The sequence below is a fragment of the Nymphalis io genome, chromosome 11 (assembly GCF_905147045.1).
Source record: "Nymphalis io chromosome 11, ilAglIoxx1.1, whole genome shotgun sequence".
Lineage (NCBI taxonomy): Eukaryota > Metazoa > Arthropoda > Insecta > Lepidoptera > Nymphalidae > Nymphalis > Nymphalis io.
In genome coordinates this window covers 11045724-11253745 of record NC_065898.1, presented here as the reverse complement: position 1 = coordinate 11253745, position 208022 = coordinate 11045724, and the positions used below count along the sequence as shown (strand labels likewise).

Genomic DNA, 208022 nt, shown 5'->3' with positions numbered 1-208022 from the left:
ATCGTGAGGAAACCTGCATGTGTCTAATTTCATTGAAATTCTGCCACATGTGTATTCTACCAACCCGCATTGGAGCAGCGTGGTGGAATAAGCTCCAAACCTTCTCCTCAAAAGGGAGAGGAGGCCTTAGCTCAGTAGTGGGACATTAACAGGCTGTTACAATTACAATTACAAAAAGTATTTAATTTTATCTGTATAATTCTGTCAAACAATATGGATTTAGAGATCTGGTGGCACTGGGGCAACATAGGATTGGAGGTACCAAATCATTTTCCAAATAAATTAAACATTTTTCATTTAGCTGTATTAATAATAATTTATTTCTGAGCAATTTAATTTATTTTAACAATTTGCTACATTAAATGTGTATATTTGGAATCGGATGTTTTTTTGTTTTAGACATTTCTATTCTTGGAAGGCGTCGAGTCTGGTCCCGAATCCCTCTAAATCCGACCTTGTTATCATACATTATAAAATTCATTAAAGAACCAATTTTAGTGATCAAATGATAACATGTTCAGTTAGCGCTTACATTGCTGAAAAGTTCGTCAGCAATATAAGCATCTAATTTCTGAATTTGCAATTTTGTAACCGAATCGTGACCCAAAAAATATGATTAAATCGAAAACAAAATCTGGCATTTCAAGCAATTCTTTATGTTAATAAGTTCACATAAAATAATCACTCGCTTGACAAATAATATTTTTTTTTTATATATAGAATAGGTAGACGTATAGGAATAGGACGGACGGGTGACCACTTACCATCGGCCCACGATGGTAAGTGGTCACAGCGATTTACATTGCCAATGCGCAACCAACCTTGGGAACTAAAATGTTCTGTTCTTTGCCTGTATTACACTGGTTAGTCATTACAGGTACAAGGGATATAGCATCTTAGATCATGACCGCTTGAAGGAATAGCTTATTTTATTGTCTATGGGTGAAGAAAACCATTTACCGTTGTATTTCCCATTTGCTCTTTTGCTTTCCTAAGATATAAAAAATTTATAACTTGTCAATTTTAGTACTATCATTAAAAATTTACAACCATTTTAACAAGATATAAATCTTAAAAGTTAAAATAAAATAAAATGTCGCATTTTATATAAACAAAAAAAACTATGATAATAAAAAAAATAATTAATAATATAAATTATTAAATTTGGATGTAATATATTATCATATATTACATTTAACTTTCCGAATTTGATAAATTAAATAATTCTTACATAAAAAGTATAATACATAAGTTTGTAGTGTGAATTCGTCATGCGAAATTAAACCATATATATACAGGAGTAGAATAAAAATGGCAATACCAACTGCTCTCATATAATTCGTACTTTCACTATTAAATTTGTCAATTTAAATTTTTAAACATTCACGAGTTGAAGATTCTCTCTCTACTCTAAGATAACTTATTAAAGATCATTCTGGCCATTACAAAAGAGATAAATATGTCTTAAAATATTTATCAATAGATAAATATTTTAAGATATTTATCAATAGAATTAATTTAAAATAAAATTAATTTAAAATATTTATCAATAGATAAATATTTTAAGACATATTATGATTATAATGGCCAGAATGATATATATTATCAATAGAAGGTCGGTTTTAGTTCTTTTTTCAAAAAAAATTTTTTTTGCATTTGTCATACTCTGCAAAGTATGTGACCATACAGCCAACACTTTTTTATGTAGAACTATAATGTAATGAAAATTCAAACTTGAAAATTATATAAGTGTCATCACAAATTATACTGACTAGGTGATTATATAATGTACAATGAAATCTAGCCTACAAGAATATTTTATTTTTACACTTTACTGCAAAGATAAACGAAAAACAAAGTCAAAGAGGTTGGCGTACATTTAATGATAGTTTATTTTATTATTTGCAGTTGCTAGTTTTGTTTTCTATATAACTGAGTGCAATGAACTATTTGTTAAAATATTTTAATATGAGTTTATTGTGTTAATGACATTGTTTATTGAGAGATATTTTATTAACGAAAGTAAAATAAGTCAGTGGTTAAAATGTATTTAAGTATTGGCTTTAGCGCGTAAACTCTTACGAATCGTATTTACACCACAGTCTTTGGTTTATAGTTAACGCATTTAAAATTAAGCCAAAATTATCATAAAATCGTTTTAGGCGTTTTAGCTTACAAGGAAACTTTTTTTGTGACTTTTAGTCAAGTGTCAAAGAAGTCTTTACTGCCAATAGATTGTCGAGATATAAATTAATATAAATAAAATAAAAATTTCCAATATTGAGATAAGTTAGACACCACCTGCAAAAAATCAAGATAGTCATGTTAATCTGTTTTTTAATTTATTTCAGAAAACTTTAACGAGCAAATAATCCTGCTGTCATTAAAATATATAAGTACTTCTTACACCGTAAATTTGCCGACATCTAAGGTAGTTGTATGTACTGGTGGCTGTAATCGCACTGGCTCAATCACATTCTGAGTTGTTCTTTACCGTACCGTAACAGCCTGTGAATGTCCCACTGCTGGGCTAAAGGCCTCCTCTCGTCTTTTTGAGGAGAAGGTTTGGAGCTTATTCCACGACGCTGCTCCAATGCGGGTTGGTAGAATTCACATGTGGCAGAATTTCAGTGAAATTAGACACATGCAGGTTTCCTCACGATGTTTTCCTTCACCGTAAAGCACGAGATGAATTATAATCACAAATTAAGCACATGAAAATTCAGTGGTGCTTGCCCGGGTTTGAACCCACGATCATCGATTAAGATTCACGCGTTCTTACCACATGGCCATCTCGGCTTCAGTTGTTCTTTCAATCAATCAATCAACAGCCAATCGTTGTCCACTGCTGAACATAGGCCTCTCCCAAGGTGCGCCAAAGCTCCCTGTCCTCCGCCTTCCGCATCCAGTTGGTGCCCGCCACCTTCTTGAGGTCGTCGGTCCACCTGGCTGGTAGTTGTTCTTTGGTGGTAGTTTAATTGGAGGATACCCCCGCCCAGATTAGCTTGCATTAAAGGTACAAGTATACCCTTACTTATCCCCTGTAAAATCATATCGCTAATTTTTTTTATTGTATTAAAAAAAAATTGTAGCACGCCAGACACTATTTCAAAAGCGTAAACATACTTTCTATTCGAGATAAATATTATTTATATTGAGTATTATCTGCATTAAAAATTCTTTGTTTTTAAAATTTATTTAAAATAATTAAAATACATGAAGTTTTTGTTATAATCTAGACGAATTCGTTAGTTACCTAGTTTCTCTGAGACGAAACGTAATTAATTTATAAAACCAGTCTGAGACTAAGAATTACGTAACATTACTTTCCCTGTTATAAGATGCAATTTAAAAAATAATACATCATTATTTTTAGTAAAATATATAATTATTGCGTTCAAAAATATGTTATTGTAATAAGACATAAATTACGTTAAAAGGATCGAAAACACAGATACGACGAGGCGATTTGAAAGCAATTGAACTATAAATATATATTAAGTTGAAACACAAGTTGTAACAAATGAAATAGATACATTGTGGCAAACGGGCCACCTGATGGCAAGTGGTCACTGCCCATAGAAATTGGCGATTTAAGAAATATAAACCATTGTTTTCAATGCGCCACCAACCTTGGGAACTAAGATGTTATATCCCTTGTTCCTGTAGTTACACTGGCTTACTCACCCTTCAAACCGTAACGCAATAATGCGAGTATAGTTGTTTATGGGTAGAACAGTGGTACCTACCCAGACGGACTTGCAAAAAGCGCTTCCACCTAGTATATACATATAATATGACTGCCTCGTTGGCCTAGTGGCTTGATATAAGGCCGCAGACCCGGAAGTTCTGGGTTCAATTCCCAGGTCGGGCCATAAAAAGTTATTGGGTTTTTCTGTCAGAAAATTCTCAGTAGCAGCTCGGTGTCTGGAAGTTGGAAGTGTGTTCACTCCCGTGTCTCGGAAAACACGTAAAGGCGTTGGTCCTGCGCCTGAACTCTTTCCGGTTGTATCGGATTGCCGTCCCATCGTATTATAAGAGTTAGGGAATAGAGAGTGCATGTGCACTCTCTATTCCCTAACTCTTGTGTGTTTGCGCACACACTTGTGCACTATAATATGTCCTGCGTAGTTGGCTAATCTCTCTTGAGACTGGCCGCCGTGGCCGAAATCGGTCTGGAGGACATTATTATTATTACATAGAATATAAAAATAATATACAACATAATAGAATCTGATGTCTTTTAAAAGTGTGAGTGTGGTGTAGACATAGCGAAAACGAGCCAGCTATATAGCACACATAACGCTAGTGGTTCATAGTTATTCTATATACATGCTTATATTTTTCTTTTTTTTTTTTTTTTTTTTTTTTTTTTTTTTTTTTTTTTTTTTTTTTTTTTTTTTTTTTTTATAGAATAGGAAGGCGGACGAGCATATGGGCCACCTGATGGTAAGTGGTCACCAACGCTCTTAGACATTGGCATTGTAAGAAATGTCAACCATCGCTTACATATCCAATGCGCCACCAACCTTGGGAACTAAGATTTTTAGTCTCTTGTGCCTGTAATTACACTGGCTCACTCACCCTTCAAACCGGAACACAACAATATCAAGTATTGCTGTTTTGCGGTAGAATATCTGATGAGTGGGTGGTACCTACCCAGACGAGCTTGCACAAAGCTCTACCACCAGTAAAGTGTTATAAGTAATTTACTCATTGTTCTTCCGATAATTATTAAATATTTCGAATACTTTTCCGAAACGAAGGAATATATATATATATTTGTAGTATAGGCTACACATTTGGTCATCATCAATGATATTCCGCCGAAGGAGACTGACATATCCCATTAATTTCATATGTTATGGGGTTTTATAATTCATTAATTTTTTTTTTAATATTGTATTTGACTCTTCAGGGTGTATCACAATATGTCTGGGAAAGGCTAAATTAAAAAAAAAAAACAACTAAATTGATAATATAAAATTCCATCGTTTTTCGTAAGAATACTTAAACTGCATAATTACCATTCTTGCTAGAAAGCACGACATCTTTTTAGTATCACTTAAAATAAAACTATTATCTGCGCTTGTGCCAGTAACTAGCACACGCACGATGGCGTGCTTATTAACATAGACTTTTTGGATCGATTTTTCGCACAGGTATCGAACAAATGATTTAATCCTCAAGTATAACCTTCACAAATTAATGATCATTATCAAAATTTAACGAAACGACAAATTATTTGCCTTTATTGACAGTCCGTTATTTATTATATAAAGTAGTGCGAATACTATTATTGCCATTCGTTTTACTACACCTTTAGTAATAAGAAAAACATTCGATATTAATTTAAGAATATTTAAATATGTTTTTATAAATAGATTATTCATTTGTTTTGAAAGGAATTTTACAAGAAATCCAAATATTATGAAGAACATCAAAGCTATAATGGAAATTATAATAATGTAAGATATATAAATCAATAACAGTAACAGCCTGTTAATATCCCACTGCTGGGCTAAGGCCTCCTCTCCTTTTTGAGGAGAAGGTTTGGAGCTTATTCCACCACGCTGCTCCAATGCGGTTTGGTAGAATGCACACGTGGCGTAATTTCATTGAAATTAAAAACATGCAGGTTTCCTCACGATGTTTTCCTACACCGTCAAGCACGAGATGAATTATAAACACAAATAAAGCACATGAAAATTCAGTGGTGCTTGCTGGGGTTTGAACCCACGATCATCGGTTAAGATTCACGCGTTCTAATCACTAGGCCATCTCGGCTTATAAATCAATAAGCATGATAATAAGTTTGTGCTAGCGGGCTTTAAAGCAGCCTCAGGGGTACAAATAGCACACAGCTTTCACATCTTTAGGCGAATACCTCTCAGCTATTAATGTTTTGACAATACAACATAAAATTATTTAAGATCTTAATTCTTAATTGTTTTGAAAATATATATATATATCTTATTGTTTTTGTATATTTCCTTCGTATTTCCTTGCGTCAAAATTAATCACATATTATGTCTAGCTATCTTTATAAAGAGCATAATAGGTCTTAATCTGTTATTTGGTCGGCAAATGTTTCACCATCGAGCACGAGATGGATTATAAACGCAAATTCTACACAAACCATCACCAAGCGCAGTGTTGGTTGCCCATATTTAAACAATCATAGGGTTGAGATCAGTGGCGTTTTTAACCTATGTCTAAAGTTCCCAGGCCCAGTCTTGTTGGAGCGCCAGCCCAGGTACCTTTAATAATCGTTACCTATTTTTGTGACTTTTTAATTTGATTTTTCTAACCTAATCAACATCACACGAGTAGGTATTTTAAAAGTCATCATTAATTACGTAGCCTAATATTAATTAATCAATAATAATAAACAATATAATACGTCTTTTTCTTTAAAATAAGGATCAGAAATTTTGGCTAGATTTGGATAATTTAAAACTTGTCTTCTGTTATATAATGTTTTCTACAAGAAGCACTATGGAAACCATTTTTTATTTTAAAAAATCTGCTTATATATCATAAAGATTCATTTAATATAGTCATCAAATTTATTTTTGCCCTTGTCTTGTTAAAATGAATCAATGTAAGCAATATTGTTATTTATATACATTCGGTCACATGAACTCAATCATTGTATTGAGTTCATGGAATCTGCGCATGCGCAATTGATGTCACGGGACCGAATGGAATCGTCCTGCAACACTGACGCGAATGAAATTGCTTTATTGCAAACATCAAGATATATTATTGTGACATTTACAATACATTTCAATCTGTGTTATATATATAATATATAACGTATGCGATAATATTGAAATGAAACACATTTTATATAGATCAATGTATACATATCAATTTAAATGGCAAATTATATAAATGTCGACTATCGCTGGTCCAACCAATACATGGTAACAATTATAGCGACCGCATATTAAAATAAATACATATCTACTTATTATCCTTAAAAATTATAGTCTCCAGAACTAACAAATCTATTCTATAAATAAATTATCCAAGTATACTAGTAGCACATAACATTTATCTATACTACCTGCTCGCCCGCCACCGTAGACCGGAACGTGATGATAAATAGGCTTCCTATTCTCCCTAATAACCTTACTCAAAAATTTTGATGTCAAACGCAAAGAGAAATAAATCCGACTTACCGAGGTTTCAGTCCGTTCCAGAGATTAGTGCGATCAAACCAACAAACAACCATTTATTCTAATGAAAATGTTTATATTGTTAAATTTGGCAAAGGCTTTTTTACATTCAGTAAAAGTTTAATGACTACAATATATTTTACCCGTAACGATTATATAACAGCGGGAGCCTACGATCCAAGCCCATTTCTCTCTAAATCTATTATTTTATTTTTTTATGTGCGCCGGGATGGCAAATGACTCTACTCCACCTGATGGTAAGTAAGTAGAGTCCAAACGCGACGACGGCCAGTACAGTCGGGAAGAATGTTCTGTACTAGCCGTCCCCGCCTTGCCGGCCCGCAAGATGCCTCTTCACGCCTCGTTTGAAGAAACCCGGGTTGTAAGAGGAGGGGAACACGTGAGCTGGTAAGGAATTCCATTTTTTGGTAGTGCGACAAAGAAAAGAGTTGCCAAATTTCTTTGTGCGCAATGGAATTGATGTCAAAGTTAGGCGGTGACATCGAGAACCAGCTCGCGTGGACTTAAGAAGGAATGGTGAAGCAGGAATTAGAGAGAATAATTCCTCAGAGCACTCTCCGTGATACAGTCGATAGAAAGCGCTCAGTGCTGCTATCTCGCGACGCAATTGTAAAGGTTCAAGGGTATTTGTGACCTTTACGTCGCCAATAATGCGTACTACACGTCGCTGCAACCGGTCCAAGGCCTCCAGTAGGTACTTAGCGGAGCCATCCCAAAGGTGCGAGCAATATTCAACGCAAGACCGTACCTGTGTTTTGTATAACAGGCACAGTTGGTGAGGCGTGAAAAAACGCCGCACCTTGTTCAGAACTCCCAGTTTCCGCCCGCCCAGCCACTGCGCGTCCGTGGTATCCACCATGCACTGTACTATCATTTGCATAGCAATGTATGTTCCCAAGAGAGAGCATGTCATTGATATGCAAAAGAAAGAGTGTGGGAGATAGCACAGATCCCTGGGGGACCCCAGCATTCACTACAAAGAATTGTGAAGCGCAACCATCTACTAAAACACGAAGGCTACGCTTGTGTAGGAAGCTGGCAATCCAGGTGCATAGCTGAGCAGGCAGACCATATGCCGGTAGCTTGGAGAGAAAATTTTCTGTGCCATACCCTGTCGAAAGCCTTGGAGATATCGAGGCTGACAGCCAACGATTCTCCATGCTTGTCGATAGCTTCACCCCAGAGGTGTGTTACGTACGCTAGAAGATCACCTGTGGACCGTTTTGGTCGAAACCCGTACTGACGATCATTAATTAGACAGTGATCTTCTAGGTAATGGATCAGTTGGTTACTTAGAATCCGTTCCATCACCTTACAAAGTACTGAGGTGATAGCTATTGGTCGATAATTTGCCGAGTCAGACCGATCCCCTTTTTTGGGAACCGCTTGCACATTAGCTCTTCTCCAAGCCTCCGGCACACATCCCGAAGAGAGAGAAAGTTGGAACAGGCGCGTTAACACAGGAGACAGCTCCGTCGCGCACTTCTTCAGCACTATGGCTGGTATTCCATCGGGACCGCTAGCTTTCCGTATATCAAGTAATTGCAGCTCCGCACGCACATTTTTTTTTTTTTTTTATATCGCCGGGAGGGCAAATGACTCTACTCCACCTGATGGTAAGTGGTAGTAGAGTCCAAACGCGACGACGGCCAGTACAGACGGAAAAACGTTCTGCACTAGCCGCCTTCGCCTTGCCGGCCCGCAAGATGCCTCTTCACGCCTCGTTTGAAGGAACCCGGGTTGTAAGGAGGGGAATACGTGAGCTGGTAAGGAATTCCATTTTTTGGAAGTGCGACAAAGAAAGGAGTTGCCAAATTTCTTTGTTCGCGATGGAATTGATGTCACAGTTAGGCGGTGACATCAAGAACCAGCTCGCGTGGACTTAAGAAGGAAGGGGGAAGCAGGAATCACGTTGCCTGATTTTGATGTCAGGCATCGTGTGGCCACATGAAGGTATTGTTGGTGGCAGCGCCCTACAATCATCGATCACGGAGTTTTCGGCAAAGAGTTTAGCCAGGAGATCGGCTTTCTCCTGCGGACTGTGAGCTAGCGATCCGTCCGGATTTCTGAGCGGTGGCAGCGAAGGTTGGCAGAAATTGTTTTGCACAGACTTGGTCAGACGCCAGAAGCTACGGGAGCCCCTAGGATGCGAAACAAGGTCATGACCAATCTGTACAATGCGCTGTGCATCCGCTCTCGTGTATGCCTTCCTACAGGACTTAGAATTTTTATTGTAGTTTGCTTTCAGTAAGTCAATGTTAGATGCCCCGCTAACGCAGCCGTTGATCCACACGCGATATGCCGCCTGCTTAGATGATACAGCGTCGGCACATTCACGAGTGAACCAACGGTTACGCGTACCCCTACTGATGAGATCTGAGCTAGAAATGTAGTATTCCATTCCTAACATGATCTCATCTGCAACAGCAGTGGCACTAGCTGTCGGGTCATTCCCACTGAAGCAACGTTCCTTCCAAAGGACAAACGCATAGTAATCGCGCATACCGTCCCAATCTGCCGACTTATAGTGCCAAACGCGACGTTTGCATACCGCTGATGGCGGCAGCTTGGCCTGTGACACTTTGGTAGATATAAGGCCGTGATCCGAAGAACCAAGTGGAGCTTGAACCACAACCTGATATTCAACCGGGTGAGAAGTCAGCAGAAGATCCAGTAGAGAAGGCGCTTGCCCATCAATGTCTGGGATTCTGGTGGGCTGATCAACCAGTTAGGTCAAGTCGTGTGTGAGAGCAAAAGTATGAGCAGTTCTTCCAGCATGGTCAGTTTTGAGGGATTTCAACCATGATTCATGGTGAGCATTAAAATCCCCCAAAAACACCAATTCCGCGTTAGGAAACTGCTCTTGCGCAGCATCTGCCACCCGACTAAGATGGTCAAATAATCGGCTTGTCTCCAAGTCACCATTGTGGGATCTGTAGAGGCACACGTAGATTCGAGTCTGACGAACCAGGTCCACACGTACCACCAACATGGAGAAGGAGGGGTCCTCCAAGCAGCGCAATCGGTGACAACAAACATCCGCCCTGACGAACAAGCATACTTCGGCTTTTGCTTTGAAAGATTCTTCAAGCATGTAGCCGGGATAGTTAAGGTAGCTGGTGTCGGCAGGGCGGAGTATTTGCATCTCCGTGAGAAACAACATTGCTGGCCGTGCTGTCTAGAGATGGTGGTGGACAGCGTTGAGGTTAGCGTGGAGTCCTCGGATGTTAGAGAACTCGACCTCAAACAGCGTGGGTATGGTGGGGGTGTGCACCGCTGAACGACCGTTATTTCTAAGTTGCGCTACCATTTCGGAAAATAAGGAAAAGAGACGTGAAGCGAGCGACGTGTTGCCACAATAGGGGTGGGCAAAGTATGGAGGCGTGTTTCCCCAAATGGTTGCCAAAAGGGAAAATACACTGATCCGCCGGACGGAAGGGCCCCCGAACCCCGGAAGTGGCCGCCAGGACCCCACCTTCCGGTCACCAACCGGCACCACGGTCCACCCCGAGATTATGCGTGGCCTGTTGGGGCAGCCTCGCGAGCTGGTTAGGCACGCTCGAGCCCCTGTACTATGCCACGGGCGGCCAGCGGAACAGCCGTTTCTTCAGGTCTCCCTGTCCGGCAGGTCAATACAGTTTCCCCCGGCATTGGTTCAACACCCATCGCGGCAATACTCGCTCGGGCACTGGCTGTACGCTGGCTGACCTCGAAACGCGGCTGCAAGCCACTTCACGAGTTTTTCACCATGCGTACGGTGGTAACAAGCCAGGCGGATGTTAGCATCCTACCAATAGATGAGCAGATGGTCGCTCAGATATCCCTTAGTCGCCTCTTACGACATCCATGGGAAAGAGAGGGGCAGTGAAATGTATTCTTTCTCCGTCACTGCACGGATAAAAATATCTATAATATATCTAATAATATAAAATGAGAATTCAAAATAACATTTTCTTTACTTAGAAAAATTCTTTTACGAGGTTTTTGTGTAAGCCCGTCTCGATTTGTACCACCCACTCATCAGATATTTTACACACTTAGTATTGATGCGTTCCGGTTTGAAGGGTGAGTGAGCCAGTGCAACTTCAAGCACAAGGGACAATAGCATCTTCATTCCCAAGGTTTGTGGCGCATTGGCGATGTAAGGAATGGTTAATATTTCTTACATCACCAATGGACGGTGGTGACACTTAACATCAGGTGGCCCATTAAGCCGTCTATACTCGTAACACAAATAAAATACAGTAAAACATTACTAAGATAGTACAATAAAATTTTAATTAGTTAATTTATAGGCACTCTTGACACGTGACTTCCCGCCGTTTATTATATGAATATAACAAAATCAAAACATCTTAAAACTCCTATTATTAATTATCCAAAACATACCTTATTAACATTTACTAAAGTTTAAGATGCTAAAACAATAAGCAATACATTTAAATCTATCTAGCTGACCCGTGCCCACTTATTTGGACAGTAAATATTTTTACTTGTGATGAAATTATGAGTGTGATTCGGTTAGTACTGAGTGCTATGATTTATTTTCTGACTGCCAAAAGGAGGGTTATATTTTTACTGCATATGTAAATATGTATTTGCATGCCAATTTGGCTATATTACCGGATTTCAAATGAGTGAATGAAATGATTATGATTGAATAAATTATGTTTATTTTAATTGTTCAAAACTTCGTTGTATACAATAATCTCATATAGTAATGTTATTATTTGGTACTAAAATATATTGTCTTTTTTGATAAACCAACTACAAAACATACAACTGCCTATGCGAAAAACACTACTTTCTCAGGTCAATTATGACCAACCAGAAAGAATGTTTGACCGTGGGAGTTATTAATAGAGAGGGCAAAAGAGATCTTGACGGGATACTCTAGCTTTTAAAGCGGTTTGGGTAAATCCGTCGAAATCATGGGTATCCGCGAAATATAAGCCAGTTGTCCCACTGCTGGCCCTGTGAGAATGGTCGCCACAGACAGAGTTTCAACGGAACTCCATAAGTAAGATAATTTTAAAGATGCCTTGAAGGCATCGGTGCGTGTTCCTTCTGTTATTACAGGCAGTGGGTGCCGAAAATCGCCCGCAAAAACAAAAGTAATACCACCCATAACAGCATCTGACTTTCTGAGGGTCTTCGGTTAACTGCTTCTAAAGTTATATATACTTTCGTCCCATATAATTAAAGATGTCTCTTTTAAAAGATTCCAGAGCAGTCTATTTTTACGTATGGAGCCTACTGATTGTTGTTCCAATTATACTATCAGTGGTGGCTTAAAGGTGCAGTGTGCTGTTTTCCCATTATTTATTAGAGTCGCGGCAATCCCTAAAGAGGCAACGGCTAGTCCATTTTTCCCGGATTGTCTTACTTTTGCCAATACGAAATTAATATAATTGTCTCGTGTATTTGATATTTTAAATTATTTCTTAAGCTATGCAACCAAAAAACATACCGTACAAAACGAATTTCATTTAAAAAAAAATTCCTTGGTGATAAAGCAATTTATTTCTATATTGACTGATGTTAGCTTGATAAAATAATCATACTGTAATTTCAAATAACTATTTTTGTAAAGAATAGCCGTGCCCATTCAAATAAGTCTGCATTGTGAAAAAAATTTAATAAGTTATAATTTATATTATTGTCATATTTACTACAAAACGTGATTTTTGCTTGTTTATTTTTATATTGTATATTTAAATATTTCGTACTTTTATTATTTAGTAGCTCTATTTTGACTACCGGTTCCGAAAAATATTATATTATGATTAGTCAATGGAGTACTAGCTAGAAGCTCGCATTGTTTGGTTTTTTAAAAAGAGGAACGGTAATTTTTGAGTTGTAAAACAAATTGTACTACCACTGTGGATAATATTGAGTTATATTAAAATAATAAAACTGTTAAGACGGAGAAGAATGTTTAAATTTTAATACCTTCGAAATTAAAAAAGTTTACATATAAATATCACCCAATAGATTACGACTCGGTTTCCGTTCCTTACCTATGTAATATTATCTCTTTAACCATTCGTCCAAATTATATGCAGTAAAAGGGAAAAGTCTTATGTTTTAAGCACTTGAGATTACAAGCTTACTTATTTTGATAAGAATTCATAATTGTTGATAACATGACCAATAAACATGACCTAACGATTCAAATTATTTTTTTCATATAAAAAACTACTTTTTGTGACTTAAATATAAAAAAGTTAGAAATATGCTGTCGCTGACTTTTTTGTAGGCATTATCAAGCTCTGTCACTTTTTTCTAGAACTCAATCATATATCTCACATCGTTAAGGCAGCGTTTGTAAGAAACGTTTTCGTTCGACCGTTTTTTCTTCGACTTACTTTGTAAATCCGACTACCACTCTTTTCATTTTTCGGCTTAATAATAAAGCCTATAACACCCATAAATAATGTGGCTTTCTATCGGTAAAAGAATTTTCAAAATCGGTACGGTAGATCCAGTAATCACCCCCTACAACCTCACAAACTCACAAACTTCACCTCTTTATAATATTAGTATCGTAGCATCATGCATTATATATCCAAATCAATTTTATATTATAAGAAAATAAGTTTTGTATATTTTTATCAGAATACATGGAAAATCTGTTTAATTAATGGATTGGCGTCACGTATAAAGGTTGTTTAAGGGCTGTTAAAAAGAGATTTTTCTCTTTCTGTCGTCATTGATTTGACATTCAAAAAAAGAAGACAGCATTGTTAAATCACCCCCTAAACAATATTCGCAGGTAAATCCTTGAGTATCTATGCACATATAAACATCTGCTAATCTTTGTCTGAGACGAGATGGCCTAGTGGTTAGAACGCGAGAATCTTAACCGATGAAAGTGGGTTCAAATCCGGGAAAGCACCACTGAATTTTCATGTGCTTAATTTGTGTTTATAATTCATCTGCTGCTTGACGGTGAAGGAAAGGATCTTGAGGAAACCTGCATGTGTCTAGTTTCACTGAAATTCTGCCACATGTGTATTCCACCAACTCGCATTGGAGCAGCGTGGTGGAAAAAAAGGCCTAAGCCCCGCAATGGGACATTCACAGGCTGTTTCTGTACTGTAATCCTATACCTAACCTAATACCAAATACCTATATTACTTGTTAAATGATAACAATTGACTTAAATGATAAAAATTGACTTGCGGCGACTTAAGGTTGACTTTTTGTTACAATTATTAATATCAAGTCGTAAAGAATTCGTTTCGTTCAATCCACGAAGACGCGCCCCACTACTACAGGTTACATTACAGTAGCGATTGAAAAAAAAAGTGGGGCGCACCATCATTAAACTATTTATGTCATATCACAATCGTATTCTTCGATAAAAAGTAACTTTGTATGTCTATTTGTCTGTATGTTACGCTTTCACTATTAAACAGTGGTTTAACTGATAACTCCAAGTACAAAGGTTTCTTTTAATTGAAACTTGAAATATTAAATCAAGAGAGTTTCAAGCTTGATCTTAACAAAATAGTACTACTGGACATAACGTTTTGAATCCCACCAAGTTTATCATTGATTCTAATCCCTCCATTCCAAATGGATGGTTTAGAATTATACGTGAACTTACTGTAAACAAATATATTAAATATACAAAAATAGATTAAAAATTAAAAAAAAAAAATACAATTTTTTTTTAAACATCTGTACAGAGATATTTTACTCCTTATTAGTTGTTCAATAATAATATCCTGGAACATTATTCACACATGACCATCTGATCCCAAACTAAGCAGAGCTTGTACGATGGAAACCAGACAACAGATATACTACTTTTCTTTTATAAATACATACTTATATAGGTAATTCATGCACACAAATGTCTGTCCTGGATGGGGATCGAACCCACAACCTTCGGCGTGAAAAGAAAGTATTTATCAACCACGCCAACGGCCCGCCATCATCGCCGTCATAATTAATCATAATTATTATTAAAATTGTGGACCCGGACTTGAACTCAAAGCTAAAATTCCCAATACGCTTGTTTTTACTTTTACACACGGAAAATTAACAAATGGCGTTACAGTCAAAATACGGCGGAATTAAGTGAATAACACTCATATAAATGGCCAACAGCAATTAGAATGGACGCATGCCTCACTGCGCCTCGCAGTGATTTAGTTAGGGTTCCCACTTAACGAAATAAATTTTAATAGTTATTAATACTTATTAGATAGCAAAACAATATAAAAATATATTAAAAAAAATCTATTTCCTATTCAAATCATACATTTGCCATTATAATAAAAAGCATCACACAAAATTATATAAATTAACTTATCTTTTACTTATTGTAAAATATGTTTTAACGCTAAGAATAGCAATTCTACAAGAACAACCAATCTTAGATAGATTCAATATTAAAAAAATTATAACTACTCCTTTTTATTATTTTAGTAAAAAACTATAAAATTTACAACATACATATATCCTATAAAAAGTATACTTATTACGCTAAAAGTTTAAATACATGTCAAAAAAATCTCACTCTTCTGAATAATATTTAGAAATGAATTATTTTAAAAAAAACATGTTTTAATAATAATTATTTTTATTACGACAAATTCATAAAGCTATTGATTACTTTGAGCTGTGGTCACATCGTCCGTCTCACGTTTGTTTTTCCCTTAAATCCCGTAATTTATTGTATGTATGTAACTCTAATACTACCACTATGTCAAATTTTACACTCGGTTCAACTTTTTAATCGTAATGAGGTACAAAAAAGACAGACAGAGCTACTTTCGTATTTATATTAGTCTAATTTTAATTACCTTCTCAAAATGGAGAGGAGGCTTTAGTCCAGCAGTGGGACATGAACAGGCTGTTACTGTAATTATAATTAATTAAAACTCATAAACATGACGACTCCGGCAAGACTAAGAAAAAGAATTATAATTTGTTCCCGTATTGCTTCAACCCTGTGCTCCAAATTATGCAAAATATGATACTGAACTTGTTATGTCACCGTTTCGCTCCGAAATCCAACAATCAAAAATAATATCGTTTCCGGCAGACGATTTCGTATTATTGTTATAAAATGTAATAATTTAATAGCTCTATATTTCAAATCGGAATCTATAATGAATGAATGACTATATTTTATAAAGGAGACAGTCTTCTTGACATTCGAAAAAAGAAGACACAGCATTGTTTAACTTATAGCGGATGTTAACTTGTGTGTAAATAAATTATAAATTTTATTTTATACACACGAATAAATTATATACAAAAAAGAAGACGAAGGCGTAAACAGAGTATAAGAACAAGAACGAAAGCCAATGTAACTAAGGAGATAATATAAAGTTATTAAAAATTTTACCACCAGAAATACAATAAAAGGATAAAATCACTTATGACGTAAGCTATCTTTGTGACATCATTACTCATAGAATGTTCTTCTTTTAAAAATGTTATTGAAATAATCACTACGGAAATAAATTAATTATTTTATGTAAAATATTGTTATAAAATTTCTATGATTAGTAGGAGAAGCCTACAAACTTATCACCTGTTATACCACGTTTATAAGTAAGAGCATTACATGTGTAGACATGTGTCCATGCCCTTAGTGTTTAAGTTTCAGTTTTGCTTAGTTACTACATTTCACCTCTAGACATGATATATATCTTGAATACAATAAATCAGTAGGATATCAATATGTTTTGAAGTACATTTTTGACTTAAAACGTTGCTCTGTTCGCGTCAAATGTTATTTGCGGCTCTTCCCGATATCGAAAGACATATTTAGATTTAGATCTGTCGAGATTGATAATACCTTCGTTTACATCTAATTAATCTTATCATTATGACTTGTAGGTCGACAATATTTGTAGATAGATAAAATAGTATACATACGTAAAAGGTCAAAGAAAGTGGATCACAGATAACGCGTGACATATGAATAAAATTACGTAACGTTTTTTTTTTTCTAAACAAGTTATTTTATAACGAGTTCGTTAAAAGATGATTCGACGAAATAAGAATGATAAAAGCTATATTAATAAATGTGGTGTCGGTTTTTAATGCCTAACTAAAAACACTTACAAAACGATTACAGTACATAAAAATTATCGGTCGATTCGATGCCTTTCGGAGAAGGTTTTAGTATATCAACATTTTTTATTAAGTCTGCTGCGCTACGCAGTTTCACCCGCTTTAAATTTAAATCTTTGACGATACATAATATTATTTTTTTCAATAATAAAACGATGGAATTTTTAAAATATATATATAGATGGAAATCTAGGCACAAAAATTTCTTCCTCAGTCGGTCTACTTAGTTAAAAAAAACATATGTCTATCTTCCATAGACAAATTTTACATACATCTCTGGTTTTGTTTATTTATAAAAAATTGAAGGGTCATTACATATATACACAAACGTACAAAGTCCGCAAACAGCAAATATACCTAATTAATACAAAAATATACCGAACCATAAATGTACCGTACAGATATTTTTAATTCAAGCAAGCTCTAATAAGCACTCTAAAATCATCGTGATACAAAATTAAATTAAAGGTTCAACATTTTAAACACAAATTTCAAGAAAAATGCATACTCTAAATATGCATTTTTTTTGTCATTATATTTTACTGTTTTGTTTACATTTTATATATAAATACACGATTTTAATAAACAAATTAGTTTTTATATGTAGGATCTACATTCCACTAGGAAAAGTCGCTCAGAGAAACCTAGAAGTTACTGCTATGATATAAATAAATATAAACCAGACTTAATTTATTCTATACAGGTTTAAAGTAGACCTATTACTCTAGTGACTTGAAGTTTCCATTCCATTATGTAATTAGAAAAACTACAACTTTCGTTCATAGAACAAAACTACTTCCAGTTCCTTGTAATCGATCAAATACTGACATAGTAATGCGTGGTGCGTACATTGTTTGTGTTTAGTTTCAAAAACGCACAGATAAAATATATTTTTCTTTAATTATTTACCGTTTGACTTAAGTTAACTGTTGTACTCACTTTTAACTTCTAACACATATTGTTATACACTTATCTGGTTAATTATTAAGAATAAATAAAGTTAATTTATAAAAGGTATTTATTTACTTAACTTCATGGTCTTAGCATCATACAAAAGACGGTCTTACTGGCATCAAGCCATTTTCTACGAGATATAACGGCATAATAGAGCGTCAGGCTCTATCGTTTCGTCACGAAGTACATGTCGGTTTTAAGGTGCGCCAATTGGTGTCTCACATAAAAATATTTTAAATAAATACATATTATATATATAAATATGTTACGGGTTTTTTCTAATTAATACCATATTATCTACTTTATTACTTTAATGTGAACAAAAAAACGGCAAATCTCAGCGGTATTGGTTTTTATAGGACACATCTAATAACAGCTTTCTTCTACAACTGGTACTAGAATGAAGATAAATTTTAATTAGTAAGAAAAATAACACATTATTTCCACCTATTAGTGCCACATAGTTCTTATATAGGTCTTTTTTATTGTAGTAGCAACCTGCCTACCACGACTAAGCGGCTGAGCCAATCGTGATTAAATTTAATATTGGAAAATGGATAATGATAGTCAATGAGAGTCATATATTTTAGTTTATAAAAAAATATTAAAAACAAAACGGACTCCTTAGCAAATGTAAAACGTCTAAATAAACAGTTAATAAACAAACAAATAAATTATCTTTTGTATAAATTATCGTTAACAATTTAAACTATTTCTTTTTTATTTATTCTTGTAAAAAGTCAAATTTAAAGATAAAATATAAAGCATTCTATTCATTATCGAGACAATACTAATCAGGAGGCTTTATATTTCTTATAAATTTTTTTATAACATTAACATACCATTACAATATCACAAGCCACGATACAACGTTGTTTAGAGATAAATTAATTTAGGAGTCTGTAGTTCCTACCCAAGCATTCCAGTAATTTTTTTTTCTTTTTATAAAAAAATTGTAGCAGAATGAGCCACCTGGTGGTAAGTTGTCGCCACTACCCATAGATATTGGCGCTATAACAGCGCCAATGTCTTGGGTATTAACCTTGGAAAATAAGGTATTACATCCCTTGCCTGAAGTTACACTGGCTCACTCACCCTTCAAACCGAAACAGGACAAAAGTAAGTATTGCTGTTTGGCGGTAGAATATGCGATGTGTGGGCGGTACCTACCCAGATGGCCTTGCACAAAGCCCTAGTAGGAAGACGAAGCCATACCTACAGTATGTAAAATAATTATGTTAAATAAATCATTAAGTTGATTCATTTGTGATATTAGTTACCTTAATACTTTAAGACGAATAAATAAGGTAACTCAGTATCAAATGAAGTTTTTATGGTATATTTATGTATAGATACATCAACATATACTTATACTGATAACACACACAAGCACACACCAGCTGACATATTCAAAAATACACTCATTAACAACATTTATTATATTCTTTTTAGTTTCAAATGTTTTTCTTTTTAGTTTCAATTGTTCTATTCTTGCTGGTGAAATATATTTAGAAGTGATAAATTAATTTCTTTTTTTTACTTAAAAGTAAGTATAGGTCCAAGGTGATCCCATTTAAATTCAATTGGTAATAGTTAAGTAAGTTTTTAGTTGAAGCGTACATTTAGGCAAATTTTGAAGTTGTTTTTTTTACGTTTTTAAGTCCAACATATTGTATGTATGCAAAGTAATACAAGGCAGTTACAAGTACTAATAGTTTAGCACACACGCGACACAAAATCCTTGGTAAAGACCTTCCATAGAGTGGAAGCACGCGCCGATGCATTCTGACGCACGCAATGACAAAAAAATTGTTTTTTTTTTAAATATCGACCTTGATAACGAACTATAAAGTATAATTTACTTTGTATTTGTTTGTTCATCTGTTACAATATTAAAAAACAATTTTAGAATTGATTGTAATGACACAAAAGTTATGAATGATTTGATACATATATTATATACGTATTATCGAACTAATATATAATATATTCTGATTTTTAAGGATTTTTAAGGATTTAAAATCTAAAGTACGGGACGTAATGTACCATTTGCAACGGGCATTATACGGTACGCCGCCGCGCCGTGTGCTAAAACTTGTAATACTCGTAAAAATTTGGACGCTAAAGATCATAATATAAATTTTCAGTTGATATGATAAGTGTCATGAAATATAGCTTTCTAGAGCATGTAAGATATATATGTAGGAATTTATAAGGTTATTTATAATTTATAAGGTTGTTAGAGATTTCGGCATAATATCCGTGGATAAATTGTGTTTTTGGCAATGAACAGTCGAATAACTAGACGTATGCATTTCTTTTATTGTCTACACCTTTACAATCAATCAAGGCAAGGTTTATCAAATCAGTCAAATTACATTATATAAATTTACGATTAACGAAACAGATATATAAGATCTTCTTCGGTATTAAAGATTTTGTTCATCTATATGTAATGATGAATGAAATACCTAAGGTAATAGTGACATATAATGTAAAAAATATTTCCACCTATTTATTTTTTAATTATTTAAATTTCGTACAAGTTTTATCAAACCAGATACTATTTTGTCTTAAAAAAATTATCAACTCTTCTGAAGGATAGGAACAGGAAGCCATTGACCAGTTATGTGATATTACTGGTAATTACTTCTAAGCTTTTTAAGCGCACAAAGAAGTATCAATCAATCAACAGCCAATCGTTGTCCACTGCTGAACATAGGCCTCTCCCAAGGTGCGCCAAAGCTCCCTGTCCTCCGCCTTCCGCATCCAGTTGGTGCCCGCCACCTTCTTAAGGTCGTCGGTCCACCTGGCTGGAGGGCGCCCTACGCTGCGCTTGCCGATTCGCGGTCTCCACTCTAGGACTTGTCTGCTCCAACGGCCATCGGTCCTACGACATACGTGACCAGCCCACTGCCACTTCAAACTGCTAATTTTGCAAGCTATGTCGGTGACTCCGGTTCTTTTCCGGATAATCTCATTTCTGATTTTATCCTTCAAAGATACTCCGAGCATAGCTCGCTCCATAGCACGCTGAGCGACTTTGAATTTGTGGACTAGTCCCGAAGTTAGTGTCCACGTTTCGGCACCGTATGTCATGGCAGGTAAGACGCATTGGTTGAAGACTTTCGTCTTCATACATTGCGGTATAGACGACTCGAGGACCTGACGAAGGTTGCCAAATGCTGCCCATCCCAAGCGAATTCTTCGATCGGCTTCCTTCTCGAAGTTGTTCCTACCGACTTGTATTATCTGTCCCAGGTAGGTATATTCACTAACAACTTCGAGAGGTTTCCCCTCGACGTATATCGGTCCCGGCACGACATGCCTATTGAACATGACCTTGGTCTTGTCCAAGTTTATACCGAGACCGACACACCGGGAAGACTCGCCTAGGCTACGCAGCATTTCGGTGAGTTGTTCCAGCGACTCTGCTATGATGACGATATCGTTGGCAAATCGAAGGTGTGAGATGTACTCGCCGTTTACATTGACTCCATACTTAGTCCAATCCAGCGTCTTGAAAACGTCTTCCAACGCGTTGGTGAACAGTTTCGGGGATATTACATCCCCCTGTCTCACCCCTCTGCGCAGTTGGATCGCCTTCGTCTTACAGTCCTGTATGTGGACAGTCATTGTAGCGGCGTTGTACAGACATCTCAGTACCTCGATATATCACCAATCGATATGACATCTGTGCAATGAGTCGAGCACTGCCCAGGTTTCGATGGAGTTGAAGGCTTTTTCGTAGTCCACAAATGCCATACACAGCGGCTGATTGTACTCTTCGGTCTTCTGCACAATCTGCCGAACAGTATGGATGTGGTCCACGGTGCTGTAGCCTGATCGAAAGCCGGCTTGCTCTGGGGGCTGGAACTCGTCAAGTCGTCTGGCGAGACGGTTCGTGACGACTCTTGAGAACAGCTTATACACGTGACTCAGGAGGGAGATTGGTCTGTAGTTTTTCAAGAGGGTTTTATCACCTTTCTTGAAAAACAGTACCACCTCACTCCCGCTCCACGTTTCCGGGGTCTTGCCATGTTGGATGACGGAATTAAAGAGGCTTGCTAGCTCTTTCAGGACCGGAGTCTCGCCTGCCTTAAGCAACTCTGTTGTGATTCCGTCATCTCCCGGAGCTTTGTTGTTTTTAAGCTGTTCTAGAGCCGCCCTAATCTCGCCTTGGTCAACGACCGCGAGCTCCTCGGAGTAATGGCGCATAAGAGGGGCGCGCTGGTCATCAATACTGATTCCCACGGGTTTATTCGATCTTGAAGAGAACAACTGCCCATAAAACTTCTCTACTTCTCCGACAATCTCAGGCCTAGAGGTAACGACCCCAACATTTTCAGTTTTAAGTTTTATCAGACGCGGCCTCCCAAACTTGCGAGCGAACACTTTCGATCCCCGATTTTGCTCAATCGCAGCCTTGATGGCACGGGTATTGGAGCGTCGGAGATCGCGTCGCGTCAGCGTTTTTATTATTCGATTTAAGGCCTTATCTGACAAAAACGATGGTAGTTCTCGTCGTTTTCTCATGAGCTCGAGTGTCTCAGCAGAGAGTTTTGGTGCGTTGTCTCTTCTCTGTGGCGGAAAACAAAGAAGTAGTTTAGAATTAAAAGACAATTCGAATTTTTTTTAATTCCCCCTTCTCGTCGTTGACTGCCCGTATGTTGTCATTAAAATTTACCAGTTAACTAAGATGCGGGTAGCTTAAATGATTGTTAGTTAACAGTTAAATAACAAATTCTGTTATCAGATATGCGCATGCGCACCACGTGCACATTCTTGGCAATCGGCAATTCGCTATCTAGTTCGTCCTCAACGGTTAACCACTTTACCTACGCATTGAGGTGAAACGGAACGTGAAATGGTGACGTAGGAAGCGGGAAAATGGAATGAAAGCATTTAATTTGATAATCTATGAATAATTGGTCTGTGTCAATAATGTAGCGGTAAAAGGGAATCTCTGAAAACTTTTTTTATTTATTATATTTGTATGTCCACAGTCATATCCGTGCCTTAGGTAGCTTCACAGTCTAAGTTCACCGCCAAAAACATGAGTTATAAAGACAAATTAACAACAAAAAAACTAAGTGATATTTTATTTATTATTACAGTTCCACCTGCCGCATATCCTATGAGTTATTTCTTGCACCGCTGGTTATTTAGGTTGTATCTATGTTTTGTATTTTTTTTTCTTTGTGATGTACAATAAAGTATAAAGTGATGTCTGTTTGGGTTTGAACCCACAATCTCACATTGTATGTTAAGATTCAGGTAGTTCAACAAAGCAACAGATACAGACTACGTATTATGATAGAGGTCCAAGTTATACAATGCACAGATTTTGATCGAAGGTCGCGCCTTCAAACTCGTTCAAGCATGCCTTAATTTATCTAGTACTATATTTGTATTTACAGCTCTCGTGATTGGCGTGAAATAAAACGTTGTAACCAATTTTATGTGTGATTAACGACATTCTGAAACATTTGTCAGAAAACGCTGTTGATTTCTTTACTTATATTTATACTCCAAAAGAAAAAGTTTACTTTACACAACAAGGTTTAATAATTAATCTGCACATACAATATGAGCCAATTGAATTTCTTGTAATCAAAATCAGTACGGGTTTCGACCAAAACGGTCCACAGGTGATCTTCTAGCGTACGTAACGCACCTCTGGGGTGAAGCTATCGACAAGCATGGAGAATCGTTGGCTGTCAGCCTCGATATCTCCAAGGCTTTCGACAGGGTCTGGCACAGAAGTCTTCTCTCCAAGCTACCGGCATATGGTCTGCCTGCTCAGCTATGCACCTGGATTGCCAGCTTCCTACACAAGCGTAGCCTTCGTGTTTTAGTAGATGGTTGCGCTTCACAATTCTATGTAGTGAATGCTGGGGTCCCCCAGGGATCTGTGCTATCTCCCACACTCTTTCTTTTGCATATCAATGATATGCTCTCCCTTGGGAACATACATTGCTATGCAGATGATAGTACAGTGCATGGTGGATACCACGGACGCGCAGTGGCTGGGCGGGCGGAAACTGAGGAGAGGCGGGAGAATCTTGTCATTGAACTCGATAGGACGTTAGATCTCATCGCCAAATGGGGCTCTGATAATCTTGTTGAGTTTAATGCCAAGAAAACACAGGTATGCGCTCTCACGGCGAAAAAGTCAACATTTTCCCCTCTTCCCTCCCTCTGTGGTACTCCGCTGGTCATGCAAAGCAAAATCGCCATGCTGGGGATTGACGTTCGCTGCGACCTTAGTCCAAGGGATTACATCGAGGCTGTTATAAAAACAGCTTCACGGAAACTCGGAGTTCTGAACAAGGTGCGGCGCTTTTTCACGCCACAACAACTGTGCCTGCTGTACAAAACACAGGTACGGTCTTGCGTGGAATATTGCTCGCACCTTTGGGATGGCTCCGCTAAGTACCTACTTGAGGCCTTGGACCGGTTGCAGCGACGTGCCGTACGCATTATTGGCGACGTAAAGGTCACAAACACCCTTGAACCTTTACAATTGCGTCGTGAGATAGCAGCACTGAGCGCTTTCTATCGACTGTATCACGGCGAGTGCTCGGAGGAATTATTCTCTCTAATTCCTGCTTCCCCCTTCCTTCTTAAGTCCACGCGAGCTGGTTCTCGATGTCACCGCCTAACTGTGACATCAATTCCATCGCGAACAAAGAAATTTGGCAACTCCTTTCTTTGTCGCACTTCCAAAAAATGGAATTCCTTACCAGCTCACGTATTCCCCTCCTCTTACAACCCGGGTTCCTTCAAACGAGGCGTGAAGAGGCATCTTGCGGGCCGGCAAGGCGAAGGCGGCTAGTGCAGAACGTTTTTCCCGTCTGTACTGGCCGTCGTCGCGTTTGGACTCTACTACCACTTACCATCAGGTGGAGTAGAGTCATTTGCCCTCCCGGCGATATAAAAAAAAAAAAAAAAACATTGTTTGGCACAATTAAAATAACTGACCAACTAATCCGAAATCCCACGGTGACAACTAAACCTTTAAGGAAGCCAACTGGCACACATTCCGAGTCAATGAAAAAGTCACCTGGACGTCAAATGAAAACCAATATTTATATTTCATATGAATACCATATCTCTATCAAATTTTTAATCTTGAAACTTTGATTGTGATGCTGGCTGGTAATGAGCATGCCGCCTGCATTAAATATACATTAAAACAAAAATAGGATACCTACGTCAAAGGCACGGACAACACGTATGTAGTATGATTTATATACAATAAATAAAAAATATATTGAATTTTTGTATTATATTTTTAAATATCTTTAACTGATATTTTATAATAAATTAGTTTATGTAGTGGAGATATATATACAAACGCTATGTAATATATACTTAGGTGTGGCTTAAATAATTCATTCTATTATCACAATAGCTTTAATACCGGTTCAATGTATCGTACGGCACAAGACTGGTCGTCCAAGCATTTAATAGCTATAGCTATTACTATACCGCTTATAGGACTGTAGATTACGAAGTTACTAGTTCGAGTCCCGAGACTAGACCGGGGTCGGACCGTGTGGTAAGAGATACACTCGATGAGGCTTTGTACTACCCATTCATCATTTATTATACCAAACATTAATACCATAACAGCCAGTGTAGTTATATACACATAACACCTTATATATAATATAGAAAGCATTACACTTACTTATTGATTGTCATAAATCAACCACCAGCTCGGAAATAAACACCTGAGAAGAACCGGTGAAAGAAACTCAAAGGGTTTTTTATATATATTTAGATTGCATTGTTAGCTGCGCAGAAGGAGTTTTATACTTCATCTTGCAATACACGTTTGTATAGCTGTTATTATTACATTACAATTTATAAACAATTTACTGGTCAGCTTTCCCAAAATTAATTTAAAACTGTCAAGAACCATAATCCGTAAAATGTATTGCAAGCTTACGAATAATTCATATTTAAGTATAGCGCTATATAAAACCATGAATCCAATGAGCGATTACCTTATTCTTTCCTATACGTCGGTAGTAAGCTGGTTCGTCACACCCACATATTTCTCATGTCTCCGCTAGTTTGGTTGGTCACAGGACACAGCCTTGCCTCCATCGCTATATTTAGGACTTTTAACTATCGTTTAAAATTTAGAACAACTACTTTTTTATTGAATCTTAGGAAATAACGTTCGCTTTGATATTATCGAGTATTGCGAAATACATAAATATATATAACTTAAAAACGAATGCCGTTATTAACTGTTCTCATAATAAAAGTAACCATTTGCAACAGCAATTTGTTCACGTCTTTGTTTTCTTACTTTTTACCTGGACAGTAAATGGATGACTTGATGCAGCTTAATTAGTTTTATTAAGACAACAAAGTTTATATGCAGAGAGGCGTTGGCCCAGTGCTTATAAGAAGTGAATCTTAAACGATGATTACGGGTTCAAACCATGCAGTAGAGCATCGTTGTCTATAGATACGTATTGTGATGGATCGGTAGTAAGAATTTAGTTCCTACGGCACTGCTCGCAATAACCAACCATGATGATGAACCAGATGAATGTTCATCTATCCTTAGAAACGCATATATATAATATGTATATAAAAACAGCTATTAAAATATTAACATGTAATGTTTTAGTTTTACTTTTACATCAAATAATACAGTCGATCTTATTATACTTAAACAAATAAATAAAGACAATTATCCGTACAAAATATTTTCTGTACTCAAGACTATTCACAATTTTTAACCCGACGTAAAAAGAGGGGTGTTATAAATGTTACGTGTGTATCTGTGTCTGACTGGTAAGCTCCCAAGGGAATGGACCGTTTTTGTGCGGTTTTTTCGGTTGAAACCTGATGTGATCATGATATTTCTTAGCTATAAATTATAAAGATATATTTAGGTGTTTGAATATCATCAGCTCATTCCCTAATGGACACAAGAGTTGTCAAGTTTCACAGGTCCGATTGATTTGAAATTGCTTTCCGCATTATAGTTAATTTAAAGAACCAACAAACACATTTGATGTTTTACTTTCAAGAGATATTTTTGTTTGTGAATTTTAAATTTAATTTCAGTTATTTACAATCTAATTAACGAAGCAAATATTAAAAATCAATAGGGAACAAAAAACAGTCAAATCTGGATTAAATTATCGAACAACAAGAAATACAAAGACATGTAAACAAAAGAAAAGATATCTATCTTTCCCACTCTCACAATTAATTTAGTTACTCAGTCACTCTCTCATCAGACTTATTTAATTTAAGTAACAATAAGCAAGCTGCAGCTAAGTGTGCAATCATTGTTCATGATATTGTGTTCTACCGCGCGTGGTAACGTCGTTTGCATTTACAATAGAAATGTTAATTGTTGCCATATGATATATTTTAATAGCAAATCATAAAAAGAAATTCATATCGTTCCCTGTGTATTTCTTTGTTTACTGGATTTGATACTTTTTGCAGCGATATAATAGAATTGGTTTAAAGAATATATTGAAAAAGAACCTCTTATTATCTAAGTGTCTTGATTGAAATGGTTGGAACTAATTTCATTTCTTCTATATTTACTTATTTAACTTATACACCAACAAGCACTTATATATAAGCAAGGGGAAACTGAGGAATTACTAGATTAAAACCTAGTATATGTATATATAGATGCTAGAGTTACTCGAACGAAATAATCCGATTTCTCTCTTTCGCAGACTAGACGCTAAAATTCCAGCTCCGAAACAGTGTAAATTAAAAAATTAAGTGCGTTCCGTTCGCGCTTACACTAACATTAATCTTGCATTTCCCGCGTCGTCTGTCGCGCTACTAAATAACATTGCTGCACTTTCGTGTTTGAATTCACTAATTACTCGATAGAAAGTTACAATTTTTTTCACCGACCGATTCGCATCAGCGTCAACGAAATGATTTTTGTGCGTTATTTTAGTCATTATATTTATCTACGTTTAGTTTTTGTACTAACAAGATGAAAGTTTAACACTACAGAATTCCGTTGGCATTCCTGCGAACTGGAGTCTGAAAGTGAATAGTATACTTAGTTAACACAATGAAAGTACGGCGGGCGGTTTATTTTTTTAATTAATTTTTTCGTAGCGAAAATAATTACATATTATCAAGTCTACGTAATATATATGACCATTAATTAACAAAGATTTAAAGTTTTAATTTTTAGATTATAGATTTTTTTGTATAAACAAATGCGGTTAGTCTTGTTGTATGCACTGAAATGAAAATATATTGGCACACATGACATTTTTATTTTTAGATCGTATAAAAATGGCAATTCAAATATGAGGATGTATCTATTAGGTACGTAATAAAATATCTATTAAATGGCAATATTTAAATGAAACATGTATTATGTATAGACTTATTGTATCATTGAATTATCTTAACAACTGTTTTTTTTTATTTGCAAAATCGTATTGCCGATTTATTAACAAGACCAACTTTTTTTATAGATTATAAAATAGGTAGGCGGAAGGCAAATGGGCCACCTGATGGTAAGGGGTCACCACCGCTCATAGACATTGGCATTGTAACCATCGCTTACATCGCCAACCTGCGACCACCCTTGGGAACTAACATGTTATGTCCTTTGTGCCTGTAATTGCACTGGCTCACTCGCCTTTCAAACCAGAACACAACAACACTAAGTACTGCTGTTTTGCGGTAGAATATCTCATCTTCATTAATAAACATAATAAACTAAATATATAAAATGTCGGCAAGATTTGAAAGCGGATAAATTAATTTAATACGGTTATATTTTTTAGATTTACTAGAGCGCTGTCCATTGTATATACCTATGTCAATTTGAAATTGACACAGGTATATACGAGTATTATAACACAAAGTTCCCCATCGCGTCTCTTTACCATTATGTTTCTCTGAATGCGATAAACTCAAAAACTAACGAACGGATAAGCGTACGGTTTTCACCATTAATGTTTTGTAAAAATATAATGATCTGTCTCGGATACCAATAATTTTCTTTTATATTATTTAATATTTGTGGTTATTGTTTTATTAAATAACTTTTTTCCTGTCATATTCGTCTCCATAGCGAAGTCTGCCAAGTAACTATTTTTTTTTTTTTTTTTTTATTATACAAATGCCTAAATTTTTGCAGCCATATGTTTGAGAAATAAAACAATGCAGGTGCAGGATATCAATATTCCATTTGGATTGAGTAACTTTTCCAGGACTTACTTATTCACATAATAAATATTGCTGTTGTTATTGGTTATGAGTTCCTCAAGGTTCTCTTGCGAAGGCCGCAGAGAATCATAGCGGTGAGGGTGATACGCGGATATCGTACGGTGTCGTGGACGGCGGCAACACTTCTCGCGGGCGATCCGCCTTGGGAGCTCCAGGCGGAGGTGCTCGCGGAAGTGTACCGGTTCCGGGCGGAAGTGAGGTCGCGTGGCGACCGTCCAGGGTTGGAGGAGGTGCTGCGAATCAGGACTCTCGCCCAGCAAGCCCTGATTCGCAGGTGGGAGGAGGATCTGAGGTCCCCATCAGCAGGCCTGGCGACAGTGGAGGCGATCCGTCCCCACTTGAGTCGCTGGGTAACGAGAAAAGGCGGCACACTGACCTTCAGACTGACTCAGGTGCTTACTGGACATGGGTGCTTCGGTAAGTACCTGCACGGAATAGTCAGGCGGGAGGTAACGCCCTCCTGCCACGAGTGTGGTGCGCCTACGGACACGGCATGCCACACTCTGATGGAGTGTGCCGCTTGGGGGCCTCAGCGCCTTTCCCTGGCGACTTTAATCGGCGGAGACCTTTCGCTGCCGAGCGTGATAAATGCCATGCTTGGTAGCGAAAGGTGCTGGATGGAGATGGTCTCCTTCTGCGAAAATGTCATGTCACAGAAGGAGGCCGCGGAGCGGGAGCGCGAGGAGAGTGCCTCCGCTGACCCGCTTCGTCGAAGAAGACCGGGGAGAAGACGCCAGCGCTATGCGCATCTTCTCCTCCCGCCGTGAGTGTCGCCGGGGCCAGAGGGTCTCTGTACCCCGAGTACCCCCTAGGATTTGGAGGCCCGCAGAAGCGGGCCAACCGTCGGGACGGCACGGTAGTATGCGCAAGCGATCCCGTGACGTCCCCCGACAAGATGGAGTGGGTACCGCTGGTTTTTAGTGGGTATTCCGGCGCCTTCAGCGTCGGCGAGTCCCACATACCCCCCCACCTTATGTGGGGGAAACACATAAATGTGTTTTTCCAGCGAGAAAAAAAAAATGGTTATGAGTTCCTGTACCTAGACTCTTTTCTTATGGTATTCATTTTCTCATGAATAATCTCATAATTTGGTCCATCCATCTGTTTTCAATTAAAAGTTCAGTTAAACTTTTATATTATAAATAAGATTAAATTATTTAGAATTAATTTAAGTGGAAACTTGTCTGACTTTTGAACAGGTTAATTGATGTATAATGTATGTGATGTTTAATGTACGCTTCCCTAATAAAAATAAAATAAAAATAATATTATTATAAGGATCAGTCCCAATAGAAATTCAAAGCACCTGTTTTTTTTATTTAGCAACAATATTTAAAACAACTTACACGGAAAAGAGCCAAAGAGAACTATAATACAGAGACAAGGAGACTATATTATTTGAATACTGATTTTTAATTTAGAATAGTTAATAGGATGGATTAGTCAAATGTCCATTGTTTGATGTTTCCTGTCCATTGTCACATGGTTACCTGCTGTATTTAAAAATTTAAATATTTCTCAATTAACTGAAACCTACTTTGAAATACCCTCTCGTTTCGACGTTTTAGTAAAACGATGTTTTATCAAGTCATACGTTTTACGCAACACACGCGGCTTAATAGAAATATCTGACATTTTAGTCACACTTGTTTGATAATTTGAATAATACTGATAGTGTTAAGTGTAAAACCCACATCCACAAATATCAAATGATTAGTTGCACTCGTTTCCATACTGACTTCGGGTTCGGACACATTTTTTATTTTGTTTATGTGTACTAAGCTCAAATATTAGACCTATACTATGTCTACTCTATCATTTATTAAATCAGCAAAAGGCAAAGTTATTCTTGCTACAGTGGCGGCTTTACATCTGGCAATTTACGTAGTGAAACCATCTTATTTCAAGGGCAATGAAGATAAGAAAGGTTACGAAGCGCCGCCTAAGTATCTGCCATAGAACTGTACGACCTTGGTAAATATTTGTACCCGGAAATTTTTCGCACACAAAAAAGAAAACATTTCAATTGATTCATGATTTATAAAACAGCCGCAGTTTCCGTAGCAAGTCTGCTTCGTAAAGGTTTGTCAAGTAACATCACAAGAACAATGAGTTCAGGAAAGTATAAAGTATATATCACTCGCTCTGATATGCCTGAATGTGGTGTTGATTTACTTAAGAAACAGTGAGTATATTTGTGATATCTTCGTAGATAGTAATAAATATTTAATTTATTAAATAATATATAACCTAAAAGAACCAATTCTTATTTATACGAAAATATTTTTTAAATATTCTAAGAAATTTAATTACATCCAACAATATCATATATTTTTTTTATTTATAGATGTGAAGTTAAAATGTGGAGCAAACCATCTCCTGTTCCAGTTGATGAGTTTAAGAAGTCAATTTGTGGTGTTAATGCTATATATTGCTCTCTTACTGACAAAATAAACAAAGAGATTCTTGATGCCGCTGGGTCGGAACTGAAAGTTATAGCAACAATATCTGTTGGATATGACCACATTGACATTGCAGAGTGTAGGAAACGGGGTATTAAGATTGGGTACACACCAGATGTATTGACAGATGCCACTGCAGAACTTACAGTAAGTTGTCTTCTTTATCTTTACATTATAACATTATTTAATTTTACATTATAACTACCATAGGATTTGGTCAGGCACAAATAAGAATTTTTCAAATATTGACTATGAGAGCCTACACGTGAGAAGATACTCGCATCTATCATTGCTAAATATTCATAGCATCCATTTAACCTCTCATAATGTATGTATGCAAAGTGACATGCAAGTCACATCATATAATTTTATTATACTCTTTCATCTTGTGTTCTTACACCTACAAAAATTCAAAATTACAGATGGCACTGTTACTGTCCACATCCAGACGTCTCCCAGAAGCACAACATGAAGCTAGAACTGGAGGCTGGGTATCTTGGGCTCCCACGTGGATGACAGGACCTGGCCTAGCTGGATCTACTGTTGGCATTGTAGGGTTGGGGAGAATAGGCCAAGCTATAGCTAAACGTATTAGGTCATTCAACCCCTGCAAGATTCTCTACTTTAACCGCAGTGAAAAAAAGGAAGCAAAGGAAATAGGTGCAATTAAAGTCAGCTTTGATGAACTTTTAGCGCAAAGTGATTTTGTAATTTGTTCTGCTGCATTAGTACCAGAAACTAAAGAGATCTTCAATAAAAGTGCATTTGAAAAAATGAAACGCACAGCTATTTTCATCAATACAAGTCGAGGTGGCACTGTTGATCAGGATGCTCTGATTGACTCACTTAAGAACAATACAATAAGAGCAGCCGGTTTAGATGTGACCACTCCAGAACCTTTACCATTAGACAGTCCATTATTTAGACTAAGGAATTGTGTTGTCTTACCACACATTGGCAGTGCTACGATAGAAACAAGGAACACTATGAGTGAATTAAGTGCTAATAACATACTAGCTGCTTTGAATGGTGTTGACATGCCTGCAGAATTAAAGTAGCAGTGAAAATTATGAATCTTGACAAGTATAATATATTTTTGTGTATTTTACCATAAATATATGATAATATAATAATATATTATTAAAATGAATATGTTATCATTTCATCATTTTATGTTATTTGCTGTATATATTGTTACTACTGCTTATGGATGGAGTAAAATATTATGCTATGAGTAAAATTCAGCTCATATTTCCTGGAATTTACGATCATATAAAATATTGAGAAGTGTGTACACATTCTATAAAAAAAACATAAAATGTTTTCTAAAACTTCCTGCATTTTGTCAAACTACATTTATACATATGTTCATCAATAGCTATAAAAAAGATGATGCTGTTTTATGTCAATCTGACATTATACACATGTGTGAAAACACACAATTGATTAAATTTTTATCTTTTAATTAATTAACACAAACCTAGAAAATATTCAATTAAAATGTTGTTAAACTTTAGAAAAATTACATAATATAATAATACACAACTGAAACTTAACACCAATAATTTATTTATAATATATACAAATGCTAAATAAACAAATTAAAAATCAATCAGTCATTGTGTTCATGCTGCGCTTCAGATTCCCTCCAATTATTTTGAATCATTTCAACAATCATTTTCCACCATTTTGATTCCATGAAATAATAAATTGAACACATAATAATAAAAAACCACGATAGAATTAAAAAATAATCAGTTTCTTTCTCCACAATACTTGACACAGGTCCTTGAAAATCTTTAGAAGTAACTAGCAAGCCAAGCGGGTTTTGTCCTGTTATAGCGTGAACAAATTTACTAAATAAGTGGATATTGTACTCTGTGCCATTAAATTTACCAACAGGTCGACCATTGTGGAACATTTTCAGTGTTGGCACACCCACAATTCCATATTGTGCATTGATTCCATGGTATTTTAAAGCATCAAGTGCTACCATTTTTATGTTTGGGTAAGATCTGGCTAGTGCATTAAAATGTGGTGCTGCGTGAGCACTGAATGGGCAAGCTCTGGCATGAAATAGTACTAAAACACAATCGGCTTCAATATCACGGCTAGCTATATCTGGTTTTGCTTGAAGTAGTTTTGCGAGAGAAGTTCCATTAATTATTTCAACAGAGGGCTCTATTAATTCACTTTGGTCATACATTATCTCCTTACATTTGACTAGTTTCCGAGTTTCATTGACTGACTGTGTTTTGTTTTCTATGGATATATTAGCCGAAGTTACGTGATTGTAGAAGTTTGTTAATGTTTTATTTACATCTGAAACTACATTAGAAAGCAGAGATTCAGATTCATCCACTGTAGAAAAGTCATCATCTTTTTGTAGGTCTGCTTCTTCATCTATGTCGAATTGAGAAGTTAATATAGGGAAGCCTGTAAAGAAAAATATTTTCTTGTTTTACTTCATAATAACAGTTTAAAACTATCGTATTATCAACAAATACTCAATGGATATTATTTGAGTGTTATAGATTTTATTTAATTGAATTACAATATTATTTAATTTAACCTTCACTTGTTAATAACTTGATACATTTTATAAAGGCAAATTAGCATATTCATTTTTATTTTAGAAATTAACATTTGAGCAACATTATTAGAAAAATAGATTTACACCGGATAAGCCCTTACCTATGAGCAATATCGCCACAATTAAGGTTTTGGTTGTAATAGCAGAATTCATGTTTAAATATTTTACAAATAGGTGTATTGTTTAATACAATTCAATTCTTGTTTTGTAAAAAACAGGAGCAAAAACATTCTACTGTTGTTCTCAAGTACAAGTATTGACATTTGACAATGACATTAACATTTTACCTTAAAACTTACGTAAACATTTTTTACATTATTTCTTCCAAAGGCATTGAGGTACACAGCCTCATCTTATATTGTATTGTGGTTGTCAATGTACACATATCGTAAAAAACTATGTATTTCGAAATGTAACGTATATTAATAACATCATGCAGATTAGTTAACTCTAGAACTTTTATTTTATGGGCATCTTTTACTCCTCTAAATGTTTTAATCCTAATTTATCATATTATTTGTGATATATAACGGCCAAAGAATTTTGTTAAAATATTTTTTTACGTAATGATACGCATTCAACTTTTTAAATAAATTATCAAATAAATGTTATTTCTGCTTCTTGTATGAATACTAAATCATCAAAAAGTTAATTACCAAAAAGGAATATTTGTAAGGTTCCCAAATATCTAGATACAATCTATTTGTAATCCCAATTCACTCGTTCACGTCAAATTTATAATTTAAAATTCTGAGGGATTATAGTATTAGTAAATTTATTTTATTGACGAAAATCTATTTTTTAAATTTATTTTATTTATTTATTCCATATTTATTGATTTGTTTCTTTAATTTCTTCCAATAATCGTCAATTTTAATGATAATGTGTTTATCTTGATAATGAATTTCTCTTATCTTGATAATGTGTCTCTTCTAAATTGTTATGTCTAAGAGCGTTGGTGACCACTTACCATCAGGTGGCCCATATGCTCATCCGCCTTCCTTTTCGATAAAAAAAAAAAAAAAAAATCTATTCGTCAGTCAAATTAAAATGACTTTTAAGCTTTTCTAATGGTTACGCCATGATTCGGAACCGTCAAAATAAAATTAATTATAGTTGATCTCGACCTTGCAGTTCTGAGATGCGCTAGCGCAACCAATTAGCCCTGTGTCACATCGTATAATAACCATGATTCATAATATTTTTAGAATTTTGTAAAAATATAAGTATTATTATTTCCAATTCAATGTGAATTTAAAAGAAAACCCATTTTTTTGGTATTTTTTATACAAAACCAAGGAGAAACAAATTGTATTGATAGACCGCGTAAAGTTCGGAGCAATCTACCACACTACTTCGTAGGCAGCATTGTGTTGTCTTGAAGGGGTGTTATTGGTCTTCGTGAGATTCTGTATTTCCTAGGCTGATCTGGATGGTATTCGACCGTGTCCATGGTCGGGTCATCTATAGTATGGGTCTCATTTTTAGATTGTAGAGAATCTCCTCGGTAGTTGATATTTATGCCCTTCTTTTATATAGAATAGGAAGGCGGACGAGCATATAGGCCACCTGATGTAAAGCCCATAGACATTGGCATTGTAAGAAATGTTAACCATCGCTTACATCACCAATGCGCCATCAACCTTGGGAACTAAGATGTTATGTCTCTTGTGCCTGTAATTACTCTGGCTCACTCACCCTTCAAACCAGAACACAACAATACCAAGTACTGCTGTTTTGCGGTACAATATCTGATGAGTGGGTTGTACCTACCCAGACGAGCTTGCACAAAGCCCTTCTGACCAATTTCCCAAGCAAGTGAAATCTAGTACCTTTATGGATATCCTTGGTCTTGATATCACCATTTCTCGTTGTCACACTATTATCAGCGTGCCAAGCTCAAAAGCAAAACCGATAGTCTGCCACTACTATATCGTAGATATATTTAGGGCGTCTATTGGATCCGTACTGTGACGTCGTCCGTCTCGCAATATTGTTTTAATTCGGATTACACGCGGCGCGGGCGGCGCTGACACTCGTGAAGCGTTCTCTGATGTGTTATTTGCATTTTGCGCTAATATCCAGCTGAAAATATAGACCTTATCGTGCCTTAATTATTAATCAAAACATTAACTATGGCGTACACCTGGGACAATAGAGTCGCGTTTGTTGTACGATATCTTTATGGTAAGTCAACCATCTCATTATACTTTGAAAAATATTAACGATTCTTTCTTTAAAATTAATGAATGTTCTTCATATAAAACGATTCATAGTAATGTTTGGTTTTTTAAATTATATATAAAATTGAAAACAAAAATAAACACTATATTAAAAAATATTGGCCACCCTTCGTTTAACTTCTCTACTTATGACTATGACTAGTCTACCGAATGTTTTTGATGTTACTATTTTCTTCGTTTGATTAAAACAACTATTGAGAATAATTTAGTATTTTAGATTCCTATTGGTAACAAACAAAGTGGTTTATTCTCTGCTTTTTGTTAACATTTTACATTTGAGCAAATAAGTGTAAGTCACTGTATCGAAATCTACATAAACCACACACACAGCTCTATATAAACATAAGTTTTTCAATCAAGAAAGTTACATACCAAAGTTAGAAAGTGATTAGCTGTGTTACTCCCCGTGTCTCGGATTACGGATATCACCTAAAGCCACTAATCCTGCGAATGATTTCTATGATCATAGTCGATTACCGTCCTATCGAATTATGAATCGTTGCACACATTTGTACATTATAAGTTTGCTCGCGATTATCTAGCTATTGCCTGATATTTTAATAAACAAGTAAATTGAATAAATATATATTTTTTTATTATTTATAACACAAAATTCGAAGGAAGTATAAATGTTATTTAATTATAGCAAATATTTTAAATTGACAAATAATAATTATTGTTTTAAGTTGACAGGAAGTTAATGAAAATATCGGATACCATCAATTAAGAATTGACGTTTCACGGACGCTTGGATTAATCGAGCAAAGTCGAATTATACGCTTATATAAATAAACAGACACACCCACAGACGATTACAGAGGAAGATTTATTACAACTTACAGACTCATAACTCAGTTAATTGAGCGATACTATGTTTTTGACATTGGAAACGGACCAAAAATGATTTCTTTATATGTAATCATAAATATTTCTTGAAAAAATTACATTATTGTTTTTAAATTAAAGTTGTGTATTTTCAATTGCTAAAAAAATATATATCGTTAATATTTATAATAAATAAGTAATGCAATTAAAAATACGTGAAAACGTTAAATATAATTATATTAATGAATTAAAATTTAAATGTTATATTAAATCAAATATCACTTTATGCAGTGGCGATTACGGCTTCGGCGACTGGAAATATTACAGGACGTCAAATTTCTTACATTAATAGGTATATCTGTTGTATGCAAGAACTAATATAAAAAACATGATCTCTTTACGTTTCAATTTGTTTAGCTTTAAGATTATAAAGGTTCTTAATTCATCCGTCATGATAATTGGAACACGGATATTTCGATGCACGGAGACAGACTTAACAGCTACTTATTGTATAACAAACATAATATACAATATTCATTTTCAAGTATATTGTCGCGATATCATAGTGAGCGCGAGTTTCAAACCGGAATAGCACCACTATAATACGTTTAATATGTATAAAATGCATCTTGTTCTCGAGCATTTTGTCTGCCTCCACTAACCCAATTATTGACTGAGCTACGAAATCTTCTTAAAAAGGGGGGAAGCTTTCTTCAGCAATATGAAATTTACTGCATGTTATACTATGATTTTACTAAAATCATCATTTTCGTTACAGTATTAATAATGAAGCTGACGATTTCTCTTTATGAATTTTTATAAATCTATTTAATTATTTATTATTGTTTATTGCTGTTCTTTAGTTAAATTACATAAGAATAATCAGACACTTAATCCAAATATGCCTATTAAAAATATTCAAATGAATTTTGATGAGTCTTTATTGTGTTTATTTGTTTTCTTAACACATTTAACGAACATTAACGTTTTTTGTAACGTAACAAATTCCAACTATGATTTTAGCTACGATTACAAACATTTTATACGAATTTATCTGAATGATTGCAATTTGAGACTGGGCATATTTCCCATAATTATAACTTTCTCGCTAGCGGTGATCAATCACTTGTCGTATGCAATTAAATAGCAAATCTATTTCGGAATTTCAATCTTTATACTGAAAATGATTGCTTAGACATTTAATTTTTAAGTCTACCATATTTAATTTTATTTTAGTATTATATATATATATATATATATATATATATATATATATATATATATATATATATATATATATATTATAATAACATATTATGCAAAAAATTACGACTCTCTCGACGACGAATTAAACATCTTTTTTATAGGCCACTTATAACAGTTAAAATTGCATTACGCTACCGGTTCAAATATAAACGATCAGAACTCCTGTTAAGATTTTAAGATCAAATGGGCCTCTTGCTGGTAAGTGATCGCGTACACCCATAGACACTAGCACTTTTCGCCAACCATGGCGTCTAAAATGTTGTCTGTACTCTGTATGCTTGTAACTACACTCGCATCGTCAATCACTACTTTCTATCCTTGTTAACGAATCTTTTCATGGATAAGGATTATTAAAGAGATTACCATTTCTTATACATGATAAACTATGTATTAACATAATTGACATGGCAATCGCTGAACTACGCAATAGCTGTTATTTTTTTTTGTGATCTCGCTGGATGAACTTTTGCACAAATGTGTTGCAGCAATTGTTTAACTCAAGTGCACCTAGGCGCTGGAATACCTATATAAAAACCAGCGATACCCACTCCGTCTCTCCAGTCTCTTGCGCGTACTACTGTGACACTCGAAGGTTAGTCATCCGATGCGGGCCTCCAATACTTCAAAGAAAGCAGTCTCCCCAATCTCCCACTCCGCGGCCTCCTGTGATTCTAACACTAATCTTTATATTGAATGAACAAGACGATCTATTTCAGAAACAAATCTTCACATTGGCATTGAGTTCTTGATTGGCAAACACCAATACGTATAGATTATATTAATCACCGTCAAACCCAAAAGAACACTAACGCACAATCAGATCATCGTTTGGCTCTCAGATCACTAAAATTATCATTTATAGAACTCCGTTTTATTTATTGTCTTTGGTGCTAAATTTTACTAATGGTGCCTTTACAATCATTTTATTTATTATAGTTTTTGAATATAAATTTAGAAATCGTGATGGTGCTATAAAATCAAATAAAATAAAGAAATTATTATTACTTACTAAATTAGTAAATATTCCGCGCGTTGTTGAAATAAAGTTGTTTCAGTATTTGTAGTAAATTCACTGAAATTATAATTTTATTGTATTAAATATATTTTAGATTTTCAGTTTTGGAATGTTAAAATAGCTATAATTTTCATCTATCTGACAGTACACTTTATTTCAGTAATTCATATGTGGTAAAAATCTGTGGTGGTGTATCAGTTATTAAAAAAAATAAAATATCTCAATTTATCTGCAATAATACTCAGGTAAGTACGCCAAAAACAAGATATAAATTATTAAAAGACCAAATCTAAGCGTTTATCTCTTAACAATTTTAATAATTAAAACTCATTAGCTGGTCATTAAAATGTATGCTATAATGACTCTATATATTAAACAATACTGTCATAGTTTAAATAGTGATATATTGATCTATGATTGTCATTCTACAATTTCAAGCTCGTTAATAGTTCGTTCAGGTCCAAGCTTACGAAAGGGCTGGGTTTTGGCATAGGTCTTGAGTAATTGCTGGTTAAAATAATCGCTGCCATTGTTTACCAGTGCCGGCCAAGTCGGATTACTTCGATTATTGCGACATTATCAGTTGGTCTTTTATAAATAAAGACTTTATTGTTGTGCCAGATTTGTTAAGGGTTTACAGTTCAATTTCTATTTATTTATGATTTTCCTAGCTACTATAAAAGCTAAGATATTCTTGATATTTTGTAACATATAATTCGTTTACTTTTAGCGATTTAGCGAAAAAACTATTAGATAGATATCTATACTAGCATAAAGGAGATATTTTATTTTAAAAAGTGACACCAGTAAGCTATCCAGTGAGGCTTCACCTCGTGAGGAGAAGATTTAGCTCTTACCACCACGCTGATCCAATACAGGTTGCTAGATGTAGCACAATTTATCAGACAGAAGCAAGTTTCCAATGATATCGTTCACCGCCAAGCACGAGATGAATTATAAACACGCACATGAATCAGTGATGCTGTTCTGTGAATCAATCTTTGATTAAAATGTACGTGTTCTAGCCACTGAGCCATCTTGGCTTTATAAATATATGATGTACAAAACCAAATGAGAGATTACAAAATACTTATTGATGTATTCGAATCCAAAACATAAATATTTTAAAGCGAGTATTATTTTCACATTGATAGATTGCCAAAAGAAATCTCCCGTTTCCATCGTCGAAGCGTTGCCAACATCACAAAAAAATATAATTCAATTTTCCATCTTTTCAGACATTGATAATAACGGCTATTTGGATGCCCACGATTTCCAATGCCTCGCTTTGAGGACGTGTGTATTGGAAGGGAAAGGGGATTGCAGCTCGAGCCGCTTACAGAAGTACCAACATATAATGCTGAGTCTCTGGGAAGAAATAGCCCAGCTGGCGGACTTCGACAAGGTGCCAGACTATGTCGGTTACACTCCACATTACACGCATCGCCTCTTGCGCTGTTGTCGTCGTTGTCTTAGCTACTGATGGTGATTGCAGTTAAAGCGTAACAAATAAATGGCTGAAGTGAATGTGTAGGAATTAATTGGCTTATTTAATTCGATTGCTAGGTTTACATTTAAAAAAAAATCTTAATTTTAATCGATATAAAATCCTAATATTTTAATCTTACACTATTTAAGATTTTTTCAGTATATCTGAATGCTTATTTACCTTAATTTAAATTTCTATATAATAATTATAACATGGAATAGAAGAGAAAAAAGGCATTCGATTCCCGCTTAAAGCTATTTCTAATAAATTCGCTCTATTGTTTTATTAATTCAGTGGTAATTCAATGGTGTTATGAAAAAATAAGTAATTGAACATCTTATGTGGTTCAAATATGATATTTAATGCAGTAACGTTGTGTTATCTTCAAAAACACAAAAGCCATACTTATAAGTACTTAATTACTATGTTGTTCATAATAATAGTATATAAATATAGTAAACCTGTTAAAATAAGTTATTCTTAATTTTCGATTTTATATAATATGTAACAAAGTCTAATATGTAAAACATTGCAAGTAAATCAGCATCGACGTCTCCCATTAAAAGTCTTTACGTAGATACTTTGTCTTGAACTAACGAAAATCGATCCTACGTACCGATTAGGGTTTTATATATACTGGTGATAGAGCTTTGTGCAAGCTCGTCGGGGTAGTTACCACCCACTCATCAGATATTCTACCGCAAAACAGTAGTACTTGGTATCGTTGTGTTGCAGTTTGAAGGGTGAGTGAGCCACTGTAATTATAGGCACAAGGGACATCTTAGTTCCCAAGGTTGGTGGCGCATTGGTGATGTAAGCGATGATTAACATTCCTTACAATGCCAATGTCTATGGGAGTTGGTGACCACTTACCATCAGGTGGCCCATATGCTCGTCCGCCTTCCTATTCTATTTAAAAAAAGAATAATCGAAAATGCAATGCAGCAAACATTTAAAAACCGAAAAACCTGTTATTCAGAGTAAAGTAAATATTGTTAATAGTATTCATTTATATCTTAAACAGAAATTAACATACGGCTTAACTTATAAACGTTTCTTATCGAATGATTACGATTAGTTAATATGTTGCAGTTAGTTAAAATGCTGTGTCTTCTTCTTTCGAATGTCAAATCAATAATGAAAGAAAGAGCGAAATTCGCGTTTATTAACCGCTTAACAATGTTTATAAGACCAATATTTTTTAAATATAATAACAAGTAACACAACTTTTCACAACACGAATTTATTAAAAAAAAATGCATGATTTAATATGAAATATTATTTAAAAATCTCACTTAAAAAATCTAATCCCAGAAAGCACACTCTGTCGCAGTGCACGCTTGCCGCATTTTTGGTTGGATTCATATTCGTTTATACAATATGGCGCCTTTGTCTATGGTCACTATGTTTTTTTCAGGATGGAATAGTAACTGCCGATGAATTCAAACAGGCAGTACAAAATAGCTGTATTGGAAAACGTTATGAGGATTTCCCACAAGCGATGAAAGCTTTCATTGAGACAAATTTCAGGATGATTGACATAAATTCCGACGGAATTCTCGGCATTGAGGAGTACCGATACGATTGCGTACAGCGAATGGCTGTGGAAGACATCAAAGCTATAGACGAGGCGTACAATTCCTTGTTAAATGTAAGTATTGGATACTATTTTATAAAATATGCTATGAAAATATACACATGCGTCAAAATTAATAAAAATATATGAGCTAACCTATAGACGGCAGATCCCGAGGTCCTTGCAGACCTGGATCGGGACAATAAACACTATTGAGCTTTCCGTCAAGAAATTCTTAGTAGCAGCTCGGAGTATAGAAGTTGGCAGTTTCCACTCCCGTCCTTCGGAAAACACGTAAAGTTGTCCAGTCCAGTCCAGTAGGATTGCCATCCCATTGGATTATTAGAATGAGAGTGTATTTTTGCATACACTTGGACATTTTAATATCTATTGTTTAGCTGGCTAGTCCTATTGAGAATGGCCGCTGTGATTTGATGTTCGCTCAAATTATACTTATTATTCCAAGGGTAAGATGTACACAAAAAACGACCCTGTGTCTACTACACAAGCTACTTATTGTAATCAAAAGTTACAGCGACAGTTAGGTTAGGTTTTAAAGATTTTAAATGTAGTTTCATTCAAATACTAAAACTATTTTGCAAATGAACGTAAATAAAAGATATCATTATTTAATCTTTAACGAACAATATTAATGTTACTTTTGACAAACGCGACATTAATATAACATAATTGTTATTTATTTCAAATAAGGCAGTATCTTGTATCTTCAAATCGTCAACACAATTTCGTATTACCAAGTATGAGAGTAACAACTTTGTTCAGCTGGCTGGGTGGCTACCATATACTGACCATTTATTTTACCGCCATAACAATTGTACGTATTATTTCTGTGTACTAGCACGTAACAATATCTCAGATATTGTCGTTGGCGGCGCTTTGACGTTATAGTATTTACAGTTCTTGTAATACCAGTCAACTTCCCATCAACTTCAGAACAAAGAGCCCGAATCTTATTCTCGTTAAACATGCAAAACTGTTTTGTTATAAATTGAATTTTCTGCAACTTACTATTTGTACGCATCTTTTTAAATCCACTTTCAGCTGCTCATTTCTCTAAGACGATTTATTTTAAAAAATGGATATTTGTCTATGAAAAAGAACCATGTATTCTTTGAAACAATGATATAACCGCAACAAAACATATATAAAACAAAATCGAAAATAGATTCATGTATCGTTAATATGTATTTTTAAAAAGTCACGGCCATTGCCGCAGTTGTAATAAGCTAGTTACGTGTATCTACGTAACATTACGCGATTCTCGGAATGCCCGGCTGGTATTTGGCAAACTCTTCTCAGAAAATTTATGTCAATGACGAGCAAATGCAATTGCAATATTAAGCTGTCGCTATCGGGTATCGAACTTCGTTTTGAGTCAGTCAAAACACTAACGACCGATTGTTTAGAGGGTATTTATTTAAACAATGGTTTCTATTTATAAGTCAAATAAATTGTACAGTGGATTTAACATATCGTTGAGCAGAAGTTTAAATAAACGTGAAACTAATATTACAAGAAATACATTGCTTTGGAATCTCAAAATATAAGTGAACATTCTAGAAATTGATCATACTCCGGTTTTCACGTTACTTTGTTGACGTCCACAAACTCACCGAGCCCCACATTCGCATCTTCACATAAAAAGCGCCGCTACATGGAGCGCTTACCGCTGTGCATGTAACGTTGCAAGTGTCAAGAGTGGAAATATTCACTATTGGAACAGTTGCAGCAAACAGTGAATACGTCGGTCGCCGTTAGCTTGCTCTTACACGGATATCGATAGTATTTGACATAACACGTTTCATACAGGATGTAAGGAGATACCCATGCCATTTATTTTTAATTTACTATAATATGAATTACATCAAATGTTTCACATCATTATAAAGTACAAATCGACTTTATAACCGAGCCATAAAACATGACAAAAAAAGTACAGGCGCAGAACATTTCAGTGATGTTCATTTCGTTGTATTATAGTCCTATCAGTGCATGTAGTTTGAGTTTTTATACTTATCCAATAGCGTTGACGTTAACTGTGACTTGTTTGGAATTTCGCTTATGTCACTAGACGGTATTGTTTTTATTCCATACAAATCAAAAAACAAATAAAAATTCCGTAGACAAATCGTCGCTTGACAATGTCCTGTCGTAAAATCGATTTTCAAGATGTTCTGTGAACTATGAGGAAAGTGTTGATGTTGGCGTTCGTCCAGCTGTAACTCTTGTTAAACTTTTATTATCTTGTTGCATAACCATGTTTCATTCCACCCGCTAGGTTGTTTACATTTTAATGGAAATTAAAATAAAACATCTAAAAAAAATAATTAAAAAAATCGTTTTCACCAAATTTTGGCCATCACAGTATGATTGTGACACTGTATACTAAATATACTGAGACAAACTTATTGCCAGACTCAGGATCCCTGGACTTCGAAATTTCTAGAAACTGGCCATTAGAGATGGTCTTGTAAATACCAAGATAGGCGTTATTTGGTTTATTAAATGGCGAAAATCAAATGTCATATTGCTTACTTTCTGTATTGTGTGGTGTTAAAAAGTATATAAAGTCTCTTAGTCTTCTAAGTCAATATATGTACTTTAGAAGATTAGAGATGGGTACCAGTACATAATCATTTTGTCAACCAAATACCAGTACATTATTTATAATTTACGGCGATTACAATTAAAATATAGTATTGTGTATTATAGAATATGTTTATGTTTCAGGACGACGATAGAAGAAAGGGTGGAATCGCACTATCGAGATACCAAGAACTCTTCGCTCTCTTCCTCAGCGATCAAGGCGACGACTGCCCAGCAAAGTACCTGTTCGGACCTTTAGAATTATAAGTTAATCTGCGTTACAATAAAATTATGAACTGATTTTCAATTTAAATTATACGTAATTTATTATAATTAATATATACCTAACATTAAGAACATAATATGTTAATTCTAGACCAATATTAATGAGCGATATTTTATTTAAAAAAAACCAAATACGTAGCCTAAAGTCGCTTACCACTTCATCTTAAAGGAAGGCCAGCTAAAAGTTCAGAAACTTAAGTAATGTTCCGTAACACAAAATTAAATAGAACAGTTTTCTTAATTATAATCAAGAACATTAAATTCGTTATTTAATAATTAATTAAACATGTGATTAAAATTATTAAATTTTAGAGAGTTTTGTAGGAAAAAAATGTCTTAGTAGTTAATTGGTTCTCATACAATATTATCATGAGTACAGACGCAAAATTCTTGACCTGTAAGTATCCGGAAACTATTCTATTTATAAAAAAACGCATCATAGAAAGTCCCGCTAAAAATACAATATCGCCCCGCAGATACGTAGCGTTTAAAAATAGATCATCAATAATTTTAGATGCGTTCTAAATTCCAACATGATAAGACATCATTTCGAAAGCTAAAAAAGTCATAAGTAAGTCCATGTAATATATTGAAAATATTAAGTTTGAAATCTTTTTTAGAGCTAACAATGTGTGCGATGTTCAATATTTTGTTACCTTTATTGTGTTACAATTTACATGTGTTATATGAATTTAATATAATAATCAATTGATACCTGAATCGTTTAATCTTGGTGTGTTTTACTTCCAGTTTCAGAAGCGCTGATCAGTCAAATTAACTAATTTTAATTTAATCTGAATTGTAATTGCGAATGGTAGCCGATAACACTACAGGCGACCAATGAGCGTTCAGTATTTAGTCCAATGAGTAAAACTGACCTTGAACAGCGTTTTATAAACCGAAAGTTAATGTTATAAAAATGGATTGTTGTATGTTTCCTAATTGCTGTTACGTTCCTGTCGTATAATATTATTATTTACTTCAAGATATTTAACGTGTAACGTATTGTGTCAAATGAAGATTACCATTATTTTTCTGTCCTTATAACAAAAAATATGACATCCTCAAAAAAAAAAAAAATCTAGTCGACGACATGTTTATTTTTTATAAATCGTTTGTAAATATTTTTTTACGTTAAATATTCTCAAAACTTAATAAATATAAAAGTACACTTTTGTCCATTTCAATTATTCACGGATGTTTGATGACAGTAGATGGGAAAGAAAATAATGATAAACCTATTATCATATATGATATTATCTATTATATGTACCCTAAAGCGAAAAGGGCACGTGCCTAGGGCGAAAGGTCTTGTATGGCCGTTACCCATTTTTAGTTATTTTTTGGTTTGACTTTTCTAAAACAACCTAATCAACGTCGCACAAGTACTCTAAAAGTCATCATTAATTACTAGGTATGTAGGTCTTAATTAACCATAAATAGACAATACAATACGTCTTTTTTGGTTAAATTTAAGGGGCGAAAATGATTTTTGTGAGCCGAACTTCAAAACTTAAAATACGCTACTGCTACTGTTTCCTTACATTCTCAACCATACCACATTTACAAAAAAAAATCGTCAAATTCGAACATGAATTTGTCTAACTGTTAATAACTATTGTTGGCTGCCTGGTTGCCTGGAAGAGATCGCTATGTAGCGATAAGGCCGCTAAAGTTGTATGCTAATTAGGTTATATCCATGTATTATGTTTTTTTTTTTAAATGTTTGTGGTGTATAACAAAATGTATTCTACCTATTACCAATCACTCTTAACTTCTATATTAACACTGGCTCACTAAGATTTCATACAACCGTTTATCAGTTTGGCGTTTATAATAAAATATAACAATAAAATAATATATTTCAGACCGTTTATTAAAAACGCTATTACACAGAAATCACGAAAAACACACAAATGCGCCTTAACATAGTTTAGCGAATATACAAATTACTTTAAATACAAATCGTTAGTAAATACTAATATACTTTTATTTACATCAACTTTGGAATAGGGACTTTGATTAAAAATCTTACACTTAGGAAGTAATCGTATAGAAATTATTGTAATATAATAAAAAAATTATAACTTTCAAATAATAAAGAAAACTCAATACTATTTTTTAAACCAGTTACTTTTTATTTTCAGGGGTACAAGCCCTTAAAAATGAATATTTAATAATACAAACATAAAAACCCTACGTCAAGGTAAAAAAGGTTTTAGTTACGTTTAGTAATCAATTAATGAAGCTAAATAGTTCTTTCAAATAATTACAATGTAATTATATAGATATATTTTTAAGTTTTTAACTGTATGATATGCTGATATAATCTATATTTTCTGTCAAATTGACATAAGAAGGCACAAGATAAAATAAAATATAATCCTCGTTAAATTAATCACTCTCTTTTAAATAATGTTGAATAATAATAATTTTTAATTAGCTAAAATAAATATTATTCTTAATTTCCTATATTAATAATAAAGCCTGATAATTTGTCTAGAAACATTATATACAGACATTTATAGACGATAATTAATTATGAAAATTATGGATATAAACAGTTCATAAGTACTATGTTTACACAATATGATATATAACTCCTGCCACGCAGCGATCAGAAAAAAAAATATCGAAAATTATCTTCATGCTAAATTCTGTTAAAAAATTTCAAAAAACCTGGTCCTTTTCCAAGAAGTTTCGTTTATAACAAAGAAAAGAATAATTATTATCCTATTAAGGATATAATTTTCATTATAATATAAACTCAGCTAACATTTATTCTAAGTCTTCGACTTTGTCACTATTTATCACATATATAAATATGTATAACAGTGAATAATACTAATATAATTATTTCGTATATATTACGATTCTAACATGAATGTCATTACCCCAGATCTCAAGCCTCGACTTTCGCATAGACAAGCTATGCGAGTTTATGCGATAAATAAAGCATACTATCTTTAAAAAATATATTAAAAAAGCTACTAGAATTTGAAGCTGTTATAAAAAGGGCATTGTTTTTTGTCAACAGAATAATGCTCTTAATTTAATATAAAAAACTCTTAATTCTTTTAAATTTTGGCAAACATAAAGTTTTATATAAAATATATAACGTCTTACAGCCACATATTTGACGTGTATAATATATAAGGAGTGCCTTAAGTAACCGGTAAATGTCTGAGTGGCAGCTAGGACATTAATATTTAATTAATAGTTAATTAAAAGTGGGACAGAGAATATAGCACATATTTTTATTTTATGTACTCGATGTACATAATAAATTGGAACGTTGCTTAACCTTTATATATAAAATTCCTAACACTTTCTACCGTCGACACACTTTACCACTACATGACACCATACACTGTTTTTTTTTCAAGTCCAATCTTCCGCTGAGATTTACTGATATATTGACTCAACTATATCCAAGTTTTTTTTTAATTAATTAATAATAATCAACACATAACTAAAATGTTTCTCAATATTTATATATTGTTCTTTTTTAAATTAACATAAACAAAAAGCGCATTGTCGCTGCGTTTCAACGTTTCTATTATTAACGCAGTAACATTACCATTATTAATTAAAACAAGTAGGCGTCAGTAAATCTCAGATACCATTACACTACATTTCGTTGGTGAGGTTGAGGCCGCTGCCGGAGGCCTGGGGCTCCACTGGCGTAGAGTCTAGACTGCCGTAGGTGTGACCGCCTCCCGGGACCACTCGCCAGCGTCCCCGACGGCGGGTTATGCCTATAATATTAATCTTTGTATACACGCCATCGCTAAATATAGTCTATTTTAGCAGCGATTTATGTACATTGTATACACTACGTAAACACTTACAAGTTGCAGCAAGCATGTCGTTCAGCTCGTGTAAAGATTTTCGAGTAACATTTGTTTTTGAATTAAATATTTGCAATGTCAGTGAACTTTAAATGTTTTTAACAAACACTTTTTCTTAAAATTTAATAAGATATTTTATGGTACTGTTTTTTAAGCTAGAAATACCAAAATTCGATGTTTGCTAACTACAGATGTGTATAGCCACCAATATTATTATAATATCCGTGTGAAATTGTAAATGTAGAGTAACAAATAACAGAGAATATATAATATATGCCTTTTCGTAAAATGTGCAATAAAGGTGTGCACTGTACAGGTATGAGCTATTTCTTGAACTTGTTTCTTGACAGTCTCTTTTTAGAATGTCTTTTCATTCTATATATACAAGTAACAGGAAATATATTTTTAGAAATATGTAAAATTAAATAAAAAAAGTACTAAATTGTCTATGGTTTGAAAAAATAGAATGCTTCGTGTGAATAGGTTCTAACTCTATCGGATAACTGTGATAATGAACACGTAAATCTGTACTTGAATTAACAAGACATATAGCGAGAATAATACATATCTATTGGACACTTCGACACTGTGGTTAGTTTAAATGTAAATTCATATGTAATGTCCGGATATCCGTCAGATCAATTAATAACTTGAACTTTCAAAGCGAATAATATTTTCAAATCTTTACGAAAGTAATTAATTAAACTAATCTATTTAATCTTATACTAAAAGCAAGTACTGTATTATAGTATGTTGATTCGTGATAATTTCTTATAAATATTGATAATTTTTCAATGATCTTTAATTATGTACGATCAATTAGCTTACGAAGAACAAGGGAATAAAAAATAAGGTTTTGATAACATTTTGATTTTAAGAATACAATACTGTTCATGGACTCATTTTCTGTAAAATATGATTAATTTTTATTTTTAGCAAAAATTACAAATACGTGATTGACGATATGAAATTAAATAAGATTTATACTAAAGTCACCAATTTCAGTCAACTTTTACAGTAGATATTTCTACTCTGTTCTTTTTAATTAATATTTAACAAATAGTACCAAAATAATTAGTGCCTTTGTCATTATAGCTGTAAAGTTTAGGTTTTTGTAAAAAAAATTTAGAGAATGAACATTGAATCATTATCAAACCTTAATTCAATTTAAATTAACGGCCTTACATATAAACATTGCTTAGCATATGTTTGGTTGAACACTGTTTCCTCTCATTCTTTCATCACTAAACAATATTTATAGATAAAACCGAATTGTATTAAATATTAAAAATAGGTTTTTTTTTTTTAAAAAAAGAAGTAGGTGAGTACTTACTTTTTTAAATCCTCAAAATTTGCAACAGCTGCAATTAACTGATAACTTTTTGGAAAGCTTTTCAAATTTATAGTTCGTGTATACCTACGTGTAGCCTGACACTAAATGTAAGAATTTATGTATATATCATGTAATTTATGCTACTTACGTTTCACCATTTAATTTGATATATAAGAAGCATTAACTATACACAATTGTGACTTGTTTTATAATCTGTACGTGTTACCAATCTACTGAAGCTGTAACTGCACATAATATGATTATCTAAATTACTTTTTTTAATGTTAGGTGATATTGATAAGGTATGATGTTACTAAGTGCTTTTGCTTTTGCTTTAATACAATGAATTCCTTACGTTGCTTTCACTTGCCATGAGCAGATCCTTTTATAAAAAAGAAGAAAAAAACATTTTTATATAATTTGTACATTGGACCTTGACTTAATTTTTAAATGGTAACATTTAAAGCCACCATTATTATTGATTTATCAATATTTGATTCACTTTATTTTTCATTCAATTTAAAAAACATTAATAATGCTAATTAATGCTTAATTTTATTTTTTAATAATTATGCATTAATTAACATATATAAGTATAATACATTAATTTAATTTACTTACAAAGAAATAATAATAATCTGTATTATATAATGGCGAGTTTAGATGCTTGTTTTTTAAATAAGCGTTCCATGCAATGATGGCAACAGCGTAGTGCTCATGCCATGCAAAGGTGCTAAACTAAAAATAAAACGAAAAGAAAATAAAAAAAAAACGTAATTTATTTCTATTACAATAAGTTGTCGGTTATTACATTAAATTAAACCATAACCTTTGGACAATGAAAGCGTTTCCCTCTATTTAAGTACTAACTTTAAGTAGGAGATTCAGTTCAGTTAGAAACATTCGAATCTTTATTAACAATTATTGTTATATTTGCATATTAATTAAGACAATTCGTTAACATATTTGATATCAATACTCAATCGTCTATACAATCATATAGGAACATAGAGGGCAATACTAAGAAAAATCTCAGGGAATAACATCACATTGACTAAACTATAGATATATCGTAAAATCACCAAAAGAGCTAAATTACAAAACGATATAAATAATTACATTTTCTTAATTTCCTTGGTCTTTAAAGGCGTACCTGTAAAAATACGCGCCTCTTTATATTTCGTTTATGAAGAAATAAAAAATAAATAAACCGACACCAATTTTAGAAATAAGTTAATTACCTAACGCTTCCCACATTGTTAGTTTAGTAAATAAACACAATAAATATTTAAATTATAATCGTTTTCACTGACACGACTTTTACAACCAGCGACGGGACTTTCACTTACCTTGAAAATAATTGACGCACAATCATATTTTAAGCAAATAATACTATTCCGTAATATACAATCTTTGTTCTCTTTGTTCGCTACAAGTGCAGAAGCTCGTGAAAAAAAAAAATTGATCCAATTTTTAAAATTATATTTTTTTTTTATATAAATCAAATGCTAAGTTTTAAATATACGTTTTTAACGTTTAAAGAGGCGGTTTTGAAATGATAAGTACACATTGCACATACGACCATTTGCAATAACAGTTGGACAAAAAGGTCAAAGGACAGCTAGTGTTTTAGTACTGTCTAACGATTATATAGTAACAGAATTAGCATCATACAAAATGAGTAATATAAATTTATGGTGGTCTTTAAAAACGCATCTCTCATCAACTAGCGTCACTCCATATATCTGAAGGATCAATTACTTTGACGCCATTTCCTTGGATCAATTCCTTTGGAAATTTTCCAATTGAGAAATTATATTTCCCTAAACATTAGCCTTTAAGATTGCTACAAATAACAAACTACAATATCTTTATGAATTCAAATTGGTATAAAATTTTATTCCAAATACAATTCTCTAAAAATATTTCTTGTTTTTTTTTTTTTAAACTACAGCGTGTTACAATAAAATTATACCCACTTTACATTTATACGTCACTGGATGTAAAATGATTTTTTTTATAAACATCTATTACTTAATTAAAGATTTAAGCCTTTGTTCTGATAGTAAACAAAATTTACGAACGTAAGAAACTAATTATATAAATTATTTTCAATTACTTCATACGTTAATACTATACCAAATAACTTATAATTTATAAAATACATGAAGCACAGGATATAAATAAAAAAATTCTTGAAAAAAAAAAATAAAGAATCGAAGCGCAGAAAACAATAATTATAAAAAATATATTTGCGTAATTAGCAACGAAATTAAAGCCTTGTGCAATATGTATGTATAAGGTATATTATAAAACGCGATTTAACTACGTACAAATATAATTATATATACTATGAATATTCGAAATAAATCCGCGCGTATTTAGTATTTAGGTCAATTTAGGTCCGTAAACATCGCGAACTTAAGTACAAGTACAAGAAGCTGCTACGTTCAAATGCGATTGTAGAGACGTACTCGCAGATGTATCGATAAATAACATCATCAAAAATAATTAAATTCGAAATATTAGGAATGACTAATGTCGATATACATCTACATATGATATACGAAACATGCAAAATTTGAAGGAAAATTAATATTCTACAGGTCCCTTCAACCAACCAGTGGTTAGAACCGAAACCTTTAAGGAACATTGCAATTCGACATGAATATTCTAATTAAAAATCTCAATTATATACTGTACACATAATGTATTTATAATTTTTAATAAAAAAATAAACTAGTTATCTAGTCGATTGCAAATCTCCTTTACATATAAATGCTAATAATTTTATTATCAAGAAAGGGAGTACCAGATTCCCGTGTACAAGTCAGTGCGACAAATTCAACTTTCTCGTTATTAAACATAACACCAAAATGCAATCGAAAGTTGCCAAGTGTCGCAAAAACACATGTGACCAAGTTCAACAGCAGCTTAAATAATATTGCAACAGTGCTGTGAAACTCAACCAGATTTATTTTTTACAAATACAAAATATCGATAAGTTAGTGATTGAAACGAGATTGAACATTGCACGTCACTATTTGTCCCATTCAATTTAAGGAAACAAAATTTTAACATTACCACGTACGTAGTAGCAAAGCTCATGTTAAAATCTCATTTCTCATAACTTACTCATCACTTCTGCTGTAAAAAGGTAATCGTGCAAGCTACCTCCTAACCGTTATATCAATAATCAATCGTATATCAACAACATAAAGAGCATTTTAGATTGAATATCGAAGAAGTGAACGAGGCGCGTAATGAATGGACAATCGGAAACGGTTCGCCGATTACGACTCTGAATCGAACGAAGTATTTAAACGACAGGGCATTTGACTTAAATTCTTTTTTTTTTATTATTATACTTACGAAAAAATGAATACAATGATCGACAACTGCTCAAAGTTGACAATAGTAATAAAATACAATCAAGCAAACGATTGTATCGATCTTTTTTTTTTTAAATTTAACTGATTCAAAGCCGAGTCAAAGTCCCCGGACGTGAACGTCCAGTCTCGTGCGTGCAAGCGTTCACGCGAGTAGCGTGTCAAAGTTATAGTGTCGGTGTGTTGGCGCGCTTACTCGCGTGAGCGACGTCTCCGCGACCGCCTCCTTCCCGCGCAGCAGCTGCCGCGCCAGCTTCTGCTTGTTGACCGGCGACCCTGCAATTACATACGTGTCACCTCACTACCTTCAGCTCCCACTCACCCGCGGGAGACCACCACAATACTGATTACTATTAATTATAGCCCCAATAGTCTGTAGTTGAACTATGTCATTTAATGCATGAAATAGAGTAATTACGGAGTTTCTTACCGGTTCTCCTTGGTAGAATTAGGAATAAGAAATGTAGCCTAACTAATATTGTGGCTTTACATTTAATTCGAATTTTCGAAAGTGGCGCTTTAAATACAGGATATTTTGAAGTTTCCATACAGCTCAGCAGAATACGCGATCGTGACCTTGAACAACTGCTATGCCATTTTTTTTTTAATAACAATTATAGCACGCAGTCCTAGTATTATATTTAAAAAAAAACGTGTTCGTTGCAACGTAACGATTGATTGCCAATGTTAATGCTTATGTCAACGGTGACCACTGGTGACCACTGGTGGACGTTCCTTCCTCAAATACTTTTACTTAAACAATTTGACAATTAAGACAATCCTACTACCTTCATGATCAAATAACTGTAATAAAACTATCTCTAACAATACACACCTCCAATAAATATAATTAAAAAACACATAACTACATAACGGCTGTATTGTTAAAAACAATTGCATCACTAAACAACTGACATTCACCGTAACCAGAATAACAAAAAGTAATAAAATAAATTGCCAAGCAACAATAATACAATGGACAGAAGCTAAATAAAAATACACATATATTTATACGTATAATGATACTAGGGCCAAATATATCAAGCTCTATATATAATATTCGGATTTCACACACTTTTTTCACAACAAAATAAGGCAACGACAAACACATAAGTTAAATCGTTTCAACCTACCTTTCTCGAACTTGTATTAATTTATTACAGCTGATATCACAGATACATTTCAACGTATAAATTATTTTCTTTAAATACACAGATGCAAAAAGTTTTCATTCAACGATAGACAAACTTTTTTGTACTATGCTGTATTATCGAGTAATTATTATAATATATTGGTTAATATTTCATTCATTCATTAAATAATCTAATATATGTAGAAATATGATTTTATTCCTTTTGTGCCGTTACCTAGTTCTATTTTCAAAACAACTATTGTTTTGAAATTGAAAAAGGAACAGTGTTTAATACTTTTAGATGAATAAGTGAAAATGTGATTATTATTGACATTAGATCAATTAGACGTTAATAAGTGTGGAAAACTCTCTTTTTATATAAAATTATATATGTATATATAATTATATATATATAAATACCTCTTACCTCATTGGTTAGTTGAGCAAACAACTTGGGTTAAATTATAAAGGCATTTAAATCATAACACACATTCATTTTTATGATTTCATTTCTTTATAATTTGTACAAAATGATTAAATTAAAATATAAGATTTTTTTATTTACTTATTCAATCTTTGTACAAGTTATAATTATATGAAATACATATGTTAATTTTCAACTTATTATAAACGAAAATAAAAAAGGTCCAATATACAAAGAAGCAAAAATAAAAATGTGCATAGAATCAAATTAAAATAACAGGTCATGCTTTAACTAGGAAATGTTGCAAGTCGAGAGAATACAATGAACAAAAATAACTGATGAGCATAATTCTCACAATTAAAAAATATAAATTATTATATGGCCCGGTGGTAAGAACGCGTGAATCTTAGTCGATGATCGTGGGTTCAAACCCGGGCAAGCACCACTGAATTTTCATGTGCTTAATTTGTGATTATAATTCATCTCGTGCTTTACGGTGAAGGAAAACATCGTGATACATATGATTATTATATGTATATTAAGTCAAATATGTTAATGATTCAGATTTATTAGATTTTTTTATATTAATCCATCTGCTTGAAAATGTAGTTGCCATGTTAACTATAAATTAAATTTTTAAAGACTTGCATCTTCACTGAGAATCATGCTCATCTGCCGTACAATATTGTAGAACAACACTGCATTTTATAAAGCAATATAAAATTTATTTTTAATCTGTACGATAAATTATTATTATTAAAAATTGCTTGTAAATCTGAATATTATTAAATTAAATTGACAAGCACCTTAAATATCTGACAAAAAAAAAATGTACAGACTGAAATATGTATGTCATATTAAAACCTTATTATATTACTTATTTGAAAGACACTAGACATAGGACTGAACACCAAAAAGTCAAAAATTAATATGTAATGGCTATATTACATAACGAATGTCTGAATATTCCATTTCATTGCAATTTGTACACGTCTATCAAAAAAGTTAAAGCATCGGAGTTTTCTTACATATTATTTAAACAAAGCTGATGATGAGCTGACTGATTCTTTGATTCTTGGAACAAAAATGTATGGAAATAACTATATTGTGTTCGATTTGTCACGTGATCATGGTTTGAGAATTATATTCGGCAATGTTACTTAAGGTCTTGTGATTCTGACAAATATCAATATTTTTTAGACAACGCAAAGGAATGCGAAGGTCTATTTCAGATTTATTTTTGTGATATAGATAGGCGGACGGCAAATGGGCCACTTGATGTTAAGTGGTCACCACCATCTAAAGACATTGGCGTTGTAATTATTAACCATTCCTTACATCGCCAATGCGCCACCAACCTTGGGAACGAAGATGTTATGTCCCTTGTGCCTGCTACACTGGCTCACTCATCCTTCAAACCGGAGCGCAACAATACTAAGTATAGCTGTTTGGCGGTGGAATATTTATCTATGAGTAAATAATATTATTATAATAATTATAATAAAATAAATCAACAAATGTTGGTCAACTAAAATCGAATTTTGTAAACGCTCTATAAGATAACAACGGACATACATTCTAAAATAAACCGTCGCTTTCGTTAGCGATGTCTATATTTATAATTATGAAGTGAGGAATTATCTTATCAGCAAACTTTATTGATATTTCCGCTGACATTTAATTTAAAGAGAAGAAAAATTGACAATTGAATCAACAATTTTTTGAATTGATATTTGTTACTCTTATTTAATTGTCTTTTTTTTACATTTTTCACACACGGCCATCTGATCCCAAATAAAGCTTGTACAAAGCTTGTGCTATGGAAGCCAGACAACTGATATACTACTTCTCTTTTGTAAATACATACTTATATAGATAATTACACCCAGACTCAGGACAAACAGACATGTTCATGCACAAAAATGTCTGTCCTGGGTGGGAATCGAACCCACAACCTTCGGCGTGAAATGCAAGTATCTACCAACCACGCCAACCGGCTCGTCAAATTTCGTCTTTGAAATTACTAATCGACATTTGTGAATCTGTTATAATCTAAATTAAATAATCCATTTGTAACCTATTAGAATATTCTTAGAATATATTTTGTTATTTTTTTCTACAAGTTGTAATGAAACGGTATTTATATTATTTACTTACCGATATAACTGAGCATGACGGGCAGGAATATCAGACCGTGGGCCGCGCCGAACAGCACGATGCCCAAGTACATGCGGAAGTAGAACACCTAAAACATTAATAGTATGCTTGAATAAGATTAAACAATGTATTTTTTTTATATTATACTGTATTTTCAATATTCAAAGGTTTTAATTAAACGACTGTGTGGTACTGGCTGACAAGAAAAGAGATATATATCTTTCTCCTTTGCATCACGATCAGCATTTAGCGTTTCACTTTACAAAATTGATAACCTAGTGTCAAACAGATGACGTAATCAAATCAAATATGGCAACACTTCCCCATGCCGTGTTTAGTGCAGTACGTCAATTTTAGTTACATTTAACAAGGTAAGCGAATAATGCGAATTATAAGGTCCGGTCCGCCAGACCGATTTTGGTCACGGCGGCAAATCTCAAGAGAGATTAGCCAACTGCGCAGGAGATATTATAATGCACAAGTGTGTGCGCAAACACAGGTGCACTCTCTATTCCCTAACTCTTATAATCCGACGGGACGGCTATCCGACACGAAAGGAAAGAGTTCAGGTGCAGGACGGCTTTACGTACTTTTCTAGGCAAGGGAATGTACACACTTCCAACTACCAGACTCCGGGCTGCTATTGAGAATTTTCGACAGAAAAATCCAATAACTTTTTAATGGCCCGACCTAGGATTTGAACTCAGGACTTTGACCTCCGGGTTTGCGGCCTTATATCTAGCCACTAGACCAACGAGGCAGTAATGCGAATTATGTAAGCTACTGTGTTTTGTGGTGTTTTACTGGTTTTATCTCTTAATTAACTTCGTATTGCTGCGCTCTGATTTATATTTTTGATCAGTGTAATGACAGGCAAAGGGGATATAACATTTTTATCAGTGTCGATACCTTTGCCTATAAATTTGCCTTTGATGTCTACTGGTGACCTATACAAAAGATAAAGAATATAAGAAACCTGGAAGATCTGGCTGTTGGCGGTGCCGAGCACGATGATCCCGCCGAACTTGGTGAGCGTGATGCCGGACAGCACGGACGAGCCCATGGTGGCCAGCGCGTGCGACGCGCGAGCCACGCGCGAGCCGCCGCCCGACACGCTGAACGAGTGCACCAGGTGCGAGCAGAACTCCACCGCGATGCCCACCGCCATCACCTGCCACCGCACGACACACGTCACACGTCACATCACTACTGTAACTTTATCGTTGCAGATCAAGTATTTACTAAATCGACGGTGTATCGTATCATATGGTATATGGTATCACTTACCAAGTTAACAAGCGACACGGCGTTGAGACTGATACCCCACCAGTACATGAGACCGCCGAGGTTGACCACGATCATCGTGATAGTGATGACGACGACCTGAAAAACGAACGTCCATTCAAATTTTCAAACGTCAAAGTTCGCCCGAAGCCGAGGTGTGAAGTTTCGAAGCGAGGGGCTCACCAGAGCGGAGAAGAGGTCGAAGCCCATCAGAACGAAGGTGACGATGAAGATGGAGAGCACGGAGATGCCCATCGACTTGAGCGTGTCGGGCCACATGGTGAGGTACTGCTCGTAGAAGACGTAGAAGACGGAGTAGGGGAAGACGTTGACGGTGGAGTTCTTGCCGGCCTCGCGCAGGTTCCGGTTGAGCGTCTCGCTGAGGTTGGCGGCCACCGAGCGCGCCGCGCGCAGCGCCGAGTAGTAGTCCGCGCTCGTCTTCAGCACCGTGTGGTAGCCTGCGGGAGCGCCGACACTCGTTAGCGGGGCCTGCTCACTGACTACTCTGATAAACTAATCCAAGTTCAACATCATCTGGCACACGCACGCTAAGAGATTATTTGCCGAGGGACCTCGTGGTCTTTTCTGTTATGAATTTTATAATACTTCAGTGCTATACTGTAGAATGAGCGTACCCTGGTAGTACGTGGCACCGATGCGGGTGTGCGTGCGGTTGCTCACGTAGTTGACGGCGTGCGAGTAGGCGGCGTGGCCGCCCTTGGGGCAGGAGAACCCGGGGTTGTCCTGCAGGAAGAAGGGCACGTAGTGCTGGAAGTCGGCGGAGCTGGGCCGCTGCTCCGGGCCCTCCAGCGGGATGTCGCACTTGCGGCACGGCGGGGACGCTGCGGGCAGAGCGCAAAGTTAAACACTGCTTTAACCCCCCCCCCCCCTTTTCGCAATTATTTGGCACTATGAAAGTATTCTTTCTTGAATATATTTTATATACAAATATACTTTTTCTGTGTATATTCATTTCACTGTATTATAATGGTTCATTCAATCATTGACCGTATTCTTTCGTTGAATACAAAAAACTGTATAATTAAAACAATAGTTTTAAATATTGCTATGGAAATAAACCTGTCTTATCATAATTTATAAAAATATAATTAAAATGTATTAAAATTGTTTTCATTAGAGTGGATAAACATTGTTTAAAGAGTATATAACGATGACAACATTATCTCCTAATGACTCACTCGTGTAATCGTTGGGACAGAAGCTGCTGTTTGAGGGGAAGTACTTGCAGCAGGCGGACGCTGCGGACCAGTCGAAGAAGTCGTCCAGCCACGAGTTCGGTGGTTGAGCGATGTACGTTAAGTTCGGAGTACGGTACGCTGGAATAAAGATTGAGTTATTTCAATATTATATTTTGTAATTACTACATTTTAAACTAATACCTCCTGTCCTGTGCTTTTATCTGTCTTGTTTATTTCTCGAAATAAAAAAAAACCTCTTTTACATAACTAAATTTGTAAAACAAATGTTCTACAAAAAATATCCAGCATAGTTTTTTTCGCCGGTTCATTTCAAGTCTTAGGTGTTTATCTCCAAATCGGTGGTAGAATTTTGACAATTAATAAGTGTAACGCTTCTATATTGAATAAAGATATTTGATTTGTTTAATTTTTTTATTATAAAATACAATATAAGTGTTATACTTGTTATTTCGTATTATATTACTGAGAGTAATTAAAAGTAAAGTTAATTTAGTTTTTAATATTAAAAAATACTATAAAATTTTCAATTAAATACATTATACAATACTTACCAGAATACAGCTGCATTGCAATACTATCAGTCCTGCAGTATCTGGTCCCGCAGACCATGTTCTGAACGTCGCGATCCGAGTAATCCAATCCATCCATCACAACGAAGTATACCGGTGGGCCAATATTCAAATATTGGTTCAAATGTTTGAAGTACTTCAGCTGGAAGCTGTCGTGCGGCATCGAAAGTTCCTGGTCGAGACCTATATCTATGTGAGGAGCCACCTAAACAAATAATATTTTATTTAAAAGTAACATCCGCACAATTACAAAGCTGCATATTCCGAGGCTTCAAATGCGGAAATTACATGAAAACTGTTATCGTTTTCGTGACCGGAATCGACCAGGAAGGCATTGCCATTTTACTATCATTCTTATCATCATCACTACTATTGGACTATTACTGCGCGAACCATCTAGAAGCAGTCAAGAATTCGGGAGTAGGAATTCCACCGAGAAAGTGCGACTCACCGCGACGGACGAGCAGAGCCAGGCGAAGAAGATGATCATGACGGAGGCGCGCACCTCGCGCTTCATGAGGAAGGGCACGTAGACGCAGCGGAACAGGTTGAAGAGCGCGCCGTCGGGCTGCGGCGCGCCGTCCGCCTTGGTGCCGGCGGCGCAGCACAGCACGTCGAAGCGGTTGGCGTTCTGGCGCCGCGTGTCCAGCGCCAGCAGCGCCACGAAGCACGTGACCTGCAGCAGGAAGTCCACCAGCAGCGCCGCGCCCGCGTACAGCGCGAAGGCGCGCACCGCCGGCATGTCGCTCAGCGCGCCCAGGAAGAAGCACACCGACTCCGACACCGACGTCAGGAACATCGACGGGCCCACCTGGCCCAGCCTGCGGGGCACGCGTGTCGATAAGAACACAGCGTTTTCCGTATCGCTTATTTTATGGAATTGCGTATATATATCGATATACGATAATATCGTTCGGAGACGCCGGTAATAAACTATATTTTTTTTAAAACTGTCCCTAAATATAATATAAAAATGATTTGTAGTGCTACTACATAAAAACATGTTATATTCCAATAAGTGTATTCAGAAAAATGTCGAGTGTCAGAAATAATTAATTTGTCAGTCGATGCCTTAGAAAAAAGGCATAAATTTTAAAGCCTAAATTTAAAATATGAATATGAAGAAATTAATTCTTTCCCATATCGATATTATCGTATCGACTATTCCACAATATCGATATAATTATCGATATTTTGCCATCAAATTAACGATCAGCCGATATATCGTTGGATCCCTAATTAAAACAAGCAACACAGTAGTGAGTCACTCACGTTCTGCCGATGTGCTGCGGCACGGTCTCGTCGGGGCGACGCGGTTCTCGCTGGCTGGTCTGAACGAGGATGAAAATGTTGTCCACGCCCACGGCCAGCACCAGGAACGGGATCACCTCCACTATGATGAGCGTCGCCGCCACGCCACAGAATCCGAAGATGCCCATAGAACACACCACGGACGCCAGCACGATCAGTACACCTGTAACAATATCACGTTATAGACATACATAAGTCATGAACAGCCATTGTAATTACAGGCACAAGGGACATAACACCTTAGTTCCTAAGATTGGTGGCGCATTGGTGATGTATCCCATGGTTAACATTTCAATGCCCATGTCTATGGGCGTTGGTGACCACTTACCATCAGGTGGCCCATATGCCCGTCCGTCTTCTTAGTCTATATATATAAAAAAATGAACAATAATAATTATTATTATTATATGATCTATTATATGGCTATTCCGTCAAACGGTACAGCCTGGCATCATACATATGGATTTTCTTTCGTATATAACATAATAAAAGACTCACCCCCCAGACCAAGTGTTATCTTGCTGTCGATTAGTAGCCTGGAGCATGTGGTGAATCTCCCCAGAGATATGGTGATGTACGCGAACATGATGAAGTACGACACGAGTATGGTGGATACATCCGATTTCGATTCCCTGTCCAGTTCATCCTCGATCGACCTCTCGGAACTGTAGGCGATGTCCATGTACGAGGGCATTTCGTTTTCAGTGTAATTTTTCATGAACTTGATATACTCTTCCTCCCATTCGAGAGCCGGCTTCAGCTGTGTATATGGCATTTTAGTTATAACATATTATTATAAGATAAATAAAAATTAGAAAGTAGATTGGTCGGTTTAGATTTGGATAATAAAGTAAATGAATAGGGTACCATATTATTATAAGATGATTTTTATTATAAGAATTTTTAAACTGTTTATCCTGGGAGTAATGTATTTCACTTCAGTTTTAGATGTAACTTTATTTTATTGTTATCCAAATTGTTAGGATTTGTCACAAGTCACACTTTCACAGTAGTCTATTGTAGTAGTAGTAGTAGTCTATTGGGTCTATAATATATATATAATATAGTCTATTGGGTTATTTGGGTAGTCTATAGTCTATTGGGTCTATAATATATCTATAATATATATATAATATATATATATAATAAACAAGTCAACCAAAGGGGGTCCTATGACTATTCTACTCTATTTATCGAACTACACGCAATTCATATTGTTCTTATTTTCAATGAATATCTTTAATTGACTCAAGAGTCTCCTGTATACATTTTCATCACTACCGGCCTCTCAATTCCTTCGATAGCTCAGTGGTGTAGTAACTTTCGAATAAACAAAATGTCATTCCCATTCTTTCATATCAATAAGTACGTCAATATTCCCTACAAGGTATGATAAACAATGCAACAGACCTTCTCCTTGTCGTGGTGGTTGTTGACGAGGAAGGTGAGGATGAGCGCGGTGGCGCGGTGGAAGCGCGACGTCTTGGCGAGCGGCTCGGCCGGCGACAGGAAGCCGCCCAGCGCCACGCCCGGCAGCACGGGCCCGCCCCACACCGACAGGCAGCTGTACGGGTTCCTGCGGGGGGGGGGGGAGTGTGAGTCAGTGGGCGTCGCGGGCAGCCTGCCGCACCCGGCGCCGGTACTCACTTGGAGCAGGACAGCACTTTTTCGAGGTACTGGTTGTCTTCGAGGTAGTCCGTGATCTGTTCCGGGTCGTTCTCCCACCAGCCCCACACGGACTGCACGGCGCAGTTGTCGGCCGTCACGGGCCCGCTGAACGGGGAGGACATTGGGGCGAAGCAAATGTCCTCGATGCGACTCTTGTTGCCGAGAGCTGGGAAAATGAGAAACAGTCGTTTAAGTTGAAGCGTGTTTGATGAGAAAATAATAATAATATAGAGTACGCATGAAAACGATATCAATACTATTCGCCCAATACACCCTTGGAAATGAAACGATCACATCTAGGCTATTTCAATTGTAATTGTAATTTGTATGTTGTTTTAAGTGGAAACTTGATTGGTGTGTGATCGAGTTAATTTGTTGTATAATGTATGTGGTGTATACTGTTTGTTTCCCAAATATAATAAAAATAAAAATAAAGTATTTTCTTAATTCCTTTTAGCTTGTCAAAACGAGAACATCGACCTTCAGGTAATACCTCACTCTGCTCATATAAAGTACAAGAAACATAATTCACTAAATATTTACTCACCCATAATCCTATTTTGTAAATCGAGGACTTTCAAGAGGAAGGTAGAGTTGAACACTGGACCGAACGACATGACGTTACCGTCCGGCGAGTTGTACTCCACATCGGGCAGACCCTTCGAGCTGATGATCAACATCTCAGTCCTGTAGAAAGGCTCGAAGTGCGAGTCGAAGTACTTCTTCTCGAGACGTGAACGGGAGTTCGGAGCCGCCCACAGTTCCACCGGATTGGTCGTCACTTGCATGTACCTTATGCCGTGCCCGAGGGCGACGATTACACAGAGACCTGACAACAAAAAAAAAAGTTTAATATACATACGCATATATATTAAATTAAATAAAACCGTGTAATAATAATTAATATTTTATCTTCTAGAACACACAGTAACAGCCCGTTTATGTCCCACTCCTGGGCTAAGGCCTTCTCTCCCTTTTGAGGAGAAGGTTTGGAGCTTATTCCACCACGCTGCTCCAATGCGGGTTGGTGGAATGCATATGTGACAGAATTTCAGTGAAATAAGACACATGCAGATTTCCTCACGATGTTTTCCTCCACCGTCAAGCACTAGATGAATTATAATCACAAACTAAGCCCATGAAAATTCAGTGGTGCTTGCCCGGGTTTGAACCCACGATCATCAGTTAAGATTCACGCGTTCTAACCACTAGAACATTCTAAGTCAATTCTCAATGACAGTTTATTCAAATTAAAATTACCTCAAACAATACAAATTTTAACATTGATCTTTAAAAAGAATTTAACTGACATATATAAAATTAAAAATTTAACTATAAACTTGTAACTTATATTAATAATAATAATAAGGTCCTTCAGACCGATTTCGGCCACGGCGGCAAATCTCAAAAGAGACTAGCCAACTACGCAGGAGATATTACAGTGCACAAGTGTGTGCGCAAACACAGGTGCACTCTCTATTCCCTAACTCTCGTAATCCGATGGGACGGCAATCCGACAAGATCGGAAAGAGTTCATACGCAGGACCAACGGCTTTACGTGCTTTCCGAGGCACGGGAGTGAACACACTTCCAACTTCCAGAAAAGCTCAATAACTTTTTTATTGGCTCGACCTTGCAATTGAACCTAGGACCTCTGGGTCTGCGGTCTTACATCAAGCCACTAGACCAACGAGGCAGACAACTTATATTATATTACGGATAATTACGTATACCTTATAATACGGATCTTTTAAAGAGTTAGGATAAAAAAAATGTAGTAGTAGAAGACTTTCAACATTAAATATGTAAATGTAAATAGGAACAGATTCTATGTTGAATAATAATAATATCCTGCGACATTTTTCACACACGGCCATCTGATCCCAAATTAAGCTTGTACAGAGCTTGCGCTATGGAAACCAGACAACTGATATACTACATATACTACTTTTCTTTTGTAAATACATACTTATATAGATAAATACACCCAGACTCAGGACAAACAGACATGTTCATGCACACAAATATCTGTCCCGGCTGGGAATCGAACCCACAACCTTCGGCGTGAAAGGCAAGTATCTACCAACCATGCACACCGGCTCGTCATACATAAAGTACGATATATTGATGTTGAATATATTTGTATTATAAAACTCACCCAGGAATAGAACAATCCAAGGTTTCGACGCCATTAAACAGCCCCACCACTGGAAGAAATCCTCCAATTTCGTCTCAGTCTCCGCACCGAGTTTCTCAAAGAACGTCGCGTCTTCCGCGCCGTCCGGCTGATCTATCGACCAACCAGCTGACGTGGGATTCGTTGCCATCTCCTGATTGTTTTCTGAAGCAACGCCTGTTTACAGATTATGATTCTGATTAATATCAAGGTATATAAGGTAACGATGAAAAACTACAAAATCTCAAAACTTACCCTATTATACAAAATACTATTAATATTCAAAGTGTTTTAATTACACTGATAAATCAAACAATATAATTATTATATGTATGTATTTTTTTTTTATAGAATAGTAAGGGGGACGAGCATATGGGCCACCTGATGGTAAGTGTTCTTCAACGCCCATATACATTGGCATTGTAAGAAATGTTAACCATCGCTTACATAGCCAATGCACCACCAATCTTGGGACCTCAGATTTTATGTCCCTTGTGCCTGTAATTACACTGGCTCACTCACCCTTCAAACCGGAACACAACAATACCAAGTACTGTTGTTTTGCGGTAGAATATCTGATGAGTGGGTGGGACCTACCTAGACGAGCTTGCACAAAACCCTACCACAAGTAATATTATATATATATAATAAATCATACTGTTAAAAACCATTAAATACTTCAATATTACACATAATATAATCATGCAGTTAATATACGCAATAAAGACATTAAAATAAAGAAAAAATAAATAATTACATGCAATTTCTAAATACTATTTGTGTTAAACATAATAAGTGCACCTCAACAACCAACTCATTACTTTTTGTACTTTTCGTAAATTTGTATTTTAATGTACATATAATACTATTTAATAGATTAATTAAACCATTTTATGATAACATGACAGGCAAGCAGACAAAATTAATCAGGAAATTTCAGACTATACAACAAAAATAGCAGAGAGACGTAGAAAGATTCGTAGTTTTCAGTGCTATGTATTATCTGTGTTCATTGGTTGAGGTGACTGGTAACCATAGTGGTCTAATCTGTTTGTGTGTCTTTTTGTTCGGAAAAAATAGAGACCACTGACATCGGAATATTCGAAATTTCAGAAGTATTCCGTACATTGTCAAAAAAATGTCAATTAGGACCAAGAAGTAATGTCTACTGTGCCTGTACTCGGGACTCACGGAACCTTCTCACTGGATCGCAACAACAGTGAGATATATATCTATCCTTTTTTACTTTAAATAGGTAGGTAGACTGGCAAATAGGCCACCTGATGGTGAGTGGTCATCACTTCCCATCAATATTGCCGCATTAGATCTCCAATGCGCAACCAACCTTGGGAACTAAGATATTATGACCCTTGTGCCTGTAGTTTTACTGGCTCACTCACCCTTTAAACCGGAACACAACAATAATATGTATTGCTCTTTGCCATTGGAAAATGAGTGAGCTAGATATATATACCCATTCCGGGTATAGTATATGACTGCAAAATCGGTTCACAAGTGTATGGGGGATCCTTTCATTGCAACACTAATACGCACCAAAGCACGGCCTAGAGTATATCTTGTAGCCCTTATCTTACAGTATAGCGGAGGGAGTATGTACGTACTGGAGCGATGGCTGTGCAGCGGACTGGTCTCGGGCCCGCCGCGCCGCGCGCCGCCCGCCCACTCTGCACCCACACCGCGTTAGAGCCCCACCCGACACGCCAGACACGACCGACAGGCCCGACACACCCGACACGCAATACTCGATTGCTGATCACTCTTTACTAATTCATATATTTCTTGCCAATCAATCATCAAGTAAATTTAAAAATCAATTTATCAAGTAAATTTGCCCATCGAGTCTGTCTGTCATTATTATATTATTATATATTAATGCTTATATATAATGCTTTAATACACCAACCGTGTTATTTATAAGTACTTGGAAACTAAAAAACCATCACCAACGAAGATACTAAAAAAATAAATTTATATACATACAAACAATTTCCTGTAACATTTACTAGAAAATTTGTATTTTTTTAATACGTAATCAGTTATAACGTTAAACGTTATTTAATTCAAATCGTAGAGATTCTATTTAAAAATAAAATATTTTTTTCTGTTGTTAAATTAGTCCGAGTGAATTATAAAATTCCATCAAACGAGTAGAAAAATATAAACCCCTACTTTAACATATTCCAAGCGATTTGTTATCTCTGTTATGTATTAAAAACATTTCTTAATATCATGTATCATTAGATCGCTTGAATCTATGCTCGCAAGTTCAAAACCGGCATCACTAAAAATTCATGTGCTTAATTCGTGTTTAGTTTTAATGATATTTAATCTATTCAATCTAATCTCCATTTGTATTCATGTATCTGTATCTACTAACATAATCTAAGATAATTGTAACTAACAAATTTATGAATGTTTAATCTTAAATAAATGATTATTATGATTATTTTTAATTTTACTGAAATTCTATGTATCCACCAACCCGCTAAGAACTGCGGTACAATAAGCTCCCAAGGCTTTTCCTCAGAAAAAGTGAAGTGGAAAAAAACTTAGCTCAGCATTGGAACATTCAGAGACAGTTTTACTTAACTTTTCCACTGAAATACTTTAAGTTCATATAAATACATTGAATCTTTAATATTTCGACTAATAACATCGCATCATTTCAATGACATAGTTGATTATTTGTCTTTTTTCCTCATTTGAACATACTATACAATAACAACATAACTATTTCCTTTGATCACGTATACAATATTACGACGTAATACAAAACTGGCATATTACTGCGTGTCATACATTCCTTGAAAGTGTTACCATCTTGAAATAACAATAAGAGCGTGGTTAGTGTTTAATATAAATGAAGACGTTAGTGGTAGAATGCGTCATGAAACAAAGATTTGAAGTAATTGGTAAATGTTTTTGAGTTGACAGCCGTATTCGTGTATACAGGCCATACATCCATTACGTTTAACTCAAGTTTTAAAACGTGATAGCTGGCACCATGCTGGACTATATACTTTTTTTTATATAGAATAGGAAGGCGGACGAGCATATGGGCCACATGATGGTAAGCGGTCACCAATGCCCATAGACATTGGCATTGTAAGAAATGTTAACCATCGCTTACATCACCAATGCGCCACCAACCTTGGGAACTAAGATTGATGTCCCTTGTGCCTGTAATTAGTACTAGTAAAGTACTAGTGACTTAATATGACAAATGAAATTTAAATTCATCATAACATCTTCATCCACTAAAATCTTCAAATGTCTACAATAGCATTATAACCATTACCATATAAATCGTTTAAATATTTTATGCCGTGTTACTGAGTAAAAAAACTTTTAAAGTGTATACTTCGCATAACATAAATAAAAGTTATCGGTGTTTATGAACAATAAATAGTCTATAAATAAATAACAGATAAGCATAATATGTATGTATCATATCTCTCATTTAGGTAGGGTATGAGCTTCCAGAGTACACCATAAATTAAAACTATGCGCTTTAAAGCGCTTTAAAATGTATATTCAACAACATCTCATATCGTATATGTTATGCAAATATATCAAATTTACCAGTACGCACATTTCATTATGATATATTTATTATTTTGTAATTTTCAAAGCGACTTACCGACAACGTTCTCCTGCTGGTTGCAGCAGTAGACGCCGCTGAGGAACAGCGTGGTGAAGATGAGGAAGACGATGGCCATGATGACGGCGTACCCGTCGGCGCCGAGCAGCACGAAGGGGCGCGGCGCGGGCGGCGCGGGCGGCGGCGCGGGGCACGCCTGCAGGCAGTCCAGGCACGAGCAGCCCGGCTGGCCCTGCGGGCGGCCGCTGGCGTTATTTGAGGATGACACGTTGACTGTCGTTTGTTTCGAATATTTTTTTTTATTTAAAACAAAAAAGCAAAGGTATTCTGCCTTTGCCTATTTTTATATAGATGTACTTTAAAAAAAATTAGTAGATCCTAATATCTATCTAACTCTTGGGAGCACTTCAGTGAGCGTTAAATGTATACGAGTGAGGCATTACAATATTAAAAATATAGTGTTTTCAGTTCAAATTATATATAAATTTGAAAGACTAACAGGCAAGCCAACGTTGCAGGGCATGGTGGGTGGGTTGTAAGGCGTGAATCCATCGACCGGTTCATCTCCACTGATGTAATTTATCTGGAACGGCACGGCGGGCGTGTCCTTGTCGCCCATGTAATCGAACCAGTGCTGTGGAGTGCAGAAACTGGAGCCGTAGTCGCCGCACATGAGGTCCATGGCGAGCTGGTTAGTTGATGGCATTTGGACCTAGAAAAAAATCATATACACCAAATATACATATAGCTGACAACAATGGCGGGACGAATATAAATAAACAACATATGAACTAGAATTGACATGACTTCATTGGTCGAGATATAAATAAATATTCTACGGTATTCGTTATAAATTCGTAAAAAACTGTCGTTTTGAATGTCGGCGAACTTTTTATCGAAACTTTGGTATTAAAAGTATTATATGTAAGTGGAATATTGTTCTAATTTTAATAAATATAGTATCAGGGTGACCAAAATTCACACGGCTTATAGAGTATATAAAACGAGTTATTTTCTTTGTGTTTATGAAAAATTAAGTTTTTTCAAGACAGACTACTATATAGACAAAATTAAAACGTAAAAACTTCTCTAAATAATAAACGATTCTGTTATCTGTAATAATATCCTGGACACTTTTCACACACGGCCATCTGATCCCAAATTAAGCTTGTACTGAACTTGTACTATGGAAACCAGACAACTGATACACTACATATACAATTTTTCTTTTGTAAATATATACATATGTAGATAATTACACCCAGACTCAGGATAAACAGAGAATTTCATGAACACAAATATCTGTCCTGGGTGGGAATCGAACCCACAACCTTCGTCGTGAAAGGCAAGCATCCACCAACCACGGCAACCAGCTCGTTAATGCTCGTCTGTTTATCTATATTCCTTCCGCCATTGATCGATATAAAAAAGTTATAGTTCATGAATGGCAAGATAGATCACATAATTGTAAACAACTGGTGGTAGGGCTTTGTGCAAGCTCGTCTGGGTAAGTACCACCCACTCATCAGATATTCTACCGCAAAACAGCAATACTTGATATTGTTGTGTTCCGGTTTGAAGGGTGAGTGAGCCAGTGTAATTACAGGCACAAGGGACATAAAATCTTAGTTCCCAAGGTTGGTGGCGCATTGGATATGTAAGCGATGGTTGACATTTCTTACAATGCTAATGTCTAAGAGCGTTGGTGACCACTTACCATCAGGTGGCCCATATGCTCGTCCGCCTTCCTATTCTATAAAAAAAAAAAAAGTATTTAAATAAAATATTTGTTTACTTACATTCGCACACGAACTGTAAGTGTCGTTCATGTACGTCGCGCTGAGATGATAACTAAGCTCCACTATCCTCTTGTGTGTAGCTGGAATAAAAAAAAACACACAAACACAAATTAATTGACAAAAAATAATAATAATATAAAACTCGTGATGAATAATGTAATGTAATAAAAAAAAACACTGGTGGTAGAGCTTTGTGCAAGCCCGTCTGGGTAGGTACCACCCACTCATCAGATATTCTAACGCAAAACAGCAATACTTGATATTGTTGTGTTCCGGTTTGAATGGTGAGTGAGCCAGTGTAATTAGAGGCACAAGGGACATAACATCTTAGTTCCCAAGGTTGGTGGCGCATTGGCTATGTAAGCGATGGTTGACATTTCATACAATGCCAATGTCTAAGGGCGTTTGGTGACCACTTACCATCAGGTGGCCCATATGATCGTCCGCCTTCCTGTTCTATAAAAAAAAATGAGACATGATGCAGTGGATAAAATATGTGACTTTTAACCGAAGATTGCGGGTTCAAGGCCATACAAACACCACTGAATTTTCGTATGCTTAATTTTGCATGTGTTGAAATGGTTGGCAGTATATCAATATGCTGCCCGCCACCAATAATCCAATTCAATCTTTGTTTAATACAGAAGAATTACGCTTGCTTATTGACTTAACAAATCTATCACCCATTCGTAATGGTGATTAAGCGGGTGGGTCTTACCTAGAAGGGATGGCACAAATCGCTTGCACCTATATACATATAATATTAAAAGATAGCAGAGCTTACGCGCATGAACACGTGTCGGAACACCATTCAACCATTCCCATAATATAGATCGAAACGTGTCCTAATTACTTTAAATTAATTTTTGTTACTCACAATTGAACTGTTCAAGTTTGGGCATCAAAAAGTCGCTCTGCTTCGGCGAGCAGGTCATCCCGCAAATGTGTTTGTAGAAGTTGTCCAAACAAGACGGACATCGTGACAGGATATTCTCTGCTTTTATAATGTTGTCGTTTAAATTCTGCAATTGGTCTTTGTCGCAGCAAGTGAGGCCACCGGCTGCGATATCTGGGCAATACTTCTCGATGATGGGCTGTAACACAGAAAGGGTTCTTGTTAATGTGTACTGAGGCTCTATCTAAAGCAGTACTACTTGTACTAGATAAATCTGATGCTTTCGAAAGCCTTTAACGGTTATACTTATGTAATTCCATTAATCTTTGTAGGAACGGAGATAACATTGACTGTATCAAAAACATTGATCTTATGGAACACATCTCAAATAGTTAAACGGCAATTTCATTTATCTAGTCCTCATAATAAGGCAATATTAAAATTATAATATTCATAAATAAAATCGAAATATTATCGGACTTTGTACATGTCTGAATCTGTTTAAAATAATTATTCACTATCGGATTAAGATTGTAGGTTTGAAATGAATCATAATAAAGAAAAAAAGTGATTCACGACGCCTATGACCTTATCAGTGACAAAACTGTGGCATATAAAGACGAGTTTTGTTTGGGTCTGGGACAGTTTAATCGTAATACGTTAATTGACCTGAAGGCTATCAGACTATTTAACACAGATGTCGTTTGTCTTTACAAACAGTGATTATTATATATTATAACGTGACCTCATATTATTCAATGTTTCTTTAATATCCTTAGAATTGTCAAATAAATCTGAAGAATATACTGTTTGTTTAGTTAAATTTTCCCCACAGACATGTGCGCCCGTGCCTTGAGTTACATTGTTTTCTTAATATTACTTAGATTTTTGCAAATAATCACCTACTAGTAGTAGTACTACTACTACTTCTACTACTACTTCTACTACTACTACTACTACTACGCGCTCATGTCCTCACCTCAGCATCGATATGACTATTTGTGTATACTAATGTAATTAACATAATTGAGAGAAGCCGTTTGCATAATTCTCTGGAATTGGTGTTATCTATAACAAAGCCGAGGTCATGTCTTTTTTTTTTATAGAATAGGAAAGTGGACGAGCATATGGGCCACCACCAAAAGTGGTCACCAAACGCCCTTAGACATTGGCATTGTATGAAATGTCAACCATCGCTTACATAGCCAATGCGCCACCAACCTTGGGAACTAAGATTTTATGTCCCTTGTGCCTGTAATTACACTGGCTCACTCACCCTTCAAACCGGAACACAACAATATCAAGTATTGCTGTTTTGCGGTAGAATATCTGATGAGTGGGTGGTACCTACCCAGACGAGCTTGCACAAGGCCCTACCACCAGTCTACTAATGAGACGAATCAAATACTCCCAGCCTTTTATATAATTTTGGAAGTGATAATGAGACAGCCTCGGATACTACATACTGATTAGCTCTGATGTTAACTAATTATTTTTTTGCACAGTATGTGTTTTTTTTTTATACTTAAAATCTCAGAAAAGCATAATGTCAAATGGGCGAACTGGAAAGTGGTCACTATCGAACAAAGACATTGGCACTGTTAGAAATATTAACAAACCCTTACATCGTCAATGCGCCACCAACCTTGAAACTAATTTGTTATGTCCCTTGTGTTTATAGTTGTAATAGCTCGGTCATCAGGTCCTATATCCGGCCGTTTATCTATTTATATTTAATTTTTACATGTCTCATAATGATAACGAACACCTGTTGCATATCTATATGGCATTTCTTCATAAAAAAAATTACCACTGATAACGTTCGGTATCCACTCCTAAATATTTATTGTAATATGATTATTATAAAACAAAAAAACTAGAACTACAAAAATAATTAAGATTTTTATTCAATTATTAAAATTAGTGTATTCGTAAGCAACCTTCAAGATTCACAAGATCGACACCTTTCGATTCAATTATTGATTTGTAAAAATACAAATTGTATATTATATTTTTTTTTTTATTATTTTAAATAAAACCAAATAATACACATCTGGTATAGTTTTGACGTCGTTGCTTTTTTTCGGAATATTTTTTTAGTGCCTCTAGACGATTAACGCGATGCGGTCTGTGTACGGTTTATTGATGCCATATTGTGGTGTTAACCTTTTTTTTAACTCAATGAGTTAGTTCGTATTCGGTTTTTTAATCTAATATAAGTTAGAATGGCCGTTAAGGACTGATAAAAGTTGTTCGTAAATACACTTTTACTAATACTTACTGAACCAATCGTTGAACAATCAATCAAAATATGCCTAATAGTTTTTTTTATAGAATAAGAAAGCGGATGAACATAAAGACCACCTGATGGTAAGTGGTCACCAACCCCCATAGACATAGGGATTGTAAGAAATGTTAACCATCGCTTACATCACCAATGCGCCGCCAACCTTGGGAACTAAAATGTTATTTCCCTTGTGTCTGTAATTACACGGCTCACACACCATTTAAACCGAAACACAACAATACCAAGTAGTCCTGTTTTGCGGTAGAATATCTGATAAGTGGGTGGTACCTACCCAGACGAGCTTGCACAAAGCTCTACCACCAGTAAACTAGTGACTGTGAGTATTCCAACTTTGTCAAAAACCTAACCTAAACCTATTTTTATATCTTTGTTTTCGACTTTTTGTTCTCACTGAAAAACGCTTATACGCGTTGCACTAACGTGAAACGCGGATATAGGATCACAGGCATCGGTTGCGGCAAAATACCTAAAAACCAGCGGATCGTTTGCGCACACGGCCTTGACGCTTGAGTCTGAACACAGACCCTTAATATATACATATATGTAATTACTTACTTATATAATGTATAAATAATTTAGTATTTATAATACAAGCTAATTTAAAATGTATATCATAAAAATATATAACCGAAATATATATAAACATTAATATAAACATGTTTTCATAATTATTTATATGTGATTTCATTATAATCAGTTTATTAAAAATCTTGTTATTGAACACGACGTTAAAACTCATTGTCAAATGGGGCTCCGATAATCTTGTTGAGATTAATGCCAATAAAACACAGGTATGCGCTCTCAAAGCGAACAAGTCAACATTTTCCCCCCTTTCTTCCCTTTGTGCAAAGCAAAATCGCCAGCCTCGCGGAAATTCGGAGTTCTGAACAGGGTGCGGTGTTTTTTCACGCCATAGCAACTCTGCCTGTTGTACAAAACACAGGTACGGTCCTGTATTGAATATTGATCATACCTTTGGGATGGCTCCGCTAAGTACCTACCGGTCTTGAATCGGTTGCAGCGACGTGCGGTTCGCATTATTGGCGATGTGCATCGATAGATACCAGCGCTGAGCGCTTTCTATCGACTGTATCACGGCGAGTGCTCTGAGGAATTATTCTCTCTTATTCCTTCTTCACAAGTCTACGCGTGCTAGCTCTCGAAGTCGCCGGCCTAATTGTGACATCAATTTCATCACGTACAAAGACATTTGGCAACTCCTTTCTTTGTCGCGCTTCCCCTAACCATCGGGTGGAGTAGTGATTTGCCTTCCCGACAAATATAAAAGAAAAAGTTTGTCTCATTTCAATAATGTTTAATTTTACTATCAAAGTATTTGAATATTGTAAATGAGAAAGGTTTTTTTAATACAAAGCTGATTTTCTAAAAAGAACTCGAAACTTACCAAACACGGTCGTAAAACGTCAGAAATCAATACGCTACATTAACTAATTAATCATTATAATTTAAATAATCATAGAACTTACACGCATCAAAATTACATATCACATTACTTCACTAAAGATTGATTGATTGAAGATTATTATCCAGTATCATATCTTAAATAAATAACGCCGGTTTGACTGTAATAATAATAAATACGCTAACCACAATTACAAATATTTCTCGTTATATCTTTACCGAGACTCACCTTTACAATTATATTATTATTTTTATTTATTTACGATCAAGCATGCACATAAATCGTTCAAAGGATTCCAGTTCTTTCAATCGAGTATACTTTAATCGTTTTATTGTATAACAATGTTGCGTACACCTAACAAATAGATAAAATATATGATATGATGACGTGTGCAGTGGCGTGACTAAATCAACCAATCCTCGTATAAATGCTGAATATTAAAATGCTATTATTATTATATATAATTCCTGAAATTATTATACATATTATCTTTCATATTATTGGTCGAGGTAGCCTTATTTGTTTTGAAATGCTTAATGTATTCATAAATCATATTGTTCATTGAATAGCAATGACAATCGGGACGCATATATATATTTCACACTATTTGTTAAAATCTTGGCGTTACTCTCACGTCGACTTTAAATTTCGGCTCTTTTATTGAGTCAAAAACACAAATAACCGCTCGAAAGCTTGGTATCCTCTCCAAGTGAGACGTTACTTAACTCCAGACCAACTGCTCAGCTTATATAAAGCACAAGTGAGGTCATGTATGGAGTACTGCTCTCACCTTTGGGATTGCTCTGCTAAGTACCACTTTCAGGCTCTAGAGTTGATTGAGAGGCGTGCCAGGAGGCTGATAGGAGACGACACATTGGTCGAGTCTAGGCTCCAAAGTCTCGAACATCGACGTGTGGTAGCATCACTTTCAGTCTTCTATCGGATACATTTCGGAGTGTGCTCAGGAATTACACGAACTGATTCCTCCCGCCGTCTTTTACTATCGAAAGGCCAGGCAAACGCGACCAAAGCGCCATAGGTACACAGTGGAAATTCCCCGCCTAAGTACGAAGCGCTTTAAATCTACATTCATCATTCGCACTGCGAAACTGTGGAATACTTTGCCAGAGTCCGTATTTCCTGATAGGTACAGTGGTGGTGGTTGGTGTCTTCAAATCCAGAGTAAACAGGTTTCTTATAGGCAAGCGTGCTACATCCTAGACCGTGTCGATGCTTAACATCAGGCAAGTCAACGGTCAAACGCTGGCCTATTAATTGTAAAAAAAAATAAAATATAAAAGCATTTAGCAGCTAATCGCCTAACCACTGTATAACATATTGTATACATACCAAAGGCATTACTTGTTGCGAACTTGTTAGATAAGATTTCAGATACAGATACACGATTTGCGAATAAAAATATTTGTTACAAAGTTCTTATCTGTATGCATATATGTACTTATTTATCGAATATTAGAATCATATTGGAGGCATATACAAATATTTTATGAATTCGTGTCACATTATGCTGAAGTGATGCGTTCCAAATGTGCACGCTAACTGTCAAAGTTAGAACGAAGAACTAAGACTAGTGTAAATATGTCTTAATACTTTTTCAATTGTATTAAGGGTCGCCAACTGTCTTGTTTACTCCAGACACTGCCTCAGTTTCTAAGGAAATTTGGAAAATCGGCGAAATGGATCATCTTTGAATCGGAAAATATTTGCCATCAATTACTTTGTTCTGTACAAACCGACATGTTTTTTTAATTATAATAATAATTTTCATGTCCCTAATATCACAACACTAATGAAAATATTAATATTTCGAAGTACGTGCACCGTACATTGCAATGTATGAAATAATAACAAACAAAATCGTTTAAGCAAAAACGTATAATATTTGATATGTAATGTAAATTGCGAACACGGAACTTTTTCATTGACACGTTGCTAACCTAGAGTCTAGTATATAGAATATATGTAGTATATAAAATTGAAATATGAAATAGTTTAAGTTAGTTATATGAAGTTGTGTTTATTGTATTGGAAAAGCGACACATTGGCACTAATTTTTACTGCAGACTAAAGCATTTCCATAAAAACAGTTTATATTAGGAAATCATGAATCATACATTATCGTATAACTCTGTGAGCAGTGACGTCACAATGGACGTTATTGAAGCGTCAAGCCCTGAGGGTCACCACGAGAACAAAACGCATAAATCAAGAATTCTCAATTAGAAATATTTAAATGTCTATATTTTGCATTTATTCATACGGAATTTGAACTTTTCCAGAAGCAAAGATATAAGCAACTTACCAAAATTGTTTATATTAATAAAAAAGACCTGTTAAAATGAAATCAAAATTTACTACATTACATACATACGATGTAATCCATATTTTTTTGTTAGTACATTTATCTAATAATTATAAGATTTACGTGGTAAGTTCTATCTTTCACGGTAAATTGACTTGTACGTAGGATCAAAGTCCTCTCATATCACATATATAATAATATATGCATCGTAACAACAAAAAATACTTATTCCGTACAGCAATTTAACGAGAGGGCGAAACCAGTTCCATTGCGTTAATATTTTTATGTTTTTTTTTTACAAAATTTACGTAAGCAAGCACGTATAATTAAAAATAACATTCAAAAATTGCTTAAGAGGAAAACTTAAATGGTATTATTAATTAAGAAAAAAAAAGACCAAAAGAATAATGAAATGGAATCAACATTTTCATGATCGTGAGAGATTAGATTCAATTGTTGCAAACGCATTTTCCATTTAGGCAGTGGATTCCCAACATTTTGAATTCGTGGAACGCTGAACATTCTAAATTTGTTGTGCGTTTAAAACAGTAATCAACGTTCTCTGATTTCGAGGAAATAATAATAGCGAAAGATAATGCTAATGTTTCTTATAATAATAATGGAATATATTCTCATCGGCAATCTTCTATATCCATAAAAAATCCGCTGAGTTCCTTTCGCCGGTTCTCCTCATGTCCGTGTATTTCTTTTCCGAATCGGTGGTAGTTTCTAATTTGACAATCAATAAGTAAATGTATGTTGAATGAAGTATTTTGATTTTGATTTTCAAATTTGCACTTATATGCATAGAAAAAATTCTAAAATTTTAAAACTTATTTGCACCAGTAGCTTTGTATTTTAACAGCCCTTGTCATATTATCCTTACGACAAGATTACACGATACAACGCATTTCGAACCGATACAGATATCATACAAAAACATACATGTCATAACGAGTACTTCATTAAATATAATGGATGCTGTTTTATAAAACTGTACACGTACGTACGGACGCGTATACTCAGTAACGTCCTTCACGTCAAAGGGAAAGTCACTTTTGCATATTGAGTAGGCAATTAGTTCAGTTTAAGACAAAGACATGCATTTAGTTTATTTTAAAAGTAACATTTAGTTGCCATATTTTATCAGTGTATATGAAGCTTTTAAGTAACAGCCTGTGAATATCCCACTGCTGGGTTAAGGCCATCTCTTTTTTTTTTTAAAAGGTTTTGAGCTCATCCCACCACGCTGATCCAATGCGGGCTTTCCTCACGATGTTTTCCTTCACCGTCAAGCACGAGATGAATTATCAGTGCACATGAAAATTCAGTGGTACTTGCGCGGGTTTGAACTCACGATCATCGGTTAAGATTCACACATTCTAATCACACAGGCCATCATGAAACTTTCAAGTTTCATAAAGCCAAAATTGAAGCTTTGAATTATTAATTAATTCAATTATTAAAGGAATATTAATCACATTCCATAATGTGCGGATTTATCGGTAAATGAAACTAAGGAAGAGCTTTCCACTGTTCACACTATACATATTCAGTAGCGAATCTAGACAGCGCGATTCAGGAAACTGACAGTTTTAATTAACGCCATCTATCGCTACCGAGTAGTAATACACGCCATTATACATCTTCACTACAAGTTTAATGTCACTACGCCAAAATTACCTACAAGTACTACCTTTTTTTTTTTATAGAATAGGAAGGCGGACGAGCATATGGGCCACCTGATGGTAAGTGGTCACCAACGCTCTTAGACATTGGCATTGTAAGAAATGTCAACCATCGCTTACATATCCAATGCGCCACCAACCTTGGGAACTAAGATTTTATGTCCCTTGTGCCTGTAATTACACTGGCTCACTCACCCTTCAAACCGGAACACAACAATATCAAGTATTGCTGTTTTGCGGTAGAATATCTGATGAGTGGGTGGTACCTACCCAGACGAGCTTGCACAAAGCCCTACCACCAGTAATATACCCAGTAATAGTACCTATTATATAAAAGACCACACGTGCATGGAATTCATAATCTCTTACTTTATATTTCCATAAACTTGTTAAATAACTAATTGTATTGCAATAAAGTATATATCCTTATATCTAAGTATATATCTTTCTAAAAATCAGTCATAATAAACCCGCAAATAACTCTTGCCTCTTTATTTATCACCTCATCACGACTAACGTAAACCACAGAGCCGATCGTAATGAAATTTGACATAAAGATAGCCTGGGACCTGATTATTGATTAAGGTTATACTCGATATGTTAATTATTAGTTTCAAACTTAACCATAGAATAATAAAACATTATGCGATGACGCGGATACTGGCTTGGAAGGCCGAGAGAAGAAGAAAGAAGCTAAATAATAGTACTAAATATTACCAATATTTTTGTCAATTAGTATACTGCCCAGTATTGCTACATTTTTGACACATTAGAGTAATTATTTATTTTAGTGTGATTGTCCGCAATATAATCTGTAACTGCAAACGAATACTCTAAAAGACAGATGTTTTTATTCTTTATTTTAAATGTATTTTAAAAAGACATATCCAAAGATGTACAGAGTACATTTTTTATGTATATTTTTTATAATAAATTTAATTTTGCACTTAAATGTAATCGATGTTACAAAAATGTCATAGCATAATAGCCGAATAACCGCCATATAATTCCTTGTGTCATGGTCAAATACATTTAAAAAAAAACATTATAATCGCATTATACATAAAATAGTAAATAAATTAAAAAAAAAGCCATTAAAATCAGTATAATATACTGCTATCATTATACAAAACCATGAAGGTACAATTTGAATCTATTATTTCGCAATCTGTGACATTCAAAACATAGTTTAGCTACGTAGCAAATATTAATATTTTTTTATTAGATAACAAAATTTTGAACAATATAATTCGGTATTGATTATTATATATTATTATTTTTATTAAAATAATCACAAAAGTGAATATGCATTATTGTTATGAATCGTTTTTTAAATATCAATTTATACATTTGCATACTGAAATACAATGCGCGTAATCTAAGTCCGTCCGACGCCGTTAGCAGTCCGTGACGTCCGCGCACGAGATACAATGACCATAATCGACTATTAACGTAATTATTTTAAACGCACAATACCTGCGTATTCGCATTACTAACAAGTGACTCCATTAATTGTAAAAAAAAAAATCGATCATACCAATATAGAGCCGAACTGACCCAGTGGCTAGACAGATGTATCTTTACCGAAGATTTCGGGACGAAACCCGGGCGCCAATGATTTATCATGTGCTTTATTTACAGCACATGCACGTATAAATTATCCCGTGTTCGGCGATGAAAGAAACATCGTGTCCAAAATCCAGTACAACAATTCCACTCAGATGATAGCAAACACCAGGACCAATCAGGGATTGGAAACTTAATGCTTTACATAAAATTAACTTTTATAACATTCCCATTGACAAACGAAAACGGATATTCACTTCATTCGTTTTTGTTCATTCATAACGTCAGTACGAATGTACATTGTTTCGTTCGTAGATAGACGATGCTATTGATAAGTGGAATAACAAAAACGAATGAAATTGACTGGATTGTACTGATTTGACCTAAGCATACGTGTAAAATTGCAGATCAATCGGTTAAAAAGACGCATTTTTGAAAACAAGCTTTCATATACAAAATTTTATTTTTATTCTCTATTTCAATCGGAGTAGGGGTAAAGGTAAACAAACCGTCGATTTACAAATTGCATGCGATTTTCTAATTGTTCTGCTGTATTACGGACTATAAACAGTTCTTGATTAATTTACCTTTATTTATAACACAACACTATTCCACTTAACTAGTTATAACCCACATTGATCTAATTTTCGAAGTTCCAGAATATCAAAGATTAGATTTTTTTGCTTCATCGTTTCTGATACGCATCGCTAAGATCTGGAATACCCTCCCGACCTCCGTTTTCCCCACCACCTACAATAATGGTACCTTTAAGTCTAGAGTGAATATGCATCTTCTAGGCAAGCGCGCTCCACCTTAGACTGTATCATCACTTTCCATCAGATGTCATAACAGTAAAGCGCTAGCTTATATACTTAAAAAATATATATATAATAGATTATTCAAGATCTCAACCAATGATATCGCGTCAATTGATATCGGTTACCAATGATATCGGTATCAAAGTTATTTATTTGGGTTTACTTCTCTTGAGGTTGGAATAGGTTATATTCTATTGAGTGTCTAGCGTGGGCGGAACCACGAAGACGGCTTGTCGCTGCTGTCGGACGAGACCTTTCACTACCAGCCGTTGCGAAGGCTATGGTAGAGCACAAGACCTCCTGGATGGCGATGGTTGCGTACTGCGAGCACGTCATGTCAGATGTCTCTGCTGAACTCATGCGCCGCAAGAGAGTAGGGCGTAGACGAGTGGCCTACGGCCAGCTACCCCCTAATGAATAGCCTATGGGTGGCAGATGCGGGGACGTCTGCCACCCGACGAGAATAGGCTTTAAAATAGTTGGAGGTGCACCAAGTGTTCCGATGCACCTGTAACAGGAGTAAAACATAGGGGGTCTGTATTCGGACAATTGCTGACGAAGTCGCTGATGTGTGCGAAAGCGTTCCCGTGGCTTCGCCGCATAGCAACCTTGGGGTTTTAGTCGGTAAGAGTCCGACATAACTCCATCGCCTCCCCGGGCGGGGAAGTATCCGAAGAGGATTTTCCCAAGAAAAAAAAAGACTATATTCTATTGCTTGTTGATGATTTCTTTCATATGGAGCCAATATAGATTTAGAATCAGTCAATCGTGGTTAATTGCTCACCATAAAAAGTATTGTCATTGCAACTGAAACAACATGTAAAATAACAACAGCTTAGGATAAAGTGGAAGTGGTTCTAATTCGGCTTGACTCACACAAACGAACAAACAAGCATTGCAAGATAAAAAAAGATAAAAATATATTTAAATCGCCAAAGATTGATCAAGATCATTTATTTTTATGATTATAATATTGTGACGTAATAGTGTGTCAAATTTAATTAATATAAAAAAAAAATATCGTACAATTCATATTTCGTTGCAGAATTTTCTAGTTTTATATTAAATACATTTTATCGTCATCATTGAAACATTTTACCGATTTCTAGTGTAATATTTACCTTTACGAAATTTTGTAAAAGTTTAGATAAGAAAAGGAAGTTAGATATGATTGATAATTATTTGAAGAATTACTGTCGATTCAAAATGGTGTATCGCCGCAAACGTCCGTTTAAATGTTTGACGTCTGACGTCACGCATATTCGCAGAACTAAGCTTGCTTGAAAATAAATCGCAAAATATAAACGAGTTGTGTTAAAGCAAACTCAATTTACTCAGTACATTTTATAATTCAGGTAAAACACATCGATAGAGATTGAAAATATAAAGTTTAAATTCATTTAACTTTTGCATAAATGAGATTATGTCCTCTTGACCTATTTCAGTCATGGCGGACATTTAGTAGTGAACACTAGTTTCCGTTAGTGAGTTAGTTATGGAGTGTGTCAGATGTCAGGTGTATCCTATGCCCTTTTCTGTAACCCTGATAACGTGTATGCAAAATTTCATGATAATCAGTTGAATATTTAAATGTGAAAACGAAAAAAAATTTCAAATTACTTTTGCATTTATAATATTTGTTAGGATTAAAGTGCAATACACTCAATAGTGTGATGGGACGGCAATCCGACACGAGCGGAGAGATCAGGCGGGAGACCAACGGCTTTATTACATTGCCGACTTTCTAATTCCGAGAGTGCGAGCTGAGAGAGTTTCTTCACAGAAAAACCCGGATACTTTTATTGCTGGCCCAGGAACTAGACATATAAACGCCGAGGCATTTATTATTTATTCAGTTAAATTCGACTGGAATACTAAATGCACCGTAAGTGTAAATATGTCGTGCATTCCACGATAAAAATGAGATTTTTATAGATAATGAGTTGAATGTACCTGAATATAATATTACCAGCTTTCACCAGTAATTTCGTTTACATGGAATTAAATAAAGCATCAGTATGGTTGCCTCAGATTCAAATACGTCAAACTATATCCATACTCCCAAAAATCTGTTAAGCACTTTAGCTAAAAACAAAACTAGATGTACCTAATGGAAAAATCGAAACAACTTGCAAATCATTACATACGACAGAAGCGAAAACGTTTTAGGATAGAAACGTTTCGCTAAAACGTTGCACTCAAATTCGACCTTGAAATTTCTCTGTCACGACGACAAAAGTAGTTTCATTATAAAAAAAAAATATCAAAAAATCTGTAACTACCAAAAAAAAGGTTAATAATGTCTGATCGAAAAGCATCGCAATGATTTAATGCTTTTCATAGACTTCAACAAGAACGCTTGCCTCGTTGTATCTCATTCAGTTCAATTAATTTCGTTAAATGAATATTATTGAAGACAATTATAATGTCATTGGCGCCATTATCGTTGCTACGAGAACGATCTGGAGCCAAGCGACACAACACAATTACATAATTGTTTACAATACATTAGTATGTAGATAAACGTTTGGTTAATTTTTAAATAACAAATAAACGAATGGACTTAAGAGATAATTATACAAACATTCAAGTCATTTGTTAAAAGTATGGCTTCGATTCAGGAGTCGAATTACGAAATTGATGGTGACATCGCTATTCCGACGAATAATCGAACTTGAGGTGATCGTTTCGAACCCGTAATCTACCAGTTATTATTTGGTAGTTGGAACATACAAACATTCACCATTACAAATATAAAAATGTTTTTCTTACATTAAAAACAAATTAGTAAAGAAGTTATGTTAATGGTAATGTTTAAGATAACTACCGTTGCTTGATCTGGCTGTGTTAGCAATTGCATTGTTAACATTATAAAGAAAAAAAAAACAAAGCCATCAAGCATTATATTTTATAAATAATAGAAACCTCTTTGGTCGTGACATCAACGTTGTAAACAATAAGCGAAAGCCGGTTTAATGAAAGTCGAACCCTAACTTGCCAGATTTAGGGTCTCAATTATAATATACGTACGGCGCTTTACGTACGTAACGTTGGCAATGCGCCCACGTACCGTGTAGTAAAATTCAAAACAAAATATAGGGAGTGTGAAAATGATTTATTTGGCGAACCGTATATATTTGCATTACGAAGGTAAAGTCGTATCTTAGTTTAGTTACTCTTCTAACTAAATTATTTATGACCTATCGCTTAAATTGAACGCAAGATGTGTAAAATTTAAAAATCAGTAATAACTGACCTAAGCACTAAATATCATTAAGTGCTTAGGTCATAAAATAATCCCTTAATACTCGTGCGTCAGTAAGTACACATTAATAAAATAAGTAGAATTATAATGTAATGACTAAGTCACACAATATTGATACTCCGTTATCAGGTCTGACTCAACCTTATGTCGGATGACAAAACATTGTTTTATTTCCTTGTTTGTAAAATCATATTTCTATTCAATCGAATTAAAGTAAGTAATGTATTTATAATATTTTATTTTGGTATTACTCATTCAATGTATTCATTGTGTCATTTAGCGGATGACAAAATTGACTTTGAAGACCACAGTTAAAAAATCGTTTACTCAAATTCAAACTTCTTTATTCGATTGAAGCATTGTATTTATTTATCGATAATCGAAGTAAAAACTACAACCGGTTCGCAAAAGCATACACGAGAAGAACTGGCGAAAGTATCACTATGTAGTAAATTAGCAATTAATAATCTAACATCCTACAAATTATGAAAGGCATGTATATATTATTGTAATTTTTTTTTTATAGAATAGGAAGGCGGTCGAGCATATGGGCCACCTGATGGTAAGTGGTCACCAAAAGCCCTTAGACATTGGCATTGTAAGAAATGTCAACTATCGCTTATATAGCCAATGCGGCACCAACATTGGGAACTAAGATTTTATGTCCCTGTATTTTTTGTGCCTGTAATTACACTGGCTCACTCACCCTTCAAACCGGAACACAACAATAACAAGTGCTGCTGTTTTGCGGTAGAATATCTGATGAGCGGGTGGTACCTACCCAGACGAGCTAAAATATATATAAAAATATATAAAATTTGTCGTATGACAGAAGATGGAATATGAAGAATTTATCTTAAGAGGAAAAATGAGGTTCCCGTGTAATATGTATATCAAGATGCGAAGTCATGCTATTCCCTAAAGGATATGACGACAGCCATTGCCCCACTTTCTCTGGCCCTGAAGTAAGGTTAGGGCAACGATAATATTAAAATAACTAAATATTTCTGGAAATAAATAATATTACATTTTAATAATCCTATAAATACTTAATTTCTCGATTACCATTACACTCTGTTTTGTCCATATGTATTTTTACCACTCCAGAATCATGATCTTCCTTCTTAAAACATCCGATTAACATTTATACACCAAAACTTAGGAGCCAATTACATAAAGGATAGGAGAAATTCTATTGCCAAATGCTTTCCATTTTTTGTTTCTGTTTAAACGGTGAGTAAGTAAGTGTAATTGATGACACAAAGGAAAAACATCTTAGTTGTCATGATTGGCAAAGCGTTGATTGCAATGGATTAGTCAAAATAATAGTCTCTACCAATGTCTATGGCCAAACCTTACTATCAGGTTCCAATTTGTCATACTACCTTTTTTATAATAATTAAATAGAAGAAGGTAGTTTCCTTAAAAATGCTTTTTATACTGAGCACTGATATCTTTACCTTTATTGTCATGGACGAAGAATCGTATACATGCTGTAAATGATAGCACCCAGACTTATAATAAATTCGAATCAAATAAAATGTATTTTATTCAAGAATATTACAATAAACTGTTTTTTTAATCGTCAATATCTTAACTCTCCTACAGTTCCGAAAACTAACTGAGAACATCGTTACCAAATATATTATTAATTGGAAAAAAAACACCAGCGCTTTCGTACAGTAATCTTTTTTCATGATCAGGTCGAGTTCCCGATGTTCATTTTAAAGTAGGCTTCGTTTAACGTCACAATCGCATGCAAATGCTAAATATAGAACTAACAGAAGTAACCTCGCAGTTGACCCACTTTAATTCCCTGCAAAATCGCCCTTGACGGATTAAAAAAAAAGCAAAAAATTCTAGACGATAACAGGACAGTTTCTATGCATCATAAAAAGTGAATATTCATATTTGAATACCTAGGAATACAAGTTTTTTTATTTTTTACATATTTACTGCACATAATTTACAAATATATAAAATAACTGGTAGTACAAAAGTATGTAAAGGCCTTATCACTTGTATAATATATCATTATCACTTGTTGAATATATATGATAATGTTAAAAGACCCAATATATTTTCGGTTACATACATATATATACTTACGTATAAATTTGTAAGAAACTAATGATATACGTTAAAAAACCTTTTCCAAAAAATATTATAGCGTTGTAAATTATATTAACTGCATTATCAAAGCACGATCAATCGTGATATCATAAATTATATCATAATACTTATATATATTTAAGTATTATATAAACACGATCATAAATTGAGGGTCATACGATTGTTATGATAATTTTTCCATGTACGTTCACGTGGCATGTTTTTTTATTGTAGGTATAGGGCGTTTTTACTACATATTGACGACAATCTTACAGATTTGTTTGCTCTTGCAAAAAAGAAATACTTTTATATACTTGAATTAAATAAAATTTACTTTATTCTATATTTATTTATGACCTACAAGAAAAAAGAAATAATTTAAAAGCAATTGAAATGAATTCAGTTTTAAAAAATGGGGTCAAAGGCACACTCGCACGATTTAATATTTTTAATAGGGCTTATACCAAAGACCTCTAAATGTCCTTGAATAATTTTACCGTCTGAACTGAGTTCTGTTTCGGATTGGGATCAAGGTTGTTTTTAAATAAGATCTTAAAATAAAAATTAAATACTAAAATATTGCCCTTCGTTAACATTATCATAAAATCTGATATAAAAAATTACCTCCATCTTAAATTAATTATAATTGGGATGCTTCTATACACTTTAAAAATAATATGTTTAAGGTATTTGAAGTTTCCAATAAATAAAATGTCCGTTGAACACTGTTTCAATTAAAATTAAATGGCAACATTGATTTACTAAACTGATATTTAGATTAATATGCTTTAATCAAATACTGTCTTATTTATAAACATTGTTTATCGGGTTATTAGTTAAACAATGCTGTGTATTCCTTTTTCGAATGTCAAATCAATAATGTCAGAAAGAGAGAAATCATTGGTTATCTAAACGATAACCATAAGCAACGTTTAGAAATAAGGCCGATAAGTTCTTACTGGCATTTTTTATCGTCAATTTAATTACTTTAAAGTGAAACTACAACCTGTTGGAAATGTTGATTGGATGTGAGTAGACGTGGAAGAGGACGAAACCATGAACTAAAGCCTCTTTAGTACCTTAGACATTCTAAATCGTCTGTCACGATGTGACATGTGACGTCATCAAAGTCTTAAGATCTAAGAACCTTATCAGACCTCTTGTCTTCAAGTGTAACATCATGAGTAGATAAAACAATTACGAAGCTTCGCAAAATAAACGTTAAATAATAATATAGATGATACATTGCAATTTAAAACAATATTATAGCTGTAACATGTGGTACATCATATTTAACGCCCACTGCAAAATGATTCGGTTTTTTGGACGCTTTTATGTGACTTGTAACTATTCGTTTGTTTTGGTCAGTCAAATCCTATTAGCTGAGTTAGAACCACTTCCTCTCTATGAAGTTTAAATTTTACATGTGGATTAGGTTGCGATGAAAATGATATTTTATGGTACGCGTGACCTGATTCTATACACAGGGATTCTTACTCTGTTTAAGGAATTCTATAATAGTAAACAGTAAAAAAAAATGAATTTACTATTAATTTTATATATTAGCTGCTTCACACTGTATCAATTTTGTTTTGTTTTCCTTTTAAGCCTTAGACCTATCTAAGCGTGTGTTATATAGCCGTTTCTCAATAAATAGGCTAATAGGACAAGTCGGTCAGGTCGATCCTGACGCTAGCGCATTCAAACAAACAAACAACTCTTCAGTTTATAACACAGTGTAGGTATTTAATTTGTAAGCCGAGATGGCCCTGTGGTAAGAACGCGTGAATCTTAACCGATGATCGTGGGTTCAAACCCGGGCAAGCACCACTGAATTTTCATGTGCTTAATTTGTGATTATAATTCATCTCGTGCTTTACGGTGAAGGAAAACATCGTGAGGAAACCTGCATGTGTCTAATTTCACTAAAGTTCTGCCACATGTGAATTCTACCAACCCGCATTGGAGCAGCGTGGTGGAATAAGCTCCAAACCTTCTCCTCAAAAAGAGGAGAGGAGGCCTTTAGCCCAGCAGTGGGACATTCACAGGCTGTTACGGTTACGGTAGGTATTTACAAATGTATATATTTGTATACATAATACAGGCATAGAAGTAAATTAGGTACTCACCCGTGCACTTTCATCGAGGGGCTTGGCGGGACCATCGTAGTAGCAATTTAGCGTTTTCTCAGTCCCGTTTTTACATACGCCATACCACACGCAATGACCTTCTGCAGACGCGGTTGGAATCTGTAATGAAAAATTATTATTAGGCCATGAGAGCGATCGTAACGGTAGAGATAATTTGATATTATATCGAGGAAACTCTTGCCTGGAATACTGATTATTAACGATATAGTCGGTGATTTGTTTAAGTACTAAATAGCTTCTATTTCACAGACTGATTCATTGGTCTAGTATCTAGATAAAAGACTGCAGATCTCAAGGAGCTGGGTTCAGGTCGGATCGATAAATTAATTGATTCTTCTGACAAAATATGTTCATTAGCATCCCTGAGTCGGAAGTTGTAAGTGTGAACAAAGAATGTGACCAAGTGTGTGTGTGTGTCTCGGAACGCACAAATAAGCAGTTGGTCCAGCGCCTAAACTCTTCCCGGTCGTGTAGGATTTGCTGTCTCCTCGGATTATAAGTGAGCGCACCATAATATATCCTGTGCAGGTAGACTTCATTGAGATTAGCCGCCTTGGCCGAAACCGGTCAAAAGAACATCATCAATGCACAGTCACAAAGCATATCAAAACTTAATCATCACGAAGAAAAAAAACACATTGGCAAAACTGACCTCTACAATACTAACTAGGTACTAAATATTTGCTCGTTAAGATTCACCTAAATAGAATATATAGCGCAACCAAAAAAAAAACCAAAAATGCAATATTGACAGGGTCAAAAAAATCAGACACTCAAAAAACAAGTTATCGATCCAGACGCTGCTGTTACCAAGGGCATTGTTTGGTATGCGTATCTTAAATCGTGAAATTCCGAACCAAAGTTAGCAACGGCAAGTCTTGAGAGAAAAAAAAACCTTTGGCGTTATTACTATCGTAATATTTCGTGTTAGCTTAGCTTTGCACAAGAAAAAACCTCTACAACGCATATATTTTATTTGTAAGCTTGTCTTTCTGGTTTGATACATTCGCCCATTGCCGGTCACAAATTCCTATCAATTAAAAATTTTTCACTCAGTTACCTGGAAGAAATCGCTGTGTAGCGATAAGGTCGCCATAATTGTACATTTATTTAGGCAATATACATGTTTTGTATTTTCTCTTTGTGGTGTGATGTACAATAAAGTATTAAAGTAAAGTAAAGTAATCAATTTATATATTATTAGCATGTTAAACAATTGTATGGGCACATGTTAAGTGGAATTATGTTGACGATATTATCAAAGAAAATCAAATAAAGAAATATACTATATATTATATATATACAGTATATTTATAATATATATAGTATATATAATATATATATAATATATACTATATATATTATAAATATACTGTCCATGGACCATGAATGGACCATTCCACCATGAAACTAGGAACATACGTGTGATTTTTTCATGAAGATTTTTTTTTAAATATCCAATTGGTTTTATCCGCCACGCCACCGCCACCGCCACAGCAATTTTCATACCGCTCCGACCGCCATAATAATTGATATGTATCATACATATATTTTAATAATAATAATTTGATTGTTGTATATAAGTGTAATGATTCTTGATGATTTTTATATTTTATATTGTTTTTGATTAATCTACCATTAAAATTTTATCACATGTTCCATTTATTTATTACAGACAAAAGGGACATAACATCTTAGTTCCCAAGGTTGGTGGCGCATTGGTGATGTAAGCGATGGTTAACATTTCTTACAATGCCAATGTCTATGGGCGTTGGTTCCCCTTACCATTAAGTGTAATGACTTTAACTATGATTTTATTACGCATCATTCGATTGTGAACTGTTGTATTGTAAGGATCAACCGGAATAAATAACTAACGATAATATACATTTATATCAATGAACTAGATTAAAGAGACATTTCAATGTAAATATTTGTACATATAATATGATGAGGTACTATTAAAATACAAAACACACATTTCTGGTGAACTTAACTACATTTCCTTTGCCACATTAAAAGCTACAACAGAATATATAAAAATAAATCGTTAGTTCATCATGGCTGTTATAAAAACAGTAACTAAAATTTTATTAAACATTATTTCCATTTATCACAATGAATGCAATAGTGACGATTGAAACGCTTACACACTACATAACTTGTACGCATCAGAAAATCGAGACCTAATGTAAAACATATACTAAGCAATAAATTCAATTTCTTTGTTTCTGTTTTACGATTTGATATCAGAGAAAACGATGTTTTTTTTTTAAAGTTAATTCCTGAACGATTCTCCACCACAACTACAATCTTTTACATGTAAAACACTATCCGTTGTGAAGTTATGCATTGACGTGTTAGGCAGAGAATTTAATTCAAAACGTACGTCACTCCGATGTCATGAATTAACTATTTCATAAGCAAATACTGTATCCATTCCTACTTCAGCAATATATCAATAACACTGAGGTGTAACATTTTAAATCATGTCCTACTAATATTCGTTTTTACTGAAATAATCATCGAATTATTTAACGAAATACAAAAGCAGACATTTCTAATAATTTACAAAGCAACAAAACTATATATTAAATGGTTTTTTATCGATCACCCAAACATCGCATGTTCAAATGTACTTGAAGAAATCGAAATACATTTCGACGAAAATTTTCCACTTCTTGCTGTTGTGAGTGTACGAATGTCAAATTCAAATCTCGAACAAATAAAAAAAAGAAACGCAAAAAGATGATTGCAGCAAATGAACAAAAGATAGTATAAGTATTATCTTCGCGATAAAGTTATGACAAATTAAAACTTGACAGATCATTGAACGTAATGTTTATTCTAGATAACGAAATCAAACACGTAGAAATCGAACAATAAAATACAATAAATACTCGTCTTTGATAAGTACAATTATATCTTTGGAAAAATATCATATTAACGATATATTCAATATTTATAAAACCTTCGACCAGTTCAGACCCTAGCTCGGTTGAAGGTTTTATAAATACGGTTAATTGGTACATCACACTATATATATATTGAAGACGTCAACATATTGGTATTCTATTAATATTAAGCATGTGTATATGAAATTAAATTTAAATTCTCACTATTTGTTGTACGAGATACTTGGAACTATATGGAGACATTATATACTAATATATTTAAAATTTATTACGCAATACATAATGACTTTGAAAACGAAGCAATTCTAGATTCTAAATTTGATATTCAGTTGAACTGATGTAAACAAAATAGCGGATGCATACACAGATGGTATCATTGAATATTTTTCAAAATCAAATACAAATGGGGGCACTTGACTTAAAAATCATGCGGGTCCGTTACATTGACGTTGATAATATTAATAGCTTTGAAATGAGAGTCCGACCTGATTTAGAAATTTTTGAAAATAGGAATCACACGCGTGGACTCCATAATTTATCTCATACATACTGCAAAACGCGCCATTGAAATACATATCAATATTCTAACAAAGGAAATAAATATTGATAGGAAATATGTTGCCCTTTTTATATATATATAGTTTGGACTCAAATATTACCTTATAATGCAGCAATTATTTTATATAAAAAATGTATTTCGTATATCTCAGAAACGGCTGTAACGATGTGGCTGAAACTTTGTATTTAGATAAGGTTATACTTTTTATCTTTACAGGTATTCTTGAAAAAACACAATAATCAACAAAAAAATATTTAACTAACCGAACGAAGCTCGAACACTCAGATGCTTAAAGTATATAACCTTTATAAACCTAATACAGGTTCATCTCGTTTCGTAAATACACTCTATGCATACATCTACTTTTATTTCGCAGGCTAAAATTTTCCTATGGCAAGCTATGCTGAACACCGCCGTTTTTCAATAATTCATATATTCTGTCGAGCTAACTTCCTTTAACAACTGACGCCTGGCACAATAAACAAACGATAACAGTAAAACAAAATATCACTAGGCGTTGACGTGTAATCGAGTGTCGGGTTTGATTTTTTTAGAAATATTTCATATGTAAAGTGAGAAGTTTAAAAATTACAGGCACAAGGGGCATAAAATCTTAGTTCCCAAGGTTGGTGGCGCATTGGATATGTAAGCGATGTTTGACATTTCTTACAATGCCAATGTCTAAGGGCGTTGGTGACCACTTACTATCAGGTCGTCCATATGCTCGTCCGCTTTCCTATACTATAAAAAAAAAAATCCAATCTCGCGTTCGGACGCTTCGAAAATTATCTTAAATTTAGATAATAAAGCTCATTTAATATTATAAGATGATTTCTTATTTTAATTCAAGGTATGTTGTGTATACAAGCCGAGATGGCCCTGTGGTAAGAACGCGTGAATCTTAACCGATGATCGTGGGTTCAAACCCGGGCAAGCACCACTGAATTTTCATGTGCTTAATTTGTGATTATAATTCATCTCGTGCTTTACGGTGAAGGAAAACATCGTGAGGAAACCTGCATGTGTCTAATTTCACTGAAGTTCTGCCACATGTGAATTCTACCAACCCGCATTGGAGCAGCGTGGTGGAATAAGCTCCAAACCTTCTCCTCAAAAAGAGGAGAGGAGGCCTTTAGCCCAGCAGTGGGACATTCACAGGCTGTTACGGATGTTGTGTATACATATGTATATGTTCGGTAATATTCCATTGCGCTATTGCAAACGCATATACTATTTGTTTAATACATGCATTTTAAATTCCTGTATGAAAGCGTTTATAGTGAAAATATTGTCAAAATAAAATCTGTTTTCATTTTAAAGATACAATTTTTCATTTATATTTTTTAAAATAAATAAAAAAATAACTGCTTAGATTAAATACTATTTTGAGGCGCCTGGCGGTTTTCTTTGTCATTTGTATTGTGTTCATTACCTATATAAAAGGTTATTTGACTCTAATTGGTTATGTAACGAACTTTGTTAGTTACTTGAAAGCAATTATTTATTTATTTATATATACAGTTTTTGATATATAAATATTTTTTTTTTATAGAATAGGAAGGTGGACGAGCATATGGGCCACCTGATGGTAAGTGGTCACCAAACGCCATTGGCATTGTAAGAAATGTCAACCATCGCTTATAGCCAATGCGCCACCAACCTTGGGAACTAAGATTTTATGTCCCTTGTGCCTGTAATTACACTGGCTCACTCACCCTTCAAACCGGAACACAACAATATCAAGTATTGCTGTTTTGCGGTAGAATATATATATATATATATATATATCAAAAACTAAATCCCATGGCGACATTGGATATATTTATTTATTTGGTAAACAGTTAACCTTATATTATATTAATCTTAAACTCGCCAACTATGCCAAGGGTGAATTTGTATCGAAAACAATTTATATTACGAATATACTATTTTATATTAGATTTGGAATCAATTTATATAAGAACTTTTTTTAAATCTGATGTATTACTTGCAAACGACGGTTTTAGTTAAAAGAGAGATAGAGAATCAATTCCGCTGCAGGTTTAAAGCGAAGCCTAACAACCTCATATCGATCGGAGCGCGATTTGTGTGTAAACACGTCTGGCTTTGAACGCTAGTAGCCTTGAATAATATTTAAATAACTATTTAGATACATAAAAAGACTTTTTTAACGAAATGCATCTGATATATTAATATTATAAATCTTACTTGATATAATCAATTTAATTATGATTTTATAAAACAATTATAGTTACAATCTCAATTAATCATTCAATCATAATAATTATTTTATTTCTAGACTTTTTGTCACCCTTTCTGAATCCTTAGTTATCGTAGGAGCAGACAAAAGAAAATATTTGTGTTAAGCATAGCCATTAAAACCTGATGGATGCGCTTAGATTCTCACCAACCCATATGGAAGCGGAAGTTAAACGTTTTATGTGACACACTGCGCCGATCAAAAAAAAAATGGGATAAGGGCAAACGATAGACATTTTTTTAAATGAAGTTATTCGCGTAAATTTCTACAAATACTTAAGGAACTGTTTATTTACATTTTTCTGAAATATAAGACAATAGTGGCCTTACTGCTTAATTTTTCCTATCTCACGTGACATTGACGAAACAATATAAAGTTTAATTAAAAAAAAGTTACATTAAAGTTAACTTGCTAGATTTTATTCATAAAAGAAAATAAGAAATCACCTTCTTTAAGACACCAATAATAAAACACGTTTCTAGAACATACGATAATAATAATTATGGAACTGATAAAAGTAAGTATGTGTATCACACTTGCTCATTAGTAAATATATATAATCAACTATAGATTACTTAAAATATGTAAACATACAATACTTCCGTGTCGTACTGATATTGATAAATAATAAAATTTAAGGAAGTTGATAAGAATATGTTATAATATATCGTAATGCATGTCAAAGTAGAGGACATCATAATGATAAATAAATGGTTATTTTATTGTTTTTTTTTTTATAATGGGCCACCACATGGTAAGTGGTCACCAACGCCCATAGGCATTGGCATTGTAAGACATGTTAACCGTCGCTTACATCGCCAATGCGCAACCAACCTTGGGAACTAAGATGTTATGTCCCTTGTGCCTGTAATTACATAATTGATATTGCTGTTTTCCAATAACAAAGATAAGTCGACCAAAGTAATAATAACTTACGGGAACGTTTTATGAATAAAATAGCTTACAAAACCGTTCGTGGTTCCGTCGCCTGTTATAATAATGGTATTTTTGTATTGATCCAATTATAAAGACGAATAAAGCAGTATAATCAAGGATACGAGAGTCATATTTTATAACTAATAGTTGAAGCCAGTATTTCCAACATGAAAAAGAAAACATTGTAAAAATAAACTTATTAGCAGATTTATGAAACTACAAACTGGTAAAAATACAATCAAATAAACCAAGAACGACTTCATAGAAATAGCTACAGCTTGATTAATGTATCTGAATTTTGCATCTTAATAGACTCCAGGCGCGCCACACTTTCCTGTAATCAAAGCCCGAGGGTCAGAGACACCTTTTATCTGGTACACGAAAGCAAACCATCAATATCAATTTCCAAGGCAGCTCACGTAAAGCAAAATGGAATTTATATCTTCCGAGCATGGAGGTGTTTTAACTGTAAGCTTTTGTTTAAAGAAATAATGTTACCTTTTCTTTTATAAACAACAATTTCTTTAACCTTTAGTTTACTTCTAGGTAAACGACCAGGGTGTAAGTTGTAGTCTAATTTAAAATAGTAAATAAAATTTGTAGTTTATATATATATTTTTCTTTAATGGGAAATCAATACATACCTACCTATTCTCTTAGTCAACTCTTTAACTTTCTACGACCCGACTATTAAATACAAACAAATCTATTACATAGAACTTATAAATATGGATAATTCAAGAGAGACTGAATAAAAAAGATCTCATAATAGAGAACTAAACGAACTAAAGATGCGGGTCAAGTGAAAGCATCGATCTCCCGATCATCTCTCCAAACGACTTTATATACAAAACTAAACTAAAATTTAATATTGTCACCCTTCAGACGTATCCGGTATTAAATTTCTAAAAGAATAATAAAACTTTTTATCAACATACGTTATCATTTAATGACAACTTATTATTTTACTAATAATCCTTTTACCATTTTTTATCTATATTTTGTGGTTCCGTTCTTATTATATATTTCCGATGTCGGTTATGTTCTAACTTGTGATTTCTTTCAGCAATGCTATTACGAAGCGAAATGTTGACATATGGTAATATACTATTTTGATGCGTGTATTCTTGAAATGTTCGAATTATTATGGTCATTGTTGCATATAACCTTATTACATTTCACGACCGATTTCTGCAGTGAGTTTCGAGTTTGCTCTAAAAGAATAGCCTTGTTGACTGGTCAATTTACTATGAAAATATACAACCGCTGTTAAGTGCTCGTCTGAGTGGATAACACTCCCTTTCGATTTAAATGATGAGTGAGCCTGTCTAATTACAGGCACCAAGGTCATAGCATCTTAAATTTCCGTGATTGGCAGCTCATTGACAGCTAAGATACTTCTAACAGGACTAGTATCTATGGGCGAAGATGACTACTATCAAGTGGCCAATGACTCCTCTATCAATGGCTTTCTATTATCAATATACAAAAATTCTATGTCGACGGTGTAACTTTCTTAATAAATAAACTAGTATCTTCTTATTCAAAGCTCAAATTACTCGATTGTATAAATTTGATGTTAGGTAAGCACACTCAGTTCCACGTGTATAATGAGTCCGACTTGCCAACATGTGTTGTAATGAGCTTCCAAAACATAGAAATCATGGTATCGACTTCTCTAATTTCAATCTAGAATTACACTATTCAAAATATCGTCTTGTATTCATGAATATATAATACTAATAACGCGTTTAAGGGAAGACAACCCCCCCCCAGTCGTTTCCAGTCGCAACGTCTATTCATAATTTCACGATTATTTATAAGACTATACGCATTTATAATACTAGTTAGGTGAAAGTTTTAAGGAACTATATGTTTCGTTACTGCAAATTAGCTAATGCATGCAATCCTTGCATTGCGTCTTTATATTGTTTTTGCTAACAACTTACCAATAAAACTCGCGCACCCCCATTGTACGTTGATGCTATGCAATTCTTTAATTGACTCATTATATTATAAGGAATAGGATTTTTTTATAAATATAAGAATATATAATTAATTTTTAGGACTGTACATACATGATTGGATGACTTTAAATTGAAAAAGAAATGTAGGATATCCCTGGACATTCCGGTCATTTTAGAATAACGAACATAACAAATGCTGGCGTGTAACTTAATGCTTTAAAAATTGGGGTAAACATGAACCTGATGACCTTCTACATGTTTTAACTGCCTGTTCTTATAAATCGAAAAACAAGATCGACCCCGATTATAAATATTAAAATGTTTTAATGCTAATTTGTCACACGTGGAAAGTGGAAACACACCGCTATGACGTCACCAGATACAATTGCTATAACCACAGCAACATTCGTTTATCGAATGGCATCCCATATTAAACATTTCAGTTCGATTTAATCAAATTATGGCATTTCGAATTTGGAAGTACCTTGAACAAAGTATGAATTAACAATGATGAAGATTTATGTTCAAACTTCATAGCATTTACCACTCAATACCTTCGGAAATAAAGTACATTTTCGTTTGTTATTTGTCATCAAGTACTTGTAGGGTGTAAATCAGGTCTTTCCAGTTCAAGAATGAGTCATAATATTACTCCTGTACATGACTGTAATAAATGCTACCTTTATTTAAGTATATACTAGGAAGCACTCTAGCACTATTCTGGTACAATATGTTGAGAATATTTTAATCAACGTTGCCAAGACATTGTACCAAAATGTAAAATTAATTACAGAACAAAAGAAATGTATACAATTAAAATCCAAATCTTTTTTTAACATAAAATAGGTAGGCAAACAGGGGACTGTTGTGTCTCTTGTGTCTGTTATTACACTGGATCACTTACCCTTCGAAAAAAAAATTCGAGATGGCCCAGTGGTAAGAACGCGTGAATCTTAACCGATGATCGTGGGTTCAAACCCGGGCAAGCACCACTGAATTTTCATGTGCTTAATTTGTGATTATAATTCATCTCGTGCTTGACGGTGAAGGAAAACATTGTGAGGAAACCTGCATGTGCCTAATTTCATTGAAATTCTGCCACAAGTATATTCCACAAACCCGCATTAGAGTAGCGTGGTGGAATAAGCTCCAAACCTTCTCCTCAAAAAAAGGGAGAGGGGGCCTTAGCTCAGCAGTGGGATATTCACAGGCTGTTACTGTACTGTACTTACCCTTCAAATCTGAACACGACAAGACCCAGTAATGCTGTTTAGCGGTAGAATATCTGATGAGTAGGTAAACTTCCTAGACGGGCTTGCGCAAAATGCTTGCAATTACCCAAGCACTGTTTTTTTTAAATGATTTTAAGCTTATAAACAAATACTATCCTTTATTTAGGGCCGACTTTTCAATAATTTCATTAGTTTATTCTGAAGTATTAGTTTGACATTACATGACGTCACATTTTATTCTTCTTTTAAAAGTTATAAAACGTGATTTAGATATTAAATAGCCTTTGAGATTAGATAAGTACGATTACTACGCAGCATATATCTGTTGTTTACTGAGATTAGTTTTTTTTTTTTTTGTTTATAAATAACTTTATTGGTAGCAACGCTTCATGCGTTTAAGTTTTGAGGTACCGACAAGGTTAACCTTGAATTAGCAAGGTCATTACTGACACAAACATATATAAATAAAAGGAAAAATGCATTAAATTTAATAAATAATTAATTTAAGTATGTTTTACAACGATTTAATATTTAAGAATAAAATTTGTCAACTATCACGTTGATTGTCCTTAGATACTGGAAAACCGATAATATAGAGCTATGAAAAGCTGTACATCTTGCTTAAGCATAACTATTACTGATATGTTTCGCTCAATTAGTTTGTGTGTATTTAAATATAGTACTTTAAATTAAAAGTAAGTCACGTAAAATCCCGTAAATGGCCCGCAGTTGAGCATAATTAAGGGTATGTGCCACGACGCTGCACCAGTGGGGTTTAGTAGATGCACATGTGGAATATTATCCGACAAATACGGGTTTCCTAATTATGTTTTCCTTCACCGCCGAGGACGAAATAAATTTTTAACGTAATTCAAGTATGAAAACTCATTAGTGCTTGTTTTGAAGCTCAACGTATTTTACGCACGGAAAAATATTATATTAAAATAGGAAGGCAGACTGGCATAGGGGCCACCTGATCGTATGTGGTCACCGCCACCCATCGACATTGGTACTGTATGAAATATTAACCATCACGCGCATGACGGTTATGCGACGCTTGGGAACTAAAGACCTTACTTATGAACGTAATTTAGCAGGTGATTAGTTAAACAATGTTGTGTCTTATTCTTTCTAATGGCAAATCAATAATGTAAGAACGAGCGAAATTTATTTACGTCTTCCGTCTTATATACTCAACAGATCATCAAGACATTTTGCATACACTTTGTCAACGATACAGACAAACACATAGGCACAACATAGTATTAAAAACCTGCACAAAAACAAACCCCGCCCCCCTCACACGCGTGCTAAGCCGCTCACGGAAACTAGCTTCATATATACCTAATATGACGGTATCATAAATCCTCGCTGTACCTACTTGGCTACGAAACAAAAAATAATCATTCTCACACTCCAAATCAATCATTGCAAGTATAAACAACACGTACAATGCGAGAATGTGTTATATTATACACTTATGGCACTGAGCGGTGCTAACGAACTAAGAACAAAGTACGTGCATAATAAAGAATATATATTTAATCTGTGCCCAAAATATATTTCTAACACTTCGTTAAACGAACGAAGGAAGAATCTTTTCAGTTTTGAGCTTTATTGTAAAATAATAACTTTTTCAAATGACTATAAATTCAAGGACAATATGTATCTATTCATTATCTTCATACACGGTTCCATAATACTAGATAATAACTGCTTTTTGGAAGGTAATGGCTGTGTAGCGTCCGCTGCGCAGTTACTTCGACTAAATTTATTTATTTATTATATTCTGCAATTGAATCATTTCGCAGAACCTTTAACATGTTTGCGATAATTCGCATTTCAAACAAAATGGTTACATTTTTAGTAACATTTCCTGATGTCCATATATTGCAAGCTGAGATGGCCCAGTGGTACGAACGCGTGAATCTTAACCGATGATAATGGGTTCAAACCCGGGCAAGCACCACTGAATTTTCATGTGCTTAATTTGTGATTATAATTCATCTCGTGCTATACGGTGAAGGAAAACATCGTGAGGAAACCTGCATGTGTCTAATTTCACTGAAATCTGCCACATGTGTATTCCACCAACCCGCATTGGAGCAGCGTGGTGGAATAAGCTCCAATACCTTCTCCTCAAAACGAGGAGAGGAGGCCTTTAGCCCAGCAGTGGGACATTCACAGGCTGTTACGGTACGGTATATATTAATATCTTATAGATAAATATTAATACATTTATTTATATACGCAGCACAAAATAATTTGAACATTTTTATCTAAGAATAATAAATGTCTTTATTGGTTTAGAACAAGTTACATACAGTCAAAAAGGCCCTTTTACCCGTAAACTAGACAACCCCGTATCTTAGGGGCCAGTGACTTCCCAATCATTGTTTACATTTATTAAACTTATTGTCGAGTTTACATTTCTGGTTAATTAAACAAAATACAGTTACAAAAAAACAACCGAATCGTCATTGTCGTCAATCGTCAGAATTCGTTCATTGTCGCTCAATTATTTGTGAATTTTCTAACGTCATGTATTAACTGAGTCAACAATATTAATGGTAGAATTTATAGAAAGGAAAGTTACCACTAGTGTTTATTGAACTCTAAGGTACATTGACATTGGACTTATTGACTATTTCATCAGCTAGAATTAAACCGACGAGCTTACGACAACGTCACTCTGATCTATTTTAATCCAATTTATAAAGTAATCAATCATTTACAATACATTCTACTAAGTAATAAAGTTGCTTCTAATTTAATTTACTTATACAAGAACATGTATAAGAATACATATCACAAAAAGCTTATATACAAAGGTTAACTTCAAAGATAATTGAGTCAATAACTTTGTCGAGTCAAAAACAAATGACATGCGTTCGAAATAATTTTAGGTCGAGGGGAATAATTATACATTCCGTTCACAATTAATTATGCATGATGTATCAGTTACAGACCTTGAGACACGACAGATGCAATACAATTAATATCAAGTGACTACAACTGCGGTTGTCTAATAGTTAGCTTACGAGAATGAAGATCCCCAGGACATCGGTTCAAATCATTGCCATTTTTTGTCAAGATATTCTTAGTAAAAGAACAGAGTTTGGTTGTGTTAACAATGCCGTGCCTTAAAAATCATATAAAACCTGGTCTGGTAAATTAATCACTATCATATTATATCCTTTGCATTTGGATAGTCATCTTTGATGGTGAGTCGTCTGCCATGGCCAAAATTCGGTGAGAAGGAAAGATGTATCTCCACTTTCGCAAGGACATAGGTAGGCGTTTTAAGAAAAAAAAAATCCAAAAAGTTTGTTTGTTCTCTACGCGTTCCTAAATAGTTGTACGTCTGCGAAGGTTCCGCTTGACCAAAAAAAAACAAGGTCTGTTCTTCAAGATAACAGTTTGATATAACCCGGGCCGGGTAGCCAATTAAATAATAAAATAACATTTAATGAAATAACTTAATGAACACTTACATTACAAATGTCTACTAAAACGAAAAACTATACATATGAACATCTTTATATATTTTATGTAAAAAAGCCGATATATTTGTCAAACTTCGCGTTAAAATCATGTACCAATCATATACGTCACAGTTGCAGACGTCACTAAATATCAAATAAAATTCGACAAGCCTGTTTATAAATAGCATATTAGTAAGACTCATTCAGATTTTTCTAGATTTCTATCGTCAGAGAGAAATATTTCCATGACCGATGAACATCTATAATTATGATTATAATTACCACTATGGTATGGCGTTATAAGGTAACATACCACTAGTAATCGATTATTATTAAACTATTTGTTTTGTTTTCGATAACCGTCGATAATCTCCGTCCTTAAACTTCGCACATATCTTTAAAATATCATCATGAATCTAAGCTTTATACGTGTCACCGTAAAATTGTAAATACCGTTCTATCTATCTCCCGAGATTGTAAACTGACGAAATATTGTGAACCGTAACATACTACTTACAATTAAAGCATTATTTTTCGGTACATACACACATATATATGACACATCGTCCTTAAATTAATTTGCTTATAGCAAAGAAGCGAAAAACTGTCGAATTAACTTTACATTATAATATTATATGGAGCAAATGGGCCATCTGATATGTAAATGATCATTACCACCCCATTTACAAATATTAACTATCCCTTACATCCTCAATGCACAACCAACCTTGAGAACTAAGATATTATTTCCCTTGCGCCTGCAGTTACACTGGCTCACAACAATAGGTATGTATTAGCATTGGTTAGTTAATAGGAGTTAACAGTTTTGCGGTATTTCAAGGTCAAAATAGACTGAGATTGACCGTTTGGACGTGTACTTCCTGAAGATATTGCGATTTTGTAACATGCGTTTCTTGTTTTGAGGGCTATCTGTATTGTAGTGGTGGCATATTGATTTCGATATTTATATACTGCCTTATAGCAGGAGTATCACTTTGCATAACAATGATTTTCCCTAAGTGGGGGAGGCTATTAAGCTAAACCAGTTTGAATTGTTACCAACCCAACCATGTTAAAACTGGTAAATAGCTACATATGTATATACATAATTGTTTTTTTTTTAAATAACGGCAAGCATTAAACGAATAATTATTTTTAGACATACAATCATTTGTTACAAAAATGTATATTTTTTTTTACATAATGGACCAAAATCATTAATTATTCAACAACAGACCAAAACACTTCTTATTACAATAGCATTAGTGTTATGTTTAAAAGTGATTTCTGGTTTGGAATTTTATTTTAGTATCCAACAACATTATCTCATACAATATAGTATATGAATTTAGCATAGCATTATTTGCATTTAACTGAAAATCAGTGAGGTGTGAATAACAATGTGTTGCTGCTTATCATAGTTTCCAGCTTCAACTTACATTATACAACATACACACATATATATGTATATCATATAGGTGATATTTATAGCTTTAATGAGCAAACAGATTACATTCACATAAATAAACGCATTGTGCATTTGCTTTGTAAATACTTAATTTATATGGATTATTTTGTATTTAATTTAAAATAATGAAATAATCTAAAAATGTATACTGAAATACAAAAACTATTTACTAAACTTTTTTTTAAATCTTAAAAATGAAAAAAAAAAGCTCCACAAAACTGTACTTTAAAATAATACTTATTTAATAAATAATACTCATTTATTAATATGAGCCCCTATACAATTGCCTCAGCAATTGGATATAATTCATCAATTTATAAACATCAATTAATTCTCATCAATCATGATTACAGTGATTGACATTTATTGCATATATATCATGTTACTTAAACAATATCCCAGTTACCATAATAATTTACCCTTTGTTGTATATATTGGAATCATGGAATCAATTTTATTAAAAAGGTTTTATCAATTTTTTTTTTAATTTCAAATTAAGAATAGGGTTAGAAACTATAAACCTATTTGTATTAGAACAGTAAATTATAAAAGTTCAAAAGTAGTTGCATAGATACTTTATTCACTTTAGGAGACACACAGCACTACAAAATCAATAAGCAATGAAATCAATCTTTATCTATTAATTTGGGTTTATATGAGCATATTTTTTAAGTACAGGATCTTTGTATGTAATAATAATAATAAATGTATTACATTTTATTTTAGTATTATATTTTATTTTTATCAAATCAAAATTAATAATCTCATATAAGATGGGCAATGTCACTTTGGGTAATATACCTATATAAGTATAATAGACATAATAACAATCAAAATACCTATTTTTCAAATTTATATTTATTTAAGCATGGAAACAAATAAAGTGTGTCTTTTCCTTAAAATTTACAAAAATGTTTCTTTCAGTCTTTCACAAAATTTCACAAAGAAGATGAATCATATAAAAATATCTAAATGCTTTTTTTTTATATAAAATAGGAAAGTGGACCAGCATATGGGCCACCTGATGGTAAGTGGTCACCAAACGCCCTTAGACATTGGCATTGTAAGAAATGTCAACCATCGCTTATAGCCAATGCGCCACCAATCTTGGGAACTAAGATTTTATGTCCCTTGTGCCTGTAATTACACTGGCTCACTCACCCTTCAAACCGGAACACAATAAAATGCAGAAGATAAAGCCAGCATAGCATGAATTTTATTCAGAGTTTATTAACTTAATTTTTAATAGGATAAATATAATGATTTTTTTGTGCAATCACCCACAAAGCCACAGCCACCATTCCTACATAATATGCTTAACTTACTTCTTACATTAATACAAGGATTATCAAGGATAGAAGCTAGGACCTCATTAATTTTTTTTTGTTTCATTTATCTGTACTAGATTCGCTTAATTAATTTGCATGTTTACACTCTTTCTACCCTTAAAAAAAACACATTTAAGAGTTTAATGAAACTCAATAACAGGATTTCTACACAGATAATAAAGCATTTAATGACCTTTAAAACAATAACCTTAAGTAGAAATATTATTAATATTGTTTAATTGTTGTATTTGTGAAAATTTTTGGAGACCTCATTCTAATTATAATTCTATTTAAACTAATATAAAATACAACTATACTGTTACTTGTTCTAAAATTGTATGAAGAAAACCTTTATTTTTACTTGTCTTAGTAGTGTAATCAATTAATTAAATCAGATCAAGTCAAAATATACTTTACAGTAGAAGTAGGCTCTTGTAAGCATTTTTATATCATCATATTACAAGATTAACTTAAGGCTACTTCTGGTTTTTAATGTAGATTCTCTAGCAAGAAGCTTATATAATATAATATTAATATAATTAAATGTATTTGAATTATTTTTTACCTCACTTGGGAATCATCAAATACTAACTCCAATTTTTTATCATCTATTCCTTATAATTATATTGTGTAGTCATTTATTGACTAATACTAATATTCTTTATTACTTCAAATGTATTAATTGGCAAAGGTTGAGGAATTTTATGATAAAAGCGAACCTTCCGCCTAGCCCAAGATAAGATAAATTGAATTTACAAAGATGGAAATCTGGAGTTACAAGTTTTTCTTTATTTCTTATAGTAATTTTATATTATATTTATACACAGGAATGCGTCATTGTCATCGAAGATTATGCTATAATTTTATTTTTCATTAAATTACAAGAACACTCAAGGAATTATTTTGTTTAAAAAATATACACTATCAATTAAGTTTAGCAGTGATTTTGAATTTTGAATTATAATAGTATGATTAAAAACAATGGTTCTTAATTAAATGATAATGATTAATCTAATTGTCCTTAGAATATATATATATATATTAATACTATATATATACTACCTATTGTTTGCATTTTTTATTATGGTAACATAATTTTAAACAATAATTAATCTTCTCTTAGAGTCACAAAATAATCTCTTATTATAAAAAAAAATATATTTTTAGTATTACAAACCAGTTTTATGATCTCATTTCCTCATCAATGTGCAATCGCCTTGAGTATACTATGTATTTAATTTGCAAGGTGAACGTTGGTAAGTATATAAAATCGAATAAAGAAACTAATTGATATTAAACGTAGTTATTATACATTAAGGGTGAAAAACTCTTTCTAGAAAGTTTATCGGTGCGGAACAATAAATGTAATCATAGTACTTACGTATTCCGCTATGTGTATAAGAAGCAGATATCCGAAGAAGGTTGATAGAAACCTTCGCAAAAACATTTCACCGACGCCAACCATTGTCAAGTCAAACTTCACAAATATAAATTTATATGTATAACGTCATGCCTTAATTACACACCACAAAAACTAATAAGAAGATGGAGTCGACACAAATTTTAAAAAATTGTGGTCACAGTTTGCACAAGAGTATTTTATATCCTCCATTCATCGACTGAACTAATACGTAGTGGTTATATACTCATTTATGATTGGACTGAACTCGATAAACCACAGACAGTATAATTATTTCTTTCGTCATGATCAAACGTCATGTAAAATTCCAGCATACGCATTCATTCATCATTCATTGAAAGAAATACACACCGACTTCATAATTTAATTATCTAATAAAACATGTTAAATTTATTCCAAATTTTAATTATATATGGTAAGGAATGTCTAAAAATTAACTATCAAAATGTTTACAATAAATTACTATTCTCTACTTAAGCTTTATGAAATCTTTGCAAATGGGACTGGTAAGAGTAAAAAGCAAATGTCAAGTTGTCAAATGTCTTGCCAATTGTCATAACTTCTAAAGTCAAACCAGATTAATCAAAGATTATTTAAAAATTAAACTTTAAAGCTGCGATTTAAATGTGTACCGTTCGCATTTAAAAGTTTTGTACATTATGGAAGGCCGAAAAAGGCAAAGATGTGTTTATGTCACAGCCCGTCAGAAAAAAAAACTTATTGAATTAATGTCAAAACATCCAGAATTAATATCTTGCAAAGTAACACAAGATTTTAACTATAAAGATTCACAGAAGCTATGGCAAAATATAGCAAACGAATGCAATGCTATGCCCGGAGCAAGAAAAACTTGGAGGCAATGGAGAAAAGTGCGGACCTTCTTTTAACATTGCAAACCAGAGTAATTGATGTGAACTTATTAATTGTTTGTTCTTTCAGACTTGGCATGACATTCGCTCAAAAATAAAGAAAAAACAAGCTGAACCGAATGGGGAGTTGCCAATTTCTACAATTATGCTGTCTGCTGCAGAACAAGATGCTTTAGGCATCAAAACGTCTTCCTCTACTGACAATTATCAAGAGTCAACAGAGTTTGTGCCTCTCAGTGACAATCAAAATGACAATTTCAATGATGAACTGTCTGCAGCTTCAATAAGTGAGCCGGAATCACCCCCTGAGCCCAAAGTTTTTAATATACCAGAACAAAAATCTTCGAAATTAAAGTTAAGAGGGTCAAAGCATAGTTCTAAACATTCAAATAATTGTTTTTTAAACTGTGATCTAATAACTGTTCAAGAGCAAAGAAAAATACAAATAAAAGAAGACTATTTAAACTTTAAAAAAGATTACCTAAGACAAAAGTTAAAACTTTTAAAGGAACAAACAGAAGCTCTTAAAAGTATAGCTAAAGAATTATCAAATTAATTTAAGTTAACCTAAACTCACTTGCCCTTAGATCTATGTTTGTGGTGTATTCATTTTACTATTTCCTTATGGTACTTACTTTTAGTATTTTATTTGTAACTGACCTTACACCATTTGAGAAATATAAAAAAAAATGAGTAGATAAACATAACATTTGTTCATTGTCTTTTAAAGGTAGAATAAATAGAAATATATTTTCTCATTAAGAACCTGGTAAGAGATATATTAAATAAATAAACGTATAACAATTATTATGTGTATAAATGACAATGGCGATGTTAGTTTGATTATATTTAACTGTAACTTGTATTTTATGAAATTTACCATATTAAATATTGTTATAACATTTGCAAACAAAATCAATAAATATATGAATTAATGATATTTTTAATAACTTTTAATACCATTTTTTCTCATTTATATAAATATATTAAAATATTAGGATTTATAATATAATTGTGAAAGTTTTGTATTACGATATAATACGTGATCCATAATCGAGTCCTATTTTAATTAATTTTTCTTTGTCTATGACCTATTTTCTAATGTATTTTGTTATCTGTTAAATTTTAATGTCAATAAAAATATTAATATATGACATTTTGTTGACATAATGTGAATAACGGATAATAATAATATTTACGTGTGTATCTTTTTTCATATTGGTATATTTACTATCATCGACCAATTTTATTGTCATGTACCACAAAGAATACTGTAATTTTGTGCGTCCCACATCCGAAGAAACTGCTACATCTGCATTTTTTGCTACTTCATTAAACGGAGAAACAGCGAGGAAACTTTATTTAGAAGAAGTGGGTAACTGTAATAATCCACAAGAATTCAAGTCCACTGTTACTATTAAATCTGAATGTGAGATTAAACGTAAAAGAAAAGGTGATGAAATCGAGTTATCTAATCTACAGTTGTTCCATTGTGTGCAAAATAATGATGTTGATAAACTACGACAGATTTTAGATAGGTGCCCTGATAAGATAAACACATTAGATGAGTTCGGATGGAGTTTGCTCATGATTGCATGTCAGGCCAACTCAATCGAAACTGTTGAGGAGCTTCTTAAACGTAAAATAGACACAACAATTAGAGACAAAGCAGGTAGATCAGCGCAAAGTTTAGTAATAAGGAACAAAAATGTAGTACTTGCTGACATACTTTTAAAACATTGCAGACAAATAACTTCACATAATGATAAGAGTAAAGATATAAAATCACAAAATAAAAGTTTAAAAGAAAACTATGTTTGTGAAATTTGTGATAATCAAGTATTTGACAATAAAATAGAACATTTAAAATCTACGATACACAATATAAATGCTAGTAAAGGAAAAAAAATTCCAACAAAATATGTTATACCTGAATCTAATAAGGGCTATCAAATAATGTTGAAAGTAGGTTGGGATAAAGAAGATGGCTTAGGTCCAGATGGTACTGGAAGAAAATATCCCATCAAAGGTATCCAAAAAAAAGATAAAAAAGGCCTTGGACATAAAAATAAAAGAAACCAAACCCCAACTACAGAGACTGCAAGAGAATTTAATAAAAAGTTAGTCTTTAGAGAGTATGACAAACATAGAAGAATGGAAATTAACTTCAGAAGAGAATTTTATTAAAAATAAATTAATGTAATTTCTTATATACAAGGTTTCTTTTAATTTTCCTTTTTAATATAGTTATAACACTTGTTCTAAGCTTATTAAACTAAATAAGACAAAAGACACAAAATATGTTTAAAAAAAATTTTACATCTTAAATATTTTAAAAAAAAGTTAAATAAGTTAAAATGTGTGATTTTATTTTAAATGTACCATGTCATTTCGAAATATGTCATTCTACTAAAATTATTTTAACAATGAAAGAAAATTACGAGATTACTACATAATTACGAAAGAGCAATATTTTTAATGTTGTCCAATTGAAAGCATGTTTAATTAAAACAAAAGTAAGCATAAATGCTATTATAATTAATGATGTTTAATTTATAAAAATAATCACATAAACAGTGATTTTGCAAAAAGAAATACAAGTCTTATTTAACACTTCAATGCAACAACAACTTTAACAATTTATAATAGTTAAAGTTTATTCAATTATACAGGGTAAATATGATTTGTGTATCTTGTGTAAAAAGCAGGAAAACAAATAGAAAAACAAACATTAGTCAAAGGCAGTATATATTTTCCTCTAAAAAAAGGTAACATCCATTCACATGTCTTATAAAAATATATAATTTTTCATGTACTTAGCCTCAGGAAACACGAAAATTGTGTCATAAAAAATGTTTAAGGCAACAAAATGTGGAGTATAGAATTATTCTGCGATGTATTTTGTGTATGTAAAGCAGTTGGTGAACATAATCAAATTGTCATGTAAATAGATTATTTAGCAAATAACTAAATACTTCCGACAAAGTATTATAATAATCTGAATTACACTTATTTGTAATTACAGTTATATAATAATAGTTTTAAAGTTTTATTTGTACTTAAAAAGGAACTTACTACTATTCTATAATACAATTTGATACATTCATCATAATTTACAATAAATCATTAATTATCATCAAAGATTGGGTGCTACCCAGTCAAGGAAATTTACAGCCAATTCAAACCCAACAAAGCAAGCAGCATTAGCCGGGAATGCTCTGATCATGACAGGAGTCACGCCTTTGTATAGTGCTGTTGGTCCTTCTCTCTCCATAAGCTGTTTGAAAACATCCCTCATACCATTAGGATATGTTCCTTCAGGAGCTGTCTGTAATCTACTCTTTAATACATCTGCAGGCATGCCTACTAGCCAGTTAGCTATGCCTGCACATCCACCTGCAACAATTGTAGCCACCATTTTCATTTTAGCAGTAGCATCTTGTGGAACAAGTACTTCCTTCACCCACTCGTAGGTCATAAAGTACATGCCACTGGCAGGCACATCTCTTAAGATAGTAGCAACACTGCCCTTGTAAATACTCTTTATACCTCCCTCCGCATATAACTGTCTGGCACAGTCAAGCATGCCACTATACTTCTGTGGTACATTTCCTCCCTGCTGGATTTGAAGTAAGCATTTGATACGTTCACCAGGAGCCATTATAGAAGTAGTAAAAATACCTGAAAAAGCACCCGCGGCAAACAATTCCGGTTTAGTGAGAACTTGATTTTCATCAGACTTAATTAACTTTTTACCAAGTCCAAATCCAAAGAAACTTATTGCAAATATAGGAGCAACTCCTGTTAATGGTGCTGACATTCCTTTATAGAGGCCACGAAAACCTTCTTTTTGAATAGTCTTTTTAAAACAATCCCATGTTCCACCATACAAGGCTGTTTCGCCTGGTTTAGGTAAAGGCATAGTCTGTAATCTTACTTTAATTGTGTCCATAGGATGGCCCGCTAAGACAGTGCATACCCCGCCAAATCCTCCACTGAGAAAATATTTGATGGGGCTACTTTTCTCCGACATTTTTTATTTAATAAAATTAATACAAAAGAGAAAGGCCACTAGGTACACAAGTGCACTTGTACAGGTGTCGAGTTTTTTAATTTAAAATAAAATGTCAAAGTCCAACTATACAATCAAGTCTATCAACCAACCAATACCAATTTATTGCAGTGATGCCAACACCTACAGAATATTTCGCCTAGAACCAACTTCAAATTCCCCTAAATATCGATTAAGAACCCCTAAATTTTTTGTTGTACACTCGGTTTGAGAGGTAATTTCAAATACATATATGTAGTATAAAATAGCTGTTGTATTTAAGCGGGTGCATTTTACACATTAACATACATTTATTAATGACCTAATAATATGAATGATGATAACAATGTATTAAACGATTTATTTTTCATTCGGTGACCAGAAATCGAAGCTCGGACCTCCTACGTATTATACAAGCACGCTGACCAGATATATTATTTCAATCTCAATATATTATAATTTTTTGATATTTCAGTTATAGCGACGCTTTGAGTTTATAGTGGTTTAGTTTGTTGGTTGCGTTCGAGGCTTAATATAAATTGTATAGATTCGTACATTTTTTTAAGGAAAAAAAAACTATAACAAACCTCCTAAAAATCAACCTAAATAAATGTACCCCTAAAAAAACTCTGAACAACTTGATTCCCCCCAAATTTTGGGGGATTTTATTATAAAGACTCACTATCGGAATCACTTGACTATTTTAATAAAAAAATATTTATATATCCCTCCATAATATTATTACTCTCTAAATTTAACAAATCAACCACCCGAGTTCCCCAACGCAAGTATTAGTGAAAGCAATGATTTTTTAATAATATTGGATGTTACTAGATGTTACTGTCAATTAGTCGGCCGCAAGCACTAGCCCAATGTGTTAGTTGCTTTGTAATTATATAAATAATATTGTAATTATCTGTGGCCATTAAAACTCCTGATTAAATTTAAATCTTAGTGTTGGTTATTCTTTACAGATATTTGATAAATATTGTATGTTTATTAATTGAATTACACAAGAATGATATAATTTTGAAAGGGTTTCATGATTCATTTTCATGCCATATAAAATATGGCATGTTCTAAAGAAGAAATTGAAAGGAAACGCTTAGCTGCCTTACAAAAAAGACAAGAAAAGCTTAACAATCAACAATGTTTACAAAATAATTATAATAAACAGAGTCCTTCTAATACATTTTCACCCATAAATTCAAGTGCTGGATCTGTGAAACCTAGAGCTGGATCTCATATAGGATTTCATCCTTACGGTAAGCCAGATAATACGAAGGGGTTAGCTGAAAATGCCTGTATTCCGATTACCAAGGTTGTCACTGGAACTGTATACTTGATTTCTGAAGATAGATTTGAGGTGAATCCCTCAGAGTTTAGTGCCCCGCTCATCAATATCTTTAAGACAATACCCTCGAAGAGTTACGGTAAGAAACACAATTGATATAGTGCTAGTGATTTTGTATGAGATTTTTAGTTTACATTGATTAGACTGTATTTCTGTAACATATGTTTGCCCACAGATATAAATTCGAAGTTATGGAATTTTTGCATAAAAGATTATCAAGAGCTGATGATGAAAGTTTCTTCATTGGCACCACATGTAGTCCTCGGACCTTTACCTTCATATGTCTTGAAGGTTTCAACATTTCATAGTTATATAATATAAATAAATATGGTGTATTTTGCATCATTGAAATAAATTTCGCCACAGTACTACTTTTAAAGTATCAGCATCCTGGGTGACAGTCTATATCTAGTGCATCTTTCTATTTTAATGTAAAAAAAGTAAAAAGATTTGTTTTTGTATAGTAAAAAACATGCAATTTATTTATCCTTAAATTTTTTTCAAAGAATAAGATAATTAAATAGTTGTTTTATGTGAAATAAATTATTGATAAACAAACAGTAAGATTAGACATAAACATTCTATGGTTCAATTTTTTTTTAATTACTTTATTTTAATTTATTATAAAACTGCTTGTATATCCTGTTGCCCTATCTAATTTAAAAATTGTTTACATGAGCCATGAATAATAGCCCAACATAACATGTAACATTTTTGTATGTTCACAGATACTTAATGAACCTGTTATAGATCTAAATACTGTGGATCTGTCACCAATAGAAAAGACACTTCGAGATAAATTATTGCCGTTTCAGGAGGATGGAGTTCGGTATGATGTTTGACAAAATTATTATTTGTTTTATCATTATAATGCGTGTAAATGATATAAATAATATGATTATAAGAATTAGGGCATAGAGAGTGTGGCTGCTTTTGTGCACTTGTGCATTATAATATGTCCTGCGTAGCTGGCTAATCTCTTGAGATTGCCAACTGCCGTAGCCAAAATCATCTGGAGGACTGCATTTAAAACAATTAATTGAAATATATATATATTAGCACTTAATACCTTATTTAGGGATAAAATCTTTGCCATTTTATACTATATAATTGCTAACATAACTGCTTAGCAGCTTATTATGATTAGCCCAGCAGTGGGCCATTTTCAGTTTGCCATAAGAAGCAGACTAGTTTTAAGTCTAGACTTAAAAGGAAAACCAATTAATATAAATAAAATATTTAGGTTCGGTATCGCCAGACAAGGGTGTTGTATGATAGCAGATGACATGGGGCTCGGGAAGACATTCCAAGCTCTTGCCATAGCTAGTTACTATAGGCATGACTGGCCGTTGCTTATTGTCACAACATCTTCAATGAGGTAACTACACTAATTACAAATGTTTTACATATTAATTACAAAATAGAGGCGAGAAATTGCAACAAATAATTTGGTTTAAGTGCTGTGATTACTATGATAGTTAATGATTACACTTGCCTCACAATATGTTATGTCAATATTGTATAGTCACAATAATATTGTTTTTTTTATGTATTAAATGACAATTATTGTTGCAAAGATAAACTTCAGACTCCACTAAATTATCAGGTCCACTAATTTTTTTTAATAAAATCTGCTATATATTTTTAATTTTGTCAAAACATTAATTAAGAAGGCAATGCTCAATACAAGATTATAGAAAATAGAATAGATAACAATGCGTGGATGTGAGTGTTCATTGATATCGTTACAAGATATATAAATATATTAGTATATGCAGTTTATACTCCCTGCCGTTTTATTATTTGTTTTATTTAGAACACGTTGAATAAGTGTTCTCTTTTTTCGATTTATTGTGAACAATCTTTAACAAAAACGTAAATCAAAATATAATTTATTTAAGTACGGTCTTAAGGTGGGTTCCCACGGTGAGTGATTTTACGGACGGACACGGATCAGTCCGCACCGACGCAGACAAGTCCGTAGCGGGCGGTACGAGAGATGTAGCGACAGCGATGCGTTCTCTTGTACTTGCATTTTTGAATGACAAAAGGGCTTCGAATCTCAAAAATCGACACGCATAGTGAAAGAACTTTGGTGCGGTGCGTGGATGTCCGTGATCGTCGGCCGTGCTTAAATAATTCACATTTATAAAAAAATGCTTACGAATAAAGACTGTTTTTTGTTATTTCTATTAAACGTGAATTTTAGCAGTAGAAAGTTTTCAAATGCTTAAAGTATTTGGTGAAGACAAACACCGTGATGCGCGAGTAAACTTTACTTGGTGGCAGGGCTTTCTGAAAGCCCGTCTGGTTAGGTTACACCCAGTCATCACATATTCTATTGCGTAATATTCTTGTGTTTTGGTTAGGAGGGTAGAATGAGCCAGCGTAAATGAAGGTACCTTATATCTTAGTTCCCAAGGTTGGTGGCGCATTGGTGGTGCAAGGAAACTTACGGTGGCAATATCTATGGGCGGTAGTGACTTATCATCAGGTGGCCCGTCTGCTTGTGCGCCTAATTATATTATAACGAAAAAAAACTTATATACGTTGAATAAAATTCTGCCTTGTAAACGTGTATTCACTAAGCCGTAATGGAGCTGCGTGATAGAGACAGCTATAAACCTCTTTAATTATAGGCCTTTTTGATATTTATAAACATTAATTTACAATAGGATGTTTTAAAAACGTATATTGTGAAATAAATTTGTTCGCAGAGAAACTTGGCAGAGTAAAATTAATGAGTTGTTACCGTCTATCCCTATGATGAACATCGCGATACTTTCAAGTAGCAAGGACAGTCAATTCGTCGCTGATAAACAGGTATTTAGTTATTCTTTAAGAGGTAGAACTTTTGTATCGTAATTCATATAACTCAAATGGTTTATACAGCACACGTCGGCGAAGCTGCTCTGTTGGTATGATTTTTTCTGACATCTTCAACATTTATCGTCAATTTTCGCAAAACATAAATGAATTCTTGATTTACTTCGACCATTGGTTAAAAGTATAGGTATATGAAATAGTTTTTAGTTCGGTAATTTTGAGTTTATTGCGGTCAGACAGACACGGCAGAGAACTTTTTGTTACAACATTTAGTGATTACCTTTTTCTTTTCAACGCTGGTAAAACGCGTTACGCGTTTCCCCCACAGGAACAGTGGGGGGGGGGGGGTATGTGAGGTTTGCCGTTGTCCAAGACGCCGAGTGCGCCCCGAACATCGGAATACCCACTAAAAAACCAGCGGTACCCTTTCCGTCTTAACGAGGAGCGCCGCGGGATCGCTTTCGCATGCTACCGTGATTTAGTGATTACCTACTATATTATACCTATATAATACGTGCTAATTGTGAAACTTGTAAGCTATTTGCATTTAGAATAAATCAATCGATGGAGTTGTAATCACATTGTCTAAGGGTGCTTACGAATTGCGACTTACGATTTACGAAAGTCATAGTGTTTTACGCCGAACTAATATCGGGGGATCAAGCGGTAAATGAAATTAAGGAATAACTTTCCACTGTTTACACTATAATTTATTTTGTATGATCACTTTTACAAAATCACTTTTACATTATATATATTCAGTAGCGAATCTAGACAGCGCGATTCAGGAAACTGACAGATTCAATTAACGCCATCTATCGCTACCGAGTAATAACATATGCCATTATAAACATAGCGAATCCATAGTGAATATCATAGATTATCAAGTCTCTCTCTATTTCTACTCTCGACCAATGACATCGTGTCAATTCAATGTCAAAATTGTTTATTTGTGATAATTCCTCTTGTAGTTGGAATAGTGAATAGGCTATATAAACTTGCATAACAAGTATATGCAAGTTTATAAAGGTTTTCAGGGTTTTCATATTAAGATCGACTGTATTTTTTTTTTCAGACGGAAATAGTTATTGTAAGTTATAAAATAGCAGGAATGTATACAGAGCTGCTGAAGGATAAGAAGTTCGGGATGATTATTGTTGTGAGTATTGTTGAATTAAGTCATTTTGTTATGGAACCTTCTCCTTAAAATGGGAGAGGAAGCCTTAGCCCAGCAGTGGGACATTCACAGGTTGTTACTGTTAATGGGAGATGTTACCGGTTAAGTTATTCGATAAAATAATTACATCCATAAATATAACTCGAGTTTTAAAAGAGTATAAAATGTTTATGCTTACGATCGCTTTTATTATATTCATCTGTGTGTGCACAGTAATTATATATAGTAATTAAATAATAATAACGTTAGTAATATATATGTGTGACCTTATTGTCATGAGTTTTATTTCTGATAGTCGATATTGGCTTAGCATATATTTGGTGGTACTCTAATTTGTGAATCCTTATCGGCACAGGCAGAAATCGAAATATAAGACATTTTATAAAATTTCGTCTGTCAATCTTATTAAAGATTAAAATGGGTGAAAATCATAATATACGGTACTTTATTCAAAGATGCTCTCACGGGCACTTTTGGATCGTCATTTTACGTAATTATATCGACCGTAAAGCTAACCGGTCGGGAATGTAGAGTACCGGGGTGTGCCGCAGGACGAGTCGCACCACCTGAAGTCCCGCAAGGCGCGCGCGACGGCGGCGCTGACGGCGCTGAGTGCGCGAGCGGCGCGGCGCGTGCTGCTGAGCGGCACGCCGGCGCTGAGCCGCCCCGCCGAGCTCTACTCGCAGCTCGCGCTCGTCGCGCCGCGCCTGCTCGGCGCCTACACGGACTACGGTAGCCCCCCCCCCCCCCCCCCCCCGTCACTATATATATATACTCGCGGCGCGGCGCGTGCTGCTGAGCGGCACGCCGGCGCTGAGCCGCCCCGCCGAGCTCTACTCGCAGCTCGCGCTCGTCGCGCCGCGCCTGCTCGGCGCCTACACGGACTACGGTAGCCCCCCCCCCCCCCCCCCCCCCCGTCACTATATATATATACTCGCGGCGCGGCGCGTGCTGCTGAGCGGCACGCCGGCGCTGAGCCGCCCCGCCGAGCTCTACTCGCAGCTCGCGCTCGTCGCGCCGCGCCTGCTCGGCGCCTACACGGACTACGGTAGCCCCCCCCCCCCCCCCCCCCCCCCGTCACTATATATATATACTCGCGGCGCGGCGCGTGCTGCTGAGCGGCACGCCGGCGCTGAGCCGCCCCGCCGAGCTCTACTCGCAGCTCGCGCTCGTCGCGCCGCGCCTGCTCGGCGCCTACACGGACTACGGTAGCCCCCCCCCCCCCCCCCCCCCCCGTCACTATATATATATACTCGCGGCGCGGCGCGTGCTGCTGAGCGGCACGCCGGCGCTGAGCCGCCCCGCCGAGCTCTACTCGCAGCTCGCGCTCGTCGCGCCGCGCCTGCTCGGCGCCTACACGGACTACGGTAGATCGCGTCAGATTGCCGTCCCATCGGATTATGAGAGTTAAGGAATAGACTTGTGCACTATGATATGTCCTGGGCAGTCGGCTAATCTCTCTTGAAATCACCGCGGCCGAAATAAGTTCGGAGGACATATGTTAAACCGAGAGACGTAACTTTTAAACAATGAACCGGTTGCGGTTGTTATAGTAAAAGTAGCGATCGCAGTATTTAAATTAATTTAAACTATACGAAGAATCTGTAATGGAGAATAAACAGAACGATTTCAGGTAAGCGGTATTGCGCCGGGAAACAGACGAACTTCGGTTGGGACATGACGGGGCAGTCGAACCTAACCGAGCTACAAATTATACTGCAGAAGAGATTCCTTATACGAAGAACTAAAGAAAAAGTACTAACAGAATTGGAGAAAAAAACAAGGTACAGTCAAATATGTTCGCAGACATTATTGCGTTTGTACTAGGCACCGTCAGCAGATAAATAAAAAAGCATTTTTTTAAATATTTATTTATCTTTTTTAGGTACTTAATATAATACATAAGTATTAAAAATGTTTTTAATCAATAATTTATTTAACTACAGGATTTTGCTCGTCCCCTCTTCCAACGTAATTACTTATCTTAATAATAATTCGTTCTAATATAAGATCTCGTCGAACGCGGAAATGTTGCTAGCATTCTTGTCCTTTGCCATTTTATAATTTGTACTTTAGTTATCTGTATATTGATTTTCTTATTTAAGTAATTAATGTTAATAAAAAAAATGAAATGAATTAATATTTAATTTCTAATATTGTATTCAGGGAATCAGTGTTACTGGACCATTCGCTGCTCCAGTTCACGAAGGAGGAGGCGCAAGGTCTGTCACAGATGGCGAAGGCCTTCGAGAGCACCAGGTCGTCGGAAAAGCACGCAGCGTTGATCACTTACTTTAGTGAATCGGCTAAAGTTAAAATTCCCGCCATATGGTAAACCATTACTTTAATTTTTACTTACAGTAACAGCCTGTTAATGTCCCACTGCTGGGCTATGGACTCCTTTTCCCTTTTGAGGAGAAGGTTTGGAGCTTATTCCACCACGCTGCTCCAATGCGGATTGGTAGAATACACATGTGGCAGAATTTCAATGAAATTAGACACATGCAGGTTTCCTTTTACTTAAATTACTTTTAATAAATTCAATACTCTACAATTAATTAGTGTGGTGTGTGCTCAATGGATCCACATTGGTTTTCGATCCTTATTTATATTAATGTTATAAATGTAAAAGTAACTCAGTCTATCTGTAATGCTTTCACTTCTCAACCAATGAACCGATTTGATGAAATTTGCTATGAAGCAAGCTTGAACCCCAATAAAGGACATAGACTACCTTTTTTCACGGGCGAAGCCGCAGCTGAATACTAGTAGTTTATATTTTCCTTATACTTAGTGCACATTAACGATCCACCATCTGTAGACGATTTTCGAAAGAAATTATACGAGAATTTATAGTTTCTAAAACTATGTTTTAGTCAATTAAATATAATCAAATTATATATTATAATTATTATATTAAATATATTTTTTCTAGAAATTGAATGTTACAAATATATATATTCCAATTCAGGTCTGAACAATAAAAGAATATGTATGGGCTTTATATTTATGAAACGTTTTCATTTTCGCAGTAAATACGTCAAACAATTGCTGAAGGAAACAACTAGCAAGTTCCTCGTGTTTGCGCACCACCGGAACATGATCGACGCCATCTGCAACACCCTGGACGAGGCGAACACCCACTATATATGTATAGTGGGCTCCACCCAATCCAACACCAGAGCTGTACGTAAATTTCAAATGGTATAGTTTTGATGCTTTTGATTTTCAATTCAGTTTGTATTGTGACTGAAATATGCATTATTATATTTTGTTTCGAGCGAACCAGCTAATACATCTAAATCATTGAAATGTTTTATATATAAAAAAACTATAAATTAAATACGTTTTGAACACTTTTTTTTTTCGTGTGGTGGGTAATTGTCCCCCCTCCAGGAGCTGGTGGAGACGTTCCAGCACGTGCTCTCGTGCCGCGTGGGCGTGCTGTCGGTGACGGCGGCCGGCTCCGGCCTCACGCTGACGGCGGCCGACCTAGTGCTATTCGCTGAGCTGCACTGGAACCCTGGGGTGAGCCGTGCACTACTTACCACTCGTTGATAAAAGCCGACAACGTGAGCATGTGAGCCTCCGTTTGCCGCCGTCTGACGTAAATTAAAAATGACACAAAAGGGAATTAAGATTCTGTGCAAAATGAAACATTTTTTCCTGTCCCAGATCCTGACGCAGGCGGAGTCGCGTGCGCACCGGCTGGGCCGCTCGGGCGGCGTGTGCGTGCGCTACCTGCTGGCGGGCGGCACGGCCGACGACTTCATGTGGCCCATGCTGCAGGACAAACTCGATGTGAGGGCCGCTCTTGCATCTACTGTGCCGTCTCAGACTTCCTCGCTCCTAGCGAGATTTTAACGCTAATTAGAACGGCGTGGTTGACAGTTCTTCAAAACGTTCTCATTAGGAAGGGTATTTGTCAAGGACTGATATTTATGTTCATAGGCCGTAGCTGTAAGCTTTTTTTTTTGAGGTTTGGACGTATTAAGAAGCTATATGAGTTTTTATCCAATCAATAACATCCAATTTATCCAATCAATAATAAATGTGTTTAGTTTTGTACACATTAAGCCTTTCCTTTGTGCACATACTTGTGTATAATTGCGCAGTTGGCTATTCTCCATTGCAGCCTTTGGGATCGATATCAGGCGGGAGGACTAACAGAGATAATAAATTTATATTTGTTCTCTGTGTATATATATCCTTGTACAAGCCCATCTGGGTAGGTATCGTCGACTCATCAGATATTCTACAGCTAAACAGCAATACTTAGTATTGTTGTGATCCGATTGGAATTCGGTTAGTGAGCCATAACATCTTAGTGTCCAAAGTTGGTGGCGCATTGGCGATGTACGGAACGGATATTTCTTACAGCGCCAATGTCTATGATGGTCCTGATGGTAGTGACCCCTTACCATCAGGTAGTCCATTTGCCCATCCGCTAGCTATATCATAAAAACCTTGTCTTATAAGTACTGTAAATGTTAACGTTGTTCCAGGTTTTAAACAACGTAGGTCTTAGCGGTGATACATTCGAGAACAACACATTCACACGGCAAGTATGTAACATTTTCCTATTAAATAGAAACTTTATAAGAATAACTAATATACTACATAGCAGTTTCTGATTACTGGGACATTTTTAAATGCATAAATATAATATATACAAGGTATATAAGGAATAATTTATGTCGATGTCAAAAATTAAAATACATGACTGTCTCGCAAAAAAATAAGTTCTGAAATGGTTTTTTTAAAGTAAGAAATGTAAGAGATAAATTAAGATAAAAAATTGTTGAGTAAAAATCCTATGCTGTACAGTTCTCTATAGTATCTGTTTTTTTTTTACAGGAAAGTAAAAATAGTATGGCACAGTATTTATCGCCAAGGAGTAGTTATAACAACGAAAATAATTACATTCCCGGAACAAACATTAGAAAAGTTGCATTAACTGAAGCTTCGAAGAGTCATAACGCGAGTAGCTTGGAGGACAACACGCAAACAAATAATCAAACGGGTTGTGAAATGGATTCGTTTATGGAACACGATGATGATGACGACCTGCTTGCCGACTTGGACTTATGAGACTGTACCATTGCAAATATTTTATAATCTGTGGTAAATGTTAAAATAAAAAATAACTTATCTGTAAACAGTTTTATGTGACATTATTGAAATGAACTGCAGTTGTTAAAAAAAAAATCTCAAAATTAATAACAATAAGATGCAGCAACTAATGTCCAACCGCAGTGAGACTGACTGACAGGTCCGTGGTTGAAAGAACGATGTAACGTTTGTTCCAAATGAAATGACATTAGTAATAATAATTTCATCTAATATTACGTTGTTATAATTATTATAATTTAGCTGTTATAACCTAAACTAGTATGAGATACGATATTCTGACAGATTTCGGCCACGGCGCTCAATCTCCGAGATGGCCTAGTGGTTAGAACGCGTGAATCTTAACCGACGATTGTGGGTTCAAACCCGGGCAAGCACCACTGAATTTTCATGTGCTTAATTGGTGATTATAATTCATCATCATCGGTTAAGATTCACGCGTTCTAACCACTAGGCCATCTCGACTCGTTTGTCGATATATATATTTTTTTATATTATAAATTGTCTCAATAATACGATTCTCCTTTATTGTTATATATTTTGGTAATATATGGTTCATTATTTATTAGGACTTCATTATTCCTTGACTTTAACGGATCTGAATTAATCTGATTTAATTTAAAATGGAGTTCAAAATTTGGAGGTAGTACTTTTTATTGGATGAAACATTGGTTCCCATCCCAAAGTAATTCGACAGGATAAACACATTGCCTTCTCTTTTCAACACATTTGAAAAAGGGAGAAAAATATATTTAATCATGTCGAATTTGTGTAGTCTAGAGTTTGTGTGTCTGAATCTATTGATTACAAAATTGTATGTGATCAAATCAAAATTATATAGTATAAAATATAAATTGATGTATTTCCGTTTTACGGTAGTTTTTGGAAGTTCAATCCTGTATGCCGAATGCGATTTGTATCGAATGAAAACAGCGCCGTCTAGTGACGATAATCGGATAAACCCAAATGTCAAACGAAATCTCTTCACTCTTGATTTGAACTTATTTTTAACTAAATAAACAGAACACAAACAATATAAAAAAGAAAGACTAAAGTTTTGAAGCTTCTTTCTTTTTGTTAAAAATTATTATAGTGGCTGGACCATTTAATAATATTCTTATTGTAGTGTTTTTGTCGTGTTTTGTGTGTGTGAAACGGATTTTGGTATTTTCATTTCTCTCGTATTTTCAGTCTTTCTTTTTTTTAAACTTGTAATGAAAAACATAATTCATTATTTCTCTTCACATTTATTTGATTACTTACCTATAATATATAAACTCATGAAAAATATTTCAATATTTGAGTATGTGGTTTTTTACGAAAATATTTTGATGGTTTGGACGGATGTTACAAAACGTATCCAATCCATCTATTATAAATGCGAAAGTAACTCTGTTTCTTATGCTTTCACGGCTAAACCACTAAACCGATTTTGATGAAATTTGTCACGAAACAAGCTTGAACCCCAATGAAGGACAAATCCTATTATTATACTTTACAAACGGCGAATACTAGTTATTTATAGGATTTTAATTCTTAAGTAAGTTTTTTATTATCTTATGCGCTAAGGATAATCACTTGTGAATGAAAAACCCTGTTCAAAATTGTTGATTTTTTTTTAATTTAAATAAATAATAAAAGTTTAACATTGTTTTTCTTCCTTTATTGATTTTTAATTTTTCTATTAAAAACAGTATAACTATAGCAGTTATATACATTTGGCACACAAGTTTGCAAATAAAAACATTTTGATGTCATGACACATCCATTACATATTAATTATGTGAGTAAATTTAAATAAGATCCGGATTTCGTTAGAGGTCGTTGCAAAGAGCAACAATAATTTATTATATACCTGGAATAAAATAATATTGGTCAACATTCGTAAAAATAAGCAACAGCGCTATTAGAATAAATTAAAACAATATTGCATTAACCTCTAGCTTTGATAACATTTCATCGGTTTTATAGTTCTAGTTTCTAGATTCTGATGCGTTTTTATAAATGTATCTTTCGCACAATAAAGCGCTTTTTGCACATTTGTTAGGCGCATACCGAGGTCTTAATCTAGAAAGTGTAAAGGTTGAATATCTACGCAGACTCACAGGGTCCATCCTTGACCACAGTCAAGTGTGTTCCTGCGCACTGCATGAGGCACACGTTGTTGAACGTGACGCCGTTGGACGCGCAAACCGGGGTCAAGTTCCTCGTGCACGCGCACGATACATTCTCCGCGTGTTCGACGATTTTAATCTCGTCGGAGCAGCGGCCGACGTGGTCGATGTGCAAGTCCTCGCTCAGCTCCCGGGCGCAGTTTAACATGCACGGGTTGCTGTACGTGTTTCCGTCTGTTCCGCAAACAGGCTTTCTCTCCCTTGTACACGTACATGGCAACGGTTGGGCGACCTCTTCGCGCTTACATTCGCCTGTGTAAGCGATTTCGACGTCGGTCCTCTCGCAATCCAGGGAACACTTGTTGGGGTAGGTGACACCATTCGTCCCGCAAATCGGTTTGTATTCGTATGTGCAGAAACAAGCGGGCTCGGTCTCGCATTGTCCGCGCCTCTCGACCTTGAGGTCTTCGTCTTCGAGGCGCTTGCAGTTTAGCAAACATTCGTTGCTGTATGTGTTTCCGTCGGAACCGCAAACCGGCTTCAGCTCCCTCGTGCATACGCATGGCGGCAGCGCAGATGTCACGGACGAATAGGTGCCGACCAGAAGTAAAACACCTACAAAAACCATAATTTATTATATAAGTAATTTAAAAATTATCCCATTTTCATTTATCTTTAAAAATTAACTATTTTTTATTCTTTTTTTGTATTCTTTTTTATATTAATTTAATTTGTATATGAGTTTTTTAAATGTATGAGAAGAATTCTTAAAAAGAGTGTAGCAATCTAATGAAAGAGCTCAATATGAAATAGTAATAAACTAAAACAAAACGTATAGTGCATATCAGAAAAAAACTCATAATAATAATTTAGAAGTTTTATTATAATTTATATTTGTTTTGTTTATTATATCATGCTTTTAATTAAGATAGCAATATTTTATCTCGTTTCTATTGTAATCATATTATGTAGGTTTGATCCGGTATTATTGATTTATCGCTTAAAAGGTTGCAGTGTCGAGAGTCGAGACATCTCATTTGAATATACAAGAACATTTAATAATCAAAAAATATTTTAATGCTATATTATTAAAATGTATTTTAGTTCTAGGAATATTGACTTTTATATATTTGTTAGAAACAACAATTATTGTCAAACGATTTTCGGTAAATTAGCATCTGTTTAAACAAATTTTTGGAACAAAAATTGAAAAAGTATTCAAATTATAATAATTAATATTTACATTTTTTCATATTTAATACGTTTGTAATAACACAAATTTTTCTACGTTAATAAATACAAAAAAAAATCCTTTTACTTACTCAACTGGTAAAACATTTTCACAATCTTTATAATAAGTAACTAACGAGGAAATAAAAATATATAAACAGCACGCAGTACAAGATTGCGTCTTCACTGTAGAACAAGTTGAACACTGAATGATGAGTGCCATGAAACCACTCCCTTATATATAAAGTAATATTTTCCCAATGAAGGTTTTGTCGTCCATGTGATTTCCCAAGCATGCGTCAACACAAACAAACGGTGTTTCCTGCGAATCGGTTCGCGTATTTATTTATATCATTCCAGTACTTAGAACAGTGAGACGAAAATAATATTTTGTTTGTGAATTTACTGTAAATTACTGTTATTTAGTAATTCCTTATTATACGCGTCAATATAATTTTACATAGAAATAAGTAACTATGTGTCGAAATTCAACGTGAATTTTAATATATTTATTGTTAACTTCTCCTCAAAAGGGAGAGGAGGCCTTAGCCCAGCAGTGGGACATTAACAGGCTGTTACTGTTACTGTATTGTTAACTAATGCATCATTACTCCTTTCGGACATAGACGGACGGACGAGAGTCGGCCTCACAGGCACCCTTAGGACGTGCATATTCTGAGCTCTTAAGTGGACTTCCTTCGTCTGCTTTGAGTTTTAATATCTACTTTCCTTCCAGTGCCATAGCAAAGACCAATAAGGAGGAACAACAAAAATATTGCCCTTATCCCATTTTTCGAAGACAGCTCAATGGAATAAAAGGGTTATTACTTATTATTATTCATACCTATCATTTTATACAATCCTTTGCCTATTTCCATAAAACATCCTGGTTTATTGTAATCTGTTGTAATAACAGATAAAGAGAAAACTTTCACAGAGTGGTTAACGTGGTAAAAGTAATTCAGATCCTATACAAAACTTTATAAGCCAAATTAAATTACAAAAAAATGTCCAGTTTCTTATAAATTAAAAATACTTTAAATTATTATTTTTAAAAGATACTAATTTTGTTAGTTGTCCAATTTTATTCGAGTGCAGTCTGGTTTAAATTAAGATGTAGATACTTATAATATACCTACTAGATACTATTGCAACAAGAAGTGATGTAAAATTTCAGCTCGGTCTTGCAGGGCTTCCGGGTGCGTTGCCGGCCTTCATTATCGAAGAAGTCGATTGTTTTTTTAGGCTTCATGCAGCAGTGGCACTACTTACCACTACAAAAAATTAATTAAATAATTTGTAAATAAAATATCTGTTAATATTGATGTGAAATTCGAAAGAACACGGGATTGTGTAATATATCACGTGCTAAATAACGTTCATAATTAAAGCCGAAATCAAAATATTAGACGACGACGACTCTTTTTTACAACAGTTAGGTACTATTATAAAGTATAAATAAATAACCACGATAGCAGCGGTCGATAGGTCGTTTGTATTATGTCGCATATATTTCCTTATAATAATCGAGTGTCAATGATCATAAATATTGTGATCGTATTTCTTATCCATTAAGATCAAGGCAGATAAAACCTTGACAGATAAATTGTTACATGGCACTGCATGTCACAGTGAAAGATGAAATAAGTCGAAGTGTTTTCCATTCCACGTGGAAGGACGCCCATGCGATGGAGCGACCAAATAAAAACAACTGTTCGCGGTCCTTTGAGTGGACCAGGCTCACCTCTAATAGGGAAATATGGCGAAGGCTCGTGAGGCGAATAACATCTGTGCCGAACAATTCGTAATACTACATGGCAACCACGACAGCTCTGACAAGAGCACAACATACAATTATGCTAATGTTAATATATATTATCTAGGTAAATATTTAATGAGTAAACATTAAAAAATATCTACAAAAAATATAAAATAAAATATTGTCTATTTTTGTATATTAATTATTTAATTGTACCAATTTAAAAATTTTTTTTTCAGTTTATAAATGTTTTTATTACGTTCTGCGTTCTAAAATCATTACACATAAGGTGTTATATGTCTTAAAAAAAACAAATTAATAATATAGTTCATAATGTAAATTACAATTTTTAATTCTTATAATAACTATATTTTATTATAAATTCAAATATACATAAACTTGCATAAAAAGACCATTATCAAAATAGGGGAAGGCCGGGCATAGTGAACAGCCCAGGCAAAGCGGATACCCTTTATTATTTCAAAATAACGCGCCCAAGTGCGCTCCCGTCGCGTCACGAAGTGCTCCCCGCGCTCTTCAGTTCGGCTTAATTCAACAAGTACCCGCTGGGCAAAGTGAACACGGGCAAAGTGGACACCGTATTTAGTTTGCCCACCATGTGTTCATTAGGCCCGGTACGTGTTTTACAAGCTTTTATTGAGTTTTTCCTGTCTTTTTTGTCTGTCTCTATGTAATGAAATCTTACTAGTTAAAGATTTTAAAGTATTTATGCAAAAAGAAACAATCTAACATATTCACAAAATTGGGATAAAAATGGAAAACCTGGTGATTTAGCATTCAAAGCTGGATTGAGCACTGCTGTTAAGGAGGAACAAAAGAAAATTTGTTAAAAGTACCAAATTATTAGAAAAAATAATTGAAAAGGATTAAAGAAATGATGAAAAGTGCTAAAACCAACAAAAATGTTAAAATGAACAAAATTATTAAAGCTAAAGGAAATAAAGACAAAGAAAATGATGAAAAGTGTACGTGCTGTTTTTGTGGAGAGGATTATACAGAAATTAACGAACAACCGGTTGATGACTGGATCCAATGCAATTCCTTCAAGCAATGGAGTCACGATAAATGCACGGCTTATGAGAGAAATGGCATGTTTCTATGTGACAACTACACTGGTGACTGATTAGTTGAATTTTTTTATTATTCTCTCCTTTATTTACCAATATTTTTTTATATTTTTCGGTAATTGTTCCTTAATTAACCGTGTGTTCACTTTGCCCTATGAGCCTATCCACTTTACCCGGTGGTTTGGGCAAAGCGGATAGCGGTACCAATTTTAATGTTTAAATTAATAATTTTAAGTAAAGTACTAATGTATCGTGTTTTTTATTGATTACATTGATTACATTGTTGATTATATTAATAAGTTCAAAAAATACTGTTTCAAACTAAATAATGTTTTATTATTTATCTCTCTAAGATTAAGGTATTTCACTTTGCCCGGCCTTCCTCTAACTCTAATTGATCCTCAATTGACCTTGAAAATGTGTAATTGTCGATGTTTCTTAACGATGAATGATGAAATTTTGTAATATTATTGCAAATAAAATTTAAGGAAGTTTGATAGTTTAAGTTAACTTGCTCATTTTTTTGCTGCCTCATAATCGTAGTTGCTACCGTGCTGTACTTATTAGCTAAAAAGCAACTACTATGTATGTTCTAGTTATTTTATATTGGCCGTGTAACATAAACGTCATTTAAAGTTATTATTGTTAAAAGTAATAAAAAAATAATGGTATTCCCTCTTTAGAAAATTGCCTCATTTAAACGTACGAAGCTATAAATTATAATTGTATTTCACGTTACTTATAAACTCATTATGAAGTCATGTTAATTGTGATTCGTTTCAATCGATACGAAAACAAAATGTTTGTAGTTCGCTTAAAAGAATTGGAGACGTTCGACTTGACGGAACACACTGGTAGTAGAGCTTTGTGCAAGCTCGTCTGGGTAGGTACCCATACTCATCAGATTTTCTACCGCAAAACAGCAGTACTTGGTATTGTTGTGTTCTGGTTTGAGGGGTAAGTGAGCCAGTGTAAATACAGGCACAAGGGACATAACATCTCAGTTCCCAAGGTTGGTGGCGCATTGGTGTTGTAAGCGATGGTTAACATTTCTTACAAGCAAGGACCACTGAGATTTCGTCTCAGTACTTAATTTGAGCCTATAAGCCGATTCGCCGTCGGCTATGAAAGAAAATATAGTAAGGACCGGCACGGTACGGCTTTCGAAATAGTAATAGTAAATATTATAGTACATAAAAATAGTATAGGTACCTTTTATGTCTTATAGATATTGAAACTGTTTTCATTCTACAAAAAAGAGCGGCGTAGGAGGACTATTAGGTATGGGTTGATTAAATCTATATAAGCAGCTCGAGACTGCCTTTGTAATAAGTGCCTCTACTTGATCAAAGTAGGAGTACCTACTTACGGTTGCGATCCAGTATAATTACAACAATATTAAGCTTATTCTTAATATACTATATATTTTTTAACGTTTTTTTTTATAGAATAGTTAGCCGGGCATATGGGCCACCTGCTGGTAAGTGTCACTAACACCCATTGGCATTGTAAGAAATGTTAACCATCGCTTACATCGCCAATGCGCCACCAACCTTGGCAACTAAGATTTTATGTACCTTGCGCCTGTAATTACACTGGTTCACTCACCCTTCAAACCGGAACACAACAATACCAAGTACTGCTGTTTTGCAGGAGAATATCTGATGAGTAGAATCCAGACGAGCTTGCACAAAACCGTACCACCAGTTAAACGTAAAACCTATATTCATTAATTGGCTAAGTTTAAAATATCTGCGGAATTTATTTTAAAAATAGAAAATCGGAAATTTCGTTTTATAAGCTTATCATTGATTTTCGTGTTAATAAATGATTGTCGGTGATTGTATAAACAATCGTTGGTTAATTTTTCGTAGATGATTTTATTATTTCTTTAGAGTACAAAGTCTACTGTTGTCGAAGATATTAATTATTCCGAACCGATGGTAGCTTTACATTAAATGTAATCCTGTAACGTGAAGGTTCGAAAGTGCCTTTTTTACTCGATAAACGTTTTTACTCGGTTCCCCTGACGTGAGGTGGAGTGATATGTGGGACTCGCCAGCACTGAAGGTGCCGAAATACCCTCCCCGTCTTTTTGAAGATCGCCACGGGATCACTTGCGCATGCTACCGTGACGCTCTGACGATCGACCGTCTAAGCGGACCTCCATTTCTAGGGGGGTTCCTGGGTACAGAGCCCCTAGCCCCAGCGAGGTTTATGGTAGGGTGAGTAGGTGCGCATAGCGTCGGCGCCTCCTCTCCGGTGGAACGGGTCAGCGGAGGCACTCTCCTCTCGCTTCCAGTCTGCAGCCTCCTTCCGTGACATAACACTCTCGCAGAAAGAGACCATCTCCACCTCTAGCTGCCGAGCATGGCGTTAAAAACGCTCTGTAGCGAAAGGTGTCGCTGACTATCGCCGCTAGGGAATGCCTGTAGGGCCCCCACGCAGCACACTCCGTCAGGGTGTAATACGCCGTGAACAGTGGCGCACCACACTCGTGACAGGAGGGTGATGCCTCCCGCCTCACTATCCCGTGCAGGTACTTACCGAAGCAGCCAGGTCCGGTAAGCACCTGCGTCAGCCTATACGTGAGTGTGCCGCTTTTTCTTGCTACCCTGCGACTCAAGTGGACGCGGATTGCCTCCACTGTCGCAAGGCCTGTTGTTGGAGACCCCAGGACCTCCTACCATCTACGAATCAGGGCTTATTGGGCTAGAGCCCTGATTCGCCGTCCACATATTCGAAAGTGCCTGTAAAAGCCTTAAAAAACATATGTCTTGTAATTTTATAAATAGATAAATAAGTCTTTAATAATTATTGCTCAGTATAAGATTATAATTATTGCTCAGTAAGATATAATTATTGCTCAGTAAGATATAATTATTGCTCAGTATTATATGGATTAAAAAAGTGTGGTTAGTAATTATTGCAATTCACAGAGGATTTTAAAAAATGTATATGTAATACGTTTATAATGATAAACAGTAACTATTCAGTTTCTAGTTCTTGGTAGCACTTAAGTAGGTACGTTCCTGAAAATTAGTGTCACCTGTTACTTGGTTATACATTCGTAAATTATTGTTGTCGTACGATAGAAATAAACACACAGATCCCTTATCAAAATCTTCAAGTAAATTGTTTATTTGTGTAGTAATAGTGAATCATTTATGCTTAAAAGAAAAACAATGAGTTAATAGATGTTTATCGTAATCTTATCAGCTTCATTGCGTTAAGTTTGCACTTGTTGCATATAGGTTATAAAGCAAAATTGCTAATCTTTTATTTGATTTTATACGGGTGGATCCCGTTCAAAGTTAAAAATGAAATATACAATGTAAACTACATTTCGCGATAGAAAAAAATCACGAACCAACCGGCAATCTTGAAAATTTTCCGATGTATACTCGTAATGTTATAGGTTATTGAGAATTGACAAAAACTGAATAATTAATTATATTTAAAAATAATCCCTAGTGATAACTGGGAATTTCTTGTAAAACCATTTCGTTTTCGTTTATACGATAAAAGGTCTACTACATTTTCTGTCCCAAATCTCATCTCTTGTCCCATGTCCCTATTATACTTCTAACATATTTAAATCTTAAATCGATCACTACGGCGCTGTAGTCACGAGAGGACTACGGAAAAAATACAGCACTATGTATTTATTATCATTTATCATATTAATAAAAGAACTATATTTAAACTAAAAAAAATTAAACACCGGCGTTAAAATTGTAAATAGAAAAGGTATATTTAAAATAAAAAACCACCTCCCCTATTATGTATAAACTTCAAAAAAAAATGAGATAAAAGGCGGTGTTGACTACTTACTATCAAATTGTCCAAATGCCAGTTCGCCGACCTACTTTATTTTACTTTACTTTATAGAAAAAAAATACAAAACATGGATACAGCTTAAATAAAAGTAGCATACCATTTTGGCGACCTTATCGCTGCATAGCGATCTCTTTTAGGCAACCAACGGTGCAAGTAATAATAATTCATATCAAATCCTATTATACATAAATTAAAAAAAAATCCTTATATATGCACATACATTTTCGATTAGTTGTGCTTATTCCTAAGCGAATATAATTTTTCTGCGTTATGAAAATTGCATTTTATTAATCATTTTCAAATATTTTGTTAAACTGTCTTAATAATAATTTTTCATCAAGATTCTAACCCATTGGCCTTACATAAGAATTAAGTTTACAATTATTTTCTATAGTGCTGTTGATTACAAATAAATCAAAAAAATAATATAAAAAAAAAACAGATATCATTATCTTGTCATTAAAACTAGAAGATAATTATTAATATAGCAACTGTTTATATAACTTTTTAAATATTTGTTTATCAGTTTCTGTTTATAAGTCAAGTAGATCAAGGACTCGATACTTCGTATTATTATTTGAAATAAGTTAGTAGAATAATTAAGTTAATTTCATTTCGGGTGTGACACGAAAACAAGCAAAGTACTGATATATTTACTTGGTGTCTGATATCTGTTAATATTGATGTTTACTAGTGGTAGAGCCTTGTGCAAGCCCGTCTGGGTAAGTATCACTCATCAGATATTCTGCCGCCAAATAAATAATGTTGTGTTCCGGTTTGAATTGTGAGTGAGCTAGTGTAACTGCCAAGGGAGACAACTTCAAAGTTCCCAAGGTTGGTGGCGCATTGACGATGCTCAATTGGCCGTCCGCTTTCCTATATTGGTCAAAGTGAAATCATCTCTTTGATGACGAGATGGCCTAGTGGTAAGAACGCGTGAATCTTAACCGATGATCGTGGGTTCAAACCCGGGCAAGCACCACTGAATTTTCATGTGCTTAATTTGTTTTTATAATTCATCTCGTGCTTAACGGTGAAGGAAAACATCGTGAGGAAACCTGCATGTGTCTAATTTCATTGAAATTCTGCCACATGTGTATTCTACCAACCCGCATTGGAGCAGCGTGGTGGAATAAGCTCCAAACCTTCCCCTCAAAAGGGAGAGGAGGCCTTAGCCCAGCAGTGGGACATTAACAGGCTGTTACTGTTCTCTTACTTTTCCTATATTGTAAAAAAACCTACCTAGTAGAAACTAAGCAGGTATAGCAAATGAATATCTCCTATAAATTTCCTTCTCGCTCTTCTAATTCATTATTACCTATAACTTATTAACTTTAATATAAAATCAAATCATGTCAAAATAATAATTATTGCGCAAACTCGAATTTTCTGCTTTGTTTTCTAAATATATTATGAAATAGCTTAGATAGTAACTTAGGCCTTAGATATTAAATTTACTAATCTTATCTAAACAATGAAGCGTAAAACAACGTTCATAACCAAAGGGAAAACACATCGTAAAGCTAAGCTCACGTTAATACATTGCCATAAATATGTATTTAAATAATATTTAGAATAAGTATTTGCTTAGAAAACATTGCAGCATTTCTGCTTGTGTTTGATTTACACTAGAACGTTTCTGTTCTCTACTTGTATAAATACTAGAAATCCCGACAGAGGTTATATACATATATGGATACGTATTGTCGTGACGATCGGTTGACCATTATATAAGTTAAAGCGCTGCAATGCAATAGTGGCGCGTTACTGTAAAGTAGATACTTAGTTACCCACTCATCAGATATTCTACCGCCAAACAGCAATACTTAAAATTGTGTTCCAATTTCACCACCACCACCGCTCAGAAATCTGGACGGATCGCTAGCTCACAGTCCGCAGGAGAAAGCCGACCTCCTGGCTAAACTCTTTGCCGACAACTCTGTGATCGATGATTGTAGTGCGCAGCCACCAACAATACCTTCATGTGGCCACACGATGCCTGACATCAAAATCAGGCAACGTGATGTGCGTGCGGAGCTGCAATCACTTGATATACGGAAAGCTAGCGGTCCCGATGGAATACCACGCATAGTGCTGAAGAAGTGCGCGGCGGAGCTGTCTCCTGTGTTAACGCGCCTGTTCCAACTTTCTCTCTCTTCGGGATGTGTGCCGGAGGCTTGGAGAAGAGCTAATGTGCAAGCGGTTCCCAAAAAAGGGGATCGGTCTGACCCGGCAAATTATCGGCCAATAGCTATCACCTCAGTACTTTGTAAGGTGATGGAACGGATTCTAAACAACCAACTGATCCATTACCTAGAAGATCACTGTCTAATTAATGATCGTCAGTAAGGGTTTCGACCAAAACGGTCCACAGGTGATCTTCTAGCGTACGTAACACACCTCTGGGGTGAAGCTATCGACAAGCATGGAGAATCGTTGGCTGTCAGCCTCGATATCTCCAAGGCTTTCGACAGAGTCTGGCACAGAAGTCTTCTCTCCAAGCTGCCGGCATATGGTCTGCCTGCTCAGCTATGCACCTGGATTGCCAGCTTCCTACACAAGCGTAGCCTTCGTGTTTTAGTAGATGGTTGCGCTTCACAATTCTATGTAGTGAATGCTGGTCCCCCAGGGATCTGTGCTATCTCCCACACTCTTTCTTTTGCATATCAATGATATGCAAAAGAAAGATATCTTGGGAACATACATTACTATGCAGATGATAGTACAGTGCATGGTGGATACCACGGACGCGCAGTGGCTGGGCGGGCGGAAACTGAGGAGAGGCGAGAGAATCTTGTCATTGAACTCGATAGGACGTTAGAGCTCATCGCCAAATGGGGTTCTGATAATCTTGTTGAGTTTAATGCCAAGAAAACACAGGTATGCGTTCTCACAGCGAAAAAGTCACCATTTTACCCTCATCCCTCCCTCTGTGGCACACCGCTGATGATACAAAGCAAAATCGCCATGCTGGGGATGGACGTTCGCTGCGACCTTAGTCCAAGGGATTACATCGAGGCTATTATAAAAACAGCTTCACGGAAACTCGGAGTTCTGAACAAGGTGCGGCGTTTTTTTAAGCCACAACAACTGTGCCTGTTATACAAAACACAGGTACGGTCTTGCGTTGAATATTGCTCGCACCTTTGGGATGGCTCCGCTAAGTACCTACTGGAGGCCTTGGACCGGTTGCAACGACGTGCAGTACGCATTATTGGCGACGTAAAGGTCACAAACACCCTTGAACCTTTACAATTGCGTCGCGAGATAGCAGCACTGAGCGCTTTCTATCGACTGTATCACGGCGAGTGCTCTGAGAAATTATTCTCTCTAATTCCTGCTTCCCCCTTCCTTCTTAAGTCCACGCGAGCTGGTTCTCGATGTCACCGCCTAACTGTGACATCAATTCCATCGCGCACAAAGAAATTTGGCAACTCCTTTCTTTGTCGCACTACCAAAAAATGGAATTCCTTACCAGCTCACGTGTTCCCCTCCTCTTACAACCCGGGTTCCTTCAAACGAGGCGTGAAGAGGCAACTTGCGGGCCGGCAACGGCTGGTACAGAACATTCTTCCCGACTGTACTGGCCGTCGTCGCGTTTGGACTCTACTACCACTTACCATCAGGTGGAGTGGAGTCATTTGCCATCCCGGTAATTCAAAATTAGTATCTAGACTGTCCGCGAAAAGCCTACCTCTGCGTAAGGTCTATGACAGTTAACATAATATTAAAAGTAACAACAATACACACTCATGAACCCTTTGTCCTACGTAACGACGACCAACATACATATGCCCAAACGACTGGTAGATAAATAAAAGAAGATAAGAACTCTATTTATTCCTGTTTTTATTGTATATGTAATTGTTATCGATGAGGTATTTTTCTTCAACAACATTATATGTTAAAGTATGTGTTACAATGATACATTATATCTTGATATAGATATAAAACAACGTTTCGCGCTTGTATGATATGTTAATTGTTCATCACTATCATCTAGTTAACTCATCATCATCATCTAGTTAACTCATCTAGTTATTTAATGTTTAAAGACTTTTTATTTAATGTTTAAACTTTTTTTTCCTATAATCTACTTACTAATATATATAATGGCAATACAATACTAATATATAATGACAAGAAAAAGTAATATATATACATTAACATGAAACTTACCTATTTTTATTATTATTATTTTTAAATGTGCATTTTTTTTTTTTGATTATTTTTAGTTTTTTTTTGTTCCACATTTTCAATAATGAATGATTCAAAACAGGTCTGCCTAAGTAATAAAAGATGTATAATAGAGTTTGGACGTTTGATATGATTATTGTCTGTAGGTGAGTGTATTAGAGTAAGTAATACAAAATCTATTAGCAGCTTCAGTGAGGTTGCTGTTAGATGTAAGACTTTTGTTCACACGGTTACTAGTCTGCGTGCTTGTTACAAATATTGTGTTTCCAAGAACTTTGCTGATTATTGTGGTCGAGTGGAGTGACGCTTGTGCTGGAGGATATTGATATTAACGTGTGTCTCTAGTTTGTCGCAGTACCGCTTTAGATTCTTTGTCACTACTCCTGTGGCGCCCACTACTGATACTGAATCTGTTATGATATTATGTACAATATTTTATATTATTATACTATATTACTGTGTTTGAGCATATATATATATATATGCTCAGTTCAGATGCAGGACCAACGTCTACGTGATTTCCGAGGTACAGGAGTGTAACAACATTCAGACCCCGGGCTGCTACTGACAATTTTCTGACAAAAAACCCAATAACTTTTTATTGGCCCTACCTGAGAATTGAGCCCAGGACCTCCAGGTCAGAGACCTAGCAACTAGACCTACGAGGCAGTCAGTTTGTAATGTGATGCTTACGTCATTTTTTGAATATTAATTTAAGTTATATTCATATGGAAAATACAGTTAAAAACCTTGAATTGGTTGAATTAGTTCGGTTAGTTAATAGTTAAGGATAAGTCACTACAACAATATATATGAATTTTAACAATAATATGTTTAAAGTATAATATGTTGTCACACTTTTTTTATACGTGGAATAATATGCTATTAAATAGCACGTTGTCGCTCACGGGTTTATTGCCTTAGTCACCACGCTTGGCAGGCGGGTTGGTGCCCGCAGTAGCTGGAAATCTTTCGCTGATAGCGCTGCTGCCCGCTATCAGGATTTTTCGACGATTTGAAAAAGGTGGCAGGTACGGGATTAATGCCGGCTGCCCAAGATCGGGATGGTTCGCGTTCGATGGCTTTCGTCCAGCAATGGACGGCGATAAGCTGGTATATAAATAGCACGTTAGCCTGCTACTCAATATATACTATAAACTTTCAATCGTTATCATTTTACAGATTATCATTAATAGGGACCTAAACTTTAGGCAATTCAACAGAACAGGTATTTTATAGCATTTTTATCGAATAAATGTTCGACGTGGTTCTTTAAAGTGACAAACCTTTTTTTATAAACCGAAATAAAACAAACACTAAATTTTAAGTGAAATTTGCCACATCCCACACACATACATTATTAAAAACCACACCCAAATCAGTTAAGCCGTTTCTAAGATATTAGCGCACAAACGCACAGACAAATTAACAAAAATCTACCAATCTTTATTTTTGGTTCTATTGCGTTGATAAAGACCCCCAACAATAGTTTTACTCATATATTTTCCATTTACACACAGCGTTACATTTTATTGTATGTAATAGAAGATATGACAGCCTCAATGTAGCTCTAAGTTTGTCTTACTGTTTATGGGCTCCTAGTACATGGGACACTCGCTCCGATAGCCAAGATTGGAGTTATCCGCGTTCGGTGAGAATGATATCTCGCTCAATGTGAATTCGACTTATGCCACAATATTTCTTTTTTTGCTGTTAAGGGGTTGTAATACACTTAAAAACCTTTATAATAATAACAATATTGTTTAATTCTTTCTAATCTTGCGTTCTGTAAATAACATTTTACGCCCGTTATTTTTTATAGAGAAATACCACATTAAATAAAACATTGCCCATGTTTTATTTGATATTTGCGGTCAAAAAGCCGACTACAAATAGTAGTAGCGTTATAAAGACCATATAAAATTTGGTGGTAAATGTATATTAATTGTATTTACAAAAATAATATGGAAATTATGTTCGTATCTTGTTGCGAATAATATGGTTATTTTTAGTGACTTCTTTCTATAAATGTGGAAAATCGCAAGTGAACATTTCTTAGGAGAAAAATTCAATAGCTAACCTGACCTGTGAATCCGGTATATATAGACCAACGAAGCAGGTATTATTACACAAACTAATAAAAATTATGCGTTTTACTATAAATAAATATTACATGCCTATATATTAATCAAGCGTTGTGTATAATATAGCAGAGCAATTAGCAAATCGTATGGAATATCTACATAAATCTGAGGAGGAATAGACTATAAGACATTAAACAAATATATAACTATATAAATTAACGATTTTTAAAAAACATTATTTATTATATAATATAAAAAACTGATTATGATAAGATTTCTAAATTAAAATCATATTAACCAATTATATGAATATAGGTATTGGAAACGACACCAGCAAGCGAGCTGTGTATGTGTAACTTATGAGAAATTTATGGTGAAACTAAGAAAGGTAATAATTCAGAAGATAAGGTCAATCAATGTATCATTGTATTTAATATTGTTAGGAATCGGTATGTCAAATGTTTAAAAATTATTAAATTATCTATGATCTCATCCAGATATATTTCATAAGGTGAGAGTATTGACAGTCCGCCACAAGGCTACGAGTGGGTAACTATGTCAGTTGACTTGACAATAATACGTATATATAATATAAATGAATAAAAAAAGATAAATAATAACAATACTAGACAAATATCTACATTTATACAATTTATAAATAAATAAACGTTTAAATGTTAACTTTGATTACTTTAAATATAAAAGTTTAAATGTATTTACTTCGATATATATTGTATAATATAGTGTTAAAAATCAATCAGTTCTACATCAAATATCTATGTTTCAACACTTTGATTGATCTAAGTGCGAAAATTCTATTTATGCGCTTTGTTTGAGTTGCCTTACTAAAGCCTACTCTACACTCGCTCATGAATCGCGGCCGCGAACTATAACCGTGATTCGCAAGTGATCTCTGCGCAAAAAAAAAACTTAATTAGGTCATCAGTATTCCTAGAGATATGATTATCATTAATCATTGTCGATTCGATACTTACGACCTAGAACTTGGCGCTATCGCTATACAATACTAGGATAAGTATGTTTGCTAACATATCACTTTTATATCAGACATTGATTGCTTTAAAATAATGTAAATATGTGTGAATTGTTCAACTACATATCTTATTTGTATATCTTGCAAAATACCATGTTGCAGAGTTTGATAGCTCTCTATGCCTCCTTACTTCGGAAAAAATATTTAAAAAAATCTTAATAATTAGTATAAACAAGTTAAGCGAGAGGAACAGGCGTGATTTTGACGTCATTGCGTCAACGTTTTCGCAATTGTGTCAATACAATTGCGAAAACTTTGAAGGACTCCTTATATTTGTTTATAAAGCATGCATGATTCATATCATCGAATTCACTACAGACCAGGAACATCTTTGAGATTTAGCACAGACGACTAAAACATCATGAAAAATAAATAAGATAACTTGCCTACCTATTTATCTACCTAACGCCCTATCTGATGATTTTTATTCAATATGTGTCAATACAATTGCGAAAACTTTGAAGGACTCCTTATATTTGTTTATAAAGCATGCATGATTCATATCATCGAATTCACTACAGACCAGGAACATCTTTGAGATTTAGCACAGACGACTAAAACATCATGAAAAATAAATAAGATAACTTGCCTACCTATTTATCTACCTAACGCCCTATCTAATGATTTTTATTCAATATGTTATATATATGTTTGAATTAGACAAGGCTGAGCTTAGTTTCGGTAAAAAAAAATTACACTTTGGATGATAGTCTATCTCGATGCTCAAGTGGATAGCTTTTAAGGGTTAAGTATCTCCAGTTTCTGGGCTTAAGTCCCAGCTCAGGCCAATTTAACTTTTGTTTTTGTGCAAGTTTACGGAAGGCACTCGGAATTAGGAACATGGTAAACACACCCGTACTTTGGCAAACACTTGAGCCTGGCCAGTTCGATCATGGTGGATTTCTATTCCTTTTGACTGCTAGCCGATGATTGTGTGCACACTTGTGAACTACAAGAGATCGTTCAAAAATAAGGTAACACATAGGTAATAATAAGTAATCTTCGGTGCTTGGTATAACTTGTATAGTGCCAACATACGTAGTGTACACACATCTATTTTAAAACATATTTTGTCTCACGTAATGATTCTAATACAAAGGAGGATTATAAATATACCACCTTAATTACCTATCATGGAATGAAATTCATATTTATACAACATTTTTTGATGTACAAATACATATCGTAATGATCTCATTTGAAAAACAACCTAGGTGAAGAACCGATACAATAGAATCAGAAATAAATAATATAATTTAGTCTTACCATGTACTATCAGTAACGCATATGACTACAAATTGCAACTAATTTATGCGTACGAAACAAAACAACGCTTTCCGATAAAAAAACAATAGAAACGACCAGTACAGTTAAGTACCGGAGATGTTCAAGTTTATTGCTAACCACTTGAAGATCCAGGTCGATAATCGTTTACTTTTATTAACTTTTGGATTATCAGACGGAAGCTAAATAGATAAAACCTTTAGTTAAGATATAAAAGACAAGCCAGAATGTTGTAGTGAAAGTTTTTCGACATCAGTGTGCCGACGTATAAAGAAAAAATATAAAATGGATTACAGAGTTGGTAAGTTATTTTTAAATAACTTCTTCTGGTTTTAAATTATAGTTTAATTGTATTACTTTCTGCAGGAAAATTCTATCGATTGGTTTTTCCTAGAGTTTTTGTTTTATTTAATGAAATTGAGTGTACAACATTTTTCATATTATAACTTTTACTGTTATCAACAGTTTCAAATTTTTTTTTATCTAAATCAATCTCATTCAAACAATTATATTTTAATTGTGGTTGCTGAATTAACTTAATTGAATTATATAATTACACTGTTGTACTTAAGTTGACAATGTTATGATTTTTTTTAGATCATAACACAAAATAAATTAATACTTAATTATAATTATTTAAACCATTTTAAAATTCAATAACGTTCGGCGTAGGTAATTATCATACACCCTTCATTAAAAATCTTACACGCTTCATAACTGTAAATAAAAAGTGGTTAAAATCTGCCAAGTACCTCTGACGGTTTACCGTCAAACCGAGAAAACGTTAGTAGGCTTACATTTTATACGAATCTTTATCAGTAATAGAACATTAACAGCGTGCTTATATTACCCCATAGAGAAGAAAACATTTATAATAACTTAAGGTTTTTAATGCATCTTGTGTTTTTTTTTAGTTTATCTCCTGACGATCATGCTGACTTCATGTGCCTGTTTACCAGACCCCAGCCGGTCGTGGGCGTCCAAGTGTCCCTGTGCAAAAGTATACTTACCTCTATGTGCATCGGATGGAAAAAGTTACAACAATTTGTGTGAATTCGAATGCCACGCAAAGTTCTTTAAACAGTTCTTTAAGAAAGATCTTTTCGTTATGAAGGATGATTTATGCGAGACATTAAAGGGATAGTTCGTTTTAGGTAATATTTTACTATCCCTACCTTTATAGGATTGGATAATCTTTATAGATTATCCAATCATTTACCGTATGTATACCAATTTATAATTAAGATATGATTTGTAAAAAAAATACTAATATTTTTATCACAATTGTCTTCGAGATGAACCACCAATAAATGAATTCCTAAAGATTTGTGTTGTTATAATTTCGTATTGCTCTGACATAAAGGCAGAGAAATAATTAATTATACCTATTGATTGATTGAGATGATTTTTTTAACATATTATAAGTATTTTGTTTTGCTTTATTTATGAAATTATCCTTTTTTGTTAATGTTTAACTTTGTTGCAAGATATATAAAATGTTAATGACTAATTATTTTAAAATAAAGGAATTTAATTAGATGTCAAAATGTTACAAAAAATAACTAACATTCGTTTGTGTGATATATTGCTATTTATGTGCAAAAGGAGTTCATTTACTAAATAACATTTTTTTAAAGGTATTTTCTTTTGCCAGTGAATGTTATCATCTAATTTACTGGAAGTTGCCTGAGTGCCTAAGATGACCAGACATGACAATATTAAACTATTTTTTTTTAATTTTCAGTTCTAATATTTATTCTGGCAACAAAAACAATTTCAGATAGACAGGAACAAAAAAAGAAGTCTTACTATTTTTTAAGAAACTTTATTGTCTATAAACCTTTTTCAATCCACCATTATAAGGAAACATTTATTCAATGTAAAATGTTTATTTATATTATAATATAAATGATAATTGTCCTTTATTTATAAAACTTTGTAAAATAGAAATTATCACAGTTAATGTTACTACATCTTTTACTATTACTTTATGCCTTTGCTATATTGATCCAAAACCATTTTAAAAACTTCAAATAATAAGATAATATTAGATAAATTGATGGACAAACTTAATAAACAAAAGTTGTACTTTACAAACTTTTTAAGGAGGCCAAAAGTTACAATTTTGATGGCATAAGTTCCTCTAAGGTATAACCCTTTCGAGTAAAATCCACATTATATAAATCACTTGGTAAAAAGCATTGCAGAAAAAAGTGAGTTATGAACCCAGTAATGCCCCAAATTTTATGTTTTCCGTGCGAAAATACTGGTAATAAAATACCTTCGTACTGAAAGTGAGCATGATTAGCAGTATCACAGAATGTTGATAAAGGTACTGAGAAAATTTCCTCTACTTCATGTACATTAGGATTTAAGTTATTGAAAAGAAGATCTTTTATCACACCAACCACTGGAGTTATCAGTATGTTTCGGTCACGACCTTGGACTGGAGACATCTCACACCAGACATCGACCGAATTAGCAGGTAATCCAATTTCTTCATATGTTTCTCGTAAAGCAGCATCTATTACTTTCTCATTTTCTTCTATTTTTCCACCTGGGAATGATACTTGACCACTGTGACTTTTCAAATTCGATGATCGGAGTGTATACAAAATATGTAATTCTCCGTTACGCACGAAAAGCGGAACCAGAACAGCAGCTTTTACTTTTGGTTTTACATCTGGTCTTACAAACGCTGGTATATCTTTTAACTTAGCTACACACTTCTCGCGCGCTAAATTTGACAGCAAAAAATGTGGAGATAAAGACATCGTTAACGCCTATTTAAACTAATCTATAACCTATAGAATAGGCACTACAAAAATATTCATTTACATTGATTTTAATATAAAAGATGTTTTTTTGAACTTTGTTCCTCAATATGACAAAAAAAATACTGATTATACATTGTATTATGTGTGATGTTAGCTGATTAGCTGATAATGACCCAGAGAGAATAAACAATCAATCAGAAAGGAAGCACTATATACTTTTTTAATGAACGAAAACGAATTAAATCAGAACTTCAAAAGCACTTTAGAAATAACCAGTAATGTAAATTGTAAAGTTCAAACTTCAACTTTACTACAACAGCTGATTTTGACAAAAGTCGTCAACACTCATGATTTACTTTTACTTGAGAGTTTTCTGAGTAGGTAATTTAAACTATTAATTATTATCAAAAACAAAATATAAATTCATTTATTTAGTACAGTTTTTATATTTTTTAATTATTTTTTAGTTTCTAAACTCTTTAGGCATAATTTTAATCATGAATGAAATTAACATATCAATAAAATATAAAATAACAAAATTACGATAGTTAATAGACGAAATTATTTTTAATTTTTTTCCTTATTTATTATATATATACAATAATTTAAACACCATAACTCAGAAAGTGCTTGTTATTTAGATAAGTTATAAACTTCTATTATAATTTGATTATAAATCCAAATGGTATCTGGAATCTTGCCAAGAGTACTAAAATACAGAGTAAATTACTAAAGTTGACAGTTTAAGCGATTGTTTTGATAATGCAAATTGTCATTATGACAGCCTTTTTTTTCGGAAAATGGGGAAAAATATATTTAAGACTTATCAATAGATAATTCATATGTACAATTAGTTTGATATTACTTTTGTTTACAAATTTAACATGAGTGCTTCGACTTCGATTCAGAATTTATTTTCACTTGCATCTCGTGAGCGATGCATGACAAATTTAAGGAAATTTCGTGTGCCATTATTAAACAAAAGAGGAATACAGCCTTCAGCGACGGCTGCGGTCTTAATTCCTTTATGTCGTGTAAATAATATCACTACTTTACTCTATACGGTAAGATCAGCCAACTTAAAGAGCCACAGTGGACAAATATCTTTTCCCGGTGGTAAAACTGATGAAGGTGAGACGCCAATTGAAACTGCTCTGAGAGAAACGAGAGAAGAAATAGGTTTATCACCGGAAAAGATTGATGTATGGGGTTGTGGTCCAGCTTTGCCTGGTAGAAACAATAAAATAATGATCACTCCAGTCATTGGATGTGTTGCTGATTTAAAAGAAGATGACTTGTGCCAAAATACAGAAGAAGTGGAGGAAGTTTTTGCTGTCCCCATTGAAAACCTGTGTGATCCTAAAAACCAATTTCATACTCAGTTTTCTAATGGATTCATTCTGCCAGTTTTTATTGCTGATGAACATAAAATTTGGGGTATCACTGCTTATATAACTCATTTATTTTTGAGCTGTTTGCTACCTAAAGATGTTTATAGAAATGAATGGATGAAAAAAAAAATAGATATTAAAGATATAAATTGACATGGGATAGGAAAATAAATTTATAATTTTGTAATTTATTTTTATACAGATAAATTATTGTTTAAAGAAAACTCGTTATTTATTATTTTTGACAATTTATTGAAAGTACAAAAGCTACATTATCACAAGCATCATTTATTTTACTTTCATAAAAAGCTTTGAGCATATACTGGCAAAACACAGTTATAGTTTAATCTAAAAAAGAATTATTTAAAGATGGCACTTAGACACTGGCTGTGATAAATTCACATTTTTTTAACATAAAAAATATAGAAAACAAAATACTAAGAAGTCAAAAAAAATAAAGGAACAAAAGGAAAAATAAAACACAAATAAAAAAATAATAATATTTATCCAGGTTTATTCCTTAACATTATATTAAAATCTAGTATTAATATTTTATACATTGTCCAATTGACATGTTGATGTCTCTCGCCCTTGTCTATTGTGTACTAAAAATAATAAATGATTCACAAAATAATGTATAATGTTTATAAGAAAAATTTATAACTTTCGGGGATTCTATTCAGGTGGTCAATTTTTAAAGCATCAAAGGTTATGTTGGAGGTCAACAGGGTCATAAAACACGGCTGAAAGATTTGAAACATAATTCCATACAAAATTGATTATAATACAAATAATCAAGCATGAATTATAAAAGTTATATATTTCAAAATACCAATGGTTTAAATAATGCCAAAAAAAACATGTGATTCCAATCACTTGATTTCACTATTGAAATAATTTACTAATATATGGTGTACACAGAATAATTAGTGCTTTTAAATTAAGCATATTATTGACAACTTATGTAACAATGTTTTAAACACATACAGTTAAGGATTGAATCTATGTATAAAAGATAAGTACTTAAATACTACCTTCAAAAAAGGTAACTTTGAGGCAGGCAAGAGCACTCAATATGCTTTATATTAATAAATATAAGTAAAAATAATAATTGTTGCAATTACCAAACCACTAATAGGCAGAGGTGTTTATAATGGCTGAAGTTCTTACCTAATACCTAAGTTAAGATGGTTGAAAGATGAATACTGTAAACCGAAGGTAAAATTTTGAATATGATACAATAATCCGAATGTGATTTCGTTGTTCATATACCAAACTAAAAATAAAGAAAAAATAAACAACCACTATATAGATATAAGAGAATAATTTTAAGAAGATTGCTGTTAGTAGAGTAACTAAATAACCTCTGCCAATGTCATTATTTTGGTAAAAAAAAGCTGTTTAAATTATAACCAATCAAAATGGCCACAATAACCTCTCGTAATTACTAGAAAAATTGAGAGGATTGGAACTTTTAAATCAGACTTGCATCTACTATTCACTCAAATTCAAAGAGCAGCTATTTAACAATCAACCATAACAACATGATTCTATCAATTTTATAATTTGAATTGCACCAAACCATTCAATCTTTTAGATTTACTGTATTACAAGTCAACGTCAAAACTTATAAAAATTTACAAAAAAAAATACTTTTCCACAAAAATCTCGTCGCAAATGGAGCAAGGTACAGGAAGAGATATCACAAGGGTGTGATATAAATTGGATCCTCGGTAAAATCCTAAGAAAGGGACTTTTAATTACTATTGGCAAATCAGTAACATTAAAAATTCAGCTTAAAGCCTATTGTACCGAGGGTCGGTTTTTGCTCGTCTGTCGTTCTACTGCTCGGAGTTATTCGAATCATTGACGTCAATAGGAATGGACGTCGTAAACGTTGGCGTTTCGAGTTCTTCATGTTTCTTCATCTTTAGCGCCTGCAACATACAAGTCCATAAGTTACCAAACCGATTATAAATATGAAAATCAAGTAATCTTGTACGAGCGTTCGAATCGACAATTAACAAAGTTATATTATTAAGTTCTTTTGAGACGTTATTACAATAATTATTTACAATATTAATAGTTACGTTATTTTAGAACATTTAAAATTTTAAACAAGAAAACATTGTTGCAAACTTCTTTTTTTATCATTTACGTGCAAGTGTAATCGATTAGATAAGATATTATCGATGCAAAAATGCTGCGAAATATTTATTGAATAATATAACCAATCGATAACAAAATCAGATAATGAGATCAACCTTAATATTTACAATATAATATTACGTAAATAATTATTCTTAACCTTAAAAACTTCAGTAAGAAGTAAAAACAGTTAATATATTAAAGTTATCACATCAATAAACCGCAACCATCGTTATGAATGAAAATACATCACAGCAGGCATGGAATTAATCTGTCAATAAGCAATGTTCTGTGATTTGTGAAAAGTTGTGCGTCACATATTCAAAGTACCCTCATTCTTTTATTACGGACATTACAAATGTTGCCAGTTATGTTTAATGTAGGTTATTGCAAGGCGTAAAAACGTTTTTTTTTAATTATGATCTATGTACACAATGTATCGCGACGTCACAACCACGCAACGTACCGTCGTCGCGGCGTCCTCTTTGCGTTGCCTTGTCAGCGTCGGCGACAAGATCAAACCTTTTGTAGATAACTGCGGCCGATAGTAACATGGATAGAAAATAGAGAATAGAAAAATGATACCCGAAATTTTTTTGTTCACTGATAGTATTGTACGTAAAATACAATCATAGTTTACATAAACGTAAGGGATAGATAAAAAATAAAAATAGCTTCTACATGGACAGATAAAATAGCTTGGACTTATGTCACGCATCAAGATAAAAAAAAGAAAAGTATTGGAATTGCTTGGGGGATTATATTTTATCTGTTAAGTTTGAACATACCTGTTGCAATTTGTAGTGGTTAATGATGTCTTGATCGGCGGGGCAGCTCTGTGTGAACGCGTCCAGCTGGTACATGTGGTACATGTAACGCCAGAGGGCGCGGAAACTCGTCTGAAAAACATAGACATTTATATTTTTAGATATTTTACAGTGGGCTTGGTTTTAAATATGCCATTAATAATACAAACATTCAAAACAATAAAACTTCTATTAATGCACACATCAAAATTCTCGAACAGACCATTTCGTGGATTACTAGAAAAAACTGAGAATAACCTTATTTTAGACTAGACGTCGAATGGTCTATGATACTCGACACTTAGAATGTAAGTCGACCTTAATTGTCAAAATTGATTAAGTTCCTGGTAACACGATTACACCAAGTTTATCTAATTAGAGGTATAAAAATAGTAACAGCTTGTTCCAATAGACCTATTGCAGCGTAAATGCGGTCCTCCTCTTGAGGAGGTTTGTCGCTAATTCTACTATGCTCCTCTAATGCGCTTTGGTGGACATGTATCCACCAAAGCGTGTTGCAGAATTTCGTCCGATATATGCAGTCCGATTTATTCATTACACTTTCCTTAAATTTTATGCACAATATCTTATAACATAATTATAAGGTGATGACGATATTTTTACCTTTCTGATAGCGACAAAAATGTGTTCAATGGTTCTTACCGGTATTTCAAAATCGACGAAGTACTTGCCGGCGACGCGGATGTGCTGTAGACGCGGCATCAGCTCGCAATCGAAGCAGCACATCGTATCTCCAGTTAGGAATCTGTCGAAAAAGTGTTTTTTTAATTTAATAACTAAGAAAAAATACAGATCTTGTAGAAGCTTCCAAAAATAAGAGAAAAAAAACTAACATTACCATCTTCAAATCCATCATCCATGTAAACTGAAGATAAATCATGCATTACAAAAGATACATTTTTATGCATAAGTTAATTACCTGGTCCCCCTGCGCTCGAGCAGTGCGTCGATACGCTGAAGGTGCGCGCGCAGCGAAGCGGACTTCTGCTCATCTTTGCGCACCAACACCAGTTTCAACTTCGAGTACAGGTTCTCGATCAGCGACGCCACCTCCTTGTCCTGACGAGGATAAGAAATTTTCCATAAATAATATATTATTCGTTTGACTGCCTTGTTGGTCTAGTGGCTTGATGTTAGGCCGCAGACTCAGAGGTCCTGGGTTCAATTCCTAGGTCGGGCCAATAAAAAGTTATTGGGTTTTTCTGTCAGAAAATTCTCAGTAGCAGCCCGGTTTCTGGAAGTTGGAACTGTGTTCACTCCCGTACCTCGGAAAGCACATAAAGCCGTTGGTCCTGCGCCTGAACTCTTTCCGTTTGTGTCGGATTGCCGTCAAATCGGTTATGAGAGTTAAGGAATAGAGAGTGCACCTGTGTTTGCGCACACACTTGTGCACTATAATACATCCTGCGTAGTCGGCTAATCTCTCTTGAGATTGGCCGTCGTGGCCGAAATCGGTCTGGAGGACATTATTATTATTCGATTAAAATGTGAGTCTTCAGATATTCCACAGGCTACCAATGCAAAGTTATCGGTACAAACATGTTGGACATTCATTTATTTGTGTAAATGATCATGTGAGGTGTGTGTCAAAATAATTAGTCTGAACATGACATAGTTGTTAGTTAATTGTAGTGAACAATGTAATGGATGTAGAGGGTAAAATTACACTTTTATAAATTAATCCTTCGGTACGCATTATGCGAAAATTATTGGACAAATATTCTTGATACTTAGCATAATGAAAACATAAGATACTTTTATCTATATGATTACCCCTAGACAGCAACCCTCCGTAAATATCCGACAAAGTAGACAAAGACCTTTTACCTTGTTTTAGATAAGGTTTGGATGATTCTACCCCACTACTCTACTATACAACAGATGAAGGTTTACACTGGCTTATTTCAAATTATTGGCCAGAATGGTAAATGGGCTTATACCATCAGTAATTGGTTCTACTTCACAGTCAGAAATACTAACCACCCCTTCTAACGCCAATCTGCCATCAACCTTGGGAACTAAGATGTTATGTCCCTTTTGCCTGGAACTACACAGGCTCAGATTCAAACCAAAAACACAACAATACTAAGTATTTCTGTTTGGCGTTAGAATATATGATGGTACCTACCCAGACGGGCTTCCACAAAGCCGTAACACCAAATTATCGTGCAATCTTTATTAAAAATCTATTTGTTACAAAAATTATATACAATAATTATTTAATATATTTCAATAAGCAATATTACGAAAGCGAGAAGCTGAGCTCAAAATAAATATACATTAGATAATAAAAATATAATACGACCATTATATTAACTCATCCAAATTAAATGCATCGTCGATAAGATTAATATCCTGAACTATTACATAAATATAATTAACAGTTATAGTCTCGACGAGTTACATCTTTATAATGCAATCGAGAACTGGTCTGATGGTAAAACTCGTCCCAATAAACCACTTCACACCGCTTAATGTTTGCAGAATGACATCAAATACGTTAATATGGTGATTAATTGATGTCGTTATTGTAATAATAAAATTGATGAATTTCTAGAATTACGATGTATGAAATAGACAAATCTATTCATCGCATATAATGATCGCATATCTGAATGTGTAATTAATAGACCCGATAGGCTGTGGTTAATTTTGAGCTTCAGTGCAACTCTCAATATGTTTAGTAATTACTTCAGACTTATTATTCTCTCTGTCAGGGCGAGAAGCTTTTTTTATGGTATAAGTAGGCGGACGAGCTTATGGGCCACTTGATGCTAAGTGGTCACCAATGCCTATTGATATTGTAAGAAATGTTAACCATCGCTTACTTCGCCAATGCGCCACCAACCTTGGTATGTGCCTTGCGCCTGTAATTACACTGGCTCGCTCACCCTTAAAACCTGAACACAACAATATCGAGTACTGCTGTTTTGCGGTAGAATATCTGATGAGTGGGTGGTACCTAACCAGACGAGCTTGCACAAAGCCCTACCACCAGTACTTCGGCACAGGCAATGTTTATTTTATTTGAATATTATACTAATTTCGACTTGTTTTACGTCTATTAACATATCAAATCCATGACTTACTTGAAGTATTCCAGTTACATTTCATACTACATACCAGATATAATTTGCAATAATAATGTCACCAAGTATATAAGTCGAGTTTATAAAGCATAAGAATTTTTTTTCAGCAATTCCAAGTACTAATGATTGACACATGCTTATATATAGGTATATAGTGTTATTATATAGTGTATCGGCTTATCATTATAATGTTACTTAAATTTCTTATTCAATAATAATCTTAAGAATAAATAATATAAGTAAGTTTTTATTTTTTACTTTGTAGGATTACTAGCAAATTTGTATGTTAACTCACCTGTACAAACAGATTGTGTCCACCGGGAACAGATTTCATAATATGTCGTTCGATCTTCTCATTTTCTAGGATAGCTAGACCGTTGTCGATGAGGATTGGCGGATGCGTCGCCTCGAAGTTGGTGCGGAAATCTGGTGGCGGTTTTTGCATGTCGACCGTTGTCACCTGTATCAAATTCATTTTTAGAAACTTTAGCCGTTAAGAGCAAAAAAGGCAGAAGCTATCGTACTAAAAGGGCAGCTGGTTGGTATAGAATGACTTCTGCCCAGATACAATATATTCACATTAAAATAAAATTTTGCAAACTATTTCATTGATAAATTTGCTGCCATCCGTATTAATTTGTTATCTCCAATCTTAGTGGCTCACGTCCCTTTTATACAGCAACAAAAAGCATTAGGAGTAGTCGGTAAAACAACTATGACCAGTAAACTTAACAGTTTTAACAAGTTGCTTTCTAAATTACCTTAATTTTTAAAAATAAAATATATATATTCTTACTTTTAAACTTATAGTTTTGAGCTCCGCCAAGAGATAGAGGTCCATGAAGTACTCCTGACAGAATAAACACGCTCCCTTCCGCCGGCCATCGATAGTGGATGCCTGTAAATAAAATAAAAAATGTTAATTTTATATATTTCTCATATAACATCCAACTTTACAAGAATAAATTTCAATTTTTTTTAGGTGGATGATCTTATATTCTTAAGTAGAACTATCAGGTATATTGTTGCGTGTATCGGTGTCATTAGACAACAACCACAGCTTATAATAAACGGTTCAATTGCTTTAACGTAAGATTTTTATACCACTGTAAAGATTTGTAATGAATACATTGCTTCATAATAATTTGGAAACCATCGAAAACTACTTCGGCATACCACAAATTATTTTTCGATAAGCCAAAATATTCCGTTTTCAAAAATTTGTCTACATCTGTCGAAATGATATTGATCATGGTGTCATATTTAATAATATATCGTAATATAACGCACAAATCTAACGAGTGTTTACCAAAACAAGATGTGTCGTATGTTAACAACATATATGAACATTGAAATAGTAAAATTATGGCGTAATGTATTCACTAAACAAGTAAACAGCATCCACTCTAATAGAAGCTATTTCAAACGTCAAACGTTGAAACGAACGTAAGATACAGACCTTCATTGAATATTCATGTCGCCATTGTTTCGTGACACGATACCCCGTGACCGAATGTAACGACTCCACGAAGATTTAGTTCACATACATACATCTGCGATTGTCTTAAACATAATTTTTTATTTGTCAAAAAACATTGACAAATAAAGCTTATTACTCGATAAAAGACTACGTAAATGATAAAAAAGACATTGATTGGTATCCGTAGATTTAAATGGAAGGTAAATAAAAATTGTATTTTTTAACATATGTAAATCGTTGGTTTCTTCGTACTAGAATCTACATTATGAACTGGTTAGTTTTACATTCAATTCGATAATGTAACATGATAATTCAGAAGTGCATCGAGTCTACTTGAAAATATTATTTCTATTTTGGAATCAAAAGCAAAATTATATTTCTTTTAAATGTAATAATTCTGTTGAGGGTATCGTAGTAGAATAACGTGTATTTACAACATGATGCAAATTTTTGTAGAAGTAAATTTTTAGCAAAACTTCTACCATGAAATTCGTTAAATATATTGAACTGTTTTAAGTAATCAAGAGTGTACAAGTTATCCTACATGTATTACACGTTTTCCACTTAATTTATCGTTAAGCAGTTTAGTATAAAACGATCCAATTACTTTATATATTTATTACTCATCGGCTTTTTATATGCCCACACGTGCGATAATGTGAGGGCTCTTTGTAAGCTCTTCATGAGTCAGACTTGACCGGATTCGAGGTCAAAGGGCTGAATATATGCGCGTTGATTAGAACAACTTTCTAGTAAACCTACAAACGTGTGAAATTAGAAATTATCACCGTTATCTACATAAACTTTCAGTTCGATTTTATTTCAGTAATCATTAAAGTTTATAAAATTTATGGAATAAAAATAAAAAAAATGATTAATATTTTAAAGCAGCTTTTCATATTAGAATTTGAAATTTCTAGCATGATAACGATTTATTGAAATTAATTTATTTGAGCCAATGAGTTCATTTTGTTTTAAAATAAATTACATAAGCCAACGTTAGAGACACATATATAAAATAATTAAAAAAATCTTTGCGTATATTAAAGGATGCATATAAAAGTCAATGAAAAGTAATTATTATGTTCTGGAAAAGTGTGTTTTCTCTATTCTTAACGTTATGGTCTAATGGTCACGATGCATAAACACATAAACAATACGTGTCTAAACGACATCTAAGTGCCTAAGTTGTAGATTATATTGCTGTCGTCTTACCAACATGCTAATACGTTTTCTAGTTATAATGGTAAGAGCAAATTATGTTTATTTCGAACGTTGCCGTTGTTTTCATTTGCATGCTACAAAGCATCTCAGAACGTAGATAAACTAGTTCATTGAATATTTTGAAGACAATTCTGATGCAGAACATGCGTCATATCCAATATGTAGTCCGCGAATATCTGACAGGACAAAGGATTCAAATCACATTCTACAGTAGTCATATCAGGACGTAATTCGATTAAGAAAAATAGGTGCTTCAAGACAGGACGGTGCAAAGCGATATTTCAATAAACTGCAAATATTATATAAACTTGCCGCCTGTTTGAATTGAGAATGGTAATACGTTGCAAGGAGTTCGTACGTCTAAAAATAAACAAACAAGAAAGAAATCAAAATATTAATTTAATCTAGAAACTTCGTATTGAAGTAAATTACACATTATGGTGTTTTCATAACCAACGACTGGACAGAAAAGAAACTAGGTAAAGTAATGGCGCGTAACGCAGAGACATAGAACATGACGTACCCGCGTGTATATTGTATTTACAATTAGAAACCGTAGGCGATTCAATTGACAATGGTCACGGTTGAGCCATGAAAATCTGTTGAGCGTCCTTTCTCATATTTGCATGCCAGCTTAACGCCTGATTGAATTGTGATGTAATTTGTATTATAATCAGTCACACAATTACTCTGAATATATTATTTACCTGATGGCTTATAGCCAATACATACCAATTATTTAACTTGGAACGAATGTTTCACGACTGTATTCGTGTAAAATTTAAAGCTTTAGTTTTAAATACACTTCCTCGTTGGAAATATACGTGCATTGGTCGAAATTCATTTGAAGTAAATATTTTGACAAGAAATCCTTGAGCACTCAATGAATAAACGTTATATTTACGTACAAGCTATATCGTTCTTCCTGTATGTATCTTATCAAACATATGCCGAAAGTGCGAACACAGCAGGCTTATATACTATAAACTTATTTTAAGTTAAGAACCACAGTATGTTAAACTTAAACCCTTCTCGAAGTCAGAATGAGAAACAGGTAAAGAATGTTCATTTGTGCCAGTTTATGTTGCATTCTGACTTGGAGAAGGTTTTAAGTTTAACATACTGTGGTTCTTAACTTAAAAATAAGTTTATATTATTATAGTATAAATATATATTTGGTTCACATGTTAAATTACGAAATGTCTAAGCTTATATAATATGTATTAGTTTTATAATTAACGTTCTGTAACTAATATGCCAATTAATGAATGACATCGAGAAATTGAGTCTCGGTTTGCCAAAGAAAATTTTTGAGATATTTCGCTTTCTACAGAAAATTATTTTCGAATGCGATTGAGAAAATGTAATATTAGCTGCTCGCGTTATTTGTAACAATAAACTGGTTGTACGTGCGTCGTGCCGTAAGAATACAAGGAAGTAACGGTGCGCGACGCGTCACTGCCGAGACCGGCTGAAAACAAAATATATTGCAACACCAAATAACAGCGGCATCTAAACACGATAGGATAAGACAGCACAGAGGCAACCAGGCGTGGCAAAACAAACATTCAAGTCAACGACATTCTACACATTACCCGAACATATAAGCACTTTCAGTTTCATGAAAATGAAAACAGCCCATGCACACCTACATGTACGTTATGAACCATTTTTGTCTATGCAGGTGCAGTCACATCTAACGGCCACACGGTTTAAGTCTTCAAAATATAAAGTAATATTAGAAAATATATTTAAAATAATACGTGATTATTTTTAATGCAAGATTTCATCAGTTATTTGCTTGAAGTTAAATATATAACGTAAAAATATATTATTTCACATCTACCTTCATTTATATTTACTTTTAAAATCAGGAAGAGATAGAAGACAGATTTCGCCAGCATCTAAAAGTGCAATGACCCAAGTCGAGGAAAGCAACCAACACTTGACCACGGTCCAACCTTACAGACCGTGAAAGTGTGGTCTCTAATTACGCACAACCCGTCTTTCCTTTCCAGGTGCTTGAATATCTTTGAAATTTCATCTATAGATAATTATATCTGTACTTGTCTGTATTTTATCACAGATAAATAAATAAATATTTTATGTTTACAAAAAACATACTCTTTTAAGAACATTTGGTACAAAATGATAAATAAAAATTTAACGGACCACATAAGCCGAAAGTGCGAATACAGCAAGCCGTTTGTGATATAATAACAAATGAAGATCTCGCATGTTTTAATAGAACACAACTGTCTGAGCGCGCGTTGAGTTTGATAAATGGACTTGTTCAGTTTTACTCGAGGCTCCTGAAAGAAATATCGCGTGACGATTCGTTTCGGTCAAAGTGAAATTTGATATCGTCCGCATTGCTGCGAACACTTCCTCGCGTTTCGGACACATCGATGGATTTACGATTGTTAGTTACTCTCGCTACTGCAGTTGTATCTAAAATTAGATCACCTGATAACTATTGTTACATGTATCGGGTGTGTGCGTTGATAGTGTCAACTGCTCGCTGATTTACATTTTTCCTTTGGCAAACTGAACTGTTCAAGATAATATTATGTAGGGAATAAAGGGATTTTGTAGGGTAAACGCACCGGAAGTCCAAAGGCGTGGACAATTGCATAATCAGATTATATCCGGTGTTCGCTTTTTGTTGCTTTAGTGCTTGACTGAACATTTACTTAAACATTTTTATGTAAATTACAGATTATCGTTCCATAATAATACTCTGTAATAAATTGAACCCAAAAAAAAAATATACTACCCTACATAAAAAACCAAAATTAATCTATAATTTTAGTTATATGGTTACATTTCTAGTGGCTGAAGGAGTTGAACTTAAGTTTACTTTATTATTCAAGCCCGTTTATAAAATTTTGATGATCTCAGCTTAAAGTATAGTCATGCGTGTGATGACAATGACATCACGACCTTGGCTCACGATGCTTACGTACATGGAATAGCTAAAGGAAATTCTTGACATGAAATACTAAAGTGGTGACTTCGTTCACAATTATCCTGGACGTGACGGCTAAGGAAATAAAAGATACAGTTATAGAATATGAATGGGTAATAACTGACGATAATTAAAATAGTCGTGAAGTTATCGAAAAGGTTAAAATAGCTAAAGACATGTTTGGCAATATAGAAAGGATTTTACACTTGACCTTATAAATTGTGAAAGACGCGAAACCGGGTCAGAAACGTGAACAGCTTGTTCATATTGACAATTTGCATGTCCTATTAAACAATAGTAGCACACAGAACATTTTGAGTGTAGCCGTCGAATAATTAATTAATCAACTTGTCGCGCTTTGGGTTACTTTGTACACAAATTAGTATAATGTAAGATGCAAATTGAAATGTATTGTGAATTATTATAAGTAATACTAATAAGAATGATTGTATTAGTATTGAATGTTCACAGATAACAAAATTTTTTATTTTATTCAGTTATTAAAAGTAGGAAAACTATAATATATAATTACAGACAATTATATTTTAAACGATGAAAGAACTATAACAATTCCTGGTATATTATATTAAATGCGGCATCAAAAATACCAATTAAATATAATAAAATATACAAATCGAAAACTGACATCACTCTTTTACGACGTATAACCTTTTGTCTCAAGTGGAAGAAAATTATTATTCAAAATTATAAAAACAATAGACATTTTTTGTAAACGTTTCGACGGACATGCGCTAACATATTTTTATTTATGTATAAAACCTGTTGAATTTATTATATATAATTACAAGCGTAACATTTAAACGCGCTAGTTTTCGTAACAGCGACGTGTCTTTGAATGCAATTGACCTAATGAATGCGCATCTGCTGCCTGTAAAAAAACATAAGTGGAATTAAAAGTCGCTTGTTCTTGACTTCGGATTTACTCGATTTTCAAATGAAAAAATTAACGTTATACGATTTTCGTTTGTATAAATATATTTAATAACACTTTTTATAAGATTTTTTTTAACTCCACCTTCATGTATGTGTGGGTCAAATATTTAAAATGAATTTTAAAATAGTTTCATCCGACCGTTTGAGTTGAACATTTTACACAAGGTTTTGTTGCTGGGTGAAAAACAATAAAACGAACATTTGGTTTTAGTAATGGTGGTGGTGTAGGGCTTGGTGCAAACTCTGAGTCAGTGTTATTACATGAACAAGGGACATAACATCTTAGTTGTCAAGGTGGCGCATTGGCGATGTAAGCGATGGTTGTAATGTCTATGGGCATTGGTGACCACTTAGCTAGCCACCATCAAATGGCCCATATGCTCGTCCGCCTACCTATATTCTACAAAAAAACACGGAACTTATGTTTTGTTTTTAGAAATGGGGCAACAGTTTTAACAGCAATAATAGCAGCAGAAATAACTACGACATTACGGCATTAATTTTTTTAAAAATAGAAAATTATATTTTCTTACATTTAAAAAAAAAATCTTATATATTTATTCATTTTTATTTACATTTCAAGCGCGACTAATATGTCCAATACCCATTGTATCACATTATTGTGACCTAAAAAAGATTGACACTGAAGGAAACTAAGGCTGACATAATTTCGCAAAATCTTTTCTTAATATGCGTCTATATTACAAAAGGAAGGTTACGTCGAAACCTTCAGACTCTTTGTATATATATAGTTTGGTTGTAAGCAGCCTGTCAGTCAGCCTGAGAACATGTTTATATATACATATTTGTATATATATACACACACTATGATCGACCCATCTCACCCTGAACATGCAATATCGCTAATGCTTATACATTTATTGATAATTTATCGTTCAAAATATCCATTATACTACTAATTGGTTATAGTAATAATTTCTTGAACATTATTCAGATTATCTTCATGATAGTGATAATTAGAAACAATTTTACACATTTTGTTACTTATTTTCAATACAATGTATTGGTTTTTATGTCAATGTATTATATAATTATAATGATAATGCACTAGTTTATTTTTATGTTAAAATTTAGTTTTTATTTTTATTTTTTCGTTATTTTAGATTTTTTTTAAATTTTTGATTGTTAAGTTAGCCTTTAAAAAAATATTTTTTATACATGCAATAACAAATGTTTTTCTGAATATATAACGTTGACTTCCTAATTGATAAATAAATAAATAATTTATATCGTTGAAAAACAAAGAAAAACTAAAAGCATTACCGAAATAAAAAACAAACTTAACGATGTTTCTAGTCATTAAAAACCTAGGTAACAAAATTTCAGGCTAATTGCCGAAACAATCAAGTCAATTTACTTTTTTGTACACCAAGTCTGTGTCTATTTAATAAAAATTTATAATAAATGCGTTAAATTACACAAAAATCAAAGAATATGTTAATAATATCTATCTTCATATCTGTTTAATTATTCCAAAAGAATAAGAATCAAATACCTATTCAGCCCGAATTGGTCAACACGATTCAATATACATTTGTTAAACAAGTGTTATTTATGAATGACGATACTAAATAAGATAAATAAATGACTACGAACCTGAAATAGCTCATAAAAGAAGTGACTATTAAATTCAGTAAAATAAGAGACGTCACGAATAACGCTGGCTCATCACCTGCATTATACATACAAGGTGTAATAGTTCCTAGTATATAGTTTGGACTGATCCAGTTCAAATAAAGTAAAGTATGCTTATATTTTTTTTCAATAAGATAAAAATAAACTATTTAGAATGTCCATCTTATCCCATGATTTGAAACGATCGTTATTTTAAAGCGTTTAATTGTTTGTTGGAACCGTATCCAATTTACTTACTTTCCCAGTAGCAAAAATTTTTCTACTATTTGTTTAACATTTACTGTAATAATTGCAAGTATTTCACGAATATTTTACACTTTTGCGATTAATTTCGATAAGGCTTACTGACCTCTTTCCTGCATTATAAGTATGGTCATAAAAGTTAAATACATCCAATCGTGCTGGTACGATAATTGTGTCATAGATAATTTTACAGCAAACAATAAAGTTCTTATGCATTTTTTGCAGCTATTAATAGAAACGTATGTATATTCGGATGTGACTCTTACGAGTTCCCTGTACCGTTTATCTGAAGTTGCTGTCCTCGACCGCAGCGATGGTATGACGTCATTCAAGTCAACATTTTATAACTCTGTGTGCTACGACGATGATACTCGTTTTAATTATTTAGTTTGCAAAATGAATATAATTTGAATTTACATTTGAATAATCTCCCATTGCCTTCTACGATTCCATATCGATACGAAAGCTTTTTAGTTGGGTATCGTCTTTGTGGATTTATCAACCGCGCCAATCCAAGTAACTTTATCGGTCGGTGTAACTCTACTAAAAACTCTAGTAAAACTATTTAAATCCAATATATCCCTTTAAAGCCCAATCGTCAACGTCAGTAATAATTCCGCTATTAACAAATCGAATGTCTTAAATTAATATTAGATTTTTACCCTATAACTTTTTGTACCTAGAAAAATGCTAAGATTTTTTTAACTTCTATAGAATTTCTTATAGACCCTTTTCCAAAATTAACAGCTGAAGTTTTTATTTATTTTTATTTATTCTTCACTTCTTATTTCGTAATGACGTAACGGTCACATATTATTAGTCGCGTCCACATGTTTAACACTTAGGATACTTTATTGTGTTAATTTTAGCGTCCTTGTCACGTAACGTATACAAACATGCGGTTTCGTGGTCGTTTAAACATACTTTAATACTTGGAAGAATCTATATTTGACATTATATATCATCAAAAATTATAACACACGAATCAACACTTGTGCAAACGAAATTTATTACATTTATCTTAATCTATACCAGTTTCCGCATGTGTGGACCAACACTTAAATAACAATGCGATAATTTAAAAAAGCAAAGTCATGTCTCTTCGAGGAATCCTTCGTAAAATGACACTTTGATTATACAGAAATTCTATTAAGACGGCGATACTGTCGCTTGAGACCATATAAATATGTATATGGATAAGTGCATAGTGACAAATTAATTACTTACACAATTGACTAATTAGCAGAACGTCTTAAGTGTGACTTACGGTCACTTAATATTTTGCAAATAATGATCATTTTAATATTCGAAAAGAATGCTTATCAATCGGACGTGATCAATTTAACAAATAAGAAAATTTTGATGTAATTGTTATTAACATTTTAAAATGATCAACTTAAACTAAGCGTTTATAAATGAAGAATACTTAGTAACACCACGAACTTGAATCACCGGACATTAAAGTGGATATTAAAGTGGCGTCGTATCGTGGTAGTCTTCATGTGAACCGAGTGTACAATGGGATTGCATAACCACTTGTCCCATTGACTTGAGGTTGCGCAGCGCATTACTTACGATTCTAGAAATAGCTTGTAAGCAGCTCTAATGAGAACTATATAACAATATCTCGGCAAATTATAGAAATACATCACTATAAAACACTAACATTACAATAAAATTACTTCTGAAGTAAAATAATGAAGTTATTGATAATGGTACGTGTATTATTTATAGAAGTGTTATTTCTTAATTTATCACACATTACGACATAAATTGCAAATATATATGCCCATACAGATCCAGGAAAAGCTAAGCCTTAAGTACTGAGAATTTAATACACTCAAAACAATGTTTACACTGAAAGAATTAAGATCCAAAATAAACAATCAGTAGCATTTATAAAGGTAAAAAAAAAGGAAAAACACAATAATCTAAATATGCAACTGTACTGACAATCTAAAGCGTTACGTCAACCGTTAAGTTACAATTACTTTAAACCTTCCAAAAGCTTACTAACATTAACAAAAGCATTGCATTTCGGCGGTAAAAACAGCAAATTGAACAAACCACCTGATCGAACAAGCTATCCTAACTGTAAAGTTAGCAATATAGAAAATAAAATAGAGATCTATTTGTACGTGACATAACAAGATGACAAACACGCCAAAGAATTTATCATAATATTTCTATTAAAGAACATACGTTAAACAAACTACTGTTCAACTATCACATTCATTTAAACCGATTCGAAACAATTAAAAAGGGCAATGCCCGAGTACCAGCAACGGTTGAAGATAAAACGTTCGTTTCTATTACAAATAAAACGTAACGTTTTAACAAGCAATCGCAGCCACAATTTAGAAAATAGGCGATGATTTGCGGTTGAAAAAAAAAACAATTGAAGTGTATTTGCGACTGACGGTAACCGTGATAGGAGAAAAATAGCTTGAGAAACTTACAACATCGAGACGGTTGAAAAGGGTAAAGTAAAATCTAATGATTGACAAATACTTACAAAACCTGTGTAACATGAAACATGTATATATGCTATAGACGAGTATACTCTGAATATCTTTAATTTTACTATCAGGTAAATCTGGTTGGGTACCATCATAAACGAATCGCTAAACATTAAATGTAATCCAATTTAAAAACTTTTAATTAACAAAGCTATACATACCACTTGCTTATTAATTGTTAAAAATCTACCAACGATTCGTCTGATAGATAACCGGCAAATGAAACTCAGCGTTATTTATGATATATTGATATAATAATATCAATAATAATGAATCGGTCATACATATGTTGAGAACGACATTAAATAGTTTAATTTTAGTAAACCTTATTTTATAATTTCTTATAACGACTGTGTAAGTAGATGTTGACACTTCTTATAGTGTGAATGTGATCATCTACAACAGCTGTCCCATTAGCTTGTCTGCCTTCTAATAACCACAGTATATTAATAAAAATAAAATACGACCTTTAACGTCTTCATTAACGAATTAAATGTAATAAAAAGTTAAATTTAATAATGCACATTAAACATCCCTAACAATGACCAGAAGCAGAGACATTACTTTTCTTTTTATTTACTATAGGACGGCAGATGGTCAGAAGGAGACACCTGATGGTAAATTATCACATCTTCTACCCGTATAATTATAATACATTTCGTAACAAAATAATACAGTGGCTTGTTTATAAGGCTGAAAATTTAGAGGTTCTGAAGTTTAATTCAAGGATTTTCGGCCAAAAGATTACATTTAAAAAGAAAGAACGTCAAGTCTATGTTTATACGCCTGATCTCTTTCCGATTGTGTAGGAATTGTTGACTATATACATTTTTCCCTCTTTAATTTCTACCGTGATGGTATAAAAGACATTCACGTGATTCTGACTCGCCCTTAGACTGCATTTTTGACTGTAACCACTTTCAGTACTACATAGCTTTTAGCTCACTAAAAATCACTGTCAAAACGTTTTAAATGCTTTGACTATTTACAGAGGGATATTCCATTAGATAAATATATAAACTGTTTCATTTTGAATAGTTATATTGTATAATATTATATGTTTATATCATGTGTTATTAAATTTATTAAAAAGGAATGTTTATGTGTTAAAAAGAGTAATATTCTTAAATATAATATATTTCCGTAATTCCGTAACAGCCTATGAATGTCCCACTGCTGGGCTAAAGGCCTCCTCTCCTCTTTTTGAGGAGAAGGTTTGGAGCTTATTCCACCACGCTGCTCCAATGCGGGTTGGTAGAATTCACATGTGGCAGAATTTCAGTGAAATTAGACACATGCAGGTTTCCTCACGATGTTTTCCTTCACCGTAAAGCACGAGATGAATTATAATCACAAATTAAGCACATGAAAATTCAGTGGTGCTTGCCCGGGTTTGAACCCACGATCATCGGTTAAGATTCACGCGTTCTTACCACAGGGCCATCTCGGCTTATGATATATAATATATTTATAAAAATATATATATATATAAACATGACATGTTTTCAATCATAACAGCGAACTTCATAGAAACCAAATAAACAAAAAAATTTTTTCAAAAATAGATATTTGTTTCAAATGTTTTGATGAATAAATAATTAGCTTCTAGCTTCTAGCATTTGAAATTTTAATAATGTATCTACCTAAGAATGGAACGAAATATGATTACTATAATATATAACAAATCGCAATATTCATTATCAATAACCGATTGATAATATTGATAAAACAGTTATTGAAAAGTTTTATAATCTACTATCTGCATCGACGTCTGAATTTTCGAACGAACCTGCTCAGAATAATATAATTACGACGTATAATTAATAACCAATCACTTGTAACACGAAAAAAAATTCAAACTGATATTATATTGTACACATGAGTTAACACTTTTTACATATACATATGTATATTGAAAGTATTCTTTCGATTTCGATTATCGGTTACGTGCAGATTGTCTTCCTCATTTTTTTTGCTGTACGTATAAATATATGGAAGTAACTTTTACAATTTTACCGAAATGAATTACATATGAATTGAAGATTTATTTGAGATCGTTTACCGCAAAACAGCAATACTTGATATTGTTGTATTCCGGTTTAAAGTGTGAGTGAGCCACTGTAACTACAGGCACTAGGGACATAACATCTTCGTTCCCAAGGTTAGTGGCGACATCGCCAATGTCTATAGGTGGTGGTGACCACTTAACATGAGGTGGCCTATTTGTCCGTCTGCCTACCTATACATAATAAAGACCCGGTACTTTTTTTTTTTTATAGAATAGGAAGGCGGACGAGCATATGGGCCACCTGATGGTAAGTGGTCACCAACGCTCTTAGACATTGGCATTGTAAGAAATGTCAACCATCGCTTATAGCCAATGCGCCACCAACCTTGGGAACTAAGATTTTATGTCCCTTGTGCCTGTAATTACACTGGCTCACTCACCCTTCAAACCGGAACACAACAATACCAAGTATTGCTGTTTTGCGGTAGAATATCTGATGAGTGGGTGGTACCTACCCAGACGAGCTTGCACAAAGCCCTACCACCAGTAAAACCCAGTGATGCGTGCTTGGATTACAACCCGCGGTCTCAGGTTTAGATGCACGATTACTATCCACTGGACTGGATCGGATACATATATAAATGTAATAGTAATCTGTTATATATAAAAAAGGGTGAATAAACAAAGGGTTAAGAGGGAATATAAGGTGAATTTTATTGATTATATACTATATTACTTATGTAATTGTTTTCTATTGCGTTAGTATTGTATCTGTGTGAGACATCTGTTTTAAGAGATAAGTAATCATATACACACTTACTCTCATATGTTACTATAAATATATTTTATAGTATGTCGACGATGAAATTTGAACAAAAACTTGCAACTAACTACGTCCTTCTAGCAAATAATAATTGGAAGAGCATATCTATTATCAAGTTATTTTTCGTTCACAATTATATACGAATGCATACGTTCACACTAATCCTTTGAAACTATAAGATAATTAGAACAAACAAGTTTGTTAACGGAGTTTGGAAACGGAACGTACTTAGTCAAACGCGCAAACAGTGTAATCTAATCGACGGAACCCTTATCTGCTTTGTCTTTGGTAACGACCAATAGCTAAAAAATGTTTCTATGAAAAAGTCGGCTAACTACTGATGTATTTTTATCGCAATATGTTAAACTGTTAGAAAAAATATCTAATACAATATTAATTAATACATTATCGATAAAAAATAATATTTAAAGAGAACCGAGATGGCAACTCCATGTGGATTTTAATCGAAGGTCGCGGGTTTAAATCCAGATAAGCTCTAATGAGTTTTCATGTGCTTGTGTTTATAATTAAAGTCGTGATTTATGATGAAAGAAAACATAATGACGAAACTTGTATGTTTCGGATGAAATTTTGCCACACGTGTATTCATCGAGAGCAGAAGCAACGAGGTATAATAAGTTCCGCGCCTATTCTTAAAGCGTAAAAGAGGACTTCGCTCAGGTGTGAGATAAATCAGGGCTTTTTACTTCAGAGACAGCGTTTCAAAACATTTTCAACTTTAGTTACTGATTATGTAACAACGAGAAAACACCGAGACAACAGAAAAACAACTAAGTACTAAATACGCAATAAGTAATTGCTCGAACGACTTTCGATACAAATTTCTTTTCTAATCTCGATACCGGCAAGTCGTACTAACCAAACCGGAGTGCGTCTGGCCGGCGAATCCGGTTTCGCGGTGACTCACTCGACCTCATGACGACCTACCAATACCGCCGAATGTCCTCTCAATACCGACTTATGAAATTTCGAATCCGCGGCTTAACGTTTCATAGTGAGTGCCAAAGGTTAGATTTACAATTTGATAATATGTACTGTTGCAATTTAACTGAGCTTGCATAAAGTGTAGAAATGGCGCTGCAATGGATGGCGGGAACTTACGTCAGCTTTGCTTTTACTTCATATTATTTTTATTTGTTACTTATAGTTGTTTAGCGATTATTTAAACAATGCTGTGTCTTCTTCATTCGAATGTCAAATCAATAAATAAAGAAAGAGAGAAATCAAGTGTTTATATAGTCACTAAGTTTAAGTAATAAGATTATCAATTGTAAGCTGGAAAAAGTAAGCAAGAAGTAATGAAAAAGAGGTATAATAGCAACGAATAGTTTGATTTTTTTTTCTTTTTTTGACCGAATTACTTTGAATAATAAAAGTGTCATTCGCTTCTTAATATAATTTCAAACTATAAATACTAATGAAATGTAGGTAAATCAATTTACGATATTTTCGATAGAAGATTTGCTCTCGGTTGGTTTTTTGTATTTTAATAAGGTCGACGAAAAAGCGTCTCCGTAGTCTTCACCCATATTGGCACTCCAAAGACTACGAGCCTCATCTTATACCGTTGATATGCTGTTAACCATGGGATCTAAGCTGTGATTGTGTCCAGATACAGAATTATGATGAGGTATTATCCTAGCTTTCATACCATAAAACAGCAATAATTATTGGATGGTTTGCAATTTTTTTATTGTATAAAATATTCAAAAAATGTGACGGCTTCAAACACACATATTATAGATAAGCTTTAAAGAAACGGCGTACAGGTTTTTTCTGTATTATCTGTTGTCATGCGTCATATTAACAATAGTTTGAAATTTAGACTCGATATTTGTTAACGTATATTTTGTCTACATATTGTAATAATATTTTAATAACCTTCATATTAAAATGAAAGAACAAGCGGCACATAGACTTTTGTATTTAAATAAAAACATTCTTTATTTAAAATTATAAACCGTCAATGATTCGTAATTTTTAAAGATCCGTTTATTAAAAGTTAGTAAAACTTTTAATTTCGGCGTGAAATTCCAAATACGAAAGTCGTTGGAGATACAAAGTATCTGAGTTAAGAAATGAAGATTACCTTCGGTTTGGTTAATAAAATAACACTGAACTTTTGATAAAAAAATCGCTAACTGTCTTATTCCGCCGGTTTCGTTGTTTTTTTTTTAATTCGTGTTATATTTTTATAGGCAATGGAAAAGTGCTATGGGAACAAAATAGCTTCGTTTTTGTCTTCGACTACATATATAGCAATACCTTTAAACATTAACATGTTTATTAAAATACCTACAGCGTAAAAAGTATCTACAATCCGAACGATTCAATGATGAATGAAGATTCAAAAGTCCTTGTAAGAACATTGAATAAAGAATGTTCTTGTATAATTTACCACGGAGATAAATCTTTACTACAATTGCTTTGAGTCAGAGAGTAGCTTACAATATTATTTGCTATTATAAAGTTTAATTACGTTACTCTAGAACATAGAATCTTGTGTTACTACATTACTTGTATATTTGTGTAGTGTTACCCGTAATGATAATGAAAGTTAAAGTTATTGGCAATGATCAGAAATGATTACGTGTTTTCGATAAAGCTTTTAATGTAATCAAGAACAAAAATAATTTTATGATTATTTTCTCTGTATAATATATTTCATATTTACGAAATGTCAAAATATATTAATACTACATTGCTCCACATAAAACTAATAAATTAATCATGTGCCTTATTTCATCGTTTAAAAATGTAATTGACTTTCAATGTTGATAAGAACGAATGATAATTTAACTCGTATCAACAAATAACAAATGAATACTTTTTGTTTAAATGGGCGGGGCTCGTTCAGCACGCGATAGTTAGTAGGTATAATAAAGACATGAATTAAATAACCGAATGGCAAAAGGTGTTGCCCGATGAAATAAACAAAAATTGCTTATGCTTTAAATTGATTAAAGAATACAAACGATAATTCGACGTGAATTATTAAAAACACGATGCCTTGTGCTTATTAATTACATTTTTAATCTATGAATAATCTATAGCCAAGACCATGTGAAGGCGTTCCTGGCGGGAAATATGTTTTTACGGTGGTTGAATTTAAATATGGCGGTGACACGTAACGAGCAACAGCTGCATCGAGCCATGTGCAGGAACCGGCAACCCTCGGGACATGAGTAAATATACTTCGTAGAGACAGAACGTTGAATTATCATCATTGAAATCGAAAACTGTTCATTATAACAAAGTAAGTCAAATGACATATATGATATAAAACAAAGAATATTATTTAATTTAAAAAATATTTATTTAGTATCTCAATTAATACTATATCGTAGTTATATAATAAAATATTTAACACAAATGTTGCTTGTCGAATATCGACATAATACCTGTTGGAGGCCTTAGCCCAGCAGTGGGACATTAACAGGCTGTTACTGTACTGTACTGTACTGTACTGTACTGTACTGTACTGTACTGTACTGTACTGTACCTGTTGAATGATAAGTTTTAATTCTACGCTTTTGATAACTTAATAACACAACAAAACGTAAGATATAATTAGCGATGTTAACATAATATTAAAATAAATAATTATATGTAATCAATGAAATAATTTATGTTTCAAATTTACTGTTCTTTTCTGTTTTGTATCGGACTCAGTAGTGGTCATAAGGGGGCGCTCTTAAAATGAAAATTTGGAAATATCCTATCCGTAGTTCGCCATCTACATTATAAGATGATTATCATATATTTATATTTCAAGTATTTAAGCATTAAAGATTAGGTATTTTTCCTTCAACCAGAAAACGGTTTTATATAGATAGATAAATAAGATACACATCCCCTCTTAACATTATTCACGAACAGCTGGTACCCTTATGAGATAATCGCTGTCTCATTAGACAGCATTATGGAATTAACATACCATTCGCTCCATCAACTAGAAAATTACACATTGGAAACTTTGAATAAGATAAGCTCGAATTAATTGTTTTATCATATTTTATAATTATGCAATACCAACAGATAATTATATGTATATGCTATCCCATTCTATCCCACCCATCAGAAAAAGATAGAAACATCTAAACATTACTGTACTAATAATATACTTGTGAGTTATTGTAAAAGTTACGCAATGAAAAGCAGCACTATATATATAATTTAATACAAATGAATGAATATAACTCGATTTATATCTTAATCGTTATGATAATTGCCTTTTAAATATTTAGGCTAAATTTTATTTATCAAATAAAAATAAACACATTGCAAAATTAGTTACAAAAAGATTTGTGAAATACTGACCTAACAAACCAGAAACAATTATATCATCACTAAGAATAACTTAATGAAATCGCACAACCTTGTGATTCATTGCAAAAATGATTGTTTAATTTAAGTAAGTTTTCTTCATAACTAGTGAGGCAAAGACTCTACGCCATAAAACCTGTTCCGTTGACATTAGTTAAAAGAAAATCTGATAAAAATATATATATATTGTGGTCAAGGCGTTTTAATATTTAAATGTGTAGTTTGTATATAATTTACAAAACGATATAATGTTGAAGTAAACGCTACGCTATAAACTTGTCTGAATATGAAATGAATGTGAATGAGAACAACGTACTACGGAATAAAAACATAAATTTAAGATATTAAATAATAACGTAATAGAAAACGGTTACATCGTAGTGACGTTTCGAAATTTAAAGTATCGTCTGGCAACTCGATACTAATTCGTCGCGTTTTTAATAACCAATGACCATAAATATTGATTCGATACAATACAGTATAAATAATTATTATCCTTTCGCTTTCGTTCGTATATAAAACGAAATACTAGACTCTATTGTTCCTATTATATAGCGAAAATAATTTTATATTGAAAAGGTAATTGTTTGCTTTCGATAATACACCGTCGACATTCTAACCACAGTGTTGCAAGTACAAAAAAATGTTTTAAATTACAATAACGACTGAGATATATAATCGAACTGCAGATTGGTAGTTTAATCAAAATAACGGATATTATTTAAAAGTTCTTTGCATTACTTAATACAGAGTCACTGCATAATTTATAGCATTTTTTTCTAAAATCAAAACATTTGCATAACCAAATTCAAACGAGTAAAAGCGCGAAGTCAATAAAGACGAAACATTTTTGCGTCAGTAGCGTTTCACTCAAACGTTCAAAACTAATGACGCGACCGCTACCGTTAAGGTATTTAGACAAAAAGGTCAAATATATAACCCAGATCTTTCCTGGCATATTAAACACTAGCACAAGAACTCGTTCTAAGTACTTACTTATTTTAAAAAAAAATATACAAGCGATAAATATAAATTCAATATCAGATTAAAAATATATATTCTGTGATTCGATATTATTAACAGTTTACCGTTTTATTTTATCAAGGTCACGGCTGTAGAATTCGAAATTCGAATCAATAAAATATAAATAATAAAATATTAACTATATATTTATAAGTGGATTTAAAGCTGCGCTAATGTTGATAATAAATACAGTTGGCAATATATTATTATTATTTATTATTAAGTAAATGTTTTTTTCCCATTTTTTTTTCAGCCTTTTGCCGTCCACTGCTGGACGAAAGCCTCCCCCATAGAACGCCAACCATTCCGATCTTGGGCAGTCCGCATCCATCCCGAACCTGCCACCTTTTTTAAATCATCGGCCTATCTTGTCACAGGGCGTCCTACACTACGTTTGCCTAAGCGTGGTCTCCACTCTAACACGTGTCGGCTCCATCGGCCATCAATGCGCCTGGAGACATGACCAGCCCACTTCCACTTCAGCGAGCTAATTCTACGCGCGATGTCGGTGACTTTAGTTCTCTGGCGAATGTCCTCATTTCGGATTCTATCTGCCAGAGAAACCCCAAGCATCGCGCGTTCCATTGCTCGCTGAGCGACCCTAAATTTGTGGACCAGTCCTACGGTAAGTGTCCACGTTTCGGCACCGTAAGTCATTACAGGTAGGACGCACTGATTGAAGACCCTGGTCTTAAGCGACTGTGGGATCGACGATTCAAAAATATGACGTAACCTCCCGAATGCCGCCCAGCCCAAACGTATTCTTCTTTTAGCCTCCTTCTCAAAGTTGTGCCGGCCAAGTTGTATAGTTTGGCCCAGGTAGATATATTCCTGCACAACTTCAAGTGGAGAGCCATTTACGACCACTGGTCTCGAAATTATGGTCTTTTCTATGTTCATCCCGAGACCTACTTGTCTTGAGGAATCGCTCAGGCTGTTTAGCATCTCTTCCAAATCCTGCAGAGTATCCGTCATGATGACAATGTAGTCGGCAAATCGCAGATGTGTAATGTGTTGGCCATTTATATTAATGCCGCGTCCGTTCCAATCGAGCGTTTTGAAGACGTCCTCCAATGCATTGGTAAAGAGTTTCGGTGAGATTACATCTCCCTGTCTTACCCCGCGATGCAATTGGATTGGTCTTGTGCTCTGATCTTGTACTTGGACGGTCATGGTTGCGGCTTCGTACAAACACATTACCACCTGGACATACCGACAGTCAATTAGGCATCTCTGCATAGATTCCAGAACAGCCCAGGTCTCGATGGTATCGAAGGCTTTTTCGTAGTCCACAAACGCTAGGCATAGAGGCTGATTATATTCCTCGGTCTTCTGTATTATTTGCCTTAGTGTGTGTATGTGGTCTACGGTACTGAAGCCTTTTCAAAACCCAGCCTGTTCCACGGGTTGGAAGTCATCGAATTTTCGGGCAAGACGATTCGTGATTACCCTCGAAAACAATTTGTAAACATGACTTAAAAGATTGTTGAGAGTAAAATGAATTTTATTTATATTTTTATAAATGTCATAAATTATAAACTATATCTCTTTGCAATTTATAATTAAAACATTGTACTTAAATATCTTTGAATTAATAGTTAAAAAAAAAAAAATGTTACGTAATAGCATAAATAATTAATCTTTAGAATGACTTGTAGTTAAACGGGTACCTAATTAATAACAGTTTTTAAGTATTGTCTTATACTCTTTGTATATGTATTGTTTTTTTCCGTCAAGTAGAGGTCGAGTTTATGCGAGGGAGTGAACATGGGCTATCCATTGGGTAAGGATCGGCGACTTTTATACCGTTATGCGGCCTTGTATACTGTTGGACTACTGCGGTTTAATCGTCCAATATTACAATATTATTGTAAAATATTGTGTACTTAAAAACAAAATGTATTAATTTTTCTAATATAAGAACATTAAATTCACGCTTCACACGTGAACAGTCTAAATTTAAAGCGTGTGAACTGCAAAGCGTAGCTACTTTTATACAATTATATTGTATAATAAAAACCTCGGAAACGCACCTCATCGTTTGGTATGGAAAAAAGACTTCTTTTATATTAGAATCTGTAAGAGGTTTGTCAAAATTCCAAAATCCAATTGAATTTAAAATAATAAAATAAATTGTTCAAGTGCTAAATTAACTCTCAAATTTAGAAATGAGAATTCCGTTTTATCTGATCGTTATGATATGTACTTAAAGCTTTTATAGCATTTTAAAGTCGGCTCGAGTCTTAGTATTGAATATTTATTTCACTTAATAGCTCGAGCCTTTCAGAGAAACTTCACAGATTAACAGATATTATAAGAAATTAGTTGATGCATTCTCGATATTAGAACTTTGATATTTGGCAAATAATAAATTCTATTATACTTTGTCTGTTACGCTTTTACGGCTATACAACTGATTTTGATGAAATTTGGTATGAAGTAAGCTTGAATCCCAAGAAAGGTCGTTAGTAGTAGGCTACTTATTCATACCTAGCACGGCAAAACCGCGAACGAAAACTATTTGCAACTAAGAGTGATGTAACCAGTATTATGAAAATATGATTATGAAAAATTAATATGTTTAGTCCAGAAACATGTAACAAATATATACAACGTTAATTGATAATATATCTGTTACAATCGCCATAACATTCACGTATTATCTGATAAAAATTAAAAATATTTTTTTTTTTATAGATTTAAAGTTAAATAAATTCCGCAATGGTAAATTAATTTGTTAGCCTTGATAGTATATTTAAATGACTCTAATTATACATTAATGAGATTATTCTTGGACATGCTAATTGTTAGTGTCACTCAGTGGCCAGATGCACGTTCTGTCGCGTGCAATGTCACTTTCTCCTGACTTCGACACAAGCGCAGGATTTCTGTTTCGAAGGCGCGCATGCGCTCTCTCGCTTGGAATGCTCATCTGCTCATCTGGAGATGCATGCATTACACCGGGAATTTTCTATCGCTATTTAAGTAATACTAATGCGGTAACGTAATTTTGTTTTGAATTTAGATTAGATAAATATTTAAATTTAGATCTTAAATTAATTGGTAGTAGTTCGTAGTTTGTTTCTTAATTATCACGCAATAATCGACTTGGACGGTTGCGTTCAAAATAAACATTTGTTAAGTGAGATTAACTCCATCTATATATCAATTGCTACCGTGTGCACACTGTGTGTATAATGGCAATTATAGTTATATAATTCAGTCAGCACCTATGTAGTTACAACTAATTTATCTATTAAACAAATTAATTTTACTAGTTCACTTAATAGCTTGCATTAATATAACTTTACTTTCTCAAAAAAAAAAAAAACGGCAGTTTGTTTTAAAATTGAATGCGCATGAAGATGCCATTTAAACATAGGGTGGTTAGGTGAAATAAAAAATTTGCAAAAATTAAAAAAATAAATAAACGGGAAGCTGAATATTCAGTATAGCTGATGATTTTACTGCTACTGTGACAAAAAAAATTACATGATAGTGTCTAGGGTTCAATGCCTGTTTTAAATGACAATTGTATTTTACTTTAAAATTCATAAAACAAAGATCAATATCAAAAAATATTTTCCTAATTGACATACAAAAATCTTCATGATAGCTGTGTCGGAATATCCCGACAAGACCGAAAGATCTCCAACGCAGAACTAATGGTTTTACTTGAGTTCTGAGGCATGCATGCTGCTTCTGACAATTTCTTGACAGAAAAACCTATCAGACATTTTACTGCCCAGGCTCAGGATTTGAACCCTGTATGAAATCTGGAGCCCTATAAGCTAACCGCTATACCAATGTGGCTGTCACATTTCAGTTTTCGACATAATATACAGAAAATACTGTTTAAATTTTATTACTTAAACAGCTTGCTTAGACTTTGAAAGATAGTATTTAAAATGATACTAATAATCATAAAAATTATGAAAATATATAAACAAAACATAATACTTGCAACTATTGGTTTTGAAACAGTGTTGAAGTATTTTAGACATTGGCTGCACTCCAAGTTATCTATGATCATGAATGGTGTTTATTTTTGATTTGTATATAAAAATGTTTATGTTACAAATCTGAATACAATATAATCTTTTTTTCATTTCAAACAGGTATTTGTGATTTCAAATAATGTAAACATAAAAATCGTAAACCTAACTGAGTCTAGTGTGAGTGAGTAAAGTTTGGTTACAGGAGTTAAAGTGATAAACAATGAACAATGTTTTCAATTTTTCAATAATTCATTTATAGCACTTCAAATGACATTTTGCTATAGCAAACTATCATTCTTAACTAATATTATATAAATTAAATAAATTGCAGTAAATATTACAAGCATGTTTTACATGATTCTTAAAAAATAATTTCATCATAAAAAAAATTTTTTTTCATGCTTTCATAACCCAAAAAATATCACCCAATATACTAATTTTAATTTTGTATAATTAAAAATTGTATGTACTAGGGTGAATGGAGTCAAATTTGTAAGATCTTATCCTAAACTGTTGTTTGAAGATTATATAAATTATGTTTTCACCACAAATTTTATAAAATTAACTATTACAAATAACAGATGGAATAATGGTTCTTAAAAATAAGTGAGAACCTTATTTGCATGGTTACTGTTTAATTTAATGATACTAATATGGATTATTAAATATTACTATCATAAATCTTTATGACGCCTTGTTTTAAATAATATGTGTGAATGTATATCTTATCTTATTTTTTAGTCAAAGAATGAATTGCATTGTCAGACAGATATAGCCATTTCAAGACAATAAAAAATTTAAAAATTATCCAACTTCATAGAAAGAGGAAATTTGTAATTGATGATTTAAATTTTATTTGCATATTTTAGTAGTAATTAATATATTTTAAAACCATCCAATTATAAAAGTGATTTAATATATCCAAATTTACTAGAATAAATTAAATTCTAATTTTTAATTGCAGGAAATGTTTAAAATTAATAAAATATTATTAATTTGGACAAGGATTAATAAAACATTTTAAACATTTTGATCTTATAAAGCTCTTAAGCTTATTGAGGAGTGAATGAAATTCTGTATTTATATAAGCTGCATAACTCAAAATCAAAATATTTTTTATTCCAAAAAGACTTAAAAAAAATTATGAATTGTAAAGCGCTTTCGCTGGTTCTACTTATTTTCATTTATTACTATAGTATAACTAAGCAAGTTGACATTGTACATATGTGTACAGTTTAATAAACATTTAAGTAGAAAATATTACTATTATATGTACGATATATGTGTTTGTTTGTGTTAATTTTGGTTGGTGCACATTTTTGTTTGCTATACTGCAGTAACTCAGTAAAAAATAATTTCAAATGTTATACTTGCTTTTGTATGTTAAATATGGATGTAAAAAAAAATACCTATTTAATTAATTAAACATATGAGGCTAAATATCGGAATAAAGTTTTAGATCATTGCTTAAAAGTATGATTCACAACCAGGATTAGACATTATTAAGTAAGATACATATATTAAGCCATTATCATGCATGACCTCATCTATACAAATAAAATTTTGAAGAACACATAAAACCCCATAGTCTCAATTTATACCATCAATAAATCAACAAAAACAGTCGCTTGTGACCTAAATAACGCGCATTACAAGTGCAGTAATAATATACTTTCATGCATACGAACCGTGCACGACAATTTCATGCGAAACAAAAATGTATATAACAAGATATGAGGATAAGAATTAAGCACGTCACGCCGTTTGTTTAAAATAATATTTAAAAAGAAAAATATATTGTCGGAGTGTCACGTTTATTTAATCTCCACCTCCACATAATCCTCAGGAAAATACGAAGAACGAGTAAATGCTATGCCGTGTTGTTGAATTGACCGCTGAATGTATTCAGCTAATCTTGCGCATAAACACGTGTAATATAAATGCTACCTTTATTATAAGTTCGATTTCCGGGACGTCTCCGTTCGCTGTTCCGTTCTCTGCAATTTCATCCGACATCATGAACTCCAAAACACTCGGATTTATTTAAAAAATATATACTTCGTATATGCACTTCAACACAACCGTCACTAATCCACAACACGGACAGACTGACTCACTTCAGTTCATACTTCATATCAAACTTCACTTTTTAAAATGCTTACTTGGCAGAACTTGCGCAACTAACTGCAACGCAATTTGAAATTTATAACAAAATATGCAAAACTAAACAATTTTTATTCGTCTTTAGTATTAAATTACCGTTAGATTTAATTAAGAAGAATCTTAAAAAACAATGGTGATAATTAGATTAAATAAATATTTTATCTGTGTTAAGACGTTAAGAGTAAGGACTGTCATTTTCATTCAACATTGAGCATAGACATAAGGTAACCCTGTTAGCATAATGCAAAGCAAGGAATGAAGCTAAGATTTGAGTATTATTTGTAGACAGAGAAACTTCGGAATTATTAGACAAATCCGCTAGACTTATTGACTAAGTAGCTAGCTTGCAAGACTCACGTGACTATAATATCGATAAGCTATCTATACCATTGCTTATACTTCACTATGGATTGTCTATCGATAGGATTATCGACATGCAACACTAGTAGAAATCTACTCTATGAGCAATGAGCTATTATCAACTCAGTTGTCACTTGTCAGACTTGATTTGTAAATATATAATAAAGTGCGTGTAAATTTTTCTGCATAATATTTGATACAGCTTAATATTTGAATTATTGTTTACCAATTGTGAAAATGAGTACTGCAGAAGCTTCGTCAGCAGAAACTCAGATGACATTTGCTGAAAAGCAAGCTGAGAGAATGAAGCGTTTACGTTCATTGCATTCAGCTAGAAATGAAGCAAGGACGCATAATCATCAAGAAGTCGTTGCCGAGGAGGCTAGGAATAAACTACCAGCGAATTATGATGCCAAGAAAAGACAAGCAGAGTGGCTCTTAGAAGATCAAAATAAAAGAGAAGAAGCCACAAAACATGGTAAGGATTATGATCGAGTGAAACTGTTAAGCATATCTGCAGTTGAAGCTGAAAGACTCGAACGAAAAAAGAAGAAAAAGAACCCAGACCAGGGTTTTTCTACTTACGAACAGGCCACCGTACGACAGTACAATAGGCTCGTTAAGAATATGCCCACAATGGATCCAGAACACTACGAAAAACAGAAGGAAAAATATGGCGATGCATTTTACGGCGGACAGAACGTGATTATACACGGTATGCATGAAGACCGTAAAGAAGCAATAGACAAAATGGTTAATGATATAGAGGGACAAATAGCAAAACGGGCGAAATACTCAAGGAGACGTACACATAATGATGATGCTGATATTGATTACATTAATGAGAGGAATGCCAAATTTAACAAGAAGTTGGAGAGATTTTATGGGGAACACACAGCTGAAATCAAACAGAATCTTGAAAGAGGTACAGCTATATAATTTAGTATTACATGAAACTCTCCAAAAAATGGCACACCTTAAGGACGCATATTGTCTTAAAATATGTGAATGTCTCAGAAAGAAAATATATTTAAATACTAGACACCTTTTTGTGTATTGTGACTTACAAATTGAATAAAATGATTTTATATACTTGCTTTTTTTTAAATAATCATTATAGGATTGAGGTCAATATCATATCAACTTATAATGCTTAATTCAGCTACAAAACCTCATTAATGTATTCAAAAAATGATTGAATTTAACAATAATTGTCAATAGCGCAATGATTTACGGGCCATCTAATGCTGTAAAAGTTGCTGGTTCAATCCTGACCCTTGGACTATTGTTGTTCCCATTCCCAGAACAAACTTCGCACTTAATTGAATAGCTAATCAGGAATATAAGTAATTCCTTAAAAAAAAAAAACAATAAATAACTATGCTATTTCTTTGAAGAAATGTCAAATTAAGAGAATCAAATGAAACAATTTTCAATAACAAGTTTATTTTGATACAGATGATTAAGTAAGTACATATCAAATTTATAGATACAAAAGGTCTAAATATATAATCTATAAAGCACTAAACATTTTTATTTATTTTTCCTTGTACAAGTTTAACAATTTAAGTTTCCATTACAGAAATCTATTATGTCCTGCCTAAAATATTTAATTAAAAATCATATACCACTTTCTAAAGATTTCATTACAGGCAGGGTGGCCAACCTTACCAGTAAATACAATAATTTTGAGTTTTGTGGTCTGGTGTACGAGGTACAAGCCTTACTGACTTAATAAAAAATGGACATAATATCATGTTTTTTGTGTTGAAAAGCTTTTTTTCTTACATATATGTTTTACACTAAGTACAGATCTTCTTAAATTTGCACTATCTTATAATATTCACTAGAAGTACTAATGGTATCACAAGTACTTACTCATATATACATACATAAAATGAGCACTTTATTTTTTACATAGAAATGCTGTAAAGCTTGAGCTCCGCTAAAAATGATAAGTTATCATAATAATAACTAAAAACTTGTTTATATAAAATAAGTACATTTATATTTAAATAGCTTAATTGAGCAAAAAGAACAGAAAATCTCATGAAAACATAGTCTGATTTGTTTCTTGATTATTTCATCAACACTTCAAGATAGACAGTACTGCAAATTTGCCAGTGCACCAGTTTAGTTTAAAAACCATGCTTGTATACTTGGTAGGTGGTGAGGTCAGTATTGGTCGCGCCATAATAATTTTATTTTGTACATTGATTATTTATTTGTCTAGACTAGATATAGAACTACGAAATATTATTAGCCCACTATTGGTTTATAAGCTCGTCCCGGCCGCTCTGTGAATAAATTGTCATGTATACAACGTTAAAAAAATGCATATTAAAGGTATAATTAATTACACATTTTTTCACTTTGCTAACTACGCAGGTCATATTATGATGCACAAGATGTTTGCACTCGATTCTTCTAATAATCCGATGGAAAAACTCGGAGTTTTAGTTTTTATTGGCCTTACTGAAGCTTACCACTAGTGACAAGACCAACGAAGTAGATAAATCGCTGACAGCTAGCATCAGTCACCACTCACCACGGACATAAAACGACCAATGCGTGATGCAGCGCACCTATCAAACAATGCTAATTAAAATGTAATTCTTTCTTTTGTTGCGATTGAAGGCTGAAATCTAACATTTTATCCAGACAAACAAATAACCAAAGCTTTATAGTTTTACTGACTAAAACCACTTCTCTTTAATTTGTTTACTAGTTATAATAACAAAATTATAAAAAGTTATTCAACTAAACCTTCCTAGAGGAGCTCAAGCAAAGTATATAATTAAGAAGCTATATAATCATAATGCATTTATATAGCACATTATAACTGCCTTCAGTTTAGATGAAAGCCATACTACAATGGCAAGCTTATATTGTTTTTCGATTACACGGAAACAACGTATTCAAATTTCAAGTGCATGCCCGTTAATGTAAATAATCCTCACTACCCTCGATTCCATGGTTGTTATAATTTGAAAAAATAAAAAATTGTTTCATACATTTTAAAAGAATATAGATACTATTAAAATAAAATAAATTTTTCGTGTCTTGGTAATTATTATATATTTTGTTTTTACGTAACTTTATTCATTCTGTGAAGTAAATCTCGTGTAGTATAAAACTATTCTTTTATTCAGTAAGTTATTGCGACTTTGTTTTAAAACTACAACAGAGTATTTGAAACTCTCACATATATTCTAAAAAATGTAACGAACTACCCCTTTATAAGTTCACAAAGGAAATAAAATTGTACAATTATACTTTTAATTACATTGTATAAAGTCTTGTATGTTCTTAAATTAAAATACACATCTGGCGGATTTAGTGCTAAAATTTAGATACGCCTTAAAGTATTTTATTCATACAGAAAACACGTTTTGAAATAAATATGATTGTTTTCAGTATGCCAAACACAACTCAAGTAATACCTACCAGTATATGAAAATATTTATATAATGTAATAGGAAAAATTCAGACAGCAATCATTTTATTGCTTTCTCTTATTAATACGAATCATAGCGAGATTCGTGTTTTTTTAAGACTATATTGGTAGTTAGCGTCACGTTACTTTGTTGTTCTGATGTTGACAACGATTAAGTTCAGTTGTGCACTTGCACAGATGTCAATTATGTCAATATTACGTATACGATTAAAACGAAAATCGCGCATGCGCAATGGAGGGTGGCGCGTTTGTCTCTGTCGTTCGCTTGCATTTAAATTTATTGTATAGTAAGTCTCGACTATATCTAACGATTCATGAATTGCTTAATATAACTAATTGTATAACTGGTGTAAATAAAAAGTTTTTTTTTATATGTATAAAAGGAAACCAATTACGATTTATAGAACTTACTGTACATATAATAAAAGATTTTTCGTCTACTTTTTACACGAATGTATCTCCGCAGCCTGGTTTTAGAGTGGCAATGGAACATGATGCGGGCAATAACTGCAGATTATTTTAATTATTGTTTTTTTTTTTTTAAGACGGTTGTTAAAAATTGAAGTAAGGTTTTTCAGCACTATTGTTTCTTTCGTATTACCATCTACAAGAGTTAATATGTCTAGTAACACTGGATGATACTTTTCACTTTAACAAATGTGTATCTCTTTTGTAATAAAAATGAGAAATACAGAGTAGAACTCTGAGCAGAGTGGCTTTCATTAACAGTTAAAAAGTACTTTTATTAATTTCGGAATGAAATGTATGGATTATTTAGATATCGTTTTAATGTTTTATCTTTAGTAGTCCAATGTACATGACTCCACTTTCTTACTCCAGAATTCCGCCCTATTTATTTCTTATAACCGAAAACCGATGATGTTGAAGCAAATACATATTCCATTTAGATTTTTTTTATAATACACAATATTTGTTCTTTCATTTATCGTTTCTATTCTAAACCTTACTTGTGTTTTCTAAAACTTCAATGTGTTTTTATATATGTCGCGGTGAATTTTATACTTTTTATTTATTAAAATTTGGGGACTTGCAAGTAGCTTCCACTTTATCAATGATCACGAGACATACGTGAAATAAAAAACACGCAGTTAAAACCATATAAACAGAAAGTCGAGATGGCCCAGTGGTAAGAACGCGTGAATCTTAACCGATGAACGTGGTTTCAAACCCGGGCAAGCACCTCTGATTTTTCATGTGCTCAATTTCTGTTTATAATTCATCTTGTGCTTTTCGGTGAAGGAAAACATCGTGAGGAAACCTGCATGTTTCTAATTTCATCGAAATTCTGCCACATGTGTATTCCACCAACCCGCATTGGAGCAGCGTCGTGGAATCAGCTCTAAACCTTCTCCTCAAAAAGGGAGAGAAGGCCTTACCCCAGCAGTGAGACATTTACAGGCTGTTACTTACTTAAACAGAAAGCTATATAGGGAAATTTTGTAACAAATTATATAATATATATTTCGTGTAGTTGCACGATGTATTAAATCTAACTGCTTATAAATATCGCGTTTGCAATTTTTGCTCAGAAACTAAGTTTACACACAGCGATTCTCTCGTTTTTTTTAACTTATAATGATTGGTGGAACACCAAAAATAGAACGTGAATTTATTTAAGTGATTTAACTAAGTTCAAAAATACATATAAATAACTGCTTTTTCCTTTTTTATATTATTATTACTCGAAATAATTTCATAACATAGCCAGTACAATCACTACAATTACATAACGTAGTGAAATGCACGTTACCATAAATTCCCTATCCACCTTAAGTGCAGCAGTGTTTAAATGTAAATAACATTAAGTTATTCGCATTTGGTACAACAGAGCACTCAGTGAGAATAGGAAAGTATAAGAGAAAAACGAAAATAAGAACAATATCAAAGTCAAGGCCATCGAGTCCACTCGCAAGTAACGTTACATTACACGCAGTTACTAATACTATCAACGAATGAACGTATAACCATTTGTTTTGGAATGTGCAAATCAAAAATCCTCAATTAGAAATTAGACTACCAAATGCGAATATCACAGATCGTTTTTATTTTAATTGCTACTGCACTTAAGATAGACGTTTTAACTTAAAAATACATTTCAATAACAAGGCTGCATTTCATAATACCCACGACCGCACTATTTCTGAAAAAAAAGTTAAATTTCAATTAGCCAATTCACCCCCATTGAATTTAATGAAATATTAACAGTTTCCTGGTGTATTGAGTGCGATAGATTACACAATCATTAACAATAAGCCATTTCCCTTAATTAATTAGACTAATATACTCACTCCGACGACCAGGCATTAAATGAACTGTGATTCCATCTGGTGCTCGAACTGCGTAAAAAATAAAATAAAACTCAAATATTACACTGTACAAGGAGTGTGCTAGTTACTAATGTTAATCTAATTTTATTATAACTTACACAACGGACACGGAAGCAAAACCAACGACAACAAGGCAACAAACAAAAAGTTATAAAATTAATAACAGATAAAAAATATACTTACCATAACGCGATCTTTGTCAATACATTTTTAAAAAACATATTTGATCTCCAGGATATCAAATAAATGTATTGGTCACGGAAATGAAAATTCGACATAAAAAAAATGGAATTCAAAGCATTATAAAATAAAGCCTTTATCTATTTTGTTTGTCTATTATTTATAGATAGAAAAAAAATATCACAGATAATCAATTGAACGCACGCAGTAAAAATAATTCAGATATAACGCGGATAGATAACAAGTCTGGTAGATTATTATTTGAAGACAATAATAATTTATAGTAACCACGACTTTTGTTTGGCTGTGGTCTGATAATGCGCCACATAATTTGAAATATTTTTAGAATTAGAATTCATCTTTTAGCGCTTTTTAGTAGTGTCAGCAGTATCAAGCGGGATAGTAAAATAAAATTGGTCTAGATACCAGACAGTTGCCGTATATGCGTTTTATCTTAATAGTCTTGATAAAGCTCTTTCTATTCTATCCTACATATATTCTTCCAGTATCCACCTAGATACTTACTATCCATTTCATCTCTAAAAAAATAAACAATAATATTTTTTAACATTTTATTCTCGTTCAATAATCAAAAAAATTATGATCATATTTTGTAATTTATTAAGTATAATTAAGTCAATACAGCCAATAATCGTTCTAAAAGGTAAAATTATTGAAATCTCATATTTTTTATAGTCTGTACTAAAATTAAATAGTTATATAATCAACTGCACATAAACAAATAGATTTGTAGAGAAAAGATACCACATGTGAAATACTTAGCATTGTGATTTAATAAATAAGTATATAAATATATTTAATTCTATTTAATTATTAAATTTAATGACAGTTTTAGATTATTAATTATGCCTGTTCTGATTATTATCACAGTTAAATTCGGTAATAAACATTAATACTGTGATAACAAAGTATTGTGATATAAATTACAATAATTATTCAAAAAAGACTTAAGTTATCAATTATTGTGCCAGAATCCTTATATTTAAAAATTCTAATCATTTGTAGAATAACAAAACTAAAATGATAATTTTATTATGTCTTATACCTTTATAATCGAATAAATTAAGCACTGTAAATGTTTTTCATAATTTTAAGAAACTGCCTTTTATAAACTAATCGAATTAAAACCCTGAAAAAGAATTAGGCAATAATTTTTATAGTAATCTGAGCAAACGGTAAATTGAGCAAAGATTAATATTAACATATGGCTAGTATGTTCAGACGATACAAAAAAAAAAAAAATCAATCTATAATTTAATGTATTATTTTTGGCAAGGTGCTTCTAGATTTATTATTATAAAATTCTTATGAGATCTTGTGATGCCTCAATATGTGACCAGATAATAAATAGGTGATGTAATTTCAATCAGCCTAAAAAAATATATATATATTATCTACCGTATATTATCATAACTTAACAATGACAACTAAAATAACAAGAAAATATACAATTCCACCTAATAAAGTTCAATATTTCAATTAATACTATCATCACATCAAAATATATCGGTTTTCGATTTTTTTTTAATTATTAATATTAAATTTTTAACAATTAATTTTATAATTTATTTGAACAAAATTCAATTAAACTTTTTTCTTAATTTTCTTTCACATAAAAACATAGCTCTTCCTATCTATCGACTATTATCTTTTTAAAACTATATGCACCAATCTATAAACCACAAAATGTTGACTCAATATTTTAATAAAATTCTTTTAAATTCATATAGCCACCAGACATCTAATTATGATACTAAAATTAAGATAATCCCTTTAACTGTCCTATTACCATTTATACATTTAAACTCGGTAACTAATTAAGAAACCTATATACATACAAATCTCTTTAACTTTAAATGGTTAATAAAAGTACAAAGTATATAAAAACACACATGCAAAAGTTCAATGTCTGATACCAAACAGGAACATTGGGTATGAATAGCAAACCATAAAGGAGATGCCAACGTCAGCGACTGTCCATTATTGGCAAATCCTTTAATAAAGTGGTCATGCCACATGCTAGGTTAAAATTGCACAATACTGTTTAGTATTCTTCATTTAGAAATAACACTTAAGTCTGGTTAAACACTTAAAAAACGAACACTCGTATATCAAAGGCACTTTTCAAGGCATAAGGAAAATTTTCAAACATTCACTGCTCTGTAGTCACCGACTACATGGGAGATCGGTGCATCTGCCACATCTGTGGCGTGTCTGTTTGCACCCCTCCTGTTCCTATCGCGAAAGGAGCCGAAGCCCGAGTCGTGAGTGGTAGCTGGGGACGTACCTACGAATATCCGCGGCATGTCACACTCTTCGCACTTGTCAAGCAGTGGGTGGTTGCGGAAGGTACACATATGGCACTGCCACGATGTGGGCTGGCGCTGTCCCGTGTAGATGTTGCTGTAGAAGTTGCTTGTATCATCTGCCTCTGCAACGGGCATAACACGAGCTAATGAAAAAATAAAATAAATTATATTGAGACACTAAAAATATTCTTTAAACCTAAAATGAATATTAATTTTATAATAGAAGACTCAAGTAGATAAAGATTTTGTATTGTATCACATTTTTAAACTATTTACATTTGTTACATTAATAAACATTTTAAGTAACTATATATACCATAGTACTTACAGCTCCCGTGTTTTAAAATTAAGAGCCAAAAACACAATGGTTGGACGGTATACATGCATACATATGTAATAGCTCAAAAATATAAAAAAACTGCTAATTACTTTAAATCATCTTCTTTTTACATGATATCTTCAAGATTTTGAATAGTCCGTTCTCTCTATCTCAATATTACATTAACAAAAAAACGAAATAAAACATACCATGACCATCCATTTCTAATCGTTTAGCTAATGTATCACACTCATCCCGCAGCCTTTCTACATAATCTTTGAGCCTCTGCGCTGCGCTTGGCGTCGGTGGTGGTGCAGCAAGTATCTGAGTCTCCCGATTGAGCTGCGCCAGGCGACCTTTCTCTTGAGCTACGGCAGAGGCTAATCGGGATAGACGTTCCTTTTGTCGGTCAATCAAAGAACGGTCTGAAAAGTTATAGCAATTCATCAAGATTTCTGCTATATGAAGAAGTTTGTGTGTCTGTCCAATTATAATTATATTATAATTGTATACTTATGTTACTTTGGCCTAGCCTATCATCAGCCTATTATTGTTACCTGAATTAAATACTGCTAGTAAATGTAGTATTAAGATTAAAAACTTTATATCATAATAAATAAATGAAAAACAGGTATGTGGAATTTTTTTTATATAAAATGCTTGCTTTTTCCTTGACGAGGGTTTTTCAAGATAGCCCCGAGAAATAGAGAAAGAATAAATGTGTTGACATTTATATTTTCAAATCAAATACAAAAAAACACATTAAAAAACAATCAATATTATAAACAAGTGTAGTGGCAGCGGCTTGAAAGTGTACACACTAAGAGCCTATTGACTGAACTAAATTCAAAATACCAAAATATGATGTACATGAGATGTAATTAAGTATAGACTATATATATAAGATACAGATTAAATACTTATACATATGGCACATCTAGTGACAAAAGTGTTTTTATGAAGTAGTTTGAAACATTTTTTTTATTATTTTTTTTTTTTTTATTGCACGCACTTTACAAACATTTAGTAACATATAATAGCTAGTAGAACATATACTATGCAAAGGCGGCCTTATCACTTATAGTGATCTCTTCCAGGCAACCTCTGTAAAGAGAAATGTTAATGTGTTTTTTTTAGCCAGGATCACTAATCGGGCATAGTGTGCGAATAACTTATACTTAAAATTTAAGGATCTTAATACAAATATGTTATATACCGACCTACATACGTATATATACATATTATACATATATACATAGATACAAACAAACAAACTTATATAAGAAATAAATAACCATATACATATAACATGCTCTAATTAAACATGTGAGATTAAGAATGTGATGGAGGAGATGAAAGAGTTGAACTGGGAGGAATCGGGTGCTACTTTAGTTTCTAGCGAAATTAGGAAATGTGGTCATATTTGCAGACACCAACTATAAACTGTATGCAAATATTCTGGTGCTTGTTCAAGTCCGTATTAAGATAGAAACAGCATCAGCATAGTCAAGAACCGATAGGAGAGTTTAGGTTAATGTGATTTAAGTATTACTCAGCTTACTCATTTGCAGTTACCAATAAAGTTGATAATCAAAGTTGATCTATTATATATATATTCCTATATTGTGTGTATATTTCTAAATTTCACGAGAAAAGACTTCTAAAGACAATTTTTTTTTTAAATATATGTGAATAGGAGTAACTGCTATTGGACTAGTAAGCCGAGATGATCCAGTGGTAAAAACACGTGAATCTTAACCAATGATTGTGGGTTCAACCCCGGGCAAGCACCAATGAATTTTTTATATGCTTAATTTGTGATTATAATTCATCTCATGCTTTACGGTGAAGGAAAACATCGAGAGGAAACCTGCATGTGTCTAATTTCATTGAAATTATGCCACATGTGTATTTCATCAACCCCCGATAGAGCAGCGTGGTGGAATAAGCTCCAAACCTCCTCAAAAAAGGAAGAGGAGGCCTTTAGCCCAGCAGTGAATACCAATAGGAGATTTTTTGTTAGAACAAAGTTACATTAACTATGAGTGCAGATAGAGGTAGATATATAAATTTTATATGAAAAATTAAAAAAAGAAATTAAAAAAAATATAAACAAAAAAAGTGTCAAGTTATCTTTGCACTTCACTGAAACTAGAGACAAATGAAATTGTTGTGCTACAACTTTTGAATGAGACTGTACTAATTTGAAAATATTGACTTAGAAATTTGGTATACTAGTTAATTAAAAATACCCAAATATTGCAGTGTAGAAATTTATAGCAATTTTCTGGCATAGGCAGCAAGTATCCTTAATCATTTATATTTATCAAATTACTTTTAAAACATATTTCTTTAATTAAAATTAGATATTGATATTTTTAAACAGTCAATTAATTAAAAAATGTTTTAATTCTTACCATGTGAAAGACCTGGTGGTTCTGGTGCAGCCCTGGTAGGTCTAGGGGACTCCAAGCGAGACTTCTGCATTGGAGGTGGAGGAGCACGACGTCTTGGTGGTCGTGTCGTGCTTGGACTGACAGTTACTGTCACATGACCTTCAAATGCACCGTCTTCTTCTCTTGTATCCCTCACAGGACTAGCCATGTTTGAAGTTGGAGTACAAACTGTTAAATTAACAGATGTTATAGCTCTCGGGCTATCGTAATCACCATCAGGGTATGCACGACTAAGGTCCATATGACAATTAACGTTGACTGACCAGTTAAGAGGGTATCCTCTATCCAGTCGGTAGTTGCCAGATTTTTGCTCTTTATTCTCTGTTTTTTGTGTTGACGGTGCAGGGGAAACTGTTCTACAGGACTCAGGTTCAGGCTGTTTTAAATTATCTTTAAATGCAATGTCTGGATTTGGCTTGATGAAGTTTAGTGTGTTAGGTCTTTGAGGCTTCTCTTGCGGTGGATTAACAGGCAATTCTTTCTTGATTGTTTTCTTTTCTTTAACTTCCTTTGAAGTTTCTAATCTCTCATTTAAATTAGCTTTGATTTTACTGCTCTTTAAAATTTTGTAATTCGTGCTCTCTGGTTGTTCATAATCAGTGACTTGCTCCAGTAGTTTACTCTCCTGAAATGTACTTTGCTTATCTGCCTTGTTATCATTAGTTAGTTCCAAATCACTCGGGGACTCAGCATTATACTTTGCATAGCAGTTATCAATATTGATAATGGTGACTGGAGATGAAATATTGTTTATTTGTTCATCTATATTATTTTCAACAACATTTTGGTTTGCATCAGTGTTTAACTTGAATGGCTTTTCTTCTTCTGCTTCAGAGTTAGTACTGATTACAGCGTTCTGTGGACCTTGGCAAGTTAAAGATTTAATAGCTGTACATTTAGCAGCTTCATGTTTAATTATAGGTTGGTTGCGGCACTTGATTGGTGGATTAACTCTGAGCTCATTGAGCTGGCGAGCTGCAGCCGAGGAAGAGGCATGATACGCATGTGTTAGGGAGGCCTTGACTTCTTTATGGAGATGTGTCTCACAAGCTTTCTTGTCGTGACAGTACAGTTCAATTGTATTAGAAACAACATGATCAGGAACGCCGGGAAACTTTTGTTTCAGTTCATGAAACAATTGCATAAGCGATATGTTGGTGCACGCACATGGTGAAGGGCTCGTAGCGCTATCGGAGGGGGCAGACATCGCCGCCCATCCTCGCGGAAGACCTCCTCTGCACCGTGAACTCGCCTTTCACTGTATTAACAAAAATATACTTGCACTCACCGAAAAAAAGTAACAAACATCGTATACGAAAACCGAAATTTTATTGTCTTTTCACTCTAGTGACGTCATAAACTTTAAAATCTCTTTTTCATACAGTTACGTGTACACCACTGAACTTTCACGGCTACGAATATTCATGACTTGTTAATCCCTACGGTACACATGTGACGAAAAAGAGCACATAACGAGACAAGGCTGAATTTTTATATCTTTTGTTATCATCATACCAGAGCTATTTTTCGACCAGTTGCGACACCTTAAGAGTTGATTTTTCACTTTGTTTTTGATGTTTATTATAAACTTCAGACCGCCGTTTATAACAGAAACACCTTTTCAAAGTCAAAAGGTATATTAACATTTGTGAATCCAAAAATAAAATTACGAAAATCACAAACTTGTCAATTCGAACCTTCCATTTTGACTATAGATATAGACCACAGAGTATTAGCGTACACAAATAGTACATTTGTATTTCATGATTATATTAGCCCTATGCTACACATGCAATGCGATGTCGAGATAAACGAAGAATTAAACGTAGTTTCCATAGTTCGTAAATACATAATCACATATAACACTAGCTTGAGTGATTTAAGCAATATAATCTGATCATTTAAATATTGCACTATAATTGACCATTAAATATTTTATTGCATTTACAATCTGAACAGTTTTTTTCGTGTCTTCTCGATCATAGTATTGACATTGGCAGTTGGCAGAATGTTTTTAGCCTAACTAACGAGGATACTTGCCGTGAAAAAAAATAAACGCCAGTGACAGCTGATTCGCATATTTGTTGTTGTAATTCTTTACCTTTGTTTTTAATTAAAAAAATACAAATAGAGAAATGGTTGATGATTTAAGGAAATATTTAAACCATTTACTTGAAAAGTACATCCAATCTATACGATATTTATACATTTTCTTTTATTCTATTTATGTCAATACTAATCTTTATAAGCCTTGTATTTACAGGGTGAACGGTCTTCATTGTATTTTAATTACTGATCGTGATGGAGTTCCTGTAGTGAGATCTGTAACAGAAAAGGCGCCTCAATTAGCTTTGCGTCCTAACTTTATATCGACATTCGGTATGGCAACAGATCAAGCAAGTAAACTTGGGCTTGGAAGAAACAAAACTGTTATATCAATGTATTCTAGCTACCAGGTAAGATGCATATAATACTGAAACAAAAATTGTTAGTTTTAAAATACATATAATTGGATCCTCATATATTATCCATATTGGTTTGAAAATGTCAGTATACCCATAGAATTACTGAAAGTTGTTAATATTTGAACTTTTTAGCTCTTTTATCGGTTTAATCTCTGTTTAAGTAAAAAATAAATATCACAATCCTTGTAATGTAAATTACTTTGTTCTCAAACTAAAAAATATATAGGTGTACAAATAAGTTTCTGCCGTTTTTTATCAAAAATTGGGCTTTTCTCGTGAAAGAACAGAACCTTATGGCTTATTCAAAATATTGTCTAATACTAGTCACTACTTTTCCCTATATTACTGCAGCATACGGATAGCGCATTGGTAAAACGCTTCATCTTTCGAGGCTATCCACGAATCAATCGAATTTTTGGTATCTTCATATGATGCAAAGTGCTGATCAGATAAGCCATGCGCGATCGAAACAATTGGTAATCGGAAGCTGAAATGTCTGATGAATACGGTGGGAGTAGAAATTCCTATTTAAGGGTTGCGTATGTGGGGCTCGCCGGTGTCCAAGGCGCCGAGTGCACCCCAAACATCAGAATACCCACTAAAAAACCAGCGGTACCCTTTCCGTCTTAACGAGGAGCACCACGGGATTGCTTTCGCATGCTACCGTGACGATGCATACTACTTTCTCTGTCTTCGACCTCAAACTCACCATTTTTAAACTTTTGGAAGCACTCACAAAAACTTCTACTTATAGCAGCCTTACCATTTATTTCTAGAAGCAAAAGATGCGCTTCTGATGCAGATTTCTTCAAACTAAAGAAGTAAATCAAAATTTGCCGCAAATGACGCTTATTTGGCTCAAAACTAGACAATTCCATGCAAAGAAAAGTGTGTAATGCAATACAATGTGTGATACAAATTCGCTAATACTACAAAATTACAGTGTTGCTGGATGTCCAACCTTACGATAAGACAATTTACATTTGAACATTTTAACCAAAATTTACGGGTAGTACCATCTCTTGAATGGCTGAAACTTATTTTTACACCAAATAACTTAATATACAACTTCAAATACCCTTTTTTTTTCACTTTATGTTATATACTGTAGACATAAAAATATGAAATAAACAATTTTAATTTATTTTAGGTGATACAAATGAATAAACTACCATTAGTGATAACATTTATTGGCAGTGACAATTGCAACACTGGCCACATATTATCTTTGGAAAGCCAAATAGAACCTTTTTTGAAGGACCTAGGAACTATTGTGGCAGATGCTCCATGAGTGTAATTACATGTGTGTGTATATATTTCTACTTTTATATATGTAGTTACTTAATTAAAATATTATATTAATATATGTGTCAAGTTTCGAGATGAGCTCTGTTAAATATTAGAAAATATGGTGACTTGAACCTTAAAAAAATTATTTTGAAATGGGTTTAGAGGAAATCATTTTGTTTGTCATTCTGTTTTATACTCGAAATTATAAATTTTTTTTTTAAATAATTCTGATAAAGAAAACCATTTTAAAATACAACGCTTTATTTTAAAACTGTTTCCTGTATACATCTATTCTTTAAGAACAATACCATATTTCAATTTATACTAACAATAGTGTCAGCTTATATTTGGATGTTGCTTTAATGTAAATAAAATATAAATATCCTGTTTGTCTATATTTTTTGTATCAATAATTATATTATCATATGTATTACCTGGGCAACTGAGCTTCGTTTTGCTCTAATAATTATATATTTATACATTTTTTTGTAAATAATTGTGATTTTTCAGTAGACAAATATAACAATTAACATAAAAAGCTTGTATCTAAATACCAAATTTGAGCCAATTCATTAAAGCCATTTCTGAAATACAAAATTTTCAATATTTTATGGATAATCAAAATTATAATTAATGAAAATAAAAAATCAAAGATAGTATAATAATATTTTTATTTGAAGGAAATTGAGTTATTTAATAACATTGCAATTATTGTCTTAATCATTATAAAATATTTCATACATTCCATTTAAATTAGTGATGCAAGTTAATTATCGAAAAATAATTAAATATTGATTTGATGTAAATTATTAGTAATAATCTAAAGAAATAATACAATTTAAGTCACATAACTTTTGTTAGATTTTTAAGTAAATGGATAATTCATCTTAGTTTGGATCAAGGCAGCACAGGGGTAATTAATGGCTTCCCGGTGAGGGCGTTAACTACATTGTTGGAGGCAAGAACAGCCATGTCGCTTCTTGTACGCAGAGTGGCACTTCCAATATGAGGCAGGACAACTAAAACATAGGAATCCTTTAATATATATTATTTCATTCCACTTGCATCTTAATTATTTGTTTGACGAGCCGGTTGGCGTGGTTGGTGGATGCTTACCTTTCACGCCGAAGGTTGTGGGTTCGATTCCCACCCAGGGCAGATATTTGTGTGCATGAACATGTCTGTTTGTCCTGAGTCTGGTTGTAATTATCTATATAAGTATGTATTTACAATAGAAAAATAGTATATGTAGTATATCAGTTGTCTGGTTTCCATAGTACAAGCTTAAATTGGGATCAGATGGCCGTGTGTACAAAAAGTTTCTCAGGATATTATTATTATTTTAAGTTTATTATGGGAGAAAAATTAGTGTAAATTGTCAGAAATTTCTTACATAAATTAGGCAGTGTTAATAGCTTGTGATCCTTTGGCAGAGGCTCCGGTGTGGTGACGTCAAGTCCTGCTGCATAGATATTCTTGTTCTTTAAAGCCTCATACAAGGCCTCTTGGTCCACTAAATCTGTTAATTGTATTTTTATTTATTATAATATTCATTATACTTTAATAGTAATGTGCTTTATAAATTAGTTATAAAGCACATTACTATTAAAATACTTTATAAGTTAAGTAAAACCGACTATTTGTTATCCAATTTTAATATACAATCAAATCAAAGTTAAATTTGTCAATATTTTTGTATAAGTACTTAGGAAAGATATGAGTGATGCTTCACTCCTATGGTAAATATAGTAGTTAATTTTCATTTCAATAAAAAAATTTTTCAGTAGAGCTTAACAAATAAATAAACGACGGTAGTTTGAAAATAAATTTTAAATTGAATCACCTAAAATGAATTCAATCGATTTTTATTAATTCAATTGATTTAAGGCCCGTTCAGACGATTATGTGAGTATGTGTTCTTACCGCCACGTCCAACGTTGACAAGGATGGCATTCTTCTTCATTTTCCCGAGGGTAGTGCTGTTGATCATGTGACGAGTTTCGTCAGTCAGAGGCACTGCCAGCACTACGAAGTCACTCTGTTCTAGAAGGTTATCAAGTGATGTGAACTCCGCGTTGAGTGCTTTCGCTGCAAAAGAATAACTGTGTTCTGTTAACTAATACAAATAACTATCATTGATATACAAGCTAAGCATATGCTGATAATATTTTTTTTTTAATAGGACACTTCACACGTCAAAAACCATTGTTGTACACCTCAAACGACAAGCTTAGTGGTCTACGTTTGATTCAAAATAAATATCGCCAATCGCTTAGCTTTAATTTTGAAATTCGTTTATTAACTTAAAAATTATTAACGAAATTAAGAACTGAGTTGGCTAATCTGAACTGGATTACAGAACTTGTTAGGGCTTTGTAAGGACGTCTGGGTACGCAAGTAGCAACCACTATTTAATTTTGTATTGCTGTGTACCGGTGTGAAAATGAAGTGAGCTAGTGTAATTACAAGGGTTACGTTTTAGTTCCCATGGTCATGATCCCATACACTACACCTGTAGACTTGCAGAGCTAACAGAATAGCTATACAAGTCTACAGGATCTTAATTCGCAGGTCATCCTTTCAAGACCTTAAATGACACGTAATGTATTGAAAATAAAATATACCAATATGATAATTAATAAATCGCTAAAATAAAATTTGGACACAGGAACTAATATGATCATGAAGCTCACCCACGCTTTAAACGAGAACACATACAGAGTATTGATGTGTGGCGATAGGATATCTAATGTGTGGGTGTTACCTACGCTCGGGCTTACAAAGCCGCTCCGAAATTTATTGTAGTGCGGATTTTAAGAATTGTACTGGTCCTATGTAAGCCGGATTAAGCTGTTGTTGTTTCCATTTTATATTTTAAATCATGAAAATATTTATTTTATTGAAAACATTTATAATATATTTATAAGTAATTATTTTTAGTTGTTTTTATTAGCTTACCTTCAGGCTTTTCTCTATGGCCAGTGTAAAGAAACTTGCCGACTTCAAAGCCGGACAGCCTCTTGACGGTGGCTTGACCAATACCACCGAGGCCTACAATGCCTACGGTACTGCCTCTTACGTCTTGTCCCAATACCTTGTCGAATCCATTTTCCCACTCTCCCCTTTAAGAGAAGTAAATGGTTAAAGTCTCAAAAATCTTACTATGAAATTCAGATTGTTACATTTAACACATTTTTTGACACAAGGCAAAAAAACATAATTAAAATCTTCGTTTTAAACGAAGAGTACTTATTTTAATAAATCATTTTTCACACTTGTTAAATTATTTTATATTTGTTCACGTTAAAAAAAGAATCGATTTTGCTCAACAGTTAATCTTTATCTGCTTTGACATGATAAATACTTCGTTCACCAAGCAACTTCCTGCGTAATGCCTCTAAACGATAACGTGTGAAGCTATTTTTATGTAGTATTTTATTGCATATTATATCACGTGACTTTCAGCATATGAATTACATATTTTAATTGTGAACGAAATCTGTCAGGAGGACATTATCATCATCATGATATGATCAAATTTTCCAATGCAGAAGACAAACCGAATAATATTGTTTAAAAGCCGGTCTAGTTTATTTAGATAAATTTCAGAAAGGTTGGGATAACTTACATAAGTGTAATCAGTTATTGGAAGTACAAGAGCCTGAACCAATAAAATTATAGTCCTAATAAGGAGAAAGTTTCTAAAATGGTTGAGTAATTTTGAGGTAGCGGTTACTAGTGTGATGTAATATATAAGTAATTTGGTTTCCTGTACTTCTAAAGGTTGTTCTTTGTGAAGCATTAAGCTAGTAAATTGTAAAAATACATATATATCTATAGTTTTTTCGTGAGAAACAAATCTTAAATCATATTATAAGTCACATTTACTTGCGGACTTGTTCTAAGTTCTCTGTGAATCGTCTAGCAGCTCCCAGGATGAGTCCAACAGCGATTTCCGCTACAGCAGAGCTGAGAACATTGGGGGTGTTCGAAAGTTTGATACCGCGGACCTTCAGTTCTGGCACGTTGCAGTGGTTGTAACCGGCGGAAGCTGTGCTCACGATCTTCAGTTGAGGACCTTTAAGAAATAAACACTTATGAACACAATAATATATTTTACTATTTTTTTTATTTAACGATTTTCTTGCATTGTTATTAAGCAAGAATGTTTTTATTTTATATTTTTTAACTGTAAATATAAATACTTATAATATGTCTACTTTTATTTTTTCTCAAGCTTTGTATTATAAAATTATAATCCTATGTGGCCTTACTTCAGTAATGAGTAATAAATGTACAACCATTTTTGTAACCCTGTTGATTACAAGTAAAAATATATAAAAAATGACTTCGGTAACTTGAAATAATGAAATTTACAAAAATATGTACATTAAGAAAAAAATGGATTACGGTTTAATATTCTTGTAATATAAATCATATTTATTGCCAGAAAAAAAAACGCAAAATTAAGTCCGAATAGATGGTGCTACGATTTTAATATATTTTACTATACTTATATTATCGACCTTAATTGTAGTACTTATGTAGGTGTATACTTGTGATAAATCTAAAGCGTCCATGTGGTAAGGTATTTGTGACATTGTATATTTGATAAAGATACTTCATTCAGTGAGATTGTATTTCAGCGCCCTTTGGTCGAAGCTTTCACTTCACATAAATTGAATTTCAGTTATTTTTATATAAATAATAATTAACACATTTATAAAAATCTAACAATACGTATGTACCCTTGGAAATTGTATTTGAAATTATCGCGCTCCTTGATCCCCATCAAGCGATCCCTCTCGCTCTACACCAAGGCCGGAGCTGCACGTTGTTAGAATGTGCGACAGACGTATAAACACGAGAAATAAAGGCTCCATACACAATCTTTTAACAATTTGATTTTCTGATTTCATAAATCCAATAAATTCTTTCTAGGGTAAGAAATACCATAGAATTTTAACTCTCGTAACTAATATTACTCAAAAAACGTATATTAATCAATACAAGATTGTATTGATGATAGAAAGCGTAATTGCGTTATTTGTGTATAATTAACATACATATGTAATATATTGGAAGAGTCTGTATACATACATATATATATCGGTTCCTTTTATATAGTAGACACTAAATAATGGTTTTTGAAAATGTAACCCCTAAGGTAGTGCTAAAGGGGATACGTCAGAGCGTCACGGTAGCATGCGAAAGCGATCCCGTGGCGCTCCTCGTTATGACGGATAGGGCACCGCTGGTTTTTTGGTGGGTATTCCGATGTTCGGGGCGCACTCGGCGCCTTGCCCCACATACCCCCTACTATTCCCGTGGGGGAAACGCGGAACGCGTTTTTCCAGCGAAAAAAAAAGTGCTAAAAGGGATAAACGTTTTATGAAAACACTTTATTTTATGATAATTGGATATGATGAATTGGACTATGATCATTAGAATGAAACAATTCTGAATGATGACACGACCGAAGCCGCGTGTCTACATATAGTACATATTAGTAAAACGATGACGACTCATAAAATCGTGTTTCTACTTGAGTAAAGTATATGTTTATTTGAATTATTTTAATAAATACTATGTCTAATTTATATTGTTAGGTATTTTCACATAAATACATAAATTAAGCATATCTGAATATATCCAATAAATAAATGATTTTTGATTTTATTTATAAGCATTTGTAAAAAAATATATAAATAGAGCATTATTTAGGAGAATCAGTATATTAGTGTGACACTTCATTAATTACTTTAGAATATCATTTTGTCATTTATAAATTATGTAGTAATGCGTTCCTTTTAAACGTGCTTAAAATTATTAGAACGGCTATGAAGCATTAGGGACAAATTACCTTTCGAATGATATATTTATTCATACATGAATATTATATCAATATACCGTAATACCGTAACCAAGCCAAGCCTGTGAATGTCCCACTGCTGGGCTAGGGGCCTCCTCTCCTCTTTTTGAGGAGTAGGTATATATATATATATATAATATATACGTTGTTCTAGTTTTAAATAGAAAATCGCCAATTTCTTTTATTTTAAAATGTGTATAATGTGTTCTTCAAAATGTCAGTGTTTTGTGTATGCAATATTATCGTACATGCAGTTTTTATAGGTTCATTTAGCTATTTCTGTTACGTTATTATAACAAAAATGGACGCAAAAAGATCACAGAGCCTTGACATTAGAGTACGACAATCGATCGATGAAAGCTTTTGCACAAGCACAACCCCTATACTAATTTGACACGACGAAAGATATAGCTTTCTCTTTCTTACGTGTGTTTAAAAATAGTTGTCTTTTAGTTTTGTCAAAATAGGTTAGGGGAATGTGTGTAACAAAATCGGAATCATATACAGTTATTATATATACCTGCTTTGTCCAGCAATTCTTTCGTGATGGGATGATGCGATATCCATACCAGTGCTGATGAGCCAGGTATAAGTTTGAGCAGTTCTGCCTTGTTTTCATTAGCGCCTTCTTCCCCAAAATTGTTGTATGGGCTCTGAACCACCGTGAAACTGTTGTAAAACATATTTGTTATGTTTTTTGTTTCACATAATGTAAAATATAATCTTTGTCTAAATTTGTAAGTGTGTTTCTGGCTAGTTTCCTCTAACCTTGGAAAATAAGATGTTAAGTACCTTGTGCTTGTTGTTGCACTGGCTACATCACTCTAACTACTTTAAGCATAAACACAACAATTGCTATTGTGTTTGGTGGTAGAATGTGCAATGAATGGGTGCTAAGTATTTGAATCTCTAGCGTATGTTACGTTTCGCACTCGCTGCGTTTGCTGCAAACTATATCTGTGTGGTGCAGCCTTTTGTATCTTAATCACGTGTATTGTGACTGACACAATACCTATTTAATTGTATAGTATATTTATAGTTAATACAATTTTACGCAATACAAAAAGTATTAAAAAAAAAATGCAAAATTGAACAAGCAAACTCAATGGTTATCTGTACATAAAATCACTCAACGTCATGACGTACGACCATAGGTATTAGATTGCAAAATGGAAAAACATGACATGACGTTCGACCAAAACACTTCACTGTACATTATGAAGTAATTTTGCCTGTGAATACACAATAGATATAAAATATGTTATTCATTCATATTTTTTTATAATCTCTTTTGAAATTAAATTTAACGGTTAATTATGGAAGACTGTAAAGGTTTAGTGTTTTGATTTTTATGATAACAAATAGATTTAACATTGTTTAAAGCCGCTTAAAATGAATAAACATCACGTTTTTTTTTCTTATATTGACTTAGTAATGGTTTTTGATTGCGAATACATTGAATATATTTAATCTGTGATTTAAGTTGGTAAAAAAAGTGTGAAATAGAACAGTCGATTGTTATAGATTAGACAGAAAATGCGGTTAACCTCAGATATAATTAAATTGTATGTACTCATATTTGTAAACGTATATATACCCTAAGAAAATTACTTCTAGAATAATAAAAATCAAGGTAAGAAAATAAAATAACTTCTATTTCCAAAATAATATTGGTAGTTTACTTAAAAGTATCCCCTCTAGAGGTTATATTTTAACAAAAATATAATTAGAATACAGCGATATCGATTGTTGATATAAATCGAGTACCCAATAATATTATAAATATACATACTGTTCGCGAAGTACATCCAACCCACTGGAAGGATAGTCGTTCGAAGACACGAGAACTTTTAGGTTTTTCGTCATGTTTGTTGACAATGCGTTGTGCGCCGGTAACAACACGCCCACTACTGCCGTGACAGTGATTAAATATAGCATTATAGTATTTATGTAACAGTATTTAATCAGTATTTCAATCACTAGAGATAGCACTTGTTATCATTTGACGCGCTACTTGCGTTCTGTCTTCTGATCTGAATGTAATCAAGGTTGCTAAGCTACACTTGTTCCGAAACAAGATCGAGCGTGGGTGAATGTAATGTTTTTACTGATAAATACGATTCATATTTTTTTAACGCCCTAGTTTAGATAAACGAGAGTTAATTTATTCTGCCAATTAATTTTGTAATTTTGTAGTGTTTTATCTATTAAATGATTTGAGTATTTAGTAAGTTATTTTCTCGTTCTTGATTAAAATTAGCGATAAGAAAATAAATATGTCAATTATGTAGTATCGATATTTATTGCTTAATACAAATATATAGTTTTTTTAAATATCAATTTAATTAAATACAATTTTAACATTTAAAACGATTTGTAGTAACGTATGTTGTTTGTGTTCATTTATAATGATATAGGACACTTCATTGGTTTTTCTTTAAGAGCCAAAAGTATATTTTCAGCTGATATTTTAGCCATGGCATTTCTGGTTTCTACGGTAGCGCTGCCCAAGTGTGGAATTATGTCTGAAACAATATCAATATAATAAATTTCGACTGGAGCAATATTATTGTGATACAACTAGTTACTTAGAAATTTGGTAATTTTATTTTAAGCCTAAGGCTATAAATATATCATAGTAGCATTTAATACAATTGTTATTACATTTATTATTTTTATTCTTCACTTGAGTGAAGGGCTTAAGCCCGATTCGCAATTGTCTCTTTTACTTGAAGAAATAAATTATTACATATTTTTTACTCACAACAATTAGGGAGAGAAACTATAGGGTCATCCTTGTCTAACGGTTCTGGTGTTGTGACGTCTAATCCGGCTGCAAATATCTCCCCACTCTTCAGCGCGTTATACAAAGCAGCTTGATCTACAAGACCTAGAACAAAACCGTTACGAATTAAAATATCTTATTCAATTTCGAGTATTGTTACAATGTGATAACCTCCTGACCGATTTCAGCGACGGCGTCCAATCTTAAGCAACTGCGCAGAACATTTTATAGAGTACAAGTGTTCGGGTTTGAACTCGGGATCTATGGATAGTTTATAAGTATTTCGTAGGGTACAGAATCGAATGCTTTGCATAGATAGTATCCCTAGCATTCTCTAATTTATAAGAATCATATACATATACCTAAGTAGCGCTATTCCCGAGGAAATTAAGAACATATAAACTTTTAGAATAGGACAATACTGCATACATAAGAGAATTTGATTCTGATTCGATTGAAATTTTGAGGGACAGTATACTAGGCACAATATCTAAGTAATTGTTATGACGTCTGTAGGCGTATACTATCCAAGAAAGTGATAACTGCTAATACTTGTATAATATAGAACATCTGATTTGGTGGTATGTACCCAGGTGGGCTCCCACTAAGCTCTACCACCAAATAGTTATTTAGAGAAGTTATCTGTGGAGAAAAAAACCATAATATATGTATTACATACATTTATGATATGAATACAACAATCTTACATACCTCCTCGTCCTATGTTAACAAGAACGGACGTTTTCTTCATAATGCTAAGATTATCAGCATTCATTATGTGTTTCGTCTCATTTGTGAGAGGACAGCACAGTATGACGAAGTCGCTTGCCTTTAATAATTCTTGTAATGACACGCGACTTACTCCCAAGTCTTTTGCTGCAATTTATTATAAAGAACCGTAAAAAACAATAAAAATAACACTGTAATAAATTGAACCCAAAAAAAATATATACTACCCTACATAAAAAACCAAAATTAATCTATAATTTTAGTTATATGAACTTAAGTTTACTTCATTATTCAAGCCCGTTTATAAAATTTTGATGATCTCAATTGTTTTGAATGTAGTGTGTTACGGGACAGATAATAATAATAAATTTATCCAGATTTTAAGCTGACGAAAAATTATGAAGTTCGCATATAGTTTTATAACGTGCCAAATTTGAGTTAAATTAATAAATACACGAACTTTGTAAAAATGATCAATGATGGTTTATCATTTATCGATATGCGATCACTATGTTTTCAAATTAAATAATTTATTTATATTTATGTAGACATTTTTATAAAATAAAAAATAAAAAGAACAAAATACACATTACAAATTTAAAGCAAAAACACGCCGTCACGTTTTTGTATCGTGTTTATTGTATTTAAAAAAAAATGTTTTAAGAGACTACTTTTTTTGTCTATGGATATTTTCTGGTAAACCTGTTTAGAAAACGACAATATTTTTGTAACTACGATAAAAAACTGCATTATATATTTGCCACAGCTACTTATTGAATAGATCAAGCTTAAAGTTAAGTCAGTAGAAGAATAATTATTGCTTTTGTCAGAATGTTAGTTTAACTAGAATACGGTCACAGTATCTGAGCACCTTGCTGGAATGAGATGTCCTTTACCGTCTTTCTTGCCCTATTTCTTTTCCATCATCACATTAATTATTTGAAAAATTATACTTTTTTATGTTATTAATATTTCTTTCTAGTGATGTTTGTTTTTCACACCGTACTAGAATATATATGACGTCATCAATCGCGGGGTGCAGATACTGTAACCGGGTTGTATCTAAAGAGTTCAAACGGATAATTTTGACTTAATAGTGTACCAAATAGAAAATAAATGCATTAAGTTTGAACCTTCTTTTTTATCTGTGCGTCCGCTATATATAAACTTAGCGACATCAAAGCCTTTTAGTCTACGGACCACGGCCTGTCCAATTCCTCCCAAACCCACAATACCAACGGTACTGTTGGCTATATCTTGTCCAAGACTCCATTGCACGCCACTTTTCCACTCGCCGCTAAAATAATAAAAATCAGTATGTCTAAGTATTACATAGATAAACTTCGTGTAGTAAAAGCAGCAATGGTTGCAGTTACTACAGTTATTATATTCATCCGCTTGAGTTTGTCCAATTTATGTGCAGTGTGCAAACGCATGAGACCATAATTCGGCAGACTTACGGCTGTCCGCCTGACGACCTTGTTATCGTTTTACGTTGAAACTATTTACGTTTTAATTAGTATCCAAATTAGTATCCAGCATGGACCTTACTCACACGTAGTTTTGTGGCGTTTTGTCAATACTCTAATCAAAAGTATTAAAAAACCATAGATAATTTAGTATTTTTTGATGATTTGACATATTCTTAACAAACCTACTTTATTAAAATATAAAGTAATGATTTAACAGCATATTTTGATTAGTATACAACTAATTTAAGTCTTCAATCAATGAAGTCCCAAATGCAATTTTCTCGATGCCGTTGTTTCTATAAATTGAACATTATGCTAGTTTCATACTCACGCTTCTAATTCCTTAATGCCTTCTTTGAAACGCCTTGCGGCACCAATCATGAGACCGACGGCGATGTCAGCAACTGCATTGTCCAAAACATTCGGCGTATTTCCCAAAGGGATATTGCGCTTCTTCAGTTCGTCTGTATCAATGTGGTCTATACCAGATGCGTTAGTGGTTACAGCTTTGAGGCGAGGTCCTGGAAATGTAACAGTGAGCTGCTGATTGAATAGGGAAGTTTTGCTTCCAATAACAGAGAGCAGAGTAGCACTTACAAGGAATATAAATAGAAAAAAAATGTTAAATATTACCAGCTAAGTCTAATATCTCGCCAGTTAAGCGATGCTTCGTATTCCATACTAGACCATCAAATCCAGCGCTAATTTTAGCTTTGATTGTAGGCAAGCTGTCTGCTTCGTAATCCATAATAGGTAACACAACTGTTTCTAATCTAAAAATTGGAGTAATTATTTTTTATGTAGTTTGAATAAGCCGAAAGATATGTACAAATAATCGAGTGCTAATAAGCTCTTGATTTTGCATAAATGGGATACGGAAAAAAGTGATAGCGCTTTGTAATAATTATCATATTATGGTTCAAAGAATTATTATTAATTGAAGTTAAAAGAACTTTACGTTATTGATAGGAAAAGCATAAAAATGAGATGGAGAGATGGCGTGTAAGGGTCGCGCGGGTGTAATCTGTAATTTTGTTGGCTTTAGGCTCGCTCTTAATGTTTTTCATAAAATTAAACACTAATAAATAATGTAGCTTATATAGCAAATATTTTATTTTTAACTTTGAACTGGATTTGCCTCAGCTCTGATTTTATACCGCTCTTAAGATTAGTTTTAAACTTAATTTTAATTTAATTGTTAAATTTTATCGTCGCCAAGCAATTGTGTGCAAACCTTGGCAAAATATATACGTATATCAATAGTATATATGTATGTTTTAAGTAATATATAATGCATTATTTAAAATGATGTTTTATAATTTAAAAAAATACTTACTCCCTTTTTAACAATTCCAATCCAGCCGATGGAAACATTTTATTTACAATCAGAACACGTTTCAGAGACATTTTGAAGACCTTAAACAAAATGAGGATAAAATAATATAAATTGGAGTAATATTTTTTTAGTGCCGCGTATCTTCAGACGCAGAAGAATTAGATAAAACTTACGCGATAACGTGCCGCACTTGTAATAAACAGACAAGTTATCTACCTATATTTGTTGTTTATTTAGTTAAATTGAATTGATACAAAATTTTTGGAGAACAATTTAAAATTCGACGCAAACATTTTTTTTGTGTATTTAAATATTTAAATCAAGCAAAGATCCTTTCCATTAAGAGATATGATCATTAAACAGTTATTATATAAAAATATACCCATTATATTCTTAAACACCAGGTGGAAGTGGTCACTTTTGTTCTTAGACCTGAGTCTATGGTTAGATGAATAAACGACACTTTAATGTATTAGGAATAATTTATAACGATAATGCACAGCACACCCTGGGATCTACTATTTTATGATGTTAAGGAACAAAATGGAATTTTGTAAAAAAAATATATTTTATTTATTTTTACAATAAGAAGATTTTTTTGGGATTTCTGTTCACGTTCCCAAACATGCGTTAATAACGACACATTATGTCGAATGATATGTAATTAATAGTTTTTGGATAAGGAAATTTTTGTGGCCAGTATGTTTATTTTCAGTGTTTTGTTCATTTTGTTACAGGTTTATGTTTGAATCTGGTCTTCTTCGAGTGCTGTCACTAGGCTGCACTATTAAGATATCTTTGCCTAATAATGGCTGACAAACAAAGTAACAACGTATAGTGGTAAAACCAACAATTTCTTTTGTGACAATGAAAGGTCAATGTTGAAATAGAAGTCTTCACCTACGGCTCATAGTTCGAACTCTACTCGTTCAGCAATTGCCTACTTTTACGGCCTTGACTATAATGTACTATTAAAATTCGGCAAGATTGGCTTTTAAATTAAAACTGACATCGGTAGACGGAAATGTTTGATTAAATCATTTAAGTTGACACGAAGTCTGCGGACAAATGGACGGTTAATATTGTTTTCTCCCTAATGACGACAGATGGCAGTGAATACATTTTAAATTATTTTATTTGTTTAATGAAGTTTCGAAGATCTGATTATTACCGGAAATATTAATTTATATCTTACTATCACTTCAGCAAACCCGCAAATTCCAAAAAAATTATATTAGTTTTTATTTTTCATTTTTTTATAGAATAGGAAGGTGGACGAGATAAGGGCCACCTGATGGTAAGTGGTCACCAAACGCCCTTAGACATTGGCATTCTAAGAAATGTCAACCATCGCTTATAGCCAATGCGCCACCAACCTTGGGAACTAAGATTTTATGTCCCTTGTGCCTGTAATTACACTGGCTCACTCACCCTTCAAACCGGAACACAACAATATCAAGTATTGCTGTTTTGCGGATTTTTTTTGTTTAGTTATTATATATTAGTTATTATGGTCAAATTAATTAAGTTAAAAATTTATTGAGTTATACAGTTAATGATCAAGATATTGTATACCAGAATAATACATACAGCCTCGTTGGTTTAGTTGCTCGATGTAAGGCCGCAGACCCGGAGGTGTTGGGTTCAATAAAAAGTTATTGGGTTTTTCTGTCAGAAATTTCTCAGTAGCAGCCCGGAGTCTTGAAGTTAAAAATGTGTGTACACTCCCGTGCCTCGGAAGCACGTAAAGCCGTTGGTCCTGCGCCTGAACTCGTTCCGGTCGTGTCGGATTGCCGTCCCATCGGATTATGAGAGTGAGGAATAGAGAGTGCACCTGTGTTTGCGCACACATTTGTGCACTATAATATCTCCTGCGTAGTTGGCTAATCTCTCTTGAGATTGGCCGCCGTGGCCGAAATGGGTGTGGAGGACATTATTATTATTAATACATACCAGAAATTTACATTCAAAACTTTATAAGATTTTTTTTTAACTTTAACTTTTTTTTAAATAAAAAATGTTTGCCATACTTTATAATACATTTTTTTATGAATTCGTAAAAATATATTAAAGTAATTTATTTAATGACGTACTATGTTTTTATTTTGCAATTTAGAACCTAACCTCCAAAGTCGTTCATTTATCAAAATATTACTTTTAAAAATATGCATATATATCTGATATCAGTGCAATTAATATGTCTTCTAAATTGTTTGACATAATACATAAATATTCAAAAAGTATATATATACACTTACTTGGCAATTATTGACCAGCTATATATATGTATTAAGCGCCAAATGAAGATATAGATAAACAAAATAATGATCAATGAGTTATATAAGATAACGTTAAAACAGTTTGAATCACGTTATCTGCTCCATCTCTCGTCAAGTAGTGGAATTGAGTTATCAAAAAAACATTTTCATATATGTATTCTAGATGGCGGTGGCTGTCAGGTAGGTTGAGGTTTTAATATTAAAAAGTCCTCGATAGAATTTTTGATTATAATATATTTTTCCTTGACTAGTTAACAGTTAGCCGCCGTAGTAAATATACTTGGAAATACACCTAATAATTATTCATATAATTATGTACTTAAAAAAAAATTATTGATGTATTTTTCCGTATGTGCTTGATTAATTGTACACGTTTGTGAATGTAATCACTCCTAAGCCCTACTGATTCTTTATTACATTACGTAAGGTATATTCATTTATCCTGTTTCTTTAGCACATACTTGGATTAAAAATATATAAAAGTATTGCATGTGTAAATATATAGGAAGCCTGGAACTAGGAACCATATTGTGTACTGACAGATGGATGGTAGTAATACCAAAGAAGGCAACAATTTATTGTAACTGACTCGGTAGCCATAATCACGTGGTTATCTTAGCTTTTTTACTGCAAAAATAAACGGAAGTAATCTCACTAAGCTCTGTAGTTTTTTGGTATTTTAGTTGTATTGATTGATTGATGTAACATGGCTAATATTTTTT

General features: G+C 33.7%; 17 protein-coding genes across 29 annotated transcripts; 8 read left to right on the top strand and 9 right to left on the bottom strand.

The window, feature by feature from the left end:
• Window positions 1-31093: 31093 nt before the first annotated feature.
• Window positions 31094-33332, top strand: LOC126771759 (glyoxylate reductase/hydroxypyruvate reductase). Of its 2 annotated transcripts, XM_050491842.1 has the most exons (4): window positions 31094-31487; window positions 31563-31698; window positions 31861-32122; window positions 32398-33332. In XM_050491842.1, exons 2-4 carry the CDS (start codon window positions 31622-31624, stop codon window positions 33031-33033), a joined length of 975 nt encoding a protein of 324 aa, XP_050347799.1. In that variant the 5' UTR covers window positions 31094-31487; window positions 31563-31621; the 3' UTR covers window positions 33034-33332. The 2 variants fall into 2 exon arrangements, with proteins under 2 accessions (XP_050347799.1, XP_050347797.1); XM_050491840.1 differs by having other exon boundaries at window positions 31094-31698.
• A 189-nt stretch (window positions 33333-33521) lies between these two features.
• Window positions 33522-54077, bottom strand: LOC126771770 (thioredoxin domain-containing protein 15). The gene is made up of 3 exons (XM_050491860.1): window positions 54068-54077; window positions 34670-34801; window positions 33522-34411 (listed from the first exon to the last, which is right to left on the bottom strand). The coding sequence occupies exons 2-3, from the start codon at window positions 34719-34721 to the stop codon at window positions 33588-33590; spliced, it is 876 nt and encodes a 291-aa protein (XP_050347817.1). The 5' UTR covers window positions 34722-34801; window positions 54068-54077; the 3' UTR covers window positions 33522-33587.
• On the top strand, window positions 36518-46602 carry LOC126771795 (sarcoplasmic calcium-binding protein, alpha chain). 2 transcript variants are annotated; one of them, XM_050491900.1, is made up of 4 exons: window positions 36518-36755; window positions 41156-41322; window positions 42824-43057; window positions 45734-46602. In XM_050491900.1, exons 1-4 carry the CDS (start codon window positions 36704-36706, stop codon window positions 45854-45856), a joined length of 576 nt encoding a protein of 191 aa, XP_050347857.1. In that variant the 5' UTR covers window positions 36518-36703; the 3' UTR covers window positions 45857-46602. The 2 variants fall into 2 exon arrangements, with proteins under 2 accessions (XP_050347857.1, XP_050347856.1); XM_050491899.1 differs by having other exon boundaries at window positions 41156-41334.
• LOC126771720 (NPC intracellular cholesterol transporter 1) lies at window positions 47733-108156 on the bottom strand. 5 transcript variants are annotated; one of them, XM_050491755.1, is made up of 23 exons: window positions 107889-108156; window positions 90337-90456; window positions 72687-72903; window positions 71810-71889; window positions 70510-70722; window positions 70050-70242; window positions 68011-68073; window positions 66371-66565; window positions 64760-65041; window positions 64192-64378; window positions 63955-64120; window positions 63043-63304; window positions 62506-62707; window positions 61685-62054; window positions 61216-61438; window positions 60644-60781; window positions 60080-60286; window positions 59628-59902; window positions 59448-59543; window positions 59137-59331; window positions 58161-58248; window positions 54644-54723; window positions 49502-49632 (listed from the first exon to the last, which is right to left on the bottom strand). In XM_050491755.1, exons 1-23 carry the CDS (start codon window positions 107970-107972, stop codon window positions 49627-49629), a joined length of 3942 nt encoding a protein of 1313 aa, XP_050347712.1. In that variant the 5' UTR covers window positions 107973-108156; the 3' UTR covers window positions 49502-49626. The 5 variants fall into 5 exon arrangements, with proteins under 5 accessions (XP_050347710.1, XP_050347712.1, XP_050347711.1 ...); XM_050491754.1 differs by lacking the exon at window positions 49502-49632 and adding an exon at window positions 51822-52211; XM_050491753.1 differs by lacking the exon at window positions 54644-54723 and having other exon boundaries at window positions 47733-49632.
• Window positions 108157-108490: 334 nt separating this feature from the next.
• On the top strand, window positions 108491-109575 carry LOC126771783 (uncharacterized). The gene is made up of 2 exons (XM_050491879.1): window positions 108491-108796; window positions 108867-109575. Exons 1-2 carry the CDS (start codon window positions 108587-108589, stop codon window positions 109350-109352), a joined length of 696 nt encoding a protein of 231 aa, XP_050347836.1. The 5' UTR covers window positions 108491-108586; the 3' UTR covers window positions 109353-109575.
• Window positions 109576-109957: 382 nt separating this feature from the next.
• On the top strand, window positions 109958-111009 carry LOC126771761 (G patch domain and ankyrin repeat-containing protein 1 homolog). Its single transcript, XM_050491844.1, has one exon. It carries the CDS (start codon window positions 110051-110053, stop codon window positions 110981-110983), a length of 933 nt encoding a protein of 310 aa, XP_050347801.1. The 5' UTR covers window positions 109958-110050; the 3' UTR covers window positions 110984-111009.
• Window positions 111010-111527: 518 nt separating this feature from the next.
• Window positions 111528-112970, bottom strand: LOC126771766 (congested-like trachea protein). Its single transcript, XM_050491853.1, has one exon. It carries the CDS (start codon window positions 112827-112829, stop codon window positions 111933-111935), a length of 897 nt encoding a protein of 298 aa, XP_050347810.1. The 5' UTR covers window positions 112830-112970; the 3' UTR covers window positions 111528-111932.
• Window positions 112971-113784: 814 nt separating this feature from the next.
• LOC126771732 (SWI/SNF-related matrix-associated actin-dependent regulator of chromatin subfamily A-like protein 1) lies at window positions 113785-124930 on the top strand. The gene is made up of 14 exons (XM_050491785.1): window positions 113785-114280; window positions 114377-114492; window positions 114930-115030; window positions 115445-115579; window positions 116919-117024; window positions 118103-118186; window positions 118756-118936; window positions 119838-119988; window positions 120371-120535; window positions 121237-121390; window positions 121601-121732; window positions 121880-122005; window positions 122710-122769; window positions 123062-124930. Exons 1-14 carry the CDS (start codon window positions 113917-113919, stop codon window positions 123293-123295), a joined length of 2109 nt encoding a protein of 702 aa, XP_050347742.1. The 5' UTR covers window positions 113785-113916; the 3' UTR covers window positions 123296-124930.
• Window positions 124931-125352: 422 nt separating this feature from the next.
• On the bottom strand, window positions 125353-126932 carry LOC126771790 (serine protease inhibitor dipetalogastin-like). The gene is made up of 2 exons (XM_050491890.1): window positions 126771-126932; window positions 125353-126063 (listed from the first exon to the last, which is right to left on the bottom strand). The coding sequence occupies exons 1-2, from the start codon at window positions 126784-126786 to the stop codon at window positions 125426-125428; spliced, it is 654 nt and encodes a 217-aa protein (XP_050347847.1). The 5' UTR covers window positions 126787-126932; the 3' UTR covers window positions 125353-125425.
• A 16861-nt stretch (window positions 126933-143793) lies between these two features.
• On the bottom strand, window positions 143794-145077 carry LOC126771789 (mitochondrial coenzyme A diphosphatase NUDT8-like). The gene has a single exon (XM_050491889.1). The coding sequence runs from the start codon at window positions 144756-144758 to the stop codon at window positions 144102-144104; it is 657 nt and encodes a 218-aa protein (XP_050347846.1). The 5' UTR covers window positions 144759-145077; the 3' UTR covers window positions 143794-144101.
• Window positions 145078-145519: 442 nt separating this feature from the next.
• Window positions 145520-146522, top strand: LOC126771788 (mitochondrial coenzyme A diphosphatase NUDT8). Its single transcript, XM_050491888.1, has one exon. It carries the CDS (start codon window positions 145646-145648, stop codon window positions 146303-146305), a length of 660 nt encoding a protein of 219 aa, XP_050347845.1. The 5' UTR covers window positions 145520-145645; the 3' UTR covers window positions 146306-146522.
• Window positions 146523-146640: 118 nt separating this feature from the next.
• Window positions 146641-177661, bottom strand: LOC126771772 (chloride intracellular channel exc-4). 2 transcript variants are annotated; one of them, XM_050491862.1, is made up of 8 exons: window positions 177407-177661; window positions 153013-153114; window positions 152512-152676; window positions 150047-150186; window positions 149770-149872; window positions 149089-149199; window positions 148767-148835; window positions 146641-148089 (listed from the first exon to the last, which is right to left on the bottom strand). In XM_050491862.1, exons 1-8 carry the CDS (start codon window positions 177476-177478, stop codon window positions 147994-147996), a joined length of 858 nt encoding a protein of 285 aa, XP_050347819.1. In that variant the 5' UTR covers window positions 177479-177661; the 3' UTR covers window positions 146641-147993. The 2 variants fall into 2 exon arrangements, with proteins under 2 accessions (XP_050347819.1, XP_050347821.1); XM_050491864.1 differs by lacking the exon at window positions 148767-148835.
• A 438-nt stretch (window positions 177662-178099) lies between these two features.
• On the top strand, window positions 178100-179074 carry LOC126771782 (pre-mRNA-splicing factor Syf2). The gene has a single exon (XM_050491878.1). It carries the CDS (start codon window positions 178220-178222, stop codon window positions 178919-178921), a length of 702 nt encoding a protein of 233 aa, XP_050347835.1. The 5' UTR covers window positions 178100-178219; the 3' UTR covers window positions 178922-179074.
• Window positions 179075-179407: 333 nt separating this feature from the next.
• Window positions 179408-190773, bottom strand: LOC126771737 (uncharacterized). Of its 6 annotated transcripts, none has more exons than XM_050491795.1 (5): window positions 189034-190773; window positions 186826-187041; window positions 186276-186440; window positions 183749-183796; window positions 179408-183600 (listed from the first exon to the last, which is right to left on the bottom strand). In XM_050491795.1, the coding sequence occupies exons 1-5, from the start codon at window positions 190277-190279 to the stop codon at window positions 183575-183577; spliced, it is 1701 nt and encodes a 566-aa protein (XP_050347752.1). In that variant the 5' UTR covers window positions 190280-190773; the 3' UTR covers window positions 179408-183574. The 6 variants fall into 6 exon arrangements, with proteins under 6 accessions (XP_050347752.1, XP_050347755.1, XP_050347753.1 ...); XM_050491796.1 differs by having other exon boundaries at window positions 179410-183600; window positions 186276-186419; XM_050491798.1 differs by lacking the exon at window positions 183749-183796.
• Window positions 190774-191072: 299 nt separating this feature from the next.
• Window positions 191073-193224, top strand: LOC126771805 (ragulator complex protein LAMTOR3 homolog). The gene is made up of 3 exons (XM_050491912.1): window positions 191073-191251; window positions 191336-191528; window positions 192688-193224. The coding sequence occupies exons 1-3, from the start codon at window positions 191208-191210 to the stop codon at window positions 192826-192828; spliced, it is 378 nt and encodes a 125-aa protein (XP_050347869.1). The 5' UTR covers window positions 191073-191207; the 3' UTR covers window positions 192829-193224.
• Window positions 193225-193481: 257 nt separating this feature from the next.
• On the bottom strand, window positions 193482-200772 carry LOC126771758 (glyoxylate reductase/hydroxypyruvate reductase-like). Its single transcript, XM_050491839.1, has 7 exons — window positions 200492-200772; window positions 199220-199368; window positions 196716-196905; window positions 195786-195949; window positions 194751-194915; window positions 194221-194346; window positions 193482-193846 (listed from the first exon to the last, which is right to left on the bottom strand). The coding sequence occupies exons 1-7, from the start codon at window positions 200635-200637 to the stop codon at window positions 193725-193727; spliced, it is 1062 nt and encodes a 353-aa protein (XP_050347796.1). The 5' UTR covers window positions 200638-200772; the 3' UTR covers window positions 193482-193724.
• A 240-nt stretch (window positions 200773-201012) lies between these two features.
• On the bottom strand, window positions 201013-207368 carry LOC126771760 (glyoxylate reductase/hydroxypyruvate reductase-like). Its single transcript, XM_050491843.1, has 8 exons — window positions 207280-207368; window positions 205022-205101; window positions 204319-204458; window positions 204017-204206; window positions 203347-203510; window positions 202196-202360; window positions 201464-201589; window positions 201013-201224 (listed from the first exon to the last, which is right to left on the bottom strand). Exons 2-8 carry the CDS (start codon window positions 205090-205092, stop codon window positions 201103-201105), a joined length of 978 nt encoding a protein of 325 aa, XP_050347800.1. The 5' UTR covers window positions 205093-205101; window positions 207280-207368; the 3' UTR covers window positions 201013-201102.
• Window positions 207369-208022: the final 654 nt, after the last annotated feature.

Excerpts from the sequence above, each read along its gene's own strand:
- LOC126771759 (XM_050491840.1), top strand. The coding sequence starts at position 31,547 with ATGATTTATAAAACAGCCGCAGTTTCCGTAGCAAGTCTGCTTCGTAAA. Across the intron at positions 31,699-31,860 it reads GTTGATTTACTTAAGAAACA|ATGTGAAGTTAAAATGTGGA; the intron begins GTGAGTATATTT and ends TTTTATTTATAG. Across the intron at positions 32,123-32,397 it reads ATGCCACTGCAGAACTTACA|ATGGCACTGTTACTGTCCAC; the intron begins GTAAGTTGTCTT and ends TCAAAATTACAG.
- LOC126771770 (XM_050491860.1), bottom strand. The coding sequence starts at position 34,721 with ATGAATTCTGCTATTACAACCAAAACCTTAATTGTGGCGATATTGCTC. Across the intron at positions 34,412-34,669 it reads TGTGGCGATATTGCTCATAG|GCTTCCCTATATTAACTTCT; the intron begins GTAAGGGCTTAT and ends TTTTCTTTACAG.
- LOC126771795 (XM_050491899.1), top strand. The coding sequence starts at position 36,704 with ATGGCGTACACCTGGGACAATAGAGTCGCGTTTGTTGTACGATATCTT. Across the intron at positions 36,756-41,155 it reads TGTTGTACGATATCTTTATG|ACATTGATAATAACGGCTAT; the intron begins GTAAGTCAACCA and ends CCATCTTTTCAG. Across the intron at positions 41,335-42,823 it reads TCGACAAGGTGCCAGACTAT|GATGGAATAGTAACTGCCGA; the intron begins GTCGGTTACACT and ends TGTTTTTTTCAG.
- LOC126771720 (XM_050491752.1), bottom strand. The coding sequence starts at position 107,972 with ATGGTTGGCGTCGGTGAAATGTTTTTGCGAAGGTTTCTATCAACCTTC. Across the intron at positions 64,379-64,759 it reads TTTACAAAATAGGATTATGG|CTCTCGGCAACAAGAGTCGC; the intron begins GTGAGTAAATAT and ends TCATTTTCCCAG. Across the intron at positions 59,903-60,079 it reads CGGTGCCACGTACTACCAGG|GCTACCACACGGTGCTGAAG; the intron begins GTACGCTCATTC and ends GCGCTCCCGCAG.
- LOC126771783 (XM_050491879.1), top strand. The coding sequence starts at position 108,587 with ATGGAAGGCCGAAAAAGGCAAAGATGTGTTTATGTCACAGCCCGTCAG. Across the intron at positions 108,797-108,866 it reads CTTGGAGGCAATGGAGAAAA|ACTTGGCATGACATTCGCTC; the intron begins GTGCGGACCTTC and ends TTGTTCTTTCAG.
- LOC126771761 (XM_050491844.1), top strand. The coding sequence starts at position 110,051 with ATGTACCACAAAGAATACTGTAATTTTGTGCGTCCCACATCCGAAGAA.
- LOC126771766 (XM_050491853.1), bottom strand. The coding sequence starts at position 112,829 with ATGTCGGAGAAAAGTAGCCCCATCAAATATTTTCTCAGTGGAGGATTT.
- LOC126771732 (XM_050491785.1), top strand. The coding sequence starts at position 113,917 with ATGGCATGTTCTAAAGAAGAAATTGAAAGGAAACGCTTAGCTGCCTTA. Across the intron at positions 118,937-119,837 it reads CGGCGCCTACACGGACTACG|GTAAGCGGTATTGCGCCGGG; the intron begins GTAGCCCCCCCC and ends GAACGATTTCAG. Across the intron at positions 120,536-121,236 it reads GTTAAAATTCCCGCCATATG|TAAATACGTCAAACAATTGC; the intron begins GTAAACCATTAC and ends TCATTTTCGCAG.
- LOC126771789 (XM_050491889.1), bottom strand. The coding sequence starts at position 144,758 with ATGTCTTTATCTCCACATTTTTTGCTGTCAAATTTAGCGCGCGAGAAG.
- LOC126771788 (XM_050491888.1), top strand. The coding sequence starts at position 145,646 with ATGAGTGCTTCGACTTCGATTCAGAATTTATTTTCACTTGCATCTCGT.
- LOC126771772 (XM_050491862.1), bottom strand. The coding sequence starts at position 177,478 with ATGATGTCGGATGAAATTGCAGAGAACGGAACAGCGAACGGAGACGTC. Across the intron at positions 149,200-149,769 it reads TCGTCGATTTTGAAATACCG|ACGAGTTTCCGCGCCCTCTG; the intron begins GTAAGAACCATT and ends TATGTTTTTCAG. Across the intron at positions 148,090-148,766 it reads AAGAGGACGCCGCGACGACG|GCGCTAAAGATGAAGAAACA; the intron begins GTACGTTGCGTG and ends TGTATGTTGCAG.
- LOC126771782 (XM_050491878.1), top strand. The coding sequence starts at position 178,220 with ATGAGTACTGCAGAAGCTTCGTCAGCAGAAACTCAGATGACATTTGCT.
- LOC126771737 (XM_050491793.1), bottom strand. The coding sequence starts at position 190,279 with ATGTCTGCCCCCTCCGATAGCGCTACGAGCCCTTCACCATGTGCGTGC. Across the intron at positions 187,042-189,033 it reads ACCACCAGGTCTTTCACATG|ACCGTTCTTTGATTGACCGA; the intron begins GTAAGAATTAAA and ends ATAACTTTTCAG. Across the intron at positions 186,441-186,825 it reads ATTAGAAATGGATGGTCATG|CTCGTGTTATGCCCGTTGCA; the intron begins GTATGTTTTATT and ends TTTTTTCATTAG.
- LOC126771805 (XM_050491912.1), top strand. The coding sequence starts at position 191,208 with ATGGTTGATGATTTAAGGAAATATTTAAACCATTTACTTGAAAA. Across the intron at positions 191,252-191,335 it reads TTAAACCATTTACTTGAAAA|GGTGAACGGTCTTCATTGTA; the intron begins GTACATCCAATC and ends TTGTATTTACAG. Across the intron at positions 191,529-192,687 it reads CAATGTATTCTAGCTACCAG|GTGATACAAATGAATAAACT; the intron begins GTAAGATGCATA and ends AATTTATTTTAG.
- LOC126771758 (XM_050491839.1), bottom strand. The coding sequence starts at position 200,637 with ATGCTATATTTAATCACTGTCACGGCAGTAGTGGGCGTGTTGTTACCG. Across the intron at positions 194,916-195,785 it reads CCATAGAGAAAAGCCTGAAG|CGAAAGCACTCAACGCGGAG; the intron begins GTAAGCTAATAA and ends ATTCTTTTGCAG. Across the intron at positions 194,347-194,750 it reads TGTCAACGTTGGACGTGGCG|ATTTAGTGGACCAAGAGGCC; the intron begins GTAAGAACACAT and ends TACAATTAACAG.
- LOC126771760 (XM_050491843.1), bottom strand. The coding sequence starts at position 205,092 with ATGTCTCTGAAACGTGTTCTGATTGTAAATAAAATGTTTCCATCGGCT. Across the intron at positions 204,459-205,021 it reads TTGGAATTGTTAAAAAGGGA|ATTAGAAACAGTTGTGTTAC; the intron begins GTAAGTATTTTT and ends TCCAATTTTTAG. Across the intron at positions 202,361-203,346 it reads ACGCACAGATAAAAAAGAAG|CAAAAGACTTGGGAGTAAGT; the intron begins GTTCAAACTTAA and ends AATAAATTGCAG.